This window comes from Phaseolus vulgaris, chromosome 3 (assembly GCF_000499845.2).
Source record: "Phaseolus vulgaris cultivar G19833 chromosome 3, P. vulgaris v2.0, whole genome shotgun sequence".
Taxonomy (NCBI): Eukaryota; Viridiplantae; Streptophyta; class Magnoliopsida; order Fabales; family Fabaceae; genus Phaseolus; species Phaseolus vulgaris.
The window spans coordinates 8,099-248,364 of record NC_023757.2 but is presented as its reverse complement, the minus strand read 5'-3'; the positions used below and the strand labels follow the sequence as shown (position 1 = coordinate 248,364).

The following is a 240,266-nucleotide window of genomic DNA, read 5'->3' as shown; positions in this document are numbered from 1 at the left end:
TTTCATAGTGGGAACATAAATTTATTTGTAAATATATTAATCAAATCTCAAAAAGCATGACATGTCTTCTCATTTTTGTCTTTTTGAGTTTGATATTTTTTGAAAATTTGTTCTACTTAATTGTTGTGATATCTCAAAAAAAAAATTGTTGTGAAAAATAGTTTATATATTATTTTCTCCTCTAATTCACTAAGATGCATTTTAAGAACAAAATTGTGAGGCAACACTAACTTTCAAAACGGACAATCCCTCAGAGCATCCTAGCAAACATCGTGATAAATTTAAATAAATAAATGGTTTAAAGTAGGTAATGTTTTAATACAAATATCATTTTGACTATTTTCTTTATAAAATCAAAGCTAATTTAAAATGTTGGACAAATATCTACAAAATGTTCTCGGTCAAGTTAGTTTTTGGTCTTATGTGGTTTAGTGTAATTAATACCTAATAAATGCATACATTGACATGGTGTGTGTCTACTTATTTATAAGTATGAGTTGGGTCTTCCTACGATCATCTCTATTAATCCTTTGACAACATGTATAATTTTGCATCTAATCCTCTTTTTAATCTTGTGTTAATTGAGATTTATCGGTGGTCTAAGAATCTCAGACCCAGGTTACAATTATAATAAAATGATTGATAAATTTATCTTATAATAAATATTATATTTCTTCAATATTATTTTATTATTATTTCAATTATAATAGAACTATTAAGTTTTGAATAAGTTTGTTGACATATTCAATATACAATTATGTTTTTAAAACATTGGCAATAGGAAAACCTTTATGTCTAATACTAAGATCCAACTTTAAACTCTAAAAATATGGTCTATGGAGATTTATTTGTTTTTTTCCCAGTAGGATTGTCCTCTAACTAAAGGGCACAATCCCTTATGTACTGCCCTATGTATAGGATAATCTAGCTCTATCCTAAAACACTTGCAGTTGAAGAATTGAATGCTAAGTTTACTAGATTCTCTTTTTCAGAATAGTTATCTGTTCCTAACACTGAATCACATGAATCAATACCAAAATTTGGTCCTAAGCCATTATTTCTTCTAAAAAAAATATGGTAGTTAATTTAAATATTAATTTAAAATTTATTTTATAATTTTTTATTAATAATAAAAATCACATTAAATATTAATAATTTTTTTAATTTTTAAAATAGTATTTAATTTAGTTAATATAATAACTAATTGTTTTTTTTATCTCTAACATTAATTATTAATTAGTGATTTTTTTATAACATTTCACTCATCATAGTAAACTCTTAATCTTAAATTCTAAATCCTAAAATTTTACTTCAATTTTAATAATTAAGATGTAAAATTAGAGAAGATGACTAAAAAAATTCATATGATTCTTTACATTTACAAAATATGTGGAATGTAACATCACTCTTTCAATACTATTGGTTCTCTTTTCCTTTTATATCACTGTGATGGGAATTTCTGTACCTTTTTTATTACTGGAATAAAGTGCTTAGCATCTCATTTTATTTTTATTATTGTCACTTCACATCACATAACTCTCTTTCATTCATTTTCTTCAACTCTTAATTACAAATTCATCCATTAGAGCACTTTTTCAAATTATTGTTACACAATAATTTTACAACTTGTCCAACCATTATAGAGAGAAGAGATAGAATAGAATATAATTTTCTGAATTTATTTGTTACACTTTCCACCTTCTTCATTTGTTTGATCAAGAGAGAAAAAAAGAGTGAAACATAAACCAATGAAAAGATTATAAATGGAAGAGAAATTCATTGGATTAAAGATAAAATTAAATAAATTTGTAACTAATTTCATTAACATAATAGAATAAAAAATATGAATATATATGAATTCATAATCTAATAATAATTTCTAGTCGATGTGGGATCTCCAACACACCCCTCACGCCGAGACTGACAACTCGTGCGTGAGACTATATATTATGGATAGTCCGATAGCAGCTCGATAGCGGATGGCACGATAGGCCCAACACATCACTATGATAGGTTCGAAATGACTTTGATACCATATTAAGAAGTGGACTTTAAGCCTAACTCAACCCCATAAAACCGGCTCAATGAGATGAGGTTTGCACCCCACTTATATACAATAAAAGACTCTAATCGACGTGGATCTCCAACAAAAATGTCTATATTTACATATTAATATAATATGTTACTTGTTTAGTCTAAAAAGCTGTCTAAATTAATTTTATTTTATAAGTTTCATAATCTATTATTAATATTATGATTCCTTTATTCTAACATTTTATAGGATATCACTTTTCCATTTTATATGTAAAAATATTAACTAAATTATTCCCTGCATGTCAAAATTTATAACTTTAGACAGACATGTAGCATAAATTTCTATATTTTGAATATATATCCTTTAGATTAGCTATGAGAATATCTTTTGTCAATAATATTAGTCTTAATATATACCTCTTTTATTAAAAGTGCACCTTTGATTAATAAAATGCCATATGCCACCATATAATATATATCACTATTAAAAAATCATTAATAAAAATTACTTTTAAACATAAAAAATAATTAGTTACTATATTAATTAAATTAAATATTATTTTATAAATTAAAAAACTATTGATATCTAAATTAATTTTTACTATTGATAAATAATTTTTAAATTGATATCTAATTAGCTAATAAAATTTTAGTTACTAAACTTATAATCTAAATAATTGATAGTTAAAATTTTAGTAATTAATTAGATATTAATTCATAAAATATTTATTAATTATAGAAACTAATTTAGATATTAACATTTTTTTGTTATTAAAATAATATTTAATTTAAAAAATATAGTAACTAACTATTTTTTTTTTTTAAATTAATTTTTATTTAATAATTTTTTAATAGTAATATATGATATTCGTTCATGTGTGAAAATGATCTACATAGTCAAGAGGTAGTCTTTAGATTCATACCCATATATGTGATATTCTAAAGTGAGTTTATTCTCTTGGAAAATATGGAGAGTTACTATTAATTTTAAAATTAATATTAATATTTTGGTTCCTTTAAAGGAACAGATGCATAATAAACTACTGTAAAGAAATTATTAACATTGCTCTATTTTCTATATTCCCACAAAAATGTTGAAAATATATTAGAAATTTGAGATATGTTTATTCGAGTTTTTGAGACATTAAGCAAAAGCTAATCAAACTAAATTTAATTAAGAAAACCTATATCATTTATTTGCCCAAATATAAATAACATCAACTACTTTGCTTGCCTAATTAATGCCCTATCTTAGTTAAGCCACTTTCCTTTTATATTGTATTTAGTTATAATGTATAAAAAAAACTGTTTTTTAATATAAAAAAAATGTGCGAAAGCATCATTATACAATATTAAGATTTTAAATATTATCTTAGCATTTGTAAATTATTTGCATCACACCATAAAAATTATATAAAAAATAACAAAAGTAGAAATACTGAAAATAATAATTGTAAGTTAAAAAATCATGACTTACAGTCTATTAGCGAACACATCTCTTAAATGGTGTGTCTGTATTGAATACACGTATCTAACACTAACACTCGTAGAACCATAGTATTTAAATTCATAATTATATAATATATAAATCCGTGTTACCGTATTTTATATTTTAAAAATTATAATTTTTTTCTGTGTGTCTCTATATAAGTGTCTATATTACCAAGCTTATAATATATACTTCTACAAAGTAAAATTCTTTAATTGATAACCTAAACAAATATTTTAGCAAATTTATTCCTTCTCTTCTCTTATGCATGTGTGAAAAGAATAATACAACAAAATGTTGTGTTCTTGTTGCCTTTCGTTGTTGACGAAAATGAATCTTTTACTGAAAAGTGCTTGAAATAATGTAAAATATATGATATAAAAAAGTATAGAAAAGTGCTAAGAATAAAGTTACACATGAGATGAAAACATGAGATCCTCTTCTAAAGAATTGCAATTGATGAATGAAAATGTATGAAAAGTTGCAGTAATGCATTATTAAATTGTTTCTTCTTTTGGTGAAGATCTTTTCAATTTCACTTTTGTTGCAAGAAAACGACAAGTTAACCTTGTCTTAAAGAAGAAGGTGAAAGCATTAATTCACATACCAAATTGCATTTCTCCAAGATTAGTAAAAACACTAAATTTCATTATTAACTTCAATTGGTTTCACACGACAAACAAAGAAACACATGTGGAATTACATACGGTAGATGGTCTGGTCCGATAGTAGGTGGTCTAATAAGTCCAACAAACGATCTTTAGAATAGGCTTGAAATAACTCTGATATCATATTAAGAAGTAAATTTTAAATCTAACTTAACCTCATAAAACTGGTTTATAAGGTGAGATTTCTACCTACATATATATTATGAAATATCTTAATCTCTAGTATATGTGAGATCTCGAACCAACAGGTACAAATTCTGCAATATGAGGTGCTGTTGGTATACCAGTTTTTGTTTGTACATAGCTGATGATACTATCAGTTTGGTAGCACATCATGCAATCAATAAATGTTCATCACTCACCAAACAAAATCCCTTTTCCTTTGGACTCACGTTGCCTTAATCTTAACACCATTTCTTCACTTCAAAATTCAACAACACCTTCAAAAAATTTGCTTACATTCAACACTTGGTATGCTTCAGACAGGAACTGAACTCCTCTCTGAAAGGCAATTGACAGAGGAAACTGCATAAACAAAGTAAATAAATGAGGCCACAGTGTTGTTTTAACTGCAAGATGGAATTTTGATTAGTTGGTCTTTCTTCATCCACTTCATCTTGAAGTTGAGTACCCCAACCAACAAAAAAAATTATCCACAAGGTTCTTATTTATAAGATCAAACTTTAATTTACCAACACAACCATATAATGAACATGTTCTTCTGGCTCCCAACATACCCAACATTGGAATGGGACCAAGAACAAGTTCATGCCACATTGTTCAAGTGCATCAGTTGGCAAGTGGAGGAAACCTTGGACACTATCCACTGCCCTTACCATTATTTCTGTGACAAAACATACCCTTCAAACTATCCTCTTCTTGTTGATATCTTGGTGCTTCTCTTCACCACAGCTTCTTACTTGCTCACTCTTGTCACAGTGATAATGGACATGATGAGTGGTGGAAGAGGGAGAATCTTTTTGAGTCAATCAAAGAGATTCCTTTTGCCCTCTGGGCCAGTGTCCCTCCCAATCATAATCTTGGCCTTTGCAAAGGGTCCTCAAATCAACACAATATTCCCACTCTCTTGCCTTGGCCCTGCAATTCTTCTGATGGTTCTGATTTCTGCCTTGTCCTTTGACAGTGGAGCTGATAAGGACTTCAAGTACACTATTTTTGTGGCTTCAACAGTGTCTGGCATTTTGCATGCAAGCTTGTATCTGGATTCTGTTGTGCTGCCTTATTACACAGGCTTTGATGCACTCATGTCCTCAACATTTTCAGGTGAGTGTGCCTCTTGTGTGTGCAGGAAAGAGGCCTTGGTTGTGGGAGGGAAGCTGGTGAGGTACAGGGGTTGGTCAATGACCACTTTTTTTGTTGTGGGGGTGTTGTGTTTGAGGATCATATGCAAAATCTCAGGGGAAAATTATGCAGGAAAATTGCTGTTCATCAGAGTGTTGATGGAAAAGTTTAGCTGGATCTTGATAACTGTGGATTGTGTTTATCTGACAGTGAACTCACCACCAGAAAGATTGGTGCTGAGAGTTGCTGCTTTTGGAGGCATATTTCTTTTGATTTTTCTCCATGTCCTCAAAGAGGCATGCAGTCAAATTTACTCAATGGCTTGTGTAGCAGAAAAATTTAGATGGATGTTGTCACCATTGCAAAGAGTATGAAGAAAAAGCAATTGTGAAAAACAATGGATTTTGTGAAGTGAATCAATAGTTTAGTTTTGTTGTAAAGAACATGCTATTTGCAATCCTGTGCTATTGTTCTTCATTTAGTTCTTCTTTGCTTGTCCATTTCACACCCACAATTTGGATATTATAGTGCATTGAAATGAAAAAGAAAATTAAACTACTACCCCACTGCACTAAACCAGTAAAAGTTGGTCCAACTGATAAGAGTGATATTAATATTCACACCAAAAAAAGTAAAATTCTATCATGAAAATAATGAAAAAAATATTACTTTGATATAAAAAAAAATTATTAATTAAAAACCAATTTTATAATAAAAAGTTATTAGTTTTTATATGAACTAAATTATATATTATCTTAGAGACTAAAATAATTATTGGTATCTAAATTATTTTCTATTATTGATACTAATTTAGAGATTATTTATCAAGAAATTAATTTAGATATCAATAATTTTTTTAGTCTTTAAAATAATATCTAATTTTGTCAATATATAAGATTGATTTCTATTTAATGATTTTCTTGTAATTTACCATATAATTTTAAAATTACTTTATCATGCCATTATTTTTTTTAAAATTCAATTATAATTTAATACAAGGTTCTGAACATATCATCATTCACAAAAATCTTGTTGATGAAAAATGCTAAATGATCTTTTGACATTGAAGACATCTTTTAATTTGTAAAGAAATTCTGAGACCCAATTACATAGACACAAAAAGTAAAGAAAGAAAATGACTTGCAACAACTTGTTTTTACCTTGAAAAGATATTTGATTTAATTTTTTTACATATTAAAATTAATTGTTCTCTACTTTTAATTGGAAAAGCTAAATATAGATGATTAGTATAATATCATGGGGTAGAGTGAGAAGGATGCAGAGGTTAGGAAGCCAAAATCAAAATTTTGAGGGGATTACTATTTTATTTCACCAATAAAATAATACTTAAAGGTAAAAGTTTAATTTTCAAAACTTTTGGAGTACTTTATGGCCACCTACAATTAAATAATTCTTTTTTACTAATGATTATAGAGTAAAGTATAAGATAAATGATTTTTTTTATTATATATTCATGTAACTAGCTTAGATATGGAGATTATGTGATTTGAAAACCATGCATCCAACCCAATTCTAATGGAATTTTCTAAAAAAAGTTCAATTCAATCCAACCTACAAAGTTTATTTATTTATTTAGATTAGGTATATTCCTATTTTTTTTTTCATTTATTTCAGTAATTAAATAAAAAATTAATTTTTTATCTGTTTAAAAAAGTTTATTGTATGGAAAAAAAACTTTAAAAAAAAGGAGTTAAGGGTTAATGGGAGAGAGACAAAAAAATTGCTTTTGGCACCTCCTTAATTTCTCCTTACATCTCATAGTCTCACTTGAAAAACAAAATTAACATTTTAAATTTCTTGAAACGTTTCGAAATTAATAAAAGACATTTTGATTACACATTTTTAGAAGTCATTGGAACAAAATATATTTTTGAATGTGTTTTGATTTCAAAAAATATAGTTTTTAAATTATTTATTCTAAAATCTTTTATATTGAATTTTATCATTGTGGAATAATTTTTTTTAAATTAGAATCTATTTGAAAGTAATGTTCCAAAAAAAAATTCTAAAAATGTAAAAAAGAAAACTTTAGGGTAATATTTAATCTATAGTCATAAATTATTTTCTGTTAAAGTATTATCTAAATATTTATTTTATTTTTTAAATTATAAAAAAATATAATTATATATTTGAGAAAATTATAATTAAAGTCATTTCAACATTCAAACGAATAATATATATATTTAAAAAATATATTATTAAAAAACTATGATATTTCAACTAGTTGACACCTACATCTTTCAATTTAAATCAATTATCTAGTATCTCTATTCTACCATAAACACATATCCTCAAAACAACTAAAATTAAATTTGATGTACATACTTAATTAATTGAAAATAAAACAAAAAAAATGAGAGTAACAAGTTATTAATTATAGTGTCAATTCCAAGCTATGTTTCCTTAAGAAAGAGGGTTGAAAATGTATCTATATATTATTACAAGGATAATATTAATTATAGCCTCTTCATTCCCTGAAGAAATCACTCCATAAATTACTCTGCAAGTCATCACAAACCACACATATCATATTCATCAAGATATATAATTAATATAATATATACTCAGAAAATAAAATAAGAGAAAAATGATAGAGGTGATGATGCATATGAAGAAAATAAAATAAAAAAGTCTGAAAATGGTACAAACACACATGAAGACACTAGAGATCAACATTATTCACATTAATTGAATTTCATTTGTGTGGATTAAATTATGGAGGAATGATATTTCTGAAAACACTATTGAGAATTTATTTATGTTCAATGTTTGGTAAATATTATCATTTATTAAGAACATTCTTATATTTATCTCGTTAAAAGAGATTAAAATAATTGATAGATTGAAGGTGAAAATGAAAAAGCAACAACAACTTCCATTATTCCATAAACTACGAAAAATATAGATTGACAATCTTCTCAGTGTACAACCCTCTTTCTTTGTTTAAAAAATTTCAATATTTATATAAAATAATAAAAATATCTTTTTTTTTATATCATCAATAATTAGAAGTTGTATAATGAACAATCTGAAACTCATATTTTCTAAAATAATTATGCAAAACTTGAAAGGGAAACTCCAAAACTTCATATAGTTTCTTGAAGAAACTACTCAGCCAAAAAAACACAATTCATGTTTTGAAACTGTCAACAACAAAAAAACATATGCATGCATGCATATGTATATAGTGTTGTATAAGAGAATGTATAAAGAGATAGATATAAAGAGTATAAAGAGATAGATATATGTATATATACCATATATTGGTATCTTGGTGAGGGTTGATATTGGGTTGTGCAAGTTGAAGATAAGGGTGAAAGTGAGGAAGCACAGGGGAAGCAAGTTGAAGGATGCTGCCAGCAGGTTGGTCTTCAAACAATGAAAACTCATCCATCACATTCATTCCTTTGCTTGCTTCCATTCTAGCCTTCTCAAACTCCAACACTGCTCTCTGTTCCTGAATCCATTCTTCCCAACTTTTTGTTAACAACATATACATCATCTAATGTTATTATGCCAAACAAAACTAAGTTTCCACAAGTAAACATAAGAGAAAAATAAAATGAGTTATTAAAGTTAAAATTAATCATGTTTAAATTAATTCATAGAAGGGATGAAGGTTTTTGTGAAGTAATGGAGGTTTTTTTTTAAAGTCACATCCAGGTCAAGATTTATGAGAGTTATAAGTAGCAGATATGGAGTTAAACAATGATTTATGAAGGAGATTATCTTTTTTTTTCCTCCATTGAGTCTTTTTCTGTTGTATCAGAGAGATCTAATCTTCGATGACTTTATTTTTACCCTATATGTTTGCTACTACACGGGTTAAATGTGAGGGAAAAGTTTTTAGGTTTATGGTTATTTTGAATTGACATTTTTGTAATCTCATTTATGTACACTTGACTATTTGTAGATGGTTGGGGTATCACAAGTACCCTTTTATTTATTTATATATATTTTTATGATAAAAAAGGTTAATATAAGAAATATTTTATATCATTTTTTAAAATTTTATTTTTACCTTTATATATAGATATATTTAGTTTATAGAAAAAATGTATTATTTTTTACTTTTCTCTTCTAAAAATACTTTAAAAAAAAGTTATCTAAACATAAACTAAGTCCAAAAAAAACTTATATACACATAAAAAAAATCTTTAATTCTGATTACATAACAACATCAACAATACAAACATTTATAACCACACACACATTTATAAAAGTTTTGTAATAAATTCAAATGGGGCTTATATTAGTTTTGTAAGTTTTATATTCTTACCCAAGTGGACAAATTATTGTTTTCCTCTTCCAAGATCCTTTCCTGAATCATAATTAAGAAGATAGAATTAATTAAGAAGATATAATGAATAAATATGGATAATGTTTTGTTTTAAAATGCAGGGTTTTTAATGTGTAAGATGAAGAATGTGAAAGAGTGTTATACCTTCCTTCTCAGATTCTCCATTTGTTGTTGCAAGAGCTCATTCTGCATGGATTCTCATGTCAGACAATTGGTGACAGAGATGGAACATTAAAAATTAATTGCCTATATTACAAACAATTCTTCATGTTTCAATGTGTCAACTCTCCTGATTTTGAAATACTTTTGATCACCAAGAACAAAGCTATGAACTAAACAACAAATTTGATATTTTAATGAATTGGGTAATTTTGTTTTATTAGTCTTTAAGAATTTGTTTACTTGGATCATGTTGGATTTTATTAGAATTTTATGTAAATATTTTGTGAAGTTGATTTATGTAATTGTTTTTCTACAAAGATTATTCCTTAAATACTTTCATTTATTGATTTTTTTTATTAAAAGCACTAAAAAACATATTTAAGGGATATTAAAATTGTAAAAAGCACTAAAAATAATCCATTATTAAATGCATTTTTTAAGGGACAAAAATCTTATTACTTTCAATTTTTTTACACCAATTGAAAATGTAATTGATAAGAAACTAAATTAGAGTATTGAAATTAGATATAACAATTGGCATATTGAAAAGAAGAGTGCATTGATCACATACCTGACGATTTCGAACCTTTGCGACAGAATTCTCCAATTCTTGTTCAAGTTTGTTCAAATCTTCATATTGCAAACACCCCATGTCTTCTCCAAGATACCTTTGAATTCCCAGTTCAAGACGAAGAGTTTCTTGCCTCAGCATTGCCATGTCATGGATAAACTCTTCCTGCAAATGCATACAAACCTTCAAAATTTATTCATAACACTTTTTTTTTCTTTGATTTTATGAGAATGTGAATGAATATTTAGCAGGTGAGTTTCATACACGGGGATGATCACGTTCTGCAATGCGAGCTCCTGTTGTTATCTGATACCTCTCTATGATCTGCTCCATCCTGATCAATCACACACTTTTCATGTTTAAAACAGTGTAATAGATGCAAAACCTTCGTATTTTTCAGAATATCAAATCAGATCAAATCGTGATAATCACCATTGTTAACACTAAGTAGATTTTAAGTGTGATTTAAACCTACAAAATGAAGTTTCAACCTATTTAATATAAAAAAAATTATCAGATAAGAATCATTTCACAAACAAAAGGCAAATGTCACATTTAAAAAGCCTAAATCTATAAAGAAACTAACATTTAACAACTAATCTCAGAACACCACCTAAATCTAAATCGAAAAATCCAAAGCAAACACCATACAAAAGATAAACATTAGAACTTAAAATCAAGGACTGATTGTCTCAAAACCAACAGCACACAGAAATAACAATCATAGAAGACTCATACACTCAGAACAGAAAACACCCATAAGTTCAACCTACTTGGATATGGTACTTCCAACTATTTAGGTGTGAAAATATAAAAAAAATCAAACGATTTTAGTTAACTCTGAGTTTGGTGTGAATAATGTAAAAGTAGTAGCTAGTTATAGTTGTGGATGAATACATTGAATAGGCCAAAGAGATGAGTTTTTGATTAATGTGATAGGTTTTTTTAGCCAGAAAAATGAATGCATGATTCAGACATGAAAAGTTAGAGGGTTGAAGAGAGAGTTTAAGAGAAGATCACAAGTATATTGTGGTTGAAAAGGAAATCCATAACCCAGCACATGCCACACTGAGAAAACAAATCATTGCTTGAAGTGATCAGATCTATAATCACCATGTCAGACATGAAACATGCAAAGTCCAAGGCACTTGAGTGGGTCAACCTTACGTTTGAGAATGAAATTAAGATGATATCGACCTAAAACCTCCTCTCACATCACACACACACAACATAAAGAGACACTTAACACACCACAGAATTAGTTACATTTGAGGAGAGAAATCAATCAACAAGAGAAGCTGAAAACTAACACAATCGAAACCCTTTTTGGAAGAATCAACACATGAAAACTGTATGTGTGTACAAATCACTAGAAACCCTTGTTTTACTTCAGGATCAACAGAATAAAAGTTTTAGAAGCAATTAAGAAGAAAACAAATCAACAGAACTAATGCTCAAAACTAGCCAGAAATGGAAGCCATTTTGGAAGAATTAACAACAGAAAGCTGTGTGTATAAACAAATCAAAAACTTTTTTTTATCAGAAAAAATAATATACACTTTAGGGAACCCTTAAACAAAACTCAACTCTAAAGATGTATTCAAAAAAATTCATCATACACAAAGGACTAGGTTTCTTTGGCTTTTGCTTTAATATAATAAACAGAAACCCTTATTTTACTTCAGAAATTGAAAGAAAGTTTAGTGTCCTTTTTGTTCTTTGTGTTGATTTTTTAAAGAGACTAACATAGATATTTCTTGTAATGGAGGGATCTGAGAAAAAGTGAAATGAAGGGGTAGTAGGCATGCACCTTAAGGCTTCAGTGCACCATTGCCACATCTTCCCAGTGCTGGAGAAGATGATGATTCCGATCTGTGCATCACAGAGCACAGAAAGCTCCTTTGTCTTCTTGATGAGGCCACCTCTTCTTTTGGAGAAGGTAACTTGCCTTGTGGTGGTGTTCTCGATCCTCTTTATCTCAATCTTTCCACGTCCCATTTCTCACAAACCCTACCTTAATTTCCTTCTACCCTCAGTTTCTCCTCCAATCCCTCTACACAACATTACCACATAAAGAAACAAGTTAAAGCAAATTTACTTCTGTGTATATAAACCAACCCTTTGAGTTCTTTTACCTTCCAAATTCAACAGAAAACAAGCAATGATTTTAAGAGAAGAAAAAAGAAAAAAGGGTAATATCACTTTACTAATAACAACAAGTAAGAGATTAGACTGCATATAATCTGTGAGTGGCTAGAAAAGAAAGATGTGCATGTTTGAAAAACGCAGAAAATGCTTTATTAGGGCTACTTGTAAAGTTAAAGAAAATGTTCATAAGAAGGTGAGAGAGAGAAGGTGGAAGAGGAGTAGAAGAAGTGTTGAAATCAACAACTTGGTACCTTGGAAAACTTTCTTTAGTTGTGGAATTAGAGCTTGAGAAATATCACACTAGCTTGCTATTAATATATACCAAGAAATATGAAGGCAATTTCTGAGAGATGGATGTCCAAAACTGCCACAAAGCATTCTTGTATATGGCAAGATAATGCAGAGAGAGGGCAAGGGTGGTACTGTCATTTTGTGTAGGTGACATAATGAATGTGTGGCTAAACATGCAATTTGGAAAAGCTTAAACACGACCACTAGTCTTATGTATCAGAAAAAAAAGACATAGTCTTTAATTAATCTCTTGCTAAGAACATGAGTTTGAGTCTTTGTGATTTATGTGAAAATTTTGTTATTGCATGCAGCAGGTCCAAGCAAAAAGATGATGGTGGTGTGATCATTTGAAGGGTTTTGGTAATATTGTGAAAAAACTAGGGTCTCTGGTGTCATTTCAAGAGTGTGGAGAGAAGGAGTTGTTGCAAACTAAACCAGTGTTATTCCTGGGACTAAAGTGAAATCTGAAGTTTGCCAGAAAAGGAAAAAAGTGAGAATATTAAGGTTACTATAAATGGTAGAAGACTAATTTAGAAAAGACAAAGAATCACAATTTCTGTGCACAACCTTCATTGGCACATGTACCAGTATTAAGAGCCTCTTACTCTGTGCCCACAAGACACCAACCACCTTTGAAAAATCAAAATAATTTTCAGAATGTGTTGTTGTGTGTATTCAACTCTGCTGCATCACTGTTTCTATGGTTAATATTTGTTGTGCCTTTTTTATCATATTATTATTACCTCTGCAACTTATTTAGATGTTGGAGAAGCATTATTACAGCACTGTATCCAATTAATACCCTTTTCAGGATCTCACACTTTGCATATGCTGAGATAACATGTTTATTGTTTTTTCTATTACCAAATATTAATAATTAATTTATAATTTTTTAGTCTATAAAATAATATTTAATTTATTATTATTTAACGTTGTTCTAACCCAATTAAAAAACATATACACATCTTCAACATAGATAGCAGCAGATAACAATCAAGATTAATGCTTATAGTTAATCTTTGAGATATTATCTTATCTGAGTTTTGAGTTTGATTACTATTTTCTCCTTAAAAAATATTTTAATTTTTTTTAAATATCCTTAATTTAAATCCCTAAATAGTGTGATATTATTGAGCATATTGGGAATAAGATTCCAATCAATTTAAACAAAATGTTCTATTTTTAATTTTCATGGAGGACGATGAAACTTCTTTTCATATTTTCTTATTTAAATCTTTATTGGAAGAGATGAATAAAATGTGTGTTGAACTCAAGCCTTAATTTCATCATAAATTTAAATTCCTCTTGGAAGAAAGAACGTTATAAAGATGGTTTTAGATTAAGTAGGGTTGTTTAATTAAATTTTTCAATGAAACACGTAATAATGTTCAATTGTTTATGCAAATCATCATTGTTTATGTATAAAAAAAATATATTCTATAAAAAAATTATTATATGATAAGCACAAACATTAATTTTTAAAATAGTATGTGACAATTAAGTATAATAAGACTTTTTAAAGTTCTTCATAAAATTATTAATATAAAAGGATGTTGGAAAAAATTGTCTTATGAAATCAGTTTTGGAACATAAAAGTAGGTAACTCTCTTAAATCTTGTAAGTTTGATTAAATATATTCTCTTTCTTAGACTTTCTCTCTGTAATAGGTTTGAACCTAAGTTTTTCATATTATTTTATTATTATTATTGATAAAAAAAATAAGTGTTATATTAAGTTAAATATAGTTTAGTGTAGATGTCATTATCAAATTTACAAAATTAAGACAAACAAGTCATTTTATTTAAGAGTTGGATAATGTTTAACAATTTAATTTAATTTTTTAGTATTATATTCAGATATTTAATATACTGAAATTTAATAAATAAAATAATTATTAATAGAGTGATGTAGCTGGTATGGATGTAGACATATAACGTTATTGATTTTGTGAAAACACGAAAGGTGAGTTTATTTTTCATAAGAAAACCCAAAATACATCACACATTATGCTTAGTACCATGAGCACCAACATACTCACAATACACTTTTTCTCTCTCTTCCCTTTTCTTCAAATATGAGATAAAAAAAAAACAGAATAAAGGTGTTACTTTCTATTTATGTCAACCATTTTCTTCATAAATATTGGAGAGAACAAAAAATAAAATAAAAATATTTTTTAACATAATTATTACTATTTTATATATAATTTAATTTGTAAAAAGTAGTTTTACATAGTTTTAATTTTTTAAAATTTTTGTATAAGTTAATTTAGCATATAAAAAATATTTTTTTCTATAATAATTGTTTATAAAATTTTATAAATATATTCTTTATTTTAAAACTCAAACTTTGTCCCAACATGTTTGTTGCATGTACATGATAAAGATGTATCAAAATCTACAAAATTATTTGTTTTTAAAGATGTATCAAAATCTACAAAATTATTTGTTTTTGGTAATTTGAAGAGGGATTAAAACTCAATTTTGTAACATTTAGGATTGAGTGATTTCTTGTCGATGTTGGTGGTGTTGTAATGAAAATGAGGTAACATTGTTATAGACTTTGTTACTCATTTTCTTCATGATTTTTTAGGGACATAATTTTGTTTGAGTTATAATGTACCAGATGATGAAGAGTTTACGTTTTTAAAAACTTTTCATGGATGTTCATGTAACACTACACACTCCTAAATACACATTTGTATTTTAAATTGAGTAATCTGAAATATAAAATTTGTATTCCATATGCAAAATTTAGAATATAAAAATTGTATTCTAAATTGTGCAATTTAGAATGTAACTTTCTAAAAGTATTTCAACTTGTATAATCCAAAATAAAATTTTGTATTTTGGATTGCACAAGATTTTTTCTGGATCTGAGAATACACTCTAGATTATACTGTCTAAAATATGTTTACAAACAAAACATTATGGATTGTATAATCCGAAATCTAATTTCGAATTTAAAAACCTCATAGATTGTATTGTTTGGCATGATGCATTCTGGTTTGTACAATCTAGAAGGTATTTTCATATCCAAAATTACCTTTTGAGTTTTACAATTCAAAATGTTTTATGCTAGATGATACAATCCGAATGTGTTTTTAAATTCATAATAGAAAGTTACATTCAAAATTACACAATCTATAATACAAATTTACATTCCAGATTGTACAATGTGGAATACAAATTTGTATTCTAAAGAGGGTAGTGTTGCATGATTATCCAAGGAAGGTTTTTAAGATTATTGCCCCTAAACCTTTACAAATTCTAGATGCCTTAAAAATAAATATCATTATTCTCCTCACACTTACTTCTCATGTCTTGAGAGAAAAAATAGAATGAGCTATATTCTCTCTCTCCGTTTTTTTGTGTTCTCCACTTGTTACTTGATCAAGCTAAGTGATTCTATTTTTGAGTTTTCAACTTCATTTCCACTTGAATCTTCTCTTTATATTTTCTTTAGATCTTATTTTATCGTTCTATATATTCAATGTTGAAATCCTAGATTAGAAGATAAATAAATATATTGAGAAAGTGTAAACTCTAACAACTTTACTAGAATGTATGATTGATATTTTGTAAATATTAAAATTATAATAGTTAACTCTAACTTCTCTACTAATTTATAGTTATAACAATTATCCACAATTAAATAAACTTTTATTTTCTAAAACTTAACAATATTTTTTTAGATTATTCAAGCTCAACAACTTGACTTTCGAGTAACATTTGTCATCAATAATAACTCTCCCTTATAAGAAATATTTTTTTTCTAAGAATCTATAAATTCTTTCACTATACAAAGTACGAGAATTATCTTGTTTTTAGTATCCTAGTCTTTTAAAATCATTATCTCCTATAATATTCTAAAGAAATATGTCAAAAAAATTATAATTATATTTTTCATTTTGTCTATGTTTTTTTTTTCTCTTTGTTTCCGTTCCTATATATCTCTTGTTCTTGAAACCTAGACGTGGCAGTGAAGTTCTTAAAACAATTTTATGTGTTCAAATTCAGATAATGTATTTTTAAATTTAAATGATTAAAACCATAATTAAATCTAATTTATATATAAAAAAATGATAAAAAATAACTTAATTTCTCATGTAACACTATTTATTCTTTTATTTCTTCCATCTAACATCTTTTTGTATTTATTTTCCTATCTATCCCTATCTAGCTTCATTTCAAAAGTAAATAAATAAATAAATTATTAAATTAAAAAAATTAATAATTTTAATTTTGAATGTATTAAAAAATAAATATTTTTAATGTTTAAAATAATTATAAATATAATTAATGAATAAAGAAATAAGTTTTTACAAAATAAAAAAAAGAGTAATAAATTAAAAATGTTTAATTTTTTTTAAGAATGAAAAAAATAAAAAATAAAACCTTACAACAACATAAAAGTTGAATCTATAAACAAAATATAGTATTTTATTATTATTATTGATGATGTAATAATGTTAATTTCAATATAATTATAAAAAAATCAAAGTCAATTAGTATTAATTAGTAGTGGATACAAATAATATTGAAAAACTAATGTAAATGTTACACTTAATGCTTAAAAATAAGAAGAAAAAAAATACAAAAATAAATAAATATAGAAAATAAAAACAACAACAATAAAAAAATAAAAAAAATAGAAATAAATAAATAATGGTAGAAAAAAATAATAACTAAAAACATAAAAAATATAAAATAAAAGAAAACAAAATAAGATAAAGATAAAAGATTAAAAAAAAGAAAAAGAAAAAGAAAAAGATAAGATATATAATTACTAAATAATTATGTCCTCTATATTATAGATTCAACTTTTATAATTATACCTTTTAATTTTTAATATTAACAAGATTAAATTATCAATAATAATAAAAATAAATATTAATTTATGTTTATAAATTCAACTTTTATGTTGTTGTAGGGTTTAATATTTTATTTTTTTTATTTTTAAAAGAAAAATTAAACTAAATATTTTTAATTTATTATTATTATTATTATTTTTTTAAAAAAATTCATTTATTTATTAATAACTATTTTAAATATTAAAAATATTTATTTTTTAATATATTTAAAATTAAAATTATTAATTTTTTTAATTTATTATTATTATTTTTTTATTTTTGAAATGATGTTAGGTAGAGAAATAAAAGTAAAAAGGTGTTAGATAAAAAAAAAATATACATGCAGAAATAAAAGTATGAATAATGATATATGAGAAATTGAGTTAAAAAGATATTAGATAATGTATTGTATGATGATATAATAACTATTATAATAGTGTATGTTTGAAGAACGATATGTATATGTAGTCCTTCTTCTTTCTCTTTGAAATTGCTTTTTAGGGTTTATCAGATATTGGCGGCACGTTTGGATTCATCGTTCTTACAGACCAAACGCGCGTTAAACCCAAGCTTTTTGCCACGTTTTTTCTCCCTTCAACTGCCTTTTCAGATTCGAAAATGGAGGAGGGAAGTTCCGATGCCGATTGCGACCGCGATCGAATCCGCAACATCTGCATCCTCGCGCACGTCGACCACGGCAAGACCACCCTCGCCGACCACCTAATTGCCTCCGCGGGCGGCGGCGTCGTTCACCCCAAGCTCGCCGGGCGCGTCCGCTTCCTTGATTACCTCGACGAGGAGCAGCGGCGCGCCATCACCATGAAGAGCTCCTCCATCCTCCTCCGCTACCGCGGCCACGCCGTGAACCTCATCGACTCCCCCGGTCACATCGACTTCTGCAGCGAGGTCTCCACCGCGGCGCGCCTCAGCGACGGCGCGCTCCTCCTGGTCGACGCCGTGGAGGGCGTCCACATCCAGACGCACGCCGTCCTCCGCCAATGCTGGATCGAGCGCCTCACCCCCTGCCTCGTCCTCAACAAGCTCGATCGCTTGATCACCGAACTCAAACTCACTCCCTCTGAAGCCTACACGCGCCTATTGCGAATCGTGCACGAGGTCAACGGAATAGTCAGCGCTTACAAATCCGAAAAATATCTCTCCGACGTCGATTCTCTGCTCGCCGGCACCGGAACCACCGAAAGCACCGGCGAGACTCTGGAGGATTACGACGATAATGAGGACGTTTTTCAGCCGCCGAAAGGGAATGTTATATTCGCTTGCGCCTTGGACGGATGGGGGTTTGGGATTCGTGAGTTTGCGGAGATATATGCGTCCAAGCTTGGGGCGAGTGTGAATGCGTTGTTGAGAGCGTTGTGGGGACCTAGGTATTTTAACCCTAAGACGAAGATGATTGTGGGGAAGAAAGGCGCTGGTTCTAATAAGAAACCTATGTTTGTTCAGTTCGTGTTGGAACCGTTGTGGCAGGTTTATCAGGGGGCGTTGGAAGGGGACAAGGGGCTGGTTGAGAAGGTTATTAAGTCGTTTAGTTTGTCGGTGCCACCGCGCGAGCTGCAGAATAAGGATGTGAAGGTCGTGCTGCAGGCTGTTATGAGCCGGTGGCTTCCGCTGTCGGACGCGGTTTTGTCGATGGTGGTGAGGTGCCTGCCGGACCCGGTTGCGGCACAGGCGTTTCGGATATCGAGGTTGATTCCGAAAAGGGAGGTTGTTGGGGATGTGGTGGAGGAGGAAGCGGTGGAGAAGGCGGAGATGGCGAGGAAGGCGGTGGAGGGGTGTGACTGTGGGGATGAGGTTCCTTGTGTGGCTTTCGTGTCGAAGATGTTTGCTCTGCCGGTTAAGATGCTGCCCGGACAGAGGGGGGAGGTTGGCAATGGTTATGGTGATGAAGGGGAGGGTGATTCCGATGAATGTTTTCTGGCTTTTGCTAGGATTTTTAGTGGGGTTTTGCATGCGGGGCAGAGAGTTTTTGTGCTTTCTGCGTTATATGATCCGTTGAAAGGAGAGTCGACGCAGAAGCATATACAGGAGGCTGAGTTGAAATCGTTGTATTTGATGATGGGGCAAGGGTTGAAAGTTGTGACATCTGCCAAGGCAGGGAATATAGTTGCCATTGCAGGTCTTGGACAGCATATATTGAAGAGTGCTACTCTTTCTTCCACCAGGAATTGTTGGCCTTTTTCGAGTATGGCATTCCAAGTTGCCCCGACTTTGAGAGTTGCAATTGAGCCATCCGACCCAGCTGATGTGGGTGCGTTGCTCAGGGGTTTGAGGCTTCTGAATCGAGCAGATCCGTTTGTTGAGGTCACAGTGTCTTCTAGGGGAGAGCATGTTCTTGCTGCTGCTGGAGAAGTTCATCTTGAGAGGTGCATAAAGGATTTGAAGGATAGGTTTGCGAAGGTAAGCTTGGAGGTCTCTCCACCTCTTGTGTCCTACAAAGAAACCATCGAGGGAGAGGTATTGAACGTGATGGAAAATTTAAAAGTTCTGAGCAGGAGATCAGATTATGTTGAAAAAACAACACCCAATGGAAGATGTGTTGTTCGGGTGCAGGTGATGAAACTTCTACCTTCTCTGACGAAGGTGCTCGATGAAAGCTCTGATTTACTTGCAGATATCATTGGAGTAAACTCGGGGCATACATTAAAAAGTTTGGAAACCCAGAGACCAAGTATTCTTGAAAATGAAAGCCCAGTTGAAGTGCTAAAAAAACGCATATTGGATGCAGTGGAGGGCGATATTTTGAGCAGGAATGAAGACGACAAGGACCATGCTGAGAAATGTAAATTGAAGTGGCTAAAGGTTTTGAGGAGGATATGGGCACTTGGACCAAGGCAGATTGGTCCTAACCTACTATTTACTCCTGATATCAAAGCAGAAAGCACGGATAGCTCTGTTTTAATACGTGGTTGTTCTCATGTATCAGAGAGGTTGGGTTTTGTGACCGATTCTAGTACCAGTGACTCAGTTGCTGAAAAGTCTTCAACTGCAAACCAAGCTTTGTACATGGACGCTGAGCACCTTGAGAGTAGTATAATATCTGGGTTCCAACTGGCCACTTCAGCCGGACCCTTGTGTGAGGAACCTATGTGGGGTTTGGCATTTGTTGTTGAGGCTCGCATATCTCCATTTTCAGGGCAGAATGATGAGTCTGAAACATCCCAGCAATCTGAGCAGTATGGCATTTTTGCAGGGCAGGTAATAGCAACTGTCAAAGATGCATGTAGAGCAGCTGTGCTTCAGAATAAGCCACGGCTTGTAGAAGCAATGTACTTCTGTGAATTGAATACACCTACTGAATATTTGGGTCCCATGTATGCTGTACTTTCCCGAAGACGGGCACGAGTTTTGAAGGAAGAGATGCAAGAAGGTTCCCCTTTCTTCACTGTCCATGCATATGTTCCTGTTTCTGAGAGCTTTGGTTTCCCGGATGAGCTTAGAAGGTGGACTTCTGGTGCTGCGAGTGCACTTCTCGTCCTTAGCCACTGGGAAGCACTTTCTGAGGATCCTTTCTTTGTACCTAAAACAGAAGAGGAAATTGAAGAGTTTGGAGATGGTTCTAGTGTTCTTCCAAATACTGCAAGAAAGTTAATTGATGCAGTCAGGCGTCGTAAGGGCCTTCCTGTGGAGGAAAAGGTTGTGCAGCATGGAACCAAGCAGAGGACACTGGCTCGTAAAGTCTGAGACTTCTCATTACAGTGGTCTCCCGAGCAGTTACGAGAACATGTAGTTGTACTTTTAAAATTTTGACCTCCCTAGATCCATTTTCTCAAGTCCATGGGATTTTGCATTGATTATTAGTAGCCTTGATAATTCTATTTGTGATCCCTTAATGTAAAAGTACAAAGAGTGCATACAAAATTAATTTACTAGATGCTTTTTATTCTAGATTTGTTGTATCTTCTAGCTAATGCCATTATACCATTGATTTTTCCTATGAAAAGGCTTAGACTTTCCTGTCTAAAAGATCACCTAATTAGCAATGTAGCATTGAGTGATTTGAGTTGTATACTATGTGAATCTTCAAGTCATTGCAATTTAAATTCTTCAATATTTTCAAAGTTCACTTTCTTTCTTTTGTCTGGTGTTTGGTAAGTTGGTACTTTTTGTAGCCTAGTCTATTATGAAATTTTATTCTACTGATGCCCACTCTTCTATTCAAATCCAAGATAACTACACTTTCATAAAGGGGGCATTACTTACACCTAATAATTACTCTAGTAGAGTGTTAGTGACTTTCTCCTGTATGTATTTCAAAAGTTCAAAGGATTATTATTACTAAAACTAAGTCCTATACTAGATTTTCTAAATAATCGGTCTGTTTGTGGTCATTTTCTTCCCTTTTCAGACTGTTTCAGATTTGTGCTGGGAGCTAGCTCAACACATTTTACAAGGTATTTTCTCAACTCAACTATTGGGAAGAAATTCAATTTTATTTTATTAATGTGTTTTGGATGATTCTTTTTATTTTCTAGGTGATTATGATTTGAAGGTCATGCGCAAGAGTACTACATTAATCGGAAGAAAGCAGTAAGTTTAGCCATCTATTTTTACTGTGATTTTTATTTATAAATATGTCCTAATGTGTTGGGATATGCTGGTTAGATTTTTTTGTGCATTCTCCAATTTTAGATTTGTTCTCCAAGCTTCTGTTCTCAGTCATAGCTAACTTTTAAATTGGGTTGCAGTTGATTGTCTTCTCTTCTGATAGTGTATGTGTTGTATAGGTTACACCGCAAGTAATGTATACCAGTGAATAGCTTAGAGCTACCTCTGTCAGTTATGACAGCTGTTGAGTTAGTTGTGACAGCTTTCAGTTAGTTAGAGCTCGGACTCTATCTCTGTATTCTATAAATTACTTCTTCTTAATCAAATAAAATAATAATGAAACAGTTCAGTCAGACTACTTAACTCTTTCTCTAAAGTCAATGAATTTTACATATTCTATCAGGCTTTTTGGATCTGTCTTGAGTTTCTGATAAAGGTTTCAGAAAAAAATTGTGCTAAATTAATGGTTGTTATTCAAGGGGTATGATATTTTTCTATGTAATTTGGCATGATTGACTGAGTTGTTTTGGTCCTTGGTTGCATTCACTTTCCGTTTGAGTTTGCTACTCATAACTAGCTTAAACTTGAGAGTGATGTTAAGATATTGGTTATAGGTTGTTAGTATTTATTGAGATCGCACATCAATGGGGATATGATCATAGTAGAGCTTATATAGGCCTGAGAAATACTCTACTGAGTTAGGCTCAACTAAAATTGAAGATGTATTAGATCATGGATCTATATTTGGGTTATCCTTCATTTTCCAAAATTCTATTTGGCTTTGTGCCTCCCTGTGCAATATGAAAATCCAGTCCTATAATCTCCATGCTCTAGATGCCCAATCTTGGGTGTGAGAGGCTGCATTGAGATCTCACATTGACTGTAGATATTGTTAGAGTAGAACTTGTAAAAGGCTTGGACAATCCTCATCTCATGAGCTAACATTTGGTGTTGAGTTAAGCCCATTTCAAGTTTAACAGTCTTATTATATCTGGTTATCTGATTAAGGCTTTGTATATTACTTATCACACTACAAATGATTTACCTTTAAACCTATAATTCTTTTAACATTCATTATTTTATAGAAATTTTCATCTTCTCTTAATGTGTTTGGATAAATAATTTTAAGGATGAAATGTATTTTTTTGAATGAATTTAAATTGATAAACAATTTGTTTGGAGGTTTATAATATGAAATTCGAAATTCTGGAATATATTTATATGTTTTTTTTATCTAAAATGACGACTTTGAAATTATACCATCTAAGATGGAATTAAAAATAAAGGAAATTATACTGGTACCCCCTATGTTTAGGCAATATAACACTTTCACCTCCGATTTATGACCCTACAAAACACCCCTGAAATCCATAATGTGGTGTTGCACTCCCTGTTAAGATAGGGGGTTTGTTTTCATTTACTTAAAGTTGTCATTTGAGTTTCCACAATATATACTTTGTTCTGTCTTCCTTTCTTGAAGCCTTTTGTTCTCATTCAATGTCTGTTTTGATGAGTAGTTTTATAATGAAGGGATATATGGTGGTCGAGTTGTGTTGGTTTAGGGTTTAGGGTTTATGAGGAAACAGAGCAAACTAATGAAAAATCTCATTTTGTTTCCTTCCCTTGATGATCTTTCGTTCCTTTTGTACTTTTCACTGTCACACTTCCTTCCACCACCACTGACCATAATTACCTGCATCCTTTTACATTGCTACCATGATGAAACTTCCATGAATTATTTTGGTTTTGTAGAAGTAAAAAATGTTTGCCGATAAATCTCAATTTATAGTGTTGTAAGTGGTTGGTGATTAATAGAAACTGATGTCTAAAATTCAGTTGTCCATATAATTACCCAAGTAAATAATAGCATTGTATTGCCAAAATTCAATTTCTATGTACTTTAAAATCTTTGTGGGGTTTGGCATGCACTTCTTGTCCTTTGCCATTGGGAAGAACTTTCTGAGGATCCTTTCTTTGTACCTAAAACAGAAGAGGAAATTGAAGAGTTTGGAGATGGTTCTAGTGTTCTTCCTAATACCACAAGAAAGTTAATTGATGCAGGGGCCTTCCTCTGGAGGAAAAGGTTATCCAAATTTTATTTATGAAAATTATTATGCATAAGTAATAGTTCTAAGAAATTATTCATTTTGATTTAGATTAATTTAATTCTTTAGTTTATTAATCATTAATGAGATCACTCTACCAAAATTACTGTTAAGATTAGGAGAAAAAAAATATTGTTAGAAGAATTAAACCCTTTATTCATATTCAATTAGTTCACCACAAAATAAGACAAATTCTTGAAATAGTTCAACTACTTTAAAGTTTAATTGAAATAAAACAAATTTTGTTACTAAGCACATAAAATAAGACAAATTCCTGAAATAATACTACAAAATTTTGAAAACTATTATAGACTTTTACAGGCATCTAAACAAAAGTATTTTCTTTCTGGATTATGTAAATTAAAGATGGAGCAATCCAAAAGTATTTTCTATATAATTAGAAAGATAAAAAAATTACAAAATTTAACAAAAGAAAAAGAAAACAAAAGAGTAAAGGAAAGAAAATGGAAGAATTTAAAAATTTAAGTATAGGATCTGCTTAAATACTAATATTTAAAAAAAAATAGTATATTTAATATCTAAAGTTTTTATTATTTTCAATTGAATTTTTGACATTTAAATTTTTCACATGTGACTAATTATATTTATTTGTCTCCTTTTCTGGATGTTAAAGAAATGTGACTTTGTATCATTAATATATAATGATAAATAACAAGTGATTTTTATTTTTTTTTACTGAAAACATGTTGAATAATAGAAGATTAATAATCTACACTGATGGTAATAACCAGTATAGTCCCCTTATCACTATATGTATCCAATAGGTTTTTAATAAACAATAAAATTCATTTATTATTTTACATTAATTTCAATACCATTTTATATTAAAAACAAAATACAATATTTTTTAATACATGGAAACAACTAAGTGTAACACGAAGGAGCAAGAATTAAAGAAAAAAAATTTAAATAATTCAATTAAAAATATAAAATTAGAAGTAACTATAAATAAATAAAAAATTAATAAGAATAGAATTAAAAATATTTAAATTTATGAAAGAGTGGAAAATTTCAAAACCCAAATTAATCATCACAATATCTTATTTCATTGTTTTCACTTGTTTAAGCTGAGTCTTTATTTTTTTAACCTAACAATAAAAACCACTTATAAAACATATCAAAATACTTAATTATTCATTTTCCAGAATAAATGCTTAAAAGACTTTACTTATTTAATTTTTTATACTATTAACATATAAAAGGTATATGATATATATTCAATAACCATTATTTTGTTTTTAAAGTGGTTATGTTTTTATGTATAGTATCAGTTTAATATGTTTGGTTTATCTTTCTCTTTTTCTATTTTCTTAATATTAGGTTATTTTCAAGACAAGATCTTCATGCAATATATTCATCTAATTTATGCTCTGTTTTTTTTGTTATTTACTGTAATTTCATTTTTCTGTTAATTCTAGTTTTTTTATAATCTGTTTTCTATTTTTAATGCGAGAGACTAAATGATGATAAAATATTTTAATTTAACATCAAATTATAGACTAATTATATATGACGTAGAAAAATAATATTAGATAATTTAAGATATAAATTATGTTACCATTTCGGATAAATAAAATTTTTATCAAATAATTTATAGTTAAATTAAAAAAAATTCAAAAGAATGGAAATATTACATTTTAGAATAATTGTTTGAGAAGAGTGGCTAGTCTGGGGATTAAACTAGAATTTTGATATCTTAGAGGAGTGAATAGGAAAAATTCCCTTAGAAGAACCCTAATTACTTCAACTCCATCATTCTTCTTCTTCTCGATTCGATCTGATTCGTGAACGAAGAAGCGAAAGAATGAAACTTTCTTTCTCTGTCCCTTCGTCGAAACCCCAATCGAAGCCCAAACCAGTCAATTCCTTCGACGACACTTCCGCAGCTCAAAACGACGCCGCTGGATCCAAACACCTCATCACCGAATTCGATCCTTCCAAACCCGCTCCCTCCCTCGCCCCCAAAACCCTAATTCCACCAATCCAAAACCAATGGAAACCCTTCAAAAAGATGAAGAACCTCCACCTCCCCACCGCCGACCCCGAATCCGAAGCCCTCACATTCGAACTCCACGCCGCCGACGACCAACCCGACTCCGACGTCTCCTACGGCCTCAACCTCCGCGCCGACAAAAAAAGTGAGCAGAACAATGGTACCGCACTTCCGCCGCCGCCGCCGCGCCGCGTTCCGGCAGAGAGCACTATGCTGCAGAAGCTGAAGGACGACTTGCTGAGGCTACCGGAGGACAACGGGTTCGACGAATTCAAGGATGTCCCCGTCGAGGGTTTTGGCGCTGCGCTGCTGGCCGGGTACGGGTGGAAGGAAGGGATGGGGATTGGGAAGAACGCGAAGGAGGACGTGAAGGTTGTGGAGATCAAGCGGAGAACTGCCAAGGAAGGATTGGGGTTTGTTGGTGATGCTCCTGCTGCGCTGGTTCGTAGCAATAATGACAAGGACAACAAGGACAAGGAGAAGAATGAGAAGAAGGAGAAGGTTGTTAGGATTGTTGGGGGAAGAGATGCTGGGCTGAAGGGTAGTGTTGTGTCTAGGATTGGGGATGATTATCTTGTTTTGGAGCTATCCAGGAGTGGAGAGAAGGTGAAGGTGAAGGTGGGCGATGTTGCTGAATTGGGTTCTAAGGAGGAAGAGAGGTGTCTGAGGAAATTGAAGGAGTCGAAGACTCAGCGTGAGGATAGAGGGCCGAAGAGGAAGCACGAGAGGGATGAGGTGGAGGAGAATGGAGTGGATGTTAGTCGGAGAGAGGAGAGGAAAGGGGTGGGTCGCAGGGATGTGGTTGAGAAGAGAACGAATGGTGGTAGGAGAGAGGAGAGGAGAGTGGTGGATCATAGGAAGGTTTCTTGGCTTACTAGTCACATTCGGGTGAGGGTGATTAGCAGGGATTTGAAAGGAGGGCTATTGTATTTGAAGAAGGGGGAGGTTCTGGATGTTGTTGGGCCTACCACTTGTGATGTATCTATGGATGAAAGCAGGGAGATTGTTCAAGGGGTGTCCCAAGATTTTCTGGAGACGGCTATTCCGAAACGTGGGGGACCTGTGCTTGTGTTGGCTGGTAAATACAAGGGTGTATTTGGGAGTCTGGTGGAGAGAGATTTGGACCGGGAAATGGCCATTGTTAGGGATGCTGATACCCATGAGCTGCTCAATGTGAAGCTTGAACAAATTGCGGAGTATATGGGGGACCCAAGCTTATTGGGACATTGATCTGTTGCATCTGATGCTGCATATGTCGGTTTCCATAGGGATCAACTGATTTACAAGTATGCATCTTTGGAATCTTTGATTTTCTTCTTCTTTAATACTTCACGATAATTTAAGGATCCATTTAAAGTTAAAGCTTTTGGTTTAAATGTTGTCTTTCATTTCATATGTTGATTGAACTAATACCATATGAATACAAGGTAGCTTTGTAACAGTATTACTCTATGCAATAATATTCTATGCAAACCAATAGGTATTAAGCGAAGTTGTCCAACAGACGCCATACTTCCCAAGAATTGATATAGGCAATGTGCAACTTTCCAACACGTAAAAAGGTGTGGCATCTTGTATTTTGGACAATTCTGATGAACTCTGTTTACTTCCGGTTTGATTTATCTCAATCTGTAAAAGCTGCAGCACAAGCATTACTTATTTCAGTTGCAGTTATAGTATATTCTAACTGATTAATGAGAACCGTTGAGGTTTCTCTGTTTGTTGTATCCATTGTTTGATTATCGTGGATTAAATGCCATTGGGAATTTGGGATTTGTTTGTTGCAAGTTTTCTTGTCCTTTTATATCAATATTTTTTTTTTTTTGTATGTGGAACAAACTCTTTGTGGATATCAAGCTGGTGCTTGCATGGCGTGGCTTTTTGATGTTATTTTCTCATCTATGATCAAAATTTATTACATGTATTGTGTTTTGTATTTATTTACTGAACTTTCACAATCAACCTTAAAAATAAACCCTTCCACGAAAAAAAAATAATTCTATATAGCTAGCCGCATGCCGTTTGGCTCTGCAGTGACTCCTGCTTTAGTTTAACATATTTTTAACTCTGTGATTGATGAGTTTCATTAAGCCTTATAGGTTGTAAGTCTTCAATGTAAGTTTAGTTGCAGGTTTTCTTTGATTTAGAGTTTTTTTTATTTGTTAATTTTTATCCATGAGCGTGCATTTTTGTGTGGGAGAAGATAAAATCATACCTCTGTGGTGTAGCTCAAGTCACAAAATTATACTTATGATTATTTATGCATGAGTCAATGATTTAAGGAAATAGTATTTCAGTTTCATAATTCAAATCAGGGAAGATGTTGAACTAAAGTTAGAGTAATAAAATTTGAACACTTGAGAAAAACAAAAATTATAAAATGATTCAAGCAGCCAACTCTGGCCATTTTTCTTTTTCTCCCTCCATCTCATTATTGTTTTTTTCTTTTTCTGATTTACTGATGCTCTTTTCTTTTGCTGATTCCTTTTTATTATTCTTTAGTCCTGAAATAACCTCCACAAGGCCTGTTACACTGTACAATCATGGTAATTGGGTTGTTGAGTAATAGTGTAGGGTTCTTCTGTCTCGTGTTGTAGGTTTTGTTTATACTGAACTGGGTTTTCTACTTGCTAGTACGGGTTTCAAGATAGGAGTGTGTTCAGTGTAATAATTTGTTGTTGGTTGATGATCTCATGTTATATTAATATTGTGTGAATTGCTATATGGATTATGTGACTGATATTAGAGCATGAACTTTGTAGGTTGTCATTTGAGTGAGACTTCAAGCTGGTCCGAGTCTCTTTAATGCACAGGATAGAGATCAATATTCAGCTTTGAGTGATAACAGGGGATGGAAACAACTACTTTAGTTGGTTATTTGAATGGTCTGTGGCATGATTAGAGATTCTTATCTTGTTTTATTGTGTTTTGACTCTAAGTTGTCATCTTGCCCTATGAAACTTATCTGGGAAACCTATGAAACTTATCAAGTGATGTTTGAAGCTTAAAATTCGAGGATTTTCAGAGCAGATACTACCAATTCGGGTAACCAATAGAACATGAGCACACTTACATCCACACAGGTAGTGGTTCAAATGGGTCAGTAAATACCACATTACAAGCAAAGATGCGGTTCCTCCAAAACAATCTTGCAAAGGAATGTTCTCTGATAAAAAAGGAAGGTGAAATGCAGCATTGTGTTTCTGAAATATGTAAAAACTGTAATTCATTGTGTTTCTGAAATAAATAAAAAGTGCAAAGTGCATATTTGTTTTAAATTCAAACATTTGGTTGGATTTTAGAGAATGCAGCATAATCTTTCTTGTTGAAAAATATAGCATTTTTCAGGAAGATGAAGTAAAGTCTTCAACCAAAATATTCCACCTAAAACTCGATCAATCTTTGTCTGAAATTTTGCAACATGCTTTACTTAAATAATCAATTAATGTCAAAGATTTTTAAATGAAATTTTAACTAAAAAATTATTTTGGGAAAATTTTCCAGAAATTTTGGGGAAACTAAGGTTATTCTCTTTTAAAATTTGTGAAATTTTATTTTATTTTCTGCAATTTTATTTTGGTTCCATATAGTGTTGAAAAACTTTTAAAAAGTTCACACAAGTAAATCCTAAACTCTAAAACATTTTTTTTTGTTAAAACCAACTTTTTTTTGGAAAACTATAGATTTGAGACTTTTTTAATGTCTTATTTGTAAGGTCTTTTGGTTTGAATATTTTTACCAAACATTTAGTTAATTTGTGTATTTAATTTTGGTTAAGATCTGAATTTTAAATTTGTTCAACAAGATTTACAATAAATTTTTTATTTATTATTGTCAAAGTTGAAAGAAAAGGTCGTTTGTGTGAAACTGTTTGATTTTTTTCTTATGTGAATCAATACTCATCCGTTTAACCTAAAATTTATCACGTTTTGACTCAAATTCAGTCGAGATTCTTACATGAAATTTCAACAAAAAAACCTACTTTCATATGAAATTTGTGAAATTCGTCATATTTTTTGCAATTTTATTTTGGGCTCGTATTGTGTTGAAAAATTCTGAAAAAATTGAAACAAGTACTTTCATATGTTGTTTGCACCCAAGTAAGGAAATACATCCATAAACAAATCACAAAAAGAAGATAAAGGGAAGAAAAACCAAAACGTTTTGTTTTCAGAAAACAAGTTTTGTTCACTATCGGCCTGTGACTTATTACACCTTACTCCTTGGGTATTTTGGTCTAAAATTTTTACCAGACATTCGACATTATGTCTATTGAGTTTTGGCTGAGATCTGAAACCCAAATCCGTCCCACAAGATTTGCAATAAATTTTTTATTCATCATTAATGGGTTGAAATGAAGGTTTGTTTGTGTATGAAACTGTTTGATTTTTTCGTGGGTGAATACTCATTCGTTTGACCTAAAATTTGTTGTATTTTGTCCCAAATACAATCGATATTCTTACATGAAATTTTAGGAAAAAACTATTTTGGGAGAATTTTTCAGAAATTTTATGCAAACCAAGGCTATCCTCTACCAAAACTTGTGAAATTTTGCCCATCTTTTTGCAAAGTTATTTTGTGTTCGTATTGCATTGAAAAACTTCGAAAAAATTGATACAAGTACTTTCATATGTTGTTTGCACCAAGGTAAGGAGGCACGTCCATAAAAAAATCACAAAAATAAGATACAGGGAAGAAAACCCAGGACGTTTTATTTTCGGAAAATCAGTTTTGTTCACTCTCGGTCTGGGGCATACTACGCCTTACTCCTTGGGTATTTTGGTCTGAAATTTTTACCAGACATTCCCCATTGTGTCTATTGAGATTTGGCTAAGATCTGAGCCCCAAATCCGTCCCACAAGATGCGCAATAAATTTTTATTCATCACTGCCAGGGTTGAAAGAAAGGTTCGTTTGTGTGTTAATCTGTTTGATTTTTTTCGAGGGTCAACACTAAACCGTTTGACCTGAAACTTGTCGCGTTTTGTCCCAAATTCAGTCGACATTCTTACGTGGAATTTTAGAAAAAAACTATTTTGGGAGAATTTTTTTCAGAAATTTTGTGCAAACCAAGGCTATCCTCCACCCAAACTTGTGCAATTTCGCCTTACTTTTTGCAATTTTATTTTGGGTCCGTATTGCGTTGAAAAATTCCAAAAAAAATTGACACAACTACTTTCATATGTTGTTTGCACCAAGGTAAAGAGGGACGTCCATAAACAAATCACAAAAAGAAGATACATGAAAGAAAATCTAGGACGTTTTGTTTTCCGAAAACCACTTTTGTTCACTCTCGGTCTAGGACTTACTATGCCTTACTTCCTTGAGTATTTTGATCTAAAATTTTTACCAGACATTCACCATTATGTCTATTGAGTTATGGCTGAGATCTGAGCCCCAAATCCGTACCACAAGATTCGCAATAATTTTTTTTTCATCACTATTAAGGTTGAAAGGAAGGTTCGTTTGTGTGTGAAACAATTTGATTTTTTTCGTGGAAGTATACTGATCCTTTTAACTTGAAATTTGTTGCTTTATATCTCAAATTCAGGCGACCTTGTTTCGTGGAATTTCAGAAAATAAACTATTTCGGACGAATTTTTTCAGAAATTTTGTGCAAACCAAGACTATCTTTACTAAAACTTGTGAAAATTTGCCCTATTTTTCGCTAATTTATTCTAGTTCTGTATTGTGTTGAAAAATTTCTAAAAAATTGACACAAGTACTTTCATATGTTGTTTGCACCAAGGTAAGGAGGGCGTTCATAAACAAATCACAAAAAGAAGATACAAAGAAGAAAAACTAGAACAATTTGTGTTCGGAAAACCAGTTTTGTTCACTCTCAGTTTGGGACTTACTACGCATTTCTCTTTGGGTATTTTGGTCTGAATTTTTTATCAGACATTCGCCATTGTGTCTATTTAGTTTTGACAAAGATCTGAGCCACAAATCCGTCCCACAAGATTCGCAATAAATTTTTTATTCATCATTGTCAGGGTTGAAAGGAAGGTTCGTTTGTGTGTGAAACTATTCATCATTCCCAAACTGCTTGATTTTTTTCGTGGGTGAATACTCATCCATTTGACCTATAATTTGTCGCGTTTTGTCCCAAATTCAGTCGACATTCTTACGTGAAATTTCGGGAAAAAACTATTTTGGGAGAATTTTTCAGAAATTTTATGCAAACCAAGGCTATGCTCTACCAAAACTTGTGAATTTTCACCCTAATTTTTGCAATTTTGTTTTGGGTATGTATTGTGTTAAAAAATAGCGAAAAATTGACACAAGTACTTTCATATGTTTTTTGTACCCAGGTAAGGAGACACGCCCATAAGAAAATCACAAAAAGTAGATACAGGGAAAAAAGTTAGGACGTTTTGTTTTCGGAAAACCATTTTTGTTCACTCTCGGTCTGGGACTTACTACAACTTTTTCCTTGGATATTTTGGTCTTAAATATTTACCAAACATTCGCCATTGTGTCTATTGAGTTTTGGTTGGGATATGAGCCCAAAATTCGTTCCACAAGATTCACAAATTTTTTTTATTCATCATTGTTAGGGTTGAAAAAAAGGTTCATTTGTGTGTGAAACTATTGAATTTTTTTCGTGGGTGAATACTCATCCGTTTGACCTGAAATTTGTTGCGTTTTGTCCCAAATTCAGTCGAAATTCTTACGTAGAATTTAAGGAAAAAACTATTTCGGGAGAATTTTTCAGAAATTTTGTGCAAACCAAGGCTATCATCCTTTATCAAAACTTGTGAAGTTTCGCCAAAATTTTTACAATTTTATTTTGTATCCGTTTTGCGTTTAAAAAATCTGAAAAAATTGACACAAGTTCTTTCATATGTTTTTTGTATCCAGGTAAGGAGACACGTCCATGAAAAAAATCACAAAAAGTAGATAAAGGGAAGAAAAGTCAGGACGTTTTTTTTTTCGGAAAACCATTTTTGTTCACTCTCGGTCTGGAACTTACTACGACTTTTTCCTTGGATATTTTGGATTGAAATTTTTACCAGATATTCACCATTGTGTCTATTGAGTTTTGGCTGCGATTTGAGCTCTAAATCCGTTCCACAAGATTCACAATAAATTTTTTATTCATCACTGTCGGTGTTGAAAGGAAGGTTCGTTTGTGTGTGAAAGTGTTTGCTTTTTTTTCGTGTCTGAATACTCATCCATTTGACCTGAATTTGACGCGTTATGTCCCAAATTTAGTTGACATTCTTACGTGGAATTTCGGGAAAAATCTATTTTGGGAGAATTTTTCAGAAATTTTGTGCAAACCAAGGCTATCCTCTACCAAAACTTGTGAATTTTCACCCTAATTTTTGCAATTTTATTTTGGGTACGTATTGTCTTAAAAAATACCCAAAAAATTGACACAAGTTCTTTCATATGTTGTTTGTACCCAAGTAAGGAGACACGTCCATGAAAAAATCACAAAAAGTAGATACAGGGAAGAAAAGTCAGGACGTTTTGTTTTCGGAAAACCATTTTTGTTCACTCTCGGTCTGGGACTTATTACGACTTTTTCCTTGGATATTTTGGTCTGAAATTTTTACCAGACATTTGGTATTGTGTCTATTCAGTTTTGGTTGAGATATGAGCCCTAAATCCGTTCCACAAGATTCACAATAAAATTTTTATTCATCACTGTCGGTGTTGAAAGGAAGTTTCGTTTGTGTGTGAAACTGTTTGCTTTTTTATCGTGGGTGATTAGTCATCCATTTGACCTGAAATTTGTTGCGTTTTGTCCCAAATTCAGTCGACATTCTTACGTGGAATTTCGGGAAAAAACTATTTTGGGAGAATTTTTCAGAAATTTTGTGCAAACCAAGGCTATCCTCTACCAAAACTTGTGAAGTTTCGGCCTAACTTTTACAATTTTATTCTGTGTCTGTATTGCGTTTAAAAAATCTGAAAAAATTGACACAAGTTTTTTCATATGTTTTTTGTACCCAGGTAAAAAGACACGTCCATGAAAAAATCACAAAAAGTAGATACAGGGAAGAAAAGTCAGAACGTTTTGTTTTCGGAAAACCATTATTGTTCACTCTCGGTCTGGGACTTACTACGACTCTTTCCTTGGATATTTTGGACTGAAATTTTTACCAAACATTTGCCATTGTGTCTATTGAGTTTTGGCTAAAATCTGAGCCCTAAATACATTCCACAAGATTCACCACAATTTTTTTACTCATCATTGTCGGTGTTGAAAGGAAGGTTAGTTTGTGTTTGAAACTGCTTGATTTTTTTCGTGGGTGAATACTCATCCATTTGACCTATAATTTGTCGCGTTTTGTCCCAAATTCAGTCGACATTCTAACGTGAAATTTCGGGAAAAAACTATTTTGGGAGAATTTTTCAGAAATTTTGTGCAAACCAAGCTCTACCAAAACTTGTGAATTTTCACCCTAATTTTTGCAATTTTGTTTTGGGTATGTATTGTGTTAAAAAATAGCAAAAAATTGACACAAGTACTTTTATATGTTTTTTGTACCCAGGTAAGGAGACACGTCCATAAGAAAATCACAAAAAGTAGATACAGGGAAAAAAGTTAGGACGTTTTGTTTTCGGAAAACCATTTTTGTTCACTCTCGGTCTGGGACTTACTAGAACTTTTTCCTTGGATATTTTGGTCTTAAATATTTACCAAACATTCGCCATTGTGTCTATTGAGTTTTGGCTGGGATATGAGCCCAAAATTCATTCCACAAGAGTCACAAATTTTTTTTTTATTCATCATTGTCAGGGTTGAAAAAAAGGTTCATTTGTGTGTGAAACTATTGAATTTTTTTCGTGGGTGAATACTCATCCGTTTGACCTGAAATTTGTTGCGTTTTGTCCCAAATTCAGTCGACATTCTTACGTAGAATTTAAGGAAAAAACTATTTCGGGAGAATTTTTTAGAAATTTTGTGCAAACCAAGGCTATCATCCTCTATCAAAACTTGTGAAGTTTTGAGATAATTTTTACAATTTTATTCTGTGTCCGTTTTGCGTTTAAAAAATCTGAAACAATTGACACAAGTTCTTTCATATGTTTTTTGTATCCAGGTAAGGAGACACGTCCATGAAAAAAATCACAAAAAGTAGATAAAGGGAAGAAAAGTCAGGACGTTTTGTTTTCGGAAAATCATTTTTGTTCACTCTCGGTCTGGAACTTATTACGACTTTTTCCTTGGATATTTTGGATTGAAATTTTTACCAGATATTCACCATTGTGTCTATTGACTTTTGGCTGCGATTTGAGCTCTAAATCCGTTCCACACGATTCACAATAAATTTTTTATTCATCACTGTCGGTGTTGAAAGGAAGGTTCGTTTGTGTGTGATAGTGTTTGCTTTTTTTTTCGTGTCTGAATACTCATCCATATGACCTGAAATTTGACGCGTTATGTCCCCAATTCAGTCAACATTTTTACGTGGAATTTCAGGAAAAAACTATTTTGGGAGAATTTTTCAGAAATTTTGCGTAAACCAAGGCTATCCTCTACCAAAACATGTGAATTTTCACCCTAATTTTAGCAATTTTATTTTGGCTACGTATTGTCTTAAAAAATACCAAAAAAATTGACACAAGTTCTTTCAAATTTTGTTTGTACCAAAGTAAGGAGACATGTCCATGAAAAAATCACAAAAAGTAGATACAGGGAAGAAAAGTCAGGACGTTTTGTTTTTGGAAAACCATTTTTGTTCACTCTGGGTGAAAACAACACAAGAAAGTGCTCGTGTAAATTTTTTTCGGCGCGATGCGAACCCAGAATGAAATTGGATAAATTAGGCCGGAATTTTACAAGTTTCGGTAGAGGATAGCCTTGATTTTCACAAAATTTTGGAAAAATTCTCCCGGAATAGTTTTTTTCTGAAATTCCACCCAAGAATCTCCACTGAATTTGGGACAAAATGCGACAAATTTCAGGTCAAACGGATGAGTATTTACCCACGAAAAAATCAAACAGTTTCGCACACAAACGAACCTTCCTTTCAGCTCTAGCAGTGACGAATAAAAAATTTATTTCCAATCTTGTGGGACGAATCTGGGGCTCAAACCTCAGCCAAAACTCAATAGACACAGTGACGGATGTCTGGTAAAAATTTCAGACCAAAATACACAAGGAGTAAGGCGTAGTAAGTCCCAGACCGAGAGTGAACAAAACCGGTTTTCCGAAAACAAAACGTCCTGGCCTTTCTTCCCCGCATCTTCTTTTTGTGCTTCCTTTATGGACGTGCCTCCTTGCCTGGGTGCAAACAACACACGAAAGTGCTCGTGTGAATTTTTTTCGGCACGATACTGACCCAGAATGAAATTGCAAAAATTAGGCCGGAATTTCACAAGTTTCGGTATAGGATAACCTTGGTTTTCACAAAATTTCTGAAAAATTCTCCTGGAATAGTTTTTTCCCGAAATTCCACCCAAGAATCTCCACTGAATTTGGGACAAAACGCGACAAATTTCAGGTCAAACGGATGAGTATTCACCTACGAAACAAATCAAACAGTTTCACACACAAACAAACCTTCCATTCAGCTTTGGCAGTGACGAATAAAAAATTTATTGCCAATCTTGTGGGACGAATCTGGGGCTGAAACTTCAGCCAAAACTCAGTAGCCACAGTGACGGATGTCTGGTAAAAATTTCAGACCAAAATACCCAAGGAGTAAGGCGTAGTAAGTCCCAGACCGAGAGTGAACAAAACCGGTTTTCCGAAAACAAAACGTCCTGACCTTTCTTCCCCGCATCTTCTTTTTGTGATTCCTTTAAGGACGTGCCCCCTTGCCTGGGTGCAAACAACACACGAAAGTGCTCGTGTGAATTTTTTTCAGCACGATACGGACCCAGAATGAAATTGCATAATATAGGCCGGAATTTCACAAGTTTCGGTAGAGGATGATAGCCTTGGTTTTCACAAAATTTCTGAGAAATTCTCGTGGAATAGTTTTTTCCTGAAATTCCACCCAAGAATCTGCACTGAATTTGGGACAAAACGCGACAAATTTCAGGTCAAACGGATGAGTATTCACCCACGAAAAAAATGAAACAGTTTCGCACAAAAACGAACCTTCCCTTCAGCCCTAGCAGTGACGAATAAAAAATTTATTGCAAATCTTGTGGGATGAATCTGGGGGTCAAACCTCAACCAAAACTCAATAGACACAGTGACGGATGTCTGGTAAAAATTTCAGACCAAAATACCCAAGGAGTAAGGCGTAGTAAGTCCCAGACCGAGAGTGAACAAAACCGGTTTTCTGAAAACAAAACGTCCTGGCCTTTCTTCCCCGCATCTTCTTTTTGTGATTCCTTTATGGACGTGCCTCCTTGCCTGGGTGCAAACAACACACGAAAGTGCTCGTGTGAATTTTTTTCAGCACGTTACGGACCCAGAATGAAATTGCATAAATTAGGCCGGAATTTCACAAGTTTCGGTAGAGGATGATAGCCTTGGTTTTCACAAAATTTCTGAAAAATTCTCCTGGAATAGTTTTTTCCTAAAATTCCACCCAAGAATCTGCACTGAATTTGGGACAAAACGCGAAAATTTCAGGTCAAACAGATCAGTGTTCACCCACGAAAAAAATCAAACAGTTTCGCACACAAACGAACCTTCCTTTCAGCCCTACAGTGACGAATAAAAAATTTATTGCCAATCTTGTGGCACGAATTTGGGGCTCAAACCTCAGCCAAAACTGAATAGACACGGTGACGGATGTCTGGTAAAAATTTCAGACCAAAATACCCAAGGAGTAAGGCGTAGTAAGTCCCAGACTAAGAGTGAACAAAACCGGTTTTCCGAAAACAAAACATCCTGGCCTTTCTTCCCCGCATCTTCTTTTTGTGATTCCTTTATGGACGTGCCTCCTTGCCTGGGTGCAAAAAACACACGAAAGTGCTCGTGTGAATTTTGTTCGGCGCGATACGGACCCAGAATGAAATTGCATAGATTAGGCCGCAATTTCACAAGTTTCGCTAGAGGATAGCCTTGGTTTTCACAAAATTTCTGAAAAATTCTTCCAAAATAGTTTTTTCCTGAAAGTCCACCCAAGAACCTCCACTGAATTTTGGACACAACGCGACAAATTTCAGGTCAAACGGATGAGTATTCACCCACGAAAAAAATCAAACAGTTTCGCACACAAACGAACATTCCTTTCAGCCCTGGCAATAACGAATAAAAACTTTATTAACAATCTTGTGGGACGAATCTGGGGCTCAAACCTCAGCGAAAACTCAATAGACACTGTGACGGATGTCTGGTAAAAATTTCAGACAAAAATACCCAAGGAGTAAGGCGTAGTAAGTCCCAGACCGAGAGTGAACAAAATCGGTTTTCTTAAAAAAAAACGTCCTGGCCTTTCTTCCCCGCATCTTCTTTTTGTGATTCCTTTATGGACGTGCTTCTTTGCCTGGGTGCAAACAACACACGAAAGTGCTCGTGTGAATTTTTTTCGGTGCGATACGGACCCAGAATGAAATTGCATAAATTAGGCCAAATTTTACAAGTTTCGGTAGAGGATAACCTTGGTTTTCAAAAATTTCTGAAAAATTCTCCGGGAATAGTATTTTCCTGAAATTCCACCGAAGAATCTCCACTGAATTTGGGAAAAAACGCGACAAATTTCAGGTCAAACGGATGAGTATTCACCCACGAAAAAAATCAAACAGTTTCGCACACAAACGAACCTTCCTTTCAGCCCTGGCAGTGACGAATAAAAAATTTATTGCCAACCTTGTGGGACGAATCTGGGGCTCAAATCTCAGCCAAAACTCAATAGACACAGTGACGGATGTCTGGTAAAAATTTCAGACCAAAATACCCAAGGAGTAAGGCGTAGTAAGTCCAAGACCGAGAGTGAACAAAACCGGTTTTCCGAAAACAAAACGTCCTGGCTTTCTTCCCCGCATCTTCTTTTTGTGATTCCTTTATGGACGTGCCTCCTTGCATGGGTGCAAACAACACACGAAAGTGCTCGTGTGAATTATTTTCGGCGCCATACGGACCCAGAATGAAATAGCAAAATTAGCCCGGAATTTCACAAGTTTCGGTAGAGGATAGCCTTGGTTTTCACAAAATTTCTGAAAAATTTTTCCGAATAGTTTTTTCCTGAAAGTCCACCCAAGAACCTCCACTGAATTTGGACACAACGCGACAAATTTCAGGTCAAACGGATGAGTATTCACCCACGAAAAAAATCAAACAGTTTCGCACACAAACGAACATTCCTTTCAGCCCTGGCAATAACGAATAAAAATTTATTAACAATCTTGTGGGACGAATCTGGGGCTCAAACCTCAGCGAAAACTCAATAGACACTGTGACGGATGTCTGGTAAAAATTTCAGACCAAAATACCCAAGGAGTAAGGCGTAGTAAGTCCAGACCGAGAGTGAACAAAACCGGTTTTCCGAAAACAAAACGTCCTGGCTTTCTTCCCCGCATCTTCTTTTTGTGATTCGTTTATGGACGTGCCTCCTTGCTGGGTGCAAACAACACGCGAAAGTGCTCGTGTGAATTTTTTTCGCGCGATACGAACCTATAATGAAATTGCATTTCACAAAATTTCTGAAAAATTTTCCCAGAATAGTTTTTTTCTGAAATTCCACCAAGAATCTCCACTGAATTTGGGACAAAACGCGACGAATTTCAGGTCAAACGGATGAGTATTCACCCACGAAAAAATCAAACAGTTTCGCACACAAACGAACCTTCCTTTCAGCCCTGGCAGTGACGAATAAAAAATTTATTGCCAATCTTGTGGGACGAATCTGGGGCTCAAACCTCAGCCAAAACTCAATAGACACAGTGACAGATGTCTGGTAAAAATTTAGACCAAAATACCCAAGGAGTAAGGCGTAGTAAGTCCCAGACCGAGAGTGAACAAAACCGGTTTTTGAAAACAAAACGTCCTGGCTTTCTTCCCCGCATCTTCTTTTTGTGATTCGTTTATGGACGTGCCTCCTTGCCTGGGTGCAAACAACACGAAATGCTCGTGTGAATTTTTTTCGCGCGATACGGACCCAGAATGAAATTGCAAAATTAGGCCGGAATTTCACAAGTTTCGGTAGAGGATAGCCTTGGTTTTCAAAAATTTCTGAAAAATTCTCCCGGAATAGTTTTTTCCGAAATTCCACCAAGAATCTCCACTGAATTTGGGACAAAACGCGACAAATTTCAGGTCAAACGGATGAGTATTCACCCACGAAAAAAATCAAACAGTTTCGCACACAAACGAACCTTCCTTTCAGCCTGGCAGTGACGAATAAAAAATTTATTGCCAATCTTGTGGGATGAATCTGGGGCTCAAACCTCAGCCAAAACTCAATAGACACAGTGACGATGTCTGGTAAAAATTTCAGACCAAAATACCCAAGGAGTAAGGCGTGTAAGTCCCAGACCGAGAGTGAACAAAACCGGTTTTCTGAAAACAAAAGTCCTGGCTTTCTTCCCCGTATCTTCTTTTGTGATTCGTTTATGGACGTGCCTCCTTGCCTGGTGCAAACAACCACGAAAGTGCTGTGTGAATTTTTTTCGGCGCGATACGGCCCAGAATGAAATTGCATAAATTAGGCCGGAATTTCACAAGTTTCGGTAGAGGATAGCCTTGGTTTTCACAAAATTTCTGAAAAATTCTCCCGGAATAGTTTTTTCCTGAAATTCACCCAAGAATCTCCACTGAATTTGGGACAAAACGCGACAAATTTCAGGTCAAACGGATGAGTATTCACCCACGAAAAAAATCAAACAGTTTCGCACACAAACGAACCTTCCTTTCAGCCCTGGCAGTGACGAATAAAAAATTTATTGCCAATCTTGTGGGACGAATCTGGGGCTCAAACCTCAGCCAAAACTCAATAGACACAGTGACGGATGTCTGGTAAAAATTTCAACCAAAATACCCAAGGAGTAAGGCGTGGTAAGTCCCAACCGAGAGTGAACAAAACCGGTTTTCCGAAAACAAAACGTCCTGGCTTTCTTCCCCGCATATTCTTTTTGTGATTCTTTATGGACGTGCCTCCTTGCCTGGTGCAAACAACACACGAAAGTGCTGTGTGAATTTTTTTCGGCGCATACGGACCCAGAATGAAATTGCATAAATTAGGCCGGAATTTCACAAGTTTCGGTAGAGGATAGCCTTGGTTTTCAAAAATTTCTGAAAAATTCTCCCGGAATGATTTTTTCCTGAAATTCCACCCAAGAATCTCCACTGAATTTGGGACAAAACGCGACAATTTCAGGTCAAACGGATGAGTATTCACCCACGAAAAAAATCAAACAGTTTCGCACACAAACGAACCTTCCTTTCAGCCCTGGCAGTGACGAATAAAAATTTATTGCCAATCTTGTGGGACGAATCTGGGGCTCAAACCTCAGCCAAAACTCAATAGACACAGTGACGATGTCTGGTAAAAATTTCAGACCAAAATACCCAAGGAGTAAGGCGTAGTAAGTCCCAGACCGAGAGTGAACAAAACCGGTTTTCCGAAAACAAAACGTCCTGGCTTTCTTCCCCGCATCTTCTTTTGTGATTCGTTTATGGACGTGCCTCTTTCCTGGGTGCAAACAACACACGAAAGTGCTCGTGTGAATTTTTTTCGCGCGATACGGACCCAGAATGAAATTGCATAAATTAGGCCGGAATTTCACAAGTTTCGGTAGAGGATAGCCTTGGTTTTCAAAAATTTCTGAAAAATTCTCCCGGAATAGTTTTTTCCCGAAATTCCACCCAAGAATCTCCACTGAATTTGGGACAAAACGCGACAAATTTCAGGTCAAACGGATGAGTATTCACCCACGAAAAAAATCAAACAGTTTCCACACAAACGAACCTTCCTTTCAGCCCTGGCAGTGACGAATAAAAAATTTATTGCCAATCTTGTGGGACGAATCTGGGGCTCAAACCTCAGCCAAAACTCAATAGACACAGTGACGAATGTCTGGTAAAAATTTCAGACCAAAATACCCAAGGAGTAAGGCGTAGTAAGTCCCAGACCGAGAGTGAACAAAACCGGTTTTCCGAAAACAAAACGTCCTGGCTTTCTTCCCCGCATCTTCTTTTTGTGATTCGTTTATGGACGTGCCTCCTTCCTGGGTGCAAACAACATACGAAAGTGCTTGTGTGAATTTTTTTCGGCGCGATACGGACCCAGAATGAAATTGCAGAAATTAGGCCGGAATTTCACAAGTTTCGGTAGAGGATAGCCTTGGTTTTACAAAATTTCTGAAAAATTCTCCGGAATAGTTTTTTCCTGAAATTCCACCCAAGAATCTCCACTGAATTTGGGACAAAACGCGACAAATTTCAGGTCAAACGGATGAGTATTCACCCACGAAAAAATCAAACAGTTTCACACACAAACGAACCTTCCTTTCAGCCCTGGCAGTGACGAATAAAAAATTTATTGCCAATCTTGTGGGACGAATCTGGGGCTCAAACCTCAGCCAAAACTCAATAGACACAGTGACGAATGTCTGGTAAAAATTTCAGACCAAAATACCCAAGGAGTAAGGCGTAGTAAGTCCCAGACCGAGAGTGAACAAAACCGGTTTTCCGAAAACAAAACGTCCTGGCTTTTCTTCCCCGTATCTTCTTTTTGTGATTCGTTTATGGACGTGCCTCCTTGCCTGGGTGCAAACAACACACGAAAGTGCTTGTGTGAATTTTTTTCAGCGCATACGGACCCAGAATGAAATTGCAGAAATTAGGCCGAATTTCACAAGTTTCGGTAGAGGATAGCCTTGGTTTTCACAAAATTTCTGAAAAATTCTCCGGAATAGTTTTTTCCTGAAATTCCACCCAAGAATCTCCACTGAATTTGGGACAAAACGCGACAAATTTCAGGTCAAACGGATGAGTATTCACCCACGAAAAAATCAAACAGTTTCACACACAAACGAACCTTCCTTTCAGCCCTGGCAGTGACGAATAAAAAATTTATTGCCAATCTGTGGGACGAATCTGGGGCTCAAACCTCAGCCAAAACTCAATAGACACAGTGACGAATGTCTGGTAAAAATTTCAGACCAAAATACCCAAGGAGTAAGGCGTAGTAAGTCCCAGACCGAGAGTGAACAAAACCGGTTTTCCGAAAACAAAACGTCCTGGCTTTCTTCCCCGTATCTTCTTTTTGTGATTCGTTTATGGACGTGCCTCCTTGCCTGGGTGCAAACAAACACGAAAGTGCTTGTGTGAATTTTTTCAGCGCATACGGACCCAGAATGAAATTGCAGAAATTAGGCCGGAATTTCACAAGTTTCGGTAGAGGATAGCCTTGGTTTTCACAAAATTTCTGAAAAATTTTCCGGAATAGTTTTTTCCTGAAATTCCACCCAAGAATCTCCACTGAATTTGGGACAAAACGCGACAAATTTCAGGTCAAACGGATGAGTATTCACCCACGAAAAAATCAAACAGTTTCACACACAAACGAACCTTCCTTTCAGCCCTGGCAGTGACGAATAAAAAATTTATTGCCAATCTTGTGGGACGAATCTGGGGCTCAAACCTCAGCCAAAACTCAATAGACACAGTGACGAATGTCTGGTAAAAATTTCAGACCAAAATACCCAAGGAGTAAGGCGTAGTAAGTCCCAGACCGAGAGTGAACAAAACCGGTTTTCCGAAAACAAAACGTCCTGGCTTTTCTTCCCCGTATCTTCTTTTGTGATTCGTTTATGGACGTGCCTCCTTGCCTGGGTGCAAACAACATACGAAAGTGCTTGTGTGAATTTTTTCAGCGCATACGGACCCAGAATGAAATTGCAGAAATTAGGCCGAATTTCACAAGTTTCGGTAGAGGATAGCCTTGGTTTTCACAAAATTTCTGAAAAATTCTCCGGAATAGTTTTTTCCTGAAATTCCACCCAAGAATCTCCACTGAATTTGGGACAAAACGCGACAAATTTCAGGTCAAACGGATGAGTATTCACCCACGAAAAAATCAAACAGTTTCACACACAAACGAACCTTCCTTTCAGCCCTGGCAGTGACGAATAAAAAATTTATTGCCAATCTGTGGGACGAATCTGGGGCTCAAACCTCAGCCAAAACTCAATAGACACAGTGACGAATGTCTGGTAAAAATTTCAGACCAAAATACCCAAGGAGTAAGGCGTAGTAAGTCCCAGACCGAGAGTGAACAAAACCGGTTTTCCGAAAACAAAACGTCCTGGCTTTTCTTCCCCGTATCTTCTTTTGTGATTCGTTTATGGACGTGCCTCCTTGCCTGGGTGCAAACAACATACGAAAGTGCTTGTGTGAATTTTTTTCAGCGCATACGGACCCAGAATGAAATTGCAGAAATTAGGCCGAATTTCACAAGTTTCGGTAGAGGATAGCCTTGGTTTTCACAAAATTTCTGAAAATTCTCCGGAATGTTTTTTCCTGAAATTCCACCCAAGAATCTCCACTGAATTTGGGACAAAACGCGACAAATTTCAGGTCAAACGGATGAGTATTCACCCACGAAAAAAATCAAACAGTTTCACACACAAACGAACCTTCCTTTCAGCCCTGGCAGTGACGAATAAAAAATTTATTGCCAATCTGTGGGACGAATCTGGGGCTCAAACCTCAGCCAAAACTCAATAGACACAGTGACGAATGTCTGGTAAAAATTTCAGACCAAAATACCCAAGGAGTAAGGCGTAGTAAGTCCCAGACCGAGAGTGAACAAAACCGGTTTTCCGAAAACAAAACGTCCTGGCTTTTCTTCCCCGTATCTTCTTTTTGTGATTCGTTTATGGACGTGCCTCCTTGCCTGGGTGCAAACAACATACGAAAGTGCTTGTGTGAATTTTTTTCAGCGCATACGGACCCAGAATGAAATTGCAGAAATTAGGCCGGAATTTCACAAGTTTCGGTAGAGGATAGCCTTGGTTTTACAAAATTTCTGAAAAATTCTTCCGGAATAGTTTTTTCCTGAAATTCCACCCAAGAATCTCCACTGAATTTGGGACAAAACGCGACAAATTTCAGGTCAAACGGATGAGTATTCACCCACGAAAAAAATCAAACAGTTTCACACACAAACGAACCTTCCTTTCAGCCCTGGCAGTGACGAATAAAAAATTTATTGCCAATCTTGTGGGACGAATCTGGGGCTCAAACCTCAGCCAAAACTCAATAGACACAGTGACGAATGTCTGGTAAAAATTTCAGACCAAAATACCCAAGGAGTAAGGCGTAGTAAGTCCCAGACCGAGAGTGAACAAAACCGGTTTTCCGAAAACAAAACGTCCTGGCTTTTCTTCCCCGTATCTTCTTTTTGTGATTCGTTTATGGACGTGCCTCCTTGCCTGGGTGCAAACAACATACGAAAGTGCTTGTGTGAATTTTTTTCAGCGCATACGGACCCAGAATGAAATTGCAGAAATTAGGCCGGAATTTCACAAGTTTCGGTAGAGGATAGCCTTGGTTTTCACAAAATTTCTGAAAAATTCTCCCGGAATAGTTTTTTCCTGAAATTCCACCCAAGAATCTCCACTGAATTTGGGACAAAACGGACAAATTTCAGGTCAAACGGATGAGTATTCACCCACGAAAAAATCAAACAGTTTCACACACAAACGAACCTTCCTTTCAGCCCTGGCAGTGACGAATAAAAAATTTATTGCCAATCTTGTGGGACGAATCTGGGGCTCAAACCTCAGCCAAAACTCAATAGACACAGTGACGAATGTCTGGTAAAAATTTCAGACCAAAATACCCAAGGAGTAAGGCGTAGTAAGTCCCAGACCGAGAGTGAACAAAACCGGTTTTCCGAAAACAAAACGTCCTGGCTTTTCTTCCCCGTATCTTCTTTTGTGATTCGTTTATGGACGTCCTCCTTGCCTGGGTGCAAACAACATACGAAAGTGCTGTGTGAATTTTTTTCAGCGCATACGGACCCAGAATGAAATTGCAGAAATTAGGCCGGAATTTCACAAGTTTCGGTAGAGGATAGCCTTGGTTTGCACAAAATTTCTGAAAAATTCTTCCGGAATAGTTTTTTCCTGAAATTCCACCCAAGAATCTCCACTGAATTTGGGACAAAACGGACAAATTTCAGGTCAAACGGATGAGTATTCACCCACGAAAAAATCAAACAGTTTCACACACAAACGAACCTTCCTTTCAGCCCTGGCAGTGACGAATAAAAAATTTATTGCCAATCTGTGGGACGAATCTGGGGCTCAAACCTCAGCCAAAACTCAATAGACACAGTGACGAATGTCTGGTAAAAATTTCAGACCAAAATACCCAAGGAGTAAGGCGTAGTAAGTCCCAGACCGAGAGTGAACAAAACCGGTTTTCCGAAAACAAAACGTCCTGGCTTTTCTTCCCCGTATCTTCTTTTGTGATTCGTTTATGGACGTGCCTCCTTGCCTGGGTGCAAACAACATACGAAAGTGCTTGTGTGAATTTTTTCAGCGCATACGGACCCAGAATGAAATTGCAGAAATTAGGCCGGAATTTCACAAGTTTCGGTAGAGGATAGCCTTGGTTTTACAAAATTTCTGAAAAATTCTTCCCGGAATAGTTTTTTCCTGAAATTCCACCCAAGAATCTCCACTGAATTTGGGACAAAACGCGACAATTTCAGGTCAAACGGATGAGTATTCACCCACGAAAAAATCAAACAGTTTCACACACAAACGAACCTTCCTTTCAGCCCTGGCAGTGACGAATAAAAAATTTATTGCCAATCTGTGGGACGAATCTGGGGCTCAAACCTCAGCCAAAACTCAATAGACACAGTGACGAATGTCTGGTAAAAATTTCAGACCAAAATACCCAAGGAGTAAGGCGAGTAAGTCCCAGACCGAGAGTGAACAAAACCGGTTTTCCGAAAACAAAACGTCCTGGCTTTTCTTCCCCGTATCTTCTTTTGTGATTCGTTTATGGACGTGCCTCCTTGCCTGGGTGCAAACAACATACGAAAGTGCTTGTGTGAATTTTTTTCAGCGCATACGGACCCAGAATGAAATTGCAGAAATTAGGCCGGAATTTCACAAGTTTCGGTAGAGGATAGCCTTGGTTTTCACAAAATTTCTGAAAAATTCTCCCGGAATAGTTTTTTCCTGAAATTCCACCCAAGAATCTCCACTGAATTTGGGACAAAACGCGACAAATTTCAGGTCAAACGGATGAGTATTCACCCACGAAAAAAATCAAACAGTTTCACACACAAACGAACCTTCCTTTCAGCCCTGGCAGTGACGAATAAAAAATTTATTGCCAATCTGTGGGACGAATCTGGGGCTCAAACCTCAGCCAAAACTCAATAGACACAGTGACGAATGTCTGGTAAAAATTTCAGACCAAAATACCCAAGGAGTAAGGCGCAGTAAGTCCCAGACCGAGAGTGAACAAAACCGGTTTTCCGAAAACAAAACGTCCTGGCTTTTCTTCCCCGTATCTTCTTTTGTGATTCGTTTATGGACGTGCCTCCTTGCCTGGGTGCAAACAACATACGAAAGTGCTTGTGTGAATTTTTTTCAGCGCATACGGACCCAGAATGAAATTGCAGAAATTAGGCCGGAATTTCACAAGTTTCGGTAGAGGATAGCCTTGGTTTTACAAAATTTCTGAAAAATTCTCCGGAATAGTTTTTTCCTGAAATTCCACCCAAGAATCTCCACTGAATTTGGGACAAAACGCGACAAATTTCAGGTCAAACGGATGAGTATTCACCCACGAAAAAATCAAACAGTTTCACACACAAACGAACCTTCCTTTCAGCCCTGGCAGTGACGAATAAAAAATTTATTGCCAATCTGTGGGACGAATCTGGGGCTCAAACCTCAGCCAAAACTCAATAGACACAGTGACGAATGTCTGGTAAAAATTTCAGACCAAAATACCCAAGGAGTAAGGCGTAGTAAGTCCCAGACCGAGAGTGAACAAAACCGGTTTTCCGAAAACAAAACGTCCTGGCTTTTCTTCCCCGTATCTTCTTTTGTGATTCGTTTATGGACGTGCCTCCTTGCCTGGGTGCAAACAACATACGAAAGTGCTTGTGTGAATTTTTTTCAGCGCATACGGACCCAGAATGAAATTGCAGAAATTAGGCCGGAATTTCACAAGTTTCGGTAGAGGATAGCCTTGGTTTTACAAAATTTCTGAAAAATTCTCCGGAATGGTTTTTTCCTGAAATTCCACCCAAGAATCTCCACTGAATTTGGGACAAAACGCGACAAATTTCAGGTCAAACGGATGAGTATTCACCCACGAAAAAATCAAACAGTTTCACACACAAACGAACCTTCCTTTCAGCCCTGGCAGTGACGAATAAAAAATTTATTGCCAATCTGTGGGACGAATCTGGGGCTCAAACCTCAGCCAAAACTCAATAGACACAGTGACGAATGTCTGGTAAAAATTTCAGACCAAAATACCCAAGGAGTAAGGCGAGTAAGTCCCAGACCGAGAGTGAACAAAACCGGTTTTCCGAAAACAAAACGTCCTGGCTTTTCTTCCCCGTATCTTCTTTTTGTGATTCGTTTATGGACGTGCCTCCTTGCCTGGGTGCAAACAACATACGAAAGTGCTGTGTGAATTTTTTCAGCGCAGTACGGACCCAGAATGAAATTGCAGAAATTAGGCCGGAATTTCACAAGTTTCGGTAGAGGATAGCCTTGGTTTTACAAAATTTCTGAAAAATTCTCCGGAATAGTTTTTTCCTGAAATTCCACCCAAGAATCTCCACTGAATTTGGGACAAAACGGGACAAATTTCAGGTCAAACGGATGAGTATTCACCCACGAAAAAATCAAACAGTTTCACACACAAACGAACCTTCCTTTCAGCCCTGGCAGTGACGAATAAAAAATTTATTGCCAATCTGTGGGACGAATCTGGGGCTCAAACCTCAGCCAAAACTCAATAGACACAGTGACGAATGTCTGGTAAAAATTTCAGACCAAAATACCCAAGGAGTAAGGCGTAGTAAGTCCCAGACCGAGAGTGAACAAAACCGGTTTTCCGAAAACAAAACGTCCTGGCTTTTCTTCCCCGTATCTTCTTTTGTGATTCGTTTATGGACGTTCCTCCTTGCCTGGGTGCAAACAACATACGAAAGTGCTTGTGTGAATTTTTTTCAGCGCATACGGACCCAGAATGAAATTGCAGAAATTAGGCCGGAATTTCACAAGTTTCGGTAGAGGATAGCCTTGGTTTTACAAAATTTCTGAAAAATTCTCCGGAATAGTTTTTTCCTGAAATTCCACCCAAGAATCTCCACTGAATTTGGGACAAAACGGACAAATTTCAGGTCAAACGGATGAGTATTCACCCACGAAAAAATCAAACAGTTTCACACACAAACGAACCTTCCTTTCAGCCCTGGCAGTGACGAATAAAAAATTTATTGCCAATCTGTGGGACGAATCTGGGGCTCAAACCTCAGCCAAAACTCAATAGACACAGTGACGAATGTCTGGTAAAAATTTCAGACCAAAATACCCAAGGAGTAAGGCGTAGTAAGTCCCAGACCGAGAGTGAACAAAACCGGTTTTCCGAAAACAAAACGTCCTGGCTTTTCTTCCCCGTATCTTCTTTTGTGATTCGTTTATGGACGTCCTCCTTGCCTGGGTGCAAACAACATACGAAAGTGCTTGTGTGAATTTTTTTCAGCGCAGTACGGACCCAGAATGAAATTGCAGAAATTAGGCCGGAATTTCACAAGTTTCGGTAGAGGATAGCCTTGGTTTTACAAAATTTCTGAAAAATTCTCCGGAATAGTTTTTTCCTGAAATTCCACCCAAGAATCTCCACTGAATTTGGGACAAAACGGACAAATTTCAGGTCAAACGGATGAGTATTCACCCACGAAAAAATCAAACAGTTTCACACACAAACGAACCTTCCTTTCAGCCCTGGCAGTGACGAATAAAAAATTTATTGCCAATCTGTGGGACGAATCTGGGGCTCAAACCTCAGCCAAAACTCAAAGACACAGTGACGAATGTCTGGTAAAAATTTCAGACCAAAATACCCAAGGAGTAAGGCGTAGTAAGTCCCAGACCGAGAGTGAACAAAACCGGTTTTCCGAAAACAAAACGTCCTGGCTTTTCTTCCCCGTATCTTCTTTTGTGATTCGTTTATGGACGTGCCTCCTTGCCTGGGTGCAAACAACATACGAAAGTGCTTGTGTGAATTTTTTTCAGCGCATACGGACCCAGAATGAAATTGCAGAAATTAGGCCGGAATTTCACAAGTTTCGGTAGAGGATAGCCTTGGTTTTACAAAATTTCTGAAAAATTCTCCCGGAATGTTTTTTCCTGAAATTCCACCCAAGAATCTCCACTGAATTTGGGACAAAACGGGACAAATTTCAGGTCAAACGGATGAGTATTCACCCACGAAAAAATCAAACAGTTTCACACACAAACGAACCTTCCTTTCAGCCCTGGCAGTGACGAATAAAAAATTTATTGCCAATCTGTGGGACGAATCTGGGGCTCAAACCTCAGCCAAAACTCAATAGACACAGTGACGAATGTCTGGTAAAAATTTCAGACCAAAATACCCAAGGAGTAAGGCGAGTAAGTCCCAGACCGAGAGTGAACAAAACCGGTTTTCCGAAAACAAAACGTCCTGGCTTTTCTTCCCCGTATCTTCTTTTGTGATTCGTTTATGGACGTCCTCCTTGCCTGGGTGCAAACACATACGAAAGTGCTTGTGTGAATTTTTTTCAGCGCATACGGACCCAGAATGAAATTGCAGAAATTAGGCCGGAATTTCACAAGTTTCGGTAGAGGATAGCCTTGGTTTTACAAAATTTCTGAAAAATTCTTCCGGAATAGTTTTTTCCTGAAATTCCACCCAAGAATCTCCACTGAATTTGGGACAAAACGGGACAAATTTCAGGTCAAACGGATGAGTATTCACCCACGAAAAGAATCAAACAGTTTCACACACAAACGAACCTTCCTTTCAGCCCTGGCAGTGACGAATAAAAAATTTATTGCCAATCTGTGGGACGAATCTGGGGCTCAAACCTCAGCCAAAACTCAATAGACACAGTGACGAATGTCTGGTAAAAATTTCAGACCAAAATACCCAAGGAGTAAGGCGTAGTAAGTCCCAGACCGAGAGTGAACAAAACCGGTTTTCCGAAAACAAAACGTCCTGGCTTTTCTTCCCCGTATCTTCTTTTTGTGATTCGTTTATGGACGTTCCTCCTTGCCTGGGTGCAAACAACATACGAAAGTGCTTGTGTGAATTTTTTTCAGCGCATACGGACCCAGAATGAAATTGCAGAAATTAGGCCGGAATTTCACAAGTTTCGGTAGAGGATAGCCTTGGTTTTACAAAATTTCTGAAAAATTCTTCCGGAATGTTTTTTCCTGAAATTCCACCCAAGAATCTCCACTGAATTTGGGACAAAACGGGACAAATTTCAGGTCAAACGGATGAGTATTCACCCACGAAAAAATCAAACAGTTTCACACACAAACGAACCTTCCTTTCAGCCCTGGCAGTGACGAATAAAAAATTTATTGCCAATCTGTGGGACGAATCTGGGGCTCAAACCTCAGCCAAAACTCAAGACACAGTGACGAATGTCTGGTAAAAATTTCAGACCAAAATACCCAAGGAGTAAGGCGCAGTAAGTCCCAGACCGAGAGTGAACAAAACCGGTTTTCCGAAAACAAAACGTCCTGGCTTTCTTCCCCGCATCTTCTTTTTGTGATTCGTTTTGGACCTGCCTTCTTGCCTGGGTGCAAACAATACACGAAAGTGCTTGTGTGATTTTTTTTCAGCGCAATACGGACCCATAATGAAATTGCATAAATTAGGTCAGAATTTCACAAGTTTCGGTAGAGGATAGCCTTGGTTTTCATAAAATTTCTGAAAAATTCTCCCAGAATAGTTTTTTCCCGAAATTCCACCCAAGAATCTCCACTGAATTTGGGACAAAACGGGACAAATTTCAGGTCAAACGGATGAGTATTCACCCACGAAAAAAATCAAACAGTTTCGCACACAAACGAACCTTCCTTTCAACCGTGGCATTGACGAATAAAAAATTTATTGTCAATCTTGTGAGACGAATTTGGGGCTCAAACCTCAGCCAAAGCGCAATAGACACAGTGACGAATGTCTGGTAAAAATTTCAGACCAAAATAGAACAAAAAAATATTATATATATATATATATATATATATATATATATATATATTTGATATTACTTTTCTTAAAAGGGTAAGAATTGATATAAAAAGTAGAAGAGAAATTTTCACAGTAATTTATTTGAAGAAAATCTCGGTAGCAATATCTGTGTAGAACTAGAAAATAATTTTGTTCATTTTTTCTCATCGAGCTTAATCACGAAAAAGTTGTCTTTCTCCTTCACCTCCGCAATCGAAGCCCAAATCCATGCTTCATTAACGGGTTTTTGTTGATGTGTTTACACACAGTGAAGGTGTTGTTACTATTATCAGGTTAACATCCACAGTTGCTATTCACTCGGAAATGAAGCGCTGCAATCTCTTAATCTTCATGTTCTGTGAGAATGGCAAAATCGACGATGCACGCAAAGTGTTCGATAAAATGCTTGAAAGGGGCATTGGTTGGTGCACCACAATGATAAGTAGGTACTTGAACAGCCATGATTAAAGGGTACATCAGGCTTGACCAAGTTAAGGAAGCTGAGAGGTTGTTTTATGAGATGCCGCTGAGGAATGTTGTGTCTTGGGACACAATGATTGATGGGTATGCAAGGAATGGCCTCACACAGCAGGCTTTGGACTTGTTCAGGAGAATGCCGGAGAAGAATGTGGTTTCTTGGAATACAATCATTAAAACTTTGGTGCAGTGTCCGAAAGTTGATGGTGCACAGAGGCTTTTTGATCAGATGAAGGAAAGGGATGTGGTTTCATGGACTCTTTGATCAGATGCCTGTTAGGAATGTGGTTTCATTCAGAATGGGGAGTTAAATCATGCAGAGAAGCTGTTTTATGAAATGCGTGTGAAGAATGTCATTACTTGGACCAAGTGAAGAATGTCATTACTTGGACTAAGTGAAGAATGTCATGCAGTGAAGGTATTTAACAAAACGCTGGCTTCTGATGGGTTAAAACCCAACACTGGAACTTTTGTGACCGTTTTAGGCGCTTGTGGTGATTTAGGTGGTCTTACAGAGGAACAACAAATTCATCAAATGATAAGTAAAACAAATTTTCAGAATAGCACACATGTGCTATCAGTTCTGATAAATATGTACTCAATGTGGTGAGTAAAGTTAACATGTTTTTGGGGGATAAATTGCACATGCTCGTCCTCGCATAAAGCCTGCAAAAAGATAAATAAACTCATCATTCCATAATGTAACAAGCAATTCATTTCTAGTAACCAAAAATTATAAGTACTTTAAAGAACTTTATCAAAACCCCAACTCCTCACTAAACTGTGTGGTAAGAAAACTAAGACAAAACTGCAATTGCTGTTGTATTATTCACAGGCCCCAAGACTAAAAATAAAGCAGGTTTTCACCAAAAGACTCAAAGGCGTGTGCATAACTAAACAGTGTACCCTTACTAAAAGTAGTTTAGCTTTGTGTTTCGATTGGTTTTCAAAATCCAAAGATGTAAACCAAATACCACTTGACTTCACTTCTAAACTAAATCATTATTGAAAAACACTATAAAACACAAATAATGTTTACAATTACCAGCATAATAATAAATATAATGGGAAAAAAGTGTTTAAAAGTAGACTAGTTGAAGAGGGCAATGAACTATCATTGCTTGAAAACGACATACATAATAAGATGAGCTTAGTAGCGGTATTTGGTGGAGTAATCTTTGGGAGCGATGACAAGACCACGACCCTTCCTCGCGCCGCGGTAAACAGTCTCGACAATGTCGATGAACTCCTGCTTGTCCTTGAGAGCCCAATTGATCTTGTTGTTGTTGCCAGTGCCCAGATCGATCATGATGTGCTTGTTCCTGAAGAAGAACATAACAGTTGAAGGATCGTAGAGCTCGTACATCGTGTTGAAATCCGGCACCTCCGTTATGTCCACCAGATATATCACTGCGAAGTTCTTCAGAGTCTCTGCTACTGACGCCAACACTTCGTCCATCTATTCTCCCAATTTCATCACAAAAAATTGCAATTCAAATCAAAACCAGCACGGTTCACGATATGCAGTTTAATCGATTTGAAATTCACCATTCACAATAAGGAATTCATTATTTACAGCATGAAACTCAAAATTCACGATATGAAATTGAAATTACCTGCATACAAGTTTCGTCCCAATCATGGCCGAATCGGATAATCACAAGACGCTCTTCTTCAGCGAGGATTGCTTGATCAACAGCCCAGCCTGAGTGCAAGTGAGGCAACAGATACGACATCTTCTTCTCCTTCTCTTTCTTGAAACCCTAACTGAAATTCGCTTTCAGCGTTCGGAAGCAACGCAAGAGTTTTACATTGCATTGGGTGCATTGGGCTTGAACTGGATTGTTTCTTCTTACACCTCCATATCTTCTTCTGTCCATACATAACATGAAAATATATTTTTATCCTTCTTGTGTCATCAGTAGTTTCCGGATTATGTAATCCAAAAACTCATTTGAAAACAGACTTTCAGATTATATAATCCAGAAGCTAAATAAGACTTCTGAATTATGTAATCCAAAAAGTAATCATGCATATGAAAAATGGCTTCTGGATTATGTAATCCGAAAGCTAATTACAAATTTGAAAAATAACTTCCGAATTACGTAATCTGAAATATTATAAAGGACCCGAAAGCTAATTACAAATTTGAAAAATAACTTTCGAATTACGTAATCTGAAATATTATAAAGGAAGAGGAAATTCGAAAATTTATGAAAATGAGAGAAGAAGGTACAGAGGTGCAGGAAGAAACAGTCCTTGAACTGTTAGGTGTAGAAAGCTAAATCATCTAAGTTTTATTTTATTAAATAATAACTTTTTTCTTTATATGCTTGTTATACACTTTCAAAATAATTAAAATCCGAAGAGAATCATAACCTTAATTTTTTATAAAACTTATTACTTATTAAAAATGATTTTCTATTATAATAAACAATCGCAAATCAACTCCTACCCTTAATCTTACACAAATTTATTTTTGATTATTAGAAGAAAAAAAACTAATGAAATATTGATTAATAAGTATTTTTTTATTCAAGTGATTTTTTTTTCTTATAGACTAATAAATCGAGGATGATGAAAGATATTATTATTATTATTATTTAAATCTGTTGTGATATTTTTTAAAAATAAAAGATATGATTGTTATTTTTTAAATATTATTTTGATGAAGAACTCTAAAAATAAAGGATGATCACAAAGAGTAAGAGGAGGATTATTCTAGACACACTACACTGATATTTTATGTTTTCATGTATTATCAATATGTGAGAATATTAATATTAATTGTTGAAAATTTAGAAAAAAAATATAAAGTTTCAAAACAATTGAATCCATGCACAGCACGAGGCTCTCTACTAGATTGAATATAACAGAACAAATAATAAAAAACTTATTTAGATAGTTATAACACATAGTTTGAGAACAACTTTTTTTATACCAAAAGACTCGTTATTACCAATAATAATAAATATAGAGAATTATGATTTCTTTAAATGGTTAAATTTAGTATGATTCGTCGATAGTGCTAATAGTATTTATATACAGATTCAATAGTATTTCTACAGAGATTCTAAGGCAAAAGCACCAAAATGTTGCTATTCTTCCCCCAAATTATGAGGTAGATTTTTTTTATTTATTTCGAAAATAGATAAATTATAAAATAAAAACATAATATTTTTTAAAAATTACAAAAAAAAATTAGTTCATACATAACACTTGTGTAAACATTCAGCACCTACTATACAATCTTTTTAAATTGTATTTTTATTTCAAAACTAACTTTGGTAATTTGGAAGAAAAATTGCTTGGATTTTTTAATTACTTGGATTTTTGTTTTCTATTTAATACCCTTTTAATTCCAATATATATCTCCACTTTTTTCAGTATCATTAAAAGAAAATCAAGTCATTGTGCTCAGAATTCATACAAAACTCACTAAGAAAATTCAAACATGGTCTCTATCTGTGTTAAGGGATGTCATACCAAAGTTAACATGTTTCACAAACGTTTTGGGGGGATATATTGCACACGCTCGTCCTCGCATATAGCCTGCAATTAAATAAATAGATAAATATTATATAAATAAACTTATCATTCCATAATAATGTAACAAGCAATTCATTACTTAAATGGCCTCTATCTAGAAACTAGACATTATAAGAACTCCCCAGGAAACTGTGTTGTACATAACCCAACCCACAAATTCAGAGCTTCTTTTCTAATATTTTTGGCTTAAAAAAAGAGATTTTCAACAAACAAAGCATTCAATCGCATATATTATATTATTAATATTTTTGTTCCTTAGGAATCGAATACAGGTCCTATAAGTAAGTACACATGAAACTTTTAACTGGTACACCAACAAAGTTGGTATAAATCGCCACAATGTACACTAGAGGTAGAAGGCACAATAAAGGTAGAGTTAAAATATGGTTGAGATGAAACCCCTAGCAAGAAATGCATGGTGGAGACGTAACAAACTATTTCCAACCAGTTCAAATGATGAAGTCTATATAGTGATTCTTGCTGGTTGGAGAGCAAGTTTGAGTAAGCAACTTAGTTCATCATTTTCAGTAATGAATCATTGCTTTAGCATGATTGTGTGTGACTATTGATTAGCCAAAAGCACGATAAAATGCTAACAGATTGCGTTGTGCATCCTGGCCCTGACAGGAGTGGTATTGCATTTCAATTTTGGGAGTGCTACCACAGACAAATAGTCTATAAATTGATGCTTTTGCAGCTAACAACCATTGTAAGTAAATTTTGAAGTTGTGTATGATTATTCCCCATTGGAATGAAAATATGACACATGAAGTTTTTGTAATGGCTTCTATAGAAGTTACTTGAGCCTATAAACATCATGGAGAAGAGTTTCAAAAAAATAAGCTCTTTAGAGCTTATTTTTGAAGTTTCACACTCAACCTTATGCATAACACGGTGATTTGCAAGTTTCATTAAGACTTATAGGTTGCAAGTCTACAATTTAAGTTTAATTATGGGTTTGCAATTGATTCATTTTTTTATTTGTTATCTTTTATCCATGAGCATTCATTTTAGTTGGAACTACAAATGTATTATGCAATCTAATTCTGCATCATACAAATAGTAATATACCAACCTGCATCTCTTCTGGAAGTGCCTCAGAGACAGCTAGAGTATAAACACCAGGAGCGAATTTGGCTGCAACATATTCAAGGAGAACCAAATTTTATAACTTTACAGCAACACAAGTTTTCAATGTAGATAAAAATTTAGTCTACAAAAAAACATTCATTCTGTTTTTCTCTTTACAAGTTATTGTCACTTTTCTTGGCATATAATTTAGCTGATTCCTTGGAATGAAATTTAACAAAATAACCAAATAAACACATTATCAGATCTCTACGGTGTTTTTTCTTTTACCTTTAATCTTTGTGCTGCTTATCATAATCCAATCTAACGTATATAAACACATTAACAAACAACAAAAGTAGTAGTAGCAAGCAAGCAAACAAAGTACAGAACACCATCCATCATTATATTTCATCTTATTCAAATTCAAGTTCACACAGCTTCATGAGTTCTGAAATTATGTCTTAGATCTTGAAAATTTGATTATAAAGTTAAAGAATGTGAAAAGGGTGAAAAACTTAATCAAAAGGAAAAATGTAATGATGCATATTAAATTACTATTCCCATCTCATCAGAATGCTGCTAAAGAAGGGCCAAAATGTTTTTTCATCCCTTATCTTTTCATTAAAATTGGTTTTGGTTATTTATCTTTTAAAAGATCCATTTTTTTCTTTTAAAAGAATATGAAAATTACATTTTTTCACCAGGTTTTCACCTTGTTTATTCCCCTTCGGATTCAAACCTTAATTGGTTTCCAAAGATTCCATGTAATTGAATCTCAAGTAAAATATTTTTATGAATCAGTAAAAAAAATAGTTCAAAATTGGTCCCCAAAATCAAAAGTGATTACTGTTTCCAGAAGACATTAACCCAAAATTAAGATATACAAGGAGCAAAATGAATCTTTTAAAAAGTCAAAGGATCAAAACAATCTTAGTAAAAAGATAGAGGGCCAAAAATATATTTTATTCTAAAGAAAAAGAAAACTGGAAGATAAGGGCAAGGAAAAATTATGATCATCGCAACAAGAGATGAATGAACATACCAATGCGCAACCATCGGGCAGCCCAGCTGCGAGAGGGATCCATAACTGAAATGATCCTGTTGTATAATTAAATGGAAGAAGAAAATCAAAATGAGTACTGATAGAAAAAAATTGTAACCAAGAACAATTGACACCAACTAACCCATTAAAATTAGGAGTAGTGCATTCAACAACACGCTCATGATCTTCTTCCATCTTAAAGAATTGGCAGTTCTCACAGCCTGACTCTCGGAACTGTGAAACAAAGCAGAAAGTGTAAACAAATAAAAGCAAAACAAAAAGGCAACAAAAAATGTTAAAATGGTAATAAACCTGATCGTATGTTTTGACAAGGCGGCAACGAAGACAAGCCCTCAACTCATGGCCAAAGCTAGTAGGAATTTGTGCGGGCGCAATTGCCATTTTCTGTATGCTCACTAATAGACAGACTAATAGAAAACAAGGGTAAGCTAAATAGAAAGAGTTAAGATTAGGCTAAAGGAATTTCATTCACACCTCAAATTATAACAGATAGTGCTCACAACAACACCACAGATCCATTATATGCAACTCTATAGCAAATGGGCTTTCCAATTTTTCTTTTGGCCTATTCTCCTGCTGTTTTGTGTTCATCTTGGGGTGTTTCATTGGGCTCACTATCATTACCTGGCAGTCCTCAAGGTCAGAGTGGGAAGTTCAACCACTGGGATGACTGTTGGATGGAATTAAATACCTACATCTCGGAATCCTATTTTTGTTTTGCAATTTCTAGCTCACGTACTAACAAGCATTAGCAGTTGAATAAATATTCTGTGAGTGGGTTATTTTACGGGTATGTTAAACTGAGAGAAGGACCATTTTGGCTCCTTTTAGAAACACAAAAGACTAAATGAAACTTTTAAAAAGATAAGGGACTACACCAGATTTAACCCAAAAGATAACAAACCAAATTGATAATTTCCCTAATAATATATGCAAAACTCATGAATCGAATAACACTGACATCTAAACTTTGCATGTGAAGCAGTTCAGAAGGTACAACTAATATGATTACACTGATGTTGATAATTTGGATTTCTTCTTTTGTGAATGTGGGTGCATCCCTCTTCTTATAAAGATGCTCAAGGGAATAGTGTTAGTGAGGTTGCTGCTCAAGAAATTTCAAACTCAATAATGGTTCTATACAATAGGAAAAAAGCTAAGAGTGTAAACTGCTGGCAATGTACAGTGCCCTTGAGCCTAGCTAATGATTTCCCGAGGTGAAATCCCATGCACCCAACCTCTCTACTACAAACAAATTTTATGAGAAATCTAATATATGATTTCTCTTCAGAACACTAAGGCTCGAGCTATGAAAATCTAGGTTAAGCGTCCAATTCTAATCTCATGATATACAAAATCATTATGTGGCAATCACCAATTCAAATACAGTAGAAGGTGAAAGTAATCAACAGATACTGCAAGCCGTTATGGCGGAAGCATCACCAATAAAAATCAATTGCAATGAAAAAAATAAATAAAAGACAAACATACAAATTCAAATTCAAATAAAAATTAAAAAAAAATATCAAAGCAAAACTCCAAGGGCAAACAGAAAAATAAAATAAAATAAAGAGGACGAACCACGATGGGTGGACGACGGGACAGCCGCAAAAGGACGAACCAGGCGACGGCGGCGGTGGCACAACTCGCAGGTGGCTGCAGCGACACGGCGAGGCGCAGTCGACGACAAAGTGTGTAGGTTGGGGCGTAACTAACTGAGGAGTGATTGTCAAATGCATGTGATTTTGTTTTTAGTGTCAAAGAGAAACTTTTCCTCAACTCAGAAACATCATTCTTTTATTTTTTTAGGTAATTCCACAATTTTATATAACTATTACAATTTTTAATATTTTTTATATTATTTAATTATAAATTTACTTGTTATTATATTTATTTATTTTTAAAACTATTATGTCAAAATTTATATACAATTTCAAGAATAATCAAAACATCATTTTAAAAAAGGTTATACAATAAATTTAAATTTTAGAAAATTAATATATTTCTCTTTGTGTTAAATTCATGTTAAAATTGTCAGGTGTCCTACTAATGTTATATAAATATAGTGTCTGATACGTATGTCCGACATAACATATTTGTTTGAACTTTTCACACTCTGATATCCAAAATATAAGAAAAAAATATGGTTTATAAACGTTCACCAAAATATTGGTTGTCCATACTTAAGGAAAGTGAACAAAGTCACTGTGGAGGCAAAGCTGCACGAAAGTGATTAATATTGAATCCCAACAAGTCTGAGAGTTTAGGGTTTAGGTTTAGAAGAAGAAGAAACTGAGAGTGGAAATGATAAAATATGAAATTCTTAATGGAGAAGTTGTTATACATAATCTACTGTGATTCATGAGTAATTTTATATACCTTACACTTTATTACTTGTATCTATATCTTTGCTACTAAACTTCAAACTTTAAAGCACCTAATTTGTACTAGTTCTATCTATTTTTATTTCCAATTAAGGCCAGAAGTTCTGTAATTGCCATTCCAATTATATACCATGTAGCTGCTGCCAGCATGCACTGCAACCAAGAGCTATTAACAATATCCAGAGCAAGAGAACCACCCACATGTTCTTGCAACTCATGTGTTGACCCAACTGTGTGTTGTACTTGAACTGTAACCAGTGCAGTCAATGCAGTAACCATTGGTAGTCCCCATCTAATAGGGCTATTTTGATTCTCATATAGTTCATGATCACTTTCCTTTGTGTTTTTCTGTCCTTTTGTAGTAATTGAAGGCTTCTCAGGTGTTGGAGTAGTTGTGGTTGATGAAGGAAGAACATGAGTTGAAGGAGTCCAATAATCCTCTGGATGAATGCAATTTAATGGGGCTTGATGTTTGGTTCTTGTGCTTTCTCTGACTTTCTTCCTTGCAGCTGCATCTCTGAGCTTCCCCATATCAGGTTCAGGCAATTTATATACAACTCTTGTCATGCTTTTTTCAGATTTTGATGAGCTGCTACCAGGGGATTGCCAGTATAACCAATTGGAAATTGATCTTATTGCTTGAATTGCTGACATTCTTGATTCTTTTTGGAGGTTTGTTTCCTGTGAGAAATGCAGTCTAGTTAATGCATGAAGTGGAGAATGAATATTGAGTAAGGAATGCAAGCATGGAAGTTTTAGCACAATGAAGACAATTTTGTTATGTTCATTCTTGCTTCCCCATTGCATTTCAAGCTAACCTTAGAAGACTTAGAAGCTTTTTCCTGAAATCTACTCTGAAACTTCTCCACATCTACAAATATGTTAGCAACACGAGCACCTGCTGTGTGAGCTGCTCCTACTCTTACGTTGCCTCGTGGTTGCTTGGACATCAAGAACTCCAAAGCTGCAAGGTTGGACCTCTCAACAACCCTAGTTTGTTCAAAAGCAGAAGAATCATAAGTAAAATGGAAAAGGGAGAATCATGATTTAAAAACTCCTGACCAAAATACTTTTCATATTAGTGTTTAAGTTTAAAATTCTAGACATCAGTAACATAAGCCCAAATTCTAGTACAAACCATCAACTAATTTGCTAACCCCTCTTCTAATCACTCATTTTGGAACAAGGATTGTCTCTCAATCCTATGATGTTCTTTGCAACTCAACAAACAAAGTCACTAGAAACACTTTAGTGCTTCTACTAATTAGTTTAGAAGTATCAAAATTGCAGGAGAGAACTGAAAAGGGGCCTTCCATTGCCAGAGTAGAAGTGATGACATTAACAACAAAACAAAACAACAAAAGTCTTTTCCTACTAACTGATATTGACTACATGAATTCACCACAGTGATGATGCTAGTTTCATCACACAGTCACAACATTAAATGAGGAGAAGATTACTATTAAGATAGTGTGCCTGAAAGTGTGCAACAATTTACCACAAAATATGGCTCTACCACCCTATTCTAAGTATCAAGAACATTGTACAATGTAAATCACAACAAGTAAGGTATTTGACAAGAAACAATTAAGAAAAACTCATGATTCTCATCTTGGTCCTCTGATTTCCAGTGATTCCCAAAATATGAAGCCAAATATAGAATGTTATATGCAGACTTACGAAATGCAATTGACAGGACAAGATTCTATTGCCGCATCAATTTTTTGTGGGGAATCAGCCCACTGAGCAACAACCCTTGCTCTTCCATAAACTGATTCAACAGCAAAAGTCTTTTCAGCTAACAGTGCACATTTTAGGCAGCCAACACATTTGATCTCATCAACAAATATTGCCCTCTGCTCACTTTCTGACCCACGCCAAACTGAGTATATGGGTCTGCCAGTGAACCCTTTGAATTCTGAACTCTTTGCTTGCTCCTGCACCACATGAACACTTTCTTGCATAAACAACCAACTCAAACAAATTGAAACACTATCCAAAAACATGGATCCACTGAAACATTCTCCCAGTTCAGAAGCAAAATTTCATGATTATCTGTTTTTCTTTGTCCCATTAAGCAAGCAGTGAATCCATCTCATGACCCAAAGGCTATTTTGTAATCAAAGACTAGAAAATGCACTGAGCCCAAATTTGTGGTGCTTAAAGACTAATCAAACACTTCAAAGGAAAAAACACCAGACAAAATGAGTCAAATTTCTGGTGTAAGTTAAGATCAACCAACAACCTTAAGAGTTTAATTTCTTTGGACTTAAACTATTAATCAATCAAAATTACGACTTCTATGATAATTGTTGTAAAAATCAACAAGCACCTTAGCTTTTTCAAAAGATCACCTCTATATTGTCTATAAACACTACAAACTTAAGAGAAGCTGACATTCTGAAACTTTTACAAGTTAAAGGCTCTCATTAGAAGAACTGCTCCTAAAACTTTCTTAGACAAACTGAAATGAAAATGAACTGAGATTTTATTAATTTCACACACACAAAATAAGAGTACAACAAATGTATTCATAGGCACTGCCACCACTTGACATTATTTAGCTAATATAAGCTGATGTACAGACAGAACTAGCTGACTGTTATAAAAGACTGACAGCTGAACAAACTTATTTATACTATAACAAAAACTTGAATTGGATAGAAGAAAAAAGCAATTAGTCAAAGCACCACAAGTGATGAGTTGAAAGGCACATCACAACATGAGATTAATAAAGAAAGGTTTGGTTCTGTTGAATGTCCTCAAGAAGAGGGCCTAGAATTTGAGGGAATTGAAGCTAGTTTGAAATTTCGACATGACAATTTGTGAATCCAAACCTGGACTCAATTGTACAAGATGGATCAACTTGATTTATTGACACAATATATTAATCTCAACAAAATTGTTGTTATTTGAGGTATAGTCTAGCTGAGATAAGATGTCAAGTTATAGTGATGTATAATATTTTTATAAAAAAAAACGATATAGCTAAATTTGTATAGATAAGCAAGATATAGCAAAAAGCAAGTCTTAGGAGATGTAGAAGAGAAAAAACCTTATCATAGGCAAAGCGTGCATTTGGGTCAGAGAGAATGGCATAAGCTTCATTAAGTATGATGGCCATGTCATGACCAGCAGGGCCAGCAATATCAGGGTGGCAACGCTTCTGCAGAGACCGATATGCCCCTTTCACCTCTGACTGATCACACGAGCTGTCTATGCCCAGAAGCTCATACAAGTCAAAGTCTATCACAGAAGATGATGATGATGATGATGCCTTGCATGTGAGGGTGGAGGTGGATGCATTAGACTTGGAGAAAGACTTGTTCTGGAGGCTTGAAGGTTGAAATCCCAGTGGCTTTTTGATGATGTGGGAAGGAAGACATAGAGATGCAGATGAAGCAGTGGCCATGTTCATGTTCATGTTGATGTTGGTGTTGATGGAAGAATGAGTATAAGAAGAACAAGGTAAGGAAAGAGGATAAGACATCATCGTATCATATGGTACAGTTTCAAACCTTTGCTTCTGCCATATAACAACATGGCCCATCACAACCAACCATGCAAGATATTTTGCCTTCTCAAGTAACTTTTTCTTGAAAAGGATGCAAGATATGTTTGAACATGAGTTAGATATTTTAAGATTTCATTTTCTAAAATTCTCTTACCATTATCTCACTTAACATACTTTATTTTTAAATTAATTTTAATATTGTTTTAAAATATCAAGAGTTAAAAGTGATTCTTGTTATTATAGTATATGATTAATGGATTAGGGTTTGGATATTTTCAAGTCTCATATAAATTTAAATATTTTTAATTGTATTTTTATCAAAAAAAAAAACTTATTGACTACTTTTATATATTTTTAACTTGAATGTGTTAGAAAATATAATATTTTGTTATTAATATAAAAAAAACAAATATTTTTATTATTATTTGAACTTGCAAATTGACTCCCACTCATATTGCAGTAACGAACTTCAGACACTTCTCTTAAATGTAGAAAAATGTTCAATTCAAACAGTATTGGTTAGATTTATGACAATTTTAATACAGTTCTAACACAATTTTAAAAATATGTATTTTCTAAAAATTCAAATTTTATTTTATAAATTGTTATTATGATTATAAAAATAAGAAACAAATCATCGTGAATCAGTCATGAAAAACATATTTTTACTCTAAAAAATAATCTAAAACATACTTGTTAACATAAATCTTTATTATCAATTTATATAATTCATAATTATATAATATATAAATTTGTATCTTTGTGTCTTACATTTTAAAAATTTTACGTGTTCGTATGTTATATCAGTATCGGTGTCTGTAGCAATCATTGTCGCCTAATACTTTTGCGGTTTTTAGAAATAAAAAAGTAGTGTTTTATTTTTAATTTAATATTTATTAGTTCAATCATAGAAGAAGGATGAATTTTATTTAAAAAAAAAGTTGAAACTTAGAGAAATTTAATATAAAAATGTGAATTTTAAAAAACCATTTTCAAACTAAGAAGAGATTGGAACTTTGTTCATTGTCTCTCGAAAGAGGAAAAAATGACATCTTCTGAGAAACCCTACACGAAATACGAGACGAGAAGGCGAAACCCAAATCCAAAATCATGTGTTCTCTTAGTCATCGACGTGCAAAACCACTTTTCCTCCATCGCCACCCCAATTATTTCTAACCTCAACACCACCATTAGCCTCTGCCGACGCGCCTCCATCCCCGTCATCTTCACGCGCCACTGCCACAAGCCCGGCGAGCACCGCAACATGCTGGAGGAGTGGTGGCCCGGCGACCTCATAATGGACGGCGCGTGGGAGTCCCATCTCATGGAGGGTTTGGAGAGAGAGGAAGGGGATGTGGTGGTGGAAAAGAACACCTACAGGTACCCATCCATCTCAATTTATCTTATAATTTTTATTAGTTTATTCTAATTAATCCATTAAATATCTAATAAAAAAGTTAATTACTTTTTTTAATTTTTTTTTCCTTTTAACTTTATTCTCTTATAAATAAGTTTAATGTCTAATTATATTTTAAGTAAATAATGAATAATAAGCTTTTTTTTTTGTTTTAGTAAGTATTTTAAAAAGATTATCTTTATTTAATTTGTTTAAGTGAAAATAAGGTTTGGACATGTTTCTTAAATGATATCCGTGGTGTCACAAGATAGATCTTCCAAAGAACAGGCTTAAATGATATCCGTGGTATCACGAGATAGATCTTTCAAAGAACATGGCTTAAATGATATCTGTGGTATCACGAGATAGATCTTCCAAAGAACAGGGCTTTTTTCGAATAAGCCAATTCATTTGGGACCCCGCGGATCCACTCTTTTTCCTATTCAAATATCAGCCTTTTGTCTCTGTGTTTTCACATCGACAATTCTTTACAGATGAAGAGATGTCAAGGGAACTTCTTACTTCCCAAACAGATCTTCCTACATCTATATATAAACACTGATTTATCAAGAATACGCAAGAAAAGCATTTTGAATTGTTGATTCATTGCCAGTATTGGACACACGTATTGATCATCGACACAGATAATCGACACGGATACAATTTCTGATAATTGTAGGACTGACCACCGACACTAATACAATTTCTAATAATTATAGTACTGTTAAAAAATTATTTATTAAAATATAATTTTAAAATTTTAAAATACATAATATTTATTAAAAACTTAAATTTATTGACCACCTACACTAATACAATTTCTGATAATTGTAGTACTGTTAAAAAAATATTTGTTAAAATATAATTTTAAAAATTAAAAATACATAATTTTTTAAAAACTTAAATTTATTATGTAAATTTTTATTATAATTTACATGTATTTGTTACATAGGTTATGGTTTAGATAAATTATTTATTGAAACACGCACTACAGTGGTTTTAGGAAGACAAGATTGGAGGAAAGGCTGGTGGAGATGGGGGTGGAGGAGGTGATAGTGGCGGGGGTTATGACCAACCTGTGCTGTGAGACGACGGCGCGTGAGGCGTTTGTTAGAGGATTTAGGGTTTTCTTCTCTGCAGATGCTACTGCTACCTCAAGCGTGGACTTGCATGATGCTACTCTTAACAACTTGGCTTATGGCTTTGCTTACTTACTTGATTGTGACAGACTTAAACAAGCTCTTTCTGTCAATTAAATTAGTTTAGTTTACAGAATTTCGTACTCACCTCTTGAATAATGTACATCTTAAATAATAAATAATAATGTGTCTCTTAAATAATGTACATGTGTCGAATATTGGACTTTCATATATAACTATAATTTAAATTAAATAATTTGCAGCAATAATGAATTGTGATAATGTAACATGATTGTGTTTGGATTTGGATATAATCTCAGAAATTTGATAAAGTTTAATGAATGTAACATTATAGTTCACTTTGAAGTTCTATCATCAAATTATGTTACCTAACTTCGAGATATTCAGAGATTCGGATGTAAAATATTTGGAGAAAACTATTTATAATGTAAATAATACGGAATAGGTAATAAATTAAAAATATAAACTTATCTTTAAATATTTTAATCTAATCCAGAAGTTTATAATTTTAAATTAATTCATGAGTTAATTTTCTCATTCTTTACTTATATATTAATATATTTTACTAACTTAGCGTCAAAAAAATCTTTTTTTACTAAGTATTTTTCAACAACCTAATAACTATTTTTTTAGGATTTATCTCAACTTTCTTAAATTTTTCTTAGTCTATTTGATGATTCATGTTTAGCTTATTTTATATTATTTTACAGCAAAAAATTACAGTATAATAATCATAATGTAAAAAAGTTTTATGCTAAGAGAAAAACTTAATTGGCTACTATATAACACAACTTTTAACTTTAAATAGTAATTTTGTAACACTACTATTTTGGTTTTTGTGATTTTTTTTTTCATTAAACATATATTGTAACATTTTACAAATATTTTCTAATTGCGTTGATGCCAATAAACACTGTTTAAATTCAAACATTACGTTAAAATTACTTTTCCAATTCCAACCTAAACACACGTTTCTATCTAAATGTGTTCTACTAATGTTAAAATCACTTTTTCAAATTAAGGAAAAACATGTTTCAATTAATAAAAATTGTGAACGTGTTTGTAAATTCTGAAGTTTATTTTACATTTTTTTTTATCAATACTTGCAAAATTTTCAGAGCTTTCTTTAATAGGAACTGCTTTCAGTTCCATACAAGGAATTGCTTGAACCTCCACCAATGAATTTCTAAAATTCCAAATTTGTTATTGAAAAACACATTCTTAAAAAAGAAATCTGTAATAGATCTTTTGCTTTCCAAAAGTAAAACTCCAGAGTAGAATTGAAAAACTAAAATCACATTCCATAATACAATTAATATGTTTCAGAAAACAAAATCCTTATGGAAAAGGGATTCAAGAAGACAAAAATCTGGAAACATATCTTCAAAAGGCTATTGCAGAAAGTTTTTCTGGAAAGCCTAATCCAGAAAAGTGTTATGAAAACCTAAATATAGAAATATATTCCAGAATACCAAATCGCATCAGGGATAGAGTGCAGGTTCAAAATCATTGAGTTCAGGAAGCAATTCCAATATATAGACACCTGAGAGGAAATATTTTGTTCCAAACTTTTCTCCAATAAGAATCTTCAATATTAATAATCCCTTAATTGACTTTATAATACCAACTCTACTACATGTTCTTTTATTGATAAAACAAAACAATTATAGAACCATGAATACACAAACAATTAACAGCATAAACCTAAAAAAAGAAAGAGAAAGTTAGATATATAAATTTAAAAATTGGAAAAGTAAAAGTTCATACCAGTATCGGTTTTTAAACAAACTAGTCAGCAAATCAACTAATCTAATTCACTGTCTTTCCAATACTATTCACTTTTACAACAGATCAAAATCAATCCAAAATTTGAACATTTTACAGTTGATGCTAGAGAGAATAGAACAAAATATAAAATAAGAGAAGAGACTCTGGCAGTAAGTCAATTTACAAAATACGCCAGGCAGAAAATCTGTACACAGGCCCAAAACTAAGCGAACACGAAACTCACTACTTAAATTCATGATCATGATAGAGTGGGCTTTAAGTTACTCAAACACTTTTGTATATAGATTAGCCACTACCTAATTTCATTTGGCACAACTTTTAGTCAAAAGTCTTCTATTCATATCTAGAATTGGGAAACAAGAAAGTTTACCTGCCTACAAAAATCTACTGGGACGTTTTCGCTCCCTCCTTGGCCTGTTTTGCACGGGGGAAGTAGAAAGCTCATCATCCTTTTCTTCCACGATGGTATCCATTGGTTTAGCAACACAACCACGTAAAACAGTCTCCATCTCTTCAACATGCTTTGACATTGACAGTTCACTGTTATCAGATATGATGGTTGGCTTGCTTGCACAATGTTCTTCATTTAGTAATACAGATCCGGTTTTCAATTTGGAAGAGCATACGTCGGGTCCTTTAGCAGGTTGACACTCTTTCTTTATAAAGGATGCAAGGGTCATATCATCGTCATCGTCATTAGTCAAAGTATTGGTATCCTCTGGGTTTCTATCAAAAGCACTATTCGGCTGTACAAACAAATTTAGACTTCCAACAGTATCATATGACTGAGACAAGCCGCTTTGATAATCGGATGGGTTTTGACTTTCAACCTGCTCAGGCACATCAGTAATCCTAGAGGAGAAGGAAGTCTGACTCAAATTTTTGGTAAATCTAGATAATATCTCATTTGATTTGTTGCGTATAAAACATGAAAGGGTTATGTTGTCTGAATATTGATTTTCAGAATTCACAATACAGGTAGACTGGTTTTCTGGACCCTCAATGCAAGTCTTGACCTTGTCACTACAAGATATATCCACTAGTTCCTGGGTACAATTTCGACTGCTTTTTGCATGTATTTTGGACCTGTTCTTCTTGGGAAGATTGCTGCATGAAGAGACTGGGTAGAAATCATCATCACTATATACTTCTGTATCTTGTACTTCTTTGGTACAACGTCGAATTCTTTTTGCACGTTTCTTAGAGCTTGTTTTCTTGGGAACATTGCTGCAACGAATGAGAATTAGAAAACAAAGGTATACCCAAACCAATATTCAATTTCAAACGTTATATGGCCAGCATATTATACTGAAATAATAATCCTAACAATGCTGGCATCACAAGTGTAAAATGTTAAGAAACAAGGAGAAAATAAAAGGGTAAAGGGGAGTACCTTGACTTGCGCTTCTTGGGAAGATTTGAAGCACCAATATCAGATTTCGAAGCTAACGCAGGTAAAGGAATAAAGTCATTAAGTGTAATGGTTGGCCGTTCAGATTCTCGATCAACGAAGTTACTTCCAATAATAGACCTTTGCTTCTTTCTTGCTTCTTGAAGCAAAGGAACTTGTTCAGGACATAACACCTTCCATCTCCTGTTCAATGAAAAGAATACATCTAAGATTGTAGAAATTGAAGATTTTAGATTTTCATCATTGAAGTTAATCTGAACTCATACTTTCGGCACTGAGAATCAGTACGGGGAGGCACTTCTTCAGCAATCTTAGACCAACAATATCCATGCTTGGCAATTGCAGCTTCTAATCTTAAATCCTCTTCCTCAGTCCATCCACCCCATTTCAAAGAAGGATCCAGACTATTGAGGTATCTATCATAAGAATGTTCAAGAACTTTAGCAAGAACCTAAGACCATAAGAAAATTACGTCACCAAATTTTTTAAACAAAATGCATATTACCTGTCCCTACACTGAGATTGGATCCGGCCAGGAACATATTTAGCTATTTGATTCCATTTCCGTCCAAAAAGCATGACTGCTACTGTTAAGCGTATATCCTCCTCTTCTGTAAAGCTCCCTTTCTTCTCAGGACAAAGGGATTTTTTCCATCTGCACCAGCAGACAAAATGCAGCCACCAATAAATTCTGGTTCTCCAATACTCAATGTTAATGCATTAAAGCAGACTTAATTGCATATACTTAACCTTTTAATATCAATGACCATATTTTCTTGAAACAGTGTCATTTCATTTTCAATAATATGTTTCTTTGTTTTAACATAAAGCAACCTAGTAAGAGAAAGAAAGGAAATAAAGAAACAGAGTCTTGAACTATTCTGAAAGCATATATTCTTGTTTTCCTGTCAAGAAGATATTAAAGCAAATCACTTTGCAAATTTCGACAGGGTTTGTGAGAAACAAGGTCCAAAACTAACACACTTCTTCAAAGGTTAAATATAGGAGGATGCCATTATTTGCATTTCTATATAATTCAAATTCCAGAAATACATAAAATATCACCATTCTAAATATATAACCGGGTTTTCTCTCCCTCCCAGTTGAAACAGGGTTGTTGCAACCAAGCACTGACTAAAACAAGGTAGGGTATTATTGTTTTGTGTCACTAAACAAATGGCCGATAACCTCACCCTATAGAAGAATAAATACTCCTTTTTCAACCTTCTGCTTTTCAACAATACTATGTAAACAAAAAAGCTATAATGGTTTCAAACTATACTGAGCTGAAATAAAATTATAGAATTTGACAAACACCACAAGTCATCAAGGCCACATAATAACAGCTTAAAAGAAGATGATTCCAAAGCATCAGTATCAGCAAACTGTGAACTACGCATAAAATGTACCTTGTTATCTAATGTAGGGTGAAAGGGTACTGTCAAACATTATTAGATTTCAGATAATGGGCTTGCATGCAAAATTAAATTACAAATATAGAACAAAATTTAAATAGCTAACAAACCTATTTGAGCACTGGGTTCCTGTTCGCCGTTCTAAAACAGAAGCCACGTACTGCCAATTGCCATCACCAAAATATGTCACGGCAGAACAGAGTTGACCGTCTTCTTCCTCAGTCCATTCACTATTTAGCATGGAAGGATTTAAGCTCCTTTGGAATCGTGACAAGCATTGAAATGGAGTCCTGCTTGTGCCCAATGATGCAGCTATTTCGAACCAGTTCCTGATTCCTGTATCTTGGACAATAAGTAAAAGGGACTTGTCCTCTTCCTTAGTCCATGCACCTTGGTTGATCAAAGGATCTTCATAATTCAACCACCTGTGGTTGCAAACCATTAAAAAATATAGTGAATCAAAAGTATGGAATCCAACCATTCATATATACAGAAATTATTCTATGGTCTACATAACAGACATCTGTGATGACAACCACCACAGACATATTAAGCACCACCATATTAAAATCATTTCATGTACAACCCCACCTACATGATGTGTTGATCTTGAACTCCTACTGAAATCCAAAAAAGGTAAACTGTCTCTGATGGTGGTGATAGTCATAGATGTCTGCAATGTAGTGGAAAAATGTTCTTTATGGAAAGGCAATAAACATGAAAGAATAGTCAAAAGAACTGTATGGACAAGACTAAGAATACAGAACAGGTTATAATTAAGCAGCTGATCAAATCTACCATGCAATTAAGAGAGAAGTTGATCATCCCCCCAATGATAGACTATTATTGATAGAGCATTTTAATACCCAACCTAAAGAAACAAATTCTATACAGGAACTACGTTATTTCATCACAAGTTGACCCTATTTAAAGAGATTGTGATTTGTCAATTTATTGTCAATCTGAACCTCACATGAAATCCACCAAAACATTACTCTACTACATCTATAATACTACCGTAATCTATTCTTTCATCTACTTCATTCAAGATCAATGTTAGCACCTCTTATATCATTATGTGCATTAAAATAAAAAGCAGTATCAATGTAGCTTCCATAAACAAATATGAAGCATGAGCATAGAGCAATAATAGTAACAAACACTTTATCATAAGCAAGAACCATCTTTTCATGCATACAAACACACAAAAGAAAACTTCACCACTTAGTTAATATGTATTTTGATTAAAATTCAGCAGCAGTTAACCAATATCACAAATAAAAAATACTATCATATCAAAGATCATTTTTTCATGCACACAAAACACAAACAAAAAATTGTCTGATTACAAACTATATACCTTGATTCACATTCAGCACCAGTATGGCCACCAACATACATGGAAGCTAACAGATCCCAATTAACTTTAGGTAAAAATTTTCTAATCCTCTCTGGTGTGACTTCAAGATCTTTAACAGATGAAATTATACTATCCATGTCATCTGCCTCTCCAAGCAAGCCCTCTGAACTGTAAAGGAGGTACATCAAGGGGAAATTCAAAACACAACAGGGGAAGGGTCACATTGGTCCAGTAGCAGTTAGTGATTCAGTTATATAGGACAAAACAGAATTGATATTACCTAGTTCTATCAATTGAAAGTGAGAGTTGGAGCACCATTTCTTGGAACTGTTGCTTAATTCCCTTCAAAAGATTTTCCCTTTCTACCTTGGACCATTTTTTCCGATCCAATGAAAGTGGAAATCTTTCCAATACCCTCCTATAATTAGCAACATGAGAATTTTCTTCTGGGCCATAACACATTGCAGGTACCTTTTTTCGTTTCTGCCAGGAAAAAGTTAAATAAAGGATTACTGATATTAAAATTAATCAGTGACAATCAAGACACTGACAATAATAAGGTGACGAATGATATGCTACCAATCACTAAATAGATAACAACTAAATTACTGTGCAAGACTGCCAAGCAATAGATTCAAACCCCTCAATCATTTCCCCAAATCAGGCATAATACCAGAATGAAATAACATTGTAAATTTCAGACTTCTATTCAAAGGATGTAAAGAGAAAAACTATAGATCTCTTGAAAAATAATAAAGCACCAATGCTGTACCCATATCCGATACCAATGCACATATTTTACTCCAATATGTGTATACAAGGAGTATCCTTTGAAATCTTTTATATTTTTTAAATTTAATTAAATTTGAGAAATGGCTCCAATATTTTGGAAAGTCCCACGTCAACTGCCATGGATCACATGGTTCAACAAGCATCTGTGGAGATGTATTGAAAAAGCTCTGCATTGTGCCTATACTTACTAGGATGTAGTCCCTATACCTGTTGGGCAACTTCACTTAATGTCTATTAGCTTTAGCTTAAAGAGCTATAGTATCTAGACTTTCATAGGAGAGAACCTTTTCTCTCCATACCTATTTCATATTACCACTCAAACTCATTAAACTGTATCAAACAGATAGCATCTATAGTACTCATAATTAAAAAATTAAGTTTCAAGTGAAAGAGAATCTTAAACAGTATCCATCCAGGGATACACACACACATATATATATATGATGTACCATTATTTCACAATGAAATAGTACAAATAATTCAGACTTCAGCACACAACTAACCTTAGATTTCTTTGGAGCGGAAGACTTTTTTGCAGAGATTAATTGAACACGTGGATCTTTTTTCAGTGATAACACATTCCCTGTTCTTCTAGAGCATGAAGCCTGGAAGTCCTTAAGAATTTTAATTCTATTCCTTATCTTTTTGTTTTCCTCAATTTTAGCCTCAAGCTCAATCAACTTACCTCTAAGAAATCTCTGCAAATCCCTATTTTTCTTAATGGCATCAATAAAACACTGAACAACAGGAGGACAGCTCAATCTTTTCTGAGGTAATCTGGATGACTCCCAGGCATCGGGTTCAGAACTCTCAACAAAATCACTAAGCTGCTTTTCTATGTTTTCAATCAACTCCTCTGTGGCAGCCTCATTAGGGTCTTGAGAAACAGGACATAATTCACTACCACCTGATTCGTTATGGATTGAGCCATTAGCAATGTCACCCTCACAGTCCATGCTGGAGGCATGATCCCCCTCAACCAACACTTTCCTTCCACCTTCACGCAAACCTGATATTGTTACCATGCCAAGTTTTTGTTACAAAAATTAAACAACAAAAGCTAAAGCAGAACTGGCAACAAGACAACCAGGAGAATATATAAACATTATTAAAACCCCAAGTCCCACTCCCAAATTGACTAGAAATATTATATCACTATTAGGGAAAACTGAGGTCCAGCATTGCCTAGAAACTAGAAATAGTGTCTGATAAGAGCTTATAAAGCTTAATACAAGGGTTTTGTACAATGAGTTAAGTTAGGCCCATAATCCAAGAAACATGAATCCAGCTAAACTATGTAACAAAACCGAATTCAATGATGAGAGATTCTGTATGGAGAATTAGTTATTATAAATATTGCATTAATTTGGAATCTTTCTCTCATTGGAATCCCACAAAAACTACTACCCAAGTTCGGAATCAAAACTCAACAGCAAGAACGCACAGAGAAAGCTCAAATACCTTCGTTGTAGTCGCCAAACCTTTTCATGATGGCGCGCACCGTCTCGAGGTCATCCACGTCATCGTCATCCTCAGACAAGGCCGCCGGCGCAAGCGGCGGAAGAACGGACAGAGGCTGGTAGAGGCTCTGCACTCTTTTGAGACATTCCAGGTCGTCCTGGTCGTCAGAGTCCGAGTCGGTGGCAACCGAAACAATGGCGGTGCTAGCGTCAATGTTCGGGTCCTCCGACGGAACACCGTCTTCGGCGGCGGAATAATCGTCGGCGCCTGGGACAACAATCCTGCAGGCTCGGGATAGCGCTGCCATATCCTCCTTGAAGCCGTCGTCGTCATCATCATCATCGGTGGAGGAGAGATTGTCGAAATCGTCGACGCGAGGAGTCATTAGATTGGGATTTTTCTGAATTTCACCAAAGCTTCTTCCGAATTTCACCAAAGCTTCTTCTGAATTTCACTCTGAATTTGAATTTAACTCTGAATTTTTTGGATTTCACGCAAGGGTTCTTATGAATTTCACGCGCCACTTATTGAGTCAGACCAAAGAGCTACCTTATTGAATACCACTGTCTAAGTGACTTCTCTTTACTTTTGTTTCTTTTTTTTTATCTTTTACTATTTATAATTTTATCTTTTATCTTTTATTTTAATTATAATTAAATTAAATTTTATGTATATAGTCATATAATTAACTAACGTAGATAAAATATAAAGCCCGTCTAGCTCAGTTGGTAGAGCGCAAGGCTCTTAACCTTGTGGTCGTGGGTTCGAGCCCCACGGTGGGCGATTTATTTTTTTTCATTTTTTTTTAATATTCACGTCCGGCCCAGTGGGCTATTGTTTGGACTCACTCCAATAGTCCAACTTCTCACTGTTTGATCATTCCGAAATAGGGCTTTTTTTCTTTTTTATTCACGTACGTCTCAGTCGGCTATTGTTTGGGCTCACTCTAATAGTCCAACTTCTCACTGTTTGATCCAATTAAATTTTAATTTAATGGTGTTTCTTTCTGCACCCTTATATTTTTCTTCTAGTACCCAAAGAAATACTTAAATTACCCTTAGTTTTGGATGATTCTGAAATAGATAGTGTTTTGTAAGCACAATTTTGTTTTTGGAAGAAGATAAAAAAATCATTACGGATAAGCATAACATATATTACACATAATCATAACACATTTTTTCACTTCCAAATTTACCGGAAGTCAAAAAAATATGTACCCAAAAAGTATGTTCTAAAAACATTTCAAAAAAAATAAGATATCATTTTTAAAAGGGATAAAATAGTCTTTTCCAAAAAAAAATGGGTTGCGTGAAGAAATTTGTTGAGGTAAGGAAGAAACACCCCTTAATCATATTAAAACCACATGATAGCTGTGTTTATTTTTTTCATATATATTAATCCTAATTGCCTTGCTTAATTTTGTTTTTTACCCAATAAAACCATTTCAATAATTAATTTTTTGGTCATTGAACGCAGGAAAAAATGGTTAAGAAAGATTATGCCCTTTATTGTGAAAACTCCAAACATGAATTCAAAACTCACTTTGGTAAAGAAAGAGAAATGGTTGCTATCTTTTTCACAACAATGATATTTTTATGTGACAACTTTTACATACCTACCTCTACATTCAAAGTTCCAATATATAAGATTTTAATCCTTCAAACACTGTGAATGAGACAAGTATGTGATCCTAAGAAAGAAAAAAAAGAAAGAACAACAAATAATGAATAACAAACATTTTGGCTGTGTATGAATATATATAATGAGGTCTGGTTTGAATATAAGGCAACTTTTTTGTCCTTTCTAAGACTAAGGAAGTTTCTTAGAATCTAAGAACAAAGGTGGATGATAGCATTCAGATCCTATGTCGTGCATTTTCAAAACAAAGACAAAGCACAGTTGTCAGAATCCCATGTTGAACACATACCAAACCATTTTCTAATCTAACATCTTAGTATTTTTCACATTCCTTATGCACTATGTTTCATCCTCTTCTTCCAACAACAACATCACAGGTTGGCATGCACGAGTGCAACAACACTGTTCTATAACCTCTGACATATCCACACAGATGGAACCTTCCTTTGAACACACTACTACCTTAGCTGTTATCACTATCCCAATTCCGTACCTTCATTTTTGCTTCCTCATCTCAATCTTAGATCTAGTTAGAGTCAAATTTTTATGGTTTACAATTATATATATATATATATATATATATATATATATATATATTCTTCAACAGAGTTGGAACTAAGAGAACGATTTGAACCACTTCTCGGTCGATCAGTCTGCACCTCACTCCTTATCGGCTCCCGCTCCCCCACCCCTCCTCCTTGCTAATTCCGAACTCGAATCCGACACTCAAATCAGAATTCGAGAATCAATGCTTAGTATTAAATGATTTTACGTAACTGATCTTTGGAGATATATTTATATGATTATTCTGGACTATTTTTCGTTAATAGACCTAATAAAAAATAAATTAACAATCGCAAAATCATTAACAGTTTCGTTGTTTGTCATATAGACCGGTTTGAATCGGGTGTCAAGTGAGAGTCTCGGTCGCGCAGATCTTACCAATACAATAAAAAAAACAAATATATATATATATATATATATATATATATATATATATATATATATATATATATATATATATATATATATATACCCGTTGAAGCACCCAGAGCCTATACCATAGTAGTAGCTTTCTAACCTTGACCATATAAAGAAAGAAAGAAAGAAGTTTTCTGTAGCTTTGCTTAGAGTGAAAACTGAATACCCTTATATTTCTTCCTCTCTAGTTATGGCACCCCTTGATTTTGTTGCCCTTAAAGACTTGCACAATTCAGCAAATAGGCTTCTGCATTCTCCATTGGTGAGACAAGGCTTGGTGCATGAAAGAGAAGAAAAATGGGTTGATGATGTGTCAGAGTCATCTCTGAGGATGTTGGAGGTGTGTGGCATCTCAAAAGATCTTCTCATGGTGGTGAAGGAGCACCTTCAAGAACTTCAGTTCACCTTGCGCAGAGCTAGCATTGGAGATGAAGGAACTGAGGAAAAAATCACAGCACACAACAGCTACAGGAAGAAGCTGAAGAAAGAAACATTGAAGTGTTTGAAGTGGTTGAAGAAGGGCATGAAGAGTGAGACATCAGTGACTCTGCACCCTCCAACAATGAATGAACAAAAACTAGTTCTGGTGGTTGATGTGCTAAGAGAAGTGAGGGTGATCATCATTTCCATTGTGGAATCACTCTTGTCCCTTGTTTCTTCACCCTGGTTGGATTCCAAATCAGGGAAAAGGTCCTTCACATCAAGGCTTGTGCGTGTGAATCTGCATAGTTTTTCAGATGCTGATATGAGTTTTGATGCCATGGTGCTTCAAAGTGCAAACAAAAGATTAGCAGGTGTGAGAATGGCTATAGAAGATCTTGAGGTGGAGTTGGAGTGCATGTTCAGACGTTTGATCCACACAAGGGTCTTGCTTCTTAACATTCTTACCAAATAGGAACCTTCATTTTCAAACTCAAACTCAAACCCTTTAACTACACACATTCTTTGAATGAAGATCTCATTGGTGCAAACCTCATATAGGTTTAAAGTTTAGTTTTATAATACATTCTTAACCATTTCTTCATTTATTATTCTTTGATTCTTTCAAATAATCATCAAATTCTGAATCTGCAACATGGTTGAAGACTAGCAGCAATTCATGTGCAGTTTGTACTAAGAATGAAAGCAATTGATTCAATTCCTTGTTTATGTTTTATTGTGCCATAAAACTCTTGATCTTATTTGAAGATAAGGGAAAGATTTAACACCAATAAAAGATTTGAACTATTCTTTTATAAATCACTTGAAAAAAAGTTACATTTCCAAATTAGAAAAATCAGAGATCATATTCTTAAAAAAAAAATTAAAACAGAACTTCAAGACCTCAAAAAAGAAAAACATATAATTGAATGCAAGAAAGAAATATCATGGTTAAAAGTCCCACATCTACTAAATATTATATCAATTTATATGATATAAATAGAGACAATTTTTATCTTATATAAATTGATTTTGTAAAAGTAAATTAAATTTAAATTTATTTATTGATATGATATCATAGTTTATTTGAACGAGAAATTGGAAATTCTACTTCATCTCTTAAGATCATTTATAATACTTTGTTATGCATAAAACTTTAAAAATATTTTCTAATATATATTTATCTCTTACATGATCATTAAATAAAGCTTAATATGTATATTATTTTAATTACAATAGTTTAATATTATATAATATGATAAAAATAAAAAATAAATCTTGTATTTAAATTTTTCATTATTATCTATTGACTTGAACTCATCATCATATATTAACCTTTATTCGATATTATACTTAACTTTTATCATGAGAATACTGAAGATCGAGAACATTTTTCATACAAACTTTGGCAACGTAAAAACGTTCAATTTCTCAAGATAATAAATCAAGATAAGTTTCAAGAGAAAGTAATTCATTTTCTCAAAGAGAAATAAATTTCACAATTCTATTAATGATTCAAAAGTTTTTTTGGAAGGTAGTATTTATATTAGGGGAGTTTCTTTCTGCAGTCCTACATTTTTCTTCCTTCACCCTTACATTTTTTTTCTGCACCCCTATGTTTTCTTACCTCACCCCTATGTTTTTCTTCTTGTACCCCACAATTTTGAAAATTTCTAAAATTGACCTTGACCTTTTATTTGAAAAAGGACACCGCGGATGAGTTGGTTTGGCACTTTTATTCCTCTTCATTCATTTGAGGCGTTGGTGGAGGGTCATGTTAGTTGTGCAGAGCAAGGTGGAGGAGTGGGCTGCGTTGCCGAAGTGTTACTTGGCTTTTAGAGGTAAGAATTAAGTTTTTTTTTAAGAGCATGGGTGATTATGGAGTTTTTGTGATTACTGAAAATCGAGATTTGAGATTGTGGTACGGATTGATCAATCCATAAGTGAAAATGTGATTTCTGGATTTGTCATTCCGTAAGTAAATCATTTTGTTTTCTAGATAAGAGGGTGTTCTGAAAGTAATTTTTTAATAAATTGTTGACTTAGGGATTACTGAATCCAAAAGCCTAATTTCTGTTATAGATTGATGAATCTGGAAGTTATTTTGACTTATGAATTTTTTAATCTAAAATGCATATTTTGAAGTATGGATTGGTGGATCCAGAATGACATATATCAATTACATACAAAAATTCTAAGAAAATAAAAATAAAATGCATAAAAGTAGATATGACATCTTACTAGAATACTATGATTAATTCACCAACATTCGAGTCCATAGTTCACTACCCTAACACAAACAAGGAAAGAAAAGCATAGTGAATATCAAAATATATTAACTCGTACCCAGCAATGGACATTATATTTACAAGTTTTACATGTCCATAAAGTGTAAAGCACCTTGTCTTCGTCCACCACTAGAGCTAAAATATCTTAACAAGCTTTTTCGCTTACACTTAAGACTAGAGGCTTGTGTGATGATAAGATAATGTCGATATCTTAAATAGTCTTTTTGCTTACGCTTAAAACTCTGGCTATGTGTTGATAATGCTAATGCCTTGAACAATCTTTTTGTTTATGTTTAAGATCAAAGGATTGTGTGCTAGTAAGTATCATATTGACACCTTAAACAATTTTTTACATGGTCTAATAGGAATAATCTCGACTTCTTTGATTGTCTACATTCATTAAAGGAAATATAGGTTCCCTCACAAAATAAATAAACATAATCCAAAAATTCTTACAAATATTCCTACAATCACGCAAAACTTATTTATCATTAAATGTTAATTACAAGATAAATCATGATTATTAAAAGAATTTTATTTAAAAAAATTATTATTATTATTATTATTATTATTATTATTATAATAATAATAATAGTTAAATCAACACCATCAAATAATAGAGGAAAATTAGAGATTATGGACCAATTTGAACCTAATTTAAAAAATAATAGTAAATTAAAATAGAAGTTCTATGTCTAAGAAAAAGAGAATCACACATTTTAAATATTTTAGTTAAAAGGTATTTGCGCATCTCTTAGTTAAAACAATTAACAATTACCATAGAAACTATTAAAAAAAAAGTTATATATGATATAATTATCAATCATCATATAATAATAGATTATCAATCATCATATCATATGATAACATGTACTCTCTAGCATGAGTTTTATAAAATCAAAATAAACAAATATAATAAATAATAATAATATTTTAATATTTAGAAAGGATGACTACAACCAAAATAACAACAAATATTGATAAGAAAAATAATAAAAACTAGTAAGTAATAAGACAAACTAAATCCTAATCTTAATAATTGACACATATTACATAAACAACCTCCAGTATTACATTAAATATCACATCAATTGTAATATATACATATAATATTATAACCAACTAATATAGTATGTGGCAACTTGTTTATAAATTTGCATGGGTTTAATTTTTACATCAATTTCTCAGCCATCAATATTATTTTGAAATTGTAATTGTAGTGATAGTTTTTATAGTTAAAATTAACTACATTAAATTTGCCTCTTATTTTACTAAGTAATGGAAAAAAAGATATCAACTATATTTACTATCACATTTTCATATTAACAAATATATGATAGGTTATATTTATCTATTAATTTTTTTAAAGTGAATATCTTTGTTTAAAAAAAGAAAAATTGATGAATTATATTTATTGTAGTTTTATGTATTACAAGGTGACATGGTTTTTTTTATCAACAAGAAAATATATAATAAATGTAGCCTACTTTAAGAGTGGTCTAACCCTCTTATTATAAAGAATAAAAGAGATATATGTTAAGAAGTGGATTTTAAGCCTAACTCAATCTCATAAAACCGGCTTAATGAGGTGAAGTTTGCACCCACTTATATACTATGAAAGGCTCTAATATCTAGTCGATGTGGGATTTCCAACACACTCCTCACGTCGAGGCTACCAACTCGTGCGTGGAGATATATGTTATGGGTGGTCTGATAACGACCCGATGGCGGGTGACCTGATAAACCCAACAAATACTCGCTAAGATAGGCTCGAAAATGACTTTGATACCATATAAGAAAATGATAAAAAATGGTAAGAAGAAGAGATGTTTCTTATTCTCTTACGTGTATATTACATCACTCCATGTATAGGAAATATATAGGAAGTTCCTCTCCCCAAATTACAATCTAATTAGGTAGGATACTAATCATGAGATTCTATAATTATTAAATTAATTGCATATAATTAGGTACAATATCGTCAAATATTGCATACAATAATTACATATAATTTGATAATTATTATTTCCTTAATAATATACATATCAAGAAAATCTCGATTACCTACCTTGTTCAGTTAACTAAAAATCGACTTAAAAATCAATAAAAAAAAGATTAAAGGTGGTATGGTGATAAGAGGGTTAATGCAAGAAGAAGAAGAGTTTGATTTGATAGTAAGTTGTGTGAAGATCCACAAAATAATAGAAAATGCAAGGATAGAGGTTGTTTGAAAATCAAGGATCTTTCATAACTTATCATGAATGGTAACATGAGACACACCATTATTATGTATCTTATCTCACAATGCAATTGGAAGACCATTTGTGTCCATACAATGTGTTTGTGGAGTGTTGATTTCTTGTTCAACTCACTTCAACCTTTTCTTTTTTTTCTTTCTCTTTTCTCTTTTTATCTCCCCCATGCAAAATCACAACTCAGATTTTAACATGTTAGGCTTATTTTTGTCTCCCATTATTTCCACTTGCAAAGAATCCTTTTTCTTGTTGCTCAAACACTGCCCACGTATATGCTCATATCATCACCAATCATCTCATACCACATCTCTTCATTTTCCATCTTTTAGGGTATCTTCAATTGTTAAAACATTCTTTCAAAAATTTCTACAACCTTTTCATATCTTAACACCACACTACCTTATCCATAGACAACATTAATTGATGTGATTCAATATTCTTCACTATTCTCAACTCCATATAGAAAAAATTGTTTAGATAATGTGAAACAATACTTTAGATAATTTAGATAATGTGAAACGATTTTTCTCAACTCCATATAGAAAAATACTTTAGATAATGTGAAACAATACTTTAGATAATTTAGATAATGTGAAACGATTTTTCACAAAAGTAATATAATTTACGATTTTAGATAAAAGATAGAAGTAGTATGTGTTATGTATAACTTCACTTAAAGTTAATTTTAAAGAGTCGTTAGAGTGTGATACGACTTTTATTTAACGAAATTGGTATTAAGAATTTGTTAAAATGACTTATTTTTAACGAAATAGGTAAAGTGATATTAGTAGGATACAACTTTTACCTAGAGTTTTTTTTTTAATTGAAAATTGTATCACCTTAAAGTTATCAACATGTACTACTTACCTATTTTTTTTAAAAAAAATCTTAATTTGCGAAAAACTTCAGTACTTAAAAATCTAAATCTGACATGTATGTATATAATCTGCAAATTTATCTTAATGTAAACATGAATTGAATTATAAATAATCAGCATTCACATATATTTTCAATTTTGAATATTTTGATTAACTTGTACATATTTTTTTTTTCCTGCACAAACAAATTGATCATGCAGAGTGTATTATGGGTAGATTCAAGTGAGAATCTTTATATATATCTCTACAACAAAATGAAAGATGAATAAAAAAAAAATATTCATTATTTTTTTTGACTGGGGACAAATTGGTTTGGTCCCACTTTCTTAACATGTTGTGAATTGATGAGTCTTAATTAAGTTTGGAAGTTCACGTAAATATCTTGGTTCTTGGGGTTATCTTCACTGGTAATCCATGTTTGGGCACAGGAAAAGGACCATATTGTATTCCATCCTCATTTCCCACCACTTCCCACCTAAATCAAAATAACAACAAATCAACACAAAATCTCTTTCAAAATTTCATCTTTAATTTCAATCTATACTCATATATATAGTTAATACTATTTTTCAAACATGTTAACAGCTGCATTTTGTCCAAGACCATTCACAATATATTATTCATGAAAATCATATACATTTCACTAATAGGGTAGTTGCAACAAATATATTATATCACAGTGGTAGTTGCAACAAGCCTGACTCAACCTCGTGAATGAGATTATATATTTATGGATGATCCGATGACACAATAGATCTAACAAACACTCGTTAGAATAAACTTTAAATGACTACCATATTAAAAAATTGATTTTAAGTCTAAAACTCAATCTCATAAAACTAGCTTGAAATATGAGATATGTCCTCACTAATATACTATGAAATGCTTTAATATTGAGTTAACGTATTAACAGTGTAAGATCTCCTTCTGTATAAGAAGAGCCATATACATTGTAAAAGCTTTCACAGTTCTCTATTTTCATCATATATATAATTGTTAATTTTTTTTTTATATATTATATGTTAGTTGAAGATGTTTTTTTTTATTTGAGTGAGACAAATATCTGTAATAATTTTTATACAGAGGTTAGAGCATCCATGAATGTTTCATTTAGTTTATTCATTATTTGTCAGTAAAGAAAAAAAAAATACCTTCAATCAAATTGAAAAATCCATATCTTGTCACAAATTAATGTGCAGCATATATATGGCACACTCTATACAACATTCTCTTAATAGTTAGCATTTAGACAAAGATTGTTTGGAATGAAAGAGAAAAATGGGTGAGGGTCACATTCAAATGAATTAATGTGGGTGATGAAGACAAGGTTGGTGTTGGTGAAATATTATATATGATGTGGTGTGTAATTGTGCAGAGGAATGTGTGGTATCAACTAAAACTTGTTCTATTCAAATTTGACTGCATCAACATTATGGACTTTGTCTTCCTTTCTCACACCTCCCACCATTATCTCTTCTTGTCATTTCATCAACCCTAATTTCATTGCCATTCATGCACATAATTAATAATATTTCTAACTCAGTTTTTATATTCTTTTAGGATCTTTCTGAAAAAGAAGGTACTTTACTTCTATGATTGAGTGTTTCCTATGACTGTGAAGTTTTTGATATATACATATATATATATATATATATATATATGTATATATATATATATGAGTAATTATGGACCAAGCTTGCTTGAGAAACTAAAGGACAAGTTATCCTGATTGGTCCAGATAAATAAAGATCAATGTGAAGTCACATTCATTGATTAAGTGGTTATAAAAAAAGAGAAGGGGTTTTTCATTTTGAATAAATCTTTGTTATTCCTTTCATATTATAGTAGTTCTTTTCCTTCTTTAAAAAAATTTGAAAATCTAGTTTTTTTTTTCAGTATAGAAAATAACATAAAAATGATATTTTTCTCTACTAATTTTGCAAGACTAAATTAATTTCATTTTTATGTTCCTAGTTCAACTTGTTTGAAAGATTTAATAATCACTTATTTTGATTTGTTTAGAATTTATTTTGAAAAATAAAATTATTTCTCCTAAACATTACAAGAAAATCATGAAATAGAAACCAAAATAATTAGTTGCAATAGTAACTAAATTAGAGACCATTTTAGAAACTAAAAAAAATTTGGTTTCTAAATTTGTTTCTATTATTTTCTATTATTGTTAAATAGTTTCTAAATTGGTATCTAATTAGCAACCAAGGTTTTAGAGACTAAATTTAGAAACTAAATAATTGGTATCTAAAACCTTAATTGCTAATTAGATACCAATTTAAAAACTATTTAACAATAATAAAAAATAATAGAAACTAATTTAGAAACCAAATTTCTTTTTAATTTCTAAAATGGTCTCTAATTTAGTTACTATTGCAACTAATTATTTTGATTTCTAGAAATTAGTTTCTATTTCATCATTTTTTTTACTGAAAATAATCACAGCCAAACATGCATAAAAGAAATTGTAAATTAATATCACATATTCTAATTAAGGGACTTTATATATTATGATAAATCATCATCATTAATTATATATATATATAATGCTATATGTTGGATATATAACATACCCTCTTTCCATTTAACTATTGCATATATTACAACTATTTCGAATAAATTAATACTTTTTCTCATCTCTCTAAAAACACTAATTTTTTGTTATTATTATTTTTGTTTGAAGGAAGATGTTGTTTGATAGATATCTTAACAATTTTATATTAAAATGGATTGGGATTTTTTAATTATAAGTTTGAAAAGTAGGTTTTATTTTGTATAAAGTTTGAGATATTCTTAAAATATTTTATTTAATTAGAATTTTTTTAATAATATTATATGTACATAAAAGTTAGAGATGTGACGATCATGTAAAATTAATACATACATAAAAGAAGAAAATATAACTTACAATAAAAAAAAAGAGTATAGTTTATAATAACTTTAAAGTAAGTTATAGTTAGAAAGAAGTTTCTTTAATATTCTCCATTTAGAAAGATGAGTTTGTGAGTTACATGTGCAAGGGTGTTATGAATACGTTTGGCAACAATACCATGCATGTGTGACACGTATACGTATGAAATACATGGCTAATGATGAGATCCCTATTCACTTGTTCACTAGCTATAATATTTGAAATATTCAATTTGGAATCATTTGTTTTGCGAATGCAGAGTTGCTTGGCTAATTTAGAATCTCTGTTATAACTGGTTAGGAATAAGATCAGTGGATTGTATGGATCCTGGGTCTCATTTTGAACATTTTAAGATTCTGGATGCACCTATTTCAGTTAATCTTATTATGGGAAACCTGTGGATTGCGTTGGTTAGTGAGATATGGAGGCACAGGAATAATTGTTTATTTAAAGGTGGAGTGGTTGATCACACTGAAATTTTCTCTCTAACACAGATTAAGGTTTGGTCATGGATCTCATCAAAGATACCGTCAGCTAATTTCTCATTCTCTGATTGGTGTCTTGAACCCTTGGTATGTATGTATTCTGTTTAGTTTTTATGTAAAAGGTTGTTTCTTGGGTTTCTTTTATTATTGATTGAGATGGGAAAGAGAGTAGGAGGTCTTTTGGTTGATATGTAGATGGAAAGGCTCTTTGAGAAAATCTGTTTTGTTGTATAAGGGTTGGACCACCCCTGAAGTGGTCTTATTTAATTTCATTGCTATTTGCTGATAAAAAAAAAAATTGAAATATTCAAATCCTAAAAAGAAACCCCTTTTTTTAATGCTTGAAAGAGGACCACTTCCACATCTTAAGGAACATGCTGAAGCCCTACAAAACTAGGACCACCCTCATAAATCAATCTTCCTTGTAATGATCAATTGAAAGATCCCTATCGTAGCTGACAAACTTATTTTGCACAAACTTCATTCAAGATACATATACTTATACTTGCTTCTAATGCACATGGTTTTCGAGATTTCAAAAGGAGAAATCACCATGTATGTTTAAAATCAAGTTTAGTGTTTGTTATGGAAGGGTTAACCACTAGTAATATATAGTGTACACATCTTAAGTGTTTATGGAAGAAAATGCATGAAATTTTACATGATACTAAGATTGATGTTATGTAAGGATATAATAAACTTATGTAAGGGTATCAGCCACAACTCTATAACTGATAAAAAAAATTATAAACACAACTTTTTGTAAACACAACTACTAAATTCTAAACCCTAAATCATAAACACTACTACTGTGTCAAAGTAAAAAGTATAATCTTAATATATAATAATTTAGGGTTTAGGGATTGAGATTGTTTGTATAATCCTAAATACAACTATTGTGTGGAAGTAAGAAGTATAATCTCAATATATAATAATTTAGGGTTTAGGGATTAAGATTGCATGTATAAGATTTGCAAGAATTTTTTACGCTATAATTTTTGCAGACTTACGGTCTAATCTGTAATGAAAAGAGCCTAATGAAGTCTAGGTGTAGTTTTGTAGTATTAGTGGTTTGTAAGATACGTAATGTGATACTTATATAAGAGTTAGAACATTCTTGAAGTGTCTATTTTTAATTTAATTATTTTTTATTGATAAAAAATAATAATTTAAATGTTACATATCATTTTTAATGATTAATCTTTTTAGGATACACAAACATAATCTATAATATTAGTGGTTAGAGGTTGAAACATCTCTAAAATACTATATTCCATTTATTCATTCATTAATAAGAAAAGTTAAAAGTTAAATGGTGATGATATAATGATGAATGTGCATGCATGATATTTATATTTAGGAGAAACCTGTAAGAAAGTGTGAGATGATGGAGAAGCACAAGAAGTTCAAGCTTGGCCAGCTCACTCCCTGGACAAGAGTGGACACCATTTCCAAAAGGCATGTATGTGTTTGGTCTCGGTGGCACCTGCATCATCACATAAACACCAAACTCAATCTCATGACATATGCATGTGCATGCATGCATACATACATGTACATACATCAACTCTCTGTCCTAGTACCATTAATGACTGCATGCATGCATGCAGCAATTGTCTGGTGTTTGGCAAAAAGGATAAGAAACAATGGAATTAATTGTCGTGCTATGGTACAAAGGGATATCACGTGCCTCTGATACTGAGGAGATTGTGAAAACACAGAATGATTGAGCTTAGAAGAGGAGAAAGATTCAAATAGGGAATGAAAGTGACTTCACACCATTCATAACCTTATGTTCCTCACATAAAAGATAACCCCTGCTCCTCAAATCATTGCTTTCATCACTTCCTCTTATTATTTTATTCATTTTCTGCACACGTATGGTTTCTTAGACATAGATATTTTGTTCTACTTCTTGGATGCATTCACCAAAAAATATACAAAAGTACACAGTTACTAACGTTCTAAAATCGATTTATAAGAAGTGATTTCTACTTGTTTTTATATATTTTCATGATTTTACATTTAATATGTGGGATTTCTAACATTCTAACGTATTTTTTCATGTTGAATTTATCAACTCATGCATATGATTACATATTTATGGATGGTTCGATAACGATTTAATAAATCGACAAATTCTTGTTATAATATATTTTAAATAACTCTGATATCATTTTTAAAGGATGAAACAATACAGAATAAAATAGACAAGCACGTCTCTCTCCAAAGCGAAACAAAACCTAATAAAATTGTCACAAACTATTTACTAAAAACAACACCAGCCAAGTCATCTAGCGTACCGCATGAGTTATTCTGAAAACAACTTAAACACCTATCATTCAAAATCATCACAAATGCTAGTATCTCTCAAAAACACAAAGAATCAACCCCGACCAATGTATAAACAAAATGGATGTTTAATTTAATCTTATAAAATGACTTAAATCAATATCTTATAAAAGATCTTTATATATAGTCGATGTGAAATATTAATATCTTGTTAAATATTTTTATATCTAATCAACGTGAAATATTAATATTTTATGAAACATTTGTATATCTAGTCGATCTGAAATAGTAATGAAACATCTTTATATCTAGTTTATCTGAATCAAACTTTTATATATATATATATATATAATTTTTAAAGAAAATGATTAAGAAAATTGTTTGTTACCTCGAATCTTGAAGGGTCGAACTTCTCTGGGTGAGGGAAGAAGTGAGCAGAATGATGAATGCTTCTGAAGAGTGGAAGAACCTTCCAACCTTTTGGAATCCTGTAACCTTCCAATTCAACATCTCTCACTGCTTCTCTGAATGTGAATGACAAAATGCTTGCACTTCTCAGTGTTTCTTGGATCACCTGAATTTTCATTCACTTTAATCTCATAACTATTTTTTTTTCATTTCTAAATTAACCATGCATATTTATTTCAAATTATCTTTCATTTTCTAATATAATATATGTTCTTTTCCTTTTGTTTATAGAAAATATATAAATTATTGCAAAAGATCTTTCAAAACTAGTGAAGTAAAAAAATGGAAAGGGGTCATGTCTATTTTTTCCTACTTATAGTAACATCAAAATTACTAATAAAAATTTATTAAAAAAACAGTAACGTCAACTTTGTCAATGTCAATTAATGTCTTCCAAGTGAATTTTAGTGGACAAAATCAATTATTTTTCAATTGAAAAACAATTTGATGTTGACCAAACCAATTATTTTTTTATAGAAAAGAAAGGAATTAATAAAAAAAAAAGTAATAATATATATACCCGACTTGTGAATGGCATTTGCCTAGTATCATCCCATGAAAGTCCTCGATTTTCCATAGCTAGTTTGCTTTTTATTCCTTCTTGTTCTTTCTGCAAAGTTAAAATTTACAGAAAAAATAATCAAAATCAGCCATAGTTATCAGTAAAAAGTGTATCCAATAACAATGCAAATAATCCTTCCATCATAAGTAATTATTAAATAAATTTCTTGATTTTTATAATCTTATTTTATCAAATAATCTTCAATTAAATTTTCCAAAACTCTATTTTCCAACTTGACACACATATTTTATTCTCGTTATTTACTGCAAAAGGCAGTGTTTTTTGTGTACCAAGATGAAAATAATTATCCTAAGATTGTTTTTTTAATTAAACTTGATATCTAAATAAATAAAAAAGTGATTCATATTGTTAATTAACATAAGGGTAACTTGAAAATCATTCTGTTACTTTAAAATCCGATCATTTTGACTGTGTAATTAACATCCTATGAAGAATGAAAGCACAAAATATTTATTCTAAAGACATGAATATTTTAATAGCTATTATTTTACAATGTATAAAAAAAACTTATTTAACCTAATTTTGGCAATTATCATAAAGACATTCTAAAAGGGTATAAAAAAAGAGAAAAGAAAAAGAATAGAATAGTAGTGTGACCGTCACAGCTTCCAATAGATTGGAGTTGTCATGAAGGTACTTGAGGACCCATGTTAGAGCACTTGCTGTGGTGTCATGTGCAGCAAATATCACACCTATCAGATTATCAGCTACCTGAGAATCACTCAGTTCGATCAACACCTTCTTCTTTTCACCACCATCATTTGATGGTGATGATGAAAAAGACGAAGATGTTGATCTTGCTTGCAATAGAACCTCCAATAATCCTCCTCCTTGCTTTGGACTCTCCACTTTTCTTCTCTCTATTATCTTCCTTATGCTTTTATTCAAATGCTTCCTTGCCTTCACACACAAACACATTTCCTCTTCTTAACATCATCAATAAATCCTTCAATTTCAGAGTAGAATACTTTTGAAATATTTTTAAATATGAAAGAGAAAAATAAATAAATTGTTATTTGACAACTACATATTAAAAACATCAGTTTATAATTATATTTTTTTTTCAATGTAACATTTAATATATAGATAGTAAAATATTACTTTGACAAAAAATTCAGTTTTCAACTATGTTTTGATCAATGTAACATTCAATATAAAAGAGTATACATTACAAAAAAAAATTATTAAATAAAAATAAATTTTAGAGAAAAAAAATAATTAGTTGTTATATTAATAAAATTAAATATTACTTTAAAGACTAAAAAATTATTAGTATCTAAATTAGTTTCTATTAAATAATTTTTAAATTAGTATCTAATTTAGAATCTAAATAATTGGTAACTAAAATTTAAGTAACTAATTAGATACCACTTTAGAAATTATTTATCAATAATAAAAATTAATTTAGATATCAATAATTTTTTTAATTTCTAAAATATTATTTAATTTAATCAACATAAAAATTAATTATTTTTTAATAATTTTGTAATAGTGATAATATTATTTTGATAAATGTGTATTGAAAGATAATAGTTTATAACTGTATTAGTTAATGCATATTAAAATATTTATGTTTTCAGTTATAGTATGTTACATAGTTTTCAACATATCTACATATAACACGGTTTTGTTTTTTTCCACTTCTAACTTTACTTTTGATTCCTTTGACTTATTCCTTAACTACGTAAAATACTCCCACGTTGTATCATAATGATTCGTACGGAAAGTATCTCTCGTAATCAATTCGTATCAAAATTATACGTACTATCTAACAATTATTCTCAATAATAATAGTAATAATAATAATAAATTTATCAGAAAAAAATAATAATAATAATAATAATTAAAAAAATTATCAGAAAAAATAATAATAATAATAATAATAAATGATTTATAATGAACCTTCATTGCTTTCCAATAGGAAGTTCCAGGAAGATGTAAAGGATAAGAGTTGTAGCCTTTCTCCAAGCAACGATACAACTCTCTGATTTCTTCCATTTCCAGTTCCTTTATTTCACCAAAGGCTGAGATTGCTGCTACTTCAAAAGCATACTAATTCAACACAAAACAACAAAAATAAATCATTTACCTTCTTCTTCACAAACTATTTTTTTCAGAAACTATTTTTTGAGAATATAATTAAAACCATGCAGGACCACTTATTTTGAAAAAAAAAACATAAAAAGTATTGCTGAACCACTTATATTGAAGAAAAAAACATAAAAGTAGTTAACCAAGATATTTTTAACTATGTGTTTGCATCCATAAATAACAATAATTTATGTGCTCTAGGAATTATTATTTTTATTTTTTTATCAGTCAAAATAAATAAATGAATGTAACTCAATTAAGGGGTGATTCAACTCTTACACAAAATATACAAACAAACACTTCTCTATCTGACCATAACATATTTCACAAAATACCTCCAACTGTCATTACTTTCTTTCTTTTTTTTATCAGCAAAAAGGATTGAATAACAGTAACCATTAAGGGGTGGTTCAGCCCTTATACATACCTAAAAAATATGAGACAATTTCTCTGGTCTCCCAAACCAACAAATAGAGAGAGACAAGCAAATCTACCACTAAAAACTCATACAGCCCGTACACTTTCAAGACTAACTCGTATTAAAAACCCGTCCAGCGGTCATTACTAGCATACCCCAATTGAAAAAACCCTACCGTTTTCAACTGACTCAAAAACACCTGTCACCATCTTGCCACCCTAAAAACCTTTTCTAATCGAGAGCATGCATACCAGATGGAATTCTTATGATACCATAAAAGAAACTTGTATATTAGAATTAATTGAAAATGTGACCAATTTTAAAGGGAATAAAGCTATAGTTATATTGAAAGTAAGAAGTTAAGAAGATTGATAGGTTTGTTGAATACCTTTTTCATCTCTTGCAAGGTGTTGATGGTTTTGTTAGTCCAAGAGGGGACCATTTTGATGACAATTTGCTCAACCTGAGAGACAGAGTGTTTGATGGTGGAGGGCATGAAGGAGGCCTGAACCAGCCTCTTGAGCATGGAGTGATAGGCACCTTGCTGAAAGAACACAGCCTCTGGTCCTATCAACCTCTCTTTGCTTGGAGGGTATGTTGGCTTAAATAGATGTGCTTGAGTCACAAGCACTGTCCTTGCTGCCTCAGGGCTTGATATCATCACACATGGACATCCCAATATGTTTGTCTTGAATATATCTCCATACCTTCACCACACAATCATCACTCACCATAAACACCAAATTCCAAACACACACTACATCATTTTTCAACCTTTTTCACTTTAGGTCATACTCATATGTCAACCAAATAAAAAAAAAAAGTAAAGAAGTGTTGTCTTAAGAAAGATATAAACAATATTTTTTAGTTATTTTTACCATTTTTCATTTTAGACCACACTATTTTTCATCATTTTCACTTTAGACCATATTAATATCTCAAGAATAAAAAATATTTTATGAAAAAAATATAAACAACATTTTTTAGTATTTTTCACTTTAGACCATACTGTTTTTCACCATTTTTCACTTTAGACCATATTAATATGTCAATGAAGTAAAACAAAAATAAAAAAAATATTTCTAAAAGCTACCTTTTTTAGTTGTTTTTCACCATTTTTCACTTTAGATATATTTTTCAGTTTAAATCATACTGAAATACCATTTTTCACTTTAGACCATATTGACGTGGAATATTGACATGGAATAGTAGATTAAGCAACTTTTTTTTAGTTGTTAGTCTAATATAAAAAGGTGTAGTAAACACACATTCAAATGCACTTTCATACACAAGTCCCTTTTCACATACCAATCCCTCAACTTGTTTAGCCAAGCCCATGAACCTTTATTTCATGTGTTTCAATAGTATACACATGTATGAGATGACATGCACCACCCAACTCAAACAAACATCATATAGTAATAAAGTGATACATATATTTAGGAAAAACATTGACATGGTCAACACAAACATTTTATACATGTATATATACCTATTTTGGCGGTTAGAAAAGAAGGAATTTGGGTTTTGAGTGTAGAGTTTGAGGGTTTCACCAAGGTAGGGCCAACCCATGGAGCCAGGGGGAAGCTTTTTGTGGTTGTGGTGGTGGCACCATTGGAGGAGGGTTAGGAGGAGAAAGAAAGAGGTGAAGAAGAAGGAGGTGATGATGAAGAGAAGGGAATCTTGAAAGGGGTTGGTAAGAGGGTGCATGGTGGAGGAAGTGAATTTGGAGAGAAAGAGAGAAGAAGAGAAAGAGAAAGAGAAAGAGTTTGAAGACATATAGAGAGAGAAAGGATAGTGATATGTATAGTTTTGAAACTGAAAAGAGTTGTGAAGAGGTGTCGGTTGGGAGGAAAAGGTTTTATAGAGTGGGTTGGGACATGCGTCACACTTCAACTTCAATCACCCTTCACAAGTGCCACAAATAACTAACTATTATAAACAAATGCACCAACAAAAATCTAGAATTTCCTCATCTTTTCTCTTCTTCCATCTATGCATGTAAACCCATTAAAGCCCAACATATATAGTATCTTTAGCTAGGAACTCATCAATAATCCCTTTATATCCATTACTTTTTATTTTTATAGTTATTCAATAGGTAGAAAAGGTGTCGTCACACAAATTTTTGTTTAACTTTCAGTTTTTGTTTTGGATAAGTTTTGATAGTCTATATATAATGGAATAGACGTAAAAGATTTTTTGATACTTAAGTCATTAGTCGGTATTCGGTGATTTTAGTTAATAAATATTATTAAATGTATACCTTAATTTGAATATAATCAACCTATTTATAGAGTCAAGTTGAGCCTTTGAAGTATTGAGTAATTAGTATGGATAATATTGTTAAATTTTTATATTAATCTAATATGTTGGTTAATTAAGCGTGTTAATTTTGGTAATTAAGTATGTTTTTTTTTAATGGGGTCGAGATATATTGTGAAAGTAACATCTTAAATCTATGTATATCCGACATATCTTGATCAATCAAAAATATATAAATATTTTAAAAAATAATTTCATTTGATAATAATTATGGATTATTTTATTTGAATTTGTTTCATATGCATAAGACATGTGACTTAACATATAGTACTATCTTGTATAACTACAAATTTACAAGTCAACCTACTTGCAAGTCGGTTAGGTCAACTAATTATCCCTATTTCAATATAATAATGTTAAAATAAATTTAGTTTTAAGTGAATTTATTTTTAGTACTAGTAGAAAGATAAGTATCCATGTATTAATTATCTTTATTTTATGTGATTTATTTATTATATAATAATGAAATAAACAAATATATTATGATTATATATATATATATTGCGAGTAATTTTTTTTCGCTATCTAATAGCTTATTTTCTGCTTTCCTTTTTTATTGTTTTAATTTGTTTATTTTTGTCCTTCATTATAAAATTTACATTATGATTTTAAAATATTATTAAAATAAAATAGAAAAAACAATTTATATACACTAAATGGAATAATCTCATTATACATTATTATAGATAAGTAAACAAAATTATAACATGTTTAAAACATATAAAAAATGTATAATAAAGTAATTTAGGTTTATATCGTAATCAAATTGGACCAAGAATGAGAACCCATTCTGGTAACCACTGGTCCTACATTAGGACTAGGATGCCCTTTATCCCAATGCTTTATCAAATCCATTCCATACCTTCAATTTTCTTTATTTTAGGGAAAAACATGAAAATAATAATTAGGAAAAGAAAAAAAAATAGTAAAAATATTTTTTAATTGTACAATACTATAAAAGTATATGTTTATCATTAAAATAAAATTAAAGTTTGTATAAGACATTCTACTAACATTTTTATTTTTCGTCATTGTATATTTATTACGTATTCAGCAAATAATTTTATGAAACACTTATAATTTAATAAACTAACTTCATAGTTTTCAAGCTAAAATTCAAGTAACTCTAAACAGTTTTGCTAAAATTAGTCATAAATGACGAAGGAACTACACATGTATGATGGTTCTTGAAATAAACAACCACCCCTCAATACAAACAAAAAGGTGTTCAAGTGTAAGAGAGAAAGATATTCAAAAAAACTATGTCAAGGTTCATCATAATCAGAAGCCATAATAGCAACATGCTAGACTTTTAGGTGTAATGTGTCAGTGATTCAGTTTAACTGAATCTGGAATTTTGACATCACCTTGAATTCAATTTTGTCTTCTAAAAACATAGCAACAAAACCAATCTCCCAAAAATTTCACCATCCTTGCTGTGTCAACACAAATAACATCTAAATAAGGATTACAAGAACAACTTTGTATGAGACAGAAACAAGGGAATTCTGGATTGATTAACTAACTCCATCTTCTCCTGTCCTCTTCTTCATCCACCGGAGTATACCATTCAGGTCTCCGCTTGGTGTTGCTCAGCCTGTAGTTAAGGAGGAGTTCCTCATCTTGAAGAGGCCTAGTAGCAACCAGAACAAGAGTTTTCAGTATTGGAACATGTGATCCACTAATTTTTGACCCTCCACCAGACTTGAACCAAAAGCTGCCAAATCTCCTCATGTTTACCTCTGCATTTCCAAACAACAAATTTGGAACGTAGACTCTCATGTTCCTTTCAGTCAATGGAAAGTCATAAGGGCAAATCATGACATTTGGTTGCACCCCTTTTGGAGGGTGATTGGCAAAATGAGCTAAGGCTAATGGGTTTCTACGCTCAATCACTTCATTGTTATCTCCTTTGTAGCCTTCCAAAGGCTTACTAAGCAGTTTCCAAAACCTTTCTGAACCTCTCTCAGGCTCAGCTCCTTTCACATCAGGCTTGATTTCTCCTGTTTTCCAACCATTCCACGGTTCTCGGTTCTCACCTCCACAACCCCAAGGTTGAGCATTAATGACATTCCCATCATATCTTGTAATCAAATAAGGGTTCAGAGCATTAATCTTCGGGTACCCCGGAATGTATCGGTAATAAGCTGGAGAGTAGACTATGCCTGGATAAAATGCCACCACAGAACCAACATGTGCTGTGCCATCTAAGAAAAGACCACGGCCAGCATCCTTGTGAGGTATTTGGGAAGGTTTGACATTAACTGTGTAGCCAAGTTGATTTTTTAAATTTTGAGAAACTTCAGCTTGGCTTAGTGGTATTGTCTTGGGCGCAGCTGCTCCAAAAGCAAGTGGCTACAGTGAACAAGCAAAAAGGAGAAAATATCCCAGTAATATACGAAATTATAAATGAATAACTAAAGGTAAATTGTTACTAAAATGGGATATTTTACGTACCCTTGTTTGTCTGAAGGAAGACAAACAGCATAAAACGGTTAGCAACAATTAAGAGGTTAGTGTTGAAACTTTAGATTACTTGACATGTCAAATTCATGAAACAAAAAAAATGGGCAATACAGACCCATGATATTTACATTTACATACATTTAATTTTAGGTAGAAAAAAATGTCAGCTTCACAGTTCACATCCATTGCTTTGTATTCTTAGAACCTATAAGAAATTGTGACCCACAAAAAAGAGAGTAAACGGTAGGCTGTCATGTTATGTATGGAGATTAAAAACATATCACATCAAGGATGAGGATATTCTGATCAGTAAAACATATGGAAATTGGATGACATTTTAGTGCAGAAGTGTTAAATATATCTGTTTTAAACAGACACGTTGAACCTGGCTGTTAATTTCTATTCCTAACGCTCACCAAGATTGCATGAGGAAACAGAAAGGAAATGAGGAGCGGGTCAAACTCACCAAGATTATTTTGGGCTGAATCACTCCTTCCCACAGCAAAACTAAGGCCACTTCGGTGAGGTACTGTGCTTTCTGGTTGATGTTCATTTACCATCTTTTCATTTGGAAGAAGAATTTCATCCATGAATGTGCAAAATGTTTTAATTTGTGAATGAACATTTTCTTGTACTTGCATTTGTTGATCAGCAAACGAGGCTTTACTAGAAATTTCAATAATCTCTTCGGCATGTGATTCATCAGCATTCTTTCCTAGACGATTATAGCTGGATATTTAAGTCTTTGCATGAGCAAAATATGTCTAGATGTTAAGGAAAAGTATCACATACACAACGAAATTGAAATCACTCCCATTAAAATAATATGAACTCACAAAAGCATGACAACAACTTATCTGTCATAACATCAACAATCTAATATCAAGGAATTGTGCACTGACCATAAATAAAGGAACAACCGGTTAATGTCGGCTTCAAATTGTAGTTGTCTGGGATCCCTAGCAAAAGCAGGGCGCTTTACCAGGGTTTTCACAGCCTGAAAACAAATTCAGAACGAGATTGGTAATTCATTATTGTCATAAGTTTCATATGATTGATGATTCACGACAGGTAACGGCTAGCTAGAGCTTTGCATAGCCCAAATCTCTGAAGAATTCATAAAAGACTGATCCCTGAGAATTATGATATCACACTTCCTTCAATTATGGAGTTCCTCCTTTTGATCATTGATTTTATCAAAATCCATAGAAATTTGACATAAAAGTTATAGCAATTTAGTAAAAAAATATGAAACGACACAAATAAGGAGGAAAACTATAGAAGATGAATAATATAAAGAATTGAACTTTCCTTCTACAGTTCTACTTCATGCTTTCTAGGGGTATGGAAAAATTCGTCATGAGCTTGGGTGTATTCTAGTTCAACGGATTATTCTCTACTGACCACAAAGCAAAGAATATAATGCTCTAAATGAGTTCTAGTCACTCGTTCTAGACAATGTAGTTCTTCATGGGGGCAATTGAGACAATTTATTTCTTTGTGTCTTTTTTCCATTTCTTGTTTTGTTTCATAAATAAACAATAATTTACACATATTCTTCAATAATCTAAGTAAATAGTAAGAGAAAGAATTTTCCTTACAAAAAAAGAAAATCAATCGCATACAATCAAAATTATTGTGTTACGAAGATAATAATATACCTCTTGAAATTTCTGGAACAAAAAAGCCATCTGTTGTGACTGGATGAAAGAGATAGAACTATTCAGAACAAAATGTGGTTTTAATGCAACATGGAGTTTCAGAACATGGTTTTAATCTGCCAAAGAAAAAAAAATTATTCAACACAAGTAATGAACTTGTAACGCCAGAAGCAAATTGAATAAGCTATACAAATAACATAGTTACGAGGACAATAATGACTAAGAAGAGATTGAGAAAATTATTCATTCATCACTACAAATTGGATAATAATTCAAGAGAGAGAAGCGATCATTGTCAATCAAAACCTTTGAAACAGAAAATAAGCAACTTGCTGTAGTTACAACCAGGCCTTCCAACAAGTCTTTTCTTAGAGTCTGATTGAATAAAGTTTTTCTCCAAAGGAATCTATATGAAAAGAAAATAAGAAGAAAAATAAATAAAATGAGTTTGACCAAAAGTTAAAACTAGTTTATGTAAAATTTGTAAAAGTTTTCTCCTATTAATTCCCCCAAAATCTTTTTTTCAAACTTATGAATAAAATAACATAAAATTAGAGAGAATTTTATTTCACTTCATCTTTTTATTTTCTTTTATAAGTATTTATGAAGAAGTTTATCAAAACAGACCCTTACTCATAGAAACTCCTTGACTAAACTTCCACAAAAGCAGTACAAGAAAATAAGAAACTAAAAACGAATTGAGCTAGCTAGTCCCATAATATAAATCAAGTTATGCCCTTAACCTTAACTTCTCTAAAAACTGAGATGCATAAATAAACTGACTTAAGCTAACAAAGAGAGTTCAATTAATTTTACCTTATTTTTCATTTCCTACAATACTTTACGGAGAAATTTATCTGAAGAAGACCCTAACCTAACCTATGCACATCTCACTATTTACTCATCCATTTGAAATTTACCAAAACAAAATCAAACCCTTTTCTAGCCACTCTTACGAGAATGCAAAGTATTTCAACATAAGAAAAAAAATACAAAACTCAAGATCATATGCATAGTATACATTATTTCCACCATGAAAACTACGAATTTTGAATCATCTGTCACTAAATTATTAGCTTTCGCCGCTGAATCGTGTATGCGATACAATATTAACAGTGTTCATAATCATATTAACAGTGTTCATAATCATATTAACAGTGTTCATAATCATATTAACACTGCCACAAATAACAGTGTGAGTTGTGATTAGAAGAAACGAAAATGGTACCTTGGAACCGTAGAGCTCAGAGATACGCCGCAACTGGAACTTGAAACTGAAGCCAACAACACAGCGAGATCATAGAGGCAGAGAAACAATACTGCGTTCGTCAGTTGGGCTTCGGCCCTTGGGCTTGCGTTTCTGCAACTTTTTATTCTTAATCTTTTGCTTGATGCACCCTCATAATTATTATCTACACCGTCAAAAAAAATTAATACTGCGTTCGTCAGTCGGCCTTCGGCCCTTGGGCTTGCATTTCAGCCACTTTTTATTCTTAGGCTTTTGCTTGATGCACCCTCATAATTATTATCTTCATCATCACTTTTTTTTAATACTGCGTTCGTCAGTTGGGCTTCAGCCCTTGGGCTTTCATTTCAGACACTTTTTATTCTTAGGTTTTTGCTTGATGCACCCTCATAATTATTTTCTTCACCGTCAAATTTTTTTAATACTGCGTTCGTCAGTTCAGCTTCGGCCCTTGGGCTTGCATTCAGACACTTTTTATTCTTAATCTTTTGCTTGATGCACCCTCATAATTATTATCTTCACCGTCATAATATTTTTTAAAATGACCATTTTATTTTTATTTCAATAGTGACTTCCGGATTATTTATTTTGGAAATCGTATAGAACAAATTTTTTGAAATATTTTTTTTTTAAATAAACTTTTGAAATATATTAGATGTTTTTGGGAATATATGTAAGTGATTTCTCAAATCATATGTAAGTGTTATTGGATTATTTTGCTAGTTACTATAATATAAATAATTTTTTATAGTAAACAAAATATTTTTTTTAATGAATAATCACAATACCAACCAATTTTTTGCTTTGCATAAGGTAAGTTACATAAAAATTTATTGATGAACTAAGACAAACTGAAAATATCTACTAAACCTAACATATTTTATCATCTAATATTATAGTATTTTGAGTCCCCACTTAGTTTAAAATGTGAATATTAGCAATAATAATGCATAACATATATTTTATGTAAAATAATTTACGTTGCTCAATGCATGAAATTGATGTCACGTCGTGTTATTGTCAACTCTAATAAGAACAATCTTTTAAGTGGAACGAACTAATAATAATTTAATTTAATATGTTAAACTAATGCATCAAAAAATATTTTCACTTTTTTCCATATCATGCACACAAAAAACGAATGTTAATATCATGTCTTTTCTTTTATACATTTATGTTAGTTAATTGCTACTCATCAATTTCTTATATGAGTACTTTTAAATTCTATTTTAAACTTTCACTATCTTAGAAAAAAAAAACGTGAAAAATGTATTGCCAATTGTTCAACTATGATTATAAATTAGAAATCTAAAGAATATTATATAAAAAGCATGTTCTACCTTCACAATTTTATGTAATCAATGTATGATATAGAATGAAACAATTCAAATTTCTTAAACAAAATCTAAAAAATTTCAAGTATTCTTCATTTAATATATTACCTACCAATATTTTAATCTCTAACTTTAGAATTTAAAATAAATAATAACTAATTAGATACCAATTTTAAAAATATTTATTAATAATATAAATGACTTTAGATATCAATAATTTATTTATTCTATAAAAGAACATGTAATTTAGTTAATATAGTAACTAATTATTTTTTGTGTCTAAAATTAATTATTTTTCATTAACAAGTTATCTTATATTCTAGATGTACATTTGACTATACCATATTGCTAACTTGAGAAGTGTTAAATATTGACATGTTGTTGAACATTATAGGAAAAATTAATGATATATAGTGTAAATATTTGTAAGATATACTTCATATTAGTTGGCGTTGCAACCATATGATAAATGAGCATATTTATCTCCAACATGTTATACTTTTTAAAAAATTAATAACAAATTTTTTATGGATATGTAGAAAGTCAAAGTAATACAAGGAAGTTATTCAAATATTAAGAGTCTTGTTTCAATGTAGGATCTTAAACTTTTTGATTTTAAATCTTGTTTCAATGTAGGATATTTTCGTATGTAACTTTCTGATATAAGTTTCGTATCTAATTACATCAGAAAATTATATACGGATATGTTCGTATGTAATTACATATAGATTTTAAATCCGTATGTAACAGTTACGAATGATAGATTTATAAATGAATTTTTAAAAGCATTATACATTTAATAGTGCATGTGAGAAAAACTAAAATATGTGACCATATTTATACAAAATGAAATTATTTTGTCTCATTCTAAATTTGTTATTCAAGTCATTCACAATGGTTTCAAGTATATAATACTATACATTGATTTCTCTTTTGATGTATACTTTAAATAATATTATATGGCCACTAACTACATCAAATTGATGGAATCTATATTAAGTTCACAACTTATATAAACAACTTAACACATCTCAATTCAAATAATACTCAATAAATATCAATTCAAATGAATTAAATTTTACATTTTATTATCTAATTATTATTATTATTATTTTATAAATTCCCATTTAAATTTGTATACACATTTTACCATCAAACATTTTAATTTTCACACATTCTGCTAATCGGTCAAATATATAATAAAACGATGATGACATGCCAAAACAAAAACAAAAAACCAAATCGGTTTTGTTTCATCATCAACTTTTACAAAATTAACATTGTTTTGACTTTATTTTATCTTTCCACAATTATTTTTCATGACATATCATCATCACTAGAAATTTAAAGATCCAATAAAATAGAAGAAAACTAAATGGTAAATATGAAAAAAAAATAGTTAACTGGTCAACATACATTAAACCTCTAAATTCATCAATAAAAATTATTAAATATAAATTAATTTAAAAAACAAAAAATAATTAATTGTTATATTGAATAAATTAGATACTATTTTAGAGAAAAAAAATATTAATATCTAAATTATTTTTTATTATGGATAAATAGTTTCTAAATTGGTATCTAATTAATTACACTATAAGAAAATAATTAAATAAAAACTAATTTTAGAGACCAAAATAATTAGTTACTATTTGATTAAATTAGAGATCATTTTATAAACTAAAAAGATTGTTGGTATCTAAAGTAGTTTCTATTACTCATTTAGAGATCAATTTAGAATCTAAAATATTAGTAACTAAAACATAGGTAGCTAATTTAGGTATCAATTTAGAAACTATTTTATAAATTTTTATTAATAATAAAAATCACTTTAAATACAACTAATTTTTTAGGGTTTAGGGTTACTGACTAATTATTTTTTATCTCTAAATTTGATTGTTATTTAATGATTTTTTTTTGCAGTGTTAACTATCAAAATTTCATTTTCTACAATTTCAATAAGTCCAAAAATTTTACCCAACACATATTAGAAAGAAAAAACAATTTCCCACCTGAACAATTTATGTGGATTTATGATGAACAATCCATCAAGATCATAGGTAGTGAGTGATGTTATCAAATGTCAACTTAGAACAAGCTTTTGGGTGGAAACAATGTTCTGATTTTAAAGGTTTGACAAAATAGAAATTTGCATGAAGACAAGGAAAAAAAATTATATATAATACGTATTCTATATTGAAAATAAGATTTTCTGAAAACTTATGTCATTTTCTTTATAATATTCTCTTATATATTTTTGTTTCTGTCTCTTTCACCTTCTATTTTACGTTATAATTAAAGGAGGCTATTCACCTTTGATTGCTCCACAAGTTTGAAACTAAGAAGTTTTTATAATAATTTATTGTGTTATTCATAACTAACCAAGCCAAATTCTTCTTCTAATTCACTCACCTTTCATTATCATACACACAAAATAAATGTTGCAATTAATATAATAGAGAAACATTTAATAAAAATTTTAAAACTATGTTGTGATGTGCATGAAATTTATAATCTAATCTCTATTTTTGTTATTCTCACTGACCCACTTCATTTTTTTGCTTAGTTTTGGAGTTAAAAACGAGAATTGTATGTATAAATGTGGCATCAAATTACAAATGAAAAATTTAGATATTACATATATAATAAATGAGATCTTGTTTTTTCTTCCTAATGAAAGGAACTTACGAATAATAAAAGAGTGAGTAAAATTAACTATATTCAGTTTTAATTTCGTAAAGAAAAATTATTTGTTCGATGACACTTACGTAATTTTTGTTTTCGTTTTTAGCGAGTTAGTTTAGTGTTGAAAATGAAAAAAACTAATTAAAAACAGTAATTGTAATTATATATTATATTAAATTTAAAATAAAATAAAATATAATCGTAGATATCATATTGTACTAACTAGATCGAGTGGCCGAAAGGTCGAGAGGTCGTCAACGTGCTAGAAGATAAAATAAAATAAATAGATATTAAAATGATGAAATATTGTATCAAAACCCAACAAATAAACTCAAAACACTTAAAATATGTTAAATAATTGGAGTGTGTGAAAAGTAAAAGTCAAATCAAATCAAAGTCCAACAACGAGCACTATATAACTAGGTGATTTGCTCAGCCTGTACTAAAGTGATTTCATATGATAATTGAACAAATTAATTCTGACTTTTTCATCGGAACCCCTTACAAATAGATACACACGCCTACCCGAGAGCAATCCTAAAACTAGGAGTTGAGAATTGAACTTGACCAACCCAACAAGTGAAAACCCATATCCCGTAATCAAAGAACCAACCCAAGTCTAATACCGTGGATCAAGTAGCCGAAAGCTCAAGACAGATATGAAAGTTCGAAAAATCGAAAATGTTAAATTATTTTAAGTCCTATAAAAACACATATTTTGATTATGTTAATTAGTATAATGGTTAAAAATTGTACTATAGAAAAATATCAATCAATTAAGTTTTTCAAATAATGAGATCAAATAAGTTTTGCAAATAGTAAAGAAGAAGTTAGAAACTAATTGAAAAGTTACACAAGTACATAACCACCACATTTGATGAACCCTACATTCCATTCTTAAAGAAAACAAGTTGACTAGTTTCCATTGATGATTACCAACATTTACCTACACCATTCTTTTCCAAGGTCCAACCAACTCTAACTAACTTCATTCTAATGGTTTTTCACCATGAGTGTGGCTCCCATGTGTGGGTGATGACTACACATGTGTGTGCATGCACGTAAAGTAAAAAACACCTTATGATGAAACGTGAGGAAGGTGTAAACGTGTGAAGAAGATTTTGACTCGTTAAAAGTCCAAGTCTTCCATCCAAAACCCTAACATTATATATCAAACAAAAAAATGCACACATTCAACAACACCATTTCCACCATTATTTTAATTACCATGCTTTCAATTACAACACCATCACTAACCATATTTCTATTCTCAAAAACCCTCCTTCTTCATTCTAACCATGTTCTTCCTCCACTCATATTAAACCCAAGCTTCTCACTCTCTCTTCCATGGCCAAATCCAAAGTTTCATCCACCCATCAACACCCTTCAAAACCCAAAACCTCTCTTTTTCTATGTTGCTTTGGGTCTTCTTCCCATGCCTTGGATTCATCACCCACCAAAGATGTTCATATCTTAGACATGAAGATGAAGAAGAAGAAGAAGAGGAAGAAGAAGAGTGCTTTCACAAGTTGGTTTTCGTGGCTAAGGATTCGATTCAACAAGAAATCATCTCACAAAACGGTGCCGTTTGAATCTTCGATTGCTTCTCATCATCATGCTCATGATTCCAAGACAAAGTCAAAGTCAACGCTTCCTCATAAGGCTCAACCTCCGGCAACCACCACTCCTCCGCCGCCGGCTCAGCCGGCTTCGGTGCTCCCCGCCACGCCCTTTTATACCCCCACACAGGTATTTCTTTTAATCATTGGGTTTTTGTTACATTATATTTTCCTTTGTTTTACATATTTTTCAATTTATTATATGTGTTAACAAGTGTCAAGAAAATCTAATTTTGTACAACTTGATAATAAAATGGGATTTCTTTCATTTTTGTTTACATTACACATTTTTTGATTCGTAAAATGCATAAAAAATGAGAAATATACGTAAAAAAACTTGAATAGTAAAATTTAAATAATAATAATAATAATATTATTAAGAGTGAAGAATGTGTGATGATAAATTAACTAATTTAAAATTTATTTATAAAGAATTATTTTATTGATATAATAAGTTTTTTTTTATGTTTTTATAATTTTTTATAAATAAATATAGTCTAATAAATAATTTTTATTAACATATGAATTTTGGTTTTTTTTATATTTTTTAATAATATTTTTTTATGATAATAAATGATTATTATTACTTGAAATTGTTAATAATATCAAATATAAGTATATAGAAAATTATTGATGATTATACATTATCAATATTAAAAAATTTAATTTCCCTCCATTAAAATAAACTGAGAATTGGAGTAATAATTATTATTTTCCAATAATTTTTACCAATTTCGATAAATTCGATGTTCTTAACTCCTTATAATCTTAAACTATGTTCCAGACAAGACACGGTATGAAGCACAACGCAGAGGACACGCGTCAACAGGGCAGAGGTTCTCCAGCTCAGGCGAAACTGCAGGCGCGGCGGCCGCCGTCTACGGCGGCGAAAACGACATTTAAGAAGGGTCGAAACAACGGCGTGGTTGGCATGTTGGTGGTGGCGGTGACACTGGTGATTATGATATTTTGTGGCCGTTTGTGCGCTATTCTCTGCACTTCGGTGTGGCTCTACTGCGCTCCGCATTTTCGGAAAACCGGTGGCGTAAACGACGACGGAAACCCCAAAACGACGCCGTCCAACGACGTGGATTTGGATTCGGAGGAGTACAAGAAGAAAGTGATAATGAAGGGTCTTCTTGGGAGAAATCACAGAGCTGTGCTTTGAAGAAGAAGACCTTGCAACGCTGTCGTTTTCACATTTTCTCTTATCATTAATTAGTACCAAAATCAAAAGAAAAAAAAAATAAAACAATTGTAAAAAATTCATGTAAATAAAATTTCTTTTTAAATTCAAAATCTGGTTTCTACAAGATCTATTACAACAATTTTTTCTTATTTTTCTTCTGTGATCATAGTTCTTAATTTTAGAATATCTATCTACACTTTTAGTATAATTTTTAATTTTAATTCGTATTTTTTTACGATAATAAATTATATTGATATTTTCTTAAGTAAATTAATATTATAATTTTTAAAAAATTACATATAGAAAACAGTACATTTTTTACATTAAACAGTGCACTTTTATAAAAAAAGGAGGTAATTATAATATTAAAAAAAGAAGGTAAATGTAATTTAAGAATATCTAATAGAAATAATTTACTTATATATATGTATATATTATTTATGTTATTCAATTAAATGTTTTATTGGATAAAGGTGAAAGTTTAAATATAATTGAAAAATAACATAATATTTACATAGATCTAAGTTTCTCGCGTTTAATTAAACGAAGACATTTAAGGTAATATAAATAATATTAATTAAAATAAAACAAAAGAATAATTTAATTAATTAAATGGAAATAATTATACATATTTTAAAAATATGAAGAATAAAATATTAGAAAAAATAAAGTAAGAAGATAAAAAATTATAATATAGTTTATATTATTTTTTTGTTTTCAACACTGATTTTGATTTTATCTTTGAATACTCGAAATTTTGTTTGTAACAAATGGAATGTTCGTTGCCGGTTTCACGGCGGCGTTTGTGAATAACGTGTTCTTGAAAATATGTGCAAATGGGATAAATATAAAAATAAAGTCAAAGATTTGAAATGGTATTTTTTGTTAGATTTATCCATGAATAAATGCAATTATTTTCATTATTGTATTTAATTTATCCAAATAGTTCCCATTAAAATTAGTTATTTTTTATTTTTATTCTCCTAAAATATAATTTAATATTTTTCGTTTTCCTATAATATAAAATAGGATTTTTGTTTTTTTTTTCTATGACAAGAAAATTATAATTTATTTGATGTTCAATATAAGATAATTATCTTATTATGCAACAATAACTTTGTAACTCTTATATTGTATATTTCATTAAATTGTAAAATAGTTATTGTGAGCTTTATATCTTTATCAAACTTAAATTCAAGTGATGATTCATTGCATATCTTGAGTTTACATTCAAGAGACGTTTACCATTATCCATATTTTATATTTGGTTTCTTTAATTTGGTTAATTTTTTTGTTAATTTTCACAAGTTATTAATATTCTCTTCTTTAGTTTCTTTCATTGTATGAATCGAAAATCAATGTAGTCACAAAGTGATTTTTATACTCATTATTGTTCATGACATTTGATCTATGAGTTCTTCTTCTTTTTAATGTTTTTTCTTTTTAATTTCGTCATTTACATTTCTTAGTTTATCAATTTTATGTTTAATTTGTTGTGTTTTTTAAGTTTTTCACAAAATGGTTTCATACCATTTTAAGGGTGATGTGTTCTTGATGAATTATATAATCTAATCAATTGAATCTTCTTCTTAAATCATTCTAAGACAACCTATAGGTAGATATTGTGTTTCATTAGTTTGATTGTGATTGGTGAGTCTACACCATGTCTTAATACCATTAACAAATGTGTTAAATTGTTACATCCCTATAAAATAACTTCTTGAAATCACTTTTTAAAGTGTCGTGTGCATGTTCATGTGCTTGTTGGAAAACCATGTCCGACATCATAAATATAATTTCTTATAGTTAATATTCTATTTGAACATCAAGGAATATCACTAACTTTCTCATATCATGTTCATTTTATGTAATTCTTCATTTCTTTAATTCATTTCTCTATTATTCTTTGTTGGGTTTTGTACATGTCATGGGTGGTTAGTTTCAATCGTCTTAATCTGTTTCAAAGACTCTACCAAACTAGTGCAAGGTTTTTTTTTTTTTATATATACAAAGCAATTAGCATGTCCACATTGTTATGGACACTTATCAAGCCTATGTTATGTGATTCCTTTTTTGGAATTTTTTTTAGGGATTATGTGAGGTAACCTTTTTTAGTGTAAAAGGATTGAAGTACCCCTTAAATACTTATTTTTATTCAATTAATTTATTGTCGATAAAAAATAAAAATATAATTCTTCATAAACCCATAACAAAGTTTGCTTGTATCATTTCGTGCATCTCCATTCAAGTCAACAAGTTCCAATAGAAATAACTTAAAGTCAACATGCAAAGATAACACTCAAATATGTGACTTTTGCTTTATATTTTCCTATTCTAAAATTAATCAATATATAATACATTTTAGGTATATTTTAATACAGTACATTTTATTTACAAACTTTTTCAACAATGATCAACAAATAATGTATGGAAAGTACTACTAATAGAAACATCACAGGGGAAAGAAAAATATAATTAATATCACACCCCAAGCGTAATGACGACGAAAAATTTGCAGTAGAGGTGTGATGGCGAGAAGCTTGCAAAGATGGTGTGGTGGGAACAATGTCACGATGGTAAAGGTCGTTGCTAATTAGAGACCACAAGTGCGAGGAAGAAGATGGAGAAGTACGTGAGTGATAATGACGACGAAGAGATATCTCGAGAGAGCAAACTTGTGAGGGAGAAAGTTGCGAGTACGATGACTAATGAGAAAGAAGAAGTTGAATTAGATAACACAAAAATGTCAAGTTTCATAATAATATCTAACATAAAAAATTTTATCTAAACAAAAATGTCATGCACAAATGAGGTATATTTAAAGAATATTTTTTAATGATGGTTAACTAATATAAAACTATCATTTCTACATTGTTTAATATTTAATTAACATACATAACGTATTTTTACATTGATTATAACATCTTAACATTTACAAAAATTCAACTCCACAAATTTTACATTAATTATATCAATGTAGAATCTTGTCTTGAAATACTTATTTTTGGTATTTTTATACTTTAAAATGTTCATTTTCCATAATAAATCTTACAAGTGATATAGAGGGTGAAGCCATTAGCTCACCACAATTTTAGCAAGACATGCTGACATTTTATTTTTGCTAGTCTACTTTGGTCTATTGACTTTTTTTTAATACTTTATTACATTATAGTATTTATTTAAAAGATGAACTTAAATTTCAACACTTATAAATTAAATTTCAATTATAAATAACAACAGAGTAATTTAGCAAGTAAATATAATAATCCACTTAAATTATCTAACTTAATCAATTAAAGATTAAAAAATATGTACATAATTAAATGTACTTTAAGAATATATATATATATATATATATATATATATATATATATATATATATATTCTAAAAAAACTGATGAACTAGCACACTGGGTGTTTCTTCCTGCAATCCATCATTCTTCTTCCTACACTCCATCAAAAATTTGAAATGACAAAAATGACCATGAGAGAAAAAGTCATCCCAAAATACTTTTTTGAAACACATATTTTACTTTGAAATTTAACTTTTCATAAATTAAAATAATGTGTTCCAAAAAAAATATTTCTAAATGCTTTTTTTTTTCTTTCAGGTCGTCTATTATGTAAACAACTTTGCGTTATGGAGAATCCCATTATGCAATGCGTCTTTTTTTACTTACAAAATTGTGATTCTAGAATTCATTTTACCCATTCTAGATTACCAACTCCGAAAGTCGTTTTGAAAACCCGATTCTAAAAAGATGTCATAATAATCCAAAACAATACAACATAACTCGTTTTTTTTAGCTCAAACCACCAACGAAGCCTTCTCAACACACCACCACCTCCACCATAGCTCTGCCATTTGCTGCAACAACCTCAATGGTGTAAAAACCTGCAACTCATACACTGCCATGGAATCCACGTTTCCAAATAAAATGACAAGGGCAATTTGGATACTTTAAAAAATGATGAGGTGCAGGAAGAAGAATGATGGGGGTGCAGGAAGAAACACCCCTAGTCAATTTTACCAAACCAATAAAAAACCTGACTTAAACGGAACGGACTCAGTTTTCCCTAACTTTGAATAATATCAAATGGAAATTTTCTGCAATTTTCTTTTCCCATAAACTAATAAAGTTTATTAAAAGTACAAAAGATACCAATAATAATAATAATAATAATAATAATAATAGCATAAATCACAAACACTTACTAATTAATTTATACCTTAATATGTTCATTTTCTGAGTGAAATTTATTGATCAACTCATTGTGAGTAGCATTAATAGGAAACTCATCCTGCATACTTTTTTCCAATGAACTAATTTGTTCCTGTAAAACATAAAAATAAGAATAACAACACAATAACATAAATTTTCAAACACTTATTATTGAAATTATACCTTAAGATGTTCATTTTCTGAAGTAAGCTTATGGATAAACTCATTGTTAGTAACATTAGCAGATAACTTTTGTAAAGAAGTTTTCTTTTCCAATAGTTTAATCCGTTCCTGTAAAACATAAAAAATAAAGATAATAATAATAATAATAATAATAGTTACAACAATGCATAAATTTCAAATACTTGATGCTTAATTTGTACCTTAATATGTTTATTTTCTGAAGTAAGTTTATTGATCAACTCATAGTTGGTAACATTAGTAGGTAACTCCTGCACAATTTTCTTTTCCAGTGAATTCACCAGTTCCTGCACAGAATAAAAAATGAAACACACTTAACAACTTAATTATTAACTTCATAAATAAATATGAACCATCTCAGCAGGTGGTTCAATCCTTATGACAGAAAGTTCACAAGAGTCCAAACAACAACAACAACCCCCACAAACAGCAGAAGGAATCACTTGTCAAACCTAACATAAATAACTTGTTTTTAATCGAAAACATATAAACCAAAGGATGAAGACACCAATCTAAAAAGAAAAAACAAGCTGAAGGAAATTTGAAAGTAAACCAAGATTAGATCTTCAGGTGAGTCAAGGAGAACATTTCAAAATAATCAATCTCCTTCCTTGAAAATATACAATGAGTTCCTCATTTTTTGTCATTAACTTATCAATCAATTCAATGTGAACATCATTAACAGGAATACCTGCATAGTTGGAGGTTGCTCAACTACTTTCTTGGCAGCTTGTTCCTGAATGAGCACTGCCTTAGTTTCTTGGAACTGAAGCTTCATCTCTTGCAAATCATGCTGTAGTTTTTCAGTTTCATGTGTCTTGGCTTCCTTAATTTCTTGGAACTGATGTTGCATCTCTTGCAAAGCATGTTTTAGTTTTTCAGTTTCTTGTGTCTTGGCTTCCACAATTTCTTGTAACCGAACCTCCTTCTCTTGCAAAGCTTGTTGCAGTGTTTCATTTTCTTGTGTCTTAGCTTCCTCAATATCATAATGATAAAAACAACATTTAGCATGTTGGAGATAAATAATAAAATAACCAAATTAGCAATACTAGGCATGAAGAAACACTATTACATGCTTCTGCATTTTCATTTACTGTAAATAAATAAATTACCCTCATTGTCTTCTCTTCTTCTAGACAAGAAGTTAATTCTTTGACTTGCTTTTCCAGATCATTTTTTGCAGCTTCAAGTGCCTTGGCTTCCCTGGCAGCCTGCACTAAGTTGAAATTTAGATGTACATATATATATATATATGTATATATATGCATTATACATATATATATTAGTTGGTGATAACATCAAAGTTCTTGTTACAAAAGATAAGCCATCATTGTCATTGGAAATACTTGTGATGGAGGGGTTCAATGTTCAGAAATGTGATTCACATCAAACATTGTATGATTGATAATTTTTAAAAGTAAACAAGAGGGAAGAGGGAACACCATTTTAAGCTTTCGAAGTTCTCTCCTAGCCAATGCTCTCTTCCTGGAACACACTGCAAATGTTGTTGCTTTCTTTAGCCTCTGGAAATAAGTACGATCTTTATAACCTCTATATAGAACCTATGATAAGAAGAAAAAAACCCATTAAATTAATCAAGTTTTATGTATAATGCACCAAATATAATACAATTACTACTGATATAAACAATTTTCCAACACTTTCAATGCTTTAACCTCAAGCTTGTTCTGTCTTTACAAAGAAAAACATATTACAATGAAAGAAAGGGTAAGTAAAAGACTTAAATTTCAGTTGAGATTCTATAGTTATACTTAAAAGAAATAGATGAAATGTATTTTTCTGATGTGATTTACAAATGTGAATACAGTCTCAATTTATAGACGGTTTACAACTTTAAGAAAAGAAATAATAGGTAATGAAAATAAGAAATAATGAGTTTGTACAAATCAAATCACTAACAAGTTACAGTAAATAGAGAATGAAATCTACACTTAATTACACAATAATTTTTCTGATTATGCAACAGTTATGACAGATGGGGAGTCTACTAAACAATGTTCCTTTCATTATGGTCCTAGTGAAGGGTAGAAAGTTTTCATCTTTATACCTATGATATGATTGAAAGAAAACAAAGGTAATTGGCAAATATATAAAGGCAAAAGCTTACATACAGAACCATAGGTACTGTTGGTGCTGTTTTTCATTCATATTTAGAGTTTCATTCAGTAGTATACATTGTAGTTACTAAGATGCAAATTATCAAAGTAAAACTCCAAATTTTATTACAAAATAACATCAACAATTCCTATGCTAGAGTATCTAAGTTTTGTTCATGTATATTTTAAATAGGGAAAACTAAGCAGAAGTTTGAGATAGTAGTCTTCTTTAACTAAGAAGAAAATGCTTCTCTATCCTACCTGAATAACAATTGCAGCTAGTGATCGTTTTCTGAATCTAAGTTCTTTTCTAGCAACCATCCCTCTCAGACCAATTTGAATATAAATAGCTGATGCATAAATGGTTTTGTAAGCATTTCTGGAAATATGCATTAGGAAATCTTTCTGAATTTTCAAACAAGCTGCTTTTCTCCTCATGCATTCATACTGATGTCGTGCAAGTTTTCCTACATTAAATTTAGAGCGCATAAATGTAGAATCAACAACTGCATAGTAATATCTAACATCTAACATGAAAACTTTTATAAAAAAAATGTAATCAACATGTAATAGTATTTCATTGATTACATAGTAAAACACTTCAAACAGTCCTAAAGGATTCACATAAATGACACCTTTGGCAACCCTTTGAAGTTCTATGGCAGACAACTGCATTAAGATGTACTGTTTCTGACAGAGAAACGTGCGGAATTTTCTCTGAATGACAGTTGCAAATCTTCCCAGGGCCTCTGCACGACATGCATCTAGTTCTGCCATTTGACCTGCTCTCAGAAACACTTTTGTCTTTCCAATCTGCAATGGGAATAGTTCATTCAACAAGAGTTTTTTCATTTTCTTTTATAATCTTAAATCCAGGAGTCACACAAGCACATGAATGTCAAAAGCATGTGGCTGGTGAATTGCAAAAACATATGCCGCTGTATCTCAATATGCCTCTTGCAAAATCGCAATGAGATGGAGACTGCACATCAGATGTACAGGTAGACAAAGTCTCAACCTCAATAACAAAGTTGTTTCAAAATCAGAACATTTGTCCTTTCGATCAAGTTTAATCTGCAAATGCATAATTCCGAAGGAGAAAAAGATTCAAAGATAAACGCTTTTGTAGTTTAGGTATGGACTGCAAGTGCTCTAAGATTCTTAGAATCTTGATGTAATGTGACTCCATAATTTTTTATCAATATATACATGTTTGAAGGTATATTCTATAGGATGTGTTGTAAATATGATGCATCATGTTGATGGGTTGAAGCACTCCAAGGACTCCATTTAATTAGTTTATTATTGCTGATTAAAGAAAAAAACACAGAAATGCAATGCAATAGCAGTTAACTTTGTTAGTAAATAGCTAGAACATTACTTGCTTTCTTCATGGTGTTACTCAAACCAATGGAAAAGGAAAGAAAAAATAAAATATCCAAATAATATTTTGTTGGAAATCCAACATCGACTAGAGATTAAGACATTTCATAGTATATATGTGTATGCAAACCTTACCTTATAAACTGATTTTATAAGGTTCTTAAAATCTACTTCTTAATATGGTATCAGAGCCAGCTTAATTACAGAATAAATATCTCCTAATTATGCACAACATATTTTATTCCAATCCATGTTAAAGTAAACCAGCATGCAATGTAAATGTTACTACTGATATCATTAGAAACTCTAGTTGGATAAATTGGCACCTGATAATCTTTAAGATCCACTCTATCTAGAATCCTCTTGCAAGCAGTCATCCCATCACGGCTGAGAATGTATGGTTATTGTTATTGTTATTCGGTTTCAAATACTCCTGAATCAGATTCATCTACATGACTGGAAAAGGAAAAACAAAAAGTGGAAAGGCATGAAAATACCATGATTTCAGAACCTCAGGTTCCAGGATGCTAAACCTCTGAACAAATTCTTCAAATTTCTTTCTAGTGGGATATCCAGCACAACTTATCCGAATTGCCTCCAATACTCCCTGTGAACGGCATCCACAAAGTCTCAAGTCACTTGGCCAAAGTACTCATCACTACAAGAAAATCATTAAATAGAAACTAATTTTAGAGACAAAATAATTAGTTAATATAATAACTAATTATTTTTAGTCTCTAAAATTGATTTCTATTTAATAGTTTTTTAATAGTGCATGTCATACAAGAGAACACAGCCAAAATGGTATTGAACTTACTCCACATCGAAGCTGCTGCAACACATTATTGTTGTCGAATATCCGTGGCTTCAGAACATTATTTGGCTTTACACAACGAATGTAGTGTGGCTCGGTAGCATTTAGAGTTTCAAGCAATGATTGCAGTTGTAGCTTTGTAATACATGCATTAGCATAATGTAGATAAATACAAGGCAGAGATAATTTGCAATTATATACTTGGCAAAACAAAACAGACCTTATAGTTATAGTCTACCTATGTATCGTTTTTGTTAACATATGAGTTTTGGTTTAGTCTCTCTATAATACTTTTTTTATGTGATAATAGATGATTATTGTTACTTGAGGTATCAGCCTAACTGAGATGTCAAGTTGTATAGTGATACCTAACATGAAAGCTTTTATAAAGAAAAACAAAACAAACCTTAAACTGAGTGGCTATAGAAGAGAACTTTTTCGATTTTGTAGCATCCTGAGGTGAAGGTGGGAACAACCCTGAAACAAAGGAGCACTTGGAGGCCCTGAGTAGAGTAGCATGCTCTGGAATAACATAGTCTTTATTTTTATCAAGGAAAAGATTAGTTTGATAAGTGACCTGAAATTGAAAATCACCACATATTAAACCCTTTTTCTTTGCTGATATATTTTAAGTTGAATTGATATGCTGACTAGTTAAAAATTAAAGTAAAATTAGTCAGAACTTGAGAAAACTATGCAGATCAAAATGTACTTCACTTACATCACCGGCATAGTGCTTAATGGTGAAGTCAGTGCGAGACAACTTTGGCTTGTTGAAGCGTTTCTTGCCTATGAAGGTTTGATACATCTTTTCAGCAAATGTTTCATGCGTTGATCTTGGAAACATACTACAAAGAATAAGCAGGTGAAACTCACAATCTCAAAGAACATGCATAGCAGATGCCATTAAATATACCATCTAGAAGTATATTTATTGCAAAAGTGAATAATATTAGCCATTCTATGTCTAATTGAACAACCATAATCAAGTGTTTGAACCACTCAGTGATCAAATACATACCAGGCTTCATCCAGGAGAGCAATAATGCCAACAGGTTTCTGAAGTTATTGTAAGTGTACATGAATTAGAAATGTAAAATACGAAGAAACAAGTATAGCTCAGTAAAGTTCAAATGCAAACTCTTTAAAGAAAAAGAAAATGTTAAAGCCTAACAAGAAACAATACTACACAGAGGGAAAAGATTCTGAAACTCATCTTCAGAAGCCATGAACCAAGGTATACAAATACCCTTTCATTGCCACTCTACTTAAAGAAGGTCTTGTTTATTGGCAAAACTAAACTAACTCTGTTAAACTCCTGCTGAACTGTTACCCTTTTACTCCTTTTTCCTCTTATGATTCACTTTTAAACCCTTTTCTCTTAAGGTTATTGCTATGACTTGGTCCTAACATATGCAGTTATATGCACTAGCATTGCATCTACTTCCTTTAGAAATAGATTGTGAGATTAAAAAGAATTTACTGAACCATTATCATCACTTTGTCCAAAAATCTAGGTAGTTGTAACATCAATAGAATAATCACTATTCACTAATCATGACAGATTAACTTATGAGGAGTTTTAATTTGAATGGATGTTTCAAAAAAAGCATCATGAAAACTTATCAGGTTAATGATACTCACACTAAATCTCATGCAAGACTGAGATGAGAAAATGATAGAAGTTCCCTACAATGGAAAAATGGATGGAATTGTGAACTACACCTTCTCTATGAGATCAATAACATCTTGATTATCAACGAACTCAATATAACTCCAATCAATCTCTTCCTTTTTATATTCCTCTTGCTCCATTTTGAAGACATGCTGCATAATGAAATGTTGTTAATTGAGTCTACAACATAAATTGTCTAGCAGAAAATGGATTCCAACAAGATGGAAAATATAAACGAAATTAACCTGGTTGAAATGTTGCTGTAATTTCTCATTTGTTAAATTGATACAAAATTGCTCAAAGCTGGAAGTAACCATTAGATCATAGGAGAGTTCCAAAAGTTAGTAAGCCACATAAAAAGGGTTAATCCAAAAAATTACACCCTCTTTCTCACCCATCAACAACCAACACAATTATTTCTACTCTCCAAAAATTCTAACACCAGCTACCACAACATTTTTTAACCATTTATCCTATGCTTGAATCAAGCTTAACAAAATACTGTGACATGCAAAGAAGACAGATGCATATCAAGATATTGTCCCTTGGTTAATAAATGCATTGCACATAACTTCCCATAGTTAATAATCCCACTTCATGTAAACAAACACCTGAAAAAAAAAAGGTACTGGTTAAGCACCTGTTGGTCTTGAAACTCTCAAATCCATATATATCTAGAACTCCAATCAAACTATTTGACTTTGGATCTTGCCCAATAGTGTCGTTTATCTTGCACATAATCCTGAAAAACACATGTTTCCATCAATCAAATTACACAGAAACTCATGTATATTAAAATGAGCTTTTATAAGGATATGTAAACTTTTGAGCATCACAGATGTTACCAGTCAAAAAGCCTTGAATAAATTATTTTAGCTAATGCATCTCTGCTGAGAGCTGCAGAATTTGGATCAAGCGATTTTGTTATGGTATCACCACGAGTCACCATGATACGTTTGCAGAAAGAGTCTTCAAGGGATTTCTCATCACACCTTCCACAAACAAACAAGTAAATAAATAACCACAGAAGATTAATCTTCAAGAGAAACAGCAAATAAATTAATGGCATCACTTACATCAAAAGCTCAGCTGCGGTTTTTAGGTGGAAATAAGATTTTTCATCCTTGGGCTGAGAGGAATCCAACACCTCTTCCACTCCATTAACAAGATCAACATTTCCTAAATGAAGTATTGCAGCTACTGTTCGAAATATAGCATCCTGAGAGGAGGGATCACAAATATTTCTAATGAAAACAATAAATAGAAAAAAAGAAGAAACACACACTCTGCAATGGGGATGTTACTGAGGGGTACCTGCTCCTCAGAGCTGATCCCAACAACCTCCATAGCTCTCTTAGTTGCAAGGTACTCCTTAGAATCATCCACCCCATCAAGCTCAATGCAGCTTGATTGATTAAGGTAATGAAATTTTCTTGGATCTTCCAGTTTGTACTTACCAACATCCTAGACATGGGAAAACTCAAATAAAAACAAATTCACATTGTTAATTAGGAATGAAGAAAATTAATATAGGATTGATATTCCTTGTATAAATTAAACACACATGGGTCTTTATTTACAGATGAGAATAATAACAGGATCAATAACATAATAATATAAACTATGGGCTAAGCCCCTTTCATTCAACACACATCAAAGACTCATTATCTCACATCAAACAAGATCAACCAACAAGGTATTTCAAAATCCAACTCTTGAAGCTCATATGCATGTTGAGAATGCTCATTAACTTTTGTAATGAAACAGTAAATCTTGTAAGCACAGTTTTATCATTAAGTAATTACATTCAGAAACTATCCTTCAAGTTGATATATGAGTTCTAGATCTGGAGGCTTGTGCTTCTGTAAAACCCTAACCATAACTTGAATTTTATTCAATGGCTAGAGGCATCAAAGCCACTATGGATCATAGCTCATACACTATTTTATTGGAAGAAGATCTTAATGTTATCACACAAATTTTTTGCATTTGATGGAAAGCATATCTTCAATTTTGTAGGCCAAAATTTATTATCTGAAAGGAAGAATCATCTACCTCTTGTGGTGCAGCACAAAGCATATAAAAGCAATGATAATTTCTCTCAGGATTAGAAACTTGACAGACACGGGATCTTTCCAGCAAATATGTTCTGATAGCAGCTCCTGAAATTCTCCCCTTTTGATCAAACTGAATCTCCACAAACTTACCAAAACGACTGAAATTATACTATGGAAACTTAGGACAAAATTTAAATAAATTTAGGCAAAGAGGGTGCAGAGGAAATTGCAAAGGAAAAAAATATTACTGGACAACACATTTGGTACCTAGAATTATTATTCCTAACTGTCTTTGCATTGCCAAATGCTTCTAAAACTGGATTGGACTGCACAAGTGTGAATAACATGCAAAATAAGTAATAACATCCATGACTATATTTCTCAAGAGTGTGTCACTAAATTTACAATCACAATACTTTCACTACAAGAAAATCGTTAAATAAAAACTAATTTTAGAGACAAAAATAATTAGTTGCTATATTGACTAAATTAAATACTATTTTAAAAACTAAACAAGTTATTAGTTTTTAAATTAATTTCTATTATTGATAAATAGTTTCTAGATTGGTATCTAATTAGTTACCAATATTTTTGCTACCAAATTTAGAATCTAATTAATTGGTATTTAAAACCTTGGTAGCTAATTAAATACTAATTGATAAACTATTTATTAATGATAGAAACCGATAACTTTTTTTAGTCTCTAAAATAGTATCTAATGTAGTCAATATAACAACTAATTATTTGTGGTCTCTAAAATTGGTTTCTATTTAATGATTTCTAGTAGTGTAATATTTAGCATGTGGTTGGACAAGAAAACTAAAAGGCAGAAATATAATCAGAATACATGTCAAAATTTAGTTTCTTACCTCGAGAACTTGTTGCTCCACAGACCGTCCTTCAGTTTCTGCTCTTCCTCCTAAAAAAGCTAGATACTGCATGAGCATCTTTGTACTTTCAGTTTTACCAGCTCCACTTTCTCCACTAACCAAAATAGATTGGCTTCTTTTTTCGTTTATCATCTTGCTGTAGATAGTTTTATTGGTTAGTGAATGCAGACATGTCTTATTCATAATTTTATATCATTTCATAAGTGCCAAGAAGCTTTGATACTGTTAAGAAACCAGAAACTGTAAAAAAGAGTTATAAAACCAGAAATACAGAGAAGTCTTTTGTGTAGTTACTCAACGGAAGAAGAAAGAAGAAAAACAATTATCGTTCTATTTAATAATTTTCTTGTAATGTAGTATACGGTACATGTTACAAACTTATTTGTTTCTTAATTATCTAGATCTGTCATCATCATGTTTAAACCATAGAAACAGGTTAAAGCCACAAACCAAGACACAAAAAACTGAGAGCAGCAACAAGGTACCTATATGCAGAACTTGCAATTGCAAAAGGATGTGGACTCTGTTCACCAAAAGCTGCACCTTTATACTTCATCATGGTACTAGTTTCAGTCAAATGAGGTAACCTTTGAAAAGGGTTCACAGCTATCAATATATTTCCAGTGTATGTCTGCAAACACCACCACCAAAAGTTAAAGCTTCATTGCAGTGACTGTCAAAGCAAAGCAAAGCACATCTGAAATATGAAATTTCATTGCACAAGAAATATTTGACATCTTACATAAATTTTATTTCCGGAATATCGAATTTTCAAATTCTGAAGAACTCCTGGTTCATGCAGATATGCCAGTTTTGTCATATCTTCCACACCATTAGGTGGGAATTCTGGATCTTTGGGATACATGTTAGTCGATTTGCTCACAACCTGCAATGAAGATGCACATGGTGTTGAGTACTTTTAAAAGTTTTAATAATCTCATTGTGTAAGTGAATTGGTTTAACTCTAAAGTATACTGCAGAATCTTGCAGACAAACTTCTTGAAAAGATTTTAGCTAAACTACACAATTCCTTTCTAAAGAAGTATCCATGATGTGAATATCAGATGCACTGAGAAGGAATAAACTCTGCAACATACCGTGATATTCCTTTTCACCCATATAATAAGGCATCACACACCCAAAATTGCCTCAAAATGTACAAAGCATTGGAGAAAAGAACTACATATACTAGAAAAAGAGAAAATGTTTGTTATATTTGGTTAATATGTTTAAATTTGATCATGTTTGGATCATCAGTTACAAACCAATATGTGGAGAAGAAATAAGAAATGCAATACAGCTTCTGATGACATAGTATGTTTGTTACTTATAAGTGAGCTAATTCAGAACTATATAAAGAAACACATAGTATATTTGGATCTCTTTTTCTTTTATATACAGTACATGCATTGGTTATTCCAAACAACTATTGATGAGTGTAATTCTTCTAAAGTTAACAAATAATAAATCTTAAAATGGAGTATACAATTCTTCTATAGAATATTCACGTTTATTCACTTCTATATATCTGTATAAGGGTTGAGGCGCTTTTAAAGTATCTCATTTTATTTTATTTATTCTTTACTGATAAAAAATGATTTAATATACATTGAGGAAACTCACCCTGGTGCCCGATTTAAAGATAATGGTGACCTCATCTTTCTTAGAATCCTGGATTTCTCCATCTATCCAAGCTAATTCAGGGTCCTCAACCCACACAAAGGACCCTGCTACATAATTGAGTTGACCAGCAGCCTGTGCATTCAAAAGGATAATCAGTGCTTTTATCATCATAATAGAATTTCATTTGAATTTATATTGGCATCAATTGTGGACATGCTCACACTTTGCTCCCACATTAATTACAAGTAAAGGTCAATCATATAAATGAAGCTAATGCTGCCAAGTTTACATGACAACATAGTACATGCTACCTAGTTAATGTTAAGCATTAAACTCAAAGCCAGTTTTGTTTTAGAAATTTGAATGACCAATAATTATTATCTTTAATTCTAGTTTTGAATGTCATTTATACTATGATTTTAAATGTAATTAATAGTATAGTTTTTACCAGATAACATGTAGAATTTAAGAAGTCTATTGTGAAACCATTTAGAGAGATTATATTCTTATTTGGAAAGCAGCAGTCAAATAAGAATATACTAATACATTTAAGCCCCTTTAAACTTCAAAACATTGTCATCCATAACAAAAGTAAAAACAGAAACAAAACACTTCTGCATGATATTTAATAAGATGCATCTGTTCTTAACCAGAGTGCCTTAGCACACCTTTTAAATTATTTTTCTAAGAGAATCCAACATGCCCATCCACATCTACTTCAACCATGTCGAGAAATAATATCATACAACAACTTCATTGAAACTAGAAACAGATATAATCTAGTCATATTAAAGATTTTGTTGCCCCAAAAATGGGAAAAATCAGTTTAAAGCACTAGCCACCAAGGAATTTCAACCATCTCCATGTTATAGGACTAAAACAAATAAGCAAAAGCTTCAAAGGGTTGCTGACACTAAAAAAATATAGGTGAATGAAAAGTGCTTATTTGAACCATGTAACAGAATGTGAATCCTATCTAACTAAAGCACACGCAAGGAAAAGTAACACAATGTGAAATTGGAAAGTGTTAAAAGGTATTACCATTGCTAACAAAATGTTATGCTCCCAAATGAATCCGAGGATCAGCTACTCAAACCTTGGATTGCATCACCAGAGTCTACCAAGCAATGTGGAGAAAATAACTTGAGAATATTGAAACAAACTTGCTACTGTTACATATCTAACTTGGCGTTTTCTTGGTATGAAGATTGAAAGATTCAAAATGGGAGTCACCCCGGGAAAGTAGAGTTGCAGAAGAGGCTTCACAATCACGTTGCTTTTCACAAGAAGATGATCAAACCTATGCTAACCCTCCTCTGCAACTATCTTCCTCTATTCTCTTCTCTTGCTTCTACCCAACACGTTATAACATGACACATGAAACGTGATCACAAACAACAACTATGTATCTCAATCTTATGTAACTGGCACACCATGAAATCCAACTTCACATGTTGTCCTTATTCCTGTCACAAGATACCATATACACTTCCAACTAAAATTAAAAATCTTTGAATCCCTCGTTGTTTCTTCACACCTTGGATTCATTGTTTGCACATGAATCTCACACATGCACTATGCCATCATGTGATCCCCTTTGTTGAATACAAATACACCATGTCTTGTAAACTCTTGATGAGTTTTGACGTGATCAATCTCAGAAAGTGTCTTTAATCTTTCTCCTCCCTTCACCCTTCTTCTTCCACATCATGCATGATCATCCAAAAATGATGATCTTATCATAAATCTAAAGAAATTAAGAGAAAACACAAAATATACCCTTGTTGAAGAACTAATTGGTGCAACATCACCAGGGTGGTAGTTTTTCAACCATTGAATTGAATCTGAATATCTGATAGAAAATTGTTGTTTTTGGCAGAATTCAATGGCTTAGAAAACTCATGCTAGTTATGATTACAATTATAATTATTTTGTTTTCTCAACTATGTCTATATTTCTATTCTATGATCTCATTTGAGCTAGGATAAGTTGTTTTTTTTTTTGTTTTTGATAATTGAAGTGTATAATAATTTTAGCTGTAGTATATTTACACATGTTTATTTATAAACATTTTCTTAGTTTTTTTTTTATGTTTTTATTATTTAAAAACCATGATAAATTACTATATTTTAACTTTTTTTATCGTACAAAGTTGTATATTGCACTTGATACTTGGTAGTGTTTCATTGATATGTTATTTTTTTATATATAAAGCTTTCATGTTAAACATTATTATGCAACTTAACATCTCAGTTAGACTGACACCCCAAGTAACAACAATCATCTGTCATCACATGAAACAAATATTATTAAAAGAAAAATAAAGAAAATACAAAAAAAATATAGAGATTAGACCAAAACTCATATGTTGACAAAAACTATGTATAGGTAAATTATACTTATTCATAAAGAACTCTAAGAATATACTAGATAAAAACCTATTATACCAATGAAATAAGTCTCTCTACAAATAAATCTTAAGTTAGCCAACTTATCCGCTCACACATTCTCTTCACGAAAAATATAAGTAAACCCAAACCTTATTTTCCCACATTAATTAAGACAAGTATTCTACCGATTACGAAGCATCCACGGAACCTTAGTCCGAGCCATAAATGCACCATTAACCTAGGCAGAATCACATTCAAGTCCTACATTAGTAAGACCTATTTTTTTGAGTTTCCTCCCTAACATATTTAACTCCATAAAACTCTGCTACCAAAGCATTCTGAACGTGAATAAACGTAAAGAAATCACCAATAAACTCTCTCATACAATTTCCAATTTAAGCAGAAAAATATACAATTTCTATATATCAAAATAAGAAAAATTACATGGACATAGTTGAGAACATACACTTCAAAATATTCAGATGATAGAACTTATCAAAATAATTGAGATGATAGAACTTATCAAAATAATATAAATTATTATACAGTTCTATTTTTCTTATTTTGATATATATATAGAAATCGTATATTTTTCTGCTTAAATAGAAACATAACATAGACATAGTTGAGAACACAAAATAATTATAATTGTAACCATAACTAGCATGAGTTTAGAATAAGATTTAAATGTAATATTAATATTAATACTATAATAGCAAAAATTAGTATAAAAATAGAAAATGAAGTAGATTTAACCACGTAGAGAAGCTAGTTAGATCTCAGGTTTTCCTCGAATAAGGGTAAACAAACATTGGTATGATTCATATCTGTTAAGGAAAAAAGGTAACATGCCACCGTTGCACCAATACACAAGTAAGTGACATTTTCCAAGCCATTGAATTCTGCCAAAAACAAAGAATTTCTATCAGATATTCAGATTCAATTTAATGGTTGAAAAGCTACCACACTGGTGATGTTGCACCAACGAGTTCTTCAACAACGATGAGGGTGGATGCTAGATGCTTGGATTCAAGAAAAGGCGTGTAGATTTTGTGTTTTCTCTTAATTTCTTTAGATTTATGATAAGATCATCATTTGTGGACGATCATGCATGATGTGGAAGAAGAAGGGTGAAGGGAGGAAAAAGATTAAAGACACTTTCTGAGATTGATCACGTCAAAACTCTCATCCCATGCATCAAGAATTTACAAGACATGGTATATTTGGGTTCAACAAAGGGGATCCCATGATGGCATAATGCATGTGTGAGATTCATGTGCAAACAATGAGTCCAAGGTGTGAAGAAACAACGAGGGATTCAAAGATTTTTTATTTTAGTTGGAAGTGTATATGGCATCTTGTGAGAGGAATAAGGACAACATGTGAAGTTGGATTTCATGGTGTGCCAGTTACATAAGATTAAGATACATAGCTGTTGGGGATATACATACATAGTTTTTGTTTGTGATCACGTTTCATGTGTCATGTTATAACGTGTTTACGTTGTTGGGGAAGACACGCACAAGGCAATTGGGTAGAGACATAGAAGAAGGAAAAGAGTGAGGCAGAAGCAAGAGAAGAGAATAGAGGGAGATAGTTGCAGAGGAGGGGTTAGCATAGGTTGGATCATCTTCTTGTGAAAAGCCACGTGATTGTGAAGCCTCTTCTGCAACGCTATCCCGGGGTGACTCCCATTTTGAATCTTTCAATCTTGATACCAAGAAAAGGCCAAGTTAGATATATAACACTAGCAAGTTTCTTTCAGTTAGAGATAGATACATAGACAGCTTAGCAAGATAATCTACTCCTTGCACCCTTCGAGATTCAATATTCTCAAGTTATTTTCTCCACATTGCTTGGTAGACTGTGATGCAATCCAAGGTTTGAGTAGCTGATCCTCGGATTCATTTGGGTGCAGAACATTTTGTTAGCAATGGTAATACCTTTCTTCACTTTCCAATTTCACATTGTGTTACTTTTCCTTGCGTGTGCTTTAGTTAGAAGGATTCACATTCTGTTACTTTGTTCAAATAAACACTTTTCATTCACCTAGTACTTTTTTAGTGTCAGCACTCCTTTGAAGCTTTTGCTTATTTGTTTTAGTCCTAGAACATGGAGATGGTTGAAAATCTTTGGTGGCAAGTGCTTTAAACTCATTTTTCCCGTTTTGGGGCTACAAAATCTTTAATATGACTAGATTATATCTGATTCTAGTTTCTCTGAAGTTGTTGTATGATATTATTTCTCGACATGGTTGAAGTAGATGTGGATGCGCATGTTGGATTCTCTTACAAAAATAATTAGAAAGGTGTGCTAAGGCACTGTGGTTAAAAACAGATGCATCTTATTAAATATCATTCAGAAGTGTTTTTTGTTTTACTTTTGTTATGGATGACAATGTTTTTGAAGTTTAATGGGGCTTAACTAGGTGGCATGTACTATGTTGTGTCATGTAAAATTTGCAGCATTAGCTTCATTTTTATGATTGACCTTTACTTGTAATTAATGTGGGAGCAAAGTGTGAGCATGTCCACAATTGATGCCAATATAAATTCAAATGAAATTGTATTATGATGATAAAAGCACTGATTATTGTTTTGAATGCACAGGCTGGTCAACTCAGTTATGTAGCTGGGTCCTTGGTTTGGGTAGAGGACCCTGAGTCAGCTTGGATAGATGGAGAAATCCAGGATTCTAAGAAAGATGACATCACCATTATCTTTGAATCAGGAACCAGGGTGAGTTTCCTCAACATTTATTAAATCCGTATATACATGTCTGTATCAAGAAAAGAAATTGTGTAGTTTAGCTCAAATTTTTTCAAGAAGTTTGTTTGCAAGATTCTGCAGTATACTTTAGAGTTAAACCAATTCATTTACACAATGAGATTATTAAAACTGTTAAAAAGTACTCAACACCATGGGCATCTTCATTGCAGGTTGTGAGCAAATCGGCTAACATGTATCCCAAAGATCCAGAATTCCCACCTAATGGTGTGGAAGATATGACAAGACTGGCATATCTGCATGAACCAGGAGTTCTTCAGAATTTGAAAGTTCGATATTCCGAAAATGAAATTTATGTAAGATGTCAAATTTGTCTTGTGCAATGAAATTACTTATTCTGGATGTGCTTTGCTTTGCTTTTCTTTGACAGTAAGTACACCGAATCTTTAACTTTTGGTGGTGGTGTTTGCAGACATACACGGGAAATATATTGATAGCTGTGAACCCTTTTCAAAGGTTACCTCATTTGTCTGAAACTAGTACCATGGCAAAGTATAAAGGTGCAGCTTTTGGTGAGCAGAGCCCGCATCCTTTTGCAATTGCAAGTTCTGCATATAGGTACCTTGTTGCTGCTCTCAGTTTTCTGTGCCTCGGTTTTTGGCTTTACCCTGTTTCTTGGTTTAAACATGATGACAGGTCTAGATAGTTACTATTTGATATTTTTTATTTGTAGCTTTTGCATCCATTTTCACTAGAAGCAAAGGTTCATGGCAATTGCAAATGATATAAAATATTGAATAAGACATATCTGCATTCACTAACCAAGATAACTGTGCACAGCAAAATGATAAACGAAGAAAGAAGCCAATCTATTTTGGTTAGTGGAGAAAGTGGAGCTGGAAAAACTGAGAGTACAAAGATGCTTATGCATTATCTTGCTTTTTTGGGAGGCAGAGCAGCAACTGAAGGACGGTCTGTGGAGCAACAAGTTCTCGAGGTAAGAAACTAAATTTTGCATGATTGTAAGTACTATGATTATAAGTTTAGAGACACATTCTTGAGAAATATAGTTTTGGATGTTATTACTTATTTTGCATGTTATTCACACTTGTGCAGTCCAATCCAGTTTTAGAAGCATTTGGCAATGCAAAGACAGTAAGGAATAATAATTCTAGGTACCAAATGTGTTGTCCAGTAATATTTTTTTTCCTTTGCAATTTCCTCTGCACCCTCTTTGCCTAAATTTATTTAAAGTCTGTCCTAAGCTTCCATAGTATAATTTCAGTCGTTTTGGTAAGTTTGTGGAGATTCAGTTTGATCAAAAGGGGAGAATTTCAGGAGCTGCTATCAGAACATATTTGCTGGAACGATCCCGTGTTTGTCAAGTTTCTGATCCTGAGAGAAACTATCATTGCTTTTATATGCTTTGTGCTGCACCAAAAGAGGTACATGATTCTTCCTTTTGTATAATAAATTTTGGCCTATAAAATTTAAGATCTGCTTCCATGATATGCAAAAATTTGCTTAACAACATTAAGATCTTCTTCCAATAAAATAATGTATGAGCAATGATCCATCGTGGCTTTGATGCCTCTAGCCATTGAATAAAGTCAGAGTTATGGTTAGGGTTTTGCAGACGAATAAGCCTCCAGATTTGGAATTCATATATCAACTTGGAGGATAATTTCTGAATGTAATTACTTGATGATAAAAATGTGCAAAGGTACGCATTACATAGACAAGACAGTATAAATAGTTTACCAATATAAGACTACATAGGGTAACAAACAATGTGATTTGATTTCTCTTAATTAGAGTGTAATTAGTGGAGGAATTTCACAGTGCTTTGCATAAATGAAGTGCTCTTGTTTTTTAGAGATAGGGGAGGAGAGTACACTAGGTTTGCTCCTTATGTGTAAAATACAGTCACCAATGTCCAAGATGGTGGATACTAGTGGTAGGTTGGGTTGGTGATTCTATCTGCTGTTTGTGAGGGGCTGTTGTGTGGACTGTTGTGGGCTTTCAGTCCAAGATGTATAAGGGTTGGACCACTCATGAAATGGTTCACATTTATTTATTTTTTCTTGCTGATAAAAAAAAGTCACCAATGTCGGAGGTGGAATAGATAATGTGATAAAATGGTTCATGGTTGTTTTGGTACAATGATGACAAAGAGGATTAAATTTTATAAACTCAAACTATCCAATTCCCTCATCACTATCTTGATCCAAGTATCTCACAAGATTCATGGTTTTACTACAAAAGTTCATGAGCATTCTCTACATGCATATGAGCTTCAAAAGTTGGGTTTTGAATTTAGCTTGTTAGTTGATCTTGTTTGATGTGAGATAATGAGCCTTTGATGTGAATTTGTTATTATTTGAGTTTTCCCATGTCTAGGATTCTGGAAAATACAAATTGGGAGATCCAAGAAAATTCCATTACCTTAATCAATCAAATTGCATTGAGCTGGATGGGCTGGATGATTCTAAGGAGTACCTTGCAACTAAGAGAGCCATGGAGGTTGTTGGGATCAGCTCAGATGAGCAGGTACCCCTCAGTAACATTCCCATTGGAGAGTGTGTGTATGCTTCTTCATTTTTTCTTTTTATTGTTTTCATTAGAAAAGTTTGCCATCTCTCATCTCAGGATGCTATATTTCGAATAGTAGCCGCAGTACTTCATTTAGGAAACATTGAGTTTATTAAGGGAGCAGAAGAGGAGTTAGATTCCTCTCAGCCCAAGGATGAAAAATCCTTTTACCACCTAAAAATAGCAGCAGAACTTTTGATGTAAGTGAAGTCGTTAATTTATTTGGTGTTTCTTATGAAGATTATTCCTCAAGGCTATTGCATCTATGGTTATTTGTTTGTTTGTGGAAGGTGTGATGAGAAGTCCCTCGAAGACTCTTTCTGCAAACGTGTTATGGTGACTCGTGGTGACACCATAACAAAATCCCTTGATCCAAATTCTGCAGCTCTCAGTAGAGATGCATTGGCAAAAATTGTTTATTCAAGGCTTTTTGACTGGTATATCTGTGATGTTCAAGAAGTTTATGTGTTGTTATAAAAGCTCATTTCAATATGTATGATTTTCTGTAATTCGATTTGTGCAAAACATCTGGTGATGCAGGATTGTGTGCAAGATAAACAACACCATTGGGCAAGATCCAGAATCAAATAAATTGATCGGAGTTCTTGATATATATGGATTTGAGAGTTTCAAAACCAACAGGTGCTTAGCCTTTTCCCTTTTTTTGCCCAGGTGTTTTACATGAAATGGGATTATTAACTATATGAACTTATGTGCTATGCAATAATGAATATGTTGTATTGTGTCATAGCAACAATGCTAATTATGTAGGTTGGTTTATGTTGTTTTTTATTTGAAAGTGAGGAAGGTATTTGTATACAGGTTGGGACACTCCTGAAGTGTTTCTTTTTTAATTCATTTAATTCTTTGTTGATAAAAAAAATAGGAACTTATGTGCTCTGTGTCTGTAAATTATGATACAGAAGTTGATAAAGCGATAAATTTTTTATTTTATGCATTAGGAGACAATATTATTGGTTATGGATCTGTTCTTAGGGGATAAATTTTGTATTTTATGCATTAGGGGACAATATTATGTTATTGGTAATGGGAAAAGATTTAATGTAGCATGGCTTTAACTAAACTTGATGTAAAGATGATAAAGAAAAGTGTATAAAAACTGGCTATTCACTTAAAACTTTAGTATATAAGTGGGTGCAAACCTCATCTTATAAGTTGATTTATCTTATAAGCTGGTTTATGGGTGTAATTTTTTGGATTGACCCTTTTTTGTGGCTTACTAACTTTTGGAACTCTCCTATGATCTAATGGTCACGCCCAGCTTTGAGCAATTTTGTATCAATTTGACAAATGAGAAATTACAGCAACATTTCAACCAGGTTAGTTTCTTTTATATTCTCCATCTTGTTGGAATTCATTTTCTGCTAAACAATTTCTGTAGACTCAGTTAACATTTCATTATGCAGCATGTCTTCAAAATGGAGCAAGAGGAATATACAAAGGAAGAGATCGATTGGAGTTATATTGAGTTCGTTGATAATCAAGATGTTCTTGATCTCATAGAGAAGGTGTAATTCACGCTTTCATCCATTTTTTAATTGTAGGAAAGTTCTATCAGTTTGCCATCTCATTCTTTTGTTACATGTATTTTCATTCACATTTCGATGGTTTCACCATTTATACACAAGACAATATTAGTGATGATGATAATACATGTATTGTCTAACATTTTCATGATGCCTGTTTTCTAAAACTTGCCATTCAAATAAAAACTTATCAGCAACTTAAATATATTAAGAATAGTGAATAGTCATTATTCTATTAATGTTACAATTACTTAGACTTTCTTATAAAATGATGAAATAAATTTCTTTTATCTTGCAAGGATGTGCATTGATTGTTGTGGATATAACTTCATATGTTTTTGAACTTTACTGAGATATACTTGTTTGTTTGAATTTTACACTTCTAATTGATGTACTTCTATAACTTCAGAAACCTGGTGGTGTTATTGCTCTCCTGGATGAGGCCTGGTATGTATTTAAAGACTGAATGGTTCAAATACCTGTATTATGGTTACTCTTTCAGATATGGAATGGCTAATCTTATTCATTTTGCATTAAATATACATGTATTATGTAATGATATCTGCATGTGCATATCCTTTGAGATTGTGAGGTTGTCCTTCTTATTCTTTGTAGTATGTTTCCAAGATCAACGCATGAAACATTTGCTGAAAAGCTATACCAAACCTTTAGAGACAACAAACGCTTCAGCAAGCCAAAGTTGTCTCGCACTGATTTCACCATTAACCACTATGCCGGTGATGTAAGTGAAGTACATTTTGGTCTACATAGTTATTCACCATTAACACAAAGAAAAAAGGCTTAATATATGATGGTTTTCAATTTCAGGTCACTTATCAAACTGACTTTTTCCTTGATAAAAATAAAGACTATGTTGTTCCGGAGCATGCTGCTCTACTCAGTGCTTCCAAGTGCCCATTTGTTTCAGGGTTGTTTCCACCTTTACCCGAGGAAACTACAAAATCAACAAAGTTCTCTTCTATAGCCACTCAGTTTAAGGTTTGTTTTGTTTTGCCAAGCCTATACTGCAAATTATCTGCCTTGTATTTATTGGTATTATTCTTGATGCATGTTTTATGAAGCTGCAACTTCAATCTTTGCTTGAAACACTAAACGCTACCGAGCCTCACTATATTCGTTGTGTAAAGCCAAATAATCTTCTGAAGCCAGGGATATTCGAGAACAGTAATGTGTTGCAGCAGCTTCGATGTGGAGTAAGTTCAATGCAATTTTGGCTGCGTTCTCTTGTCTGACATGAGTATTGGTTGGTGTTAGAGTAGTATAGTTAGTATTCTGTTAGCTGGTTGTATAAGGATTGATTCATCCCTGAAGTGATCTATATTTATTTGTTTATTATTGCTGATAAAAAAAATATTTTGGCCAAGTGACTTGAGACTTTGTGGTGACATTCACAGGGAGTAATGGAGGCGATTCGGATAAGTTGTGCCGGATATCCCACTAGAAAGAACTTTGATGAATTTGTTCAGCGGTTTACCATCCTGGAACCTTTGGTTCTGAAAGCATGGTATTTTCATCCATTTCCATTTTCTGTTTTGCTTTTTCCAGTCATCTTATATGAATCTGATTGTGGAGTCTTTGAAACCGAATAACAATAACCATATATTCACAGCCCTGATGAGATGACTGCATGCAAGAGGCTTCTAGATAGAGCAAGCCTTAAAGACTATCAGGTGCCAATTTATCCAACCAGAGTTTCTGTTGATCTCAGTTGAACATTTACATTGCTTGCTGGTTACATGGATAGTAGTTAATGCTACCTTGCTTCCAACACATGTTATATTAACATGGATTATAAATTTACATGCTTTTGGAGACTTTCTTTTTTCCTCTTACATGGTTTAAGTAACACCATGGACAAAACAGGAGTTGTTTCACCTAGTACAAACAAAGTTAACTACTATTGCATCCATGTGATTGTGTGATTGCTGGATTTAAGATCTTAGCATAAAAGGAAAGAAGATAAAACTCTTGCTGACTGAACTATTTGCATTGCAGATTGGAAAGACAAAAGTGTTTCTGAGAGCAGGTCAAATGGCAGAACTAGATGCATGTCGTGCTGAGGTCTTGGGAAAGTCTGCAAGTGTTATTCAGAGAAAAGTCCGCACGTTTCTCTGTCGAAAACGATACGTCATATTGCAGTTGTCTGCCATAGAACTTCAAAGGGTTGCGAAAGGTGTCATTTATATGAATCCTTTAGGACTGTTTGCAGTGTTTTACTGTGTAATCAATGAAAGACTATTACATTGTACATTTCTGTGCTCTGAATTTTATGCAGGACAACTTGCACGACATCAGTTTGAATGCTTGAGGAGGGAAGCCGCTTCTATGAAAATTCAGAAAGATTTCCGCATGTATATTTCCAGAAATGCTTATAAAACTACATATGCCTCAGCTATTTGTATTCAAACTGGTATGCGAGGGATGGCTGCTAGAAATGATCTTAGATTCAGGAGACGGACAAAAGCTGCAATTATTATTCAGGTAGGATAGAGGAGCCTTCTCTTAGTTTTTTTTTATATATATAAAGCTTTCATGTTCGACATCATTAAACAACTTGACATCTCAGTTATACTAATATCTCAAGTAATAACAATCATTTGTCATCACACAAAAAAATATTATTAAAAATACAAAAAAAAACGACTACTATCTGAGACATTACCTTAGTTTTCTTTCAATCATGGTATTAAGATGTAAACTTTTTACCATCCACTAGCACCATAATGGAAGGAACTTTGTTTACTGGACTCCCCATCATATATTGGATCCTAGTTTTGAAATTCAGTTTCTCTGTTAACTAGATGTTCAACAGAAATTTGTGTCTTTTATTTACCCTTTCTTTCTATGTAACATGTTTTTAAAATTTTACAAATGACAGAACAAGCCTGAGGTTAAAGCTTTGAAAAGTGTTAGAGCAATTGTTTGTCTCAATAGTAATCATATATTCATACTATATGATATTTGGTGCGTTATACATACAACATGATTAATTTATTGTGCTTTTGTTCTTATCATAGGGTCGATACAGATGTCATTCGGCTAGTACTTATTTCCGGAAGCTAAAGAAAGCAGCAATCTTTGCACAGTGTTCCTGGAGGAGAACAATAGCACGGAGAGAACTTCGAAAGCTTAAAATGGTGCTCCCTCTTCTCCCTTGATTACTTTACTTGATTCTTCACAACATTAGAGAACTGCAAGTGTTTTTCATTTTAAAAGTAACTGTCATTCTTAGACATTTTGATTACTTTGAGAAATTGATCAGTTTTGTTACCATGAATTTCTTTATATCACTATTGTCTACTATTATATGCTGCTTTGCTCTTAGATTATATAATTTTGTAAGAAGTCAGTTATGTAGCTATTCTTTGTATTACCTCATGCTATTAGAGATAAGGCTTGAGACCAAGTTTACTTACTAGATATAACCTAACAACATATATTCTGTTGGGTACATATAAAGCACTGACAACACTGCAACTTTCAAATTCCTTATTCTCTGTCTTTTAGTTTCCTCTCTATGCAGTAAACCAGTTAGCACCGACTAATTTAACTATGTATCTATTGGAAATGAGTTTATTGTTTGGAAAGTGTTATTTTCTTCCTTTAAATATGAAAATGTAGTGTTATATCTATTTTACATGTGTATAAGTTTGCTACAAAGGTTTTGTATATGAACTTCTGTTATTTCTTTAAATAATTGAAAAAGATCTAAATTTTAACTTACTGCAGGCTGCCAAGGAAGCTAAGGTACTTGAAGAGGCAAAAAACAATCTGGAAAAGCAAGTCAAAGAATTAACTTCATGTCTAGAAGAAGAAAAGACAATGAGGGTAATTTACTTACAGTAAATGAAAAAGTAGAAGCATGACAAAGTTTCTTCATGCCTACTACTGCTAACTTGGTTATTTTAGCTATAAAGTACTGTTTTAATTGTATTGTTTCACCGACATTCTAAATGTTTCGGTTCATTGTGATATTGAGGAAGCCAAGACACGGGAAAATGAAAAACTACAAAATGCTTTGCAAGAGAAGGAGCTTCAATTCCAAGAACTTAAGGAAGTCAAGGAAAAGGAAACTGAAAAACTGCAGCATGATTTGAAAGAGATGGAGCTTCAGTTCGAAGAAATTAAGGAAGCCAAGATACAGGAAACTGAAAAACTACAATGTGCTTTGAAAGAGATGGAGCTTCAGTTCCAAGAAACTAAGGAAGCACTCATTCAGGAACAAGAAGCTAAGGAAGCACTCATTCAGGAACATGAAGCTGCCATGAAAGTAGCTGAGCAAACTCCAAGTATACAGGAGAATTCTGTTAATGATGTTGACAATGAATTGGTCAATAAGCTTACAGCAGAAAATGATCAACTCAAGGTAAGCATTGCATAAAAAGTGTTTGATAAATTTATGCTGCGATGTGTGGCATAGTATCCAAAGTTATAATTATTCTATATTCTTTACAGGAACTGGTTAATTCTTTGGAAAAGAAAACTGTACAGGAGATACCTGTTAATGTTACTGACAATGAGTTGATCAGTAAACTTACTTCAGAAAATGAACAACTTAAGGTATAAATTAAATAATAAGTGTTTGAAATTTATACATTACCATTATTAGTGTTATCATTATCATTATTTTTGTTCTGCTTTACAGGAACAGATTAATTCATTGGAAAAGAAAACTGTACAGGAGTTTCCGGTTCATGATACTGACAATGAGTTGATCAGTAAACTTACTTCAGAAAATGAACATCTTAAGGTATAAATTGTGGTGCCAGTACAGTTGGGGTGTAAACAACATAGTGATGCCTTAGCATTCTCATTTCTATTAAAAAAAAGTGTTTGAAATTTACATTGTATCATCATTGTTATTGTTATTTTTTATGTTTCACAGGAACAGATTAATTCATTGGAAAAGAAAACGGTACAGGAGTTTGCTGCTAATGTTACTGAAAATGAGTTGATAAATAAACTTGCCTCGGAAAATGAGAATCTTAAGGTATAAATTAAATAATAAATGTTTTTGTGTTATGTTTTTTTTTATGCTTTAGAGGAACTGAACTGACTAGTTCATTGGAAAAGAAAACTGTGCAGGAGTCTCCAGTTAATGCTTCCGACAATGAGTTGATTAGTAAACCTAAGACAGAAAATGAACAGGAGTCTGCAGTTAAGGCTACCGACAATGAGTTGATTAGTAAACTTAAGACAGAAAATGAACAGGAGTCTGCAGTTAATGCTACAGACAATGAGTTGATTAGTAAACTTAAGACAGAAAATGAACAGCTTAAGGTATAAATTACATAAGAAATGTTTTGAAATTTATGCTTAAGGTTGTCATAACATGAAAATAACTCCTGAGGCACTGCAGGGTCAGGTTAGTTCATTGGAAATAAAAATTGATGAAACAGAGAGGAAATATGAAGAAACTAACAGGATTAGTGAGGATCGCATGAGTCAGATTATAGAGACAGAATCAAAGATGATTGAGATAAAGACAAATATGCAGAGGTTTGTATTTGGTCTTTGTTTTTGCAGATATGCATTATAAGGAATATTAGATTCTCTCCTTGTTTTGATATGTTGCCTTCTTATGAACTAGACTTGAAGAAAAAGTATCCGACATGGAAACTGAGAATCAAGTTTTGAGGCAGCAAACCTTGTTGAGTTCATCATCCAGAAGAATGTCAGGAAAGTTTTCACCGGGTGCAGTTCCGGTAAGTACAAGATCATTGCTTATTAAGTGATGTTGTTGGTACTCTTAGTTGTATATGTACATTCCCGTCATTTACTTTTAATTGATATTTTTTAAATTATCCTCAATTAGATCATTTTTGTTTAATGCTGGTCCTAAGTCCTATGTAATTGTATTATTAGTTGTGTATACACACCTTGAGGAAAATTTGGAAAATTTCAATTAAACCAAGTTAATGAGTAATGTGAATTTACCCTTACTGGAGATTACATTAATGTCTTTTTTTTTCTTGCTACTGCAGGCTGCAGAAAATGGAATTCAGGTAATCAGGGGCTTAGATTTGAAAGCCCTTTTACTTTTCTTGTAATTTATGCATTTTCTTTGTATCAAGAAAGAAAAGTTTTATGAAGGTTTTGAATAAAAGTTTATTTTCTATAGGGACAGCAGACTTCTGTGCCTGCGAAAACATTTGGTTCAGAAGATAGTAAAGTAAGGAGATCTCTTATGGAGAGACATCAAGTATGCTTTTGTAGAATAATTGTTTATAATAATATATTTAATTTATGCTTATAAGTTATATGTAATTTTTTAGAATTTATTCAGATTGTCTTTTTGTTTGATTTCCCTGTGTATAGGAGAGTGTAGATATTCTTTTCAAATGTGTGACAAAAGATCTTGGGTTCTCTGAAGGAAAACCTGTTGCAGCATTTACCCTTTATAATTGTCTGCTACATTGGAAATCTTTTGAAGCAGAAAAAACAAGCATATTTGATCGTCTTATTCAGATTATTGGTTCTGAAATAGAGGTAAATGTCTATTTACTCAAACTATTTTTGCATCTGTTTGTTAGAGGTAAAGTTTATCAGATTTAGTCTTTGAAAATTAGTTCAGCCATGACAATAAGAACTTCTAATAGTAGAAAGGATTTGTAGTTGCTTATTAACACCTACACAAAGCGAATGGTATGCAAAATACTAATGATTTGTAGTACTGAAAATAATTTGTTGTGGGCTTTCCAATTCAGAGCACTATCAGACTTAGTTTAAGATAGATGATGGGTTTCTCCACAAGTTTTCATTATCAGGTTTCTTTCATTAAGTTCTCGATGTCCTAATCACTCCCAATGTTGTGATTTTTCTCTAGGGTACTCCAAAAGTCTTACAACCCAAACTTGCTATCTCTCTAAAGTTAAAGAAGATCTAATATATATTTCCTTTTAGAAACAAATATATCTTGCTTCGAGTAGGTAATTTCTATCCAAAGGAAGTACACTTCAATCTTAAGGTTCTTCATCTCAAGATGAATAGCTAATTCTCCTTTGAATCATTCTTTCAAGCTCATCATCACCTAACACGTGAAGACTGGTTAAGGTCATAAAAGGCCTTGTTTAATCATATCTCAGTCAGATATGCATAGTCTGACATCTGATATGTATAGTTTGATACGCATAATCTGATACAGACTCAGACTGCATCATCTAATACACCTTCTTACCTCAGTCTATTTCTATATTTCAGCTGAGCCTTATATTCTCCTTCAACAATATCTATTTGCATCTAATCTAGCCTTATTCAGTCCAATGTGCCTTCATTGTGAATATCCCCTTTGCAACTTATTGCATTGCCTTCTTATCTTCCCAAATGTTTAGTCTGATATACATAGTCAATATCAGACTCATACTGCATCATCTAATACACCATCTTGCCTCGGTCTAATTCTACATTTCAGCTGTCTTATATTCTCCTTCACATGCAATATTCCAACAGTGTCTCTTTGCATCTAGTCTAGCCTTATTCGGTTCAACGTTCACTGTGTATATATTCACTTGCATCATCTAGTTTATCTTCTTTTTTTATCAGCAAAGAATAAATAAAATAAAATTTGCACTTCAAGGGTGTCCCAACCCTTATACAAATAATCCCAACACAAACTTCTTATCCCCCAACCAGTTGAGGGTCCTGCAGACATTACAACACATTAGTCACATTATTAACATACCATAACAAGATACAAAAGCACATCAATATACAATTAAATCAACCCGCCTTCTTATCTTTTGTCTCTCTACTATCTCCCACCTCATTCCTTTCCAATGCACTCAATAGGTGAACTAAAAATGGTTTAGATATTGTATAGAGTCGATAGGTGAAATCTTGATTCTTGTATCTCATTCCTAAAAACATCAAATTCTCATCATTTAAGGCTTCTTGTATTGGTATAGAGATTTTAATCGAGTCAACAGGTGAAATTAAACTTTGTCAAGGATCTTTTTCTCTTTGTCAAGGGAATTGGTAAATAATCAAGGTTAGATAAAAGGAATAAATAACAAAATCATTTTCTGTCTTTTACTCTGCAAAAATTGAAAACAATGTAGCATTTCTATAATAATAATTATAAACATATGGGACAAAAATTAAAAACACATTAAAAAGAGTGGCATTTTTGTGTGCTTGGTGTTCTTTAGTGTCCACATATAAACTGCACTCGAATATTTGAGGTAGGCACCCCTCTTTGACATATGTATACCAAACCAAGTCTATCAGAATAGGCAATTACCAAGATTAGCTATAAGTTTGATACCATGTCAAATTTCTTTTTAAAATTGTTTTGCACTAAGTGAATTTGCCCGATGTGGAACTTCCCAACATTTAGCACTACCATTTTATTGAAAAAAAGTGTATGTGTAGTTTAGATAAGGGAGATACATGGTTATTTTAATGTGGTCTCACCTGATATTGAACTTAACATTTTTGCAGGATCCTGACAAAAATGATTGTATGGCTTATTGGCTATCCAACACATCTTGTTTATTTTTCCATCTTCATCGATGTCTAAGAGTACCTACAGCACGGAAACCACCCACTCCGACATCATTTTTTGGGAGGATGGCCCAGGTATGAAGTTTCTTTATTGCTATCCAAATTGGAGATCCCACAACTAGAGATTAGAATATTTCATTTTTTATAAATAGATGCAAATCTCACCTTATAAGCTGGTTTTATGAGGTTAAGTTAGACTAACAACTTTCTTGATAAAAAAAATAATAGATTCATTTTTTGGTCTGGTTTTTGTATCAAACTACATTATTCTTTTCATGTTAAATAGACAACTATGAATAATGGTATTTTACTCATTAAACTAACATTAAGGAATTTTTTGATGTTGTTTCTCAGGGTTTCCGCTCATCTAATAGTCTTTCCAGCAGTGCTTTTGATGTAGTGCATCAGGTTGATGCCAAGTATCCAGCTTTGCTTTTCAAGCAACAGCTTGCAGCTTATGTGGAAAAGATATATGGAATCGTTCGAGAAAATTTTAAGACAGACTTGTTACCTGTGCTTTCTTCTTGCATTAAGGTATGGAGGTTGTGTACTTTGTTATGAAATATGTCTTGGTATTCATATGCATGTGGTGCCTGTGTGCAGCAAATTTTACTCTGGTAGGATCAATAGCATAGGTAGCAACTAGCTCTTCTTTGTCTTACTTAATTGTGCACCAATCTGGTGTAAATCTTACCAAAGAAACTTCCTATTGGCATTGACTTCATATCTTCAAAGTTTTTACTCTAAATATTTATTTCTCCTGGTGTCTTGATGTCTTAGTATCTTGTTCATTCGTGTAAAGGCATGCATCATTTGAACACTTTGTTTTATATTCTAGACTCTTGCCTTTGGAAACATGAGATATGTCATTTTTTTCTCCTTTCTCTAAAACAATAAAACTAAGGACTCATGGTTAGCTTGAAGATGTCTCTTGCACGCCTGTGGGGTGGAGATCAATATGAATCTAGTTGACTATTGTTGGAGATCACACATCAACTAGAGATTAGAAAACAAGGAAATAATCTTTTGAAGAAGCTAAGAGAACTTCTACAAATTAACTTTTGAAAAAGCTTACTTTCTTTTTCTCTCTGTCAGAAGTACTTAAAAGAGAAGTTTATCTACAACGAGTGTCAATTTCACTGTGCTTATTCCACTTACCTATGATAATATGACTTCAGGCAGATAGAGCATCAGATGAAAACAGCCAACAAGCTGGTTCTTGGCTCAGCATTATGGAATGCCTTAATAAATATCTCAAGATTTTGAAAGAAAACTATGTATGTGAAGGTTTGATAGTGAATTGGTATCTTTACAGCCCTTGCCTTTCAAGTCCATTTTAATGTTATAGAGCAAACTGATATTTTGAATTTTGCCCCAGGTGCCTACTGTTCTAGTTCAGAAGCTATTCAATCAAGTTTTTCAATACATAAATGTGGAACTCTTTAATAGGTAAGCATGTCTTGTTTCATTCAACCCTTTTACAGTAATGGACTAATTATAGGCATTGCATCTGGGTTGACTTGTGAATTGGGAATGCTATGTTCTCCAGCATTCTTTTGCATGAAGAATGCTGCACATTCAAACATGGAGAATATTTAAAATCAGGGTTGGCTGAACTAGAACAATGGTGTACTGAAGCAACGGAGGAGGTACACTGTATCCACCCTTTCATAACTTTCCAATGCACACTGAAGTCACATACACTGTTTTCTCAGTGATTTAAGAGTCTGTCCACTATAACTATGAAGCTAATAACTATATCTGTTGCAGTACATTGGCTCATCTTGGGATGAACTCAAACATGCATCACAAGCAGTTAGATTCTTGGTATGTCTATGACCTCTTCTGTGATGTGAACACTTTTTCTTTGTAAACAGACTTCCTATCTATATAGCACAGACACTGATACAACACGGACATGGAGATACGTATAATCTCTAAAATGTAGGACACGAGGACACGGATCTATATATTATACAATTATGAATTATATAAATTGACATTAAAGATTTATGTGCACAAGTATGTTTCAATTTTTTTTGTAACAGAAAGGTGTTTCTCATGGCTGGTTCAAAAGGAGTTGTTCCTTATTTTTGTAATCATAATAAAAATTTATACAACAAGTTTGAGTTTTTAGAAAATTAATGTATTTCTTCTTTTTAAAATTATGTTAAAATTGTCAGAAATCCAACAATTATTTTTTGAATTGGACACTTCACCGATACGTATCCTACAAGTGTCGTACAAGTGTCGGTGTTTGATACATGTATCCGACACGGACACACCATTTAAGAGGCGTGTCTGAGCCTCATAGAAGCCTATTGATTAACATGTTACTCTAGACTTTCTTTCTTTCCCATTGAGAAACTAGTAAGATGACATGTGAAAGGCACAATGGCTTACTTGTTTTTATATTATTACTGCAAACATACATGAGAATTTTCCTAAATCTTCAAACATTCATTCCTCTCCCTTGTTTTAATTTTTCATGAAATCATATTTCCAGGTTGCAGAAAAGAAAGATGAGCTATCTTATGATGATCTTACAAATGACATATGCCCTGTAAGTGTTTTCATCTTATGAGTGATTCATAACACATGTAAGCTAAAGCTATGAATACATGATCTTGCTTGTAAAATAAATATGAACAGAACACCACACACTGAATATCCTAACATTAACTTTGACTAAATTGTTTCTATATGAGCAAAAGATGGAAAAGATTTCTTTCTTTCTGTGTCTCCTATGTTTAGAAAGTAAGCATGTCTTTCTGTCCACACTTTGCATTACTCAACTTATTTCTTTTTATAAGCAAGAAAAATTAATAAATATATGAACTTCAGGGTGATCAAACCTTTATACAGAACAACAAACCAACAACTCCTCACCTTTCCCCTTACAGCTTGTCAACCGGCCTACAAAACTAACAGAAATGCAAAAGTGAACTAACACTTTGCATTACTCAGCTTATTATAGTATGATATTAGTTATAACACCAACAACCCTCTTGCCTTATCTCACTAATTGTGATCAGCAACATGAATAAGACACATTGTATTCTGTCAAATATAATATAGATTTAATATGGTTCTTACTTCTTGATTCCTGCAAATATGACAATTTTATGCTTTAGTCATTCAATTTTTTTTTTATGGATTTGGTTTTTATAATTATAAGTTTTGAAAATGGTACCTGTCATCATTTAAAACATGGTATGTCATGTGCCATTTCATTGATCACTTTATCAGTAAATGATACCTATAATCACTTTAAAAACATATCATGGAGATCAAAACCAACAAAAAGTTTTGAAATGATTAAAACTAAAAACTTTTATAAACCTGTAATATACATAACTAGGTGCAATGTTTCTGTCACTCTAACATCTCTATATATATATGTGTGTGCTGAATTTAGGTCCTGAGTGCTCAACAACTTACTAGAATATGTACACTTTACTCTGATGAAGATGATGACAAAAAACAAAGTGTATCAACAGATGTAAGTTGCATCTATCTATATCTATCTATCCACATGTTTTCCTCCAAGCCATTACTTTGTCATGTGAATATTAGCTATTGTAATAACTGCTATGTACCTGTGTAGGTCACTACTAGATTGAAGCTTCTAATGACAGATGATGAAGATGAAGGTAGTAAAACCTACTCGCTGGAGGACAACACAAGGTAAACTCACACATATACATTAGGATCAGTTACAAGAAAATTTATTTTAATTGAAACTGCACTCTTCACCTTTCACTGTTTTTGTGCAAACTGCAGTCATCCTATTATAGTTGAAGAGATCCCTGCTTCTTCTCAAGATAAGAACATTCCAAAAGTAAAACCTCCTGATGAACTTCTTGAGAATGCAAACTTCCAATTTCTCCATGACTATTGCTAGTTCTCATGTGATGCAGCTTAGCTTTTAAGGTTCAAAATTGTTCTCTAATTCAACATCATGTTGTAAATCCACCCCATTCTGGCCCCTTTTCTTGTATTTTGTGAGCATCCATCATGTATTGGTTGTGTTAGCAAAAAGGCATGGTAGGTTTCATAACATCTCTTCACATTTTCTTTTCACCTCTTTTGTTATTAGATTATGAAAAGTTAGCAAATCTTTGTATTAGTGTGAAGGAAAAAAAGTAACCATTTGTAAAATGCTAGGAGTTGATCACTTAGATTTTGTTCTTCTGCCCTCAAATTTCACTGTAGAAAGCATTATATTACCATCAAATGATATGCTGCTGATATTGTTGGCCATATATAAGAGCATCATTCTTTGCAAGTCTGTTCAACTAAATTTGTCTTTTGTTAATTTTTTAATCTATTGTGTCAACTTTTACTTCATATAGGTTATTCTCACAACCACACAATTAAAAAAAAATTAATTAGGTTTTAGGGTATTATCAATTGAGTTTCTATTAAAAATAATATTTTTATTAAATATCCAAAATATTTTTATTTTTATTTGCATAACTACATTTAATTTTTGTGTTAACGAGATGATAAACATAATAATCACATCATTTTATGGACGACAAAAGTTAAACAACATAGTACTTAGACAAAAAATACAAAATATTTTGAACAATCAATAAAACAACTTTTTTACTAGAAACTCAATTAAAAATAGCCTAATTTATAGATTCTTAATTATAACATAATTAAGCCTAAAAAAATATAATTTTGTAATCATGTATAAATAAATTTTCCTATTATTATTTAAATTAATTATGTTGTCTCAAACATATTTTCAATTAACTGAAATTCCAAAGCTTATGACTTGTTTTATACTAAATAATAATAAAGGATATTTTAGGTTAAAAAATATTTTTTAAAGTGCATTTAACTAAATTAAAGGATATTATCTAACTTTTTTAGGAAGTATTAAGTAACTTTTTAATTACTGTAAAAGTTACTTAATTTTTTTATGTTTTAGTTAGGAGAAGTAATATATCTATGAGAATACTTGGTCATTGACCAAAAAGTTTCCTAAAATCTCTCATCTTATTATTTATTTATTTGTTTTTTATGCCGAAGTTTAAATTTATAAAGAAAAAGTTTGAGGTTTGGATGAATAAATAGTATTTGTTAAGCATAATGGTTGGTGTTGGTGATTGAAGGATTAGAAGTTGGTAGTTTTTTCGTCTATTCCTACATTTTTTTCTTGCACTCCCAAAATTTTGACATTGGTCTTGATCTTTTATTTAAAAAAGGCATCGTGGTGGAGATGGTTTGACACTGTTCTTTTTCTTCATTCATCTCGGCCACTGGTGGAGGGTCATTTTAGCTGTACAGAGTAAGGTGGAAAAGTGGGTTATGTTGTCAAAGTGATGTTTGACTTCTAAAAGTAAGAATTAAGTTTTTTTTTAAGAGCATTGATGGTTATAAAATTTTTGTGATTACCAGAAATCCAGATTCGAGAGTGTTCTACGGATTGATCAATCTAGAGTACTCTACGTAGCGGTGTAGGAAGAAACTGCCTTAAAAATTTTGATAGGTTAGCTACAAATATGAAAACGAACTTTGATTTTTGCAACTTTTTTTTATTTCTTTTATATATATATATATATATATATTGTTAAAAGTACAAAACACTTCTTTTTATATATAAAACATTCAAAGTTCTTTTTTTCCTCACACCATCTTCATTGTTTTGTTTTTGAATTTATCGTGGGAGATTTTACATTAAGTGATTTTTCAAATTCTAGATTTGTTAGATTATGACCAATTTGAAAGTTTAAAAATATATTTTATGGGAATAATCTAGAAATATTTTATCAATTACATGTCTCGTAAAAGTTTTTAAAATAAGTAATTCAAAAGTTTATATAATCATTAGATTTAGTAATTTGGAATTGATCTTTTTATATAACTACAAGGAAAAAAATGTCTTTAACATAAGTTTATTTTTTACAAATCATCATTTAAGTATGGTTATAGTTTTTACAGAAAAATCATTTGTTTAGAAGATATTTTTTAGTATTTTTTTTAATCTTAGAAAATATTAATTTTGTCGATATTTTTTATAATATTTAACATAGACTTCAACCCATCAATTTGTGTGAGGTTTCAAAAGCTCCGGTTAAATAATGTGGATCTTGAAACCTCCGCAAAATACTATGAATTTAAGAACTTTCATAATTTATCATGAATTTTAATGTCAAGAGTTTTTGTTGTCTTTTTTTCTCACAGCTTTTCATCAATGACAAAAAGAGTTAACATTTTGCAATCACCCTAATTCAAAGTCATTTTCTGATTAATTATTAAATAAAATTTAATTTTATAAATAACAAATAATTAGTAAATATATTAATTAAATTAGACATTATTTTATAAATTAAAAAAATAATTGGTATTTAAAATAATTTTTTGTTATTAATAAGTGGTTTCTAAATTGGTATTTAATTAACTATAAATTATTTTTTTATTTTTAAAATTATTTTTTATTTAATAAGTTTTTTTTTCTAATGTATAATATTAAAACTAAATTAACAACTTAATTTATATGCAATTAAAATGATTTCAAATTATGTCATGTGATATAATGTTTCAATTTAATTAGTTGTTGAAATTTGAATATAGAATTAGGTTAAACTCTTTTAGAGAGAGTTTTGGTATCACAATAACTCCTATTTAGCTCAAGAAAATTGCCTCTCCTAAAAAATATGATGAAAATACTTTTTCTTATTTTTTTTTAGCTTATATATTAAATATTACTATGCAATTTGACAAAACACAACTTTATACAAATACTTCATTACTATTACCATTTTGTTAACAAAATTAATGTGTAAATATTCCTTAAACTATTTATTATCTTTAGTAATTTCATTTAGAATTGGTAATAGAACTTTTATCATCCTTATTAATTAATGGTGTGACTACTTTAAGTTAAATCAATAAACAAAAGTTTTTTTTTTTTTTTATGTTGAAAAGGGAATGCACCTTTTATGGTATTAATCATTATTAAAAAAAATAGTGTTATTTAAAAAATATTTGTTGAAACCCTAATGTAGGGGTGAACAATATTGCATGGTAATTATTTATTTTTGTAATTGTTGTGTGTTGGAAGAAAAGAAAAGTAAATAATAATAATAATAATAATAATAGTAGTAGTAGCATTTTTTTTATTATCTTTTTATTATTTTAATAATATTTTTTATTATGTAAAGTTTTTGTAAAAAAAATAAATAAAATAAGTGTAGTATTTATGGATGGAAATTGATGTGATGCAATGGCATGGAGGTGCAACAGAAAGGGTAGAAATTGAAAAGCAAACGATGTGGGATTGAAAAATAGAGAGAGAAAGAGAAAGTGGCAGAAAAAGAAAAGAGAAGAAGGATCATAAAAACCTTCCCATTTGCTTCCAAATACTATACTCATTCCATCCAAAGCAACAACAACACTCTTTCCAACCAATTCACCATTTTCTCTCTCTCTCTCTCTCTCTCTGCGTCTCTTCAACAATCCTTTCACTGTCGCTCGTTCTCTCTCTCTCTCTCTCTTTCTCTCGCCGCCATTGTCAATGCCGGCGGCCTCTCCGTGTGCGCCGCTGCTCTAGCAGGAGATTCTGCGCCGGAGATTCCCGCCGCGGTTCCGTCGGATTTTTCTAGGGTTTTCTGATCGTTCGGTTCGGTTCGGGTTGCGCTCCGTGGCATCGACGACCTCATGCCTCCGCCGCGCCGACGCGGAGCGAACAAGGCGAAGGCCAATGGTCACTTGAGGTTGGGCGATCTCGTGCTCGCTAAGGTTAAGGGATTCCCGTATTGGCCTGCCATGGTGCGCTTTCTTTGTTTATCGAACTTTATTTCTGGATGTTCTTTTTCGAATTTTGTGTGTGTTTTTCAAATCTTTGTTATTCGATTCCGGATGGATGGGTGTAGTTTCGAGAATTTTTTTGGATGAGGGGCTTTTGCATTATTGGTAGGGATTTTCTTTTCGTTGAGTGGGTGCGCGTTGTTTTCATGTCGAACATCGTTAGGCTCTGATTGATCTCTGATTTTTGTTTTATCGTTATGTAATATGTTGGAGTGTTTGATTATGCTTCATCTCTCTGTTTTTGGTGATTTTTCTGTATTGTTAAATTGTTAGCTGACTTGCCGTTGAGGTTGGATTTTCGTTTGGTAGTTAATGCTGAGGTTACTGATTTTGTTTATTCTGTATGTTCAGATAAGCAGGCCTGAAGATTGGGAGAAACCCCCTGATCCAAAGAAATATTTTGTTCAATTTTTTGGGACCAAAGAAATGTGAGTCTCTCTCTCATTTCAATTCAAGCATTTATAGTTCACCACATGGTTTTAAATTCTAGTTGCTTCCCCATTGTGGTGAATGTGGTTCGCAATAACACCCTAAAGCTGTTGTGGCTACCACCGTAGCTGAGACATTGCAGCCACATCATGCAATGTACTCCATAATTTTCGCAGTTTTACCCTTAACAACGTGTGAGCAGATAGGTTGTGAAGTTATTTAGTGGATGTTTATAAACTCTTCAGTAGCTGATAATGGCTAGGTTGTCAAGTAATTGAATGAACGTTGACATATTCGGTACTAAAATGAAAAGGCCAGGCGGATGCCATGGACCCCCCACCCACCTCGGGTCAGGTCCACTATGTGGGTCTATAGTATAGTAGGCAACCTTACCTGATTCCATGACCTGAACTTGTGGCCTCTGGGTCACATAGAGCACATTTCAAAGGTTGCACGCAGGCTCCCCTCGATGACGAAAAAGAGAAAAATGGTTATCATGTGTATTAGCTCAAGAGTAGTAATAAATATTAGTGGACACTGATGTTGTTCAGAGCTGGAAAAGTAATACAAATGACTACTGGAGTTTGGAATTAACATCCTGACTCTTGTTGGCTTGCAGTTTGTCTGGCTGTCTATTTTAATCCCTTTTGGTTATGATTATTGCAAAATGAGCCCAAATACACAATAATACACACTAGAAAACTAGAAGAAGAAACACAAGATTTTGTACGGCTAGATATGTTAACACAAGTTCATTAGAAAACTATATATTTTCCATTTATGCACAATGCTTGTAAATAGACATTGATGATTTCTCATTAATGCACAAACATAGCTGTAGATGATTGTCACAATCTACAAAAGAATGATTGTGATAATTAAAAACAACTTTAGCAGGTATTTTACCCCTACCCATATCAAAATATATTTTCCATTTATGCACAATGCTTGTAAATAGACATTGATGATTTCTCATTAATGCACAAACATAGCTGTAGATGATTGTCACAATCTACAAAAGAATGATTGTGATAATTAAAAACAACTTTAGCAGGTATTTTACCCCTACCCATATCAAAATATATTATTTGTTCAATAAACATGTCCCCAAAGTGTTGTTCCAAGCAGTAGCATCTTGTAAGAGAGGAGGAAAGAAACTGATAGATACTATTACTAGTTAGGTGTCTGCTAGTTAGGTGTCTGCTAGTTAGGTTAGTTGGGCAGGGTGATATGGTAGAAGAAACAAGGCATATGGCCTATATATAATAGAACTGGGAGATCGATCTCAATTATTTTTGGAATTTGGGTTTGAGCCTAACATAACCTCTAAAGTTAGCTAATGAGACGAGGGTTGCTCCTCACTTACATGCACTATTTTGGTCAAGTCTCTACTCAATGTGAGATCTTCAACACACTATTTTATGTGCATGCGTGGGCAGCACTTTAGCTTTTATTTTATATTTTAAATTAAATTGTTGTTTTAATTTAAGAGCTCTTCTTTTTCCATCTTCTATTTCCTTTTTGAGTTATTTTCTGTCAACAGCATATGTGACTCATTTTAGAAATTTGGCAACCCTCCCTTGCTTAAGTGTTAAGCAGACAAATATGACATAGTCATGTATATACAAGGTCACGTAATTTGTTGACCCTTTTCCAAATACCTAAGTAATTTGTTTATTGTTTAATTCGACTGGCCATCTTGCTTTTATCTTCTTACTTTGTGCCTTTTCTTTCGCAGAGCTTTTGTTGCCCCTGCGGATATTCAAGCATTCACCACTGAGACTAAAACTAAGTTGTCTGCTCGGTGTCAAGGAAAGGCAAAATTCTTCGCCAAAGCTGTTAAGGAGATCTGTGCAGCATTTGAGGAGTTGGAGAAACAGAAAGCTAGTGGTTTGAAAGAGGACACTGATGATTCACATATTGGTTCAGGAACTCCTGTTGTTGGGGTAGTGGCTCCCCTAAAGGATGCCACTGATGCTGTGGTACTAAACGTAGAAAAAACTAACACATATGTGGGAGATGCTGGCTCAAATTTGGAGCAATGTACACAGAGATGTGAAGTAAGTGGTAGCCAAGGTGCAAAACCTTCTTTGTCTGGTCGTCCAATTGACAGTGCTTCTCCAGCGTTGTCCCCTGTGCTTGAAACTAAACCATCAATTGGTGAAGAACTAACTAAGCATGGTAGCAAATCTGACCTTGATGAACGACCATGTCTTAAAGTTGAAGTGTCTGATATTGAGGATGTGTGCAATGTTAATGACTTAAAGCAAGCTGATTATGTACAGAGTGTTTCTACAAATGGGAACAACTCAAGAAAGATTGTTAGTGGCTCAAGGAGAAGCAAAATTGCAGATGATAGAAAAAGAAGTGGTGAAGTTAGTAGAGCATATTTGAAGGATGAAAGTTGTGCAGGTTATGGTGGTCATTCTAGGTCTGGAGAGAAATTGAAAGATAAAAAAAAGGGGAAAAATTCATTTTCTGTTAAATCAGACTCTGATATTAACAGTGGAAGTAAAAATAATAACTTGCTGAAAGTTAAAACAAGTCTTAAGGTTAAAAATGAGTTACAAGAGAGCTTTGTATGTTTAGAGGCTGAGAGAAAAAAATCTTTTAAGCAAAACAAAACCCAAGTTCATGGAAAACGTAATTTGGGAACAAATGAAAGCTCACATGCTACCAAGAAGCTGAAGTGTATGGATAACAAAGACAACAAAACTTCAAAATCTCACTTGGAAGATGGGAATAGTGTTTTTCCTAGCTCTCCTGTTGTTGATGACAAAGAATTCAAACAAACAGAGTTCAAAAGGTCTACATCACGTTTGAAAACAGAAAAAGGTTTGCCATCAAGGGGTCAGATCAACATTGTAGGTTCTGATTATTCTGCTGGTGAATTGCTGCCTGAGACAAAACATCATACCCAAGTCCAGCAAGCTATGCCTGATTCTGCTAGCATTGCATCTGGTGGACATACAGAAATGAGTTCTCTTAGATTGAAAGGTGACACAAATAATCTTACAATTAAGCAAGTGAAGAGGAGACGGAGAGCTGTTTGTGTTTTTGATGATGATGAAGATGATGAACCCAAAACTCCTGTTCACGGCATAGCTGCTAAAGATATTAAATCACCTTTTGTTTCAGAGGGTATGAAGAGCAGTGATACATTGCTAGAGAACACTGATGTTGCTCAGCTGGCTACCAAAAAACCTAGTGCACATGAGGATATCCATTTTAAAGAATCCACTTCTGAATTACATAATGACAGTTTGTTAGCTGGGCATCCTCAAAAAGAGACTGATGAAGTTATTCCTGTTCAATTACCTCACAGTCCTGGGAGATTAGGTTCAGAGCAACTGCCTCCCAAGGTGGTGGATAAATTGAGCTCCATCTCTCCTGTAAATTCACCTCATTCTCTTCATACATCAAAGTCAAATGCTGAGCAACATAAATCTTCCAAACGTGTGCTTCATGTTTCCACTAATTCTACTCAAAAGAAGGTTGATAACAGGTCTTCAAAGAATTTAAATAGCATCAGCTCTTCACCAAGTCAGGTCACTACTCATAAAAAGAAGCCTGCATCTTCAGCAGAAACTTCTAAAACTACTCCAAAGACATTGCTACAGGCAGTTGAAGTTCCTGTTACAACAGAAAATTTAAAAGAATTTGATGCTTTTCATGTCGATAGGTACATATTTTTTTAATTTTCTTTTATTTCTGTATTTTATTCTTTGGATTTTCTTTTCATTTCCACTTCTTTATTTATATTATTACAGAATTGAGGTGGGCATGGAAGAAAAAAATAGTCTGTACACTGTTTCTAGGACTCCAGATAAGACTATGAAGAATCTTATTGCTGCTGCACAGGCAAAACGGAAACAAGTAGCTCAGGCTCAATGCCATCCTCTTTCCATTTACTATACTCAAGGGGGAACACCTAGCCCCTCTACCATTCAACCATTTCTGTCTGTCGCAAATAATATTGACCAGGCCGATTGGCAGGGAGTTCTTGAACACCCAACATTGGCTTCTCCATCAACTAGTGGGTATCAATCCATTTCTCAAAATCAACCTGATGCTGAAGAAAACGAGGAGAAAATAGTTAGTCCAGTGCAAAAGGATGTAAGGGGCTCTCTGAGTGGTGGTACTGATGCCGCTATTGCTCGTGATGCCTTTGAAGGAATGATAGAGACTTTGTCTAGGACCAAGGAAAGTATTGGGCGTGCAACACGTTTAGCCATTGATTGTGCGAAGTATGGCATTGCCAATGAGGTATGTTTTTTCATGTCATTTCTATTTCTAAAACAATAAATCAGATAACAACTAAAAACTTTATTCCGTATCTTCCATATCAAGTATGAGTATAAAATTGCTTTTAGTGTGCTTTTAGTCTCAGCATTAGTTATTGCTAGCTCTCTTGGAATGCTTTTTTATCAGTTGGTATACCATAAGTCCGTATTGTCACATAGGTGAATCGGTAAGCTCGGCTCTTGTTGAAAGCTAACCCTTAAGTTTTTAAAATGAAGCATTTTTGAACATTGTATTATCATGTATATATATTTAAAATAAACTAGTTAGTTTGCTTGCTTGTGTGTATCTGTGTTCAATTTTGTACTTGTAGAACATGGCAATGCTGTTTTTTGTACATTTTAAGAGTTTGTGATGTGAATATATGTTCTTTAATAATGTTAGGCTCGTACAATTACTTTTTACCTATGATGCGCAGATACAATATGCATATTGGATATAGTATGCATCTTAAATGATGATTCAATATTCTTAAAATATATAAGATGCAATAAGTTTAAGATATATCTAGGTATGTATGGAAATTTATAAAACATAATAATAGATACATGATTGCAATTCTACAAATCTAAATTAAGAACAATCATATGACAAAAAATGTAATACATTGTCTTAAGTTATTTCCTATTATTTAAAAATATAATAACACTATGAATCTCATTCTTTCTTGAAATCATCTATAATGAGAACAATCTTCATTATTGGTTTATCAATACAATAGACAGTGCGTTCATGTTTCTATTATACATGTTTATATGTCTCGTGTAGTTTTTTATTTTCATAAATTATTTTGTAGGCTTGGATACTTCAATGTATGTATTGGTGAAGTATCCAAAAGTATTGGTATCAAATACATATCAAAATAGACATGTGAAGCAAATTGAAGTGCCGATTGTAACATCAATTTGATTGTTATTTTGCTTGTAATGGACTTACTTTGAAGTTTATGTTCAGGTTGTTCAACTTCTTATCCGAAAGCTGGAAAATGAAACTAGTTTTCATCGTAAAGTGGATTTGTTTTTTCTTGTTGATTCCATCACCCAGTGCTCACATAATCAAAAAGGTGGGAGTATGTACCACATAGTACACTGTTAGTTGCATTTGTTATGATGTGTCTGTATCTCACTCTTTTCTCTATTAGCTACAAATTTGCAAGTCTCAGGTAGTGGCTTTAATGACAACATGAACTGTAATCGTAAATATACTTTCAGGCATTGCAGGAGCCTCATACATCCCAACAGTTCAAGGAGGGTTGCCACGTCTTCTTAGTGCTGCTGCTCCCCCTGGGGCTAGTGCTTCTGAAAATCGTCGCCAATGTCTCAAGGTAAGCTCTTTCCTTTGGTAAACAGAAATTTTGTTTGAGAGGAAAAAATGGCAGTATAAAGAGGAATATAATTATACTCCAAAACAGAGCAATAAAACCAATAATGCAACTTCCACACTTTATTTATCAGCATTGAAGCAGACTGAATGCTCTAGATAGAAGCCATAAATACTATTACTTTGCCAGACTTTTTTTATCTCTTATAAACTACTTTAAAGTTAAATTTAAAAATAATAGCTTTAGGGTTTAATGTTGAAGTTGTTTGGTGTTTTTATACTTTTTAAGCTTGGAAGTTACTTTTTAGTCAAAAATTTCCGTGTAGTGCAATTGTAGACCTGAAAATTTGGAATTATGAGGGAAGGAGATGGCAAAAGTTCCTAAAATTCACTACTTTTTTTAAAGCTTATTTATCTTTATTATTTTCATTAAAAACTACTATTTTGGATGCCCTTTTTGTTTGTCTAGCTTCTCCTTCTAAGGAAAAAAGAAGCCTAAAATGACTGTACCAAACACTACCTAGTGTTTGGTAAGCTCAATAAGTTGAAATAATGTGATAGAACTGGTGTCAAAACAGTGAGAAAATTGAATTTAATAGAGAATAATAGTTAGAGAATCAATCAACCACTACAAAAATAGCATCCTTTGCCCTTGGCTTTAGGAAGACCATTATCTAGATGCATAGAGCTTGTTATGTCATTGGATCTTTAGAAGAAATGACTCTGAGGATCACCACCAACATTTTCTAATAAGTGGGAAGGCACCACAATTTTTTGCGTGCAGCGAAAGCAATAAAGAAGGGAAGGGACATTATTGTCCTCATTTGTGTACACAAATCAAATTGTAGCACTTGAGACTCTGGACTACTTTCGGTGATAAGAGAGAATAAAAGAATGTTCACATACCTACCTCAATTGTTCTCAAAAGAGAATTGTGTCATAGACATACTGGGGTTAGACACAATAACTTGCTGTGAACTAACTCTGATCCCCTTGATGATCCTATATCAACAATCATTGAGAACACCTGTTTCAAAATATCACCAAAGTAAGCTACAGTGTAGATTGAATCTCCCAATCTGATTTCTTATCATCTGTAGAATTAAGAGAGGATATTTTGTAGGATTATCTATTAGTTGATTACAACTTTCTTTAATAGGATATAATCAAAGGTAGTTTTCTATAGGAGTGTTTTTGTGCCAGTTTTTGTAAGTGGGTATACTGTGTGCCTGAGGGATATTAATTTGTTTGTTTTTACATGTGTGTGTGTGGAATGCAGGTTTTAAGGCTGTGGCTTGAGAGGAAAATTTTTCCTGAATCTGTTCTTCGTCGTTACATGGATGATATGACAGTTAGTTGTTCTTTTAGGCGTCCTTCTCGAGCCGAACGGTCTCTGGATGACCCAATTAGAGAATTGGAGGACATGTTTGTTGATGAGTATGGAAGGTGTGAATTTTTTTGTTTCATTGTTGTTATTAGGTTGGAAGCTCATTTTTGTGTCTGATCTCATTCTTATGTAATGTTTTCTTTCTAATAGTCTTTTGTTATTTCTAGACTATTAGTCTCTCGTAAAGAAAGAAAACAGATACAGCAAAAAATGGAATATATCCATTTGGAATTATGGCATATCAATGAGCTTTACAATATAGTTTGTAATCAAAAGGAAGAAGTGGGTTGAAAATAGTTTCATTAATTTGTATGAATTTAAATTGGTTTCTAATTGCATTTGTCAAAATTGTTTTGAAAAAGCAATCCTGCAGGATTTTCTTTTCTGACCTACTTTGACTGAAAACTAACTGTATATTCTTGAGTTAAGCGGTGATTGTCAAAATGTAGTGGAAAGATTCTGGTCTAGTGCAGTGGCCAACAAACTCTAGACTCCACTGATATAGGAATTATTTAGGTGCTAAGTAGAATACAAAAGGGGGGGAGAGAGAAGAATAACAGATCCAAGAAACTGTGATCTGCACTTCATTATCACTTCAGTGTCTAAAATGTACAGCAGCCTGCTTTAGTTATTGGCGGCTATCCTGCAGCTTACCATTATAAAATCCCAACTAACAATAGCTGCCCAAATAATCAACTAACATCCTCTTTTTATTTATATTCACACACCACTCTAATTACCGTTATAGGAAACAAGAAATTGTACATGGAACATGTTAGAGATCTCATATCGACTATAAATAAGGCCAGTTTATAGTATATAAGTGAGTACAAAACCTCACTTTACGAACCGGTTTTGTAAAGTTGAATTAGGCTTAAAGTCCACTTCTTAATATGGTATCAGAGTTTTATGGGTGAGGTTTAAGTCTAACTTAACCTTACAAAATTAGCTCATAATGTGAGATTTTGTAAGGTTAAATTAGGTTTAAAGTTCACTTCTTAATATGGTATTAGAGTCATTTAGAGCCTATCATAGCTAGAATTTGTTGGGCTGATCATTTCACTCGCTATAGGATCAATATCAAACCACTCTTAAATATATAGTCACACGCACAAGTCTACTTAATAGAACATATTTTTTTTCTATTTGCATTTTCCTATTTTATATCACTCAACATGCTATTAATGATATTAAGATTTACTTCGTTTTATGAAATACAACTGTCTTGGTTGTTTTCTACTCTATTGATAAAGCTTTCTAATTCTAATTCTTTTTATATATCTGGATGTGTACCAGTAATACATTTCAGCTGCCTGGCTTTTTATCTTCTTGTGTGTTTGAAGAAGATGAAGACAATGATTTTCCTAGTAATGCATCTCCAGCAGATGCCACTCGCATTATTGTGGATTCAGAAACTTCTACTGTCACCCCAAGTGACAAGCGACATTGTGTCTTGGAGGATGTGGATGGTGAGCTGGAAATGGAAGATGTTTCAGGTCACCTTAAGGAGGAAAGACCTTTATTGCTGAACAGTCCTTCTGAAAAGAATTCTCAACTTCAGGGCTCAGAGATGATTTTGGATCCAGCTTCGAACATTTCTGCAGAGATACCTGATATTCTTGAGGGTTCTCCTCCTTTGCCATTAGATTCACCCCCTTCTCCCCCACCTTTGCCTTCTTCACCTCCTCCTTTGCCACCCCCAAGCCCTCCACCTTCACTGATTTCTCAAACATCTGGGCCTGGTCAGCCTCCGCTTTTCTCCCAGACAACAGTGCCACCTCAATCATCGCAACAGTCATCACCATTGTCAGGGTGTCAGCATAGTGTACCTCATGATTTTAGTGGCTCAACCAATGTAAGATGTTTTGGCTTTCAAATATCACTGGTTTGTTTTGGATTTGTTTGCTTTGATGGTTTTGACAAATCGAGTCATCCTCCCTACAGGGCAACCAAATAGTTCAACTGGCTGGAAATTCTTTAACTGGAAGTCACAATAGTTCAGTTGTCAAAAGTGAAATATTGCAACAGCCATCTGCTTGCTTTCCTGCAATGGCAGGCTGCAACTCTCAAGAACCTTCTGGTTTTAACCCTCCAAGGCAGTTAGAATATGGACAAAATGATATGTATCTAAATTCTCAAGGCCCTCAACCTAATATGCAATTTCAGCCGGCTAACCCACCATTTGCTCCAAGACATATGCATCCTGCCCTACCCCAAAATTCATCCAATCAATATTCATATCCAAAGCCTACAATTCCACAGCACCTTCCACATTCTTTCCATCCCCCCTTCTCATTGCCATCAGTTCCAGATGGGCAGAGACAATTTGGTGCTAATGAGCAATGGAGGATGCCATCAAGTGAATTTATAACAAACAATCAGCAGGGTCTATGGATGGGGAGAAATCCTTCATGTCCTGGTGGTCCTCCCTTTGGCCAGGAAGGTATATTCAGCTTACTGAATCCAACTGATTATCAAAGTAAAATATTATTGATGTTTTGTGCTGTTTAGTTTGTTTGTATTTCTTATTCCTGAATGTTTGTCATTAGCTTTAGCTTTTCATGAAGACTTGCATTCATCTATTTTTTTAGTATTTTTGTGCTGTGAGTACAGTTTAATGTTATAAATTCTGTTTTAATGGTGATAATGATAGGTTTTTTTCGGCCACCACTAGAAAGACCACCAATAAACAATGTAGGTTTTCAGCATCCAAATCCTAGCAACATACCTGCTCATCCGATGACAGGTATCTTTTGTTATTTTGCATTTCATCACTGTTTCCTGGCTCTTGGTTTCTGGCTTTGAGCTTCCACTTCTTAATAAATTACATTTATGCGTCAAGATCATTAATTCCTTCTTCAGGACATGGTGTTCCTCAGATGTTATCCTGTACACCAGATATTCCTGCACTTAATTTTTGGAGGCCTACCTGATGCTGATAGAAATATTGTAAAATTCATCTGTACAATTGATGGGTAAGTATTGTCTATTGTATTCATATTTGTGCCTTGTTTGAAATGTTTACATAACTTAATTGTTTACGTCAAGAGGAAAATTACTTTAAATTAATGATCTTTGCTGCCTATGCATGGAATCAGTTTCTTTCATTATAAAAAATTAGGTGGTTGTATATATACTATGCTTTTTCTAAGTTTTTGGTCAGTTTTTATTCTGAAGAAAAATATTATTTCGTAGTTCTAGGTTGTCATACTGAATTATGATTGTCATTCTACCTTTCAGTGCCGATGCTGGTGGATCAACTATCGAGGTTACACATTGTGGTTTGAAGTTAGATTCACTTGTGTAGGACATACGCACAACTCCCCCTAAAGAAAGTTTTGAAAACTTGTGGAGGCTTTTGGCAGGACTGTGTATATTATAATTTTTCCTGACAATGTATCCCAAGAACATTTGCTTCCAAGTTTAGGTCCTTGTTTCTGACTTGGTTAGTTTGTCTGTTCTCATCCCTTGTAATTATTACATAAGATCGCTCTCTTTATATTGAAATTAGTTTCATGCACTCAATTTAAACTACAATAGTGGAAGTTAATTCTAGCAAAGCAATTGTTTTCTCTTCTCAAATTTTATTTTCTTGATTCTTTTCAGTGTTTTGTAAACTTGAAATGTTCAGTGTGTTTTATTGACTTCAGTGTCTGACCTGTCGGTATGTATTAATTGAGTTATGAAGCACTTAAATGATACCAATCTTTTAATTAATTGAAAAGAAAAAGTGCGGTAATTGATGGCAGGTGTTAACTTTGTTTTAGTGGATTTTTTTTTTTTCATATTGCTGAATATTCACTCCGTGTAAAAATTTAGTTTATTCATATTCATTTATGCATACTACCTTTTTCACCTGCTGTTCTCCCTGATATTCAAAATTTGTTTTAGAATATTGTCCATGATGCCTATACCGGGAAACAATAAATAATATAGGTTGAATGTGTCTGCTATTTCCCATGAAAGTTTCTGAAAGGAAAATTTAACCAGGGTATGGGGAAGTCGTGATAATTTTTTGTTTTGATAGAACCCATTGGTTTGGTGATTCAAGCAGTAGGAAGGAGAGCACCTAAGTGGGATAAAGGCCTAAAGTTTGATTTTCTATTTTGACTTAGAATTATAAATCTGTTTCCCATTTTGATCTGCTTTGGTGAATAAAATAGGTGATGGTATCTACAGTAAAGTTGGAAGCATATTATGAGGTATTGGTGTTCAACATGTAAACCAGGTGAAAAGTCAGTTTTGTCAGAGGCAGCCCTTGGTTTGTTTTATTTTAACATTTTAATTGAAACTGTGATTAATAGCACACTTATAAGGACATGCTTCCAAAATTTGTTAGAGTACCTTTAACTCAGTATTATCTCATCTTTGGCCAAAATATCTTTAGCTTGGCCTCAACTAGAGTATTTATAACTTAGGCCTTGCTAAAATATCTTTGACTCAACCTTGGCCAGAGTATCCTTAACACGACCTCATCAACAAAGTCCACCAAATGGGTCTGTAGGGAAAACATTAAGTGATTGGCCTCAACAAATCATGCCAACTTGAAGCAAGGCAAAGCTAAAGCAGTCATACCAAGCACAAGGAGACGAATTCAACCATATAGAGTACAACAAACAAAGTTAATAAACAAGGCAAGGGTTGCCTAAAAGTGTAAAACCTTGTAGATGATTCATATGAACCTATTCTTGAAACTCTCAATGCAAGACATTTTGAATTTCCAAATGGAAAAAGTGCAAGGGAGAATGATTTCCATTGCATAAAGAAGAAGAACAAAGGTGATTTTGACGATGTACCCATTGTCAAGACCAAAAATATGAGTGCATCTTTTAGCCACCAAGTGAGCTTTAATAATGTTTCCATTGAGACCAATCTTCACTGTATAAACTAGTGAAAATCTGAAATGGACCTGTTAGGGAGTAAAGGGACAAAGTTCATAAGTTTTATTGGTGTGTAAAACATCAATTTCCTCCAACATCAACTGTTGTGTGTAGGGATTACCAATGGTTTCACTTGTAGAGTTAGGAATAATTGTAGAATCGAAAGAAGGGATAAAGGAGAAATAGGATGGATATAAACAATCATAATTAAGAGTAAAAGCACATAAAGGGTTAACGTTTCAAGAGGATCAAATACTGTTTTTCAAAGCAATAAGAAGGTTTGATGCAGGAAACATAGGCAAATGGACGTTTGGAACAGGATATTATGTTTGAGGATTAGTAGATGCAACCGTCAATGAAGGTTAGTGGAGGTGGAGTACAGGCAATTATTGGAGTTAGAACAATGACTAGAACAACTAGTGAAAGTAATGATAACCTTTTTGAATGTGAGAGTAACAAGGATTGAAAGACTTGGTGGAGAGTTTGTCTTTACATAGAATGAGATCATGGACAAAGCAAGTGCAACCAATTACATAGAGAAAATAATGTATAAAGGAGTAAAACACCTCACTGTTAAAAACAATTAGACTTCTTTCTTAACAGGTTTAAACTCCCTATGTTTCGCTTTGTATAGCTTTTGTGATTTTTTTTTTGTTTTTCAGCATAGGTTTTGGCCTAGTCCCCCTATGTTTGTTTGTGTCTTTTTTTTCTGTTTTATGTTATCTTTCATGTGATGGCATATGATAGTTGAAATCTAGGGTGTCAGCCTAACTGAGATGTCAGATTTCATTGTGATGCCTAATATGAGTTTATAAAAAAAAATAAGAACAAGCAAGACATGGGTTGATAAGATAACATTTTTGTGTAACACTCCGGAAGCGAAGAGAAAGATTATAATGAAAGAGGAAGGTACAATCTATTTCAGCTAAGTGACAAATTTTCCATTTGACATCATTCTATTGTTATGTGTGGGCAATGGCATTTCGTGAAAAATTCCCAACAAGGTTAGAGAATACTGGAATTGGGATATATATATATATATATATATATGCATTAGTAATGTACAAAATTTTTAATCGTAGTACTAAATTATTTGTGATCCTCATTCGAGAAACCTTGTAAGATGGAGAAAACATTAAAGTTATTTCTCACTAAAAGTATTTGGTTATATGAGAAAAGTCATCAATACAAGTGACTAAATAGAAATAACGTAAGGTTGAATAGACTTGACCAAGACCCCAGATATTATTGTACGAAAGAAAAAGGTGATAACATGTATTCACATGTTGATTGTGAGTATGATGAATATGTTTGTGTAATTAACAAGACTCCTCTTGGGTATTCCAAATTATTCTGTCAATGTTATTCTTGTTTAAAGATTGTTGATATTTTAAAAATATTTGAAATTTGTATAGTTGATTATCAAACTAATGTTTGGAGTACTGTCATTATATTTAGGATTTGATGATTGTTATCCATGTTCTTGTGGAAGTTAAATTGACATCTTTGTATTCAAGATTTTCTACATTTTAGTTGTGATTATATCATTATTAGTTATTTATCGTTGTTTAAATGTTGCATTTAACTCTTATTAATGTGTCAGTACTGAAAATTTGATTGACTAAATGATGGCACATTTGCTGGCACGTGTCTTTTAAATTGACCTCGTTACTTCAGTGAAATTAGAGAGCTGCTTAGTCACTCATTATATTTCCTTGAGCTATCCAATCTGTAATGGTGGTGTTCCTCTTGTTCAAGGACTATTTATATTTATATTTTTATGAACGGTTCATTGTTTTTGGAAATTCATATTTGGATTAGTCTTTGGACAACCTGAAAGTTGTCCTTTATATTTGGGATTTTGTCAGTTGTTGACCTTATTTTTTTATTTACATTTTTAAAATTTACTGTTTTAAGTATCACTTTTTTATGATCATGATGTCCAATTATGACTCTTCTGCATGTTGATTCAATGTAAAATACTAGCACATTATTACAGTTTGCGTTCATTTCTTATTAGGATCCCATTTGAAGAAATTTATTATGTCACAATTTAGTGTTATTTGGATTACATGATTAACAAAATCACAGTTTTCTCAAAGATTGAGTCAGTAGCAGGGACAGTAGAGACACTGAGCATAAGCATTATGATAGTTCCTTTAGAAAGAGAGGGAATTTTAACCAGGATATGTGCTTGAAGATAAAGTTAGAGATATTGCTGTTTGGCACAATTAGAATTTCTTCTTGATTTAGCTCATTCAGGAACTTAATATTTCTTCTGGAGTCATAACTTCAATGACAAGTGATATAGAATTAACAGCAATAACATGTTGAATATTTGTCAAACTACAATCAACAGCTATTTCCCATTATGTGTTGTATAAGACTAGTTTAGAAACAGGTGTCGAATTACTATTTTTGTGTTAGGTGGCTACTATCAGTGATGATGACCAATCTCTTCCTTTACTAATGCTGGAGATTTGTTATTGGCCTATAAGTGTTCTATTACGGGCTGAGTTCTTTCTGATATAGAGAGGTTACACTGCTTGCGTTTTTTAAAGTTTGACCTTCTTGAGCTAACTGTTTACTTTTTGTTTCTCTTTTTTTATCCTTTAAAAAAAATTCTACAATAAATATTTTCCCTGCTTTTTTAAAGGTTTTAGAGTAGAAGAAAGCTGGTAGGTTGTGGAGTTGATGTCTTGCTGGAAGTGTGGATTATGTTGAAAAACTCACATTTGATGATTGCTAAAATATATGAAATATGGCCCTGTTATGTTGTATGAATTTCATGTTGCTTGAGCTAGGTTACTTGGTAATGTGTATAAAATATTAATTTCCCGGGTTAGGATGGTGTTTGGTTTGTTTTATATGTTCATATTTAGTTTCTTGTTTGATACCTTTCGTTTGTTTGATGTTTCAAGGATTTTGTGCAGAAATAGAGAAAATATGATTTTATTTTTCACCATTTAGTTAACAAATCTTTTTGTAATTTATTAATAAAGCCTCATTTGACAATTAAAACAAATCTGATACATCAAATATCCTTCAGATCTACATGATGCTGAAAGGGGAGAATCATATAAAAAAATGGGAAGTTGTCATCAAAGAACATTGCTGTAAAATTCCAACACGCCGATTTTCCATTGATTATAGCTGATCTCAGAAATGGTATTTAATGAGCGTTTCATATTCTGCTACTTAAAGTTGTGGATTAAAGGTATGAACACTGTAATGTTAATGATTATATTAAGGGTTTGTTAGGAGAAAACTTGTAGAATAAGAAAATAAGAAGGGAAAATAAAATAAGTTCATACATTAACTAATTTGCAAAAATGATCTTATATTAGCCTTTCTGAAATCTAGTTTTTAATTTCTGTGTAAGTTAATTTTAGTTTATAGGATTTATTTTAATTTTCTTTTCTTGGAGTTTATGGAAGAATTTCTCCAAATAAGCCTTAAAATTATAAAGTTGTGTGCATGTTTATGTTTTTTTAGGAATTAAAGCACAAGTGACTTTGAAATGCATATAAGTAAAACTTAAATGCAATCTAAATGTTTGTTTATAAACATTATTATGCTGAGAATCTTTACAAAATTAACAAATTTTGTAGACATCTTAATTTATTGCAACTCATTCATGGATTTTACAGAGTTATTGAGAAGAGCAGGTACTTGAAGTTTTGCTTTTATACAAGAGCTCATATCACCATTGCTGAAAAACAGGTTGAACTTTTTGGTTTGGTTTTTCTATCGTAACATTTCAATTTAGGCATAGCTGTATACATTGCTTTGCATGGATTGTTCGTTGATATTGTGAGAGATTGTAGCTAGGACAGTCATGCCATGGCTTTTGGATTGTGACACAATCATGGACACTTTATCTTGATGGCATGTCATGCTCTTTAGTATAAAATATATAATCCTATTCTTGTATTCAAGCACGTTATAAATATAATGCTTGAGTTGCATGTTAACCTTTCTATGCTGCTGAAGAGGAATTTTGAGTAACTTGAACATTTCAGGTTTTTTCGTAAGCGGAGATGGAGATTCGTATTACCTTTCTCATGTTTACAATGTGATTACTGAATGAACAATGAACAAGGTCAGACACTCAGACTCACATTGCATCCGAAACTCTAGATCTTCGAACTAGATAGTTGACATGGAGGAACTTAATTTCTTGTTATGTATTATACATACAATTTCTATGCTTGTGAAGGGCTAAAAAAATTTAGTAATATATTTCTGAATAGGATGACGTTTAATTGCACATTACGATGTTCAGATAGTCATGCACATCTTAATACACTTCTAGTTATTTTGTATACATACGGAAGAATCTTGAACAAAGATCTTTTTGTATTTCACTGTAGAAATCATTTCTGATGCCTGTCATTCTGCCTTCCCCATCAATCAGCAGATCAATTTAGTACCTTTTAAATACCTTATTTCATGCTTTATTATCATAGTTCATTGTTAGGGAAGATATGAGAGATTGTTGGTATCTGATTCTCGACTATCATCTCAAAATTGCATGAGGGTTTTTCTTATTTGAAGAATCCGATTTCTAAGCATCACAAAAGAACATATTTTACATTTAACAGTCTCTTTAGGAACTAACTTCACTAGATGTTTTAAGGACATATTCTCTCTGGACATTTGAAATTGAATGAGAATTGACTCCCACAAACTTGGATATAGATCCAAGGTAGTTATCATCTTAGATATGTTTTTTGTTTGTTTCCTCCACCTCCCAAAAATTTAATTTACTCTATATCTTTTTCATTTATAAAACGGGAGGGATTGTACATTCAAAATGTATTTCTCGATCCAGAAATTCATTTTGGAATGTACACTCTAAAATGAAAAAATATATATTTTGGAATGGACATTCTAGAATAGAAAAAATATAGTTCAGAAAGAAATGTATTATAGATTGTACATTGTTATATAAAATCTTAACTTCTAACTTTCAAAAATGTGCAATGTGAGAAGGGTAAAATTAAAATTTCAAATTATTTTGAGGTTGTAGCTTTGAGAAAATAGGGTGCAGAATGTAAGTGACCTAATTGAGTTAGGTTAGCCGGCTACATATAGTTAGTACTAGTTTGATTTTTTTTTTTTGCACCTCCAGAGGTTAGGCAAAAGATCATTTTGTCTTTAAAAAATACATTTTGGATTTTATAATATAAATATATATTTTTTATTATATCTTTTGGATTGTATAATTTGAAAGGTACTTTTGAATTATAGAAATTTTTTTTCTTTAAAAAGGTACAGCATGGATTATAAAATTCAAAATATATTTCTATTTAGAAATACTTTTTAAATTCTGTAATCTGGAAATATTATTGGATTTTATAATCTATTTTTTTAAATAAACTCGCTATGGATTATAGAATCCAAAACTGGAATATATTTGTAATTACTTTCCAAATTTTAGATCAATAATAGAATAAAAGATATTTTTAGTATTTTAAAAAAGTTGGGTGATATAATAAGTTAAGGTGAAGAGACAACCTTAATAGTATTTAGTAGTATTGTTTTAGATTCTAATAAAGAAGGTAGGTTGGCATGTTAACTTAAATTTCTAATTATAAATTACATTTAAAATAATTAAAATTATATTTATATGAATTTTTTTAATTTTAATTCGTTAATTAATATGTTTAATTCAATGATAATTGACGTTTTTATGATAAATTACTGAAGCACAATAAATAATTGGGAATTAATTTAAAAGTGTTTATAATTTAAATAAATGCTTTTATTTTTTACACAACACAAGGTAAAAAAAATGTAACAATTTACATAATAGCACTTTTTAGTTTATTTTTAAGAAAATAATTTTAATATTTAAAACTTATAAAATTAGAAAAATGCAAACAGGTTGAGAAATCAACTTGTTCTATTCCACAAGTGACTTAATAGGGTATTTCTTTTATTATCTCCATATTTATACATCTGTATAAGGGTAGGAAAATACCGACTTATCCATGGATTAGAAACATTTTATACTGCACAATTAGAGAAATATATTTTGGAGTGTGAAATATAAAAATAAAAGAATATATTTTAAATTATATAATTTGGAAATATATTATCAATGCTATAATTTAAAATATATTTATGAATTAAGTAATTTTGAAATCTGAATATATCTAAAATTACATATATTTTCAGATTAAAGAATTTAAAATTTATAAATATATTTTAGATTATGTAGTAAATCTTTAATACATTTTCGAATTATATAATGTGGAAATCTAAAAACATATTTTAAATTATATAATTTGAAATATATTTTTAAATTATGGAATATGGAATGTAAAAACCAGAAAATATATTTCATACTGAAAGTACATTACACATTGTGTAATTCTAAGCATATTTCAGAATTCCATAATAAAAAGCATTTTTAGACATTTTTAATGTTCCATGGAGGTGCAGGAAGAAACCATGGTTGTAAAATGTTATTTTCCTAAATGAGTTTGAATATTTTTCTCTTCTTCGTGGATTTGGGGTTATTTTTTTTTATTTCTTTTAGCACATTCATACTTTCCTCCTATACCTCCATAGCTGTTTTAAAAAGTTCAAATTATCCAATTTATTTTGAATTATGCAATTGAAAAATCGAGAATGTAGTCTTGATTATGCAAATTTAGATTATACAATCCAAAAATATATACAAATTATGCAATCTGAATACATTTCTGAAATTGAAAATATATTTTCAATCACACAATCCATTCCATTATGGAATGTATAATTTTACATAATTCATAGATATTATGTTCCACCTCGTCAACATTTCAGTGAAGTAACAAAAATAATATATTAAAATCTTTATTTTTCAGAAAATGTTATCCAAACTATATTAAAAGTTTAGATTACACACTCTATATACATTCTAGAAAAATATATCTTACTTAAAGAATGTTTTAGAATGAATAGTCATAAATGTTATTCGAGATTATGCATCTTGAAACGAAAGAGGATGCATTTTAAAAAAAATCATTCAAAATGTATTTGTAATTCGAAACTTATTTTTACATCTCAGATAATGTCTTCGAAAACTATATAAGTGAGGTAGAAGAAGAAATTATGAAAGTATAAAAAAAACAATTGTTCACCTTAGAATGATGAACATGAATTCCTGGAAAAATATTTGAGTCACATTTTATCTTTCCCAAATGGAGATTGTTAACAGAAGTCTAATTATGGGGATTTACATAATTCAAATTCTTCTTGCATGCAGAGAAAACTCAGTCCAATCACAGTTTTCCTTTATATACTCTTGTACATTTTTACAGCAACAAGAATTTTTACCTTGAGCTTGCTCCAATGGCAGAAGAAGCAATGAAGAGCAGCTTGCAAGACAAATCCAACACACAACAACAACCTTCATTACCACAGCCTCCACTCCCCCTTCAATATTCAACACCATACCCTCCTTATTTAGCTTTCTATTTCCCATCTTCATAAACATTCAGAACTCTAGCCACAATGAACTCAACAATCTTCCAGGCTAAGAATTTCATAATGAATTCTAGTATACTCTAGAATTTTCATTATGTAACTTCAAAACGCCTACTCTGAAATAGTAAAATTGTCCATTCTAAAGGATAATCCCTTGTAGAATATTCAAATAGGTTTCAGATTATATGTTTTGAAACTGCTTTACACTCTTTAATGGCTTCTGGAATGCTCTTCCATCTCAAAATGATTTTCCCGAAGGGATAAGTTTTCTGAAAAGGTGTTGAATTCTCTGTCTTTAATAGGTTTTCCTGGAAGGGTTGTTGAATTCTTTTTGGAATTGATTGTCAGGGAACAGATAAACATTTTGTAAGAAACAGCAGTCTAAATTTTAAAAAAAACTTAGGAACAACTTGATCATTTCATTTTTTGGGAGATGCAGGCCAAGATTCTTACTGTGTAGGAAGAAAGAGCCTTTCCAAACTTGTACATTAGCCAATCTGTGTGTGGCCAAAATCACTATAACTAAAAATGATTATATGAAGCCTAAGGTTGGGAAATCTGATCCTTTCAATCCTGTATTTCCTTTTAATATGGACAATAGGCAGCCAAGATATTTGAAAAAATAAATAAATTGAAGTATTTTCTGGCATAAAAATAATGCCCCTATTCAAAGAAATAAAATGTGATGTTTGATTATTTTTTTTGTATGTTATGTTCTTTCTACATTGTTTTACTTCCTCCAATCTACCCACTGGTGTAGCAGCTAATGATTCCATAACCTCTCAAACAGGGTCAAAATTGTGTTTGATATGGATACTATACATTAATCAAGTGCAGCTTTATTTTTTCGACCAGTTGTTGGTTTGGGCAAGCCATCAAAGATTGATTTTCCAATGGATGCAGTTGAGAGGGACTGCAAATCTGGTTTCAAATTCCACATTGCGGTTGGCCAAATGGATGAGGAGCCACTGTTATCTTGATCCTGTAAACAGGAAGTACTTGATGATTTCCTCACCCTAGATGAACCTTCATTTAGTGTAGCATCCCCCATACCCATTGCCACAGGATTCAAACCATTTTGTTCAGAATCAGTTGCCAATGTGGTTCGGCTAGCTGCTTTCTGTCTCAGAGCTAAGCCCTTTCCAGTTCTTGTAGGAAGAACACCAGTGCTGTTATTATCCTCCCTTAGAAGCAACTCTGGTATCCTGCTAAAGTCAGCTACAGATTTCTGACGTCTCTGGACAAGTTTGTAATTACATTTACCGGAGTCAACTTCCCCGATTATTGCAGCTGATGCATCATTTGATTTTTCCATAATCTCTTCCAAAATTACATTGACCAAGCTTTTAGATTTCCGATGACTACTGAGTGGTCTGTCAGACATAGGTGTGTTTCTGGGGAAACCATCTTCTGAGGGACTTGAGGACCCTTTTAGTCCATAGTAACCCTGGAATGAGCTCATGGCTGGTGAGACCTTCCGGTCAGATGACTTTATTTTCAGGGATTGGAATGAATCAAGCAGATCATGGAGTGCGTGAGTAGGAGAACTTTGATCTGAATTACCATATCTGAAGTGACAACATTCATGGCCTTAAGTGATTTAAATGCTAATGGGAAAGAAATCACACAGTAGTAATAATATAAAATAGAATATTGAAACAAACACAAATAGTGCATATTATAGATCTATTTTTTAATTAAAATTTCTTCTGAAATTTCCACATGAGCCCAATTCCTGTTCACAGAATTTCATATGGTAAGAAATTGATACAAATGACAGGTAAAATTCATAACAAGGCCCAGAGGATACCGAATTACAGTATAATTAAGTTAAAATGCAATTCTTAAATAGCAAGTTAGAAAAAAAAAGCAGCATTTAAGAAACAGAGAAATATATCTTCAACTACCAGAACCAATTTCAACACTATGATGAACAATATTACCCACCATGTCAATTTCCTAAGACCCCTTAACATTACAAACACATTTTACACTGCATTATAAGCAACCGTGATTGCCACAACCATTGCCATAATTTATTCTTAAGCATCCATCAGAAAACAGATTCTCATACAGGTGAATTCACAGTTATCAAAATCACAAAATCTTTAAAACGAGTATGCAGGATTCATCCATATTAATTATCTAGAAGCGAGTACACAGTCATATGATGGAAGAAAACAAAGGCGCCACACATAAAGGAAGAAAAAAACATGATAAATAGTGTTGATATGATAACAGAGCAGAATAAAGGAATAACAGCAATCTCAATGATATTATAGATACAAGAAACTAAACAAACTGAACTAGTGATGGAACAAAGCTAAGGATTTAATTTTGCTCGATGACAGCATAAAAATGGTTTTACAATGACAGAATACAATCTAAAAACTATAGCATTGAATTTCATTCTAGATGCATTCTCAGTTTCCCACATTCACCTTCATTTTCTTGTCAGTCTGTACAAGCATGCCCAACATATGCACTTAACCGAAGCACAATAAATTACTCTGCAGCAAGCTATTTTAACAAGAAGCATGCCCAAAATATCAAACTCCACTATGAAAGCTCTTATAAGGTAAGAAATCAGAAATTCCTCCCCCACCCCCTCCCTTTTGTTGTATACAAGATACTTTTCTCAAATATTTCAGTAACACCAAAAATTATGAGGCAGCATTTGACACACAAATAAAACATAATGGACGTTTTGTTACATTCTCCTTGACTCCACCCTTTGAGTGGAACCAAAATATACCAAATGACTTAAAATTATGTCCTATACTGTACTCTTTTTAAAGTACACCAAACATAGAACATGACCTACATGTTGTCCCTGCCTAATCTGTTCACCAAATGCTCCCTAAGACCTAGTTTCTCGTATTTAATGCTTTTCCTTGATCCAACAAATATAAACATACCCAGGAGTACTGGAACCATTTGATAAACAAGGAGATGGAGGATGCCTTCCAGGTAGCGGAATGTGGAGAGTTTTAAGAGCAAACATTTGATGGTCTGTAACAAGGTTATTCAACTTTTTGACATCTGCAACCTACAATTTTCCAAATAAAATAGAGGTGAAGAAATTACACTTCATTGCACAATTCAAATTGATTAAAGAAAAAACTTAGAAAAATAAAATTCAGCACAGTGCTCCCACCAAAAGTGGTGCTGGAGAAAAGGTCGGAACCGACTAACCAATGAAATCGACAAGGAAATAATAAAAATACAACAAAAAATCCTACAACCATTTAAAAACAGAAAACAATTTGAGTTTTCACCATTATTAATAGTATCTCTTCCTCTTAGTTGTGCCCCAAATTTCCTGTCATTTAAATTTTTCCACACACAAATGATGATTCCAACTAAAACATCTCAAAAGGAGATCTTATCATGTCCGTCCGCAAATCCTAGATTCAATATCCCCATGTACAGTTTCTAATCAGAATTGAAATTTGAACTAGATAATCCAAATAACAAAGCGTTGCATAAAAAGTCAAGATACGTTACCAATCAAAGAGCAATTCTGATTACAAAACAACATCGAAAGAACCTAAAAAAAATCTATCTAAGTTTTGTCATATCATATCAAACATAGGCTGCACCCACATCACACGCCACACACAAAATTGCGTGAATTTGACTCATTTATGGTACCATTTCATCATACGATTCCCTCCTGCATATAGCACCATTTCATCATCAAATTCCCGCTGGCATGAATTTCACTCATCAGCGACCCTCTCTCATCACTAAATTCCCCTTTGCGTGAATCTGACTCACACGGTACCTTTTAATCATCAAAAAAAAAATGACACCCTTTGATCATCAAATTCCCCCTTGCATGAATTTGACTCATACCCTAACCTCTAATCATCAACTTCCCAAAGAGGGTAAACACACGCGCGTGCACTTAAACCATCAGAACCAAGCTGATACAGAGCAGAAACTACAAAATTAAAAAAAAAAAAAAAGATAAAATTGAATTAAAATAATAATAATAATAAAAAGTACCTCAACACCATACTTGATAGCAACACCAACCAAGGTATCAAATTTTGAAACATAGTGTTCAATGTATCCAACTCTGGGAGGCGAAGAAGACAGCGAAGAAGGCTTCGCCGGACTCCGTTCTTCGCTCTGTACCTCTCCGTCGTAATAATCACACACAAACCTATCGTAATAGTATCCATTGCCGTTGCTGTTGCCATTGCCATTGCAATTCTCCTTCCACTTTTCCCTTTCCATCGCGTATTTCAACCCACACTTCAACATCGCAAACCCATTTTCGTATGAATCAGAATCGATCAATCGATTGATCAATCAATGAACAAACGAACGAACGAATGCTGCAACGCTCGAATTCGCGGATCTGTGTTTGTTTCTGTGTTTCTCAACGTTTTCTTCCTTTTTCTCGGAAAACGAAGGAAAAGAAAATTGATTTTTTTTTCTCTCTCTCTTCCTTTTCCTCAGATTTAGTTACAAAGATATTTATTTTTTTTCTCCATTCTTATAAATAATAAATACTCCAATTAATAATAAATGAGAGAAACAAGCTTTTGAAGAAAAAAAAATCACACACAAAATTAGAATGTAGATATTACGTGTTAATTTGGCATTAGCTTTTTTTTTTGTATACTTTTAGCAATATAATTAGTAATAATTTAAAATTCTCAAAATTTCGATTAACGAATAATAATTTAAAATAATACACAAAATGTAATAAAGATATTATATTGAAAGCTAAAAATAAGAGAGAAGTCAAAATTGCATTTATGGGAAAATGAATAGAAAGAGAATAGAAGAATGGTCACATATTGGTTTTTTTTTTAACAAATGGATAATTTTCTTAAAAGATAATGTGTTAGGATAAACTATTTTACTATAAATAAATAAATGGTCACTTTTAATTCAAGTTATTACTTTTAAAATGTAAATTTATTTATTTTAATGAAATCGTTATTTAAGTGATGATTTTAAGTTTTATATATTAATTATAGAAGTATAATTAATGTTTTAAAACATTAAAATAATATAAAATTAATTATTTCCTGTTTTATACATCAATAATTTTTAATTTATATATTAATAATTAGTTATGCACTATTTTCAATCAATTTATGTTTTACTATTAGTTAAAAAACATATTTTTTTAAATTGTTTACCATAATTTATTGTTATTGTTATTTTATTCTTTAAATTACGCAATAAAAATTCTCTTCAATCACATAATTCCTAATTAAAAAAATAATTGAAAAATTATCATAAAAACAACTAATTACATTTTTTTTTAAATTATATATGTAACATGATATTTAAATTGTAATATATATATATATATATATATATAAATCTACAAATTTTAATTATTCAATCAATACTTTTCTTTTATTTATATTAATAATTACTTTATACACTACTTTTATATTCTAAAGTATCAGTTACACCTATATAATTAATACAATATATATATATATATAATACACTGATTAAATTTTTTTGTCAAAATTTCATTGAAAGAATCAAAGCCATTATTTAAGTGGCTACTTCATAAAAAAAATATAAATAACTACCTAAATGATGACTTAAAAAATAAAAATTATCATTAAAATGACTTTTATAAAAAAAATAAGTTAATTAAATAATAAATTTTTTTATAATGAAGTCAACTCACTAACGATTTATTCAAATCCCTAACTTTTTTAAGAAAATTACTCATTTCAAGAATTTACAAAAACAAATTTGATAAAAAGCTCACATATTCATGTTAGTTTTGATCAAGTCATTAAGTCTCTCTTTAGATTTGCTCATTATAAGAGAAAAAATATATAATTTTTAATATTTAAATACTTTTTATTTTATTTTTAAATTCTTGTTTAATTTAAAATTTGTTACTTTTAATTTGTATTTCTAAAATTTATTAAAAAATATTTTTTAAATATAATATCAATCAAATCAATTACAAATTTTTCAGTTTTTCACTCTTTTTTCTTTTTTTTTCTTTCCTTTTTCATACCCTTTTATTCCAAACTTTTCAAATTTTATTTTTTATTTTTTCTTTTCTTTCCTTTTCCACACCCTTTTAATCCAAACTTTTCAAAAAAAAAATTCTTTTCTTTTCTTTTCCATACCCTTTTGAGGGAGAGGAAAAATAAAGAAAAGAAAAATAAACAAATCAATTTAGTGGAAAAAACAAACAACACAAACCAATGAAATAAACTAAACACATTAGAAGAAGGCTTTAAAACCAATTTTATGGTCCCTACACCATATTTAATAGGTCTAGTGATAAACATAATTAAACAATTAACATTTTATTATAACAAGAAGTTTGAATTAGGAATATGAGTTAGGAAGTAATAGAAATGAATAACCATGTTCTTACCTTCTTTCCATAAGTTTAAGAATGTTAATCAAGTGGAGATGGTCAATAGGAAAGGTAGAGTTACTTTTTTTTGCAAAGTAAGAATTATTATTGTGATGCCAAAATATTTCATGAGCTCATATCATCAAAATCATTTAGAAAGTTTTTTTTTTTATTGTGTGGGTACATTTTTGTTTTTAATATAATAAATGGTTACTCTAACATTTATTGGGCACATAATGATTCTGACATATGTCTTTTATACATAAATTTGCCTATTGAGTTTATGGTCAAAAGTTTGAGACTTCTCAATGATCATCATTTTTTCTTCTTAAACTTTTTTTTCTTCGTCCTGTTTTTAAAAGTTAATTTTTTTTAAAAAAAAAAATATTGTATTGATTCTTGTATCTAAGCATGTGTTTTTATAGAAATTTTAAAACCCTAATTTTTCTTCTATTTGACTATATTTTGAAGTAGACATTTGTCACACATTGTTAAAATCTCACTTTGATCACAATGTTGGAATACACCCATGCATTTTTAAGATTTTCAAGAGTTCATTCCATGTGAGTTTTTTCAACTCGCGGGATTGATTTATGTCTTAAAAAAATTTTGTCCTAAAGTTTTTAATTAAAAAATCTAAATTCTTTCAAATATGTTATAGAAAATCTTACTATTTTTTATAATGAATGACTCATACTAACGTGTGAGGGTGACTACCCTCAACTAAACATCATCATTTTCTTCGTAGTTGATCTTGGAAGAATCTCATATCTCTTTAGTCATTTTTAATTTGTAATAATATATTGACAACTCATATTTTTTATACAACCATCAATACTATTATTTTAATTTATTTTATATCATTTAATTATAAATTTACCTTTTATTATATATATTTATATCTAAATTCACCGATAAAAATTGTATACAACAATAAGTATCAAATCACATTTGCCAAACTTTTTTACATCATTTTTCATAAAACACAAATAAATGTGCACCTAACTTCAATGTTTAAATGTATGTAGTTGAAGTTTTCTTACGTCTCTTCTGCAACATTAATCTCTGTGTACCATATGTAGTACATAAATTTGATATACATCTCCATTATCTTTCCAATAAGAGAAATCTTCCCTTAGAAATGTGAATGGCTCCACGACAAGATGTCAATGTTAGGACCTTATCTCTAAGTACCACATCTGCAATTCACACCATTTTTGGTTATATTCCTCTCTTTTTCCCTTCCTTTTCTACTAACTGTCTTTTCTTCTCTAAAACACCCTAAAATAGTGTATTTAACTTTTTCTTGAAATTGGGTAAAGATCCATTAACAATCCATATTTTGAGTTAACTCAAAGTTGTAAGAGTTGTATACAAATCTAAAAATTTTCAAACTATCATTTTCACCTGAAATATAATATGTATATCCTATATCATAAACCCTAATTATATATATATACTAAAAAAGGAACGAATCAGATCTGAATTATACACTTATTCTGCTATCTTGACTGGATCTGCTCCTCCCTCTCTCTTAGACAGACACAAGAGATGGACACCAACTCAACATTATTTCTCCCTTTCACAGTAGTGTTCTTTCTCTTCACCATTATCACCTTTCTGAGAGCCCTCACTTCACTCCTCACTCCAAACAAAACCAAACGAAACCTTCCACCAGGCCCTAAAGGTCTTCCCCTTGTGGGAAACCTCTTCCAACTGGGTGCAAAGCCCCACCAGACCCTGGCCACCCTGGCCAAGACTCATGGCTCAATAATGACCCTCAAACTGGGCCAAGTCACCACCATCGTCATGTCCTCTGCAGAGACAGCCAAAGGGGTGCTCCAAACCCATGATCAGTTCCTCTCAAACAGGAAGGTCCCTGATGCAATGAGAGGTGCCAACCATCACCAATTCAGCTTTTCCTTCATCCCAGTTTCACACCAGTGGAGAGACCTCAGGAAAATCTGCAATGGCCTCTTGTTCTCCAGCAAGAACTTGGACGCCACTCAGGAACTCAGAAGCAAGAAGATTCAAGAACTTTACAGTGAGATTCACCATAGCAGCTTGAAGGGTGAACCTGTGAATATTGGAAGGTTTGCATGTTCTTTCTTATCAGCAATTGGTGATTCAACTTTATACAAAGAAGCCACATGATAACATAATCCCTTTCAAACAATTACTAAAAATACTAATCTTGACCAAACCAAACTTCAACTTGATGAAAGAATTACATTAATCAGAAAAAGAAAAACCACCAGAAGGTTTGCATGTACAACACACACAACTAGTTAGGAAAAATGCTTTCTTTTCTAGTGCCTCAGTTTTACTTTTTGTGAGGTTTTTCATGTTAATACCAACTGTATTATTATGTTGAATCTGTTTCTGTCTCTGAACCATGTTTTCTGATACGATGAATTGGAAGGTTGGCTTTCAAGACAACAATAAATCTGTTGTCTAACACAGTCTTCTCAGAGGATTTCATTCAGTCTGCTGAAAAAGCAGGGGAGATGAAGGAGTTGGTGGCCAACATCATGAAAGAGGTTGGAAGGCCAAATTTGGCTGATTGTTTCCCAGTGTTGAAGGTGGTTGACCCTCATGGCATCAGAAGACGCACAGGAACCTACTTTTGGAAGCTTTTGAACATCTTCAAGTGCTTGATTAACAAAAGGTTGGAACAGAGAAAAGATGATGCTGGTTACTGCACCAAAAATGACATGTTGGAGGTCATGCTCAACAATGCTCCACAACACACTTCTCAAGAGATGAACATAGTTAAGATTCAACGTTTGTCACTGGTATTTCCCTTTTCTGCACTTTTTTTTTCTCTAATTAAGCTTTCCTAAATGTTCAATCCATGTTACTTTTTCATCTGCAGAAGAAAATATTGAATGAATATGCATATGTTTTATCATAATAAATATATGAAGACAACTTTTATATATATATATAGACAACTTTTTCATCTGCAGTACTGTTGTAATACTCTGCAATCATATTTAATGTTTTCTTTTTTAATAAGTGATGCATTTAATAAAATAAAACATAAAATTTGATTGAAAAATCATACCAAAGGTTTCCTTTTTGAGAAAAAAATGAGACATGTCTGTACTATAGTTTTATGATAAATACAAGAAAAATAATAAAATATTTTTATTCGTAAATTAGAATTAACTTGTACACGTCCACAAGTTGAACAAATTTAAATTGAATTTTTTAATAAATTAGTTTTTATATAAATAATATTACAAAAAAATTATTAAATAAAAACAAATTTTAAATACTAAAATAATTAGTTATTATTTGACTAAATTAAAGATCATTTTATAAATTAAAAAAAATTATTGATATCTAAAGTATTTTTTATTAATAATAAAAGTTTATAAAATAATTTTGAAATTAATATATAATCTTTAACTACCAAGATTTTTACTACTTACTACTTTATATTATAAATTAGTCTTTTTTAATATTTTAAATATCAATTTAGAATTTAAAATATTAATAACTAAAATTCAATAACTAATTTAAATATTAATTTAGAAACTATTTTATAAATTTTTATTGATAATAGAAACAAATTTATATATTAATAATTTTTTAATCTTTAATTAATATCTAAATTAGTTAATATAATTACTAATTATTTTTAATATAAGTTTTAAATTAATCTGTCAAATCAATCATTATACAAATCATGCTTGGTGATGATTTTTCTGATATTTTTTAACCAATGGTTTGCCTTACCTTCACATGAACATTGGATTGGTAGTGAAAATGACATCAAGAAAATGAAATGAAAAACAAGGTGGACCCAAACTGCATGTGAAAGTCATATATGCTGACAAGTTTTGTAATCCTAAAGGATATTATGTTTTGTCAATACAAATGTAAAAGATCTGAACATTATGGTGATTGAGAACTGATACATTCAATCACTCTACAATTTCATCTATTTGTTTAGAATTGTAGTTTTCTTTGTCAATGAAATGACAAAAAGTACTTTTTATTAGTATCATGAATAAACAGATTATATACTAGCAGTTGTTATTCACACATCATTATCAAATTAAATACGTATAATGTGTTGTCAGGATTTGTTTGCGGCAGGAACTGATACAGTAACAACCACAGTAGAATGGGGCATGGCTGAGTTACTTCGCAACCCAAATGTTATGTCAAAGGCAAAAGAAGAGTTGGAGAAGTGTGTTGGAAAAGGTAAGATTGTGGAAGAGTCACACATACCCAAACTCCATTATTTGCAAGCAATAGTGAAGGAGACTTTCAGACTGCACCCTGCAGTGCCACTTTTACTGCCTAGAGAAGCTGAAGAGGAATTGGAGATGCATGGCCACACAATTCCAAAGGGTGCACAAGTGTTGGTTAATGTGTGGGCCATAGGGAGGGACCCTAATTTGTGGGACAAGCCTGCTTTGTTTTGGCCTGAGAGATTCCTGGGATCAGAAATTGACTTTAGAGGAAGAAGTTTTGAGCTAACTCCTTTTGGGGGTGGGAGGAGAATATGCCCTGGATTGTCTTTGGCCATAAGGTTGGTGTTCTTGATGTTGGGATTGTTCATCCATTCCTTTCATTGGGAGCTTGAGGGTGGGATTCAACCACAGGATATCAACATGGATGAAAGTTTTGGACTAACCTTGGAGAAGGCTCAACCTTTGTTAGTTATTCCAATCACACCAAACTAATAGTTATCTGGTATGCTAAATTCTCAAAGTGTTAGAATTGTCAGAAATTTTAAAAAAAAAACAATTGAACATTTTATCGATATGTATTTTATGAATGTCGTACACGTATTAGTGTCTGGTACGTATGTTTGATATGGATACTTCATATAAGAAACGTGTCCCAAACTTCATAATCTGATAGTAGTATGTTGACACACTCTCTCTCAACGCACTTTTAACTATTCTCAATATACAATTTTTAAAATAAGTATATAAGTGTTAAATAAATGTTTTCCTTAATTATCTCTTCAAGATTCTAATAATAGAATTTTGTATAATTTATTGGATTTTGAAATATTAACACCTTCAACAGTGAAAACACACACTTTACACTAGGATAAATTAGTATTTTATTCATTTTTATTTTATTTTTTAATTTAAAAGTATTATTATATTATTATAATTGTCAAATGTATATTTTTTTAGGGTTCATGGTGTGAAGAAAATGAATAATATTTCCTCTCATGGTTATTTGTAAAGTTAATCGCATCTTTTGGAACATAATAATTGGAGAAATTATTATGTGATTTAATTTTAAATAATACGGAGTTAAATGTTACTAATTTTATTTCTAAAAACTAAAAAAATTAAGTAGTTGTCTCATAAAAATTATCAAATCCATAAATTCAAACTCATCTAGTATTAGTATATGATAAAATTTTCATACTTTAATATACTTAAGGATCTAAATTTTTTAGGTTACAGTCATCTTGTGTCAATATAAGGTAACAAACAAACAAAAAATAAAATTTTTGCCAATGCAATTTATAACTAAAACAGTAAACTTTATTCATTTATAATAAATAACATTTATTTTTACAAAACTCTAAATGAGATTATTTTTTAACCCAAACCTAAATTTTCGTACCAAGGAAACAATTTTTCAATCTAGAATTCACAAATTGTTAATTGTGTACATAGAGATCAAGAGTAAAACAGAGCAACTTGTGTACATAGAGAAAAATGTGTTAAATATATAAGTAATAACAGATTACCCTTTTAAATATTTTCTCTAAATTAAATAAAATAATAATATTAATATGATATTTAATATAATTTTTAAAATCAAAATAAGTTATGATAACGTATAAAAATAGAGAATGGGTTAAATGCAACATTCATAATTCTAAAACTTACATATATATATATATATATATATAAATATAGAGATAATTATTATCTGAATTATTTCTCTAAATCAAACATGTGATAATAATAAGAATTTAAATAATGTTTTTTTGTTTTTTTTTAATAGTATTTTTTTTTCATGTGATGACAGATGATTATTGTTACTTGAGGTGAGGTGTCAGCCTAGTTGAGATGTCAAGTTGCATAATGATACCTAACATGAAAATTTTTATAAAAAAAAATCATATTTTTTGAGTGATAATAATAAGAACTTAAATCATGTTTTTTTAAGTGATAATAATAAGAAAGATAAAATTAAAAGATATCGCAAATATTTTTTAGGCTTAATTAAATTTTAAATCGTTGATAAATTTAGATATTTTTAATTGAGTTTCTATTAAATTTTATTGGTTTAATGAGTATTAAAAAATCTATATTTTTAATTGAGTTTGCATTGTTTAATTTTTTTTTAACTGAGTGATCTAATAGGTAATAATCGTCTTAAATATTATTGGACTCTAATTCCTTACCCAACTTTGAATTCAAAATAAAGTGTTGAAAAGTTATTTCTTTCAAAATTATTTTTAATACTTTTTAAGTATTTTAGTAACTCAATAATTGATTATGTTGGTTGAACTCTCTAATAGATATGTTTTCTTATTTCTATTTTTAGTAAAAAAACAAAAAGTGAACCTTATGGAAAAAATTTAAGATTGTTTTTTATTCACTACAAGAATTATGATAATTATTCAGTGCAAATATTTTTAACTAAAGCGTAAGCTAAACTCATGCAAAAAGGTTTTATTTTTTTTATTCCATAAGCGTTGATTTAAACACTTTAAAAATCAACATACTATTGTCTCATTTTAAAGTCAACACTAACTTATATAACTTTTACCTTTTAAAAATTAGTTTTTTATCAACACAATTTGAATGTAATAACGTCCCTTTTTGCTAACTTTTGATCAAATTTTGTTAGTTATTATGGTAAAAAATTAATTATTTAATTATCAATTTATGAATAATAATAAAATATGAAATGTAAATATATGTGAATGTGTAATTTTCGAGTAAATAAAAATATTAATTGTAGATTAGTATTTTACAAAATTTTGTATATTAATATTTTTTAAGCCATTATATATGATATTGGAATTTGTGGTCATCGTTATTGACCTAATATTTTAATTTTCTTGGAATTTGTGGTCAATATTGTAACACTCGATTTTCTATCCTAATACATAAACTTTTACCGTCACAATAATTAAAAAGTCCATAAATTTTTAAAACTTTTGAAAAAATCAAAGCCATTATTTAAGTGGCTACTTCATAAAAAAAATATATAAATAACCACTTAAATGATGAGTTTAAAAAATAAAAATTATCATTAAAATGACTGTTATAAAAAAAATAAGTCAATTAAATAATATTTTTTTTTAATGAAGTCAACTCACTAACGATTTATTCAAATCCCTAACTTTTTTAAGAAAATTACTCATTTAAGAACTTACATAAACAAATTTTATAAAAAGCTCACACATTCATGTTAGTTTTGATCAAGTCATTAAGTCTCTCTTTAGATTTGCTCATTATAAAAGAAGAAAATATATAATTTTTTAATATATAAATACTTTTTTATTTTATTTTTAAATTCTTATTTAATTTAAAATTTGTTACCTTTAATTTGTATTTCTAAAATTTATTAAAAAAATACTTTTTAAATATAATATCAATTACAAATTTTTCACTTTTTCACTCTTTTTCTTTCTTTTTTTCTTCTTTCCTTTTTCACACCCTTTTAATCCAAACTTTTCAATTTTCATTTTTTCTTTTTTCTTTTCTTTTCCATACCCTTTTGAGGGAGAGGATAAATCAAGAAAAGAAAAATTATCAAGTCGATTTAGTGAAAAAAAAAACAAAAACACAAACGAATTAAATAAAGTAAACACATTAGAAGAAGGCTTTAAACCAATTTTATGGTCCCTACCTACACCATATTTAATAAGTACAGTGATAAACATGCATGCTTTTGTACACACCATAATTAAACAATTAATATTTGATTATAATTAACAAGAATTGAACTAGGAGTTTGAGTTAGGAAGTAATAGAAATGAATAACCATGTTCTTACCTTCTTTCCATAAGTTTAAGAATGTTAATCAAGTGGATATGCTCAATAGGAAATGTAAAGTTACTTTTTTTTTGTATTTAAGAATTATTATTCTGATACCAAAATATTCATCAGGCTCACATGATCAAAATCATTTAGAAAGATTTTTTTTTATTGTGTGGGTAGATTTTTGTTTTTAATATGCTAAATGGTTACTGTAACATTTATTGGACACATAATGGTTCTGATATATGTCTTTAAGACATAAATTTGCCAATTCAGTGTATGGTCAAAAGTTTGAGACTTCTCAATGATCATCATTTTTTCTTCTTAAACTTGTTTTTTGGTCTTAATCCTAGGACACTTTGCCCTTATGTTTTCTGATCTTCTGTATTATGGCAAATTAACTTTAAATTGTCTTTATCCTTTTTCTTTTTTTTTTTAAGTTAACCTTCTTCTTTTTTTGAATTTTTTTTATTGCATTGACTCTTGCATCTAAGCATGTGCTTGTTCTGGACATCATTCTCCTTGTCTAGAGCTTTTAAAGCCCCAATTTTTCTTGTATCTTATTCGAGTCTACTTTGAAGTAAATTTGACCGGTAAATTAAGACCTCATTTTAATCACGATTTCGAGGATATATTCTATGCATTTTTTAGATTCACAAGAGCTCACATGGGGTATTGATTTATGCCTTTAAAAAACTTTTAAAAGAACCTAAATTCTTCCAAACATGTTGGAGATAATCTCACTATTTTTCATGGTGAATGACTCATACTATCGCGTGAGGGTGATAACTCTCAACTGAACATCCTCGTTTTCTTCATAGTTGATATTGGGAGAATCCCATACCTCTAGTCATTTTTATATAAAAGTTTTCATATTAAGTATCACTATGCAACTTGATATCTCAGTTAGGTTGACACCTCAAGTAACAACAATCATCTGTCATCACATGAAAAAATATTGTTAAAAAAATACAAAAATATGGGGGAACTAAACCAAAAATATATGTTAACAAAAACGATACATAAATAGACTATACTTATTCATAAAGAATTCTAAGAAACAGAATAGATGGAAGCCTATTATATCACTGAAATGATTATCTATGAATAAATCATAAATTAGTCAACTTATTAGCACACGTATTCCCTTCATGAAATAAGTAACCCTAAATCTGATTTTCCCACAGTAATTAAAACAAGTATTACCTCTTTACCTATTTTTAAAACTTTTTTATATTATCTTTTCATAAAACACAAATAAATGTGCACCTAACTTCAATGTTTAAATGCATGTAGTTAAAGCTTTCTTACGTCTCTTCTGAAACATTAATCTTTATCACTATAAAAAAATCATGAAATAGAAACAAATTTTAGAGATAAAAAATAATTAGTTGTTATAGTGACTAAATTAGAGACTATTTTAAGGATTAAATAAATATTTGGTTTCTAAATTAGTTTATATTATTGTTAAATGATTTCTACTAAAAAAACGCGATTTATATACAGATTATTACATAGGATCAAAATCCGTATGTAAAATCAACATTACATACGGATTAAAATCTGTATGTAAAATCAACATTACATACGAATTTTATTCCGTATGTAAATAGATATTACATACAAATTTAGTTTCTAAAATAATATTTAATTTAGTTACTATTGTAACTAATTATTTTAGTTTTTAAAAATTATTTATATTTAATGATTTTCTTGTAATGTATTCCTACTACATAAATTTGATATGCATCTCCATCTATTTTTCAAATAAGAGAATCTTCCCTTAGAAATGTGAATGGCCAGGGATATCCCTCCACGGATAAGGATAAGATGTCAATGTTAGGACCTTATCTGTAGTGCAATACACACAATTTTGGTTAATTTAAACATCCTTATATTCCCTCTTTTTTTCTTTCCTTTTTTATTAACTGTTGTTTCCTGGTCCAAAACACCCTAAAATATATTTTGTATTATAATAATAAATTTACAACTCATATTTATTATAATATTATTTTAATATTTTTTTATATCATTTAATTTTAAATTTATTATTTATCATATATATTTATTTCTAAACTCTTTACATAATAATTATATACAACTTTAAAAATTGTAATTAAGAGTTATATATAACTCTACGAGTTTTGGAAGTATTTTCTTAGGAAATATATATACACCCTACACCTTTAACACTATATATATATATATATATATATATATATATATATATATATATATATATTCAAAAGCAATGAATCAGAACTGAATTATACACTTATTCTATTCTGCTATCTTCACTGAATCTGCTCACAGACACAAGAGATGGACACCAACTCAACATTATTTCTCCCTTTCACAGCAGTGTTCTTTCTCTTCACCATTATCATCTTTCTGAGAGCCCTCACTTCACTCCTCACTCCAAACAAAACCAAACGAAACCTTCCACCAGGCCCTAAAGGTCTTCCCCTTGTGGGAAACCTCTTCCAACTGGGTGGCAAGCCCCACCAGACCCTGGCCACCCTGGCCAAGACTCATGGCTCAATAATGACCCTCAAACTGGGCCAAGTCACCACCATCGTCATGTCCTCTGCAGAGACAGCCAAAGGGGTGCTCCAAACCCATGATCAGTTCCTCTCAAACAGGAAGGTCCCTGATGCAATGAGAGGTGCCAACCATCACCAATTCAGCTTTTCCTTCATCCCAGTTTCACACCAGTGGAGAGACCTCAGGAAAATCTGCAATGGCCTCTTGTTCTCCAGCAAGAACTTGGACGCCACTCAGGAACTCAGAAGCAAGAAGATTCAAGAACTTTACAGTGACATTCACCATAGCAGCTTGAAGGGTGAACCTGTGGATATTGGAAGGTTTGTATGTATATTAGACGCACACAATTAGTTATTATTAGTTAGGAAAAAGAAAAACCATACATTTTTTATCCAATGACGTGACAGATTTAAAAATAAATATAAATATATATAATAAAAGACAAGTTTGAATTTAAATGATGGAAAATGATAGTTTGAAAATTTATAGAGTTATATAATATTCTGGATGTGATGAATTTAGAAATAAATATATATAATAAATAATAAATTTATAATTAAATGATATGAAAAAATATTAAAATAATAATACTGGAGTTGTAATGTGGTTGGTTGTATAGAATATTGAAGTTGTCAATGTATCATTACCACTACAAGAAAATCATTAAATAGAAATCAATCTTTAGGATCAAAATAATTAGTTGCAATAATAACTAAATTAGAGACCATTTAAAAAACTAAAAAAATGGTTTCTAGATTAGTTTCTAAATTGACATCTAATTAGCAATCAAGGTTTTAACTACCAATTATTTAGATTCTAAATTTGGTAGTAAAAAAAACCATTTAACAATAATAGAAACTAATTTAGAAACCATTTTTTTAGTTTCTAAAATCGTCTCTAATTTAGTTACTATTGTAACTAATTATTTTTGTCTCTAAAAATTGGTTTCTATTTGATGATTTTCTTCTAGTGTAATCTTAAATGATATGAAAAATATTAAAATAATAGTATTGGTAGTTGTAATGTGGTTGTATAAAATATTGGAGTTGTCAATATCATTCCCTTTAAATGATATGAAAAAATTAAAATAATAATATTAAAAATTATAATATAGTTGTATAAAAAATACGAATTGTCAATATATCATTACCTTAAGAAAAATACTTCCTTTTCAAATATCTCGGTTATACTTTAGGGTTTAGGGTTTAGGGTTTAGGGTTCCAAGTATAGTAACCTTATACTATCTTCCACAAATAACATATAGTAGACAACACTCCAAACAAAAACTACAGCACCTCACAGAAACAGCCTGTTAATATCAACTATATATCTTCTCTTTTCATGTTCAATCTGTTTCTGTATTTGAGCCATGTTTTCTGACACCATGAATTGGAAGGTTGGCTTTCAAGACAGCAATAAATTTGTTGTCGAACACAGTCTACTCAGAGGATTTCATTGAGTCTGCTGAAAAAGCAGGGGAGATGAAGGAGTTGGTGACCAACATCATGAAAGAGATTGGAAGGCCAAATTTGGCTGATTGTTTCCCAGTGTTGAAGGTGGTTGACCCTCATGGCATCAGAAGACGCACAGGAACCTACTTTTGGAAGCTTTTGAACATCTTCAAGTGCTTGATTCACAAAAGGTTGGAACTGAGAAAAGATGATGCTGGTTACTGCACCAAAAATGACATGTTGGAGGTCATGCTCAACAATGCTCCACAACATACTTCTCAAGAGATGAACATAGTCAAGATTCAACGTTTGTCACTGGTATTTCCCTTTTCTGCACTTTTTTTTCTCTAATTAAGCTTTCCTATATGTTCAATAAGATTAATGTGTGTGATTTAATTTTAGATAATGGTTGTCAAAATATCGTAACTTTAAAAATTCTTATTTTTTCTTATCCTATTCTTCCATGTTACTTTAAAAAAAATATTAAATGAAATCCTAAAACACATATCTCACATTTCAATAAATTAATATTTTATTTATTTTTATTTTTATTTTATTTTATTATTGTAAATTTATGTTTTTAATGGAAATGGTATTAAAGAAAATAAAAAACATGATGGACCCAAACTGCAGTTTGGTACGACTTCAGGTTGATATGGTAGAAGTCGTGTCAAGTTGACACAACTTCAGATTGATGTGGTAAAGTCGTACCAACTTGACACGACTTCTACATATGAAGTTGTGCCAAGTTGATATGACTTCTCCCAAATTTATAATTTTTTTTTACAACGACTCTATTTTGGTAAAAAAAAAAAGTTCCATAATGATAAAAAATCCATATATAATGACATCAAAACGTGTGTTTTGTGTTTGTCAGGACTTGTTTGCGGCAGGAACTGATACCGTAACAACCACAGTAGAATGGGGCATGGCTGAGTTACTTCGCAACCCAAATGTTATGTCAAAGGCAAAAGAAGAGTTGGAGAAGTGTGTTGGAAAAGGTAAGATTGTGGAAGAGTCACACATACCCAAACTCCCTTATTTGCAAGCAATATTGAAGGAGACTTTCAGGCTGCACCCTCCAGCACCACTTTTACTGCCTAGAGAAGCTGAAGAGGAATTGGAGATGCATGGCCACACAATTCCAAAGGGTGCACAAGTGTTGGTTAATGTGTGGGCCATAGGGAGGGACCCTAATTTGTGGGACAAGCCTGCTTTGTTTTGGCCTGAGAGATTCCTGGGGTCAGAAATTGACTTTAGAGGAAGAAGTTTTGAGCTAACTCCTTTTGGGGGTGGGAGGAGAATATGCCCTGGATTGTCTTTGGCCATAAGGTTGGTGTTCTTGATGTTGGGATTGTTCATCCATTCCTTTCATTGGGAGCTTGAGGGTGGGATTCAACCACAGGATATCAATATGGATGAAAGTTTTGGACTAACCTTGGAGAAGGCTCAACCTTTGTTAGTTATTCCAATCATACCAAACCACTAAGTATCTGGTATGCTAAATTCTCAAAGGGTTAGAATTGTTAGAAATTAAAAAAATAATAATAATTGAACATTTAATCGATATGTATTTTATGAATGTCGTACACGTATTAGTGTCTAGTACGTGTGTTTGATATGGATACTTCATATAAGAAACGTGTCCCAAACTTCATAATCTGATAGTAATATGTAACTATGTTGACACATTCTCTCTCTTAACACATTTTTAAGCATTTTCAATATACAATTTTTAAAATAAGTATATAAGTATTAAATAAATGTTTTCCTTAATTATCTCTTCAAGATTCCAATAATAGAATCTTGTATAATTTATTGGATTTGATATATTAACACCTCTGCGAATAATAGAATCTTGTATAATTTATTGGATTTTGATATATTAATACCTCTGTGGTGAAAACACAACTTTACACCATGATAAATTAATATTTTATTTTTTAATTTAAAAGTATTATTATATTATTATAAATGTCAAATGTATATTTTTTAGCGTTCATGTTGTGAAGAAAATGAATAATGGTTGTTCTCATGGGTTATTTGTGAAGTTAATCGCATCGAAGCATAATAATTGGAAAAATTATTATGTGATTTAAATATAATCTTGATTAATTTTTTCATTATACGGAGTTAAATGTTACTAATTTTATTTCCAAAAACTATAAAAAAAAATTAGGTAGGTGTCTCATAAAAATTATCAAATCCATAAATTCAAAATCTTATTAGTATATGATAAATTTTCCATACTTTAATATACTTGGGATCTAAACTTTTTAGGTTAGAGTGATCTTTGTGTCAATATAAGTAACAAACAAAAAATAAAAATTTTGCCAATGCAATTTATAACTAAAACAGTAAACTTGATTCATTTTCAATCTAGAATTCACAAATTGTTAATTGTGTACATAGAGAAAAATGAAAAAAATGTGTTAAATATATAAGTAATAACAGATTACCATTTTAAATATTTTCTCTAAATTAAATAAATAATAATAATATTAATATGATATTTAATATAATTTTAAAAATTAAAATAAGTTATGATAACGTATAAAAATAGAGAATGGGTTAAATGCAACATTCATAATTCTAAAACTTATATATAAATATAGAAATAAATTATTATCTAAATTATTTCTGTAAATCAAACATGTTTTTTTATGCGATAATAATAAGAATAATAAAGTTAAAAGATATCACAAATATTTTGTAGGCTTAATTAAATTTTAAACTGTTGATAAATTTAGATATTTTTAATTGAGTTTCTATTAAATTTTATTGGTTTAATGAGTATTAAAAAATTATATATTTTTTAATTGAGTTTGTATGGTTTAATTTTTTTGTTAATTGAGTAATCTAATCTTATTTTTGTCCTGTCATCTTGTTTAATTATTTTTACATATTTGTGTTAATATTAAATGATGTAGTTTTGTAATTAACATAACAAGTGACTTTGTTGGTTAAAGATAAACGAAAATGAAAATGAAAGCAACATGAAAACCTAAATACAATATTGGAAGACGTTAGAACAAACATGAAGTTAAACAACATGATTATAACAATAGAATAAGGGTTATGGTCAAACGTAAACAAGTTGATTTTAAATTTTGAATCCTTCACATGCAAAAATAAATATAAAATCCAAAATTTTATAACTTAAATATTATACGAAATCGAAAAATACATAAGAAGAATAAAAGAACGTTTATAAAAATAAAAATACATATAATATTAAATTTTCTTTTATAATAATTATATCTTTTATAATAATAAATTTAGTCATAAAATATATAATAAGTATGAGGGTAAAAAATAATAATTAACAAAATTAAAGGTAATAATTGTCTGGGTTCTAATTCCTTACCCAATTTTGTATTCGTGTTGTAAAGTTATTTATTTTTAATAGTATTTTTAATACTTTTAAAAATATTTTAGTAACTCAATAATTGATTAGGTTGAACTCTCTAAATTTTTTAGTAGGAAACAAAAAGTGAACCTTATGAAAAAAAATATAAGATTTTTTTTTTCACATAATAATTAACTATCGCAAAATAGCTTCATCCTACTTTAATATAATATGTTAATAGAGTGGGTCACGCCTACAAAGCTTAACATGATACTAAAAATTGAAAAATAAAACATAAATATAATGAATAAGTTTTAAAGTGACACAAAAAAGTAAACATTGAAGTAAGATTAACATTAATTAACATAAAGATAGTGTTGACGTAGTTCACACAAAGATTAATTTATAGAAAAAAATGATTAAAATGAAAAATTAGATAGGAATTTAAAACTAAGATTTAGATTTAGATTTATATTAGATTATGATTTATGATTACCATTACAATGATATATTGAATTTGGATTTTTGAATTCAATTCAAAATATATAATGAATTTTGATTTTTGATTGATATAGATAGTCACTTTAAATAAATTTTTAAACTAAGTTTTTGTTTTCTTATTTAACATGGGTCAAACCCTATCTTCTATCTGTGGAGTAAACCCTCTAAAAAAATACATTTTTTTGACAAGATTTTATTTATTTATTTTATTTATTTAAAAAACGTTGACTTAATCCATTATAAAATCGACACTATTATTATCTCTTTGACACTAAATTATATAACTTTCACTTTAAAAATTAACTTTAAATTGACACAATTTGAACGTAATAACACCTTAGCTTCCGTCTTTTTGCTCAACATGGTAAAAATTTAATTATTTAATTATTTAATTATCAATTTATGAATAATAATAAAATATGAAATGTAAATATCTGTGAATGTGTAATTTTCGAGTAAATAAAAATGTTAATTGTAGATTAGTATTTTACAAAATTTTGTGTACCAATATATGATATTGGAATTTGGAATTTGTAGTCATCGTTATTGACCTAATATTTTAATGTTCTTGGAATTTGTGGTCAACGTTTTGATCTAACGTTTTAGGTAATTTCTTCCTCCACCATATCAATTTCAGCATGCACCCAATCAACTCTAAAAATGACAAAAATACTCATTTTAAATGACGAAAATAACCTTACACAAAAATGGAAAAATTATTTTTGAAATTTTTATCTGAAATATTTTGGATTTCAATTTTCCAAACATATTTTTGAATTTTGAAATTTTTTATCTAGAATGTATTTTTAGTTTTGTGTTCAGAATTTTTTTCCAGCATGTATTTTTTTATTTCTCAATTATAATTATTATTTTAGATTTTTTAATTTGGAATAAGGGTAGTTTTGGAAATTTAAAAAATTGATTTGGTGGAGGTTAAAAAATTGATATGGTGCAGGAGGATAGTTTTGGAAATTTAAAAAATTGATATGGTGGAGGTTAAAATTGATATGGTGGAGAAAGAATTTGCCAACGTTTTAATGCTGTAACGCTCCATTTTCTATCCTACTAATTGGAAACTATAAAACTTTATAATACATAAACTTTTAGCCTCACAATAATTAAAAAGTCCATAAATTTTTAAAATATATATATATATATATATATATATATAAAGTATACTCTTATATCAAATAAGATCATGGCAACAAGCACATATATAAAAATAAGTATATAGGCAAAATAAAAATATATTTTTTTATTATCATCAATTATATGTAATCAAACATTATGTCATTATTAGAAGTGAAACCTTCTTCAAAATAATCTAAAACTATATGATAAACAAATGTCACATAATTACACCATCTATCTATTAAGGGAGTTATGTGCCTTACAAACTCATGCAATTTTATCATTAATCTTTAGAATTCATTTAAGTTAAAACATAAATACCAAGACACTAAGTAGCTTTTATCATTTATGTAACATATATAATTAAGTAATTATGAAATAATTATTATTAATATTTTTTTAGAGTTTGTTTGAGTTGAAACATAGAGTCAAATATAAAAAATCAAAATACTGGTCAATTTTTTACAATTTTATGTAATATACATAATAAAGTATTCATAACTATAATAAAATTATTAAATAAATTTTTTTATAGATAAAAAATAATTAATTATTATATTGACTAAATTAGATAGTATTTTAAAGACAACAAAATTATTGTATCTAAAATAATTTTTATTATAAATAAATATTTTTTAAATTGGTATTTAATTAACTAACCAATAGCTTAAACATTGATAACTAATTATATTCATTTATAAAATATTTATTAATAATAAAAATTATTTAAATACTGATAATTATTTTAATTTTAAAATAATATTTAATTTATTTAAAATAATGACTAATTATTATTATTTTATCTAAAATTAATTTTTATTTAATGTTTTATTTAATGTAAAATGATTATTCTATTATTAATCATTAAGTTAAAACATAAAAAAGTAGAGCATAGAAAGTCAAAGCACTAGTCAGTTTTTACAATTTATGTAATATATACCTTATAAAGTTATCATGGAATTGATTATTATATCATTAATATCCTTAATTATAATTATAATTGATTTGAGTTGAAACATCCAAAAGTATAAAGATAATTTATTTAAAAAATATCACAAATATAAAAATTTAATAAATATTTTCCTCATATAAGATATCTCATTATGTTTAATTTGCGTAAAGTTAGTCAAAAGACTAATGTTCACACAACTACAAATTTGAACATTTTAATAATTAGGTGTTGAAATAAGGCTTATTTTTGGACAAGTTTTCTTAAGCTCTTCTTTTTAAAAGGAAAATTAAAATTAGTTTATTCAGCTTATACATAAATTAATTTATAGAACTTATATATTCTTTTATATTTTTACTTTTATTGTTACACAAACTAATTTTAACTTATGATTTTTTCTAAAAAAATGTATCCTCTAAATAATTCTAAAAAAGTAGACCACATATCACTACAAGAAAATCATGAAATAAAAACCAATTTTTAGAGACCAAAATAATTAGTTACAATAAGAACTAAAATAGAGATCATTTTAAAAACTAAAAAAAAAATGGTTTCTAAATTAGTTTATATTATTTTCTATTATTGTCAAATAGTTTCTAAATTGGTATCTAATTAACCACTAAGGTTTTAACTACCAATTATTTAGTTTCTAAATTTGGTAGAAAAACCTTGGTTGCTAATTAGATACCAATTTAGAAATTATTTAACAATAATAAAAACTAATTTAGAAACCAATTTTTTTTTAGTTTCTAAAATGGTCTCTAATTTAATTACTATTGCAACTAATTATTTTGGTTTGTACAAATCTTGTAGTATATACTCTTCTTAATCACAAAACTAAAAAAATAAAATTATATTTGAATATTCTTAAACATTTTTTAATTACAACAAAAATTAATTCTAAATAAAAAAAATCAATTACCATATATACTATCTTACAAACTAGATTATAATCTAAAATAATTAATATTTAAATTCAGATAGTTAAATAGATACTAATTTAAAAACTAGTTTATACTAATGATTCAAACTACTTTATATATTCATAATTTTTTTACTTTACAAAATAATATCTAATTTAGTCAATATAATAAATAATAATAATTTGTTTCTTACTTTACAAAATAATATATAATCTAATCAATATAATAAATAATAATGATTTGATTATTTTTTATATAAATATCTATATAAAAAAGTGTTTTATATCTTAGTCCAATCTTAAATTACTATAAAAAAACAGACAAAAATTAGTATGCATGCTAATTTGTAATTAGGTTTTAAAATATTTATTGTGGAATATTAAAAAGTATTTGTGAAGTGATTGTGCTATAAATAGAGCACACCATGGTTTCTCTTTACAAAGCAATAACATTGTGAAAGAAACACCTAAATTGGTTTCTCTCTTGCTACATGAAATCAATAGCAGTGATGATGAGTCTAAGCAGAGTCTTCATTTTCATGGTTCTCCTTTTCTGTTCTTTCCAAGTTCATCATGCAACCTCTTCTTCTTCTTCTTCTTCTTCTGGTGGTGATTACAAACAAGCACTGACAAATTCTTTGCTGTATTTTGAGGGGCAACGTTCAGGGAAGTTGCCCTCCAACCAGAGAGTGAACTGGAGAGGAGATTCAGCACTTCAAGATGGTGAAGATGCTGGAGTAATATTTCTAATCTCATTTCACATTTTCCTTTTTTTTCATTTTGATTTAGAGTTTTTGCATATTACTATGTTTTTTAAGAAGAAAATATATAGTCAAACTCTTATAAAAAAAAATCAAAACTACCAGATATTACCAAACCTTCCAAATTACTATATAAAAGACTGAATTTAAGTGCATAATAATACCATTTAATCTCTCCAATTAATATGTAAGTTTCATATCCTTTTAGATGCATACATACATATATATATATATATATATATATATATGATTGAAAGGAGATTTTTTACTAAAGTTATTAATTGCAATATTTTTAGAAAGATTTATAACCATTTTAAAAATTAGTGGGGCATGTATATTAATAATATGCTTCTTTACTTTTAGTTTATGTTGAAAATATAGTGAATTGTTTGAGATTATAATTGTTAAAAGTAGGAAAAATAATATTTATAATTGACAACCATTTGTATTTTTTTTATTGAGATTGAATAATTTTGAAATTGTATTGATCAAATCATAATTATAAACTGGGGTCTTTCAATCGGTTTTTCACATTAACATTTTCCTTAATTTTTCATTGTAATGTGAGTTTGTGCGAGAAAATGATTTTTTTTTGAAAGGTTGTAAATGGGTGATTTTGACTCTAAAATTTTTAAAATAATATTTTTATTTTTATGTGAGTCATTATCTAAAAAAAATTGAATGATTAAGTTTAGAAGAACCACTTTTTTTAATCACTTATGGATTTTTAATTTGAAATTTTATTGGTTTTATAAATATCATTCATTAAATTAGAAAAAAAAATTATTTGTTGATTGATATACTAATTATTTTTGAACATTTTTAAATTATATTATCCTAAACGTTAATGTTAACGAATTCTTAGAAAAACAAGGAAAAAAAAATCAGTGTGTAAAACCCCATTCAACGTGACGGTTTTGTAAGTTATCATTAACTTTAAAATATTTTTTAGCTAATCCAAAAGATTAATTATTGTTATTTTTCACAAGTTTTAATGTTATACCTTAATTTTGTATATGTCAGTTTTTCTTTTCTTTTAAAACTTTACTCATTAATTATCAGTTTGTTCCTAAATTTCATACATATCATAGTTATAGGTTGACTCAAAATGAAAACATAAGTTAAACGCATACGAAATAGTGCAAACTTTTGTAACAGAGAAAAATAATTTCCTAAATTAAATATCTCATTACTATTTTATTTAATTTTTTTAATCAGCAAAACTATTTTATTTAATAACAAATCTCTATGATATCAAATCAATGTTTCAACTATTTTATTTAATAACAACTCTATGTGGATGCTATCAAATTATTGTTTATTTGGTGGTTCATCAACTCATAATTGTTTGATCCCATAAAATGATTATGATAAAAAAAAAATTAGTGTTAGTTCTATATTAATTTCTATTATTGATAAATAATTTTTAAATTAGTATTTAATTAGTGAAAATATATCTAAATTAAATAGTATATAATTTAATCAATATACCAACTAATTATTATTATTTTTTTCTAGAATTGAGTTGTATTTGATGATTTTCAACAATTTATTAAAAGAAAAACCTTTTTTACTCAAATATTAACTAATTTTTTCTGGCAGATTGATCTTGTTGGTGGATACTATGATGCTGGAGATAACCTGAAACTAGGGTTTCCACTAGCATTCACCTTAACCATGCTTTCATGGAGCACAATAGAGTTCAATGACCAACTTTCCAAGCAGAATGAACTCCAAAACGCACTCAGGGCCATCAAATGGGGAACAGATTATTTGATCAAAGCACACGCCAGTCCGGATGTGTTATACGGCGAGATCGGAGATCCAGATTCTGATCATTCATGCTGGCAGAGACCAGAAGATATGACAACTTCTCGTACCTCTTACAAACTCGATGATCAGCATCCGGGTTCCGATCTCGCCGCTGAAACAGCAGCTGCCCTTGCCGCTGCCTCCATAGCGTTTCAGTCCACGAATACAAAATATTCTTCCACCATGTTACTTCATGCAACACAGGTAAGGATATATATCAAACATTAAAATACTTTCATTACATGGTTACATGGTTACCTAACACACAATATATTATTTATTATGGTGTGAGATTGCTAATTTTTAAGACACTAATTAACAAAACTATTTCTTCAAAAACAGAAAAAAAAATCCTAAGTTAAATATTCTATGAATAAAGTTTCTTTCAAACTCTAGTAAAAAATAATCACTCTACGACTGTTTTTTTTAATATATAAAATATATATATGAAATTGTTGAGAAAGTATTATTATTCTAAATTAGTAACTGAATTTCTAATTCTATTGATATATTGACAACTCATTCTTTTATATTGTACAATTTTATTTTAATAATTTTTACATTTAATTATAAATTTTTTGGTTAAAATTCTCACATAAAATATTATGTATAATTCTCCAGTTGTCAAAGTATAATTTTTTATTATAATTTTTCTTTTTTGTGATAATTTATGGTGGTTGTTTTCATTTGCAGTTGTTTGACTTTGCAAACAGTCATCGAGGTAAGTATTCAGACAGTATCCCACCAGCAAGGGAAGTATATTCCAGCAGCGGATACGAGGTGTGTATATATAAATCACTGAATGACACTAATTAATACTTTTGGGAAATTAAAATTAAATGAAATATGCATATTAGTTATAGTTTTATATTATATATTTAAAAAATGTAAAAAATTATTTAATTGTTTTAAGTTAACAATCTTTATAACATTACAACTCAAACAGAAATATTTTTTTATGAAATAAAATAATTTAAAATTATACTGATAGTTGGAGATCCACCTAAACTAAAAATTATGTATATTTCGTTTTTATAAGTGAGTGTAATTATAAGCTGTTTTTAGGAGATTGACTTACATTTAAAGTCTATATCAGAGTCATTTAAAAGTTTATCCTAATGAATGTTCGTTGGTCTTATCAGGCCACCTTCGATTGGATCGTTATCCAACCATTCATAATATATAGTCTCTCACACATACGAGTTGGCAGCCTTCGCAAAATAACATTTTTCTTTGTTTTAATTAACAGGATGAACTGACGTGGGCAGCAGCATGGCTTTATCGTGCGAGCAGCACGAAGAAATACCTTGATTACCTGGGAGCAGTGACAGACAGTGGTGGTGTGAGAGCAGAGTTTAGTTGGGATGATAAGTATGTGGGTGCACATATTCTTGCAGCAAAGGTATCATTCAATTTTCACAGATACTAATGTTTAATCTCAAACTGTGATATTGTTGAATTTTATGTAATTTGTTTTGAATGTGATGTGTGTGTGTGATGCAGCTTGTTTTGGATGGTAAAGTGAATGCATCAGGGATATGGGGTCAATACAAGTCACAGGCAGAAGAATACATATGCTCTTGTGCTCAGAAATCAAACCAAAATGTGGCAAAAACACTAGGGGGTCTCTTCTGGTTCTTGCCATGGAACAATAACCAATATGTTGCTACTGCAACATTTGTCATGTCTGTTTATTCCAAATATTTATCTTCATTGGGTTCTTCCCTTAACTGCACTGCTGGTGTTGTTACTCCTGATGATCTCACTTCTCTTGTTCGTTATCAGGTACTTCCATTCATCTCTTCTTAAAAACATTTTATAATATATAAGTAAATACAAATATTTACTAGGGTAGAAATGACATTTTACACTAGTTTTATGAGACATTTTATCACCAGTATAAATGTGGGCGTGTAAAATGTCAAATATAACACTAATTGAGTTATGTGACTCTATATTATACCAATTATTCAAGTCAATCGGTGTAATATATGAGCTTACTAACTAGCCATTTAAGTTCCTATATTACATTGGGTGACTCGAATAATCGGTGTAATATATGGTCAATTTCGAGTGATGAGTAAAATTCATATTACACTGATTTTATAAGATGGTAAAAACATTTTATAGCATTTAAGTGGATATAAACTTCATTTTATAGACCAATTTTATAAGATGATAAACATTTTATAATATATAAGTAGATGAGTGTCATAAGATTGAATTAAACTTGAAATACAAAATAACTGAAAGTTGTACTCTCTTCTTTGTGGCTATAGGTTGACTACATTTTGGGTTCAAACCCTAAGAACATGAGTTACATGGTTGGATATGGATCAAATTTCCCAAAGAAGATTCATCACAGAGGAGCATCAATCATATCAATAAAGAAGGATCCTAGTCCAGTAACATGCAAAGATGGGTTTCCGAAATGGTTCTATAAGAATGCACCAAACCCTAATGTGTTGGTTGGTGGAGTTGTGAGTCCAGATGCAAATGATAATTATGAAGATAGTAGGAATGATTTCCAACTAGCTGAGCCAGCAACTGTTACTTTGGGACCTTTGGTGGGTGTTCTTGCTAGTTTAGCTTAATTTTTTAGAGTTTCACCTTTAATCTAAATCAGTATCTTCAATCCTGACATGTATTAGATGATAAAAATGATCTCATATAATATATCAGATAAATTTTCAGTTGTAACTATCTTTTTAGTTGTAACTGTTTTATCATCAGTTGTAACTATCTTTTTAATTGTAACTGTTTTATCAGTTATGGCTGTTATCGGTTGTAACTGTTACATCAGTATTATGATAATGAGTTTTTATATAATCGGATTTTTGTTGGTGTTGAAATAATATGGATTGAAAGAATTAATAATATATATATATATATATATATATTTATTTGTAACTCTTCGTTTATGCCAGAATTTTTATATTGCTTTAGTTTCAAGTTTCTTCTATACTCTTATAACTGTAACACTCCATATAATATTTTGCACTAACTAACTCAAAATATTCAATATCTACACGTTACGATAAATTATAATTTATCCAACAGCAGGTTTACGAAAAAAAATCTATATTTACAACCAAAATATGAAATAACAAAATAAACTAGATTTTTCTATCAATCTTGGCTCATCTATTTTAATTTGCATCTGTTTTTTACTTGCATATTAAATAAAATTAAACAATTACATAAAACAAGTAATATAAGATTTAATTCAATATACATTACTACTAGAAAATCAATAAATAAAAAATAACTAATTATTATATTAATTAAATTAAATATTATTTTAAAAAGAAAAAATATTATTTAAATTAGTTTATATATTAATACAAATTTATTTATTAGTTTCTAAAATCTTAATAAACAATTAGATATCAATTTAAAAATTAATTTGTAAACTATTATTAATAATAGAAATTGACTTCAAATAACAATTATTTTTTATAAAAAAATATAATTGAGTGAGTATAGAGTAAATAATTATTTTTTATTTTTAAAATTAATTTTTATTACAATATTAATTACTTTTTTTATCAAGCATATTCAAATTTACATATTAATTAATATTCGATTGATTGATACGAGGTTATCCAAAAATCTCTTTATTATCATCACTATTCATTAATACTAAATCTCTCACAATCCAAAACTCTAAAATTTCAATACAAAGATCAATAAAAATCGATGACTTGCAACCACTAATTCAATATTATCTTAATGTACTTTATGATTCAAAGGTAAAGTAATATCAAACTATAACATGTAGAGTTCACTTCCTTTCTGTTATTTCTTAAATTTTAACCAATATTATCTTATTCTAAAAAGTTTGTATTTTCTTTCAATAATCACAACTTTTTAAATAAGTTACATATCATCTTATTAGGAGCTTAGATTAACTAACATTACACATCCTCAAGACCAGTTGATGAAGAAGTATATCCAGCAAAAAAAATTGAAAATAATTTAAGATGTAAGTTGCGCATAATCTGTTAATGATAGTGTACTTTAATTATAACAAATTGACCTCATCTTTTTCCCATTAGTTAGCTGATCTCCTATTAAGAGGGAATATAATTTATTTACAAAATCAATTACAAAATCTATTAATTATTAAGAAAGATTCCATAAAATTACCTAGAATTTTAGAGAAAAAAAATATCTATCGATTAAGAAAAATACAATTACATAAGATTAATTAAAACGCAACTAAGACTTGTGAAATACATGTCAATGAGAAATACGAATTCTAAATGTTCAAACTTGATACTACTTAAACTTTAAATCACAACAAAACCCAAACAATAAATTTCTCTCAATCTTTTCAAATACCTTACTATCTAACTTAAAAGACCATATCATGATCATAACAATTTCATTAAAGTGATAATAATTTAAAGGAAGAAGTTTGTGAACCCTAAATGAAAAAAAGTCTCCATAAAAAATGCACATTCTAACTCAAAATAAGGAGTGAATAATGAAACAACAATTTAACAACATTTCTAACGGGTTAAGAAAATAAAAAAAAATGCTATGTCACGAGTGTGGCGATACACATGGAATTTTCCGTTGCAAAATTTTTTCAGTAGCTCAATCGTCATTATCTGGAATTGAAGACCAGTTCAAAAAGTTGAAAACGTAATGACACGCAAGCAAACATGACCCTCCATAAAATAAAGCTACTCGAAAGAGAGACCCCAACAACTCGAAAACAACCGCGAAATTCTTCTAACAGAGAACAAAACCTCTCACAGAATAAAAGGAAAACTCTCTCTGTTTCTCTCTCTTTTTCTCCTTTTCCTTTTTACTTGTTCGTTGAAACCGAATCAAAATCAGAACCTATCGCATCGCAATAGCATACTCTTCGTATGCGCAATCGAGCGCCGCAGAACAATGGCGTCTCCGGAATCGTTATTTCTAGAAGATTTCGGCCAGACGGTTGATCTCACGCGCCGCATCCGCGAGGTTCTGCTCAACTATCCGGAGGGAACCACGGTGCTCAAGGAGCTCATACAGAATGCAGACGACGCCGGCGCCACCACCGTTTCGCTCTGCCTCGATCGACGCTCTCACCGCGGCGACTCGCTGCTTGCGAACTCTCTCGCGCAGTGGCAGGGACCGGCGCTGCTGGCCTACAACGACGCCGCTTTCACGGAGGACGATTTCGTCAGCATCTCCAAGATCGGCGGAAGCGCCAAGCACGGACAGGCCTCCAAGACCGGTCGCTTCGGGTAGCTTATTTTTCGCTGCGGTGTAATTGAGCTTATTCAATTGAACTGTGATTATGTTGATTGGTGTTGTGTGTTTGTTTTGTGTTGATGATTGGTTCAATCCAAGGAGTGAAGTTATTGTAGTTGTCGCTGGAGTATAGCGAGAGAAGTAATGTGTGGTTGTTGACAAAGGAGTTGTGTTGTTATGTTCTATTTTTTTTATAGATGATTTTAGTATTTTATGCTTGTGAGAAGTTAAAAAACGTAGTGCACTGCTTTTGTTGTGAATTTTGTTGCTGTTGTAGTTATTACTGGAAAATATCGTCAGAGAAGTGATGTGTTTGGTTGTAGAAGATTGACGAAGGAGTTGTATAGTTATGGATTTTGATTGTTTTTTCTAGCTTATTCGTGTTTGTTGAGAACTTCAAAAATATAGTACGCTTGTTTAGGTGTAATTTTTTTGTTTTAGTTGTAACCGGAAATTATGGTGAGAGAAGTGGTGTGTGGTTGTTGACGATTGATGAAGGAGTTGTGGAGTTATATAGAGTATGAATGTTTTTGGAATTTTATGTGTTTTGAGAGAATGTAAAAATGTAGTCCGATGGTTTGTTTTTGTTGATCATTTCCTTTTCATGGACGAGTGAACTGTAGGAACTGAAGCTGGACTTTCTGTACTGCAATGTCAAGGCTCTGATAATGAGATTGATGTGTGGGAATGTCATAATGATTTTTATTCATAAACTGAATGGGGGATGTTGTTGAATTTTAATGTTTGTCATTTAGTGTACCTATAGATATAGTTGCACTCATATTTAAAAAGAAAAGGAAAGCTGTCCAAGGACACTTAAATGCTAATCCACATAGAGAGAAAGAGAGTAAAAAGAAAGAAGTGTAGGTATGATAGGAAGATAGAGATAGAGAGAAGGGATAGGTGGTGACGAGGTGTTTGATATATAGGAGTGTTTTTATATCATTACTCTTTCAAAATTGTCATTTTGTTCAATAACCAACGTTGCTGGTTTCCCTTTCTCTGTCTGTCCTTTTTTTTTTCTGGAAAAAAAATCTTATTGACCTGATTTTTGGGTTCTCTGCATTTCTCTAATTCTTTCATCATTTTGTTCTGCATATGCATTTTAGGGTTGGCTTCAACTCAGTGTACCATTTGACAGATCTTCCCTCTTTTGTGAGCGGCAAATATGTTGTATTGTTTGATCCTCAGGGTGCTTATCTTCCAAGAGTTTCTGCAGCAAATCCCGGGAAGCGGATTGATTTCACTGGCTCATCTGCCCTCTCCTTTTACAGGGACCAGTTTTCCCCATATTGTGCATTTGGTTGTGACATGCAAAGTCCTTTTTCTGGAACTTTGTTCCGTTTTCCTTTGAGGAATGCAGACCAGGCAGCCAGAAGTAAGCTCTCAAGGCAAGCATATTCACCAGAAGACATTTCCTCCATGTTTGTGCAGCTCTTCGAAGAAGGGGTTTTGGCACTTCTCTTTCTTAAGAGTGTGCTGTGCATTGAAATGTATTTGTGGGATGTTGGAGAACCTAAACCTAAGAAAATTTATTCATGTTCTGTCAGTTCAGTATCTGATGATACAGTTTGGCATCGACAGGCACTGGTCAGATTGTCTAAATGTTTAAATACTACTGCTGAAATGGATGCATTTCAATTGGAATTCTTAAGTGAGAGAATAAGTGGTGATGAAGTTAAGAGGCAAACCGAGAGATTTTATGTGGTGCAAACCATGGCTGCAGCATCTAGTAGGATTGGCTCTTTTGCTACTACTGCATCAAAAGATTATGACATTCACTTGCTGCCCTGGGCATCAATTGCGGCATGCATTTCTGAAAATTCAACAAAAGTAATTTTCAATATCTTATGCCTTTTGCTGTTGCCCCAGCCTCCTCTCTCTCTCTTTCTCTCTCTCTCTCCCTCTCTCGTGCATACACACATTGAATTGTAGTTGTCTATAACTTTGAATTTGCTTTTGATTCTGCACCATTATTAACTTTAATCTTATTGTGGAAGTGAAGTCAGTTGAAAGTGGTGTCCCATTTACCTACATTTTGGTTCATACAGACCTGCAATTAATTTTGACTGCAATTGATGATTCAAAGTTAAGCATGTAACTCTGTTTGAAGTATAAAAACTTCTTGGGCTTGTTCAAAGTGTTTGAAAAGATTTCACTCCTCTGGTTAGAGGTTTTGGGAGATCAATGGGGTGGTTGTTTCAGAGAAAAATGCAATCATGCTGTTGCTTGTTTGTGTTCTGGATATGGTATTTAGATCAGAGTTGTATCTTTAATAGGCCATCAAGTGGACTAAAGCTCTATACTGATGTGTTACAGCTTTCTATGTTTTTTGGTCCTCTGCTTGTTTTACTTTCTTTCCCTTTGTTCTTGTAGAATATGGTATTTTTCATGGTATGTTGCTAGTTTAAATTCTTGATTGTTTTTTCTGTTTCTAGATTTATTTTTAGAATTTTGTTTAAAACAAACTGCCATTATGGTGAATCTGTTATATGTAATGTTTTCCATGACGCATGATGCGTCCATTAGAACTTGCTTTGTTTTATAGGTGTCCCAGTCTAAATAAGAAAATGATTGAGGTGATAAAGTTACCCATGACAAAGATATTACATGCACAAGTGTGATTCTTCCTTATTTTTTGGAGCCCTTTGTTTATATATATACATATAGATAGATAGATATTCATGGTCCATTCCTCTTATTATTGTATTGTGTTTTTCACAGAACAATATTCTTAGGACTGGTCAGGCTTTCTGTTTTCTTCCACTACCTGTTAGAACTGGCCTTACTGTACAAGTCAATGGATTCTTTGAGGTCTCATCAAATCGTCGTGGTATCTGGTATGGGGATGACATGGACAGAAGTGGAAAAGTTCGTTCTATCTGGAATAGGCTTCTTTTGGAAGATCTTGTTGCTCCTGCTTTTACGCATATGCTACTTGGTATTAAAGAATTGTTAGGGCCAACAGACATTTACTATTCTTTATGGCCTATTGGAAGTTTTGAAGAGCCATGGAATATATTGGTTCAACAAATATACAAAAATATTGGTAATGCTACAGTTCTGTATTCGGATGTCAATGGAGGAAGTTGGGTATCACCAAGTGAAGCCTTTCTTCATGATGAAAAATTCACCAAAAGTGAAGACCTTGGTTTGGCTCTGATGCAGCTGGGAATGCCAGTTGTGCATTTGCCTAATTCATTGTTTGATATGCTTTTACAGTATAGTTCAAGCAAGGTGGTTACCTCTGGTACAGTACGTCAATTTCTTAGAGAAAATGGTACATTTAATTATTTGAGCAGACAGTACAAACTTCTATTGCTCGAATATTGCCTAGAGGACTTGGTTGATGATGATGTTGGAAAAGAGGCTTATGATCTGCCTTTACTTCCTTTAGCTAATGGTAATTTTGCATCATTTTCAGAAGCATCAAAAGAAGTCTCTTATTTCATTTGTGATGAATTAGAATACAAACTTATGCATCCGGTTTCTGATAGAGTAATTGATCAGAACATTCCTCCCAATATATTGAGCAGACTCTCTGGCATTGCGATGTCCTCAAAAACCAATGTCATTCTTTGTAGTATTCACCATTTTGCTAAGCTATTCCCTGCATTTATGCCAGGTGATTGGAAATATAGAAGTAAAGTGTTTTGGAACCCTGACTCTTGTCAAAAGCCAACATCATCATGGTTTCTGCTATTCTGGCAATATCTAGGAAAGCACACTGAAATATTACCACTATTTATTGATTGGCCAATTTTGCCTTCCACATCGGGGCATCTGTTGAAACCTTCCAGACAATTGAAAATGATCAATGGAAGCAATATCTCTGAAACGGTGCAGGATATCCTTGTCAAAGTTGGATGTAATATATTGAATCCAAATTATGTAATTGAGCATCCAGATATATCTAGTTATGTATGTGATGACAGTGCAACAGGTGTTTTGGAATCAATATTTAATGTAGTTTCTAGTCCTGATGTTATGCATGCTTCACTTGATAGTCTAGTAACTGAAGAAAGAAATGAACTCCGAAGATTTCTTCTTGATCCTAAATGGTATGTTGGACACTCTATGGATGAATTTAGCATACGGTTTTGCAAGAGATTACCTATATTTAGAGTCTATGGAAGAGATTCTGCCGATGATTTCCAATTCTCTGCCTTAGAAAATCCTCGAATGTACTTACCACCATTGGATGTGCCGGAGATTATTCTGGCGGGCATCGAGTTCATGGTCAAATCCTCAAAAGTAGAAGAGGATATTTTGTCAAGATGTTATGGAGTTGAGAGAATGGGTAAAGCACAATTTTACATGCAACATGTTTTTAATAGAGTTGGCGAGTTGCAAGCTGATGTTCGGGATAACATTATGTTATCAGTTCTACAAAATTTGGCACTTTTGTCCCTTGAAGATACAAATATCAGGGACTCATTGAAAAATTTGAAATTCATACCGACACTCACTGGTGCTCTTAAGTGTCCTTCAGTTTTATATGATCCTTGTAATGAAGAACTATATGCATTACTAGAAGACTCAGATAGTTTCCCTTCTGGGGCTTTTCGAGAATCTGAAATACTTAATATTCTACGAGGCCTGGGACTTAGAACTTCTGTGTCTCCAGATACTGTTTTAGAATGTGCTCGATGCATTGATCGCTTGATGCATGAGGATCAACAAAAGGCATATTTAAGAGGGAAAGTGCTTTTCTCTTACCTTGAAGTTAATTCATTAAAGTGGCTTCCTGATCAAGTTGTTGATAATAAAGGAGCAGTTAACCGAATATTGTCACGAGCAACAACTGCTTTTAGGTCTAGCAACACAAAATCTGATCTTGAAAAATTCTGGAATGACCTACGACTGATTTCCTGGTGCCCAGTTTTAGTCACTACTCCTTTTCAGTCATTACCATGGCCAGTTGTGTCATCAATGGTTGCTCCTCCAAAACTTGTAAGGCCACTGAATGATTTGTGGCTTGTCTCAGCTAGCATGCGGATATTGGATGTTGAATGCTCTTCCACAGCTTTATTGTATGGCCTGGGATGGATGTCTCCACCTGGAGGAGGTGTAATTGCTGCACAGTTACTGGAGCTTGGGAAAAACAATGAGATTGTGTCTGATCAAGTTCTTAGGCAGGAATTAGCTTTGTCAATGCCGAGAATATACTCAATACTGTCTGGAATGATGTCTTCAGATGAGATTGAGATTGTAAAAGCTGTTCTTGAAGGATGTCGATGGATTTGGGTGGGGGATGGATTTGCAACTTCTGAAGAAGTTGTCCTGGATGGTCCTCTTCATTTGGCTCCATATATTCGTGTTATCCCAGTTGATTTGGCAGTTTTCAAAAAATTGTTTCTTGAACTTGGTATTCGTGAATTCTTGCAACCTGCTGATTATGCTAATATTCTTCATAGGATGGCAGTTAGAAAAGGATCATCTCCTCTTGACACACAGGAGATAAGGGCTGTCACGCTAATAGTGCATCATATAGCTGAAGTTTACCATCATGAACAAAAAGTCCAGCTCTATCTTCCAGATGTGTCAAGTAGACTATTTCTTGCCGGTGACTTGGTTTATAATGATGCCCCCTGGTTGCTTGGCTCTGATGATTCTAGTGGCTCATTTGGCAGTGCCCCAACTGTGGCTTGGAATGCAAAGAGAACAGTTCAAAAATTTGTGCATGGAAACATTTCTAATGATGTAGCAGAAAAACTTGGAGTTTGCTCTCTTCGCCGGATGTTGCTGGCAGAGAGTTCAGATTCAATGAATTTTGGCCTGTCTGGAGCTGCTGAGGCTTTTGGACAGCATGAGGCTTTGACTACAAGGCTTAAGCATATACTTGAAATGTATGCTGATGGACCTGGGACCCTATTTGAGCTGGTACAAAATGCAGAAGATGCAGGAGCTTCTGAAGTAATATTTCTTTTGGATAATTCTCACTATGGGACTTCTTCTATTCTTTCTCCTGAAATGGCTGATTGGCAAGGTCCTGCTCTATACTGTTTCAATGACTCAGTTTTTAGTCCCCAAGATCTTTATGCAATATCTCGTATTGGTCAAGAAAGTAAACTTGAGAAGGCTTTTGCAATTGGGAGATTTGGACTAGGATTTAATTGTGTCTATCACTTTACAGACATCCCTATGTTTGTTTCTGGAGAAAATATTGTAATGTTTGATCCTCATGCCAGTAATTTGCCTGGGATTTCTCCTTCACACCCTGGTTTACGAATTAAGTTTGTGGGACGACAAATTTTGGAGCAATTTCCTGACCAATTTTCCCCAATGCTACATTTTGGATGTGATTTGCAACATCCTTTTCCTGGTACATTATTTCGATTCCCTCTTAGAACCGCAGGTGTGGCCTCCCGGAGCCAAATCAAAAAGGAAATTTATACACCTGAAGATGTCAGATCTCTTTTTGCTTCTTTTTCTGAGGTTGTTTCTGAAACATTACTTTTCCTGCGCAATGTGAAATCTATCTCTATTTTTGTGAAGGAAGGAACAGTGAATGAAATGCACCTATTGCACCGTGTATGCAGAAACAATATTGGTGAGCCTGAAGTTGGATCTGCTGGAGCACAGGATGTGTTCAACTTCTTCAAGGAAAGTAGACGTGTTGGAATGAATAGAGCTCAGTTTCTGAAGAAACTAAGCCTATCCATTGGTAGAGATTTGCCTTATAAATGCCAGAAGTACCTTATTACTGAGCAAAGTACATCTGGTTGTAGTTCACACTATTGGATAACAACTGAATGTTTAGGTAATGCTCAAAAGAAAACGTCTGAAACAGCCAATAGTAGCTGTTACAATTTTGTTCCTTGGGCATGCGTTGCTGCATATTTGAATTCTGTAAAGCTTGATGTTGACCCGGTTGAAAGTTCAAAGGGGGATCATTGCATTGTTTCTCCTGATCTGTTTCAAAATGTTAGTTTGCCTAATCATTTGCTGGAAAATTTTGAAGGTCGTGCATTCTGCTTTTTACCTTTACCAATCAGTACTGGTCTTCCTGCTCATGTGAATGCATACTTTGAATTATCTTCAAATCGCAGGGATATCTGGTTTGGTTCTGATATGGCTGGAGGTGGAAGAAAACGCTCAGACTGGAATATTTTCCTCCTTGAAAATGTTGTTGCCCCTGCATATGGTCGTTTGCTTGAGAAGATAGCATCAGAGATTGGTCCTTGCAATGTGTTCTTCTCGTTGTGGCCAACAACATTAGGATTAGAACCTTGGGCATCAGCAGTACGGAAACTCTATCAATTTGTTGCTGAGTTTAATCTCCGTGTATTGTATACAGAAGCTAGAGGAGGTCAGTGGATTTCAACCAAACATGCTATATTTCCTGATTTTACTTTCCTCAAGGCAGCTGAGCTTGTAAAAGCGCTGTGTGGGGCTTCTCTACCTCTCGTTACTCTTCCACAGTCACTTTCTGAAAGGTTTATGGAAATCTGTCCATCATTGCATTTTCTGACTCCTAAGCTGTTAAGGTCTCTTTTAATCAGAAGGAAGCGTGAATTCAAAGATAGGGATGCAATGATTCTGACTCTTGAATATTGCTTACATGACTTGCAAAAATCCTTGCAGTTTGATGCTCTATGTGGCTTGCATTTGTTACCAGTTGCAGATGGTTCCTTTACATCGATTGATATGAAGGGAGTTGGAGAAAGAGTTTACATTGCACGTGGTGATGAATATGGCCTTTTGAAAGATTCCATTCCTCATCAACTTGTAGATTGTGCAATTCCTGAAGAAGTTTACAGAAAACTTTGTTACATTGCCGAAACAGATGGCACAAACATTTCTTTCTTGTCATGCCAGTTGCTCGAGAAACTTCTTGTGAAATTACTTCCTGTAGAGTGGCAACATGCTCGGCAAGTGAGGTGGACTCCTGGTATTCATGGCCAACCAAGTGTAGAGTGGTTGCAACTACTGTGGAACTATCTGAAATCATATTGTGATGATCTTATCATGTTTTCTAAGTGGCCTATATTGCCAGTTGGGGATGACTGCCTAATGCAGTTAGCACAAAAATTGAATGTGATAAGAAATGATGGATGGAGTGAGAAGATGTCTTCTTTATTAGTGAAGGTTGGATGTTTATTCTTGAGACATGATATGTTATTGGATCACCCTAAATTGGAATGCTTTGTGCAGTCAGCAACAGCAAGAGGTGTACTAAATGTGTTTTTGGCTATTGCTTTGGAACCACAAAAGATTGAGGGGATCTTTATAGATGTATCTGAAGGGGAGCTTCATGAACTCCGAAGTTTTATTCTCCAAACAAAATGGTTTTCCGAAGAGCATATTGATGACATGCATATTGAAATCATCAAACACCTTCCGATATTTGAGTCATACAAAAGCAGAAAACTAGTAAGTTTGAGTAATCCTATTAAATGGCTTGGTCCTACTGGTGTTTGTGAAGATCTTTTAAATGATAACTTCTTAAGAACTGAATCAGAAACGGAGCGGGTCATTATGAAGAGGTATTTAGGGATGAAAGAACCAACTAAAGTGGAATTCTACAAAGATCACATTTTCAATCACATGTCAGAGTTCCTTTCGAGGCAAGAAATTGTTTCAGACATTCTGCATGACGTACAACATTTGATTGAAGAGGATCTCTCTCTCAAGTCTTCATTCTCCTGTGCACAATTTGTTCAGGCAGCCAATGGATCTTGGCAACAACCATCCAGGTAATATCCTATTTATTGAAATAAAATTTCAATAATTCCCAATAAGTTATCCTCTATTGTATTTTAAGTTGCATTTTCTGTGGTTTTGCTTCTAAATGGTCAGCACCAGTATGAGTTTTGTACAAGGAAGAACATTAATTGCAAGTTTGCAATGTAACATGTTCTAGATTTCTAAATTAGGAATTTAAATTCTTTCCACAAGGAAAGCAAAAAGAATATACTTTTACAATTTCCCTCAACTTTATTCTTTTATTAGTGGGTTGATGGATATTGTTATTTAAAGCCAGTTAGCTTTTTATTGCACTATTATGGGTGGACATTGAAAAAAATGGTAGAAAACATCATGCATATCTGAAAAGTTTGTTTACTATTCTATTAGAAGACTGTGTTATGGTTGAATTGCATTTGTCATGTTGGCATTATTTTTAGCTGTTTCATCTTGCAGATATATATGGTATACATTTATATGTGATCAATGTTTCAAAATCCACTAGCTTATTTTTTCCTTGTGAACTTTTGTTATGGCTATATGACTTTCTCACTGTCAAAGATCTACTCAGCCCAGAAGCTCTCTAAAAACAATTATTTTTTAAACCATCTGCACATGCTGGAAAAAAATATGAAGATGTGATGAGAATTTCAGTTATTTTTATTGATGAGGAATTTATTGACATTTCAATGGTATATATTAAATGTATCCTAAATTAATCTGCAACCTAAATTTCATTGGAAATTAGTCATGCTTTGATTTGACATCTTATATTTTTGCACTAATGTTGAAGTTTGACTCAACTAAAACAATTTATGGATAATTACTTGAGAAAATTGTAATTAGACATCAAAGCATTTGTAATTTGTTCCAAATTATTTATGTAAATAAACACTGAATTTTCAGCTGCCGCTTTCTTGTACTGATGTTTTATCCTTGAAAGGTTAAGCTTCTTGATTAAGTATTTTACTTGCTTAAAACTGACGTTTGGATTGCTGACTAGATTGTTATTGCAGGCTTTATGATCCTCGGGTTCCTCACCTTAAAAAGATGCTTCATGGGAATGTTTTCTTTCCTTCTGACAAATTCTTAGATCATGGAATTTTGGATACTTTAGTTTGTCTTGGACTTAGGAAAACTCTGGGATTTACTGGCTTGCTTGATTGTGCTAGATCAGTCAGCCTCTTGCATGATTCTGGGGACATTGATGCCTCCAAGCATGGTGGAGAGTTACTGGATCTTTTAGATACATTAGCCTATAAGCTCTCAAATAAAGGAGGAAGTAAGAATGATGATCAACAGGGTGATGTGGCTCTGGGAAGTAGCAGCATAATGGATGATGCTTTTGTAAATGATGGCTTCCCTAAAGAACAGACCTGTCTAACTGATATTGATTCATTTTTAAGCAGCTCAACATTTGATATGGCAGAAGAAGAGTTTTGGTCTGAATTGAAGCTAATCTCTTGGTGTCCAGTAATTTCTGATCCAGCTGTTAGGGGACTTCCATGGTTAAAATCCAATAACCAAGTAGTAGCGCCCCCCACTAGTGTGAGGCCTAAATCACAGATGTGGATGGTATCTTCCTCAATGTTCATTTTAGACGGTGAATGTGACTCTACGTATCTACAGACTGAACTTGGGTGGATGGATTGCCCAAATATTGGTGTTCTAATAAGGCAGTTAATTGAGCTATCTAAGTCCTATCAGCAGCTTAAGATAAACTCACTGCTGGATCCCAGTTTTGATGCACAGCTGCAAAAGGAAATACCTTGCCTTTACTCAAAATTGCAGGAATTTATTAATACTGAGGATATCAATAACCTGAAAGCAGGGTTAGATAGTGCTTCATGGGTTTGGATTGGTGATGATTTTGTATCACCAAATGCACTGGCATTTGATTCACCTGTAAAATATACACCTTATTTGTATGTTGTTCCATCTGAACTATCAGAGTATAAAGATTTGTTGATAAAGTTGGGGGTTAGATTGAGTTTTGGTATTTCAGACTATCTTCAAGTATTACAAAGGTTGCAGAATGATGTGCATGGGGTTCCTCTCTCTACTGATCAGTTAAATTTTGTCCATCGTGTCCTTGAAGCCATAGCAGAATGTTGCTTGGAGAAGCCACTTTTTGAGACTTTTGATTGCCCCTTGTTGATTCCTAATGATTTTGGAGTTCTGATGCAAGCAGGAGATCTTGTATATAACGATGCACCTTGGCTCGAAAACAGCTCTCTTATTGGGAGACATTTTGTGCATCCAGTTATAGGCAATGATTTGGCAGACAAACTTGGTGTACAGTCAGTTCGATGCCTTTCTTTAGTCAGTGATGATTTGACTAAAGATCTGCCCTGCATGGACTATAATAAAGTGAATGAACTTTTGGCGCAGTATGGAAACGATGAGTTTTTGTTGTTTGACCTTCTTGAGTTGGCAGATTGCTGCCAAGCCAAGAGATTACACCTAATTTATGATAAGAGGGAACATCCTCGCCAATCCCTGCTGCAGCACAATTTAGGTAATTTTTAGATATGTTTTAATAAAATTGGATATTTATGTTCAGGTAAATGTATAGGCTTTGGTTTCTGTGTAATTTTGTTTGCTTATTCTAAACATTTGAGAAGCTTGTGTTATTTCTTATAAAAACCTTTTTTTAGAATACTTATTTGATGTTTGAAGCATTTGCCCAATATCATTATATTAATAAATGGAAGATTTTGATGTGTCATCTTAGTGTTGTGCTGTGATTGGATGCTGATGGTGCCTTTGAGGACCAAATTATCTTTCTGAATGGTTGATAATTTAATTGGTGCACTTCCTCTCTCTCTCTTTCAATGAGGATGTATAGAGCTCTGAATAAATGTGTTAAGAATATTTGTAGAGTTTTTATTATTTTGACGATTCTATTCATTTCCTTTTGTTCTGTATTCTTTTAGAGTATATCATGTTCTTCTTGGTGCAAGGCGGGTAGTGTTATTCTTTTTTAACCTGGGTAAGGCATCCAAGGTTGTGGATAATGGCTACTGTCTGTGTTGTGTTTGACTGGTGGATTGACCATGATGACCTGCCTAAATAATGTTGGGAATTGAGTCTAATTGGGTCTTACAGCAGGAACGAAAGCATTGCTAGACCAGTTTATTCAGGGGGCCCAAACAGAGAGAACACGTTTTTTTGAGGAGGGCATGTTTAAGATTATGTTAGTCAAGGGCACCATATGAGTCTGGCTTCACCTGAGTAGTGAATAATTTTGGCTTTCTACAGTGGAGAGATAATGGGCTGCTGCCCTCCCAGCCCACCATGCCTAGTGAGTGAACCTACTTGAACTGTTAATTTTTTATAAAGGACGACCAAAGACTTGGTCCATTGAATAGGAGGATATTTCTTGATTGATGTATCATGTTGGATGTTCTTCTAGAGCTCAAGGTGTATATTTTCCCTTCTCATCAAGCAGTTAGGTTGCTGCCTTGTGACGTTATCGTAACAAGTTCTAGTCCTAGAAACAGCTTCCCTGCTCGGTTGGTTAGGTTGCTAGAGGCTGCTTACCTGACTTTCCCTAGACTATGGAATTGTGGAGTTGTGTGCACAGGGACTTATTTTCTTACTAAGTTTGCGAACATCATTGGATGCCTGTGTTGTCTAGCTTAACTTATGGAATACACATAGTTAGTCTGCAGCTAGGGGTATTTCAAAGTTAATGCCGTCTGTTGCGTGTGAAATTACCATACTGTGTTTAGCTGTTTTGGATTACTTTTCTAAATTTCAGTTAACATGGTATGATTTCTTTATACAGGTGAATTCCAAGGGCCTGCCCTTGTAGCAATCTTTGAAGGTGCCTGCTTGAGTCGAGAGGAATTTAGTAATTTCCAGCTCCGTCCTCCATGGAGATTGCGTGGCAACACAATTAACTATGGTTTGGGATTGGTTAGCTGCTATTCCATATGTGACCTTCTCTCAGTCATTTCTAGTGGCTTCTTTTATATGTTTGATCCTCATGGTTTGGTACTTGGTACACCTTTGACGAATGCCCCATCAGCAAAGATGTTTTCTTTGATAGGTATACTGTGTACTCATCATCTGAGTTAATGCAAAATAATTAGATAGTTTCTAAATTTTTCCATTTCATTCCCATTTTCTATTTTTCACTTTACTACTACTGATAACTTTATGCAAGTGTACTGTGAGTACTTTAGGTTGATCTCTTGCAGACATACTTCACTATGTCAGATGGTAGGGACTGTTTGACTGGAGAATTGTAGAGCACATACTTTGTGTGTGCTTTTATATCGAAGTGTTAAAACTTGTAAAGTTGTATAAGTAGTACATTATTATTATCCCAATAACAGAGCCAAGTCAGAACGAAGAAAGTGCAACACTATGGCGTTAATTCATTGAAATATTTTCTGTTCTCTTTACCCGTATGTCAAATTCATTGAAGCCCTCAAATTTTTTTCTTTATTTTTCTTGCATAAATACAGAAGATGAAAAATAATATTTGTTAAATTATTTTTGATTTTGGAATTGAATAATCACTCACTTGGTTAATAATGTTCAAACAGTGGTTAGTGAATAACTGGTTATTGTCATGCTTAATAGTGGAATGATTAATTGTTCCTAAATTGGAAAGTAAGTTTCAAATATTTCTTTTTTAAGTATTATTGTTTGATCCTTTTTATGGTAGTTAGTTAATGGTTACTTATGAGAGGTACCCTTATTGTCTATGCTTCAAGATTGGAAAGTCTTCTGGTTTCGATATCCAATATTTAAGCTCATTTTAATATGTATTTTCATAGTGTTACTTTTGTACTTTTTCCTTCTGTGGAGTATTTTTTTTTTATAAAATAAAAGAGCCTAACTATTCTTTTATTTAATTTTTTAATTTTGTAATCTAATAGCGAAATTCCTATACAATATTAGAACATAACGTTGTTTACTCTTGAGGTTTCAGGTAATGATCTGACTCAACGATTTTGTGATCAATTTAGTCCAATGCTGGTCGACCGGAATGACTTGTGGTCATTAGCCGATTCTACCATTATTCGGATGCCTTTATCATCTGACTGCTTGAAGGATGGACCCGACCTTGGATCAAACAGAATAAGGCTTATTACTGACATATTTATGAAGCATGGATCTAGAACACTCCTGTTTTTGAAGTCCGTTTTACAGGTAAATTTACTACTGTTCAGTTGTATATTCATGCAGCATGGCAGAACAAATAGGATTTAAGAGGTTGAAATTAGGTTTTATTTGGGATTTGGAATAGAACTTGGGGAATTGAATGTTCGCATGGAATGTGGGGAAATGTTGGTTTGAAGGCATTTGGTTGAGTGGAGGTTTATGGGATGTGAGCCACGCATGCTAGATTAGGTTTGTGACAAATTCAAACAAGAAATTCTGGGGATTTGGTGTGGTGAAAATCTAATGATTTTTGAGAGGAAATGGGTTTGGTTTTTTGTGAAACTTAAAATGTGTGAAAGGGACTAACACTTGAGGGGAAGATTGTTGATGTTCAAGTGTGATTTGGGAGTCTCACATTGGGTGAAAATGAGGAAGATGAACAAATATACAGGGTGAAAGTCCCTCAGACCCGTGTCTTAAGATTTTGGGTGTAGAGTTGTGTCTTGGTGCCATATGAGGTTGTCTCATCATGGCTCTTTGGTAAAGATCTCACGACATTTCCCCTCAAAGAACCCAAACAATTGGCTGTCTGTGGGCAAAATGTAGAAGGAGAAAGAAAAGACTTTTACTGGGGGGGAGGTTACAATGTCTGAAAGGGATTCACAGTTGAAGGGGAAAATTGTTGATGTCTTAAGTGAGTTGGAAGTCTGACACTTATGTTTATTGTGCTCAATAGTCTATCTTATTCATACCATATATTAGAGATAGGTACTTTATGTATTAGTGTTTTTACATTATTTTTTGCATCTCACTGTTAATTCCTTTAGATTTTCTGTTACAGAGTTAGTTAGCTATCAGTTAGTTTGTTAGCTTCTTATTCAGCAATGAGTCGTACAGTTCAGATATATAAGGTTGCCCTACCTGTACATTCTTCTACTGAAACATTTACAGTTCAATTTATCATTGTTCAGTTTTCTCTCTAATTCTCTGAATTCTATTACTGTAAGTGCATTAAGTACAGAGCTAACCAAATAGTAATTACATGGCTAATTAACTGTTTAACTGCAGATCTGACTACTTTTTTAGGGCAGAAATAGTCAAGGAGTAATTATGATTCTTGGTGCGTGCATGTGTCTATTTATATACGAGGATAGCTTATATCATCTACTATTAATAGAAAATTGTGCATAGAAAACACCTGTATACTTAATATGTCTTGTTTGTAATTGATACCACATGAGAGGACTCTTGTTTGGAACATTTTAATAATTCTATTGATCCAGAGTGAAATTGCATTCCTTATAGGTATCCATATCAACATGGGAAGAAGGAAATCCCAATCCAAGCCAGAATTTTTCAATAAGCATTGACCCATCATCTTCTATTTTGAGGAATCCATTTTCTGAAAAGAAATGGAGAAAGTTTCAATTATCCAGAATATTTAGCAGCTCCAATGCGATGATAAAGATGCATGTAATTGATGTGGATTTATATTCAGAAGGAACTACAGTCATTGATAGATGGCTTGTTGCACTCAGCCTGGGTTCTGGACAAACCAGAAATATGGCTCTTGATCGGTATGATTTTATTTGAATATTATAATGGATATCATGTGGTGTTTATGCTCAAATTGCAAGGATGTCAAAAACTAATGTTGAAACTTGGTTTTCAACAACACACAATGTCATTGTTTAATCTGTGTCAATGCTTTGCAAGAACTGGGTTGTCATTTTCCTTTTATTAACTTGAAAACCTTTTACATATCGATGGCTCAGATTGAGGATGCATCTAGCTCTTTCTCTAAAATATAAAATAGCCATTAATAAGAAAACAAAGAGAAGTTTATGAATGTGGAAGTTATTTTCCATGGTTTGTTTATTTCTTGGAAAAAAATTCCTTGGCTTTGCACATTGCTTCTTTGTCTTGATCATAAGCAAGGGTGCATTCATACTGCAGCCTTTTCATTCTTTATTCCTCTTTTTCAATTAGAGTTGGGTAGGACAGTAAACAAGTCTTAATTTATCTTGAAACTGAATCAAGAGTAATGATAATTGAAGTTTTATGTTCCATATATTATGTTTATCTCATGAAAGTTCTGTTTTGTTTGGTAATATCTATCAAAATTCCATTTTTTTCTGCTCAGGCGGTATCTTGCATACAACTTGACTCCTGTTGCTGGAATAGCAGCACTTGTATCCAGCAATGGTCATCATGCCAATGTTTACTCAAGGAGCTCAATTATGGCCCCTCTTCCTTTGTCTGGTTGTATAAACATGCCTGTCACTGTCATAGGTTGTTTCCTTGTTTGTCACAATAGGGGTCGTTTTCTCTTTAAATACCAAGACAGAGGGGCTTCCACTGAGGGACACTTTGATGCTGGAAATCAATTAATTGAATCTTGGAACAGAGAGGTGATGTCCTGTGTATGTGATTCCTACGTTGAAATGGTTTTGGAGATTCAGAAGCTAAGACGAGATATTCCAAGTTCATTATTTGATTCTAGTGCCTATTCTGCAATAAGTCTCTCTTTGAAGGCTTATAGAGATCAAATCTACTACTTCTGGCCACGATCTTGTGAGAGTCAAGTTCTGATTGATCAGCATGCTAATCTCGATAACAACCCTCCAAGTCCAACAACAGTTGTTCTTAAGGCTGACTGGGAATGCCTTAAAGATCAGGTAATACGTCCATTTTATTCTCGTATTATTGACCTTCCAGTATGGCAGCTGTACTCAGGAAATTTGGTCAAGGCTGAAGAAGGCATGTTTCTTTCACAGCCAGGGAATGGGTTGGTTGGTAATTTGCTTCCAGCTACAGTTTGCAGCTTTGTAAAAGAGCATTATCCTGTATTTTCAGTACCATGGGAATTGGTGACTGAAATCCAAGCTGTGGGTTTTTCAGTGCGAGAAATTAGACCTAAAATGGTTAGGGATCTCCTAAAAGTTTCTTCAAAACCATTTGCTCTGCGATCAGTTGACATGTATATAGATGTTCTCGAATATTGCTTGTCTGATTTTCAGCAAACAGAGTCATCCAGCTCAGCCAGAGATAATGATTCCGCTACTGCCTGTGCTTTTTCTCGAGAAACTGATATCCACAGAATCACTTCTTCTCAGCATGGGTATAATATTCAAGGATCCACTACTCGGGGAGAAGCCAGTTCTGGAGATGCATTGGAAATGGTGACAAGTTTAGGGAAGGCTTTATTTGATTTTGGTCGGGGTGTTGTTGAAGATATTGGTAGATCAGGAGCACCTGGGGCTTACAGTAATGCTATGACTTCCATTCATCAAAATAGGGACCCGAAGTTCATATTGATTGCTTCAGAACTCAAAGGCTTACCATTTCCGACTGGAACTGGCCATTTAAAAAAATTGGGCTTTACTGAACTTTGGATTGGGAATAAAGAGCAACAGTCGTTAATGCTTCCCTTGGGAGAAAAATTTATTCATCCTAAAGTAATAGACAGGCCTCTCTTAGGTGGTATTTTTTCTAATTTTTCACTTCAGTCACTACTGAAAATGCGGGGCTTCTCCCTTAATCTACTGGCCAATCATATGAAACTAATTTTCCATGAAGATTGGGTGAACCATGTAATGGGATCAAATATGGCTCCATGGCTTTCTTGGGAGAAAATACCTAGTTCTGGAAGTCAAGGGGGTCCTTCTCCTGAATGGCTAAGAATATTTTGGAAATGTTTTAAGGGCTCACAACAAGAATTAAACCTTTTCTCTGATTGGCCCCTAATTCCTGCATTTCTTGGTAGGCCAGTCTTGTGCCGTGTAAGAGAGCGGCATATGATATTCGTTCCTCCTCTTTTGGAGCACTCAAATTCAACAAGTGGTATTTCGGAAAGAGAATCTGCTGAAAGTTATGTGAGTGGGGTTAGGGTGACAAGGGATAATACTTCTGAAACTGACTTAGTTAAGTCCTACATTTCAGCTTTTGAAAGATTCAAAACCAGTTATCCCTGGTTGTTGCCAATGTTAAACCAGTGTAACATACCCATATTTGATGAGGCATTTATTGATTGTTCTGCTTCAAGCAATTGTTTTTCTATCTCTGGTCAATCACTTGGCCATGTCATTGCATCCAAACTTGTGGAAGCTAAGCTAGCTGGGTATTTCACCGAACCAACTAATCTCTCACCTTCAAATTGCGATGCACTTTTTTCACTTTTTTCTGATGAATTCTTCTCCAATGACTTTCACTATAACCCCGAAGAAATTGAAGCTTTGCGTTCTCTCCCAATATATAAAACAGTTGTTGGTTCTTATACTAAGTTGCAAGGTCAAGATCAGTGTATTATCCCTTCAAATTCATTTTTAAAACCATATGATGAGCATTGTCTTTCTTGTGCCACTGATTCAAATGAAAGTTCATTTCTTCTAGCCCTCGGAGTGCTGGAGTTGCATGATCAACAGATCTTATTACGCTTTGGCTTGCCTGGCTTTGAGAGAAAATCTCAGAATGAGCAGGAGGAAATATTAATACATGTTTTTAAAAATTGGCATGATCTTCAATCAGATCAATTAGTGGTTGAAGCTTTGAAAGAAACTAAATTTGTTAGAAATTCGGATGAGTTTTCAACAGACCTGTTGAAGCCCATGGATTTATTTGATCCTGGTGATGCTATCTTAATATCTATATTCTTTGGTGAGAGAAGAAAATTTCCTGGAGAAAGGTTCAGTACAGATGGGTGGCTTCGAATACTAAGGAAACTTGGGCTTCGGACTGCTACAGAGGTAGAAGTAATAATTGAATGTGCCAAAAGAGTTGAGTTTCTTGGAATTGAGTGCATGAAATCAGGTGTTTTGGATGATTTTGAGACAGACATAATCAACAGTCATTCTGAAGTTTCGCCAGAAGTGTGGGCATTAGGAGGATCTGTAGTTGAGTTTGTTTTTTCCAACTTTGCTCTTTTCTTTAGCAACAACTTCTGTGATCTTCTTGGCAAGATTGCCTGTGTTCCTGCTGAACTGGGGTTTCCGGGTGCTGGTTGCAAGAGGGTGCTTGCTTCATATAATGAAGCTATTTTGTCTAAAGATTGGCCTCTGGCTTGGAGTTGTGCTCCCATTCTATCCAAACAACACACTGTTCCTCCAGAGTACTCATGGGGACCTCTGCATCTACGGAGTCCTCCTGCTTTTTGTACAGTTTTGAAGCACTTGCAAGTAAAAACAATACTTTTGGTTTACATTTTATATTTACATTACTTACATCCATGTATTTTATGCTAGCTCTCTTTTTCCCTAGGTAATTGGGAGAAATGGAGGGGAAGATACTCTTGCTCATTGGCCCATTGCTTCAGGAATAATGAACATTGAGGAATGTACCTGCGAGATTTTGAAATATTTAGACAAAATTTGGGGTTCACTTTCTTCCTCAGGTGCTTCACTATTCTCATGTTATTCCATTTGGGCTAAGGGTTGAGTAGAAAGGGTGTGGCTTATATATTTTTGGTATTTGTCTCTGATTCTCCTGAAACGATAGGTCTGTCAATGCACCTAAGATATTAACACAATTACTAGACATGACCAACTGGCTAATCACATTTCTGTGAACCTCTAATTCTTCTCTGTTATGTTGATTAAGCAGGTTTGCTTAGGTTGTTGTTACATTGAATTTCTAATTACTTATGCTATTTCAGATGTGGCAGAGCTACGTAAAGTGGCATTTCTGCCCGTTGCAAATGGAACACGCCTTGTGACGGCCGATGCTCTTTTTGCTCGTTTGATGATTAATTTGTCTCCATTTGCTTTTGAGCTTCCTACTGTATATCTCCCATTTGTAAAGACTCTTAAAGATTTGGGACTCCAGGACATGTTAACACTTTCTGCTGCAAAGGGTCTTCTATTACATCTTCAGAAAGCTTGTGGATATCAGCGACTAAATCCCAATGAGCTCCGTGCAGTGATGGAAGTTTTGAATTTCATTTGCGATCAAATTGTCGAGGGGAACACATTAGATGGGTCAAACTGGAAATCAGAAGCCATAGTTCCGGATGATGGCTGCAGACTTGTTCATTCAGGATCCTGTGTCTATGTTGATTCTTATGGTTCTCGATATGTCAAATGTATTGATACTTCCAGAATTAGATTTGTCCATGCAGATCTTCCTGAGAGAGTATGTATCATGCTCGGCATCAAAAAATTGTCTGACATTGTCATAGAGGTAGCAAGATTTCAGGAGCATTTTCCTATTTATTGTTATCTAACTTTTGTCTGCATTAGGCTTTTACTTACTGGAATTTTTCTGTTTGGTTTACAGGAACTAGATGAGAGTCACGCACTACAGACTTTGGGTTCTCTGGGGTCTGTTTTATTGGTGACCCTCAAACAGAAGTTATCAAGCAAGTCTCTTCAAACTGCTGTCTGGACCATTATTAAAAGCATGGGCAGCTACATTCCTGCATTCAATAGCTTTTCATTGGATACAATAGAAGGCTTATTGAACTCTACTGCACAAAAGATGCAATTTGTTAAGTGTCTTAAGACAAAATTTCTGCTATTGCCCAATTTAGTAGATGTTACACGTGCAGGCAAAGATTTCACCATCCCTGAGTGGAAGAATGATTCTGCTCGTCAAACTCTTTATTTTTTGAACCAATCAAGATCCTGTATTCTAGTTGCTGAACCACCCACTTATATTTCCCTTTTTGATCTCATTGCTATTATAGTCAGTCAGGTATTAGGCTCTCCAATCATATTGCCTGTTGGGCCCTTATTTGGTTGTCCTGAAGGATCTGAGATTGCAGTTGTTAATGTTTTAAAACTCTGCCCTGATAAGAAAGAAGTTGAACCCATAAATGGGAGCAGCAATATGGTTGGCAAGGAAATATTGCCACAGGATGCACGTCTTGTGCAGTTCCATCCATTGAGACCCTTTTATTCTGGTGAAATAGTAGCTTGGCGGTCTCAACAAGGTGAAAAGCTGAAATATGGTAGGGTTTGGGAAGATGTAAGACCATCTGCAGGTCAAGCTCTCTACAGAATTAAAATTGAAGTTGCGCAGGGGGATACACAATTTTTCCTTTCATCACAAGTATTTTCATTTAAAAGTGTCTCAGCTAGCAGTCCTCTAAAGGAAACAATTGTGCATGATAGCCCTTTATTAAGTAGTAACATGCCCAATGTTGATTTCCCAGAGAGCTCAGAAAGGGGAGAAAACTACTCTCAGGTTTATCCCTTGGAACTTGTCCCTAATTATTAGTACCATGTACCATAAATTTGCATTTATTACATGCATTGCAATTCGTGACCCATCATCCTGTGCTTTCCATTGACACATGAATAATATGTGTCTGCAAGATATTTTTGGACCTGTTAAGGTTGGGATGAAACCAAAAGCTTGTAATTAAGAAAATTTTTCTTGTTTAGTTTGTGGCTAAGGCCACCGAATAAAGAAGCATCTAATCCTTTTCAATTACTAGATATTATGCTCAATGCAAATTTCTTAACCGTTACATATCTTGTTACATTTAAAAAAAAGCATTCTGTCGGTTCATTTTGTATTGCTTGCATGTCAATTTTCTTAAATGAATGAGAAGTCTCTTCGTGTGAATAGGTGCAGCCTGTAAGAGAGCAGTCTGGCAAGGTTTCAGCTGCAGAATTGGTGCAGGCAGTCAATGAAATACTCTCTGCTGCTGGGATCAAAATGGAGGTGGAGAAGCAATCTCTACTTCAAAGAACAATAAATTTGCAAGAAAATCTAAGAGAGTCTCAGGCAGCTCTTGTGTTAGAGCAGGTTGGTGATTTTAACTTTTAGTACTATGATTTCATAGCGTCGTGTCATACCATTATTAATATTTTTCTTTCTGAATGGTAGTTTGCCATGTGGGCATTCTAATTTCACAATCATTTGAAAACCTGTTTATGGTTTGTTTGAGTGTGTCATATACAAACCCGTTGTTAGTTTTGACGCATCAAACTTGAAAATTTTGACATCTTAAACATAGGTTTCTTGTTGGAAAGTTGGATATCCATTTACGAAATATGCCTCCTTAAACTAATCTACCAACGATTTTACTACATATATATTGACTCAGTCAGATATTACAAGGGAGAAAGCGTATCGATTTGTAATGAAAATTGTATCTGTACTACATTACAGTTGTATAAGCTTTGGGCAATAGTTTTATTTTTGTACCGTAGGACACAGTAAAGATTGAATTAAAGCAAGTACCTTAATGCTTTATAATGCATAAGTTCATCTGTCTTATAAGTTTGAAATAACATGCTACATCATTATACTTTGTACAGGAAAAGGTTGAAAAGGCAACAAAAGAAGCTGATACAGCAAAAGCAGCATGGATATGCAGGGTTTGTCTGAGTTCTGAGGTTGATATAACAATAGTTCCTTGTGGTCATGTATTGTGTCGTAGATGCTCTTCTGCAGTGTCCAGGTGTCCTTTTTGCCGGCTTCAGGTTACAAAAGCTATCAGAATTTTTCGTCCATAATTTCTCCAATGCTCAGAGTTCCATTCGCCAATTATTAGTGTTTGCAAAGATAAATCGGTTGCATTGGACACTGACGTGAATATCATCTTTTCTGATTGAGCCCTAAAATTGGGTATTGTTGATTTTTTCATGTATATATTGGCCGCAATGAAAAATGGTTTTGTCACTGTACCTTTCAATATTTTCACATTTTTTTTACCACTAAATCCCTCAAATGATTGGTGAAAAAGTATTAAGGCTTTTTACCCACGCATCTTCATAATTTCTTCCTCACAGTAAAATAAAACAAAAAATGACCTTTTAAAATTCTAAAACTTCCCGAAAATTTTTAGAAATTTTTACGTGAAATGTAATAAAATACTTACAGGGGAATCTGGTTTTAGGGTTTCTCCCACTCATAACAATAATATTAATAATTTTACTAATAATAATAAGAATAATAATAGTAATAATTTTTTTAGTAAGAATAATATTCAATAATAATAATAACATTAATAATAATAATAAAATAATAAGAATCATCATGGTATAATCACTAACTAAATTGAGGTTGCATATTCTCTCATCTATTGATGATCGTTCAAATCTTTTCTATTGCAAAATATTAATATTGACTTTAATAACTTTAATAATAACAATAATATATAATAAAAGTTAATAAAATATATAATAATGAATAATAATAATAATGTAAATTTCTTATTTGAAGAAAGCAACAAAAAGATGTAACAGAAACAAAAAATTAAAAAGGAAGAAGGCACAGAGAAGCACCACTGTCCACTAACTCACTCCTTCACACTCTTCTTCCCCCAACTCAACAATCACCTCAGCGATTACTCACACTTCTCCGCCATCTCCAAAGTTTTCTTCCAGAGCTTCTCTCGCGTCTAGCACACGCGCACAGTCAAAGCCCCACGCACCGTCGCACGCCGTCGTCTCTCTCTGTCTCCTCCTCCTCTGGATCCTAATTTGACCTTTGGTAATTAATACTTTAATTTTACCTCATATTTCTTGGTTAGCAGTGAAATGACCTGCACGTGCACCACACGTGACCACTCTTTGCATTATTCACCACCACTGCAAGCAAAACATCCACATGGCTTTCAACCTCTTCTTCCTCTCCAGATTCCGTCGTATACACACGCAGACGGCGTCGTTTTCAAAGCCGAAGCTCGACGACGACGTCGTTGCGGCACTGTGTAATTCCTTCAGAGAGCGACGCCACTGGGACTCCATAACTCGCCAGTTCCGTTCCCTCCACTTAAACGACGCGTCGGTTCAACACCTTCTTCTGCAATTCAATTCCCCCTCCGACGCAAAACCAGCATTGGGCTTCTTCCATTGGGCCGCGTCTCGGCCCAACTCCACCTTCCAGCCCACCACTCGCTCCTACACAATCACCATCAACCTCTTATTAAGAGCCAACTTACTCACCCACGCGCGCGCTCTTCTTCGCTCTCTCACCAAAACCAACACTCACTCACATGCAGTTCCCGCACTCGTCGATTCTCTTCTCGACGTCGTCGTTTCACCCTCTAGCGCCCTCGCCGTCAACCTTCTCATCCAAGCCTACGCCAAAGCCAGGCTAACGGACATCGCGTTTCACGTTTGCCGTTACGCGGAGGAGCGCGGAGTCTCCGCCACCGTCGTCAGTTTCAACGCCCTGCTTCACGCGGCTCAGAGGTCTGAGAAATGTTTTCTCGTTTGGGAGGTTTACGAGTTCATGATCCGGAGAAGGATTTACCCTAATTCGACGAGTTTGCGGATTATGGTTGATGCGTTGTGCAAGGAAGGTGAGTTGCAGGAGATTGTCGATACGCTGGATCGAATTATGCGGAAGAGTACTTTCCGTTCTCCTTCTATGATCGTGAATTGTAGTTTGATGATGAGGATTTTGGAGAGGGGACGCGTGGCGGAATCGGAGTGTGATGTCGTGGTTTTGTTGAAGAGGCTGTTGCAGAAGAGTTTGCTTCACGAGACCGTTGTGTGGTCTCTTGTGTTGCATACGAAGGTCGTGTTGGGGGATTTGGATTCCGCGTGGGGGGTGTATAGGGAGATGGTGGGGAGAGGGTTTGAGTCGAACGCGTTTGTTTACACGTCGTTTGTTGGAGCGTTTTGCAGAGATGGGAGAGTCGAGGAGGCTATTGGTTTGGTGCGTGAAATGGAGGGGAAGGGGCTGAGGCCGTACGGTGAGACGTTTGAGCACGTTGTTGTTGCGGCGGATTCGGAAGAGAGTGTGCGGGTTTTTGATGAGATGGTGAGGGTTGGGTTTGTGCCTAGTTGTGTGGTGTTTAATAAGGTGGTGGAGAGGCTGTGTGAAAAGGGTGAAGTGCAGAAAGCGAATGGAATGTTGAGTGTGTTGATGGATAAAGGGTTTTTGCCGGATGATGTTACTTATTCTCTTTTGATGCAGGGTTATGCAGGAAAGGAGGAGGTTCAGGAGGTTTTGAAGTTGTATTATGAAATGGAGTACAAACGTATGAGTCCTGGGTTGTCAGTTTTCGTGACGGTTGTTCGGTGTTTGTGTCACTGTGGAAAGGTTGAAGATGCAGAGAGGTATTTGAGGGTGATGAGAGAACGGTTGGTGGCTGTGGATGTGAGTGTGTATGAGGAGTTGATTGATGGCTACATCAAAAAGGGGAATACTGCGAGGGCTCTTTACCTTCGCGAGGAAATGGCTTCTTTGGAGTTGTAATGTGGCAATGTTAGGGTCTTTGGACACGTTGAGTATGTGATAGAAGAAGCAATACTTAAAGCATGCTTTTGGACAACTTGATTGCCTACTGGGTCCGTATTTGGTTTGGCTGAAGGATCAGAGATTGCAATTGTTAATGTTTTAAAACATTGCTCTGATAAGCAAGAAATTGAGCCCATAAACGGATATGGTTGCAAGGCGCACCTCTTGTGCAGTTCCATCCATTATTCTGGTGAAATAGTAGCTTGGAAGTCTCAAAATTGATCGGAACATTCCTCCCAGTATATTGAGCAGACTCTCTGGTATTGCGATGTCCTCAAAAACCAATGCCATTTTTGTTGTATTCACTATTTTGCTCAGCTATTCCCTGCATTTATGCCATGTTTTAAAAAAATGGGATATTTCTGTTAAGGTAAATGTGTAGGCTTTTGTCTCAACAGAACGACTGTTAATGTGGTTGATGCTTCATGTAATTTTGTTTGCTTATTCTAAGCATTTGAGAAGCTTGTGTTATTTCTTATAAAAACCCTGTTTTAGAATGCTTATTTGATGTTTGAAGCATTTGTCCAATATCATAATATTAATAAATGGAAGATTTTGTGATGTGTCATCTTAGTGTTGTGCTGTGATTGGATGCTGATGGTGCCTTTGAGGACCAAATTATCTTTCTGAATGGTTGATATTTTAATTGTTGCACTTCCTCGATTGCAGGTTGTTGATACCTGTGTGTTATTGCGAAAACTCTCTGGGAATATTCTCTACACATTTGAAGGTCATTGAAGAAGCCAAAGTATGGCACACTGACTAATGTCGCACCCTATCACCGTAGAGGTCCACGAGGAAGATAAGTTAGATGATATAATTGCCCATAACCTTATCAATCACTCATCTATGAATATAAACTTAATCAAATGTTGTTTTATTAAAATATATGCTTCTATTAGAATTTACATATTTAATTAATCATTATATTTAAAATTAATTTCATTTCTATAACTTCAATTTTATAAATATGTAAATTTTCACTTTAAATATTTTTGTTTTTGTTTTTCTTAAGATGAACCATTTGACCAAAAAGTTGCATCTCATTTTACATATATCTCATCTAGAATTATTTGGCGGCGTCATGAGATACGTGGATTTATTCATTTTGACAAGTATAGCTATGTCCAAAATGAAAAAGTATTTAATAATTTAACAAAGTATAGATAATTATCTTTTATAAAACTCAACATATTATAAATCAAAATTCCAAAATTCAAAATTGTGGATTATAAATGATTAGAAATTAAAAGCCTAAAGAAAAACAAATTAGAGATTCTTTAAAATATAACATAAAGGAAAATTAAAAGTATACCCTGATTTTTAAGTGTTATATATATATATATATATATATATATATATATATATATATAAAACATATAACTTTATTTTGGGAAAAATGGTTTTTAAAGAGCAGCCAATTTTGTTGACTTAATAGTTTAATTCATACGTAAAGGATAGATACTTTTAACATAATTAAATATATCTTTAAGATTACATTTTGTTTAAGTTTCAATGAAAGTTATTTATTTCAACTCATAAAATTATAAAAATATATACTTCCAATTATTACTAATTGTAAGATAACATTATTTTCTGAAATATAAGATTAAAAATGAATAAAAATTTCCTTGGATAGGTAGGAAGAAAAATGAATAAAAATTAAGATCTTGTTAATAAATGCCTTTAGAATATTGGTTAAATAATTAAAAGGAATTAAAAAAAATGATAGCATAATAAAAAATTAAAAAAAGATACATTTTTACATGTCAAAACTATTCTTTTTCCTCTCTTAATTAGTGTTTCAATAGATTTTTTTAGTATTTGTAGGTTGACAAATGTTCTAATGATACTGGTTAAGAAAAATCAAAACCCCCAAAATTTCTTTATTCTTTCAAGAAGAAATATGCTTGCTCCCTTTAATGCATTGCCAACTTATCACTTTATGTTTATTATAAAAAGTTTTCTTTTTTCTAAACACTATTAGTACCCTCTTGTCTAAATAATACATACTTAAATCTACAAAATATCACTTTTTATAAAATTATTGAATAATAAAAAACAAATAATTTAATTACAAAAACACTGACTTACTGAATATTTAAAGTACCAAAAATGGACCAATTAAAAGTGGTAAACACCTACCCAAAGAGAAGTCATACTTTGATAGCAGCCTCATGCACGTGCCTTTTCATCCCACCAACCGACTAATTATATTAAATTTGGCACAAAAATAATTTTAATATGCCCTTTTACCTTTTTTAGCTTTTAGTTAAATTAAATATAAGAATAAAGTTCATATTTTAATTAGCTGTTAATATTTTTAAAATATTTTTTTAACAAGTTAGAGCCTTACTTTTATGTTATATTAACATAATAAAACAGTTTTATGAAATTTGATTTTGAACTTATATTCCAATAATGAAGATCATGACGTGGCTATATAAACATGACAAAACTAAACAAAGCACACAACAACTAAACACTTGTGAAAATGAGTTCTAACTCCAAAGACAGTGAAGTTTCCTTAGAAGTAGAAAAGTTGGATGATTCATACCGTTCTGCTGTGTTGCTTTGTTTCAGCAATGTTCTTCCTGCAGTTCTAAACGCTGCCATAGACATGAATTTGTTTGATGTCATAGCAAAGGCAAAGAGTTCTTGTGATGATCATTCAAGTTTCTCTGCCTCTGAAATCGCCTCTTTGCTTCCAAATCAGCACCCACAATTGGCTAATAGGCTTCAAAGAATGCTGCCATTGTTGGTCAGTTACTCTCTTCTGCATTGCTCCATTCGCACCAATGAAGATGGTAAGAAAGAAAGAGTTTATGCTCTCTCACCAGTTGGAGAATACTTTGCTTATGATGATGAAGGAATCTCTATGGCTCCACTCTCAACCTTACTTCATCGTGGATTTCATGACCTTTGGTAATTACTACTTTCATTTTACCTCAAATTTCTTGGTTTAGTTTTGATTTAATCTCTAAATTGATGAAAATCCAACAATTGAGTTGTGTTGTTTAAGGATTCGTTTTACATTAGAATTATTCTATGCTCAATTTGATATTAAGATACAAAGTTCACATGCTAGTTTGTCATTAAGTGGTGCACCATGAAGTACTTATCTGTGTAACTAAGTTCTGCTATAAAAAATATGTGCATAAGATTTAAAGAAGAGTGTTGAGCTAAAGGAAAACAATGAAACAAGAAGAAATGAGTAATTAAGTTAATCCTTTTCTGAGTGGTAGAAGTCATGGACTTTAATATGCTTCTTATGTCATTTGTGCTCTTATTAGGAAGGATGCAAAAGGTGCATTTATGGACCCAAATTGCAGTAATCATTTCGAAAGTGTCTATGGAATGCCATCATATCAATATATGGAGAAAGATACAGAGTTGAATGAAATGTTTTTCAAAGCAATGGCTCATGCTGGTCCAATAGAAGTGAAAAAGGTACTCAAAGTATACAAAGGATTTGAGGGGTTGTCTACTCTGGTTGATGTAGGAGGTGGAGTAGGGCAGACCTTGAAACTCATTCTCTCTGCATACCCTTCAATTAAAGGAGTTAACTTTGATTTGCCTCAGACAATTCAAGATGCACCTCCTCATCCAGGTACATATATGCTATTCTATTCTATGTGATATAGAGATTTATATAATTATAAATTACATATAAAGATTTATGTGCACGTTTCAGTTTTTTTTAATAGAAAAATGTTTCACATGATTTGTTTAAAATGATTTGTTCCTTATTTTTTATAATCATATTAAAAATTTATATAATAAGTTTAAAATTTTAGAGAATTAATGTATTTCTTCTTTTTTAAATTGTGTTAGAACCATGTTAGAATTGTCAGAAATTCAACATATATATTTTGAATTGTACATTTCACCAATACGTATTCTACGAATGTTGTACGACAATGATACACCATTTAAGAGGCGTATCCGAGTCTCATAGATGCTAGTTCTCTTTCTCTATATATAAAGAAATGATCAATTATCAATATTTTGAAGTTTGTCAAAGTTATCAGTTAGCAAATTAACACTCATTCTTCCTGAAGGTATAGAGCATGTGGCAGGAGATATGTTTGCAAGTGTTCCAAATGGAGATGCCATCTTAGTAAAGGTTGGTGCATTACATGAGAGTTTAATTTTGTACTTTTAAAAAGAAGTTCAATATACTGCATATAATTTCTAATCACATTTTCTTCTTTGGTTTTGATCATTTCAGTCTATATGTCACAATTGGACAGATGAAGATTGTATAAAATTTTTAAGAAACTGTCACAAAGCTTTGCCAGCACATGGAAAAGTGATTGTTATGGACTATATAATTCAAGAGGTTCCGAATTCAAGTGATGCATCTAAACATAGTAGTATTGTGGACAATCACATGCTTTTAGCACATGGAGGGAGGGAAAGAACTGAGATTGAATTTGAGAACTTGTGCAAGAACTCTGGCTTTTCCAAGTTTCATGTTGCATGTACTAGCATATCAGCTGTGGGAGTGATGGAGTTCTATAAATAGAGTTTTTCAGGAGTTTTCAAGCAAAAATAGAGTTTTGGAGTAGTAATCAACATATGCAAGCAATCTTGAATAATTATTTTTTTTTGGAAAAGTGAATGTAGCAATTAATAAAGTGGCATGTAATATTTGAGTGTTCAATATTGAATATACTACAAATATATGTTATTCATAAAATACATATAGCACCCGTTCAAAAAAGGCACATGATAAAACAATATTTTCCTGTCTTTTAACTTGTGAAAATTTACCAATTTTTAAGTAGTCCTAAGAATGTATGTTTTTTTTATATCATAATTTGATTTGAGATTTAAACACTAAATAGTGTCTGATCTGGTTTTGGACAACTTGCATGAAGAGACCATAGAAGAGGAAACATGTTGAGTTTTAAGCAAAAGATCTTTGACATACACATACTTGCGTTGAGTCATAACCAAAAACTTGTTTAACTCATACTGAATTTCTATGCCTAAAAGATAGTTTAGTATCACCAATTACTCAAGAGAAAAATTAGAGTTCAAACTATGAGAGATTTGTTGAACGAGAAAAGCAATTGTACTCGTAATGATAATATCAACAACATATACCAATATGTAAATAATTGTGGATCAAACGTTAACTTTTATATTAGAATTTGGTATGCAAGAGATAAAACGTAAGAAACTGAAATTGGTTATTATTATCATTCGTTACTTTCTGAGAACGAAAGAGAAACCAATTAATTATTTGTTTTGGTAATTGTGTATCACAATTACTAAACTATAGTTTATGCTGTTGTAGGTATAATGATGTTTTATATTTTCCCTCCTTGTTATATATATATATATATATATATTTTAATCAATTTTAAGAAACAAAGAATTATTAATTTTTATATTAATAAAATTAGATATTATTTTAAAGATTAAAAATAATTATTGGTATTTAAATTAGTTTTTATTTTTGATAAATAGTTTCTAAATTGGTTTCTAATTAACTATCTAAGTTTTAACTACCAATTATTTAGATTTTAAAGTTGATATCTAAAACCTTGATATCTAATTAGACGTCAGTTTAAAAATTATTTAGTAATAACAAAAACTAATTTAGATATCAATAATATTTTTAGTTTCTAAAATAATATCTAATTTTTTTAATATAGTAATTAATTATTTTTTTTTCTAAAATTAGTTTACACAAATTTATAGTCTCTAAAATGGTCTCTAATTCAGTAACTATAACAATTAATTATTATTTTTTTCTATTTCATGTAGGTAATTTTATTCATTTCTAATTGAGTTAGCAAAAGCATAATATATATAATATATGTAATTTAGTTCAACCTTCATGTCAAAACAAAACATATGGAACTTGACTTTTCTTATTTGGGAGAAAGTCCTAAACAAGAAGTTTCATTTTACAGAATACCTCAGCACTAGGCCAAACCACTCATTTCCTTATCAAGCCATTTTTTTTCCAAAGATTGCCAATTTTTTCCCAAAGATTTTTTGACTTGTGAGACAATTTTAGACTAATTGAAAGGTTCTCCACCACAATAAATTTGAAGGGAAATTAGAGATATTAATTTAATTTATATTTCACTGTAAAAATTTACAAAAGATACAATTTTACACGTCAGAGTATTTTTTTTTTTTTATTTTCCTCTCTTAATTAGTGTTAGAATTTGTTGGTTGATAATTGTTAATGCCACTGGTTAAAACGTCAGTATCCCCCAAATTTCTTTATTTTTTTTTGAAGAAATATGTTTGCTCCCTAATACTTTAATGCATTATGACTTATCATTTTATATTTATCATAAAAAAGTCTTTTTTTTAACCATTATTGACACACTCTGGTCTAAATAATACACATATTTAAATCTACATGATATACTCTATTTATAAAATCATTGAAAATGTTTTTTTATAAGTTATAGTCTTCATTTTATGTTATATTAACATATTTTATGAAATTATTGAAAAATAAATAAACAAATAATTTGATACTTCGATAGAAGCCTCATGCACATGCTATCTCAAATAATTTATATGGTAAGAGTACATTAGATTTTAATATACCCTTTTACCTTTCTTAGCTTTTAGTTAAATATAAGAATAAAGTTCATATTTTAATTAGCTGTTAATATTTTTAAAATATTCTTTTATAAATTAGAGTCTTAATTTTATCTTATATTTATATATTTGAATAAAATAGTTTTATCAAATTAGTTTTTAAACTTATATTCCAACGATGAAGATGTAATGAAGAAGCATGTGATGCCTATATAAACATCACAAAAACTACACAAAGTACACAACAATAAACAGTAGTGAGAATGGGTTCAAACTCCAAAGAGATTGAAGTTCCCTTGGAAGTAGAAAAGGTTGATGATTCATACCTTTCTGCTTTGTTGCTTTGTTTCAGCAATGTTCTTCCTGCAGTTCTAAATGCTGCCATAGACATGAATCTGTTTGATGTGATAGCAAAGGCAAAGAGTTGTTGTGATGATGCAAGTTTTTCTGCCTCTCAAATTGCCTCTTTGATTCCAAATGAGCACCCTCAATTGGCTAATAGGCTTGAAAGAATGCTGCCATTGTTGGCCAGTTACTCTCTTCTGCATTGCTCCATTCGCAGCAATGAAGATGGTAAGAGAGAAAGAGTTTATGCTCTCTCACCTGTTGGACAATACTTTTCTTATGATGATGAAGGAAACTCTGTGGCTCCACTCTCAACTTTATTTCATCGCGGATTTCATAACCTTTGGTAATTAATACTTTCATTTTACTTCTAATTTCTTGGTTTAGTTTTTTTAGGGTTTAGGATTTATTCTCTAAATTGATGAAAATCCAACCATTGAGTTGTATTGTTTAAGAATTCATTTCTTCATATTTTTTTTTAAATTTTAACCCAATCTTTTTAAGATTTTCAATTCATTTTTTTCTTGTAAAAAAAATTGTAACACCACATTTTGGATTTTACAATCTAAAAAGTAATTCTGAATCTAGAAATATTGTTCGTATTATATAATTTAAAATACATTGTACAATACAAAATAGAAAAAAAAAAGTAATTCACAAGCTATTATGGAATTCAAGGACACCTTTCGAATTCTGTAGTTTAAATTGAATTTTTTAAAGAAAAAAAAAAGTATATTTCGGATGATAGAATCAGGGAGAGGTATAAATAGAAAAAATAACAGTTTTTAAATTGTACAAAAGTATTTTTTAAGAACAAAATAATCTTTTTTACTGATCTATGGTTGCCCGGAGAAGCTACAAAGTTCCAAGAAGAAACAACTTATTTCTATGATCAATTTGATATTAAGATACAAAAATATATTTGTAACACTTATATTTTGAATGGTACAATTTGAAAAGTAATTTTGAATATAGAAAAAATTCTGAGTGGTATAAGTCATGGACTTGTAATATGATTTCATATCATTTGTGCTCTTACTAGGAAGGATGCAAAAGGTGCATATCTGGACCCGAATTGCAGTAACCATTTCGAAAGTGTTTATGGAATGCTCCCATTTGAATATATGGAGAAAGATACAAAGTTGAATGAAATGTTTTTCAAAGCAATGGCTCATGCTAGTCCAATAGAAGTTAAAAGGGTAATCAAAGTATATAAAGGATTTGAGGGGTTGTCAACATTGGTTGATGTAGGAGGTGGAATAGGACATACCCTCAAACTCATTCTCTCTACGTACCCTTCAATTAAAGGACTTAATTTTGATTTGCCTCGGACAATTCAAGATGCACCTCCTCATCCAGGTACATTTATGCTACTCTTAAATTGTATGTTCGTATTGGACACACACGTATCGAATATTGATATGCGTATGACACTTGTATGACATTTGTATGACACATATCGATGAAGTGTCTAATTCAAAAAATATCTTTTAGATCTTTGACAATTCTAGCATGGTTCCAAAATAATTTTAAAAAAACAAATACAGTGATATTCTAAAAACTCAAACGTATTGTATAAGTTTTTATTATGATTATAGAAATAAGGAACAAATCTTTTTGAATTAACCATGAAAAACATCTTTATGCCACAAAGAATAAAATTCAGCCATATTTATTCACATAAATCTTGATTATCAACTTATATAATTCATAATTATATTATATATACATCCATGTCCTTTGTGTCTTAGATTGAAAATTACACGTATCAAAGTATCCGTGTCTATGTCGTGTGCAATGTCTGTGTCAGTGTATGTTATACATAGCTAGTTTTTTTTTTCTATACATAAAAGAAATTACCAATATTTTAAAATTTTGTAACAATTATGAATTAGCAAATTAACACTTATTCTGCATGAAGGTATAGAGCATGTGGGAGGAGATATGTTTGAAAGTGTTCCAAATGGGGATGCCATTTTAGTAAAGGTTGGTACATTACATGAGAGTTTAATTTTATACTTTTGAAGAGAAGTTCAATATATAGTATAAAATTTATAATCACATTTTCTTCTTTGGTTTTGGTCATTTCAGCGTGTATGTCACAATTGGGGAGATGAAGATTGTATAAAATTTTTAAGAAACTGTCACAAAGCTTTGCCACCACATGGAAAAGTGATTGTTATGGACTATATAATTCTAGAGGTTCCAAATTCAAGTGATGCATCTAAGCATAGTAGTATTGTGGACAATCACATGCTTTTAGCACATGGAGGGAGGGAAAGAACTGAGATTGAATTTGAGAACTTGTGCAAGAGCTCTGGTTTTTCTAAGTTTCATGTTGCATGTAGTAGCATATCATCTATAGGAGTGATGGAGTTCTATAAGTAGGGCTTTTCAATAGTGAATTTTTCATCAATAAAAAACATATATGTTGGAAAAGTTATTGTAGCAATTAATAAAGTGGCATGTGTTGAATGTAACGGGCTTAACCTGTAATGTTATTTTGTTACTATTTTCATATATAAATAAATAATCTTATGTGTGTATTTTACTCAAGAGATTTATTCTATTTTTATTTTTCATTATTTTAATATGGTATGTATAAAGTTAAGTTAATATCTTTGTTTTTTTTTAACCCAATGCTCATCGGAGTTTTTTTTTTTTTTTTTTCTGCTGTCGTTGCACTCTGCTACCTCTGTTGTCACGTCGTTTGTTCAACGTGATCGCCTCGTCATCCTTCTTTCGAATTATATCAACAATGTTACAAACTTTAAAATTTAGAATTTTGATATTTGGCATTTCAGACTTGGTCATCCTTCTAATAAAATTTTAGACCGCATTTGTAAATACAATTATGATATTCGGTATAACAATAAAAATTTATCTGATTCCTGTTATTTTGCCAAACATCATAGACTTAGCTTTCGTGATATTACATCTGTTACTTCTGATGTGTTTGATCTTGTCCACATAGATATTTGGGATCCCTTTGAAATAAGCCTATAGATTATGTAATTCAGATATATTTTGGATTACATAATCTGGAAGAAAAGACTTTCGGATTATGTAATCCAAAAGCTAATCACACATATGAAAAAAGGCTTCTGGATTATATAATTGAAAATTAATCTTATATAAAAAGACTTTTGAATTATATAATCAGACAATTAATCACAAAAAGGTTTTCGGATTGCTAAATCCAAAAACTAATTACAAATCTAAAATTTAAATTATATAATCTAAAATATTAAAAAAAATGATATTTTTGAAATAAAAAAAAATTATGAGAAGACACAAGAACTTGAAGAAGTCAAAGTATGGCACACTGACCAATGTCACACCCTATCACCACAGAGGTCCACGAGAAAGATAAGTTAGATGATATAATATTGCCCATAACCTTCGCTCATCTATAAATATAAACTTAATCTAATGTTATTTTATTAAAATATATGCTTCTATTATAATTTACATATTAAATCATTATATTTAAAATTAATTTCATTTCTATAACTTCAATTTTATAAATATGTAACTTGTGAGGAAGAGAAAGCAAACAAGTGAGAAAAGTAACATAGAGGGTAAAAGAGAGAGTTGATATTCATCGTAGTGTGAGATTAGAAATCCTAGTGAAAGACTAGAAAGATGTTGCATTCCATCATTGTTGGGTGTTATCTTCACAGAGTGAGAGAAACAAATATTATAATCCTACTTCCTAGTGAAGACATTTTTTGCACTAGGTCCCGTGAATTTTTATTTCTGAAAGTTTTCTCACGTTTTTATTTTCTATTATTTGCTTATTGCTTCCGTGAGTGCTCATTTTGTATCTACACCAAAGAGAAATAATTAATTCTGATTTTCCCAACAGGTTGAATGAGAGAAACAGTTGTACTCGCAATGATAATGTCATCAACATATACAATATGTAAATAATTGGTGATATGAAAATAATTTGAAAATATAACATGCAAATAATTTGAGAATTACATTGATAAACAAACAGAGATGGATCAACTTTGCTGGAATAAAAGGTGTAAAAAAGTAGTTTTAAGCATGCCAAACCTCAGTTTATGTACCTATTTAAGACCATAAATAGTTTTATTGACCCTAGACCAGATTTTTATTAGTGACGTCAAACCCTAAAGGTTGTATCATATAGAAAGTTTCATTAAGATTTCCATTCAAGAAATCATTATTAACATCCAAATGAAACAAATCCCACCCATTAGTTAAAGCAATTGTAAGGATAACCCAAATAGTAATATGTTTGATCTTTGCTGAAAAAAGAAAGTAATATGTTTGACATCAGGAGAAAAAGTTTCTTGAAAGTTAAACCCTTAAACTTGATTGAATTCTCTGGCAACTAATAGATGTTTTCTGAATATGTTGAGAAGCCTAGTTTGACCCTCAATTAATGCAATAACAGTATCAATAAAAGTTTTATGAAGCCAATAGCGATTTTATAGACGTGACACGGTAAATTAATTTTTAAATTGATATCTAAGTTGTGGAAAAAAATGCCTCCTAAAGTGTGATCAAATATGAGTGTTTGCTCATCTCAGAAGTCACTGATAAACAGTTTCACACAAACGAACCTTCCTTTCAGCCATGACAGTGATGAATAAAAACTTTATTGTCAATCTTGTGGGACGAATCTGAGGCTCAAATCTCAACCAAAACTCAGTAAACACAGTGACGAACGTCTGGTAAAAATATCAGACTAAAATACCAAAGGAGTAAGGTGTAGTAAGTCCCAAACCGAGAAAAAACAAAACTGGTTTTCCGAAAACAAAACGTCCTGGCTTTTCTTCCCCGTATCTTCTTTTTGTGATTTTGTTAATGGACGTGCCTCCTTACCTGGGTGCAAACAACATATGAAAGTACTTTTGTGAATTTTTTCAGCTTATTACGGACCCAGAATAAAATTGCAGAAAGTAGGGCGAAATTTCACAAGTTTTGGTTCGCCTTGATTTGCACAAAAATTATGAAAAATTCTCCCGAAATAGTTTTTTCATGAAATTCCACCTAAGAATCTCCACTGAATTTGGGAGGAACCGTGACAAATTTCAGTTCAAACGGATGAGTTTTCACCCATGAAAAAAATCAAACAGTTTAACACAAAAACGAACCTTCCTTTCAGCCTTGGTAGTCATGAATAAAAAATTTATTGCCAATATTGTGGGACGAATCTGGGGCTCAAATCTAATCCAAAACTGAGTAGACACAGTGACGAATGTCTGGTAAAAATTTCAGACCAAAATACCTAAGGACTAAGGCGTAGTAAGTCCCAGATCGAGAGTGAAAAAAACTGGTTTTCCGAAAACAAAACGTCTTGGCTTTTCTTCCCCGTATCTTCTTTTTGTGATTTTGTTTGTGGACATGCCTCCATACCTGGGTGCAAACAACATATGAAAGTAGTTGTGTAAATTTTATCAGCGCAATCCGGACGCAGATTAAAATTCGGAAAGTAGGGCGAAATTCCACAAGTTTTCGTAGAGTTGGTTTGCACAAAATTTCTGAAAAATTCTCCGGAATAGTTTTTTCCTGAAATTCCACCCAAGATTCTCCACTGAATTTGGGACAAAACGCGACAAATTTCAGGTCAAACGCATGACTATTCACCAACGAAAAAAATCAAACAGTTTCACACAGAAACGAACCTTCTTTTCAGCCCCGGTAGTGACGAATAAAAGATTTATTGCCAATCTTGTGGGACGAATCTGGGGCTCAAACCTCAGCCAAAACTCAATAGACACAGTGACGAATATCTGGTAAAAATTTCAGACAAAAATACCCAAGAAGTAAGGCGTACTAAGTCCAGAACGAGAGTGAAAAAACTAGTTTTCCGAAAACAAAACGTCCTGGCTTTTGTTCCCCGTATCTTCTTTTTGTGATTCGTTTATGGACTTGCCTCCTTGCCTGGGTGCAAACAACATACGAGAGGGCCTGTGTGAATTTTTTCAGCGCAATACGGACCCATAAAAAAATTGCAGAAATTATGCCGGAATTTCACAAGTTTCGGTAGAGCATAGTCTTGGTTTGCACAAAATTTCTGAAAAATTCTCCCGGAATAGTTTTTTCCTGAAATTCCACCCAAGAATCTCCACTGAATTTGGGACAAAACGCGACAAATTTCAGGCCAAACGGATGAGTATTCACCCACGAAAAAAATCAAACAGTTTCAAACACAAACGAACCTTCCTTTCAGCCTTGGCAGTGGCGAATAAAAAATTTATTGCCAATCTTGTGGCACGAATCTGGGGCTCAAACCTCAGCCAAAACTCAATAGACACAGTGAAGAATGTCTGGTAAAAATTTCAGAGTAAAATACCCAAGGAGTAAGGCGTAGTAAGTCCCAGACTGAGAGTGAACAAAACCGGTTTTCCGAAAACAAAATGTCTTGGCTTTTCTTCCCCGTATCTTCTTTTTGTGATTCGTTTATGGACGTGCTTCCTTGCTTGGGTGCAAACAACATACGAAAGTGCCTGTGTGAATTTTTTTCAGCGCAATACGGACCCAAAATGAAATTGCAGAAATTAGGCCGGAATTTCACAAGTTTCGGTAGAAGATAACCTTGGTTAAAAAATTCAATTTAAACTACAGAATTCGAAAGGTGTCCTTGAATTCCATAATAGCTTGTGAATTACTTTTTTTTTTTCTATTTTGTATTGTACAATGTATTTTAAATTATATAATACGAACAATATTTCTAGATTCAGAATTACTTTTTAGATTGTAAAATCCAAAATGTGGTGTTACAATTTTTTTTACAAGAAAAAAATGAATTGAAAATCTTAAAAAGATTGGGTTAAAATTTAAAAAAAAATATGAAGAAATGAATTCTTAAACAATACAACTCAATGGTTGGATTTTCATCAATTTAGAGAATAAATCCTAAACCCTAAAAAAACTAAACCAAGAAATTAGAAGTAAAATGAAAGTATTAATTACCAAAGGTTATGAAATCCGCGATGAAATAAAGTTGAGAGTGGAGCCACAGAGTTTCCTTCATCATCATAAGAAAAGTATTGTCCAACAGGTGAGAGAGCATAAACTCTTTCTCTCTTACCATCTTCATTGCTGCGAATGGAGCAATGCAGAAGAGAGTAACTGGCCAACAATGGCAGCATTCTTTCAAGCCTATTAGCCAATTGAGGGTGCTCATTTGGAATCAAAGAGGCAATTTGAGAGGCAGAAAAACTT

General features: G+C 32.3%; 24 protein-coding genes and 1 non-coding gene across 33 annotated transcripts in view; 15 read left to right on the top strand and 10 right to left on the bottom strand.

Moving 5' to 3' along the window:
- Positions 1-4,850: 4,850 nt before the first annotated feature.
- LOC137806028 (uncharacterized) lies at positions 4,851-6,052 on the top strand. Its single transcript, XM_068605907.1, has one exon. It carries the CDS (start codon positions 4,899-4,901, stop codon positions 5,865-5,867), a length of 969 nt encoding a protein of 322 aa, XP_068462008.1. The 5' UTR covers positions 4,851-4,898; the 3' UTR covers positions 5,868-6,052.
- A 1,811-nt stretch (positions 6,053-7,863) lies between these two features.
- Positions 7,864-12,646, bottom strand: LOC137805721 (protein TRANSPARENT TESTA 16). Its single transcript, XM_068605655.1, has 7 exons — positions 12,358-12,646; positions 10,812-10,881; positions 10,548-10,712; positions 9,959-10,000; positions 9,794-9,835; positions 8,772-8,971; positions 7,864-8,014 (listed from the first exon to the last, which is right to left on the bottom strand). Coding segments are annotated over exons 1-7 (708 nt in total). The 5' UTR covers positions 12,546-12,646; the 3' UTR covers positions 7,864-8,013.
- Positions 12,647-18,274: 5,628 nt separating this feature from the next.
- On the top strand, positions 18,275-21,741 carry LOC137806026 (uncharacterized). Its single transcript, XM_068605903.1, has one exon. The coding sequence runs from the start codon at positions 18,457-18,459 to the stop codon at positions 21,535-21,537; it is 3,081 nt and encodes a 1,026-aa protein (XP_068462004.1). The 5' UTR covers positions 18,275-18,456; the 3' UTR covers positions 21,538-21,741.
- A 4,438-nt stretch (positions 21,742-26,179) lies between these two features.
- On the top strand, positions 26,180-29,804 carry LOC137806027 (protein MOS2-like). Of its 2 annotated transcripts, XM_068605905.1 has the most exons (3): positions 26,180-27,806; positions 28,001-28,082; positions 29,283-29,804. In XM_068605905.1, the coding sequence occupies exon 1, from the start codon at positions 26,332-26,334 to the stop codon at positions 27,748-27,750; it is 1,419 nt and encodes a 472-aa protein (XP_068462006.1). In that variant the 5' UTR covers positions 26,180-26,331; the 3' UTR covers positions 27,751-27,806; positions 28,001-28,082; positions 29,283-29,804. The 2 variants fall into 2 exon arrangements, with proteins under 2 accessions (XP_068462006.1, XP_068462007.1); XM_068605906.1 differs by lacking the exon at positions 28,001-28,082 and having other exon boundaries at positions 26,184-27,806.
- Positions 29,805-53,568: 23,764 nt separating this feature from the next.
- Positions 53,569-55,007, bottom strand: LOC137806025 (thioredoxin-like protein YLS8). Its single transcript, XM_068605902.1, has 3 exons — positions 54,747-55,007; positions 54,267-54,589; positions 53,569-53,796 (listed from the first exon to the last, which is right to left on the bottom strand). Exons 1-2 carry the CDS (start codon positions 54,864-54,866, stop codon positions 54,281-54,283), a joined length of 429 nt encoding a protein of 142 aa, XP_068462003.1. The 5' UTR covers positions 54,867-55,007; the 3' UTR covers positions 53,569-53,796; positions 54,267-54,280.
- Positions 55,008-56,483: 1,476 nt separating this feature from the next.
- On the bottom strand, positions 56,484-60,592 carry LOC137806023 (transcription elongation factor SPT4 homolog 2). Of its 3 annotated transcripts, none has more exons than XM_068605899.1 (6): positions 60,395-60,592; positions 59,105-59,220; positions 58,935-59,026; positions 58,793-58,848; positions 57,755-57,816; positions 56,484-56,682 (listed from the first exon to the last, which is right to left on the bottom strand). In XM_068605899.1, exons 2-6 carry the CDS (start codon positions 59,192-59,194, stop codon positions 56,632-56,634), a joined length of 351 nt encoding a protein of 116 aa, XP_068462000.1. In that variant the 5' UTR covers positions 59,195-59,220; positions 60,395-60,592; the 3' UTR covers positions 56,484-56,631. The 3 variants fall into 3 exon arrangements, with proteins under 3 accessions (XP_068462000.1, XP_068462002.1, XP_068462001.1); XM_068605901.1 differs by having other exon boundaries at positions 59,105-59,208; positions 60,395-60,566; XM_068605900.1 differs by having other exon boundaries at positions 60,398-60,566.
- Positions 60,593-61,106: 514 nt separating this feature from the next.
- LOC137806020 (chaperone protein dnaJ C76, chloroplastic) lies at positions 61,107-64,815 on the bottom strand. Its single transcript, XM_068605896.1, has 4 exons — positions 64,253-64,815; positions 62,878-63,134; positions 62,016-62,187; positions 61,107-61,878 (listed from the first exon to the last, which is right to left on the bottom strand). The coding sequence occupies exons 1-4, from the start codon at positions 64,745-64,747 to the stop codon at positions 61,267-61,269; spliced, it is 1,536 nt and encodes a 511-aa protein (XP_068461997.1). The 5' UTR covers positions 64,748-64,815; the 3' UTR covers positions 61,107-61,266.
- An 861-nt stretch (positions 64,816-65,676) lies between these two features.
- LOC137806019 (nicotinamidase 2-like) lies at positions 65,677-67,605 on the top strand. The gene is made up of 2 exons (XM_068605895.1): positions 65,677-66,091; positions 67,102-67,605. Exons 1-2 carry the CDS (start codon positions 65,757-65,759, stop codon positions 67,361-67,363), a joined length of 597 nt encoding a protein of 198 aa, XP_068461996.1. The 5' UTR covers positions 65,677-65,756; the 3' UTR covers positions 67,364-67,605.
- Positions 67,606-69,043: 1,438 nt separating this feature from the next.
- Positions 69,044-76,078, bottom strand: LOC137806018 (uncharacterized). Its single transcript, XM_068605894.1, has 9 exons — positions 75,495-76,078; positions 74,537-75,042; positions 73,522-73,724; positions 73,242-73,409; positions 71,992-72,306; positions 70,972-71,121; positions 70,733-70,882; positions 70,449-70,649; positions 69,044-70,282 (listed from the first exon to the last, which is right to left on the bottom strand). The coding sequence occupies exons 1-9, from the start codon at positions 75,877-75,879 to the stop codon at positions 69,430-69,432; spliced, it is 2,931 nt and encodes a 976-aa protein (XP_068461995.1). The 5' UTR covers positions 75,880-76,078; the 3' UTR covers positions 69,044-69,429.
- A 126-nt stretch (positions 76,079-76,204) lies between these two features.
- On the top strand, positions 76,205-76,277 carry TRNAK-CUU (transfer RNA lysine (anticodon CUU)). The gene has a single exon. It is a non-coding gene; the product is annotated as a tRNA-Lys (tRNA).
- A 1,971-nt stretch (positions 76,278-78,248) lies between these two features.
- On the top strand, positions 78,249-79,122 carry LOC137805720 (uncharacterized). The gene has a single exon (XM_068605653.1). It carries the CDS (start codon positions 78,304-78,306, stop codon positions 79,006-79,008), a length of 705 nt encoding a protein of 234 aa, XP_068461754.1. The 5' UTR covers positions 78,249-78,303; the 3' UTR covers positions 79,009-79,122.
- A 4,929-nt stretch (positions 79,123-84,051) lies between these two features.
- LOC137806021 (abscisic acid 8'-hydroxylase 2) lies at positions 84,052-95,215 on the bottom strand. The gene is made up of 8 exons (XM_068605897.1): positions 94,707-95,215; positions 93,603-93,921; positions 92,608-92,757; positions 91,303-91,605; positions 90,643-90,732; positions 90,043-90,228; positions 88,730-88,848; positions 84,052-84,429 (listed from the first exon to the last, which is right to left on the bottom strand). The coding sequence occupies exons 1-8, from the start codon at positions 94,991-94,993 to the stop codon at positions 84,324-84,326; spliced, it is 1,560 nt and encodes a 519-aa protein (XP_068461998.1). The 5' UTR covers positions 94,994-95,215; the 3' UTR covers positions 84,052-84,323.
- A 1,574-nt stretch (positions 95,216-96,789) lies between these two features.
- LOC137806017 (uncharacterized) lies at positions 96,790-101,022 on the bottom strand. 3 transcript variants are annotated; one of them, XM_068605892.1, is made up of 6 exons: positions 100,895-100,939; positions 99,973-100,072; positions 99,667-99,782; positions 98,908-99,002; positions 98,472-98,734; positions 96,790-97,875 (listed from the first exon to the last, which is right to left on the bottom strand). In XM_068605892.1, exons 3-6 carry the CDS (start codon positions 99,694-99,696, stop codon positions 97,061-97,063), a joined length of 1,203 nt encoding a protein of 400 aa, XP_068461993.1. In that variant the 5' UTR covers positions 99,697-99,782; positions 99,973-100,072; positions 100,895-100,939; the 3' UTR covers positions 96,790-97,060. The 3 variants fall into 3 exon arrangements, with proteins under 3 accessions (XP_068461993.1, XP_068461992.1, XP_068461994.1); XM_068605891.1 differs by lacking the exon at positions 99,973-100,072 and having other exon boundaries at positions 100,895-101,022; XM_068605893.1 differs by lacking the exon at positions 99,973-100,072 and having other exon boundaries at positions 98,472-98,720; positions 100,895-100,982.
- Positions 101,023-106,126: 5,104 nt separating this feature from the next.
- LOC137806022 (uncharacterized protein At5g23160-like) lies at positions 106,127-107,849 on the top strand. Its single transcript, XM_068605898.1, has 2 exons — positions 106,127-106,680; positions 107,335-107,849. Exons 1-2 carry the CDS (start codon positions 106,279-106,281, stop codon positions 107,716-107,718), a joined length of 786 nt encoding a protein of 261 aa, XP_068461999.1. The 5' UTR covers positions 106,127-106,278; the 3' UTR covers positions 107,719-107,849.
- Positions 107,850-111,963: 4,114 nt separating this feature from the next.
- On the bottom strand, positions 111,964-122,848 carry LOC137808803 (myosin-7-like). The gene is made up of 26 exons (XM_068610086.1): positions 122,723-122,848; positions 121,842-121,985; positions 121,585-121,730; positions 121,079-121,235; positions 120,477-120,535; positions 120,208-120,367; positions 119,467-119,616; positions 119,229-119,371; positions 118,998-119,144; positions 118,793-118,894; positions 118,398-118,455; positions 118,203-118,304; positions 117,499-117,536; positions 117,199-117,325; positions 116,884-117,054; positions 116,481-116,612; positions 116,161-116,270; positions 115,990-116,050; positions 114,916-115,093; positions 114,542-114,747; positions 113,606-113,725; positions 113,276-113,374; positions 112,855-113,139; positions 112,346-112,450; positions 112,146-112,253; positions 111,964-112,074 (listed from the first exon to the last, which is right to left on the bottom strand). Exons 2-26 carry the CDS (start codon positions 121,962-121,964, stop codon positions 111,964-111,966), a joined length of 3,198 nt encoding a protein of 1,065 aa, XP_068466187.1. The 5' UTR covers positions 121,965-121,985; positions 122,723-122,848.
- A 5,202-nt stretch (positions 122,849-128,050) lies between these two features.
- LOC137805719 (myosin-8-like) lies at positions 128,051-144,583 on the top strand. The gene is made up of 37 exons (XM_068605652.1): positions 128,051-128,194; positions 128,311-128,456; positions 128,679-128,835; positions 128,955-129,013; positions 129,124-129,283; positions 130,239-130,388; positions 130,488-130,630; positions 130,721-130,867; positions 130,971-131,072; positions 131,713-131,770; positions 131,858-131,959; positions 132,387-132,424; positions 132,593-132,719; positions 132,806-132,976; positions 133,060-133,191; positions 133,393-133,502; positions 133,608-133,668; positions 133,994-134,171; positions 134,274-134,479; positions 135,016-135,135; positions 135,728-135,826; positions 136,113-136,364; positions 137,358-137,497; positions 137,589-137,703; positions 137,983-138,003; positions 138,120-138,200; positions 138,317-138,487; positions 140,438-140,575; positions 140,855-141,034; positions 141,679-141,777; positions 141,879-141,949; positions 142,050-142,149; positions 142,271-142,327; positions 143,007-143,063; positions 143,919-144,002; positions 144,108-144,187; positions 144,284-144,583. Exons 1-37 carry the CDS (start codon positions 128,072-128,074, stop codon positions 144,402-144,404), a joined length of 4,356 nt encoding a protein of 1,451 aa, XP_068461753.1. The 5' UTR covers positions 128,051-128,071; the 3' UTR covers positions 144,405-144,583.
- A 3,159-nt stretch (positions 144,584-147,742) lies between these two features.
- On the top strand, positions 147,743-165,034 carry LOC137806016 (ENHANCER OF AG-4 protein 2-like). Of its 3 annotated transcripts, XR_011080294.1 has the most exons (15): positions 147,743-148,285; positions 148,676-148,752; positions 150,492-152,435; positions 152,524-153,019; positions 154,010-154,118; positions 154,267-154,379; positions 155,655-155,821; positions 157,059-157,617; positions 157,707-158,205; positions 158,416-158,508; positions 158,625-158,737; positions 159,003-159,207; positions 163,692-163,859; positions 164,293-164,365; positions 164,665-165,034. XR_011080294.1 is itself a non-coding variant. In XM_068605890.1 (12 exons), the coding sequence occupies exons 1-11, from the start codon at positions 148,175-148,177 to the stop codon at positions 158,693-158,695; spliced, it is 4,239 nt and encodes a 1,412-aa protein (XP_068461991.1). In that variant the 5' UTR covers positions 147,743-148,174; the 3' UTR covers positions 158,696-158,737; positions 159,003-159,336. The 3 variants fall into 3 exon arrangements, 1 of the variants encoding a protein (XP_068461991.1); XR_011080293.1 differs by lacking the exon at positions 163,692-163,859; XM_068605890.1 differs by lacking the exons at positions 163,692-163,859; positions 164,293-164,365; positions 164,665-165,034 and having other exon boundaries at positions 159,003-159,336.
- A 3,726-nt stretch (positions 165,035-168,760) lies between these two features.
- LOC137806015 (uncharacterized) lies at positions 168,761-172,601 on the bottom strand. Its single transcript, XM_068605889.1, has 3 exons — positions 172,133-172,601; positions 171,040-171,170; positions 168,761-169,689 (listed from the first exon to the last, which is right to left on the bottom strand). The coding sequence occupies exons 1-3, from the start codon at positions 172,391-172,393 to the stop codon at positions 168,945-168,947; spliced, it is 1,137 nt and encodes a 378-aa protein (XP_068461990.1). The 5' UTR covers positions 172,394-172,601; the 3' UTR covers positions 168,761-168,944.
- Positions 172,602-175,710: 3,109 nt separating this feature from the next.
- On the top strand, positions 175,711-179,265 carry LOC137806014 (geraniol 8-hydroxylase-like). The gene is made up of 3 exons (XM_068605888.1): positions 175,711-176,578; positions 176,908-177,280; positions 178,577-179,265. Exons 1-3 carry the CDS (start codon positions 176,037-176,039, stop codon positions 179,183-179,185), a joined length of 1,524 nt encoding a protein of 507 aa, XP_068461989.1. The 5' UTR covers positions 175,711-176,036; the 3' UTR covers positions 179,186-179,265.
- Positions 179,266-184,714: 5,449 nt separating this feature from the next.
- LOC137806013 (geraniol 8-hydroxylase-like) lies at positions 184,715-188,156 on the top strand. The gene is made up of 3 exons (XM_068605887.1): positions 184,715-185,334; positions 186,411-186,783; positions 187,343-188,156. The coding sequence occupies exons 1-3, from the start codon at positions 184,793-184,795 to the stop codon at positions 187,952-187,954; spliced, it is 1,527 nt and encodes a 508-aa protein (XP_068461988.1). The 5' UTR covers positions 184,715-184,792; the 3' UTR covers positions 187,955-188,156.
- A 5,623-nt stretch (positions 188,157-193,779) lies between these two features.
- On the top strand, positions 193,780-198,719 carry LOC137805718 (endoglucanase 13-like). The gene is made up of 6 exons (XM_068605651.1): positions 193,780-194,054; positions 195,681-196,094; positions 196,584-196,670; positions 197,140-197,292; positions 197,394-197,675; positions 198,170-198,719. The coding sequence occupies exons 1-6, from the start codon at positions 193,809-193,811 to the stop codon at positions 198,482-198,484; spliced, it is 1,497 nt and encodes a 498-aa protein (XP_068461752.1). The 5' UTR covers positions 193,780-193,808; the 3' UTR covers positions 198,485-198,719.
- Positions 198,720-200,556: 1,837 nt separating this feature from the next.
- Positions 200,557-223,571, top strand: LOC137806011 (uncharacterized). 2 transcript variants are annotated; one of them, XM_068605885.1, is made up of 13 exons: positions 200,557-201,133; positions 202,250-202,973; positions 203,865-209,839; positions 210,845-212,346; positions 213,619-213,882; positions 214,774-214,994; positions 216,252-216,523; positions 217,090-220,120; positions 220,203-220,335; positions 220,597-221,120; positions 221,217-222,125; positions 222,519-222,692; positions 223,208-223,571. In XM_068605885.1, the coding sequence occupies exons 1-13, from the start codon at positions 200,796-200,798 to the stop codon at positions 223,403-223,405; spliced, it is 14,265 nt and encodes a 4,754-aa protein (XP_068461986.1). In that variant the 5' UTR covers positions 200,557-200,795; the 3' UTR covers positions 223,406-223,571. The 2 variants fall into 2 exon arrangements, with proteins under 2 accessions (XP_068461986.1, XP_068461985.1); XM_068605884.1 differs by having other exon boundaries at positions 222,513-222,692.
- LOC137806012 (pentatricopeptide repeat-containing protein At1g66345, mitochondrial) lies at positions 223,398-226,712 on the top strand. Its single transcript, XM_068605886.1, has one exon. The coding sequence runs from the start codon at positions 224,502-224,504 to the stop codon at positions 226,098-226,100; it is 1,599 nt and encodes a 532-aa protein (XP_068461987.1). The 5' UTR covers positions 223,398-224,501; the 3' UTR covers positions 226,101-226,712.
- On the top strand, positions 226,263-235,632 carry LOC137808802 (uncharacterized). The gene is made up of 9 exons (XM_068610085.1): positions 226,263-226,402; positions 226,812-229,067; positions 229,436-229,752; positions 230,204-230,268; positions 230,374-230,667; positions 232,970-233,409; positions 234,106-234,422; positions 234,985-235,049; positions 235,155-235,632. The coding sequence occupies exons 2-9, from the start codon at positions 228,637-228,639 to the stop codon at positions 235,449-235,451; spliced, it is 2,226 nt and encodes a 741-aa protein (XP_068466186.1). The 5' UTR covers positions 226,263-226,402; positions 226,812-228,636; the 3' UTR covers positions 235,452-235,632.
- A 4,378-nt stretch (positions 235,633-240,010) lies between these two features.
- Positions 240,011-240,266, bottom strand: part of LOC137808801 (isoliquiritigenin 2'-O-methyltransferase-like) — a 432-nt gene continuing 176 nt past the window's right edge. Inside the window, exon 1 of the mRNA XM_068610084.1 lies at positions 240,011-240,266. This exon is cut by the window's right edge and continues 176 nt beyond it. Coding sequence (XP_068466185.1) covers positions 240,011-240,266 — 256 coding nt within the window.

Coding starts and splice junctions, on each gene's coding strand:
- LOC137806015 (XM_068605889.1), bottom strand. CDS start 172,393: ATGTTGAAGTGTGGGTTGAAATACGCGATGGAAAGGGAAAAGTGGAAG. Junction 171,171..172,132: donor CTATCAAGTATGGTGTTGAG/GTACTTTTTATT, acceptor GGAAAATTGTAG/GTTGCAGATGTCAAAAAGTT. Junction 169,690..171,039: donor AATGGTTCCAGTACTCCTGG/GTATGTTTATAT, acceptor TTGTCACTTCAG/ATATGGTAATTCAGATCAAA.
- LOC137806019 (XM_068605895.1), top strand. CDS start 65,757: ATGACATCTTCTGAGAAACCCTACACGAAATACGAGACGAGAAGGCGA. Junction 66,092..67,101: donor GTGGAAAAGAACACCTACAG/GTACCCATCCAT, acceptor CACGCACTACAG/TGGTTTTAGGAAGACAAGAT.
- LOC137805719 (XM_068605652.1), top strand. CDS start 128,072: ATGTATCCCAAAGATCCAGAATTCCCACCTAATGGTGTGGAAGATATG. Junction 128,457..128,678: donor ATTGCAAGTTCTGCATATAG/GTACCTTGTTGC, acceptor AACTGTGCACAG/CAAAATGATAAACGAAGAAA. Junction 130,389..130,487: donor GGATCAGCTCAGATGAGCAG/GTACCCCTCAGT, acceptor CTCTCATCTCAG/GATGCTATATTTCGAATAGT.
- LOC137806022 (XM_068605898.1), top strand. CDS start 106,279: ATGGCCAAATCCAAAGTTTCATCCACCCATCAACACCCTTCAAAACCC. Junction 106,681..107,334: donor CCTTTTATACCCCCACACAG/GTATTTCTTTTA, acceptor ACTATGTTCCAG/ACAAGACACGGTATGAAGCA.
- LOC137806014 (XM_068605888.1), top strand. CDS start 176,037: ATGGACACCAACTCAACATTATTTCTCCCTTTCACAGTAGTGTTCTTT. Junction 176,579..176,907: donor GAACCTGTGAATATTGGAAG/GTTTGCATGTTC, acceptor ATGAATTGGAAG/GTTGGCTTTCAAGACAACAA. Junction 177,281..178,576: donor AGATTCAACGTTTGTCACTG/GTATTTCCCTTT, acceptor ATGTGTTGTCAG/GATTTGTTTGCGGCAGGAAC.
- LOC137806020 (XM_068605896.1), bottom strand. CDS start 64,747: ATGGGCCATGTTGTTATATGGCAGAAGCAAAGGTTTGAAACTGTACCA. Junction 63,135..64,252: donor CACGCTTTGCCTATGATAAG/GTTTTTTCTCTT, acceptor CATGTGGTGCAG/GAGCAAGCAAAGAGTTCAGA. Junction 61,879..62,015: donor AAGCTTCTAAGTCTTCTAAG/GTTAGCTTGAAA, acceptor CATTTCTCACAG/GAAACAAACCTCCAAAAAGA.
- LOC137808803 (XM_068610086.1), bottom strand. CDS start 121,964: ATGTATCCCAAAGATCCAGAATTCCCACCTAATGGTGTGGAAGATATG. Junction 116,051..116,160: donor CCTGAGGTTCTGAAATCATG/GTATTTTCATGC, acceptor ATACATTCTCAG/CCGTGATGGGATGACTGCTT. Junction 113,140..113,275: donor AAGAAGAGAAGACAATGAGG/GTAATTTATTTA, acceptor TATGATATTGAG/GAAGCTAAGACACAAGAAAA.
- LOC137805721 (XM_068605655.1), bottom strand. CDS start 12,545: ATGGGACGTGGAAAGATTGAGATAAAGAGGATCGAGAACACCACCACA. Junction 10,882..12,357: donor TGGTGCACTGAAGCCTTAAG/GTGCATGCCTAC, acceptor GTGATTGATCAG/GATGGAGCAGATCATAGAGA. Junction 10,713..10,811: donor CAGAACGTGATCATCCCCGT/GTATGAAACTCA, acceptor ATGCATTTGCAG/GAAGAGTTTATCCATGACAT.
- LOC137808802 (XM_068610085.1), top strand. CDS start 228,637: ATGAGTTCTAACTCCAAAGACAGTGAAGTTTCCTTAGAAGTAGAAAAG. Junction 229,068..229,435: donor CGTGGATTTCATGACCTTTG/GTAATTACTACT, acceptor TGCTCTTATTAG/GAAGGATGCAAAAGGTGCAT. Junction 234,423..234,984: donor AGATGCACCTCCTCATCCAG/GTACATTTATGC, acceptor TTCTGCATGAAG/GTATAGAGCATGTGGGAGGA.
- LOC137805718 (XM_068605651.1), top strand. CDS start 193,809: ATGAAATCAATAGCAGTGATGATGAGTCTAAGCAGAGTCTTCATTTTC. Junction 194,055..195,680: donor AAGATGGTGAAGATGCTGGA/GTAATATTTCTA, acceptor TTTTTCTGGCAG/ATTGATCTTGTTGGTGGATA. Junction 197,676..198,169: donor CTTCTCTTGTTCGTTATCAG/GTACTTCCATTC, acceptor TTGTGGCTATAG/GTTGACTACATTTTGGGTTC.
- LOC137806023 (XM_068605899.1), bottom strand. CDS start 59,194: ATGGCAATTGCGCCCGCACAAATTCCTACTAGCTTTGGCCATGAGTTG. Junction 59,027..59,104: donor TTGTCAAAACATACGATCAG/GTTTATTACCAT, acceptor TTTGTTTCACAG/TTCCGAGAGTCAGGCTGTGA. Junction 58,849..58,934: donor ACTACTCCTAATTTTAATGG/GTTAGTTGGTGT, acceptor ATTATACAACAG/GATCATTTCAGTTATGGATC.
- LOC137806012 (XM_068605886.1), top strand. CDS start 224,502: ATGGCTTTCAACCTCTTCTTCCTCTCCAGATTCCGTCGTATACACACG.
- LOC137806011 (XM_068605884.1), top strand. CDS start 200,796: ATGGCGTCTCCGGAATCGTTATTTCTAGAAGATTTCGGCCAGACGGTT. Junction 213,883..214,773: donor AAAGATGTTTTCTTTGATAG/GTATACTGTGTA, acceptor TTGAGGTTTCAG/GTAATGATCTGACTCAACGA. Junction 221,121..221,216: donor TGTCTGACATTGTCATAGAG/GTAGCAAGATTT, acceptor TTTGGTTTACAG/GAACTAGATGAGAGTCACGC.
- LOC137806016 (XM_068605890.1), top strand. CDS start 148,175: ATGCCTCCGCCGCGCCGACGCGGAGCGAACAAGGCGAAGGCCAATGGT. Junction 148,286..148,675: donor TCCCGTATTGGCCTGCCATG/GTGCGCTTTCTT, acceptor CTGTATGTTCAG/ATAAGCAGGCCTGAAGATTG. Junction 157,618..157,706: donor ATTTTAGTGGCTCAACCAAT/GTAAGATGTTTT, acceptor TCCTCCCTACAG/GGCAACCAAATAGTTCAACT.
- LOC137806021 (XM_068605897.1), bottom strand. CDS start 94,993: ATGTCTTCAAACTCTTTCTCTTTCTCTTTCTCTTCTTCTCTCTTTCTC. Junction 91,606..92,607: donor CCTATTGGAAAGCAATGAAG/GTTCATTATAAA, acceptor TTGTGTGTGAAG/GCAAGGAAGCATTTGAATAA. Junction 84,430..88,729: donor CATCTCACACTTTCTTACAG/GTTTCTCCTAAA, acceptor ATTTTGATTTAG/GTGGGAAGTGGTGGGAAATG.
- LOC137806026 (XM_068605903.1), top strand. CDS start 18,457: ATGGAGGAGGGAAGTTCCGATGCCGATTGCGACCGCGATCGAATCCGC.
- LOC137806018 (XM_068605894.1), bottom strand. CDS start 75,879: ATGACTCCTCGCGTCGACGATTTCGACAATCTCTCCTCCACCGATGAT. Junction 70,650..70,732: donor ACTGATTCTCAGTGCCGAAA/GTATGAGTTCAG, acceptor TTCATTGAACAG/GAGATGGAAGGTGTTATGTC. Junction 70,283..70,448: donor CCCAAGAAGCGCAAGTCAAG/GTACTCCCCTTT, acceptor CATTCGTTGCAG/CAATGTTCCCAAGAAAACAA.
- LOC137806028 (XM_068605907.1), top strand. CDS start 4,899: ATGAACATGTTCTTCTGGCTCCCAACATACCCAACATTGGAATGGGAC.
- LOC137806025 (XM_068605902.1), bottom strand. CDS start 54,866: ATGTCGTATCTGTTGCCTCACTTGCACTCAGGCTGGGCTGTTGATCAA. Junction 54,590..54,746: donor GGGACGAAACTTGTATGCAG/GTAATTTCAATT, acceptor TTGGGAGAATAG/ATGGACGAAGTGTTGGCGTC.
- LOC137805720 (XM_068605653.1), top strand. CDS start 78,304: ATGGCACCCCTTGATTTTGTTGCCCTTAAAGACTTGCACAATTCAGCA.
- LOC137806027 (XM_068605905.1), top strand. CDS start 26,332: ATGAAACTTTCTTTCTCTGTCCCTTCGTCGAAACCCCAATCGAAGCCC.
- LOC137806013 (XM_068605887.1), top strand. CDS start 184,793: ATGGACACCAACTCAACATTATTTCTCCCTTTCACAGCAGTGTTCTTT. Junction 185,335..186,410: donor GAACCTGTGGATATTGGAAG/GTTTGTATGTAT, acceptor ATGAATTGGAAG/GTTGGCTTTCAAGACAGCAA. Junction 186,784..187,342: donor AGATTCAACGTTTGTCACTG/GTATTTCCCTTT, acceptor TGTGTTTGTCAG/GACTTGTTTGCGGCAGGAAC.
- LOC137806017 (XM_068605891.1), bottom strand. CDS start 99,696: ATGGCTTTTTTGTTCCAGAAATTTCAAGAG. Junction 99,003..99,666: donor TGTTCCAGAAATTTCAAGAG/GTATATTATTAT, acceptor ATTTGTTTTCAG/GCTGTGAAAACCCTGGTAAA. Junction 98,735..98,907: donor CGGTTGTTCCTTTATTTATG/GTCAGTGCACAA, acceptor TTAAATATCCAG/CTATAATCGTCTAGGAAAGA.